At 39.1% G+C, this 288358-nt stretch overlaps 7 protein-coding genes across 11 annotated transcripts in view; 2 read left to right on the top strand and 5 right to left on the bottom strand.

Moving 5' to 3' along the window:
* Nucleotides 1–4318, bottom strand: part of ttc33 (tetratricopeptide repeat domain 33) — a 68778-nt gene extending 64460 nt beyond the window's left edge. Inside the window, exons 1-2 of one of the 2 annotated variants that reach the window (XM_017698491.1) lie at nt 4243–4318; nt 23–244 (exon numbers count right to left, since the gene is read on the bottom strand). In XM_017698491.1, the coding sequence (XP_017553980.1) occupies nt 23–243 (221 nt within the window). In that variant the 5' untranslated portion in view covers nt 244; nt 4243–4318. Of the gene's footprint in view, nt 1–22; nt 245–4134; nt 4217–4242 lie in introns of those variants that run through there. The other variant, XM_037533166.1, reaches the window with a different exon arrangement.
* Nucleotides 4319–6585: 2267 nt separating this feature from the next.
* On the top strand, nt 6586–11654 carry fbp1b (fructose-1,6-bisphosphatase 1b). The gene is made up of 7 exons (XM_017698480.2): nt 6586–6846; nt 8540–8702; nt 9378–9470; nt 9654–9794; nt 10047–10184; nt 10687–10806; nt 11169–11654. The coding sequence occupies exons 1-7, from the start codon at nt 6677–6679 to the stop codon at nt 11355–11357; spliced, it is 1014 nt and encodes a 337-aa protein (XP_017553969.1). The 5' UTR covers nt 6586–6676; the 3' UTR covers nt 11358–11654.
* A 5180-nt stretch (nt 11655–16834) lies between these two features.
* On the bottom strand, nt 16835–21047 carry LOC108427205 (procathepsin L-like). The gene is made up of 7 exons (XM_017697195.2): nt 20712–21047; nt 19566–19688; nt 19165–19317; nt 18677–18901; nt 18069–18237; nt 17455–17572; nt 16835–16995 (listed from the first exon to the last, which is right to left on the bottom strand). The coding sequence occupies exons 1-7, from the start codon at nt 20838–20840 to the stop codon at nt 16896–16898; spliced, it is 1017 nt and encodes a 338-aa protein (XP_017552684.1). The 5' UTR covers nt 20841–21047; the 3' UTR covers nt 16835–16895.
* A 7788-nt stretch (nt 21048–28835) lies between these two features.
* On the bottom strand, nt 28836–34346 carry LOC108427197 (procathepsin L-like). Its single transcript, XM_017697182.2, has 7 exons — nt 34011–34346; nt 33397–33519; nt 33163–33315; nt 32671–32895; nt 32309–32477; nt 31935–32052; nt 28836–29033 (listed from the first exon to the last, which is right to left on the bottom strand). Exons 1-7 carry the CDS (start codon nt 34137–34139, stop codon nt 28934–28936), a joined length of 1017 nt encoding a protein of 338 aa, XP_017552671.1. The 5' UTR covers nt 34140–34346; the 3' UTR covers nt 28836–28933.
* Nucleotides 34347–45982: 11636 nt separating this feature from the next.
* LOC108427873 (ras-specific guanine nucleotide-releasing factor RalGPS1) lies at nt 45983–274317 on the bottom strand. 4 transcript variants are annotated; one of them, XM_017698433.2, is made up of 20 exons: nt 274057–274317; nt 222789–222928; nt 215942–216046; nt 214461–214511; nt 198549–198632; nt 188547–188636; nt 182743–182835; nt 151224–151350; nt 84774–84911; nt 80746–80839; nt 70832–70899; nt 56095–56212; nt 55541–55692; nt 55227–55275; nt 53213–53293; nt 51552–51666; nt 51284–51376; nt 51077–51182; nt 50863–50954; nt 45983–47882 (listed from the first exon to the last, which is right to left on the bottom strand). In XM_017698433.2, the coding sequence occupies exons 2-20, from the start codon at nt 222843–222845 to the stop codon at nt 47853–47855; spliced, it is 1743 nt and encodes a 580-aa protein (XP_017553922.1). In that variant the 5' UTR covers nt 222846–222928; nt 274057–274317; the 3' UTR covers nt 45983–47852. The 4 variants fall into 4 exon arrangements, with proteins under 4 accessions (XP_017553922.1, XP_017553931.1, XP_017553941.1 ...); XM_017698442.2 differs by having other exon boundaries at nt 51561–51666; XM_017698452.2 differs by lacking the exon at nt 53213–53293.
* Nucleotides 127001–144784, top strand: angptl2a (angiopoietin-like 2a). Its single transcript, XM_017698466.2, has 5 exons — nt 127001–127594; nt 132663–133609; nt 138423–138616; nt 141652–141922; nt 142855–144784. The coding sequence occupies exons 2-5, from the start codon at nt 132694–132696 to the stop codon at nt 143052–143054; spliced, it is 1581 nt and encodes a 526-aa protein (XP_017553955.1). The 5' UTR covers nt 127001–127594; nt 132663–132693; the 3' UTR covers nt 143055–144784.
* A 2449-nt stretch (nt 274318–276766) lies between the features above and the next one.
* zbtb43 (zinc finger and BTB domain containing 43) lies at nt 276767–280837 on the bottom strand. The gene is made up of 2 exons (XM_017698420.2): nt 280754–280837; nt 276767–280434 (listed from the first exon to the last, which is right to left on the bottom strand). The coding sequence occupies exon 2, from the start codon at nt 280410–280412 to the stop codon at nt 279063–279065; it is 1350 nt and encodes a 449-aa protein (XP_017553909.1). The 5' UTR covers nt 280413–280434; nt 280754–280837; the 3' UTR covers nt 276767–279062.
* Between the last annotated feature and the right edge of the window lie 7521 nt (nt 280838–288358).

Genomic DNA, 288358 nt, shown 5'->3' with positions numbered 1-288358 from the left:
AAACAAGCAGACACACACACACCTGCCCTGCTCAGCCAGCCGTGCTCCCTCATCCTTTAGCCTCTTACTCTTGTCTGCGCAGTCCTCTAAGAGCACCTCTCGCTTGCGTTTGATTGCATGCAGCCAGTCAACTCCTTCCAACTCTGCATCTTCCGCCACCTTTTCTGACTCCGCCTCAAACTGCTGCACAGCCGCCTTAGAAACCTTCTCCCCGATCTTCCTCTTCCAGCCAAACGAGGCCATCCTACCAAAGATAAGAAGTCAGTACTTTAATCATCCAAGTTATTGAGAAAACATTTTGCTGTTCATGGAATAATATTTGGCAACCATGGCCAGTTGTAAACGAATGACATCACTAGGTGAAAGATTTGATCAGTTTGATTATCAGTATCAAGACGTCGATAGAAATTATAGCCCACATTTGCACTCACTGTTCTCAAACACGTTTTCTAAAAGGTTTGATCGTCAGGTCTGTACGTTTCCAAAAGTTTAAATTTTAGATGACAACTGTTATAGAAATAATTACCATTAACAATGTCTTTTTTCATTGTATGTAATTACTAAAGAACAAGCCCAAAGTGCCCAGATCTTGTTTCCTATTGATACTAAGTAGCTTCCAACTGACAACACAAACGTTAATCAGTGCCGCCCTCTGTGTGTTATGGCACCAGTCAAGAACAAGAATTATTATCAGGCGTTTCAATAAATGTCACTGCTTTTATTTATTTGACTACCTCTTGTTTCTTTTCCTTTCTGTTGTTTTTGGTTCATGCTGTGAAGCTTTGGCACTGCATTTTGAATGAATAAACATTTGCTAAACAAATAACATCCATTTTAATAACTAAATGTATTTTCTATTCCCTATTTTTTCTATTTTCATCAACCCAACTGATGAAATTAATGTTCTGTTGTTTGTGATGTAAACAGAACTGTGAAAGTGACAGCTGTGAAAAAAAACCTGCAGCCTCCTTAAATAATTGTGATCAGGAGAGTACATAATAATTATGAAAGGCCCAGGTTCCAGTTTCCAAAGTTCAAGCTGTTGCTTAAAAGCATCTAATATAGTAGCCACCTATAAAATAATGGTTTAGGCTTAATTGATACAAAATATTAATTGATGATCATTAATTAGGTGAGAATGTCACATTCTTAGAGCATAAAGCTATTAAATATGTTTGGTTTTGAACTTTAGCCGGTGGCCTGGTGCACTGACTGAATTAACACACCGAATTTGCAGTGTATCACTATGGCAGGGCAGGGAGAGCCGGCTCTATATCTGCATTAGAGTTAATAATATTTATTAAATCCCATGGCCCTTTCACATCAAATGCTCTCCTTTTCAACATTATATGTGCAAAGAAACGGTTAAAACTAAAAAGCATTGTGACATTTAAAATGTAAATGATCTAGTAGGTCTGTCAAAGTATGTTTGTACATATAGTAGGGTCCACCAGAGACCACTCGTGGAAGCGCCTTTATGTGCATTCCTTTCTAATTCAGTACAAGCTTTTTCATTACAACTTAAATTATCGACATAAAATTTCAAAAGCCCTACATCCCACTCAAATTCTTAACATGAATTTCAGATTTATTTCTGTATTTGGAACGCCCCTTTAATGCTTTAATGACCGTGTGCAAAACCTCGGAGTAGATCAAACCCACCTAAGAGGGGTCACTTAAACATGAGCTTTAAAGGAAGAGGTAAATTAACGAAAAAAACAAACAAACAAAAAGAAAAACAGATTTTTGTGCAAAGGCCTTAAATATAATATTGCTTAAATATAAAACAGTAACCTAGAAATGGTGCAGGATTTTGAACAATTTATTTTTGTCTTACATTTTCCTTGTTTTCCCAGTTTTCATCGTTTATTTTCAGGTCTAAAAGAAAGATTTCCCATATTTGGGTCACTGTTAATACATAAATCTAAATATAACACACACACACACACACACACACACACATACACACACACACACATATACATATATATATATATATATATATATATATATATATATATATATATATACACATACATACATATATACACACATACATACACACACACATATACATATACATATATATATATATATATATATATATATATATATATATATATATATATATATATATATATATATATATATATATATACTTAGTTTTTTAACTTGCAATAAATTTTTACACTATGTCAGTGATGAGCTTTGAATTCATTTATTGAGCCCCTTTAACGGCCCGGGCCCACACATTTCTATAGTCCAAGAACAGCTCAGCCAATTTGCACTGAAGTCCTTGAATTTACTGAATAATTAGCCTTAGTGTATAACAAACCCGGGATTTTAAAGAGTTAAGCATGAAAAACATCTTGTGTATTATATCGTTAATATATAATGTATAAACGTTGTGGAAGCAAATAGTACTCTGTTCAAACATTTCTGAATAATTCAGTCCTTGAGATGTAAACAAATTAATTCTGTGGTTAGAAGTGAAATGGTTCGCTGTAGAGAAACTTAAGACTATTTTTTCCTTCACAGTGGTGGTGATAGGAACCCGGGGTCGTCATGCCTACTTAAGCAACAGAACACGAGAGGGAGTGTGTTATCGCCACATAACGATCACGACTATGGTGCCGTAGACCATCACAGCCGTGATGTTATAGCGATAACACGCGACCTCGAGTGTTCTTTTGGTTTTATACAACAGTTAAACAAATAGAGTAAGAAATAAACTGTGAACGTGCATTTAACGCCAAACTATAGTTCCTTAACCAGCAGCTTGCTGCTACGTCAGAGCACCGATCTGCTAACTCGCTACACAGCCGGCAGTTCGTTTAACTAAATTCCCAAACTGGCATCGATACTGAGCTGTTTTGTTTTTCTTGCGGTAGTTTTGTGGCTCAGTCCGATTTGGTCAGACTCTGAAGAGGAGACTACACGTTTCGGCGAATGGCATTAGGTTAATGTCTGGCTAACGTTAATGCCAGGTTGTTTGTTTTCTTCTGTCACAGCTGCCGGCTGAAAAGCTTGCTCGGTGGTAATGATAGTTTGGGAATTTAGTGTCATCTTCAGGGTCTGACAAGAAAAAGGTTAAATGCGATCTTAAAAGTATCTATTTTCTGTTTGTGCGCAAAGTGAAAGCGTTCAAATGGCGCGAGCGTCTCGTACAGCTATTAAACTCGTTCAGCGGAGTGATACAGTGCTTGTGAAAAACCCACGTACTGTTCTGCGGTTAGAACGCTTCTCAACCAATCAGCTTGCGTGGTTGGGACTAACTGTTATGTCAAATACAAACAGAGCCAGTCTATTTACTACACAAAACCACCAGTGACCCTACAGAACATGTGCATCTGAGCTTTTATATGGTAAAATCGTTGTAATCGTCTGAAAATTAACTTTTTTTGGGGACTCTTTTGCCTAACAATGCCCTGCATGCACCCTTCCACCACGAATTGATTAAAACAAATAGCTGAAAATACATTTTAAGTCAAAACATAATCACAACACTTCCATAAAACAAAGTGTCAGACATCAGGCCACACAGTTGATCATTTCATGCGATAACTTTCTCTGAAGAAGCTTTGAGGCATTAAACTCTATAGACGTCTGGTTCTGAACAATTCTGACTCAGCAAGTTTCTCAAGAACGTAGCATTTCACATCAAATCACTCCAAATGACTGTTTACACCTCAACCATTTATTATGTGGAATTAAAAATAAATAAACAGTGGAGTTCACGTTTAGTGACCCAATCCTAGAACAACAGTGAGCAGTGAAGCGATGTGCCTGTACAGGACTGCGCTTGTGAAACGTTAACGTTAGCGCTAACGTTAATTTATGCAAGGATGCCACTAGAACCTGCGTTCAGTACATCGCTTTGATTGCTGAATCGCAACCCGAATATATTTGATATTAACACAGATTATAACATGTTTGACGAAGTAACGCTGCGTTTGACATTTTGTAGCTACAACTCGGGGAGCTTCGACATCTTCTCCCAACATTTACACGGACGCTGTTATTATCATTTATGTCTCGCTGCTCTGTGAGGAGCCTTTAGCATCCCTCGCGTCCTCGCCACAGAAAAACTGTTCTACATTCAGATGAACACAGTTACACCGCGCAGACACTCACAACAGCAGCACAGAAAATGGATTTGATAGTTATTCAAAGAAATACAACGTCTGACTTCGCACGCAACTCGTTAATACAGGATCAACTAACTAGCTTAGCGTTACTCACGTTATACTGAGAAACCCAACTCAACAGCGCCATAGACTCACCCGGAAGAACCAGCACGTAAACAAACCCTCTTAAAGGTACACGACCACCAGACACACACACACACACACACACACACACACACACACACACACACACACACACACACACACACACACACACACACACACACACACATTTTTTGTAACGTCATTTCACCTGAACTGGATTAAGAAATTAATGTTATTTATTTTTTCTAATAAAAATATTTTTTCTAATAATAGACTTCGCAAATAATTCGCAAATTATACATCTGATATATGGCAATACATGGATTTCAAATTTATGACATAAATTAGCATATATGTACCTCTTATATCCAACTTATATTAGTCACATATAGACGTTCGTGTGCATGCTAACTTATTTTAAATGGGTAATTTTCAAATATGGGACAAATATTTTAGTCCTATGTCAACATGCATAAACATATATGTGCAACACATATTTTTGTATATAAAAAATGGATGGCATATATTACCCTTACATACTAGCTGTATGTTATATAATCTTCATATTATATTTTTTAGGTTTGTATATACTGTATGTTGTTAGTGTCTTTTTCTTGCTAGTGTATGTTTTGGTGTTTGTGTCAAACATGTATCGGACATATCAGGCAGACCGTATAAATGTAATTCATATATTATGTATATGTGTGTATGTGTACACAAACATGGGCATATGTACACTCACCAACCACTTTATTAGGTACACCTGTTTAATTGCTTGTTAACACAAATAGCTAATCAGCCAATCACATGGCCGCAACTCAATGCATTTAGGCATGTAGAGGTGGTCAAGACAACTTGCTGAAGTGCAGACTGAGCATCAGAATGGGGGAAGAAAGGGGATTTAAGTGACTTTGATCTGAGTATTTAAGTGACTTTGGTCTGAGTATTTCAGAAACTGCTGATCTACTGAGATTTTCATGCACAACCATCTCTAGGCTTTACAGAGAATGGTCAGAAAAAGAGAAAATATCCAGTGGGCAGCAGTTGTGTGGACGAAAATGCCTTGTTGATGTGAGAGGTCAGAGGAGAATGGGCAGACTGGTTTGAGATGATAGAAAGGCAACAGAAACTCAAATAACCAACCAATATCTCTGAGGAATGTTTCCAACACCTTGTTGACAGTATGCCACGAAGAATTAAGGCAGTTCTGAAGGCAAAAGGGGGTCCAACCTTTTACTAGCAAGGTGTACCTAATAAAGTGGCCAGTGAGTGTATATTTGTATATATTTTGAAAGACATAGCTGACCCTTCATGATATATCAGATTTACATATGGGCATAAATTATTCCCAGCTTTCATAGTTTGTTTGATTCTTTACTGATGAATCATTTGCACATCACATTATTTGCATGTGTACTTAAGTAGGTTACGTCATTCACACTGATGACGCTATATCACTAAGTAATCACAAAACCTCCTTTGACAAAAAACCTCACCTGCGAAGATCAGAGTCTCAGTAGGTTAGTGTTATGCAAACTTTGGTTTGTGCAAGAGCTCACAAACTAGCTGACCTGTCCATTTACACCAGTGCTTTTGTTCTCACTGCAGATGTGCCTCTCTGCATAAAAAGTAAGCACTTTGATCTTAAAAGCGAACCTTGTCCTCAGGGGCTCATGCACGCAAAGTGTGCCATGCATGCAAAGTGTGCTTTTGCTGACACTAGAATGTGTTCAATTACACCAGACAATGAATGAATCGGTGATTGAATCAATAAATCACAAGTTGATGAACTGTTTGCCATTTTGTGCTTTATTTTTCATTTCACTACTTTGCATTTTGCCATGTGTAGGTTTACTGCTTATTTTGGATAGTAAATAAAAAGGCTATATTTGTGCTGTAGACATTGCGATCCCTGGTTCCCATCACTATCACTGAGAATAAATCGGTAGAAGTCGCTAAACTTGTACACAGTGAACCATTTGACATCAAAACACACAATGAATTTCCTTATAGCTTGGTGATTGAAATATGCAAAAATTTGGAAAATAAATGGAATTCCCCTTAAATTGTTATCTTATGGTGTCCTGTGGTGAGACAAACATAAAAATGAAAGGGTGTTCTGAAATGCAGTTACTCAAAAGCATTAGTTCTCATACATAATGATGTGTCCAAAATAATCAAAAACCAAAACAAACAAAAAAAACCTCAGCGCAACTTAAATGCCATAGTCCATGGACTTCAGTCTGACCAATATCCTGCTTGACCAGATGTGCGTAAAACCCTCCTCCTCTCAAATTTATCATTGTGATTGGTCTAACTAGCCTCACACCCCCTCAAGCTCCCTTCAAACTCCAGCGCTGATCTTCTACAGCCTTCCTGTGAATCTACACCTGTTCGTGCCACAGGTACACCACACTGCACAAACCCCCAGCCTACAGCTCACCATGTCGGACCGAGGAGCCTTTGACACCAATGTGGTTACAGTGACCAGATTTGTCCTGGAAGAAGGCCGGAAAGCCAAAGGGACAGGAGAACTGACCACTCTGCTCAACTCTTTGTGCACAGCCATCAAAGCCATCTCCTCCGCCGTCCGAAAAGCAGGAATCGCTAATTTGTAAGTTCTCCCAGTTGTGTTTGTGGAACATACAACATACTTTCAATGAAAATAGGATTTACATGATTGAATACACAAGCAAGTAGTGGTCATCTATCAAACAACTGGTGCTGGTGAACAGAGGACTTTTCGTGAGTAGATGAACTCCATCGTATATAAATGAGTAGAATTAGCTTTATTTAAATAGCACTGTTAGCCGTGTCTGGACTTTGTAACAGTTTTTTTTCCTGATTACACTTATCTTTGGCTTCAACTCTGTTATTGATTAACACCACCTTTTTTAACATAGAACTACAACCATGGAAGATTATAAGAGGACACAAATAATTCTGCAAAGCAATTTCTAACAGTAACATGCTGCTATTATCTATAGCCAAATACATCATGGTACCAATAAACTGTGTCACAATAAATACTACATAAACAACTGATTACACACAAACATATATCAAAACAAACATATATCATAAAGACAGATTTAACTCAGCATGTGGTAAGTGCATAAACCAAATAGTAACAAGTAGCTGATTGAATCTCAGGCCGCAACATCATCCATTTTTTTTTTGGTTCAATTGTTTGACATATTTTTTTAATTTACTACTCTCAGTTTTTTTTTGTTGCAAACAATAAATTAAAACAAATGCAGTTATAGTGTAGTTTTCCATAGTCTTATTACAACAAGCCCATTTTGTTTTGATAGTGCATATAAATCTAGCTTGTGTGCAAATCTTAGAACTTCTAAATACTGTGATTTATATTATGTATTGGAAAATGTCTGCAAATAACACTGTTAGGCATCTTCCATATAGCCCACCCTTACTTCCGTGGTGACACTCCAGTGCCCAGAAACATTAACCTTTATTAACTATCTAATACTGATAGCTGAGACAATGATTACAACTTTTCTCAGTGATACTGTAGGATTCAAAGTCTCTGTCCTGCTTTGATAGAAAACTCAATAGCAGAAGAAGCTGTAGTCAGTTTAGTGGGCATGTCTACTTGTTCTACACCCATTGGCCATTTTACCTGAAACATCTACCACAGCTTAGGGGTACTTTTTTTCACCAATTAAATGATCAGTTAACAGTATTCTTGTCTGATGAAGGACTTGAGGATGAGTAACTCAGCTTATTCAAGGTATACCAACAAGATAAGCTTGTTCATGGTAAACCAACAAGCAACCAATAAGCTTGTTCAGTGAAGTGACCAGGAAGTACAGGTCTCTACTGGAATAGGTTTTAGTGCAGTGATCTCTAACCCTGGTTATGAAGACTTATCTTCCTGCAGAGCCTAGCTCCAACCATAGTTTGCCAAACCTGCTCCAGCTAATCAACCTCTTTCCAAGTCCCTCATTGGCTGGATCCAAGGTATTAGAGACATATAAGGGGCGTGGCAGCTTATGGGGTAGGGGTTGGAACTAAACTCTGCAGGATTGTAGCTCTCCAGGATCTGGGTTAGAGATCACTGGTTTAGTGGCTAATCATCACTCAGTGTTTCTTAACCCTGTATGTTTTCGTGTTCTCCCTGTTCCAACTAATCAGCTCATTAAAAAAAACCCTTACTGAGCTGAAGTGGGTGTGGTAAAGCAAGGAAAATACAAAAATATGCAGGTTGATGGGCCTCCAGAACCAGTGTAGAGAAACACTGACTCAGCATTTTCCTCTCTTACCTCATTCTGCCACCTCTCTTCCAGGTATGGCATTGCAGGTAGTACGAATGTAACAGGAGACCAAGTGAAAAAGCTGGACGTCTTGTCCAATGATCTGGTCATCAACATGATAAAGTCTTCCTTTACATCTTGTGTGCTGGTTTCTGAAGAGGATGAGAAAGCCATCATTGTAGAGCCAGAGAAAAGGGTAAGAGTATTTCTGGACATGTGTCTCACACTCACTCACACACACACACACACACACACACACACACACACACACACACACGTTCATATCAAAAGTATGGAACATACTCTATTTTATGTTTTCATTAAACTTAACAAATAAATAGAAATTGTGCACCAATATTTTCAGGCAGAAATGCCATATTCATATTTATTTTTATTCAGAAAATTAACAAAACATGCATTTGCCAGAGGACATTAAAACTTTTGCATATGACTTTGTCTATACTGTACATGGATTTGTGATGTAGGGTATAAGCTCTGCTACATTATAAACATACCCATCACTCCTCAATCAATATAGTCCATATACAGACACCAAACTGTAAAAACAGCACCTCTGAAATTGTTCAGCTAGCCCCGCCCATTCTCACACAGCTTATTTATCTTATAAATAAAACTTATCACGTGGCCAATCAGACACAGCTTATTTAAATGTAAGACTCTTAAAGCCCATTAAATTCTACAAGATAAAGAGAGGTTGGAAAATGTCATGTAAAAATGATTCATGATTTTGGTACATAAACCCCACTAACTTTTGAAATTGATCTCAGGGGTAAAAAGTAGGATGTGGGCCATGGAAAACCTTGTTTGACACAAAAAGGACAGTGGTGGCTTTACCTCTTTTCTTCTTCAGGGTAAATATGTGGTTTGCTTTGACCCTCTGGATGGCTCGTCAAACATTGACTGCTTAGCATCTATCGGAACTATTTTTGCTGTCTACAAAAAGGTATTCTTGAAAATCAATCTATTCTGCTCAAAACACCCAACTCTTGATTAATTGAACACAATTAACAATGTCATACTTTCAAGTCTTTAGATTTAAAGAAGAGAATATATCAAGGTTTATCCATACATTATGAACCATTTGAAAGTGAATAGTGTTATAATAAGGTATGTGTTTGTGCATCAGGAGAATGACAGTGAACCCACCGAGAAAGATGCTTTGCTGCCTGGTAGACACATTGTTGCCGCTGGTTATGCCCTCTATGGCAGCGCCACCATGCTGGTTCTCTCTACAGGCCAAGGAGTCAACTGCTTCATGCTCGACCCTGTGAGTCTATTTATATTTACTGTTTTGTATATTTAAACATGAACACAGCCTTTCCTTTATTCCCTTTTGCTTTCATTAAATAGACCTAGCAGGCTTTGCTCAGTGAATCAACTTTAATGCTTATTTGTCCTCTAATTTTGGCTTTCAATACAATCAACCTGAATGCTCAATTGAGGGGTGCATACTGGTAAGAATATCTCGATCATTAGCTATAAAATAGCTTTCTCAGTCCTTCTCTTCCATCACCACCAGGCTATTGGGGAGTTTATTCTGGTGGACCGCGATGTGAAGATTAAAAAGAAGGGAAAGATCTACAGCCTTAATGAGGGCTACGCTCAGCATTTTTACCCAGACGTCACCGAATATCTACAGAAGAAGAAATTCCCAGAGGTAAGACATTATTCTCTATTAGTAGCTACATTTACTCTGGTACAATTTTAATAGATTTGTATGCTGTCAAAAAGTTCTGTACAGATATATTTTTGTTTATCAAGCCAAACCATAAACCATATAGCCTTAAAAGTACAACAGTGGTCTTAAGGTCCAACTGTGTACCTTAAAGCTTATTATTTAAGTCTTAAATCAGTGTGTAAAGGTGTATTTCTTAAAATAGAAAAATAAAATCTTGGGGCCAGGACAGGGTGTATGGGGTCAATGGAACTTAAATATAACTGCAATGGAACGTGGTACAAACTGCTGTTCTTAATTGATGCTATTGTAGACGTACCACCCAAGTGACAATTTAGTTGCTTTTATTTCTGCTAGTATAATTTTCTCTGTTTTCAAAGAAAATTTCAAATTTTCTCTGTGTCTTTTTTCAAGTAGTGGGATACAAGTTCAAATAAACACACATAACTCCTGTCCTAATGACTGTGCACCATTTACTGTGCAGGACGGAAGTTCGCCCTATGGAGGACGCTATGTGGGCTCCATGGTGGCTGATGTTCACCGGACACTGGTCTATGGAGGGATCTTCTTGTATCCAGCTAATGTCAAGAGTCCAAAGGGCAAGGTGAGAAAAAAAGGACCGTCTCCTAGATGCTATACTCTTTAAGTTTAACAGTTCCTCAGTAGTTCTTGCATTGGATTTGATTCTAAAGGAGCCATCCACTGGAAGGACCATAGAAAAACATTCATCTAAAGCATTATGTTGATTGTTGAGGTTCATTAATTGGCCATTTTTTCTAGTTTTGCAATATTTTGGGCCCGGTTTCCCAAAAGCATCTCAGTACTGACCCTATCTTAACTGTTAGAGAGAATGTTTAGTGTGATATTCTATCATTTTAGAATCCTCCTTTCAGGAGGCTTTCAGGAAACCCAGCCCTGATAGGTTTTATTGATTATGACTCTTTTCTCTGAATGGCTGGACTTTAGCTGAGGCTGCTGTATGAGTGCAACCCCATGGCCTTCATCATGGAGCAAGCTGGAGGGATGGCCACCACAGGAGCCATGAACGTGCTGGACATCCAACCTGAGACTATTCACCAGAGGGTCCCTGTTGTGTTGGGCTCCCCAGATGATGTCAAAGAGTACATTTCTATTTACAAGAAACACGCCAAGTGAGGCTGCTCAATCATCAACCACCAGCAACACTGAACCTCAAAACCAGTGAGACTAAATCCAAGGCTAGACTAGAGAATTTCAGTATGTGGATGGGTATGCACGTGCATGTGTGTGTGTGTGTGTGTGTGTGTGTGTGTGTGGTTGCAAATGCCATGTAAAACACTCACCCCTGACTCCAGTCACCCCTGCTTACATTGAGGACAATGTATGTGTGTCATAACTGGGTAAATGTAATAAAATTGTGAAAATGTGAAAAAATGTAAACATTTAAAAAAATTAAAAGCTCTGTTTATTCCATTTGTCGTTTTCTACAACAGATAGTGTAGATTCTATTATTGGAAGGAATCTAACCAATCCTTTATGTAGGTTGCTCCATTTAGTAAAAGACAAACTGTATCATTATTATTATTATTATCATCATCATCATCATCAGTGTCAGCTACACCAGAAATGGTTACACACTTTTATTCCATAGCATTTGCAAGCTTAGTGTTTTCATTTGATGATAGGTGGGGATGGTGGGAGGGGCAGACTAAACATTATTTTACCTGTTAGTATTACTTTTCCACACCTGCCAATGCATGATGACGTAATCAAAAATCAGGATTTAGACATAGTCAAAACTCAAAGACTATGAGAAAGCAAGAATTCTGTCTTTTTAATTATATGTTGAACTGTATATGAACACAGACATGAACCAAGAAGGTAAAAGGTACTGGCACACACTGGTAAAGGATAACAATAAGCTGGAGCCCCGGCCTTAGACTAGGCATGTGTCTATATGCCTATAACTGAGCCGTAAGCTCATTTACTATATTTGTCAAAAGACAATAAGACAATTAAAAAAATAAACTACAAATGAGACAATGTAAACATAAAGGGCATACATTAAGTGGCAACACAACTTGGGGATATGGTGACAGAGAAAGCTACCTAAAGTAAGTATGCTTAAGCCGAATGGTAAAGCTATATTAACTCATTGGGCCTTAATGGCTGCAGTTCAGGGCCTTTGGCACCAGGGGGTGATGCAAGCCTGATTGTGAATAGAATGACAGTAGGTGTAACTGGAGAATATGCTACTTTAAGTCCATTTAGGTTAGCAGTTTTGTTTTATATTGCATCTAACACCACCAACCAAGTGGTTCCCAAAGTCAGTCCTGGGAACCTCATCCTCTCCCTATTAACATTCTTGTGTTTTCCTGACTGTGACACTCTTGAGCCAGCCTCTGAGGAGCTTGTTAATTAGTTAATGGGTTCAAACAGGTGTGCTAGATGAGTGAAGGTCAATAAGTGTGCTTAGTGCACACTGATTTTGTGGACCCATGGCTTAACAGCATTAGTTGAGCGAGCCAATGAGAGAATATCACTATTTTCTTAGGCTGTTTTTATGTACTTCAATGCTAGTCTTATCCAGGGATCTCCACAGTGCAGAGTCTACCACTTTTAAACCAAGGACCTGAATTTGCCACCTCACGTTTAATACATGCTCCTTGGAACCCTGACATATCACAGTTATGAAACAGATAAAGGTTAAGTATGAACTGCTTGGAAAGAGAAAATAAGTATATTTAGTGGAAAAGTAGTGTTTAGATGTGATGCTTGTGCGCACAGTATAAAGCTGAAACAACTTAGCAGAGCAGCAAGCACATAATAGGATCCGTTTACTGATTAGGCTATCCTGTGTGGCGTCCTATTGGCTTGATGTGCTCAGAGTTACAGTCTGCTTTCGGATCCTGCCAGTGTGGATTTCTACACTGTATGTACCCAAGCTAAGGATTACATGATGCAGAAAAATGTTAAGCTGGCTATAACTGTAACAGGAGGTCCCTTGCTAAGTAGGAGAATGATAAAGCCAAGTGTTTGACTCCCAATCTCATAGTCAAAGCAATGCAGGTGAACATGAAAGGAACTCTTAAATTCATGGCTTCAGCATTAAAGCCAAGCTAGACAGCATTGCTACAAAGCCATGTACATGGCAACTATAAAGACTGACTCATTATCACTGTAGCTACTTGTCTGGTTTCTGTGCTGTTGACTTACTCAATTTTGTTTATTTAGATTTGCACTGGAGCTACAAAACTATTGCAACTAAGTAATGAAAGCCAATTAAATTAGCATTACTCAAATTGCATACTTACCAGAAACCATGTTGAGTTGACCGGTACTCTTAGATTTTTTTGTTTAAGTGGTTATTGATAACATATGAGATGCTGTCATCTATAAAAATGGAGAAATTCAGGCCTCAAGATAGCTGTTCCAAGGATCTAATGTCCAGCTCTTTGTATGATACATCATACCTCAGTATGATGCATTAAGGCATTTGCAGCTTGTGTGGCTGTAGATTTTCATGGAACACACCTGACTCCACTTGTTTAATTACTAGGTCTGTCTTCAACCACTTATGAGGTGTGCTTCTACTTTGTTAGAAAACCTGCAGCCACACTGACCCATTGTGGAAAAAATGGGACACCCCATGCTTTAAAGGAACCTGTAAAAGGGCCCCAAGCTCATGGTTACAGTCTTGGGGTCGGCAAAGGTCATGGGACCATTCTACCAAATGAGTTCAAACTGTAGTCTTTCTTTCATGGAATACTTCAGCGTTTTTCAACATAATCTCTAATTTCAGCTTTTATAGGATAGGAAACAGACACGTAGGTCCTTTTTCCTATATCAAGCAAATAAACCGAAAACATAGGCTTTCAAGTTTCAAGTTCTCATTCAAGTTCTTACAATCAGCAGGATTTCAAGGATATATAAGATCAATTAAAAAATTATTAATATGTAAATATTGGCTTACTGAAGAGTATTATAGTATATGCACTCACTACTTGGTTGGGGCACCTTTTGCATGAATTACTGCATCAATGCGGCATGGCATGGAGGCAATCAGCCTGTGTTACTGTTGAGGCGTTATGGAAGCCCAGGTTGCTTAGATAGCGGCCTTCAGCTCATCTGCATTGTTAGATCTGGTGTCTCATCTTCCTCTTGACAATACTCCATAGATTCTCTATGGGGTTTAGGTCAGGTGAGTTTGCTGGCCAATCAAGCACAATGATTGGTTATTAAACCAGGTTTTGGTACTTTTGGCAATGTGGACAGGTGCCATGTCCTGCTGGCAATTGAAATCTGCATCTCCATAAAGCTTGTCAGCAGAGGGAAGCATGAAGTGCTCTAAAATGTCCCGGTAGACTGACTATGCACTTTGGACAAGTCTTTGGACTTGATATAACACAGTGGACCAACACCAGCAGACGACATGGCTCCCCAAATCATCACTGATTGTGGAAACTTCACACTAGACCTCAAGCAGCTTGGATTGTGTGCCTCTCCACTCTTCCTCCAGGCTCTGTGACCTTGATTTCCAAATTAAATGCAAAATTTACTTTCATCTGAATACAGGACTTTGGACCACTAAGCAACAGTCCAGTCCTTTTTCACCTTGGCCCAGGTAAGATGCTTCTGACGTTGTCCCTGGGTCATGAGTTGCTTGACATAGGAGATTGTGACAGTTGTATCCCATGTCCTGGATACGTCTGTGTGTGGTGGCTCTTGAAGCACTGACTCCAGCAGTAGTCCAGTCCTTGTAAATCTCCTCCACATTCTTGAATCGCCTTTTCTTGACAATCAGTCAGCTTCTTTAGCAATGACCTTTTGTGGCTTACTTTCCTTGTGGAGGGTTACAATGACTGCTTTCTGGACAACTGTCAAGTCAGCAGTCTTCCCCATGATTGTGTAGCCACTGACCCAGACTGAGGGACCATTTAAAGGCTTAAGAAACCTTTGCAGGTGTTGCAGGTGTTTTGTGTTGATTAGCTGATTAGAGTGTGACACCATGAGTCTACAGTATTGAACTTTTTCACAATATTCAAATTTTCAGACATACCGACTTTCAGGTTTTCATTGGTTGTAGGCCATAATCATCAACATTAAAAGAAATAAACAATTGAAATAGATCATCCATCCATCCATCCATTTTCTAAGCCGCTTCTCCGTCAGGGTCGCGGGGTGAAATAGATCACTCGGTGTGAAATGAATCTACATGAGTTTCACTTTTTAAACTGAATTACTGATATAAACTTTTCAATGATATTCTAATTTATTGAGATGCACTTGTACTACAAAATTTGATCATATCAGTCCAGTGCTATCATCCCTTCATTGGCTGCCTGTTAAATTTCGTATTGATTATAAAAAAAAATGTGTTGACGTATAAAGCCCTACATGGGCTCACTCATGAGTACCTGCAAGACCTTATTTCCTATTACATGTCATCACAATTACTCAGATCCCAGAGTGCTGCCTTATTAATAGTTCCTAGAATTAATAAGGCTGCAGCTGGGGGAAGAGCTTTTTCTTATAAAGCCCTCAAACTCTGAAATGATCTTACCGAAAATTTCTGGGACTCAGACACAGTCGTATTCTTCAAATCTAGACGGCAAACTCACTTGTTCAGTTTAGCTTCTGATAGTTGATTGTGCCCCCTTAGATAAAGGCGGCAGATCCATGGACGCAGGGAATTAAAGTTAACTGAGAAGCTGGTGCTGTCATCCCACTGCTCGCATGCGGTCACTCAGGTTTGTGGAGGGTGGAGCGGAGGGATGCCAAACTGCTCTCGTGTCTGTGTCTCCTTTTGGTTCTCTCCTTTTAGTTAAGCTGTTCTAGTCAGATCTGCTGGAGTCATTAACCACACCAAAACAGAACCAAACTGATTCCATTTCTTTACCTTTTTCCAAGTAAACGACCGCCCACCTGTCCGGCCAGACTCCTAGCTATTACTACTACTAATACTACTGCTATTAATATTAGTAGTATAATAACTTTGTGGGTAGCTTGACCAGAGGAGGATGTGATTGGTTCCTCCCAAGGTTTCTTCATCAGTTCTGAGAGAGTTTTTCCTTGCCACTGTCGCCCCTGGCTTGCTCACCTGGGGGTTTTTACGTTCATGCTAAAACTTTGTCTTTACTGGAATTCTGTGAAGCTGCTTTGTGAAAACATCAGTTGTAAAAAGCGCTATAGAAATACATTTGTCTTCACACCTGTACACAATACACAAATACTTGAAGACCATGTTTCTCAACCCAGTCCTTAGAAGCCCACCTAACAGTTCCACATTTGTGCTGCAAATTCCAACATGGCCAGTTACAGCAAGGAGATGAACCATCTGGTGGGTCCCAAAGACTTAACACTACTTTATAAATGCTACAAGCTTTCTTATATAACCAAGTCAGCAGAGACCAAACATTTGAGCAATAAAGAAACAAAACTGTTGCATTTTTCAAACATTTTTATGTAACCTGTATAAAACACAGGACAAACACAACAAGCAGGCAGATGAAGATGTAGAAAAGTTCCGGAACTCATTTATAAATAACATTTAATAAAATAAGATTAATATTAAAGAAACAAGACTAAAAAGATTTAATTTTCAAAGTCCTAAAAACGGTGTTCTTAAAACCACGCCTGACCCAAAAGGAGGTGAGGCTGCAGCCAGTATCCCTTCCATTGCAACAAGAATATTACAAATACAGTCTTGCTGTTTTACATCAAGGGATAGCTGGCTGAAGATGCAATGCCACAGTGGTTCTGCCGATCCTTGGCCATGTAGATGTAGCCTTTGTTTCCCCACTTCTTACTCCAGCTACATAAATGCAAGGGACATGAAAACAAATTAAAAGCTGTGAACAAACACAATATGCAGGTTGTCATCCATATCAACCATCATGCACTCTCTAGGTAACTGTTATTACACCACCAAGTACATCAGGCATGAAACTTCTACATCTACATCTTTGATCTACATCAAAGGTGTCAAATCTTGGCCGAGGAGATCCAACACCCTACACAGTTCAGCTCCACTTTGAACCCAACACATGCTTTAGGTAATAAAGGCCTTGAGGATGACCTGAAAGTTTGAGCCTGATATGACCAGAACTCTTCTGTGTGGTAGATCTGCAGTACCAGGATTGGGAACCCCTGATCCAGGTCAACAACACTTGCATTTTCATGGACGATCACTTCAAGATTAAATCCACATGCACAGCAGATTTGAGTGAGGCCTCAGGTTTGCTAGCATTCTGTTCAAGTGTTTCCACCATACCTGTTCTTCACAATCCAGTACTTCTTTCCATCTTCATCTGCTCCTTCGTCGCCATACCCAACCACCACAACGCCATGATCCAGGTCCTCTCTGCTGCACTCCTTCTCATAGTAGATCCCTACAGAAAGCACAGAGTCAATGTACATTTCGAAAGAGAATAACAAAACATTGCCACTCTGCACCAAGACATTCAGACTGAGCATGAAGCTCAAGTTGGAAACATTTGGGCATCTTCTACTCCCAGTTTATCATAAGTATAATTCACTCAAATGCAAAATTACTCACGCACTCAACAGAACCATTAAATAAACTTAATCATTCTGTCTCAAAATGCACTAAAGGCTTCTAGATAACTAGTCACCCAGTTAACTCACCAGAAAGGGGATAACAAAACACTGCCACTCTGCACCAAGACATTCAGACTTAGCATGAAGCTCAAGTTGGAACCAAATGGGCATCGAGATTAAGATTAAGTATAAGTATAAAAGCAAATTTCTCACTCACTCAGACCCATTAAAGAGACAGACCAAAAACAAGCTTAGTCTTACTTTAGACATCATTCTGTCTCAAAATGCACTAAAGGCTTCAAGATAACCAGTCACCAATTAACTCACCAGACTGGTAGAACTGGAAGGATTCACGACTAGCATCAATGGCAACTGAAACAGGGCCAACAGCAGCCACAGCCTTCATCAAAGCACGCTCATTACCACTGGGGATGTCCACAAATCCAGTGACATTAGCAGAGCTGAACTGAGGGTCATAATGGCATGTTTCATCATTCTGTAAGAACCAGAGGGGTGAGAGCCAGTCAGTTAGCTCCTTCTGGCATAAAATACTGCACCCATATACACACACATCACACATGAAGATGGTTCTTCAGTAAAGAAAGTAGTTTATTAGTAGTATTTATATATATATGTATATATATATATATATATATATATATATATATATATATATCCATCCATCCATCCATCCATTTTCTAAGCCGCTTCTCCGTCAGGGTCGCGGGGGGAGCTGGAGCCTATCCCAGCAGTCTTCGGGCGAAAGGCAGGATACACCCTGGACAGGTCGCCAGTCCATCGCAGGGCAGTATATATATATATATATATATATATATATATATATATATATATATATATATAAATATATAAACCATCAAATACCATAAATAAAGGGTTCTTTGAATGACCTTGTGTGATGTCTACATGCTACATACCTTTGCAAGATAAGGGTAAGACTCCTCTGAATCAATTCCATTGTTGTCCTTGACATATTGGAAGCCCTGGTCCATGATACCACCATCGCAGCCTGCGTTTCCCTGTGGCTGAGAGCAATCCATCAGATTCTGCTCACTCAGGGAAACCAGCTTGCCTGTTTTTCGGAAGTGCTGGCCCTCCAAAGATCCTGTAGTGCTGAAGGCCCAGCATGAACCACAGTGACCCTGAAACCAAAGAAGAAATGTAAGGATCCATTTAGAGCATGGCAAGTCATGGCTGGCTGCTACTAGGTAATTCACACACTGGACACTAGATGTCATGTTCACTGCATCAATGAAGTAAGCCGTTAATTGAAAGACATGTTCAAATATCTTCTCTTCATAAAACACACATTGTCCCCTTGTAACTAGACTGCTGTAGAGCTAGAATCGTCATGCATGTACATATTTAAAAGGAAGTGTCTTAAAGCTTTCTAAAGGGTTTTTACTTGATCTTTCACTGGAGTGACATAGCCCTTCTCTCTCCAGTCCACCTGCCTGGGCACCTCTAAGAAGTTGGGCTCCAAAAACAGGGAACCTCTGGACTTCCTGTTGGCCTTGCTTTTGTAGCCATTCATCACCTGCCTGAATTCCCTGTTAGTCTGAAGAAAAATAGTGGCAATCAAGTTTGATGGAGAATCGGTATGGATACAGTACACATCCTATGATGTCAAAAACACTGGGAATCATTAAGGGGTTAAACAGAGTTAAAAGCCTCTCGAAGTTAAAATAACAACTATGTGCAAATGTCAAAAGGCAGTTGCTATTAGGGTTTTGGAGAAGAAATAGGATTGGACATCCATCTTACTGTTATTTAGACAAGCTGATTCACTTATGTTTGGTGTCTTACCATGTCACCAAAATGATTCATGCTCAAACGGTAGGTATGCTTGCCCATGGAAAACTCAAGGTTGTGAAGCTCAATTTTCTTCAGGTTCTTCTCCCACACCATCCTCCTCCAGCCCTCCTCTTTCTGCAGATAAGGAAATAAACAAAAGCAAAGAGATTTAGAAAACATATCACCATATACTTTACATGAAAGCAGCTAATACCACTTCTATAAGCAAATAATAGCCATGATTTGTCAGAATATGCAATCCAACTAATAGAGATGCAACAATACACTTCCAGGTTAACAATTTGAGGCTGAATTGATTTTCATTATTCTGGCTCTTAAATGTCATTAGAGCTCTTATTATACACTCAATTGATTGGTATGGCACATATTCACCAACAGTGCAACTAAGCTGTAAACAATACAAAAACATTATGAAATCATCCTCACAGTTTATTTTGTGTGTGGCCCAAATACCCTCAGAAGAGAACAACGGGCACATAAATCATTTAAATTCCTTGGACATAGGGCTGGACGATAAATACATTTTTTTAAACTACAACTTTGGTTTACAACAATTATGAAAACAAGATAAACAATGATGATATGATGATAAACCGTTTTGCAATGATGCTCATTTTGTCTTGTGTACAAACCCAGCACACCCCTTTCTTCTACAGTGGTGCACCTTCACCCCTCCCTAAAAGCCCAAACACACCTAGCTTATATTGGTCCAATTCATTTTTTATTATATATACTCTAGTAGTTTTCAGTAGGTTGTGGAAGTGCACTACTGCATAGCTGATCTTATCTATTTTCATTTATTACTTTCCATTTATTTTAATGCATGTTTCAATATATTTATCTTATTTTTATCTATTTATTGTTATCAGTTTATATTGAAAGTTCAAGGAAATCCACTGTTTTTCTTTTTTTTTTCCCCAAGTTCAATAAATGCATGACGTTTCCAGAGCCAAAATGGTGATCTCATTACTGACCAAAATAATGGTGATTTTTGCCAAAATCAAGCTTCCATCTTTCAGTACTACTGACACTTTAACAGCTTTCCCAGTGAAGCATGTATACATTAAACAAGGCCAAGTGCAAGAACCAGGTTTGGCCAGTCCAACAGAAGGTCTGCAATAGCCTCACTAAACCCACCTCATGGTAGTTTTTACTGTTCCAGGACTTCCAGAGCTGCCAGTGAGCATCTAGCTGCCGGTCCAAACTCGGAGCAGTGAATGTGGTGCTCAAACACAGAGCAAGGACAGAGGCCACACTCAGCAACATGACTGCACAGGCTGCTGAAAGGATGACAGTGAGAGGCAGTTTGAAGAGTGTCAGTCCACTGAGTCCAACACTGTAATATGGACCGGCTCAGAGACTCACTGCCGTTCAAACAGTGGAGTTTTGCGAATCATTTCGCTGTAAGTGATGCAAACAGGCTTCGGTTATTAATATCTTGAACGAAAAGCTGCACATATGAACTGTAGGCCATGTTTAAGACAGATAAGCTAGAGTCGGGCGCGAGATGCGAGAAGAACCCCAAGCAGTGGATGATGGACGAAAGGCAAGCGGAAAGCGAAAAAGCCCACACAGAAATACCAGCGTCGTTTCTCAAGCAGGACTCTGGACGACAGCTCTGCAGTTTCAGCGGCTTTTTTTTCCAAATGAACTGGAAAAAAATTCGACCATCCGCACCACATGAACATCAGCAGTTCCACACAACATGAACATCACGACGCTGAGGCGAAATGCGTCCCAGCCTCAAACCACACGCAGTGAAAACGACGGTTAAAAAGCTTCATCTTGAACAGCGTTAAGTATTAAATACAACTACTAAATAGCGGCTCACATTTTCTAGGTAACAGTCCCTTTCAAACACTATGAGACAAAACCTGAACACGGCTCAACAAACTAGCCGTTTGTCCGTATGAGCGGTACCTACCCTGCAGGTCAGTTTAAGAAAAAGTCAACTACTACTGTGTTTATAACACCCCAACTTTATTAAGCGCTCCAGGACAGAAGGTTCCTGCTGATTGGCTGCTGGTGACGGCGGGTCTCTCAAGCAACGACCCCCCACATTTCCGAACATCTGATCACATGACCCAGTTATACAAAGTCACCTGTGAGGTCGCTGAGATTTGATAGCAAGAAACCAACGAATCATGCATTTTTTCCTGATATGATTATTTTTCATCAGTTATATGTTACTTCTTTCTTTCTTTCTTTCTTTCTTTCTTTCTTTCTTTCTTTTTCTTTCTTTCTTTCCTCGCCGTTAACACGTTCATGGTTAATGACTAGTTAGTCAAAGGTTGCTAGTAAAAGGTTGGACCTCCTTTTGCCTTCAGAACTGTCTTAATTCTTCGTGGCATACTTTCAACAAGGTGTTGGAAACATTCCTCAGAGATTTTGTTTATTTATTTGAGTTACTGTTGCTTTTCTATCATCTCGAACTAGTCTGCCCATTCTCCTCTGACCTCTGACATCAACAAGGCATTTTCGTCCACACAACTGCTGCTCACTGGATGTTTTCTCTTTTTCGGACCGTTCTCTGTAAACCCTAGAGAAGGTTGTGCATGAAAATGCCAGTAGATCAGCAGTTTCTGCCCATCTGGCACCAACAACCATGTCACATTCAAAGTCCCTTAATTCACCTTTCTTCCCCATTCTGATGCTCAGTCTGCACATCAGGAAGTTGTCTTGACCACCTCTACATGCCTAAATGCATTGAGTTGCGGCCATGTGATTGGCTGATTAGCCATTTGTGTTAACAAGCAATTGAAGAGGTGAACCTAATAAAGTGGTCTGTCTGTGTGTGTGTGTGTGCGTGTGTGTGCGTGTGTGTGGTTATGAATAAGTTGTCTGATATGTCATTTAAAAGGTTATGAATGAAAATGTATCTTAATATACAGTCATTGATCTGTATGAAAATCTTATTAATGGCAATATATGTATTTCAAATGTATGACATATAATAGCATATCCAAGTTATATTCGTCACATATGAACATATGTATGTCATATATTTGAAAATCGGCAATTTCAAATATGGAATATATATTTCTGGCATACCTCAACGTGTACAAATGTATATGTGGAATATTATCCATATATATATATATATATATATATATATATATATATATATATATATATATATATTATAAGCTGCACTTATTTTATTGTACTTCACTGTGTACTGTAGTTTATTGTATTGTATTGTATCTTATTGTTATTGTATTGCACTGAATGGCACAGAGTTCTGCGTTCAACTCTGTTTCTTTTTCTCTTGGTGTCTGCAGTGACATTTTGTTTCTAGCAGTATCTGAGCTCAGGACTGTCTTTTTCTCTAAGCTATTGGTAACTAGCAAAGATACTTTCTCTAGATTAGATAGAGACTTCTTGTAAGTTGCTCTGGATAAGAGCGTCTGCTAAATGCTGTAAATGTAAATGTAAACATATATATATGACACACACACAAACACACACACACACGTGCAAATCTTAACTAAAGAACATAAAACATAAACAACAATACAGAGTCATTTTTACTGGTCACTAAAAAGTTACACACTGATGTTCAGACTTTGGGACAATGGGAGCTGACTGCTTACCATGTGGCCAGGAGGGACAGGGATGCAGTCTCACTTCCTGTTCTAAAATATAGGGGTGTGGCTAAAGTAAGTTGAAGAATATCAGAATATTATGATTTTGGTGTGTACAAACCTGTGTTTGTTAGTCATGTAGGCCTACTCGCCATCTTTCTTGAGTTGTGCTCATAATTAGTTAAAATGTCACTTCTGAAATAGTCCAAATTAGCTAAAAGTCCAAAATCGTCTAAATTCTGATCAATACACTAAAATATATTAATGATGCTGGGGCCCAAGCCCCAAGGGCAGATGAGAGCAGTGAGAAGTGGCATGAGCCCATGCTGGAGGTGCCAAAAGACATAAACACTTGATATTCATCATAATATGTGTAATAACCATTGGTTGGTCAGCGTTTTTGCAGCTCTGACAATATCCACAATATAATCAGAACAACAAAATGCAGCCTAATTTAAAATTATGAATATTTTCACATTGCTCAAATTCATCTTACTAATTTAATCAGAAATTTCTTGGTGTGTTTATTTAGTTCCATCCATCCATCCATTATCTTCCACTTCTCCGGGGTTTGGGTCATGGGGGCAGCATCCTAAGCAATATGGCCCAGACATCCTTTTCCCCAGCCACTTCCACTAGCTCCCCGAGGGGGATTCCGAGGCGCTCCCAGGCCAGCTGGGCAGTATAGTCACGTATAGACCCAGCGTGTCCTGGGTCTTCCCTGGGGTCTTCTTGGGAGGTGTCGAGGAGGCATCCTAACCAGATGCCCGAACCACCTCAGCTGGCTCCTCTTGACGTGGGGAAGCAGCGGCTCTACTCCGAGTCCCTCCCGGATGACCGAACTTCTCACCCTATCTCTAAGGGAGAGTCCAGACACCCTGCGGAGGAAACTCATTTCGGCCACTTGTATTCGCAATCTCATTCTTTCAGTCATTACCCAAAGCTCATGACCATAGGTGAGGGTGGGAATGTAGATCAACCGGTAAATCGACTCAGCTCTTTCTTTGCCACAACAGACCGGTAAAGAGTATAATCACTGCTGACCCACCACCAATCCGCCTGTCAATCTCCCACTCCCTTTTACCATCACTCGTGAACAAGACCCCGAGATACTTAAACTCCTCCACTTGAGGCAAGAGCTTATCCCTGACCCAGAGAGGGCTCTCCATCCTTTTCCGCCTGAGAACCACAGCCTCAGATTTGGAGGTACTGATTCTTATCCTGGCCACTTCACACTCGGCTGCAAACCGATCCAGCGAAAGCTGACGGCCTGATGTCCCCAATAGGACCACATCATCTGCAAACAGCAGCAATGTGACCTTGAGCTCACAAAACTGGACATCCTCCATCCCATAACTGCACCTAGAAATTCTATCCATGAAAATTATGAATAGAATCGGTGACAAAGGGCAGCCCTGATGGAGTCCAACTCTCACTGGGAACGAGTCTGACTTACTGCTGGCCATGCAAACCAAACTCCTGCTTTGTTTGTACAGGGCCTGAATGGCTCATAGCAAAGAGCCATGTGCCCTGTACTCCCGGGGAACACAGTCGAATGCCTTCTCCAAATCCACAAAGCACATGTGGACTGGTTGGGCAAACTCCCATGAACCCTCCAGAATCCTGGAGAGGGTGAAGAGTTGGTCCAGTGTTCCATGACCAGGGCGGAAACCGCACTGCTCCTCCTGAATCTGAGGTTCGACTATAAGCCGGACTCTCTTCTCCAGTACCCCTACATCAGGCATGCCCAAAGTCCTGCCCGCGGGCCAAATCCGGCCTGTGTCTAAATTTAGACCGGCCCAAAGCATGTGTCATAAAATCAATAATATGTGGCTCACTGGCACAATTTCCCGCAGTAAACAATACACAGGCATGCACACACAAAAAAGCAATTTTATATTTAACTCTCATAATGTGAGCCCTGTGTGAACTTTCACCCCTGTGGTATTTTTTTTTAACGCATTTCTAAAATGGCGAACGGTGCGAAACCGAGTAAAAAGAGGAAAGTTCATAATGAGGGCCGCCGTTTCCAGGACAAGTGGAAGTCGGCGTACTTTTTCACTGACATACGAAACAACTGTTTTCAAAGAATTTAATATTAAGAGGCACTACCAGACGAAACATGCTAACTACGACAAGCTAACGGCTAACGAACGCACCAAAAAACTGAAGCAACTGGAAGCTGCTTTGATAGTACAGCAGAGTTTTTTCACAAGAGGCCGTGACTCAAATGAAAATTCTACAAAGGCGAGTTACGAAGTTGCAATGCTGATTGCCGTTCTCCGTTATGAACATTAACAAGAATCGTGTGAGGACAAGACTAGGTGACTCTCACCTGCGCAACATCTTGCGCATCAAAACCACTGCTTTTGAGCCAGACCTGGCCTGTTTACTGCAGATGAAACACCAATATCACCCTTCTCATTAATCCAACAATAACAATAATAAAATAAACTCAATACATGTAATAAAAAATTCATTCAACTTTCATAAAATCGTTCATTTGTATTTAATTTACTATTATTTTAATCTTTAACCATCCTGGTAATGCAATTGACAATAGATTCTCATTTGCAATATCAACCTATCTGCAGACAGCAAAGGATATAGTTACATATTTACAAATTAATTTACAATGGTAATGGTTCGAGGAATGTCAGTCTGAATGGTTGGCCCCTATGCATTTTCATCTAACCAAATCTGGCCCCCTTTGCAAAAAGTTTGGACACCCCTGCCCTACATAGACCTTACCAGGGAGGCTGAGGAGTGCGATTCCCCTGTAAGTGGAACACACCCTCCGGTCCCCCTTTTTAAGAAGAGGCACCACCACCCCAGTCTGCCAATCCAGTGGCAGTCCACGCAATGTTGAAAAGGTGTGTCAGCCAAAACAGCCCCACAACATTCAGAGCTTTGAGGAACTCTGGACGGATCTCATCCACCCCTGGAGCCTTGCCACCAAGGAGCCTTTTAACTACCTTAGTGACTTCGGCCTCAGTAATGGACAAGCCTATTCCTGTGTTCCCAGACTCTGCCTCCTCACTGGAGAACATGTTGGTGGGATTGAGAAGGTCCTCAAAGTATTCCTTCCACCGCCCAATGACGTCTTCAGTCGAAGTCAACAGCACGCCATCTCTACTATATACAGTGCTAGTCCACACTGCTTTCCCCTTCTGAGTTGCCTGACGGTTTGCCAGAATTAAAGTCACTTTCTAAGGCCTCACCAAACTCCTCCCACACCCAGGTTTTTGCCTTGGCGACTACTGAAGCCACAGATTGCTTGGCCTGTCGATACCTGCCAGCTGCCTCTGGTGTCCCACAGGCCAACCATGCCCGGTAGGACTCCTTCTTCAGCTTGACGGCGTCTCTCACCTGGGGTGTCCACCACCGGATTCGAGGATTCAACAATGGAGGAGCGGAACATGGCCCATTCTGAGTCAATGTCCCTCACCTCCCCCAATATCTGGTCAAAGTTCTGATGGAGGTGTGAGTTGAAGATCAATCTGACAGGTTCTTCTGCCAGACGTTCCCAGCAAACCCTCACTATACGTTTGGGTTTGCCTGGTCTGACCGGCATCTTCCCCAACCATCTGATTCAACTCACCACCAGGTGGTGATCAGTTGACAGCTCAGCTCCTCTCTTTACCTGAGTGTCCAAAACACATGGCCGCAAGTCCAATGACACGACTACAAAGTCAATCGTTGAACCCTAGGGTGTCCTGGTGCCATGTGCACTTATGGACATCCTTGTGTTCAAACATGGTGTTTGTGATGGACAAACTTTGCACAGAAGTACAAAAACTGAACACCACTCGGGTTCAGGCCATTCCTCCCAATCACATCCCTCCAGGACTCGCTGTCATTGCCCACGTGAGCGTTGAAGTCCCCCAGTAGGACAATAGAGTCTCCAGGAGGAGCACTTTCAACCGCCCCTCCCAAGGACTCCAAGAAGGCTGGGTACTCTGAACTGTTGTTCGGTGCATAAGCACAAACAGTCAGGACCCGTTCCCCAACCCGAAGGCGTAGGGAAGCTACCCTCTCGTCCACCCGAGAAAACCCCAACATACAGGTGCTGAGTCGAGGGGCTATGAGAAAGCCCACACCTGCCCGCTGCCTCTCACCATGGGCAACTCCAGAAACTCAAGGAGATTGGACTCAATCACACCCAAGCTGTGTGTTGAGGTGAGCCCGGTATCTCCCAACCTAGGCTCCTTCCCTGCCAGTGAGGTAACATTCCAAGTTCCAAATGCCAGTTTTAGCAACCGAGTATCAGAACGCCACGGCCCATGCCTTCGGATATTGCCCGATCCACAAAGCACCGAACCCCTACTACTGCCCCTCCCATCGGTGGTGGCTCAATGGGAGGGGGGTGTTTATTTAGTTATTCCTTTTAATGAAGTGGTTGAAATTATACTAGTTCAGCTTCCACATTTACAGCCAAATGAACAGCAGATGTTTCTTTTCTAGCTGGCATTTTGTTAACTCTTCTACCAAAGTGCTCATCATTCCATCATAGCATCCTCACTGCAGTCAGCCTTTCTTGCTTGATAATAAGGATAAGGTGGACCATAAAAATGAGTCTTTAGGTAAAATGTGTGCATTAAAACATGTCTGGTTATGTATTGTCTCAGACAATACTTAATTTACTAGGTTCATGTTGTTTTCTCGTATACAGCAGCCTATGCTTTAGTTCACAGGTTAAAACAATATGAAATAATATACAGTTACAAACTTTTAAATTTAATGATAAATGGACTGAGAGAAATAACCCAAAATTACTTAGATAGATTGTGATTACATTGATTCACACCTGTTAACCTTTTTGGAGACTGAGGATGGAGTTTTGTTCCAACAGCAGTGATATGTGTATGTCTCTCTCTCTCTCTCTCTCTCTATATGCACAATCTTTCTCTGCCACCTTATATAAATTCCATCATCAATTCTACCTGTGAGAAAAATGACCTAGACTAACTGTACTTTCTCATGTACCTGAATGCTCAACATGCATGTTACAGTTAAACTTGTACTATGTTCTTATCAAAACCCCCAAGAACACACCTCTTGCACTAGGAGTGACAACAAGAGGGTCTTACCCACCTTACCAACTCACACAGTGTATCAAAATGTGCCCTGAATGTCTCACCACTTGTTTTTCACATTGGAAGACACAACCAAGTGTCAACGTTTTTCATAGAGAAAAGTGGCTAAAAGAAAGCAATGCTTTGAATCTTTGTAAACTGTCCAATTGGGGTGGTGGTGTTAGATTCCTTATGATCTGCCTAATTACACTGTCAAGATGGAAACCGTCACAGCGACTTGATGTGGGGGAACCAGTTCCACATTTGTGCTGCAAATCCCAATATAGCCAGTTACAGCAAGGAGATGAACCATCTGGTGGGTCTCAAAGACTTAACACTACTTTATAAATGCTACAAGCCTTTTTATATAACCAAGTCAGCAGAGACCAAACATTTGAGCAATAAAGAAACAAAACTGTTGCATTTTTCAAACATTTTTATGTAACCTTGCACACCTGTATAAAACACAGGACAAACACAACAAGCAGGCAGATGAAGATGAAGAGAAGTTCCTAAGCTCAATTATAAATAACATTTAATAAAATAAGATTAATATTAAAGAAACAAAAATAAAAAGATAGAATTTTCAAAGTCCCTAAAAACGGTGTTCTTAAAACCACGCCTGGCCCAAAAGGAGGTGAGGCTGCAGCCAGTGCCCCTTCCACTGCAGCAAGAATATTCCAAATACAGTCTTGCTGTTTTACATCAAGGGATAGCTGGCTGAAGATGCAATGCCACAGTGGTTCTGCCGATCCTTGGCCATGTAGATGTAGCCTTTGTTTCCCCACTTCTTACTCCAGCTACACAAATGCAAGGGACATGAAAACAAATTAAAAGCTGTGAACAAGCAGAATATGCAGGTTGTGATTAAGGATCCAAGTTCAAAGGAATTTTGGCCTTTAGACCACAGCTACATTTCTCAAATGATTATGCTCTGTTTGCCAAGTCCTCAACAATGGACCTGAAATATCTCTATAGCCAAACTTGCCTCCAACAAACAACAGACTGAAAAGAACAGGAAATGAAAGTCAATGGTTTCTTGTTACTTAAACACAAAACTCATGGCAAAGGAAAAATTAGGCTCATATCATCCATCATGCACTCTCTAGCTAACTGGTATTACACCACCAAGTACATCAGGCATGAAACTTCAATTTATCGACACCAAAGATGTTAAATCCTGGCTCAGGAGATCCTACACTCTACATACACTATATTGCCAAAAGTATTCACTCGCCCATCCATATCATTGAATTCAGGTTTTCCAATTATTTCCATGGCCACAGGTGTATAAAACCAAGCACCTAGGCCTGCAGAGTGCTTCTACAAGCATTAGTGAAAGAACGGGTTGCTCTCAGGAGCTCAGTGAATTCCAGCATGGTACTGTGATAGGATGCCACCTGTGCAAGTCCAGTCATGAAATTTCCTTGTTACTAAATATTCCACAGTCAACTGTCAGTGGTATTATAACAAAGTGGAAGCGATTGGGAATGACAGCACAAAATGGTCGGCCACGTAAAATGACAGAGTGGGGTCAGCGGATGCTGAGGGGCATAATGCACAAAGGTTGCCAACTTTCTGCAGAGTCAATCACTACAGACCTCCAAATGTCTCGTGGCCTTCAGATTAGCTCAAGAACAGTGCGTAGTGGAATGGGTTTCCATGGCAGAGTAGCTGCATCCAAACCTTACATCACCAAGCGCGATGCAAAGCGACAAATGCAGTGGTGTAAAACGCCGCCGCTGGACCCTAGAGCAGTGGAGACATGTTCTCTGGAGTGACAAATCACGCTTCTCCATCTGGCAATCCGATGGACGATTCTGGGTTTGGTGGTTGTAAGGAGAACGGTAGTTCTCTGACTGCATTGTGGCAAGTGTAAAGTTTGGTGGAGGGGGAATTATGGTGTGGAGTTGTTTTTCAGGAGTTGGACTAGACCAATTAGTTCCAGTGAAAGGAACTCTTAATGCTTCAGCAGACAAAGAGATTTTGGACAATTTCAAGCTCCCAACTTTGTGGGGACAGTTTGGTGACGGCCCTTTCCTGTTCCAAAACGACTTCGCACCAGTGCACAAAGCAAGGTCCATAAAGACGTGGATGAACAAATCAGGTGTGGAAAAACTTGACTGGCCTGCACAGAGTCCTGAACTCCACCTGACAGAACACCTTTGGGATGAATTAGAGTGGAGACTGTGAGCCAGGCCTTCTCATCCAACAACAGCGTCTGACCTCACAAATGTGCTTGTGGAAGAATGGTTAAAATTCCCATAAACAAACTCCTAAACCTTGTGGAAAGCCTTCCCAGAAGAGTTGAAGCTGTTATAGCTGCTAAGGGTGGGCAGACATCATAACCCCCTATAGATTAATAATGGGATGTCACTCCAGTTCATATGAGTGTGAAGGCAGACGAGCGAATACTTTTGGTAATATAGTGTAGTTCAGCTCCACTCTTAACCCAACACATGCTCTAGGTCAGGGGTGTCCAAACTTTTTGCAAAGGGGGCCAGATTTGGTTAGATGAAAATGCATAGGGGCCGACCATTCGGACTGACATTCCTCGAACCATTACCATTGTAAATTAACTTTATTAACTATATCCTTTGCTGTCTGCAGATAGGTTGATATTGCAAATGAGAATCTATTGTCAATTGCATTACCAGGATAGTTAAAGGTTAAAATAATAGTAAATTAAATACAAATGAACGATTTTATGAAAGTTGAATGAATTTTTTATTACATGTATTGAGTTTATTTTATTATAGTTATTGTTGGATTAATGAGAAGGGTGATATTGGTGTTTCATCTGCAGTAAACAGGCCAGGTCTGGCTCAAAAGCAGTGGTTTTGATGCGCAAGATGTTGCGCAGGTGAGTCACTTAGTCTTGTCCTCACGCGGTTCTTGTTAATGTTCATAACGGAGAACGGCAATCAGCATTGCAACTTCGTAACTCGCCTTTGTAGAATTTTCATTTGAGTCACGGCCTCTTGTGAAAAAACTCTGCTGTACTATCAAAGCAGCTTCCAGTTGCTTCAGTTTTTTGGTGCGTTCGTTAGCCGTTAGCTTGTCGTAGTTAGCATGTTTCGTCTGGTAGTGCCTCTTAATATTAAATTCTTTGAAAACAGCCACAGTCTCTTGGCAAATTAAGCAGACACAGTTGTTTCGTATGTCAGTGAAAAAGTACTCCGACTTCCACTTGTCCTGGAAACGGCGGCCCTCGTTATGAACGTTCCTCTTTTTACTCGGTTTCGCACCATTCGCCATTTTAGAAATGCGTTAAAAAATACCACAGGTTCACACAGGGCTGACGTTATGAGTTAAATATAAAATTGCTTTTTTGTGTGTGCATGCCTGTGTATTGTTTACTGCAGGAAATTGTGCCAGCGGGCCACATATTATTGATTTAATGACACATGCTTCGGGCTGGTCTTAATTTAGACACGGGCCGGATTTGGCCCGCGGGCCGGACTTTGGGCATGTCTGCTTTAGGTAATAAAGGCCTTTAGGATGACCTGAAAGTTTGAGCCTGGTATGACCAGAACACTTCTGTGTGGTAGACCTCCAGTATCAGGATTGGGAACCCCTGATCCAGGTCAATCACACTTGCATTTTCATGGACGATCACTTCAAGATTAAACCCACATGCACAGCAGATTTAAGTGAGGCCACAGATTTTCTAGCATTCTGTTCAAGTGTTTCCACCATACCTGTTCTTCACAATCCAGTACTTCTTTCCATCTTCATCTGCTCCTTCGTAGCCATACCCAACCGCCACAACACCATGATCCAGGTCCTCTCTGCTGCACTCCTTCTCATAGTAGATCCCTACAGAAAGCACAGAGTCAATGTACATTTCGAAAGAGAATAACAAAACATTGCCACTCTGCACCAAGACATTCAGACTGAGCATGAAGCTCAAGTTGGAAACATTTGGGCATCTTCTACTCCCAGTTTATCATAAGTATAATTCACTCAAATGCAAAATTACTCACACACTCAACAGAACCATTAAATAAACTTAATCATTCTGTCTCAAAATGCACTAAAGGCTTCAAGATAACTAGTCACCCAGTTAACTCACCAGACTGGTAGAACTGGAAGGATTCATGACTAGCATCAATGGCAACTGAAATAGGGCCAATAGCAGCCACAGCCTTCATCAAAGCACGCTCATTACCACTGGGGATGTCCACAAATCCAGTGACATTAGCAGAGCTGAACTGAGGGTCATAATGGCATGTTTCATCATCCTGCAAGAACCAGAGGGGTGAGAGCCAGTCAGCTAGCTCCTTCTGGCATAAAATACTGCACCCAAATACACACACATCAAGATGGTTCTTCAGTAAAGAAAGTAGTTCTATATATATAGAACCATGAACACTCAAATACCATGATTAAAGGCTTCTTTGAATGGCCTTGTGTGATGTCTACATGTCTACATACCTTTGCAAGATAAGGGTAAGACTCCTCTGAATCAATTCCATTGTTGTCCTTGACATACTGGAAGCCCTGGTCCGCGAATCCACCATTGCAGCCAGCGTTTCCCTGTGGCCGAGAGCAATCCATCAGATTCTGCTCACTTAGGGCGACCAGGTTGCCCGTTTTTCGGAAGTGCTGGCCCTCCAAAGATCCTGTAGCGCTGAAGGCCCAGCATGAACCACACTGACCCTGAAACCAAAGAAGTCAAACATGTAAGGATCCATTTAGAGCATGGCAAGTCATGACTGGTGCTACAAGGTAATTCACACACTGGACACTAGATGTCATGTTCACTGCATCCACAAAGCAAATTGTTAATTCAGGACATATTAAAATCTCTGTTCTTGATATAAAAGACACATTGTCCCTTTATAACCAGACTGCTGTAGAGCTAGAATTGTCATGCATGTACATATTTAAAAGGAAGGGTCTTAAAGCTTTCTAAAGGGATTTTACCTGATCTTTCACTGGAGTGACATAGCCCTTCTCTCTCCAGTCCACCTGCCTGGGCACCTCTAAGAAGTTGGGCTCCATAAACAGGGAACCTCTGGACTTCCTGTTGGAACTGCTTTTATAGCCAGTCATCACCTGCCTGAATTCCTCATTGGTCTGAAGAAAGAAACAGTGGCAATTGGGTAGTTGCGAGAATCGCTCTTAGTAAGGTATGGATACAGTACACATACGTCTTACCATGTCACCAAAATGGTTCATGCTCAAACGGTAGGTGTGCTTGCCCATGGAAAACTCAAGGTTGTGGAGCTCAATTTTCTTCAGGTTCTTCTCCCACACCATCCTCCTCCAGCCCTCCTCTTTCTGCAGATAAGGAAATAAACAAAAGCAAAGAGATTTAGAAAAAATATCACCAAATACTTTACATGAAAGCAGCTAATACCACTTATACCACAATACCACTAATACCACAATAGCCAAAAAATAGATTTGTCAGAATATGCAATCCAACTAATAGAGATGCAACAATACACTTCCAGGTTAACAATTTGAGGCTGAATTGATTTTCATTATTCTGGCTCTTAAATGTCATTAGAGCTCTTATTATACACTCAATTGATTGGTATGGCACATATTCACCAACAGTGCAACTAAGCTGTAAACAATACAAAAACATTATGAAATCATCCTCACAGTTTATTTTGTGTGTGGCCCAAATACCCTCAGAAGAGAACAAGGGGCACATAAATCATTTAAATTCCTTGGACATAGGGCTGGACGATAAATACATTTTTTTAAAAATACAACTTTGGTTTAGTCCAACAGAAGGTCTGCAATAGCCTCACTAAACCCACCTCATGGTAGTTTTTACTGTTCCAGGACTTCCAGAGCTGCCAGTGAGCATCTAGCTGCCGGTCCAAACTCGGAGCAGTGAATGTGGTGCTCAAACACAGAGCAAGGACAGAGGCCACACTCAGCAACATGACTGCACAGGCTGCTGAAAGGATGACAGTGAGAGGCAGTTTGAAGAGTGTCAGTCCACTGAGTCCAACACTGTAATATGGACCGGCTCAGAGACTCACTGCCGTTCAAACAGTGGAGTTTTGCGAATCATTTCGCTGTAAGTGATGCAAACAGGCTTCGGTTATTAATATCTTGAACGAAAAGCTGCACATATGAACTGTAGGCCATGTTTAAGACAGATAAGCTAGAGTCGGGCGCGAGATGCGAGAAGAACCCCAAGCAGTGGATGATGGACGAAAGGCAAGCGGAAAGCGAAAAAGCCCACACAGAAATACCAGCGTCGTTTCTCAAGCAGGACTCTGGACGACAGCTCTGCAGTGTCAGCGGCTTTTTTTTTCAAATGAACTGGAAAAAAATTCGACCATCCGCACCACATGAACATCAGCAGTTCCACACAACATGAACATCACGACGCTGAGGCGAAATGCGTCCCAGCCTCAAACCACACGCAGTGAAAACGACGGTTAAAAAGCTTCATCTTGAACAGCGTTAAGTATTAAATACAACTACTAAATAGCGGCTCACATTTTCTAGGTAACAGTCCCTTTCAAACACTATGAGACAAAACCTGAACACGGCTCAACAAACTAGCCGTGTGTCCGTATGAGCGGTACCTACCCTGCAGGTCAGTTTAAGAAAAAGTCAACTACTACTGTGTTTATAACACCCCAACTTTATTAAGCGCTCCAGGACAGAAGGTTCCTGCTGATTGGCTGCTGGTGACGGCGGGTCTCTCAAGCAACGACCCCCCACATTTCCGAACATCTGATCACATGACCCAGTTATACAAAGTCACCTGTGAGGTCGCTGAGATTTGATAGCAAGAAACCAACGAATCATGCACTTTTTCCTGATATGATTATTTTTCATCAGTTATATGTTACTTCTTTCTTTCTTTCTTTCTTTCTTTCTTTCTTTCTTTCTTCGCCGTTTACACATTCATGGTTAATGACAAGTGTTTAAGATGTAAACAGAGCCATAGAGAGGTTTTTTCACATTTGTCCATAACGGAGGTGATAGCTCCAGACGCCTAAAGCGTTTAATGGCACTTAAAGCTCTCTCTCTCACTCTCACTCTCTCTCTCTCTCTCTCTCTCTCTCTCTCACACACACACTCACACACACACACACACAATATATATATATATATATATGTATGTGTGTATAGAGACACAGAGAGAGAGAGAGAGAGAGAGAGAGAGAGAGAGACATGGTTACGAATAAGTTGTCTGATGCCTGAGACGGATTTTGAAAGGTTACAAATGAAAATGTATAATATATAATCATAGCGCTGCTGTCGGAAGAAAACCTTGTATCTTTAAAATAGTAACTTTACAGGAGAAGGAAAAAACTTACTACACTGAAAAAAAACTGAAAAATGCCAAAAATGGAGATACAAGGTTTTCTTCCTGCAGCAACGATATCCAACTATTTGTTACGTATAGACATATATTTCAGGCGCACACACAGACACAATCAGGGGGGTTTTAAATGAAATGCTCTGTTCTGGAGAAAGCGTACAGAATTGGTCGGAATTACGGTCATAATTGTTCACAGTGGTGGTGTTAGGAACCAGACGTCTGAAGAGTTTAATGCCTCTAAAAGGCCCCACCTAGAACATTAGAAAATTGTATCTCACAAAATGTTCTACAATAGTTGTGTTTTTTTTTTCCAAATTTAAAAACATGCATAAAAGCCCAGAAGAAATGTGTAGGTTTGTTTTTGATAGTAAATGGTTCATTTGTGCTGAAGATATTGCAACCTTCACTGCAAAGAAATTGGTAAATTTCTTTAAAATGAATCATTTCACATTAAAACACTTTGTAATGAATTTGAATTTCAAACACTGAATTATGCTGACAATGTGAACAATTGTAGGAATTCCCCTTTAACATGTAAAATTTGTATCTTAGCCATGAATTTGTTAAATTCACACATATAAACAGTCTGTTGCAGTGAGACATCAACCAGAAGGGCCTTTTTGCTACGCTGAAGTTTAACATTTCTGTCAACATGCAGGGGACAGCACTGATTAATCACATTATGTAGAACATGAGCTCTCAACTGCTATCAGTCATCCAAACGTGTTGGTAATAGAAAGTTTCATACGATAGCCTACGGTCCGGTTACAAGAAGCGGCAAAATGCAGCAAACACAGCACATCTTGGCATCGTTTCAGCTTCTAGTGTCATTGTTGTCATTTCAGATAAGATACGCATCAACAGTTATGAAAGAGCTGTTTTCATTTCAGCATTTGGCCTGTTTGTGTTGTGCCAGGGTTGATCTGCCTATGATGATATAATCCATTATGAGAAATAAATGGAAAAAAAATCTAGAATCTTTCATATATATATATATATATATCATCATCGTCATCATCAGATCTGCTCTTAACCCACAGGAAATCAGTGACATATTAAAGTACATTCCATCCAAAATGCATTTAAGCTTAAATGTACCTTAAAAGGGTAAAAAGACCAGAAATCTACAAAAGGCTTAAAGTAATTATAATCTAATCATTTCCTATGCAGATTCTTCCTGGGACTAAAAAGGATGACTCAGTGCACTGTCAGTAAGTTCCCCTTGTCTTGAAAGAATTCAGTTCAGCAAAAAAAACATCGAATAGTTTTCCTCCTTTGAGTAAACAGTGATTTGGTCAGTTTTGCATTTTGTGTTAAAATTGTTAACTCACAGGTTAAAACCAGCAAAATTCTATACTGTATGATGTCATTTCAACTCAGTAATGACCTTTCCAGGGTGTAACAATAGAGATACATGCCATGTTCTTGCTTATTTCTGTGTTATTTCTGCATAACTACAGAGCTGGAAAGAGTAACAGCTGTAAGTAAGAGTAAGAGACTCATAGAGAAGTGCTAATTCACTTCAATATAACTAAAAACTCTGAAAAATTAATTTACTAAAGTAATAGGTTGTTTTTGTAAAACTACTGAAGTTATTACTGTGAGCTGCTTTGAGTTATTATTTACTTTACAAAAAGGTCACATTTTCACAGTTTTGCTATTAGGCATTAGTTTACACTGAACTACTTGTACTACTTGAATTTAGCTCATGATAATCATGAGCAAAATGAGAAAACCAGGTCTTTATGGATCAGAGGTGCAGTCATGCAGGAACAAGAAGGGGCCTTCCTCAAACTGTTGCCACAAAGTTGGAGGCGTATAACTATCAAAAATGTCTTCGTATGCTGTAGCATTAACATCAACCCTCACTGGAACTGAAGAGCTATGCATCCAGGTAGGTAGATTCATCCATCAGACTGTGAGATAGTGAAGTGTGATTCATCACTCCAGATAACACATTTCCACTGCCCCAGAGTCCGGTGGTGGCATGCTTTACACCCTCTCCACCTCCAGTGGAAACCCATTTTAAGAAGCTCTTGATGTTTTTGCAAGAAATATTGAGAAATTGAGAAATGTGACACTTTCTCAATATGTTTGGGCACAATGCTAGAAGCCATGCTTGTGAAGACAGAATTTGATCAGAATAGGTCAATATTGTTTATTTTCTTGCTCTACTATGTAACGTTTATCTAGACATACTGTTCAACTGAAGATCAAATACTTATATGTCCACATATCAAAAAGAAACAGGGTGTGTACTTACTTCGCAGAGCTGATGTGTGCATCACTAGAACGGAGGAACTTGTAGAAATACTGGTTATTACAACCCCAATTCCAATAGTTACAGAATGATGTCGGTTTTTAATGCAGCGCCGCCTGAGGGATCGAAGGTCACGGGCATTCAGTGTTGGTTTTCTGCCTTGCCGCTTACTTGCAGAGATTTCTCCAGATTCTCTGAATCTTTTGATGATATTATGGACTGTAGATGATGAAATCCCTAAATTCCTTGCAATTGTATGTTGAGAAATGTTGTTCTTAAACTGTTGGACTATTTGCTCATGCAGTTGTTCACAAAGTGGTGAACCTCGCCCCATCCTTGCTTGTGAATAACTGAGCCTTTCAGGGATGCCCCCTTTATACCCAATCATGACACTCACCTGTTTCCAATTAACCTGTTCACCTGTGGAATGTTCCAAACAGGTGTTTTTTGAGTATTCCTCGACTTTCCCAGTTTTTTGTTGCCCCTGTCCCAACTTCTTTGGAACATGTTGCAGGCATCAAATTCACAATGAGTGAATATTTGCAAAAAACAATAAAGTTTATCCATTTGAACATTAAATATCTTGTTTTGTAGTGTATTCAATTAAATACAGGTTGAAAAGGATTTGCAAATCATCGTATTCTGTTTTTATTTATGTTTTACACAACATCCCAACTTCATTGGAATTAGGGTTGTATAATTGATGATGATGAACAAAAACATCACTCTTCCTCTTGTTTTCCCTAATGTTACACAGTGGATTCAGCTGATTACAGACTTGGTGATAAGCTGAACGAGGTGTGTTATTGCCCAGGTAGAACATTCAGCACTATGTGTGCAAACAGTCGCTATAATTATAAAGCCCAGTGTACGTAGAATGCATGTTGTAGGGGTGCATATGATTTGCATATCATGAATATTATTACTAGGCTCCCTATAACACTGGGAAGGGTGTATTCCAATACATTTGCAAGGGCTCTATTTAGAGTCCTTTTTACACATGAACGTTTTCCTGGACATTCAATCATAATTAAAAGAGAATGGCTTAAATGTGAACACAAGGCAGAGTCGAAATCCTGGTAGAGCTGACACGGCAATCAATTGGCACAAGACCTGAAGTATCTGGAAAATGACCAGGACGTTTCTGTGGTCTTCGCTGCTTCTAGTGGTGCTACTTGGTGATGCATGTCATTACTAATATCTGCTGGTAGAGGGCGCCAATCAACAACAAAATGCTTAACATGCTGGCTGCTTACTACTTCTACTACTACTACTACTACTACTAATGAGACGTATTATTATTATTATTATTATTATTATTATTATTATTATTATTAATAATACTTGTACTACTACTACTTTTCCACAAATTTTGTAATATTGTTTGTTGCACACAAGGGATAATTTATTTATTCCCCACGACCCTGACGGAGAAGCGGCTTAGAAAATGGATGGATGGAATTTATTTATTATCCCTTGCATTTCCATACAACAGACTGTTTACTGCATATAGAATGGAACACATAACTACTTACTCTAATAGTATGTAACATACCGTAGATATTGTTTATAATATTATGTATGTACAGCATCTCACAAAAGTGTGTACACCCCTCACATTTTATTCTATCTTTTCATGGGACAACACTATAGAAATGAAACTAGGATATAACTTACAGTAGTCAGTGTGCAGCTTGTATAGCAGTGTAGATTTACTGTCCTCTGAAAAGAACTCAACACACAGCCACTAATGTCTAAACAGCTGGCAACACAAGTGAGTACACCTCACAGTGAACATGTCCAAATTGTGCACGATTGTGTTGTTGTCCCTCCCTGGTGTCATGTGACTCAGAGTTACAAGTTTCCAGGTGTGAATGGGGAGCAGGGCTGTTAAATTTGGTGTTTTGGCTACAATTCTCTCATACTGGCTGCTGGATATTCAATATGGCACCTCATGGCAAAGAACTCTCTGAGGATGCGATAAATAGAATTGTTGCTTTCCACAAAGATGGTCTAGGCTATAAGAACATGGCTAACACCCTGAAACTGAGCTATATCACAGTGGTCATAGAGCGGTTTTCCAGGATAGTTTCCACTCGGAACAGGCCTTACCTGGGTTGACCAAAGAGGTTGAGTCCACATGTTCAGTGTCATATCCAGAGGTTGGCTTCAAAAAATAGATACATGAGTGCTGCCAGCATTGCTGCAGAGGTTGAAGATGTGGGTGGTCAGCATGTCAGTGCTCAGACCATATGCCACACAATGCATCAACTCGGTCTGCATGGCCGTCGTCCCAGAAAGAAGTCTCTTCTGAAGCTGATGCACAACAAAGCCCGGAAAAGTTTGCTGAAGACACGCAATCCAAGACCATGGATTACTGGAATCATGTCTTTTGGTCTGATGAGACCAAGATAAACTTGTTTGGCTCAGATGGTGTCCAGCATGTGTGGTGGCGTCTTGGTGAGGAGACAGACAGACCAAGACAATAATCTCTTGCCTACAGTCAAGTATGATGGTAGTAGCATCATGGTCTAGAGCTGCTGGCACTGGGGAGCTGAGGTTCATTAAAGGAAACATGAATTCCTACATGTACAGTGACATTCTGAAGCAGAGCATGATCCCCTCCCTTTGAAAACTTTGCTGCATGGCAGTTTTCCAACACAATATTGACCCCAAACAAACCACAATATCTATATCTATATTTTTAATTGTGTATACATATTTCATATAGCCTTGTAATGAGCAATGACAAATCTTTTTTATCTATTACTACTACTACTATTACTACTACTACTACTACTACTACTACTACTACTACTGCTACTAATCATTATTATTATTATTATTATTATTATTATTATTATTATTATCCAGTGCAATCAACAAAGACCTAATCAGAAGCTAAAATGATCCTGGTTTAATCCATCAGTGATGCCCTTAATGGGTTTGGGGTATTAATTAATTTCCTATTTTCTTATTTGTATTTTTTTGTGCTATTTGGGTCTGCAAACTGTCAACTAATACTGAAACAGGACGCAGTTATGCAAATATGAAGATGAGTAATCAAAAAGAAAAGTGAGCAAATGGCAAGAAAACACTATGTGACGCTGTCGTCTATTTTCCAACACTACAGACTATTAATGCGTTTAAAAACACCACTGTGAGCCTTTAGAGGATTCACTGACTTACTGTCAATAACAGGGGCTTGATGGTGGTGAGTGAACATGAGAAAAATGCTTGAATAAATGAGCTCTAACCCTGTAACCACGAAGCTCACCTGTTACTGAATAATCTCAGTGTCCTTACTCGGACCTTGCATTCATTTCTACTATAAATAATTGAATCATACATCAAATCAAATTCATGTTAGACCATAAAAGACAAGAGAAGAACAATTATCAAATGCTAATAAAGTACACAAAAATAAACCTCCGTACAGAAGTGGTATTTAATTGTTCTTCATGAGACTTAACATTGTAAGCCAAAAAAGAAAAAACAGAACCCAAATGTACAACAATGGCAAAAGTAAGAAATAAATTATCAAAAGAAAAAAAATAAATCACAACAATACAGCAAAGTCGCAGTTTCAGTCACAACAGAGAGCAGAAAAACAGTTACATGCAGTGTATAGACTGTAACGTCAATCTGTCTTTTTCAGTTCAAAAACAAACAGAAATAGAAAAGGGGTTGACAGGATACTTGTGATAATACAAGTGGCAATTAGAACAAAGCCTTCATTTCAATCACGAGATCAGATGACTGTCAAACCTGGCTTAGGGACATTTAAAAGAGCCTGGAAAAAAACAATAATACTCTTACGCAGTTTATCATCACTGCCAAGCCTTGCTGTGTATCTGAAATACTACAACAAATTGTGACAGATATGATAGAAGATTAACCTGCGGAGGGGAAATTAAAGGGACATATTTCAAAACGTCTACATAGCTCATTTGTGAAGATGTAAACAAGACCATTCAGAGTGGTTGCGTGTGAAATGGTACACTATAGAAACTTATCGACTGATGGTGATCATCTGCTGATGTCTATGACAAATATATAATACTTTTATTTACTATCCAATATGAGTGAACCTACACAAGTGTTTGTATGTAATGTTGGTAAAATAGTGACAAATTTGGGGGGGGGGAGGTTTTTTTGGGGACTATTTTGTCTTACCCCTCATGTACACCCCTAATGCACCCCTCCACCATGAATGGATTTTTTTGTTTTGGGCCAAAACTGTGTCTGAGGCACAAGGCAGTGTATTCATTACCATGTTATGTAACGACGTTCTGTGATCTTTTACAAGCATGAAACTCATCAGACGTCTAGTTCCTACCAGAGAGTTTCACATCAAACCACCCTGGATGACTGTTTAGATAACCATATAATTATGCAGCAATTTTAACATGTCCTGTTAAAGGGTTACAAGAGTCCTTTATCACAAATGTTGCTTTGCTTGCCTAAATGATGTACTCTGAAGCAATAAATAGTACAAAATCATTAAGAATAAGGCAAGAGTAATATACAAAGACAAACAGGGCAAGTAGAATCACCGAGACAAACAGACATAATTATCCTTGCAAATCTTGAAAAGGAGAAAGGCATGTTATAGGAATGATGATGGTCAGATATTATTGATTGTTCTTTTATATCTGTGGATATCTAGAACTGGGTTTCTCAAATCCAGCCATAAAGTAACACTACCCTGCATTTTTCAGCGCATTACCGGCAGTAAAACATTATTTCAGATTTTGAAAGCTTTTCAATGAGCAAGGTTAACAGCAAGACCCTCCATTATCATGATTATCCTCATGGAATTTGGCCTCAGGCCCATGTGATTAGACCTTGAGATGTCTATTTCAGTTGCTGCTGCTAATATGCATGATTCAGTGTAGTCTGTTGCTTTCTGTAATTAGAAAAGAACAGAAACCCAGACTCAAAATTCACTTAAAGCAGAATGAGCAATTGCTGTATTCTGTGGGGTGAGGTGGGGTGGGGTGAGGTGGGGTGGGGTGGGGTGGGGGGTTGAAACACAGCTTGATCAGCCTTGTTCAAATGATGTTTTATTGGTCTTCTATGCTCTTAAAAAATGGTTGTCCAAGGGTCCTTTAGTAAAGAAAATATATATCTATATGAATCTATAAAGAACAGTGGACACAGTAAGAATTCTGCATGATTAAATGATTCAGATCAATGATTGATGGAGTGCTGAATGTGTCCTCTTTGAAAACGGTTCTATAAAAACACCAAAAAGTGTTCTTCTATTGTTATGATATCAAGCCTGTAACAACAGAAGAACCCTTTTCTGTGCATTATAGAATATGAAACACATTCTCCATCAATCTGAAGACCCCTTTCAGAATACAAAGAACCCTTTAATCATGCAAAGGGCCCTTTGAGCGTTTGTGGTTTTTTTTATAGAACCATTTTTGTTTTTACCAAAGAACCTTTGAAGAACCATCTTTTTAAAGAATGCATGTGAAAATAAATTGAAACATCCTCTCTAGGCAACACAATTAAATATGGCATTTTTCTTCTACATTTAGTGCACAATTTTGTATTTACTTGCTGAGTTCAAAGAAAAAAAAGGCAAGTATAAAGAATAAATTGTGCCATAACTTTTGAACAAAGCCACATTTATATTGAACTTTTTTCCCATACCTTCAATTCAAGAAGATTCACTTGTGAGCACCTGCTAATGGATTGCTTATTTTTTGGTATAACAGGAGAAATAGGAAGTGGTCAATTTAATAACGGCTCTGGTATTACCACAAATTCATCCCTCTGGAAAACAAAATATTTTTGACTGAACAGGTAGGTAAAAATGTTCTACAAAAATAAAAACAAATGTTTACTGATGGCACACAGTGGCCTTTATTTTAAGCAAATTTCGAGTCCACAGGATTTCTGTTCTTTTTCTTTTCTAAGCAAAATGAAACTATTCTGAAATGACTGTCTATGGCCATTGGCTATATGCTATGTATTATGTTGGAACAAGCTGGAATATTCCTGTAAAGCAGGTTGCACACTAAGCAGCGCAGGTTAGTAGCACCTAATGACTACAACTGAGAAACAAATACTTTCTAGAAGCTTTTCAAACATAACAATGACATCAAAAATGACAAGTCTCAATGTGCTGTTGCCACTACATTCACTTTCAAAAGTTAATGAAATCAAATTTTAAACAATGTACACTATTAGGCACAAAAGAGAAGGAAACTCACACTTGGCTTTAAATAAGTCAAAAGTTCATACAACATTGGACAGTATGCAACAGGTCCTTACTGATAAAACAGACAGTCATATGATTTGAACTTGAGACGTTTACTTCATTTTGAAGGCCATGGCTCTGGTATAAACGATTATTACATCATCAAGTTCAGAATCAGCCTCTTAGAGACTCGTACCTCCATATAGTGCGATTGTCAATTCAGTATGTACACTTACATTTCCCTTGACATCATTAAAAAAGTGGTGTTTGGGCTACAGAGCAGATATAGACAGAAAAAGTGGGTCATTTGAACACTTTCTCACATTGTTCAGTGCCTAATACTTCATTAAAGATACAGTTCAGCTTTTCACAATTTTTTTTCCTAAATCAGCACTCAATCCTTCAGTCAGTCCACATTTCTGATCTATAGTAGAGAAATCCAACTGTCATTTATTCATTTCCAGTCAAAACGGCCATTACATACAAGCTATTAATTTCTTCCAGATATATTTCTGAGGAGATTGTAAGATAACCGTAAGATAATTTACTTGCCTAAGGAAGACGAATGCCATAGAAAAATAAGCAAAAAAGAAGAGTTAAAAAAAATATTCAAAGATCTAGAGAAAATGGGACTCCCAACAATCATACAAGACCTGGTAGACCACCAAAACTCACCATCAGATAAACAGTACAACAAAGCTTTTATCTTTGAGAGAGAGGGGAAAATCAAGCTCCATTCTTGCTTCAGATCTGGAAAAAATCCACAGGTGTTTCTGTCCATCCTTCCACTGTGACAAGACAACTCAGCACTATGAGTCTGAAAGGACATGTAGCTGACAAGATGTTATGAGAAAAGAAACCAGGCAAAAAATTTTGCAAATTAGACAAAGAAGCTGCTGCTGTTCTCAGAACAATAGACTACTCCAGACCTCAGCATCACTGAGTGTGTTTGGACTTGAGAAGCAGAAAATGCAACCAACTTTTAAGACCGAACTTTGGAGGTATAGAAAAATATCCTTACCGATTTCTTTGAAAAACTGAAATCAAGACTACAGAAAAGAATGGAATTTGTAATTGAGGAGAAGAGTGGACACACCACATACTGAAAAAATATACATTTGGTTGTTGAGTGTAATTTTCTGTTAAATATGTATTTGCTGATGATGGAAAATAAACAACTTGTGCCTAATAGCCACTGTGACTGGAAATTAAACACATGAAGGGTGGTCTCTGACTCTGTTCAGTACTGTGGACGCTGAGGACAAGGTTAAATATCACTGATGTAAACTATAGTGAAACAATTGCATTTGTCCACGAACTTTGATAGGTCCCCTTTTTGCACCCCTTCTAATAAACTTAGAACAGGCGGGTTTGTTTTACAGAGATCACAAAGGAATACTCTAGTATTATTCAACCTAATCTCTATCCACCACATCTGTGTCATACATCTGATTTTGACGTTTCCCTGTACTCAGTAAAAGAAGTCAAAGGTGCTGAAGTAACTAACCATTAGCCTCTGTTGTATTGTGTGTTCTGAGCCGAGGGCTTTGCCGTTCTTTCCTCAGCACAGAAATTGCTGTCTGTGGTACAGATGTCCAGTACAGATGTGACAGATAAGAGATTAGCATCCAAAACAATGGAGTTTTTCCTTAGACTTAAGCAAATACGTCCAAGTAGGAGCTGAAAGCAAAGGGACACACTCTTCAACTTGGTTTAAGTTATTTAAGTTAACTCATTTAAATGACCCACAGGTCATGTCAGAGGATTTTTAGATGTTTTAATGAAATCCTTCATTGATGCGTGCCTAATAGGCTTACAACAAAGTTCATAAATGTGAGGATGAAAGCCTTCAAAAACAGGACATGAGGGCTGGCTTGAAATTTTTAAATACTCGCTGGCACAACAACTACTCAGATATTCATTCTCAAAATCACCCTTAAAAACTATAACATTATTTTACACAGTTAACTACTGTTTTAAGTATGTTTATTTGTGCAGCTCAAAATACATCCAGTTGGTGGCAATAATGTACGAATAGTGAGGCTGAAGCCCAGCTGCTCGCATTGTATGCCAAAGAAGCCATAACTGAAGCCCTCTCGCTTAATTACATTTCATAAGTCAAGCAGATGCTAAGGGTGTATCGTATAAGAATGACAGTGTTAGTTGGTTTCACGGTGTTAGTTGGTTTTAGTTAGCTGCTTCTCTTTTGTTATTTGGCTTGTTCACCATTTTTAGCATTGAAAGCAGTAGTGTGGACAATTCCCAGGCCAAGTTGAGCTACAAGAGAGTAGAGCACAGGATTGAGGAGCGTTTGAAGCTGCAATCTGAACACAAACAGGACCAACCTAGAAGCAGCTTGAGAGGTATCCCTCTTGGCTAGTAAAGTGCACAGAGGGTCCAAGTCATGGGGACCAATGATACTGTGATCACTTCAGCTTTCAGTCTGCTAGCTAGACTGAATTTCACCCCCACACCAGACTCTGTCTGGGAGCACCCACAATGTAGCAGTGGTGGTGTTTCACTGCAAACACACCCAAGGCTAGTGATATTTGTCGTGCCTCTTTGGTACACCAAGCTCTTTTTGTAAACTGTGCACTGAGCATTTTTCTGAATGTGAATTAAAGTGCTCTAAAGTTTGCTCTTTTAGCTTCAGTGGCAATGAACGAAAGCAGTGCAGTTTTTGTGCTCTGAAGTGAGGTGACGTGAATGCCTAGGATCTGTTTAATTTTCCATATATTACAATACCTGTTCTATATCGTCACTGTCAAAACAAAACCTTGTATCATCGAAATGGTAACTTTACAGGAGAAGGAAAAAAAATTCTGAACTTGCAATGGAAATAATGTGACAAGATTTTTTCGAAGTCATTTTGGATCATCTATAGTGGTCCACTGATCATAACATTCTAATACAATGCAAAAGGTAACTGTTTCAAATGATGTAGAACAGTAAAAATGACAAGAATGAAGACAAGGTTTTTGAGTGACAGCAACAACATAAAGGCTCATTTTGATGAAATGTGTTGTAGTTTAAACCACAACTTTTGACAGACTTCTGAATACTAAATAGTGAATCAAATACCAACTTAATCACCGAAAACTCGAGTATTCAAATCATTCGGGCCAGCCCTACAGAACATATCACATTCTGAAAATGGCCACCAATGACCAACATTCTGTTCCTTTACAGATCTACTAAAGTAATTAGCCTACGAATTACATCAGTCAGAGCCAGTATGGCATCAGGTGGCCCAGCTGTGCTTTGTGCATCTATGGCTCTGAGTGCTAGCAGTGGCTCTTGACTCTTACAGTAGTAGAATACAAAACACAATCAGCCTCCCTGTGGAGCCTGTAGTTCTTCTCGTGTGGCTAGGTAAGGCCTCCAAAAACAAAGGACAACAACGTACTGTCTCTTCCAATAACAGTGCTAACTTCTAGTGTAGACTATGTGTGTGCACAACCTATACTCCTAACATATAAATAAACCCAACATGGGCAAGACAAGGACACTACAGAACAAAAAAAGCTTCCAGGTAAGGCAGGGGATGGGGGAGGAAAGTGTTCAGAGTGTTCACTGTTACAGTACAGTACAGCCAGTACCTCCACACAGCCTAGCATATTCCACCTTGTTTCCTAGTGCAAGACAGACAAGCTCTACCCAGCCTTGAAGCTGAGGAGCCTTGGCCAGGCCAGAGGAAAAGTCCATGTAAGCAGCAGAACTTTGACTCAGTGGACACTCCCGGTCTGTTCTTTTTTCTCGTCTTCTCAGACTCATTCCTCCGATCCCACGTGGAGAGAGCTTTGGCACTTTTTCACATTTTAAGGCTTGAGCAACGGTTCTTACTCGAATGACATGAGATTGGCTGGTGTCTAAGGGGAAAGAAAGAGAAACTAGTTATACAATTATTAAAATAAAAAAACAAAACAGCCAACTGTGACTCCATGACAGGTGTGTCAAACTGGGTTTTCCTTCGAGGCCACAGCACTGCAGACTTTAGTGTCCATGATTTCCAAAAAGAATTTCAAATTTTGATTTTGTGGGACCATAGCACATTTTCCACTTCGCCTCAGTGCATTTTAAATGAGCTCGGGCCAGAGAAGGTAGCAGCATTGCTGGATTCTCTTTATGTATGGTTTACAGGAGTGTTCTCAAGCCTGTGCAGTGATCTCACCTACAGAATCACATTTTTAATGCAGTGCCACGTGAAGGTCTGAAGATCATTGCCAACCAATGTTGTTTTTCGGCCTTGTCCCTTGCGTAGAGATTTCTCTGGATTTTTATTGATATTATGTACTGTAGATGATTAAATCCCTACATTCTTTGCTATTTTACATTGAGAAACATTATTCTTGATTTGTTGCACTATTTGCAGATTGGGGAACCCCTTTGAAGGACTCGCAGTCCCCAATCATGTCACTGACCTGTTGCCAGTTAACTTAATTAGTTGTGAGATGTCCAACCAGGTGTTATTTTGCATTACACAACTTTGCACCAGCAAACAGGTATTTGAAGCTGCTGGTGCCTCTGGAGTCCTGCGAACCTCAAGGTGTAGGATCCTTCAAAGGCTTGCTGTGGTGTATAAACCTACTATTCAGCCACACCTAACCAGTGCTCACAAGCAGAAACGGTTGCAGTGGGCCCAGACATACATGAAGACTAATTTCCAAACAGTCTTGTTTACTGATGAGTGTCGTGCAACCCTGGATGATCCAGATGGATGGAGTAGTGGATGGTTGGTGGATGGCCACCATGTCCCAACAAGGCTGCGACATCAGCAAGGAGGTGGCAGAGTCATGTTTTGGGCCGGAATCATGGGGAGAGAGCTGGTAGGCCCCTTCAGGGTCCCTGAAGGTGTGAAAATGACCTCGGCAAAGTATATAGAGTTTCTGACTGACCACTTTCTTCCATGGTACAAAAAGAAGAACCGTGCCTTCCGGAGCAAAATCATCTTCATGCCTGACAATGCACCATCTCATGCTGCAAAGAATACCTCTGTGTCATTGGCTGCTATGGGCATAAAAGGAGAGAAACTCATGGTGTGGCCACCATTTTCCCCTGACCTCAACCCTATAGAGAACCTTTGGAGTATCATCAAGCAAAGGATCTATGAGGGTGGGAGGCAGTTCACATCAAAACAGCAGCTCTGGGAGGCTATTCTGACATCATGCAAAGAAATTCAAGCAGAAACTCTCCAAAACTCACAAGTTCAATGGATGCAAGAATTGTGAAGGTGATATCAAAGAAGGGTTCCTATGTTAACATGTAACTTGGCCTGTTAGGATGTTTTTGATTGAAATAGCTTTTGATTTCAGTGAATGTGACCTCCTAATGCTGCAAATTCAACAAATGACCATTTTCAGTTCTTTACAACCTATAAAATGTTTTGAAACTCTGCTGTGCATAATAATTTGGAACAGTGCATTTTGAGTTTTTTTATTTTTGAAGAATATACTGTTATCATTGGGAGGTTTGTTCAATAAAATTCAATTTATAGTCTAACAGGTGATGACTTTTATTATACTGACTCATTTGCATTGACCATTTAGAAAAATCAGGGAAAAATATCATTTGCATAATAATTTGGAACGCGGTGTAAAGGAGATTTTAAACCACATATATTAAATATATATAAAGTAAAGTTTTCTGCCATTCAGACTGCAGGTAATTTTTGCTACTCAAACTTGATGCACTAAAAATCTGATTTGCACTGCCTGTCTGAAGCAAGCCTACATGCTCAGGGCATGACAAAATTGGATAGTTTAGAACAAGGCTGTTAAAAGGTAGAAGGCTAAGTAATCAACAGCCTAAATAATACTATAATAACCACTTAATAATAAGAATATATCAATAATATCCAATAGCAAAATACAGAAGATTAATGAACTCAATAACTCACTAAATAGCTGTGAAGCAATGAATCATGTAAACAACATGTGAATTGCTTTCTTGTAGGCTATAGAAACAGCCTTTAGATACAGTAGTCATTTTCAATCATGACTACTGCAGATGGAAACAAGTTATACAGTATTGAGGGCAGGAGAAGGACGACAAAACGTTTAGGTTGTGAGCTTAAGCTGGACAAATGTTGCTGATTTTTCTGTGGGAGCAGGATGAAATCCCGAGGGAAAGGGTAGGGACAGAAAAATTGGTCCCATGCAGTCCTCTACTCTTCACCCAATGGGAAAACAATTTTTAGAGTATACATTAGAGATGCACAATGACATCAGAATCATACCTGTACCGGCAGATAATTGCTTTAAAAATGTACATAAAAGACCAGTATTTGATGAATTACTGTACTCCAGAGGGATAGAATGTATAGGCAGGACTGAGCTACTGTGTTAAATTAACTGCATTTTATTCATTTTACTACATTTGTAGCCCTATAGAACCAATAAACAAAATATTGCCGCATTTATGAACCCAATATTATAAACCCAATATTTATTTATTTATTGCACAGCAGAATGTTAAGGTGATACAGAGCTACTGTGCTAAAATAATGAGAATACGTTTTTTTGTATTACTATTTGTAATGCTAAGAAACAGTACTAATTTCTATATTATTTAAACCTTGATGCAGCTGCAGACATGTACCTGATATATAATGGATATCGACATCAATCCATTTGCAATTCCAAAAAAAGGTCTGTGCACTGCTAGTATATTTATGTATATTTAATTTTATGTATATTTAATTAAACATTTAATTCTGATTTCACCTTTAAAATTGTAGGTTTGGGGTGTTTTAGTGTCATACAATACAATACAGCACATTGTTTTAAAATCAATGTTTAAAATTTTTTGGCGCTTGGCCAGTTTTCTTTCTAGGATCTAGGTGTGTTCTACCTGTGGTTTGTTGCTCTGACAAGCCTCCTCCAAGTGTTTATGCCAGAGGATTGCAGAGAAGCGAGACCCTGTCTGAAACTTGTAAACGTTTCCTGGGAATCAAAGACATTTAATTTTCATTTAATTTAACATTTAAACCAAAAGCAAAAACAAAGAACAAAGACATTTTGAAGACAGTTCAAATATACACTATTGCTCTAATGGAATTTGTTACCTTTGTCTGCATCATTTAGCTGAAAGATATTGGGTCGTGTTGGATCATCTGGCAAGACCACCATCCAGCCCAGCACACACACTTTTTTACAGGGTGTAGATTTGTACTATATGATGGAAACAATATGTTATACACTTATCACAGCTTGCACTGCCATATGAAATGGGTCATTATCTAAAACTGAATGGCACAAAGGGACACCCTCACATGTTTTCTTTCTGTGCCTCGAAGTGCTTTGGCTCCATAGAAAGTCAAAGTAGAGCCTGAGAGTGTGATCCAATACCGTGTCCACGACGAAAGCTAAAAACCAGAACCGAAAATGCACCATGTTCATGAAAAATGGAAATGTACTCTATTAAGACATTTCCTTGCCAGAAGACTTAATTCATCAAGTAAATTGACATATTTATCAGGCTAAATCAAGGATTGTCAGGATTGTTATTCAGTTTTTCATTTCCTTAGATACATTACATACCAAGCTCACCTTTGGCTTTCGGCCCTCTTTCAGCAGGGTCTTTCTCTTTAGAGGACCCTCCATAGCGATACCACCTATCTCCCAATGGCCTCGGCCAGGTTCCACTGCTGATGCACTGTTGGAGTGGAAATATTTGCATGAAACATGACTAAAACATCCTATATTCCACTATGTTAAAGAATATGTGTAACATATGTATGCTTTAGGGCCCGACCGATATAAGCCTGTTAACATTAGTTGATAAATTTATATGATCAAAAAATAAACAGTATTTGTCAGCTGTGAATTGTCAAATATATATGGACTAAGACCCCTTATCAATTTTAAGAATATTTTAATAATTAAATGATAACAGCCATGAAATCAATACGAAAAATGTATGTTTTTATTTGTATTTTGTACAGTACCATGTACAGTCAGAGAACACTCTTCATTTACTCAATTCTCAGTCAAAACAACCATTAAGTAAGTTATTGATTTTCTCAGGAGATATTTCTGAGGAAGGAAAATAAGTGGAAAAAAAAAAAACAGGAGTTTCCAAAACTGGAGTTTATAAAATGTCTGGACGACTAAAACTGTCACCATCAGATAAACAGTACTTAAAGCTTTCATCTTTTAGAGAGAAAATCAAGCTCTAGCTTTGTCAGAGCTGTCCATTCTTTCACTGTGAGAAGATGAATTCAACACAATGGGTCTGAAAGGATGTGTAGCTGTCAAGAAGAAACAAAACAGAAGAAGAAAGAAAAACAAATCATATAAAGAAGCTGCTGGTGTTCTCAGAACAATGGACTGACCACTTCAGTCCAGTCCAGACTTCATTGAACATGGATTACTTTGATGTGGAGGTGTGGAAAAATATCCTTGCAGATTTCTTTGCAAAACCGAAAGCAAGTCTCCTGAAAAGAATATGCTATATTAAAATGTGTATTATATTTACTTGTCGAGGCTCCTGTGTAAATGTCTGTTAAATGTTTTCTTTTTTCTTGATGCTACAAAATGAATAACTTGTAACGAAGGGTGGTCTCTGACTTTTACACTGTATTGTATGCATTAGTGTTCTGCAGAACCTAAATATAGGCCAATTTTACCAGTCAGTAAATCGGTCGGGCCTTAGTGAGCAAGTATTTGTAATGGTGCTGATGTTGAACAGCTTGGCCAAGCATGGCTCTGCAGGCTGAAATGTTCAGTGAACTAAAGTGAGTTCAGATGATCTGGCCTTTTAGTGTGGCTCACTGGAAGCCAGAAATGACAGGTTGACACTTGGAAGGAGACAGGAAATGTGTTTGGTCACCACCAAACCTGCTCAGAAAGTCACTGGAAAGAGTGAAGTGAGCTCAGAAAACGTCAAATGAGGTAGAATTAGGAGAGTTAAATGGTGCTAGCATGTGAACCCATCGATATGGAAACCCATCAACCAAACCTCCACCCAACAGACACCACGTTTGAACAACTTAGTACATGTAGCTATTGCACTGGCTGCACCCATTATGTAAGATGACCACCTGACCCAAGGCAAAGTCGGAAATGAAAGAAATGTGCCTGGGACAAGCTAGAAAAGAGAGATAAAAGATTGGTGAAGAAGACAGTTGGCATGCAAGGACGAACTGTGACGGCTCAGGAGGACAAATGAGGTGACCCTTGACCCAAGCTGAAGACTGTACCTGCAGGCATAGCTGCGACTTCTGGGGGAGTTGCGGAGAGGGACCCTCCAGTTGGGCCCCAGCGTGGCATACATGCGCCCCCTGTTTGTATATTTGGCACAGTCAGTTTGTGGGCTTGTTTGTGGACACTGATTCCCTATTCTTCAGTCCAATTTATGCCTAGACAATGTGTCTTGGACTTTCATTAGGCCTAGTCATAGACTAGGCACATTTCCAGAAATGGATAATAAATGTGACTGGTTTAATGACTAAGTGACTGAGTGACTGACTAACTAGGTAGCTAGCTAGCTAACTAACCTGGAATGCTATTGGTGATTACAATAGTAAAAACCTTGTTACTCTAGTCATAGGTTTAATCTTGGGCTAGGAAACCATTATGTTTTAGGGATAAAGACATTTTAATCTGTTGTCATGAATATGTTTACTTTTCTGTAGATGGCAAATAAGAATTACCAGGTTAATCAGGGACCGGCTGCAACAGCTGTGCGTAAGCTCAAACACAGGCTAGTTTAATCTTAAGTATTTAGGTTTAAGTTTAGGTTTACACACACACACACACACACACACACACACACACACACACCCACACCCACACATACACTTTCTAAGCCGCTTCTCCCTCAGGTGCTGGATCCTATCCCAGCTGTCATTGGGCAGAAGGCAGGATACACCCTGGACAGGTCGCCAGTCCATCGCAGGGCAGACAGACAGATATACACAATCACTCACACACTCACACCTAGGGGCAATGTAGCATGTTCAATTGGCCTGACTGCATGTCTTTGGACTGTGGGAGGAAACCGGAGAACCCGGAGGAAACCCACGCAGACACGGGGAGAACATGCAAACTCCACACAGAGAGGACCGTGGTCGCACAGCCAGGGAATCAAACCCAGGCCCTCCTTGCTGTGAGGCGACAACGCTACCCACCGCGCCACCGTGCTGCCCAAGTTCAGGTTTACAAGGCACTAAATGTAATTGGAGTGCACTACACAAGCTAGTCTTTTTACCAAATATTCACACCCTTGTGAGCTTGAGGAAATGTTGGGGAAACAGACTAAAACTACGTAAAAAAAGTTTTTTGGTTGACTAAGCCAGAAACCGACGTTTAAAAAAGCTGCACATTTGGTTGTCACTAGGAAACATTAATGGCTACAGATATTCAGTTTTATTTAGTTCAACACATCACTCTCTTCTATACTTGATTTTTTTTTTTTCCACGAGAAAAAAACAAAAAAACAAAACAAAAAACAATGTCCGAGCAAGCTGCTGTCACATTTCAATGGCAATGGGTTTACAGACTGGTTCTGTACGTTATCGTCATTTTAAAGTGACATACATATTAGTTGTTATTAGTTAGGATATTACAATTTGTGGTTAAACCAACTTTGATAAGGATAGGAGGACAGTCTGAAACTAACTAGACTTAACTCAGGACTTGGTAAAGCCTTTACACACAAATTTAAGTGTAAACTTAAGCAGAACCAGTGCAAGCCAGTCCAGAATTCTGAACAGCCATATTCATCCGGGGATTTATTGTCATCTCTCTCTATTGGATTCTATAAATAAACTAAGTTGAACTCAAGCACTATAGTGTGTACTGATTACGTACTGAAAAAGCTTGCTGTTCCTGACAATCAAATTTAAAGTGAAAGCTCCATCTCCACCGAGTCTGTAAATTTCTCTACAACGAACTATTTCAAATCAAACTCTAAATGACTTTGTTTACACATCAACCAGTGTAGAAACTTTGGGGGAATTCCCCTTTAACTGCTCTTTTAACATTTTTTTTGTATGCTTTTGTGCTGCACATGTACAGATATATGCTACACATTTAAACATGATAAAGACACAGAAACACATTTGATCACATGTGAAAACAACACAACAAGTAATCAACTGCTTCGTAGCCTGGCAGTCAAAAATAATTTTCTATCACATGGTTAATGCAAAACCAAAGAATTTTACTGTGAATGTTCTGTTAACAGGTACTAATAAAGACAGGACATCTTACCTTTCTAGTCTTGTGGACGGATCCTCACAGAATGAGCTCTCACTGCTTCCTGAAGAGGAAAACAGATCTTAAAACATATCTTATTTGCACCTATGCCAGAAATTCAAGCCTTTTCTAAACACTGTAGCTTTATGTGAGATACACAGGAATATGTATTTATACCAAATGTAAATGTAATGACATACAGATATGCTATAGATTAGGTACAGACTGACAATCTTGAAAAAGGCACAATTACATACAATATACATACAACAATTGTTATGGCTATACCAGCTATAATAGGTTTAATGTAGTATTCACTGTGTTGGTACCTATTGATATGCCATTGGACACTGAAGAGTTGTTGGGGTTGTTTCTGGCTGGACTCTGAGACTCTAAGAAGCTGTCGTCGAGCAGATGCCGTGGTTTCTCCACAGGAAATGTGGCACTTTTACTCTCCACCATGCCAAACTGCCACATCATACTAAGAGAAGGAGAGTGCAGGGCAGTCATGAATCATAATGTAAGAGCAATAACAGTCACTGAAAACATTGCCACATATAATCATCACAAACAAAACTTTAAAGGGGCTGTTAACTGGATTGCAAACATTAAAAATCTCAATGAGCTCAGTGCTTGGAATTCACTGTTTTTATGAAATCACAAAAACCAGAACATTTGCAGGAACAAAGCTGACCTGTTCATTTAATGAAATAGATGTAAAAATTAATTATGACTATTTTTTGGTGTATAAGCCCACAGATAGGTCACAAATGGAAAAACTAAATATAAGACAGATGCAGGATATGGGGCCTTCAATACGTACATGTTTGTGTACTTAAGAAAGTGGTAAAGAAAATGAGTGAAATAAGCAAAAGATACATACTTGTTGCCCACACTATGGCTCTTTCTATGGCGTGATGGTGGAGGGGTGGGCATGCGGACCCCCACTGTGGCATCAGGGCAGGTAGGTCGACGACTGTACCTCACAGAGAGTGACATGTCTGAGGAATATGAGAGAGAGAGAGAGAGAGAGAGAGAGAGAGAGAGAGAGAGAGAGAGAGAGAGAGAATCATTCATAAGTCCTGAATGTACAACTGTAATGCAACTCACCGGGACAAAAAACATGAGCAAATACCAATGCTGCTTTTCTTTAAACCTTTAGGAGCCAATTCACAAAATATTTGAAAGTTTCCTCCTCCCTTTAAATTCCTCTAGAGGGAGACATATCCACATTTAAGACCACTCTTCATATGGTGAAAAAAATCCACAGAGTGAATCCCATCCACATATTCATACACGCACTGCCCCAGAATAAAATCACTCAGGGTGCATTAGAAATAAAAGAGGGTGCACACTTTGGCACAGGCAGGCAAAAAGGACTTCACACTTCATTGTCTACAATGCAACCAACTTCTTTTACAACGTCAGTGTCTGAAGTGGAGGTCATTTCTGAGACAGATTGGCACACTATATGTCCAAAACTATACAGACACCTAAGTGAATTCAGCTACAAAATGGTGAACCCATTATCTAACATGGTGTTCAACTGAGCTTATATAATCTCCATACAGTCTCCTCTGAAAGTACTGAAGCAGCCAGACCAATATATTTGGGTTTGAGATCAAAATATGAATGTGAGACGATAGACTGAATTCTAATCTGGCCTCCCAATTCTTATTGCTGTTGACTGGTTTACATCTTGTGGTAAGGCCTCTGTGTTTGTGCTGTCAAAGTCTTCTTCAAACAGTGAATTGTGATACCTCCACTCTTGCCCTGTTGAGGTTGTTGGTGATGTCACTGTTGTTTTTGAGTCTTTCATCAATTGCTGTTGTTTCCCTTGTCTGACCTGTTCAATGTCTGCGTGTTAGCACACCAGTGGTTTCTTTCTTTTTCAGGGCATTCCAAAGTGTTGCACTGGCTGTACGATTTTCCCTATTTTCTCAGTTTTGCTTTATTATGCTCTGAGGAAAATGCTAAGCAATCGATTGTGCAGACGATCCATCGTCTAGTAATGAAAAGAAAATGGAGAAAGAGAATACAGATGGCCATTGCTCTCTAGTTTGATATGGTCATTGACTGTACAGGACACAGCTGCATGTGGCAAGCAGAGCAAAGATACCACATTCTGACTGTTTAAATGTTTTTTAGCAGTTCGTGGCATTTCTGTGTCAACAGTTATGGTCTCTGAAGCCCAGTTCGTACCCTTTTGATGAGACAAGACAAAAGAGTTTCCGAACGTTGTATACAGCAGATTTAAAAATGTTATCACTGGGGTGAAAATAGATTATACTGGTCTTTCTTTTTTTCTTTTTTGTTGGGCAAAAATAGGTCCTAAAATGCCTGTTTCTGGCACATTCTCATCTTGAAACAGACTTTAGAAATAACATATCTACATCTAGCCATAGGCATGAGCACAACTGGCCTCGCTCTCTCTGGGTGGGTAGGATGGCCCCTCGTCTCCCTCATCACTCAACACGATGCTAGCCAGCGCGGATGTCTGTCAACTGACATAACAGAACTGGCGGGTGGCGCTTTCCTCTGATCATACTCAGCTGACCAATGACATTGGCTCGGTTCACAGGTCTCGAAGGAAGCCTGTGTTAGCTTTCGCCCTCCTACCGCTGATGGAATTGTGTGACTGAGGGAGTCCTGACTAATGAGTGAAATTAGATATGTCAAAATGGGGTAAATTAGGAAAGAAATTGAATTCAGAGACTTTTATAATCAATCAATAAAACAAATATAGGAATTCACCCAGACAAAACAGTTAAACTGTAACTTAAATGTTTATACACCCTTATTAGTTTTTGTTAAAATACAAATGAGACCATTAGTCCCTAAACTAGGTATAGAAATCCAAAAATTAAATTAACAACACTGGATAAAAAATATCTCTGAAAATGTAATGCCACTTCCACTGAAACTGCCTTTAATTAGCGACATACCATGCAAGCGAAACAGTAAAACAACTATACTACTATTATGTGATCTAGAACGTCAAAAACATCCAGCGTCCAGTTACTTTTACTGCAGAGGAGTTAAATCATAGACAATTATATTTAAATACAGTGCTGTGAGAAAGTATTTGCCCCTCACCTGATTTCTTCTATTTTTGCTAATTTGCCACATTTAGATGTTTCAGATCATCCAACTAGTTTTGATATAAGATAAAGACAATATGAGTAAATATAAAACGTTGCATTTCAAATATTAATCCAATTCCTGAATATAAAGATTTATTCAAAACCGGTATCACCCACGTGAAAAAGTAATTGCTACTCTAAACCTAACAACTGCTTTTGTCACCCTTGACAGTAACAACTGCAATTAAACATTTGCAATGAGTCTTTGACATCATTGTGGAGGAATCTTGGCACACTCTTCTTTGCAGAACTGTTTTAAATCAGCTACATTGGAGGATTTTTGAGCATTATTTGACCATTTAGGGCTTTGCCACAGCATTTTGACGGGATTCAAGTCAGAATTTTTACTTGGCCACTCCAAAACATTCATTTTGTGTCTTCTTAGCCATTCAGAGGTGGCTGTTGCCTGGCAAATCCCAAGCTAAAAACAATGCTAGTGATACAAGGCATTCATGTAAGGGGTAAATATAATCCATCCATCCATCCATTTTCTAAGCCGCTTCTCCGTCAGGGTCGCGGAGGGGTGCTGGAGCCTATCCCAGCAGTCTTCGGGCGGAAGGCATACAAGGTAAACATAATGGCTAAATTTAATGTTTTGACATGTTTTCTACTCTTTTGTGTAGTAAAGGCAATCAAATAACCACTCCCATCTCTTGTCATTCATATTGAGATTTCTTATCCGGTGCAAATTGGTCATAAACATTACAGACATCCTGGGGTAAATTGACCTTACCCCACCTATTCGTCGAATGAATCCCATCAGTATCTTCATGGTTGCTACTTTATGCAAGACTTTGCTCAGCTTGTTTATATATACTTTCTTTATATTATTTATATATGATTACTTTTCCATTTCAAGCTTTTCTACACAGGACAAGATTTCATATAATGTTACGTACTGGCGATTTGCAGCAGGTAATAACAAAAACATGCTATTATTAAACCGAAATATTTCAATACCCCCTCCCACCCCCATGTGTCCTGCACTGTCCTGCAAAAGAGACTATGCTGTCCTTCAGTCTGTCTCGACCTAGTCATCATACAAATATGTAAATAACATTCAAAAGCCTGGCCTCTGAAAAATTAACATGGTCAAATTTTCAAAATTCCAACCAGATGGTTGTGAAACTAGGCTTTATAAACATTGCCATAACATTGAATTTCACCAAATCTGAGATGGAGCCCAGCACACAAGCAGCAAAGCTGTTTCTCATTTCCATTAGTGAATAACCCAAATTTCTTCCTCCATTCATTTACAGGACACAAAAAGACCCCGGAGCGATGCAGCAGCATAGAGACAGCATGAGACACCTTCACGCTGAGACATTTATGAACTTTAAAACATTTGATTTATGAGCAAAACGTATTAACTTTCTGGAACCGCCACAACTGACAAGACAGTCTGCTCACTTTAACAGTTTTCACACTAAATATAGCAGCTTAAACAGCTTCCTTACACACTGTTCATAAATGAGTGAATGTCTTTTAAAGTCACAGGGGAAAATTAGGAGAACTTTCTCCACCTGGTCCTTGTTATGACACTTCTTAATGAGCTACTAAATGGTTACCTGAATTATCCACTGTAATTAGGAATGGTATTAAATAGAGATGTTTTATATGGTGACAAAAACAAAACTTAGAACTCAGTATGACACATTATCAAAATTATGTCCAAACATAAAAAAATACAACAAACAAACCCATTCATGGCAACTTCACCAATAACAATAAGGTAAAAGCAGTGTCATTGGCTTGTGGTTTGACAGCACATGCTCACAATTATCCTTGGGCACCTGTAGGCTAGGCTTTGCCAATATGGCCAAAGAGGAGAGGTAATGAAAACAGCTTGTGCATGTGTAGCAAAAGCACAGAATGTTCTCCGCTTTTCTTCTCTGAGTTTGGAAGAAGGGGATTTAAAAGATTAAATACTTAAAGTACATTACTTGCCTGAATCAGTATGCCTCCGATAGTTTCAAAGCATGACCAAATCTGGTGGACTAATTAAAGGACCCCCCCGAATGAGATGGACAAGGGTCATTTCAGGCCTATTTACCTAGGGCTTGTCCAATCACGTCATGGATTTCCATGCAATTTGATTATATTCACCCTCCCAATCAATACAAACATTACGCTGCAGCTTAGACCTACTTTCTATTCCATTTTTGGTTTACATGCTTTAAAAAAAACAACTTTAATTTAATTAAAACCTTTTGCAATCACATTATACTAGGGTAAAATTTGTGAGCTGACTTTAAGCTGCCTTGACAAAGCTGCTGCTATAAACTTGAAGGTGGTTGCTAAGGTGTTGCCAGGCCATTGCTATTTGACCCCAGGTGGGTGCTAATATTGTCCCTTGCTGAAGAAACTTCAGACTGCTACACATGCTCTAAAGGAGTGATTTCCAAAGCCATACCCACATGCTTTATTTATCATCTTCTTCTTTCGGCTGCTCCCTTTAGGGGTCGCCACAGCGGATCATCTGCCTCCATCTTGCCCTATCCATGGCCTCCTCTACTTTCACACCAACCATCTCCATGTCCACCTTCACTACATCCATAAACCTTCTCTGAGGTCTACCTCTTCTCCTTCTACCCGGCAGCTCCATCTCCAACATTCTTTGACCAATATATCCATTTTACATTTACATTTACAGCATTTAGCAGACGCTCTTATCCAGAGCGACTTACAAGAAGTGCTTTGTCAATCTAGAGAAAGTATCTTTGCTAGTTACCAATAGCTTAGAGAAAAAGACAGTCCTGAGCTCAGATACTGCTAGAAACAAAATGTCACTGCAGACACCAAGAGAAAAAGAAACAGAGTTGAACGCAGAACTCTGTGCCATTCAATGCAATACAATAACAATAAGATACAATACAATAAACTACAATACAGAGTGCAGTACAATAAAATAAGTGCAGCTTATAATTCACTACATATCCACTATTCCTCCTCAACACGTGTCCAAACCATCTCAACCTGGCCTCTCTGGCTTTATCTCCAAACTGCTCCACCTTCACTGTCCCTCTGATCTGCTCATTTCTAATCTTGTCCAGCCTTGTCACTCCCAACGAAAATCTCAGCATCTTCATCTCCGCCACCTCCAACTCAGCCTCCTGTCTTTTAGACAGAGCCACAGTCTCCAAACCATACATCATAGCAGGACGCACTACTGTCTTGTAAACCTTCCCTTTCACTCTTGCTGCTATCCTTCTGTCACACATCAGCCCTGACACCCGTCTCCACCCACTCCATCCTGCCTGCACCCTCTTCCTCACCTCTTTTTTGCACTGTCCATTGCTCTGGATGGTTGACCCAAGATATTTGAAGTCATCCACCTTTACGACCTCTACTCCTTGCATCTTCACCTTTCCACCTGCCTCCCTCTCATTCACACACATGTATTCCGTCTTATCTCTACTGACCTTCATTCCTCTCCTCTCCAGTGCAAACCTCCACCTCTCCAGATTCTCTTCCACCTGCTCGCTACTCTCACCATGGATTACAATGTCATCTGCAAACATCATGGTCCATAGAGCCTCCTGCCTGACCTCATCTGTCAACCTTTCCATCACCATTGCAAACAAGAAGGGGCTCAAAGCTGATCCCTGATGTAACCCTACCTTCACCTTGAAACCATTTGTCACTCCAACTGCACACCTCACCACTGTCTCACTATCCTCATACATGTCCTGCACCACCCTAACATACTTTTCAGCTACACCTGACTTCCTCATACAGTACCCACAGTTCCTCTCTTGGCACCCTATCATATGCCTTCTCTAGATCCACAAAGACACAATGCAGCTCCTTCTGACCTTCTCTGTACTTCTCTACCAACACTCTCAATGCAAAAATTGCATCTGTGGTACACCTTCTGGGCATGAAACCAAACTGCTGCTCACTGATCTAAACATCTCGCCTTAGCCTTGCTTCAACAACTCTTTCCCATACCTTCATGGTGTGGCTAATCAACTTTATACCTCTGTAGTTACTGCAGCCCTGCACATCACCCTTGTTCTTAAAAATGGGGACCAGTACACTACTTCTCCACTCATCAGGCATCCTCTCACTCTCCAGGATTTTGTTAAACAACCTGGTTAAAAAGTCCACTGCCTTCTCTCCTAAACATCTCCATACCTCCACAGGTATGTCATCTGGACCAACTGCATTTCCATTCTTCATCCTTTTTAAAGCTGCCCTCACTTCCACCTTACTAATTCTCTGCACTTCCTGATCCACTATCTCTCCCCCTTAAGTCTGCACCAGTCACTAATCTCTCCTCTCTAGGGACACCATCTACCACTTCATCCATCTTACTCCAAAAATCCTCTTTCTCCTCTAACTGACAACCAACCTGTGGTGCATATGAACTGACCACATTCAAAATCACACCATCAACCTCCAACTTCAGGCCCATGATCCTGTCTGACACTCTCTTTACATCCAGAACACTTTTCACAAGCTGTTCCTTTAGGATTATCCCTACTCCATTTCTCTTCCACTCTACACCATGATAGAACAGTTTGAATCCACCTCCAATGTTCCTGGCCTTGTTTCCTTTCCATCTGGTCTCATGAACACACAGAATATCTACCTTCCTTCTCTCCATCATGTCTGCAAGCTCTCTGCCTTTACCAGTCATTGTCCCTATGTTCAGAGTCCCTACTCTAACCTCCACACTCCTGCCTTTCCTTCTCTCTTGCTGCCTTCTAACCTGCCTTCCTCCTCTCCTCTTTGATGGTCTTCGACCTACAGTAGTCCAATTTCCACCGGCACCCTGCTGGTCAACAGCACCGGAGGTGGTCATTGTTAACCCGGGCCTCAACCGATGCAGTATGGTAATCATATTCGTGATCCGCATGATAGTTTTGGCACAAGTTTTACGCCGGATGCCCTTCCTGACGCACCCCTCACCATTTATCTAGGCTTGGGACCGGCACCAGAAGTACACAAAGTACACCCCTAATGGCTGGTTTCACATGCTTTATTTATTTAAAAAAAAAACGAACATACCGCTGGAATTCTGCTAAAGATGCCTTTGAAAATGCAATAATATTATAATGTAAAATTGTAAATTTTCACAATTTAACTGAACCATTGGGATGCCAGGAAGATGCTGTGAATTTTTCTCAGATAGTAAATGACATTCTGGGAAAGAGGAGACAGTGTGAAATTTACTGTAATAACCCAGTAGTTTAAACAGTGAAAGTGAACAAAACATTGTGTACATAACAATACTGTTTAGTAAGCTGTTAAGATTTTTTTTTAAGTTGGCCTTGCTGTGCACTCATCTGCATCTTAAATACTGAATTTATCTGCTTGAATGCAGAATGACTACAGTAAACTAAAATATAAGCTTTTTACATACAACCTTTTGTGAAAATACCCACATTTATTGTTATATTTATTTGAAATAATATTTATTTTATCTGTTTGTAAATATGGTTAGGATACATCAGATGTATGTTCTTGCTGTTTTCAGCGGGCCTAGTTTCAAGAACAACATAGTCCAGCGTGGTAATGGTATCATTTATAAATTGGAAAAACAACATCATGAATCAACTCCTGAATGTCAAAACCAAAAACTTAACTCCCTAGATTGAATTTGAAGCCCAACCTGCCTCGCAACGGTAGCTATGAAAGAACACTTTGTGGGTGGAGCGCACACAGATCAGTCGTAGCTGATAATAGTAAGGAACTCTGTGAGGAAGCTTTGCAGAATTGTGAGATTTTCACATTGGCAGGGGTTTCTGCGCTGGTCTGTTAGTGATTAGAGCTCGCCCTGCACGGCACGTTACTCTCTCTGAAAACACAGTCAGCCCTGGCTGGGCCTGCAGAGGCCTGATTCCAGTTATTAATTGTTTCCCAGTGATGTGTTCGAAAATATTTTGTGTTGAGAGAAAGGGACATTGTAAGAGAGAAAGAAACGAGAGAAAGAGAGAGAGATGGAGAAAGAGATGGGAAAAGAGAAAAGCACAGTGAGAGATTGAGGAAGATAGAGAGAGTGAGAGGGGAGTGCAGAGGGAGAGAGACAGAAAGTAACAGAGCAAGGGAAAGCGAGAGAGACAGACAGTGACAGGGGAGAGAGACATTGAGAGAAAAGGAAAAAGATTGTATGTGTGAGAGAAAGAATGGGGAAATGAGAGAAGGAGGGCAAGCGAAACAGGGAGAGATTGAGAGAAATAAAGAAAAGAGAGAGAAAGATAGTGAGGGGTTAGAGAGGGAGAATGAGAGAGAGGGAGAGAGAGAGAGATAGAAAGAAAGAATGACAGAGAAAGAAAGAAAGCGGGATTAACAAAATAGAATGAGAGAAAGGACAAAAGAAAGAGACAGAAAGGAGGGAGAGGTAGAAAGGGAGAGAGAGGGTTAGCACACTTTGAGCACTCTGTATAAACACTCTCGGGTTGTTTAGTTCTCAGTATGCAATAAAAAGTGTAAATAAATGTTTGTGTTCAGCTTGAGGGTCTGGCTGTGTCCTGATGCTCTGGTCGGTGTGTCACGCTTGCAGTCTTGTGCGGAGAGATTGACTAACGCTACCTCATCGTGTCTTGGCTGCTGATGCACTGGGATTCTTCCACAACACTAGTGCATTATGTAATAACTGGCTAGGCCAAGACTTTATAGAAGACCGCAGTCCATGTGATGCTTGTTGTGATTGTCATCATCACATGGTCAGTCTGCATCTTCATGATGTAACCTCTGTGACTCAGACTGGTTAATAAAGCAGCCTAGAAGAACTTATTCTAAGTGAGATCTCAGATTATTCCTTAAAGGTTGACATGAAGTGTCTATTTCTGCCATTTAATCCACTTTTCTATGTTCATAATGTTAACAGTGTTAATGCTGCATTATGTGATATGTAAAGAAGGTGATATAACAGAGCTGTATGCACTTTTATTTAGCTTGGGTCACAACCGTTTTTAAAAAGGAAATGATTGAACAGAGATATATTTCAGACATGAGAAGTTTTTTCATTACTTGGATTAAACAAGACATATATAAGTTCTTACTAATGCAAATTGTGCTCCAAACAGGGTGAGACAGGTTCCAGAGGGGGTTTTAAGCCTAGATTTGCAACTAACAATTTCAATAACATTCATTTGTTTATTATTTGTTTATTACTTTTCACTACAATCTTTCAAACAAACATCTAGCATATCTTCAAAATTATACTTTCATCAAGATCAACAATTCCACAAGATTCTCCACTGCCCTCAAAAATGCTATTTCACTCAGTTAAAGGTGCAAAACAGTAGAGGAACAATGCATGAACAATTCATATTATCCAAGAATATTATGGAGGTAGTCTGATTCTACACAAACTTTGTATCACTATTCAAATTATTACTCCTCCATTGCTAAAGCAAAAGATAAAAAGTCTGTGTGTGGTCAGTAATATCATGTAACTGCCATATACAATGTTCACCACTTGTGAAACACCAGTAAACACGCACACGATGCCAGCATTTTCAAAAATGTCCATCTACATAAAAACACCAGGAATGTGTCAATAGTGATATCAGGTATCACGCCAGTATTGCATACTTGCAATGTACTGATACCAATATCTAATCACATAAGCTGAGTGTACACTGTCTCTCTAACACATGACCTTAGCTGGCAGTGAGCTTCCCCAATATGGGTGGAAACTTGTAGGCTAACAAAACAGAGGCGAAAAAAGACGATATTTGCTACCTTAGCCTGTCTATGTCAACCTTCATCTGCTTGACTCAATAGAATTTTTTATATATATATATATATATATATATATATATATATATATATATATATATATATATATAAACCCTACATTTTGTACAGTGTCCTTGAGTGTCGAGAAAGGCGCTTTTAAATTAAATGTATTATTATCATTATTATTATAAACAGTGATTTCTTTTATAAAATAGGCTCTAAAGAGACGATATTGACCTATTATGTATATTTCAGTGCACAGTGTCAGCAGTGCTGCTCAGTTTCTAATTGTATTTAGTCAATACAAAAATTGCTCAAAAGCAGTCAAGCTGGAGAAAAAGGTGAGCTCAGTTTTGCACATCTTACAGGAAATCATTCTTTTTTTAATCTAACATTAAAATGAAGTGTTTAATATCTTTGAATTTTGTCATGCATAGCCCTGTACTGTAGTCTCCACTATCTTCCTCTTTCATTTAAGTGATGTAAATGGAGAGCACAAACGTCATCAAGACATCCAATCCATAAAAAAAGAGTAGTTTCCAGGGATTTATTTTGTTTTTCCCACAAAATGTATTCTAAATGTATTCTGAATATATTACATTTCTTAGGTCCTGCAACAATTACACTACTACATAAATTTAGCCCAGTGTTTTTCAAAGTTTTCTGCTCATCTCTGGCTACAGAATACTGCATGTTATGACAAATAACATATAATATAATATATCTATAAATACAAGTTTTAGGCCAGAATTCCTCTTTCAGCACTTGTGTCAATCTGCTCTTTCCTACTATGTGGGGTTTACCACAATGAGACATGAAAGAGACATTTTTCCAGTTCTCTTTCAAAAACAGCCCCTCACATTAAAAAATTCCATGCGTGACATTTATGGTTTCTCTTTCCTGAAACAATTCCACAATTTCCATGGAAATTCTCTATAAGATTCCAGACCATAAAAAGCATTTCAGAAGACTCGTGGTTTTATGACAGGTAGTGTCATCATTAAGATGGCAGCTCAAAACAGACATCATGCATGGAAGAACTGAGTAACAAACAATAAATGCTAATGGTGCCTACTGCTGTATTCTGAAATTACATTGCACCATTTGGTGAGATGGCTATCTGACTGCATCGATTTATGAAGGAAAAAGCTTTCAGTGCTCATAAAGCCATAATAATAATTAGCTTCTTCTGGTGTGTCTTGGAAAGAAAAAAAAAACAGTGTTCAAAACATTTTCCTCTGGTCTTGTAACAGGGATAAAATGCATTGTAAAATGGAGTCAGGCCGAGTGCTTACAGATAACCATGGCAACTCCCCAAAACAGCTTACTAGCTGAGCTATGTGGAACAATAGCTGAGGGAAGCCCATATACAGTGTTACCACACTTCAGACCATGACTGAGACTGACTGCAGGCAGCATGATTGCAATAATGGTGAAATAACTCAATTGGCTTGCTATGTTGCGTGACCGGGCCATGCTGGCAACCGCCAGGCTGGGTTTTACAACATGTGGCCCTCTGCATGTTGTTGAACATACAGCATTTACAATGTATGACTTAACTCTGCACTTCAAAGCAAAAGTTGTGTTTGGCCCACGCTGTGCTTTTTACAACAGGCACCAATGCTGCTTTCTTCATTATACAACTTTCAGTTTAATACTGGAGCAAATGCTGTCTTCAACCAGAGTAAAATGAGTCCAAACCCACCCAATCCCTACCATAATCCCACCTCCCCCATTGCAAAGCCCTCCAAAGCAGCCAGCTCTCTCTAAATTCCCACAATCCAACTGGACACATTCCAAATTGCCTAGACTACCAAATATACATGACAGATGAAAAGAAATAGAAACAGCACCATAACACATGCTATGCAGCCACATGAGATGATTCAATCAACCCTTAACTGCTTGTGAAAGTCATTGTGCAGGTACTTTGATTTTATTTTCTGGCAGGAATTGACTGCTTGTGCTAACTAATTGCAGCCTCTCCATTTCTCTGAAAAAACTTCACTGGGGACATGAACCAATTTGAGAAACAAAAACCAGCAACAAAAAGTATTTTGTAAGGAAATATAAATAAATAAAAGTATTGTAAACCTAATTGTACTTAACCTTTCTGGAAAAAAAAACCATGAATTTGAAAATACTGGTTACCAGCTAATAGCGGGTACTCTTTTTTTACTAACTATATATTTACTACTTACTATTTAATATTAAAATATATCAGAATACAATTAAAATGACCATATGATCCAAATAAGTATACCTAGTTGAATAGTATAATTATTTACTATTTCATCTTACTATTTATGCTTTACCTCCAAAATTCCAAAAATTTCTGGAGCATTACATCACATCTCACAAAATTTCATTAGCACATGTTGACAACATGTAATTATAATTTATGACTCTTTTATGGGATATTTCATAGCTATATTTAGGAACAATTTAATGCCTCATGAACAGTAAAATTCCATATCTTGTGGGTGGACATGTTCTTATCAATTCAAACACAACAGCTGGCTGGTTGAATAACTTTCCAAACCTGCTATTTTATTAGATTAAGTTGGCATAATAGGAACAAAATTAACTATTTTTGTACTTTGTTATAAAAGGTTTTGTTGGAAAATGTTAAAATATTGGTCCTGCTCAGAGTAAACTATTCAGTTTCTGCATCCTGAACACCAGAACTGTGAACAACACATGAGAGCATGTTGTACTTAGATGACCAAGGTTCCTCTGAGGGTCTCAGATCACTTTTTGTTGTCTCAGTCTATGAAAGTGCCTGAAGGAGTTTCCTTTGTTTCTGTTCCTGACCTACACCCAAACGAGACAAACAGAACCGACTCTTACTGAGCCCCCAGGGTTCTTCAATAAGTCTTCTGCTGTCTGCTGAGAAAGGTTACTAGTGACCTCATTCTGCCACCACACTGCACATTAAGGTGGGAGAACTCAAGAAGCTGCTTTCCCTTAGGAGGTCATAAGGGGTCAACTGAGGGTCAGAAACTCAGCTACACTTGAATCTCAGCCTAGAGAGAGGTACTGTCTGGTATAAACTGTTTGCTGAGATAGTCACAAAGAATATCTGGTAATACTTTACTTGAAGGTTGTCTACATAACACATTCATAACATCTTACACAAACAGTTCATAACATGCTCATGGATGTCTAAATTGACATTCAAAGCATATAAGTTTCACATGAAATTTAATATTGTTATTCGATTTTACTGAGACATTTTTTCAAATTAAAAGCACTCAAAAACTATTTTATTTTCAGTTATGCGCCTAATTTCTGGATAGCCAAAAGAAAAATGACCTCACTTTACCCTTTTGGTCATTAAGTGCTTTGACACTTAGGCATGTATTGCCTACTTTCAACTTCTTTTTAATTATTTATCTTTTCTTAAGCATTTATTTCTTTACATGCCACTTTAATATATGGAGAGTAAATGACTCAGGATTGCTCTGAACAATCATGCAACCGAATCCTAGCATGGTGATGGGACTCGGAATGTTACAGGGCCATAAAATGCATTCCCTCTAGATGCTGTATAGCCAATTAATGTAAGCAGACTTCTTTGCATTGCAATTTCAAGATCCACATAACATACATTTCTCTTGGGTTAGCTTCCATTGCTTTGATGTAAAGGCAAAACAGAACTTATTAAGCGCTGGTATAACAGTACTAGATTTAGCCCCAAGAGAGTTACACTTAGGATGTATAACAGTTTCCTTAACAATGTATAAACTGTTGAATTAACCTTTGGGCACAATAAAATTTTAAAGAACACAGTAAACTGGAGAAACAACAATAACAAGTGCAAAATGCAAATGTTTAAGAAAAAAAATTATTAAAAAGAAGTTGAAAGTATAGGCAAAATGTACCAAAACACTTAAACACCAAAGTGGTTAAAGCGAGGTCATTTTTATTTTGGCTGTCCAGAAAATGAGGCGCTTCACTGAAAATAATTTAAATTAGAAAAGGGGTCTTTTATTTTGAAAAAGATCTGTCAGTAAAATAAATTACCGAATACTGCAGGTAGACTGCCATGTGGCAGTCATGCAGACCAACTGTTGTCTTTTAAGAAATACTGCCATATAGTGGCCCAAAAAGTATTTGGATATTTGTACCATCAAGTTCATTGTTCATTGTTCATTCACAGTTGTGGGGGCAGTCGTGGGCTGGAGGTTAGGGAACCAGCCCTGTGACCGGAAGGTTGCCGGTTCGATCCCCTCAGCTGACAGTGCATGACTTGCCCTTGAGCAAGTCACCTAACCCCCAATTGTTTCCCGGGCGCCGTGGATAGGGTTTGCTCACTGCCCCCTAGTGCATGTGTTCACTAGTGTGCATGTATGTGGGTGTTTCACTGCACGGACGGGTTAAATGACAAATGGTTCTAAATTCTGAATTCACATGGCTTTTACTTTAAACAGCTCTTTTAAGACTGTACTTTTCAACAAAGAATTCTGTCAAAAGACAGCTAGTGTGCTTCAAATTGTTATTCTTTTGAGCAGTCACTTTGCAGACTTCATGGACATCACTGTGAGAAAAACAGCCTGAGACTGAAGTTTCCTCCTTTCTAGTAAACATAGTGCAGTCTGGCTAGAATTCTTCTTCAGGCGTTAGCCACCCAAAGAGTCTTACCATCAGTTTAATGCTGTGCTAAAAATGTTTTCCCTAAAATAAACAGAATTTTCTTGAACATTTTGTGAGCCTAGAATGTCTAACACTTTTGGTAGCTAAAGGAGTTCAGTGTGCACATGACAGTATATCCATAGCCCTTACCTGCAAGATCTTCTTTGGAGGACGCCATGCATGGTGAACTGTTCCCAGGTTCTATCTTCAAGGAAATCCTGTAACAGAAAGTAATAACATAGCCTCAGTGAGTCAATGGGTTACTGTTATAAAGCATCCTCAAACCAGTAGTACATCACATGGAGCTCTATTTGGTACAGCAAAAAATATATTATTCATTTTTATCATTTAAAATTTGTTGGACATTTTTTACCATAACTCTCATTACCACATATCTGCTTTCACATATCTAACTTTAAAAAAGGTTGACTTAAAAATAAATGTAGGTGGGCAATATAAAATTAATTATTTATGCTTTCTTTTAAATGATTAAACCAGGAATCATTGTTTGAATATGTCAAAAACCAAAACATTACATTTGTCATTTTAATTTTTCAAGTTGTCCTGAAAAATAACCTCAACAGGCATGTCCAGCAGTTTAGAGTAAATGATTAGTGTTGTTACTAAAGGTTAGCAAACCAACCACATATCTGTCATGTCTGCAGTACACATGTACATATAACGCTAAAATAAAACTGATTTTTGTACATTAAAAAGCTTGAGCAGGTATTTTGGCCTGGAAAAAGCTGTTATTAGTTTAAAGATGGAGCAAAAGTCTCTGTTTGTTTATCAGTGGATGTGAAATGCTTCCTTTGAGGAGCACTGGAAAAAGTATATAAATCAGTACAGAGGTAGATATAGAACAGTTCAGAAACCACCAAATATCTGTAGTACTTCGTTATTGGTCGTGTAAATACAAAGGGAGTGCAACTGATTGTGGTAGAACATTTCAGAAGATTTCTAGTGAAGTACAACAAAGAACCCTAAATGAAACTACTACATAGTAAAAACTAGACCTATAAACAAAACAGCATTACATCACAGTAAAAGATGCATGGGTGGACGATGTTGCAACAACTGGATTTTATACTAATCCTGAGACCTATTTAATCAAGAAACAGAGACCTTTTACCTTTTTTTCCCCCAGGTTGATAATTTCACAACTTTGTGTGGTTAATTTACACCAGCCACACATTTTATTAGAGTTTAATAAAGAAGTTGTTGCTTTATAAGAGTTTTTCCACCTTCAAAAATATGAACTGAACCAAACATGAACTAACTGAACTTCTGCTCAGGAAACATCTGGAACTGTTATAGTAACCACTATTCACTGTTCAATGGTCTTTTTGCTTATTTGACATCACTCTAAAGAATCTAAACAGGCCAGTTAGTTACCTTGCCTGTACTCTGACAATTCTCCACATTTACACATGATCATGTGAAGACTTAAAAAGGCTATTTTTTTCTGTTGAGTGTGAAAATACAAGAAAAAACACTCAATCTGTGCCTATATGAATGCTAATGGCATTATACTTCTTAACTCGCTTATATCAAAATCACATTTATATATTTGAAATATATAACAGAGTATTTACAAACATAAAATAGAGTATATTTATATAATTTTTAATAGGCCAAACATAATTAACTAAATCTTTATTTTCCATTATTAGCATTTTACATTACAAGTTGGGTTTGTAGCAATACACATTACTCACAAAAAGTTATGGATATTTGGCTTATGGGTGAAATGTATGGAAAATGTCAAAAGTTCTCGCTACAGTGATATTATATCATGAAAGTAGGGCATTTAAGTAGAAGCATGCCTCATCTCAAACAGTTTATTCAAACAAAAGCCAACAACAGTGGTGGGCAAACCCCAACAAACAATCTCAATGTCTCAATAACTTGTCATGCGCCTTTGAGCATCAATTACATCTTGACAACGACGTCTCATGCTCGTCACAATTTGACTTATTGTCTGCTGAGACATGGCATCCCACTCTTCTTGAAGGGCGGCCCTCAGGTCGTTGAGGTTCTGGGTTACAGAGTTACGAGCCTCTACACAGCGACTCAGCCAATCCCATAGGTTTTCTATGGGGTTCAGGTCTGGAGAAAGTGTAGGCCACTCCATTTGAGGTACCCCGGTCTCCAGCAGCCGTTCCCTAATGATGCAACCTCGATGAGCTGGAGCATTGTCTCCTATGAAGATGAAACTAGGCCTGTGTTGTTCATGCAGAGGCACAATGACTGGATTAATGATGTTATTCAGTAGTATGGGCTTGTCACTTTACCATTCACATACTGTAGGGCAGTTCTGTATTGACTAGACACACCTGCCCACACTGTAACACCACCACCACCACCACCTTGCTGTTAAGCTCCTTGTTAGAGAACAGCAAGTTGTGCAAAAAGTACTGAAACACTGAACAGCTGAACATGTGCATTCAAAAGTTTAGAGAAGGTCACATTAAGTTCACCTGTAAAGGTTAGAGTGCGTTTTAGGTTCACCCTGAAATTTCACCAGAAAGCCAAATATCCCTAACTTTTTATGAGTAGTGTCAAATTTAAAAAATGGTCCATGTCAATTTTATGTGTGTTTTGTAATATTTATTGCACAAACCTAAAGTATTGCAATTTGATTTTTCCCCTAGTATCATTCAACTCTACAGGTTACTGTCATAGACCCTAAATGGGGGAAGACTGCTACTGGCAAGTTAACACTTTAGTTATTGTACATAAAATGGAGGCCGCCTGGACACAAAAATCATGTTGTGAATGAGCAGTTAATGGACATTGTGGAGTAAAAGCTGTACATAGTAAAAAAATATGAGGTCTGTAAAATATTTGAGCTTTGGCAAAAAAGCCACTAATTCATTTGACCTCTAATGTACTTCTAATTCAATTTGTTCAGCCAGTGGAAAATGTTATTACATTTCCTTTAAACTCTGAACTGTTTTAGCAGTTAGGAATCCGAGTTTTTAATTAGGAATTCTTTGTGGAATACCCACTGAAGGAAACCACTTAAACACCTGAATGCTTTGCAAACACAAGACAGGATTTCCAAGAAAGACCTAAGACAGAACCATGGAGCAGGCCCACAGCTTTCTGGATTTTAACTCAGCCAGAGTTCTGCCACAAGTGCAAAAATTGAGAAACCCACAGTGGATCCCTGAGGCCAAGGCTTGCTGGGGCAGAGCACGGTCAGCAGTGCTATGATGTAAACTTCTGGACACACTTCAGTAGCCCACCCTTCACATTTTCTCTCTGTGGCTACATGAACTCAGGTTGAAAAGTTACGGTGTGTTAAAGCTCTTGGACAGATTATCACCACTGGAGACACATGGGGAACAGTGACAACCATTCTCAAGATTCCAAACCCAGCTATGTTTTTTCTTTTCTCTGTAATATGTGGAGCTCAGCTTCAAAAGACCAGCTGTAGATAATGGTGTGATTTTATTTTTTAGTATAGTGGAGGACTTTGTTACAAAACTACAGTATTTAGACATTTGGTTTTCCCTTCTACTGTCATAGTACACTGTAAAAAAAAAAAGTACTTTCACCATCAAAATACTGTAACATTTAACGGTCAACATCAACTTAAAAAAAAGTACATTCATATAAACCAATTATGCACAGAGATTTCACAGGCACATGTTTATTTTAATGGTTGTTACTGTTATTATTATGGGAAAATACTGTGTCAAATTAACTAGTTGAACTAGCGAAACTGCTGAATTGCAGTACACACACACACACACACACACACACACACACACACACACACACACACACAGACTATACTTCCAAAAATATTCACTCACCCATCCAAATCATTGAATTCATTTGCTCCAATCACTTCATTTGTGAAAGAATGGGTCGCTCTCAGGAGCTCAGTGAATTCCAGCGTGGTACCGTGATAGGATGCCACGTGTGCAACAAGTCCAGTCGTGAAATTTCCTTGTTACTAAATATTCTACAGTCAACTGTCAGTGGTATTATAACAAAGTGGAAGTGATTGAGATTGACAGCAACTGAGCCATGAAGTGGTAGGCCATGTAAAATGACAGAGCGGATGCTGAGGTACATAGTGTGAAGAGGTCGCCAACTTTCTGCAGAGTCAATTGCCACAGACCTCCAAACTTCATGTGGCCTTTAGATCAGCTCAAGAACAGCTTAGAGAACATTATGGAATGGGTTTCCGTGGCCGAGCAGCTGCATCCAAGCCTTACATCACCAAGCGCAATGCAAAGCGTTGAATGCACTGGTGTAAAGCGCCACCACTGGACTGTGGAGCAGTGAAGACGTGTTCTCTGGAGTGACAAATCATGCTTCTCCGTCTGCCAATCTGATGGATAACTCTGGGTTTGGCGGTAGCCAGGAGAACGGTACTTGCCTGACTGCCTTGTGGCAAGTGTAAAGTTTGGTGGAGGGGGGATTATGGTGTGGGGTTGTTTTTGAGGAGTTGGGCTCAGCCCCTTAGTTCCAGTGAAAGGAATTCTTAATGCTTCAGCAGACAAAGAGATTTTGGACAATTTCAAGCTCCCAACTTTGTGAGAACAGTTCAGGGCTGGCCCCTTCCTGTTCCAACATGACTGCGCACCAGTGCACAAAGCAAAGGCCATAAGGACATGTATAAGCATGTTTGGTGTGGAAGAACTTGACTGGCCTGCACAGAGTCCTGACCTCAACCCGATAGAACACCTTTGGGATGAATTAGAGCAGAGACTGCGAGCCAGGCCTTCTCGTCCAAAAATCACTGCCTAACCTCACAAATGCGCTTCTGGAAGAATGGTAAAAAATTCACATAAACACACTCCTAACCCTTGTGGGAAGCCTTCTCAGAAGAGTTGAAGCTGTTATAGCTGCAAAAGGTGGGCCAACATCATATTAAACCATATGGGTTAAGAATGGGATCTCACTCAAGTTCATATGCATGTTAAGGCAGATGAGCGAATACTTTTGGCAATATAGTGTGTGTGTGTGTGTGTATGTGTGTGTGTATATACAAAGATATAATAGGTCTATCATTATAATTATAATAGGTCTATAAACATATTATTGTTTAATATTATTTTTCCCTGCCCACTGGTGCACAATGACAGAACCAAAAAAATATGGTAACACTTCAGTAAGGGGGCATGAAAACATGTGTCATGTAATTATTAAGTAGTTGGTAATTAACTGGCTGCTTATTCCTACATTATCATGCAGTAAAGTAGGATGATAAGCAAATAAGCATTGCCCAGAGCACTTCTAAGCCTCATCATATCATATCATATCATTATCATAGTTGAGAAGTCATTTTGCATGTTGCAGACTTTAATACTACAAGATTAATTAACCTGAGGTATTGCTTAATAATGCATTAATAAGAAACGTATTAATTGCCAACTACTGTCATGTTAAGGCATTACAAAGTCAATGTAATACTTCCCTATATTGAAGTGTTACCTACTTTTTAGATACAAGTAAATGTCATTGCAAAATGATCAAAAATGACTGTACAACAAGAATTTTGTCTTTTCTAAGTGAAAAGGTGAAAAAAGTCTGTATTACTTTCAGGTTGACTTAAGAAGTTAAAACACCCTCTCAGGGTGGTTCTAAACTCTTTCTGAAGACCAAATCAGAGGAATTGTGAAAAATAATGTTTAGATGGGAAGCCTTTTGTTTAAACATCAGTTCTAAAATCTAAATATTCTGCGGCAACACATTCATGGTTCAGTTCTCACAGTTGAAAGCAAAAAAGAAAACACTAGGGCAAACATAATTTTACTTTTCAATAGGTACCATGGGTGTTGTAACAAGGCAGTCATTGTATTAAAATTTGCAGATGACACCTAGTGTGTGCTGAGCTAATATTTACACGCCTTGAAAGAGATGATATCATCTCCTGGACAGTCAATGCAACTGCCTTGCAACATAAACATCCAAGCTCAACCTAATGAGCAGATTTAAATCATGCCTTTGATTCAATATACATGCACAGCTGGGACTGAGGCAAAGCAGAGGTGAAGAGGAGTTTGTGACAGATTTATAATAACTGGAATGAACAGAAAATGAATCTCCCAGTGAACTGAAGCTGTTAAAATATATGGCCATCTACATATTACATGGTCAGAAGTATGTGAACACCCCTAAAAATTACTGAGGTTTATAAAATCAAGCTCATAGCTACACAAACCCCATACAAGCTCTATATAAAAAAACTGGCAGAAGAATAGGCCATACTGAAGAGCTCAGTGACTTTAAATGCCATAAGTTTGCTCGTGAAATTTCTGCAATGGTAGATCTGCCCTGATCAACTGTAAGTGGTTTTTATTGTGGAATGAAAGCATCTAGGAGCAACAACAGCCCAACCACAAAACAACAGGTCTTGCAAAGTCACAGAGCAGGGTTACATAGTTCCAAATTGGTTCCATAGCTGAACAGCTCATACAAGCTACAGATCACAATGTGCAATGCCAAGAGTCAGCTGGAGTGGTAAACCACACCAGCACTGGACACTGGGGCAGTGGAAATGTGCTGTCTGGAATGATGAATCACACATCTGGCAGTCTGATGGAAGAATCTGTGTTTGGCTGATACCAGGAGAAGGCTACCAGAATGCATTGTCAACAGTAAAGTTTGGTGGAGGAGGGATAATGGTCTGGGACTGTTTTTGCATTGACATGGCATGGACATAAATTCCAACAGAGACATTCCAATATCTTGTGGAAGGCCTTCCCAGAACAGTGAAGTGTTATAACCATGGTGTTGAAATGGGATGTCCAACGAGATCACACAGTTGTCATGGCCACATGTCCACACACATTTGGCCATATAGTATATGTTTCAGCGTATTCTTTTAAGTCCATTATTAAGTATGTTATTTAAGTGACTCCACAAAAAAACCCAAAAAGCTAAAAGGTTTTCGTCAAACATCTATGCTAATTATATTCAGTCGTATGTCATTAATTTGTTATGTTTAACATACTTGAATAAAAAATAAAACAAGTCATATTAAATATGCCATGACTTTTGCATGTGCCAGATTTAAATTTTTAAAGTTAAAATTTTTGTGTTAAATTCAGCAATCAAACTCTGTGGAGGATTTGTTAACTTTTTTTTTTTTACTTTAAAAACAACAAAATATGTCATTTGACCTCTAATTGGGGGCAGTCGTGGGCTGGAGGTTAGGGACCTGGCCCTGTGACCGGAAGGTTGCCGGTTCGATCCCCAGTGCTGACAGTCCATGACTGAGGTGTCCTTGAGCAAGACACCTAACCCCCAATTGCTTCCCGGGCGCCATGGATAGGGCTGCCCACCGCTCTGGGCAAGTGTGCTCACTGCCCCCTAGTGTGTGTGTTCAATAGTGTGTATGTGGTGTTTCACTTCACGGATGGGTTAAATGCGGAGGTGGAATTTCCCCGGTTGTGGGATTAAAAAAACATTTAAAAAAAAATTGGCATTTGACATTTGGATGTCTCACTGTGTTCCAGCGACAGGGAATAAAATATTCTAACCATTACTATTTTAGCATTTTCCCTCCACCTCTCATTACCATGATCAATCTTTGAGCAAGAACTCCTGTCATCACCTCCATTCATGGCTGCATGTACATATATTTCAGCAGACAACCATTTTTGTCACTTTACTCACTCACTTGCAGTTTTAGCCGAGTTGTAAAATAATCACTTATGAGTTATTTGAGTTTGTTAATGCTGGTAATCCATGAGCATGTTAACATGAGTGAGGTAGTTTGAATATCTGTGCACTATTTGCACTGTTTTCTAAAGTTTTCTGCCACATTATGAGGTGGGTCAGCTGATGATGAGGGTGACATGCACACACACACACACACACACACACACACACACACACACACACACACACACACACACACACACACACACACACAGTTCATCTCCTGCCCACACGTTAGATACTTAGAGTCACACATGAATTTATTTCTTTTTCTCATGTGTGATGAATGTGTAAAAAAAGCTAAAGTGATGTGGATGCTAAAAGGCTAGCCTGCTAAGTACTGGTACTTCACCTTGTCAGCTGGTACTTCACCTTGTCAACTGAAGTGGTGTCAACACTACCGGAATGCACAGTTTAAAAAATGCATCATAAAATCATAAAATCAAGATTTCAACAAATAATGAATCATGCTTTAGATACTACAGGAAATGTAGGTCAAAATGTTGTAGTACTTCATTTTGGACAAATTGGGCTTATTTTTGTTTTTCTTGTATGGATTTTCTGCAAAACAGTTGTATTCTGCAGACCATCAGAGTCTGACGTATTGTCTCACAAGCCCGATTTTTACTACACAATCAAACCAAAGAATAAATAAAAACAAATCATGACCCGCCCATAATTATTTCCCACCTGAGTGTCCTGTTTCACTCGGAAATACATCATGAGAATTAAGAAAAATGTATATTGATTCACGATTCACGTTGATGTTAAATCAAAGATGGCACAGTAACAGTATTTGCCTGTTGGCTACTTAGTTTGGCTACTAGAGGTCACACTACACAACTTTTACCCAGATTTTAGCCCTGTTGGCTCTAGTCTGCAGCGACAATTATTTATTATCGCCCATCCATAATTCTTCAGTTATATGAAGCTGAAGTCAGCTTTTCACCAGCTTTTTGTTCAAATTTTCTTGTTCCACATTTAATGGAGCAGCAGTTACATTCTGGAGATTCAGATGTCAGTACTGCTGAACTATTTAAGGTGGAAGCTAGCTTCCGAGACATTAGCAAATTATTAGCGATTTTATATATTATTCTTATTAAGAGAAAAGGACGATAATAGAAAGAAATGAAATCAAGACAATACAAAGGTTATGTACAATGATTTTCTTAATGGAGAACTACTGTGGTTTGTGTGGTTGCTTGCACAGCCATCTTGCCAGTTTTTCTTTTTTTTTTTTTATTTCTCACAACACTCCATTTGGAGTATGCCTCTGAGAAACCTCTGTTTGGAGGGCCATGTAGCAATAACACTTTGCCCTACCTCTCCATCTCAGGAAAAATGGGGACACTCTACCCCTAGGTGTGAATGCACAAAAGAGGCCTAGGGGCTAAGTGGTAGGGAAATAGGACTGGGCCTTTATATGCTCTCCTATATTACTCAAGAACAGTTTTTACCAAAACTATTGCACTTTTAGGTGGGAATTGCAGTGCTGAGAGACCAAAGAAGGTTCTGTTACACCCCAGAGTGTGACATGACACAACATTTCTTTTCATTTTAAAGGTGAGCCTTTAAGACTGATGAAGGTTTCAGATGCAATGCTGAAACACTATTTTTTTTTTTCTTAAATCAAGCTAAGACCATGTGCAAGACTTACTTTTTTATTAAATAAATGGTCGAACTTGTGTTTCTATCATCTGATTAGTGGTTTAAATATTTTTTATGAAGTTTCAAGTCTCACAGGGCACAAAAAACACAGACAGATTTTTCATGTCTGACAAACTAATGGTCTAGGACTGTTAGATTTATTTGTTATTGTAAACTCACACGATGTAGCATTCATTTACTTTATACTCTGCTGTGCTGGAATGCCAGAGCTTTATCTTGACCACCCTCAAAGGCAACACAGTGTTTTTAATAAAAAATAAAATAGTCTCAGCTAATATTTACTGGCATAATTAAAACGTCCTCAGTTGGTTATGGTTACATCACATGAATATGTCTTAGCATGCTGGCCACCTAAAAATCCAATCATGGACTGGTCTGGCTATAAAAAAACACAGTCATAAAAGCCCCTCATGGGCTGGTTTGGCCGAGATATGACCCGAGAACTTCCAGCGCCTGACCTCTAATTGCATCCGCTGTACTGTCCAAAAGGACATAAAGAGACATAATCATTCCTTTGTTTCAGAGTCCTAAATCACCTGCTGTAACGTGCCCAGCCTGGAGGTCAACCTCACTTTGGGCTACGCTTTCTGAAAAAGCAATCATGTGGGTCGGCATGGTGACCGAACCTCTCCCGCCTTTTTTACTTTGAGATCCCCTGACTCTGCAGGGGCTGTGGAACAACAGGAGCAAAGGAGTAAACTCCCACTTACTTGAAGTTGTCGTCTTCCACAAACTTCTGAAGCTCCTCAATGTAGCGAACAGACATCAAGTACTTTTGCACATGGGGGAGGGTCACGAGGTGATCTGTGGAGAAGATTGAGAGAGTCCAAGACAAAGAGGCAGAAAAAAACAAGAAACAACACAGTGAGGCAGGGAAGAGGGCTCCTCACTCTCATACACTGAAAAAGGCGATGCAGTGAATTTACTAGATACAAATCTGTAAGTACATAAGTATTACATTAACACAAATTTGCACTTTATTGACATTTTCATGAATAATAAACTGTGTAAACATTCACAAGTGCATAGGTTTCAGGAGCCACGGTCAGATTTACAGGAAGTTGGATGCTGTTTTTGGTCCCACGGTATCATGTTATATCATTATATATGCCGTAATTTTCAACACAGATGTTATGTAGCTCTGGTTAGAGTAGCTAGCTTATCATTGGGGTAACAAATCCTGTATACAACAGCTACATTCTGTAATGTCAGCTAACACTAGCTAGCTAAATAGCTAATTGAATTGGATTAGTTTTACATGAGGACACCGGCGGCAACTATGGGGTGTAGGGGGCTTCCAAAACTAAAGGGGAGGGGGTGGGATTGGGGGTTGGGCAATCCCATGTCCCAGCGCAAAGCTTGAGAAAAGCCATGGTAGTGAAACTGCACCAGAACAGTCTAAAAAAACAGCTGCTCCAATGAAACAATATTTAACAGTTGGAAAACAATAGAGATTTTAAGTTTGCAGGAAACAAAACAGAAAAACTGCCTCCTTTCCCAGTCATGCATGGTTGCCAGATTCACAGTTTTCCTGCCAAATTGATCTAGTCTGAAAGTGTAGTTGTGGGTAGAAATGATAAAGAGAGAGGAGGTTTTTTTTTGGAGAACTTTCTCAAAGTACTGTGGCCAGCAAAAAAGGTTTGATACTGATCGTAGAGAGTAGAAAATGGCAATGAATTGTTGTGAAAGTGTATTGATCCTTGAATAGCCAACAACCTAAAAACTCATCAACACACACAGGAAAAGAAAGAGAAGAAGAGTGTGGCTCGTTTGGTGGTGCAGCGCTGAAAGACTTCAGTCCACCTCCTCACCATTGTAAACTTGAAGGAGGGCATATCTAAATGTATGTAATGCATGTATTTTTGTAATATCATGAAAAGAGATCTTTGTAAAGCCGCCGTACACCGAGCACTTACAATGGTCTTATACATTTACTGTGTCATGCAGCACAAGATGCTGCAACTAAAATTGCGGCAAAAATTCAAGTCAAACTGTGCAAAATTCAGTTATGGTTCATGTCAGTGGGGTATTGCTGAAAAACAGAACCACCTGAAAACAAAAGAAAAAACAAAAAAACAACAAAAAAACCTCAATATAATAATGGTGATGCTTTTTCTGGGAAAACCACATATGAAATGATGCTTCTCAAGCTGTTTTGTGCTGGAGGAAAAGGGCTGCATAGAATGTTCATTCACCATTGTGAACAAGAGGCAGGCTAATTTTCTTTTCACTATGCTGTAGCTAGTTCTGCTCAATTCACTCTATAGGTGAACTGAGGCCAGAACCAGACTCTTTACTGTTAATGTACACTAATCTTAAACTTGTGAGCAAAGTTTTTAGCTTTTTCTCCCTCTCGCACACACACACACACACACACACACACACACACACACACACACACACACACGTCATGTCATGCTGCTCCTTATTAGTAGTTTTTAGACGCGTGTTGTAGCAGCAGTCACACTGCAAGATGTTGGACCAAAATCTCGGACAATGCCATAACTTTACCACTGACTGTCATGTACAAAGACCACCAATTTTAACCCAAAATCAAACAATTGTTTTATGATGTGCATTGCTTTGTCCGCGACAGCGTTATCATGACAATGATCACAAACTGTAAACAAGGCTTAAATCAACATTAATTAAAAGACCTAAAATACATATTTTCATGTTTAAAGTCATAAACTCAAGGTAGGACAATAAAAATGTTGACCTTTTTATTAAAATAAAATTTTGACTTCCATTGGAAATAACTGTGTGAGAACAAGCTTACACGTTTACATGCAAGTTTATATGTTTTTAAGTAGTTATTTTAGCCTCCTGGATTATGTAAAAAAAGGTTTATTGTCTCATGATTTTCACTAATTAGGTTGAAATAATATATTGTATATTTTTTTACTCTATAATTAGAATAAGGAAAGGGGGGGGTTATGCTATGTATACACCCACTTTAAAATGAGCTTTGTCTGAAGTTACTTAGAAATTTTTCTATATCACATAAAATATCCAAAATCTAATCAAATCTTGATTTCACAATCAAAAATACGTACATTGATGCACCTTTCTTTTAAAGACATAAATATTTTGCCTCATCAAATTATTCAATAATTTCAGTATTGATTGATTTAATAATTTAATATTTACTAAATTATTTCATAATGCAAAAATTGCATTGTTAAAAAAATAAAATCACTTCTTGATACGGTTTTAGTTTTCTTATATATTCAGTGCAAATTTCTACAACGTATGTTTACTGAGTTTAGCATATTGGAACCAAAAATAAAATATAACGTCAAATTTGCCATTACTTTATATTATATTATAAATCAATTATATTTTTTCCAGTATGTTAAATTAAGCAAACGAAAAGTAGGTCTGCGTTAAAATATGCAGAAGTGTGTGGTCTGTAGAGGGTGTGTTACTTATCTTCATTTAGAAAATCAAAACAGGTAATCTGACCAGAGGCGTGCAAACTTTTGCATATGCACACAAGTCTATACAAATTTGAATCAAATAAAAAATTCAATGCATCACTTTTTGGTCTACTGTACTCTGCATATAGTATTTCTCCTATGATTACCAGTCCAAATATTCAAAAGAACACGTTCCCGCTGAAGCACAGTATCATACACGTGTTGTCTTTGCACATGCTGAGATTCTCTGGCGTCCTGAAGCCCTGCTGGGTCTCAGATACTCTTACAAGTATTCTGGCACTGAACAGTGTCTGAATGTGAGAGATTAACTTCATTTAAACATAGAGCAGCACTGACAACAAAGCCATACAAGGATTTATGGTAACACTTTATTTGAAGGCTACCTACATAAGGGCTTCATGACGCATTCATAAGCGCTGAATAATGCGTTTATGAAGCACTACTTGAACATTTATTACGTGCTTATGTCAGTTCTCGCAACCTGACATAAGATGTTTTATGAAATAAATGACATTGTACTGACATAATATGAATAAACCTTGAACATATTTACAGCACTAAACATATTTAAAACACTATACATAACTATATATGTCAGCATTCTTAAGACGACATTGTACTGATATCAGGTTAAATATGCCTGGAAACCATCCCCTCATTGCTCCATGGCATGGATAAAATGATTGATGCGATTATGTATAGTGTTTTAAATGTGTTTATTGCTGTAAATATGTTCAATGTTTATTCATATTATGTCAGTACAATGTCATTTATTTCATAAAACATCTTATGTCAGGTTGCGAGAACCGACATCAGCACTTAATAAATGTTCAAGTAGTGCTTCATAAACATTATTCAGTGCTTATGAATGTGTTATGAAGCCCTTATGTAGGTAGCCTTCAAATAAAGTGTTACCGGATTTATTAAACAAAGGTCATCCCACTGTTTCTTCAATTCTGCTGACCAGGGGTCGAAACATAAATGAACTTTTTAAAAAAATAATCGCATCACTGCATGACTCAGAGGAGCATGCTTTTATTTGTACTTTGGACTGGAATGCTTAAGTGCAAAAAAAACCAAAAACAAAATAAAATCAATGAAGCTAAAAACCCCATCAATAAAGCTGTACAATCATAGGGTTTAGATAAGAACACCTGTAGAATAACATTCAACAATAATAGATTTGCACGTCATTCTTAAGTAAGTACGCATGTTTAGCCTCATTAATGTCTTGGAAGGAGTAAGAGAGAATGGTCATAATAAAAAGACATTGGGATCTTGCTGGTGGTTTAACTGACCGTAATTGCAGGACATCTGTAAGTCAGAGATCACTCTCAGGAGATTGTTCATTTGATTTCTTCTCTGCTCAGTCTCAATAATGCTGTCGGATGCAGGATAGGCGGAGTCAATGTAGATCATGTCCAGCAAGTAAATACCTATAAGACGAGAAGGAAATGAGACAAAGTAGCATGATGAAAAATGAAAAACTAAAGAACAGATGTACTTTCTTTACACGAACCTTGAATAGGTTTGTAATTTTTCAATCAAAACAATAACTGTTCTTCATAAAAATGGCCTATGTATTTCGTACAATGGCGCAGTTACAGTAAGTGATACTTTCAGGTTGTTAAACTTTATTAAAGGTATGCATGTAAATTTGAGTGGAACAGTTTAACAAACTGAAAAAATGACTAATCAGTATCATCTATAAAACCAATATTAAGAATAAAAACAGAAAAGTTTGTCATTTTAAGTTAAGAAAAGGTCTACATCACGTGCTCTTTGCAGAATTGTTTGCACCTTTGTGCTTCTGAGTGTGAATAGATTGTGTTCTTACCTAAGAACAAAACTTATTAGAAAGTAAACATGAACTAATGTCAGAATCTTAAAGTTATTTTAAGAAGAAATTTCTTCTTAAGAAAGACTGATCTCTGCACATGGCAGCATCAAACAAAAAACTGGGTTGTACTTATATTACATGATCTTTGGCATGGCTGGATCTACCATATGGGCGACCTGAGGCAATTACCAAAAGCAGAAAAAGCTTTCTAAGAAAAAAAAGAAAAAGCTAAAGAGATAACTTTTCATCAGTTTAGATGTTTTGTGAAAAAATATCAGGAGAAGCCTCCAGCAGACCTGATAGAGCATTCACGAAAAATGAAAGAAATATGATAAAACAGAGCTGCCTAACTGCCTGGGTGTGGCCTAATATTATAATGAGCATGCCTGATTGATATCCTCGTGTCCATCACTCACAGTCTGCTGAGTAACTAAAGAATTGAACGCAAGCAAAGGAAAATGATATATTTTGTTTTCTATTTTGTACACTCTTTAACATTAAAAAGCCAAACTATGCTTACATATACAATTTAGTGACCCCTTTATATTATACAGGCATCAAACAATGCCATAACAGACTTATATGATTGTTACTAAAGACATGCAAAGGCTCTTTTTTTGGATGCTATAATGTTATGCATAGGGCAAACCTTGACCTATATTGTGTGCAAGACTGTAAGATTAGCCTAATTAGAAAGAAAATATGTATTCAGATCTTAGGGTCCCTGGGGACAATTATGGTATATAAATGGTTCTATATGGTTCTAGGGAAGAAAAAAAAAACTAGTTGGTGTTAAACATACACATTATATGGACAATTTTTAAAACTTTCAAAGGGTTCTGCACTCTTGCATGTGATTTACAAAAGAACCACCCATTAACCAAAAGTTGTTTTTGGCATCACTCCAAAGAACCCCTTCATTTTTAAGAGGACTGTGGACACACTGTACCTAGATTGATATGGACAAGTGTAATAAGAACCACATGTATGCAACCTGCCAGCAATGGCTTTAATTAGTTCCTCTATCTGTCTTTATTCTTATAGTGTAGGTAAAAAAATGAAACTTAATTCTACATTGATCTTCACTTTGATTCCAGATATATTACTAAAATCCACAAAGGGCTCAAGGAGACAATGAGTACTTATGTGAAGATCTAAAGGAAGTTTTTTCACATATACCCACTGCAGCCAAATCACGTTGAAATCTCTCAGGAAATACTCACATGTAATAAAACAAAAAGCTGCGTTCATAAAGACCTTTCAGAAACAAGAGTGCTGGACAAAGATCTCAGTAATATCACCAGAAATAGGCCCAATGTTGAAGTGCTCTCTGTCAGTTTAGAAGAAGGTCAATTACAGAGGATAATGCTAATGTGATCTTCCAGAAAGCAGAGATATGCAAATGAGACTCCAATCACTAAATGTTTGCACACTAAACAGTGTGCTGAAGCACTCTGATCAAATTTCAGATGCTACAGGTGAGTTTGTGGATGAGCCAAGGCATTCAAATGAAACAACAAAAGTCAAAAATTTGATCTTTTTAAAATTGTAACTACATCACATGAAGGATTCACTGATGTGTTTTTAAAACATTGTTAGTGATACTGTAATTGCAATATGTACTGATTAAGATTGTCATAGTTAATGCATTAATAACACATTAACCTCTTAAACTCCTAGGCTTAGGACATATTAAGGCTTATTATTCAATAACTACATGGACTACAATTCAAACTAACTGAGTTAATCGTAGGTTATAGAAGTGTGTAGAAAAGTTTGGGCCCACCAGCAGGCTCTGGCCATTTAAGGGGTTAACATGATGAATGATGACAGTAATTTTTTAACACTATAAGCTCATATGTAACCACAATAAACCAAAGTTGTGACAACTGAAATGAGGAAATATTGAAAATTCTGTGCTATTTCTGTCATATTATGTCACTATTCAAACTGAACCAAATTTGTAAAATTGACCATGTTTAGGTCTTACAAAAAGGTCTTATTCTTTCAACTGAAGCACATGTTCAGATGACTCTTAGGTGGCTATGTCTGTTATAAATGAATGTGAATATACTCCTGAATGATAAATAACTCTAAATGCCTCATTAGTTTATGATTATTTCATTGTGAAATAAGAGCTAACAGATGTCTCATAAACTATTGTAACAGACTTCAAATGTGGATTCCTTGAAATGCTGTCCAATGTGCTCAACTCTAATAGACATTATGTAACTGAAACGCTTAAATGTGGCAAACGACATAACACTTAAATACATGTCTTTAATATGAAGAATTGCCATTTGTGAACAGGCAGATATTTATTGATGTCTTTATAATGAGTTATGCAAACTTTTTGACAGTTATGAGCCACTGCGTGAAGTGCAAATACTTCATAAATCCGTCTTGCCTCTCTTTGCAAGGATGTAGTAACAAATCCTGACCAGGAAAATGAAAACTGTGAGAACAGGAGACAGAAAACAGGAGAGCAAGAATGACAGCAAGATGGAACGCAAGAAAAGTGCTGTCAGTATTTTTCAATAAACAAATGAGCCTCTTTAGCTTTAGTTAACAGTACACAGCTTTCCGCTCTGGTATGTTGGACTGCAGTGCAGAGCTGAGCTGAGGTGATGAAGTTTTGAAGGAAACCAATCAAGCGGAGCTGATTCTAAAGGAAAACAGGCATGGAAATGGAGTCCTGACTGAGTGCACTGGAAAGCTAAGCTTGAATGATTCATAGCACTGTTTGGTTAGGCCATATTTTGTACCACAAAATAATATAGAGTTTTGATTTTGATTTCTAACAATGACATTTCAGAAAAAGAACAAAAGAATCTTTCCAAGGCAGATGTACATTATAAGTCAGTCCGAGTATTCAGCTTTTACTTCAAAAAGTAACCACAGGAAATAGGAAAAGACAGAAATATGCTGGGATTTTCCTCATTTTTTGATTTTTGATTCAGTTTTCTCCCCAATTTAGTCATGGACAATTCCACCCACTATTTGTGTCTCACACTATCACGCAATGCTACTGAGCTGGGAGGGTGGGGTCTAGCATGAACTTTCTCTGAAACACGTGAAGCCTTCTTGCATCTTTTTTAATTGCTGCTTACGCAACATCACTGGACAGCTCAATTGTGCTCTTTGACTCCTGGCCATGGATGGTCATGGTGTCGTCTGGAATCAATATCATAATGTCCCAACAAATGGGCCAACTCAGATGGTTTCATAACTCAGAAGGCCTGTTGGAATTTTATTTTTTACATATTACATTTACATATTTTTACATCAGCTTTCAATTGTCATCATCATCATCATGTCAACCAGATCTCATGGAGATAAAAACATCGCCAGAATAAGGTAGACTTGAAGAAGACTTGTTTTCTTATGGTGCCTCATAGTGAAGAGGTCATAATGTTCCACTGAAGCAATGTTGGCACATAGGCTTATGCAATGGAAAATTCATTCCCAGATGCTACACCCTGCTCTATGAGTATGCATTTGGGATGGTTGCAACTTACAATGAAGGTAACTTCATATTCAGATTAAGTAAGGGAAAACCAAAGGAAAACAAAGTCACTGTCTATCCACAAACCCACAGCACTTCTGTGTGTGTGTATCTGTGTGTGTAACGTAAAATGTCAGCTATTTGTGGCCTGCTTTCTCCTTATTGGCATATGACTGTGTTAGTGGCATTCTTATTGTCGCTTGAAAATTAGCTGTGTGATTCCATTGAAATGGACCGGTTAAGCTACACAGTCAACAGCATTTGTTATTATTACTAACAGACATTCTTGAGATTAGTCCAAATACTAAGCTTCTAATCAGTTCCACATTTAAGTTTATAAGTAGAATAGGAGACATTTAATTAAAGTTTTTGAATTTGACAAGAAGTTATTGTTGTTCTGAAAGAAAAACATGCTGCTAGGCTTTTGGTGTTTCTTGAGATCAAAACAACAGAAAGAAGTCAGAAGTGCAGACTTGAAGCTGTAGAAACTGTAATCTGTAAATACACTGTAAATATACTGTAAAGTAAATATAAATGTAATTAATTATATAGCAAATAATGTCATTACATTTCAAAATTACAATTATATATAATAGCAAAATATCAATGAATACTTCTAAGAGATCTAATAATTTTCACTTTTATGTAATCTGTGATTATCTGGATTGCAGTCCTGATAAGAGTGGTCATATGAATTAAAATCAATCAGATTTTTCTTATAACAATTCATTTTAATCCAAGTTTTAATAACAGCTAATCCGACCAACCTCCCTGAACCTGCATGCTTATGTATAAATGTCAAGAGGGTGACATGCAAAAGCTCTTCTTTCATATCCTTCGTGACCCTGCACACCCATGCTGTGATTAATAGGCCCCAAAATATACACAGTGCCATTAAACACGCACTCATCAAATAAGTCAATAGCAGAGAAGTGCACTAGCCAGAATGCGGGTCAATTAATGGTTTTCCAATAGAAGCCACATGTCTGGAGGCAAACTGACCGAAAACGTCTTCACAATCTATTAAGTACATAAATCAATAAAACAAGTGATACACAGCACAAGGCAAATGCATGACATCATGAATTTAAACCTAAACAGTTGTGATCTGGCAATGATTTGGAGTGCATTAGCTTGGCAAATGATTAGGAGACTTTGTTTAATAGTGGCCCATATATCAGATAATTTATAGTACTGTATGTAAACCTGCAGAACGTCTGCTTCAGGGGAAGTTTCCCTGTCCAAAACAGCCAAGCATGTTCCACATACTAAACATCAATCTTTTCCAGTCTTATAAACAGGCATCTCATGGAGCGCTGGACAAATAAATGGACCTGAGTGAAGTTTGGTACGAATACCATATTCGCAAAAGTAAAGTTTGATATGAACACCATAATCTTAAAACTCCAATCCCTTATAATCAATTAAAAAAAATTTAAATACAATCAATAAACAATACTAAAGAAATAGCCACTGTTCATATTAATATAGAAAAAAGAGGTATAGAAAAGCATTGATAAACTATGACTGCCCTGCGACGGACTGGCGACCTGTCCAGGGTGTATCCTGTGTTCCGCCCGATGACCGTTGGGATAGGCTCCAGCACCCCCCCCCCCCCCCCCCCCCCCCCATGTGACCCTGAGGGAGAAGTGGCTTAGAAAATGGATGGGTGGATGGATGGATGGATGGATGGATGGATGGATGGATAAACTATGACGCGGCCAGCGGCTTGCCAATGCTGAAGCCCCCTCCATTGAAGCTAGGAGTTGATAAGCAGTGTTGGCTCTACCTAATAAGCAACACAAGAAGTTGCTCATTTGCCACTAAAGGGACCCCAAACAATTTCTTCAATTGAGCAACTTCTAGATTATTACTGTACGATTAAGATGTTGGACTGAGAGTAAAAAAGCAACTTTTTAATTATGTTTCTAAAAAGAATGTAAGCTTCTGGAACTGAAATACAGAGAAGAAAAAGAGAAGACAAATTGAAAAAGCTTGAAGATAAGAATATGTTTTGTTTGATGAGATTTTCTCAACACTGTCCCCACTGTCACCAGGGTGAGATCCAAATAAGCTGAAGTTAGCTGTGTAAGAGCCCTGGATCCAGAATGCTGAGAAAGTTATATATTTACATGTTAGAACTCCAAACAAGCTTCAGCAAAATACGATTAGCCAGTTTATAGCCATTTTATATCATTTAGACCACTTGTGGTGGTCAGTTTTTCTTGGCCTCTAATTTTAAAGTGCATTAACTAGCACCTTTACCAGGGACCTGGTAAATTCTACTTAGGGTCTCCAAAAGGCAAGAGTCAGTCCTGTTGATTAGTCATTAAGTTGTCAATCCTTGATTAGGGCTGATTAAGTTTTTTAATGAAATGAATGAAAAAAGGAATTATTAACTAAATGTTAAGGACTAAAACATAACTGCCTAAAAAAGCAGATTGAATTCCTCACAAATACATCTGAGTAGAAGCAGCGTTACCATTTAAACTAGGCAAAGAAGAGCAAATCCATCAAAATGTTACTTGAGTTTATGCAACTAGTTATCATCCATTTCTGAACATACAGTATACATGCCTGTTATCACCACCTTATACTGTCTAAGCTGAGCAACAATCTCTTAATCTTCTCTGTTTGTCTCAGAGAGGTCATTAAAAGTGAACTTCTCCCAAAGGAATTCCCATTGACTGCTCTGTCAAACCCCTTTATACGGCTTTTATCCTTCCATATAAAAAGAATTAGGCATGCTGACAAGCTAGCAAGTTTCCCGCTAAACATAAATAGAACAGCCATTCAGAGAATGCTGTTGGAGGATTTTCAAAAGAGTGGTGGGTTATTGCTTGGAGTGTGAGCTCATGTTTGATGACAAGTGGCTCAGACTGGCATGTGTCTGAAATTCAGCATGCATCTGTGTGTGCGTGCTTGTATTTAGTGCTTTGTGAGGACCTGATGTCCTCATGTATTTAGATGGGCATGACATTTTTTTGCACAAGTGAGGATATTTTGTTGGTCTTTACAAGACACCATGCTGTTTTCAGCAGAAAGGCCTTAGAGAGACTGCCATTAAGTTACTAAATTTAGGGTTAGGATTAGGTGCAGTCTGTGGCGTGCTGTGGTTTTATCAACAGAGAGAGTGCTGCTATTATTCATCACTCTAATACAGGGCTCCAGACTCTGATGCTTTGATCTATTCGTATTGTGTTATTGATGCTAGGGTCCATCCTTTCATAGTGTCCCGGCTGCTTTTTTGCCCGCTATCTTCCACAAACTAGCTGGTGTAATGAATGTTCTCATACCACAGCCTCAACTGTTCCCTTAACCATTATTTAGGCTATTAAGTTGCTCAGTTCAAATGATGCACACAAAAGCTGAGTGCTAAGAGCTCCCTACTGTGGATAATCTTCAGCCTGCCAACCGTTAGTGAGTGCGAGTTACAGGCCAGGTCTATGAGATGCACACATTGGAAACACATGACAGAACAGCTGGGCAACGCATATTACTGGCATCAAGGAAATCAACCTTAAGATATACAGCAAAACCCTCTTACAACCAGCACAGCATTTAACAAACGGCATTAAACAAATGGAATTCCCAAAAATATGATAATGGAAGTCAAAGAGCTGAAAAATCAGAATCAAGATACATAAAGCAATATATATATATATATATATATATATATATATATATATATATATATATATATATATATATATATATATATATATATATATATATATTAGACTTATCAGACTTGTCAAGTGAAGAAAAAAAAATAATAAATGCATACTTGGGTATAGTGACCAAAACTGGCCTTTGTCCTGTTTAAACATGAATCATGGATCTCTTAATACTAGTACTTAGTTGTAGTAATCGACTACATGAAAATCACTCATTAGAAAAACAACACTGAGCCTGATGCAAGCCCGACCCAAGCACAACGCTGTGTATGAAAAATCAGACCAAAACCAGCAAAAGCCTGTTTATCAGACCCCATGGTGCAGCAGACATTTAGCGATTCTAAAGGAATGAAAAAAATCATGCAGTGGAAGTCCAGCGCCAAGCCTGTGTATTTCTAACCAGCTCACAAGATCTGACACTTTATTGAAAACAAGAAATTCTAGTTTTTTTTTTTTTTACTGCTTTTTTACTGCTTTATTTGTCTGCATTTATTCTCAAGTTATGTGGCATTTTTAAAAGCTTAATGTTTAATGTTTTTATCCAGTGTGCTTTGGCATATAATACACAATGTAAATATGTATAACTTATAAAAATAAGTCGTGTTTGCTGACTGTAAGTGTGTGTGTGTTTGTGTGTGTGCGTGTCTGCTTCGTGTCATAGTCCTCTCCTGCTCTGCCAGGAAAGAAAGCAGGGGAAAATCTCAAGCAGAAGCAGTCTAGCAGTTCAGACTAAACACAGGCCAAGGCACAACTGCCGCGGCATGCTAAAAAGGCTCCGGTGTCACGTGTTACATAATTCTTCTCCTCCTGGTCACTAGCTGTCCTGAGAACACACCTCATCTAAGACAGCAAGACGGAAACTGTCAGATTGACGTGCATATTGAATTTGACTTATTCTCATGGAAAAACATATTCTTGGACAGCTCAGGCCTACAGTACGTTGTTCTTAGTACTCGATCAAGTGAGTCCATCCAAATCGATGTCGTAAACACGACTCAGGCATAAGTTCAGTGAGTTGCTGAGCTACAGTCATACGTGTAACACGCTCCAACACAAACCAGTGTATTACAAAAACAATGCACTCTTCAGTCAAAGTTCTGCATCTGAAAGGTGCCAAGTGGTGACTTATTTGGAGAATTTCAAAGCCAACTACTTTCTTGGAATGATATTATTCAAGGCTGTAGAATGATGAATCTTAAAAATCAGACAGAGATTGGTTAATGTGCTTACAATGGAGTGGTGCATCCATTGATGTCTATGATGTGGAGCTGATGTCCAGTGGTGTCCACATAAGGGATAATACCAGTTTTAGACAGAATGTCTATGCAGAGCTGTATGTGAGAATAACGAATTAGGCCTCACTTGAACAAGCAGAACATGCTTTCTGACTTCCTGACTTTTCTTTTTGTCTTCATTAAATCTAAGGACTAAGCCTACAAGCAGTCATCTGGGCATAATGTCTTGTTTATAACTGTAAAGTACAAACAAAAGACTCTACCAACAAACATTTTATATTGTCTGATTCAGCACAAACTAAGCTTTTCAGCAACATCAGTTATTAAGTGCAAACATAGTCATATGTGAAGGTTTGGGGGTCCCAGTCAAGTTACGTTTTGTTGATTTTCTAAATGAAAACAAATACTGAATAGACTATTCTCAATAGAGAATATCTCAATAGAGAAAACTTAAACATACAATTACTGTTTATTCGCTGGATTTAAAAAATTGATTAACAAAAAATCAGGAAATAAAATCTATGTGAGTTATGGCACATTTTATTTTTATTTTTTCAATAATTTTGTAATTTAATGTAACTTTATCACATTTTTACTAAAAGACAAATAAACATGAATTTCTCAATGTAGGTACATCTGGATGGCACAGTGATGTAACTGAGGGTGTTGCAGTTGGCACAAATGAACTGGAGAGCGGGTTGGTGATGGTGAGGAGGAGGCCCTGATGATCAGTCTTCCAACAGTGTTCAGCAGGACAGATAAAAACAACGGCCAAAAAACTGATCTGTATACACCAGGGGTTTCCAACCTTTAACAACTCGTGGCCCATACAAACAACCACAAAGCTTCTGCGGCCCACAAGAAGATTTTATCAATTGGATAATATTTTCTGACTCAACTAATGAGAGCTGATCTTGCTTGGCAACATCAAGTGCTAGATTACAGGCTGAAGAGAAGACAGTTGCAAATGGATTTCTCACTCAATTCGAAAGGTTTAGGCACATTTTTGCTATGCTTAGTCAATTTTAAATTGTTGCTTGTCAAAGTTTCCTTTAAAGAGACCTTTGAGTACACAGTACAGAGTGATAGTCGATTGTTCTCAGCTGTCACACACATGAAGCCCACCACATCCTACACCTTCAGAAATGACGTGCAAAACTACCATTGGGGTCGTACCCCTCTTGTTACTGGGCTGGTATCCTCAAGGGTACATCTCAGTACTTTTAGTCAGGGAAGATAATTGTACCATATTTTCTAAGTTGTGTTGACTCGGCACACCCCGACTCGTTTCCAGGCTTTACATTTTATTAATCCGTTCTAAACATTAGGTTATAAAAAGCTATAAATATGAACTTTTCAACTGGGAAAAACTTATTTAAGGTACACAGTTGGACCTTAAAACCACCTTTGAGGATACATTTACATTGTTAGTACCTAGAGGAATGAAAAGTGTACCTGCACAGTACCTTTATTTCTTACAGTGTACTCATTCCTATATTTTTGTTCATGCTACTCACTGATGTATTTTCATGTTTCATTTTACATTGGGTTTTCTCAGTTTTCTCAGACTGAGATACTATGGCCACTTCACATGCAGATGGCCGAGCCTCAAAATATTTTCTTTTAAAAGACCCTTACCCATAATAGATGAGACCCATATGATTGAAAAGTGAAACGTAAATATTTTACATTGACTGAAAATATGAACATAACTAGCCAACATTTGCTACAGCAACTAATAATTGATATAATTGTGATGTTTATTTTTGCAAACAATCATCAGCCAATGACCACTTTACAGTACCACCACAGCCCACTGGGTGGCTGTGGCCAACAGGTATGAACTGATCTAATCAGATCATACAGATGACTCTGTCCTGGGATTTCACAGGGCTCACACGTGGCATATTGTATGCAAGCTCAGCTTCTCTAGGGTGAAATCTAAAAAGTGTTGATATCACAAACAGATGTAAAATTATTTAAGTTTAATAAGATGTTGTTGCCAGCACAATGGTCATCCTTAAAGGGTTAATGATAAAAAAAATTGTCAAATGAGCAGCAAATGTGACTAAATACAATCACAAGGTGTAAACTCAGCATTAACATGCATGAGATATCACTCACAATACAAGACATGGGTGGACACCAAGGATGGTTGGTACATGGCCAGAACCTATGATCACATACTTACATAACTGAATTAAGGAAAAACTAAACATGCACACAAACACAAACCAACATGTACACACACATTCTTGTGCGGTCTACATCATTCCTTGTGTTCATTTTCCACTGGAGGGATCGGCAGTGACATGCCAATAAGCACTGTTGTAAACCAATGCTGGTATTTTCACAGATGGACTACGTTGCTCATCACTACAGCTGGGTTCCAAAGTGAATCTCACCAGTGGAGCTTCAGTCAAATCTGCATTAATGTTAAAAATCAGTTCCATCTGTCTTTTAGTGCGTCCACAAATCTCATCCACACTATAACATAATTAGGCAGTACCAAAGCTTGCGTATTCCATTGTGGTCTTGAGTGTTATTATTTGTGGTGGGAACTTAGTCAATTATACTGCACAATTTGAACATAAAATTATTTTAATAAGGAACATGCTTAAGTGGTAACAAAGACTTAAAAGTAACATTTCTGTTCTGGAACAGCAGGGTGGTCATTTTCAGTTGCATTTTTGGGTACCACTTCCTATAAAATCTGTATTTATATTGCACTGTTAAAGCTTATATAATGGCTTATAAACACTTATACCTACATGCAGGACACTTCATAAAGTAACAACTTTATAATGTCAGGTTCCATAATACATCATAACATCTGTTCATAAGAACATTATAAACATGAATGTTGCAATGCACTTTAACACACTGTAACAAGATTCTGTTATAGTATTTGCATTGCGACACACCCAGACATATCTCCAGATAAACATTTGGTATTTATATGTGGTACATATAAAACCATATAATGTCTGTCATCAGCTTTTACAATTGTTTCTAAGTAGCTCTAGCTGCATGCATAACACTTTATAAAGTAAGAGTATATACATTCATAATGTCAGGTTTCAAAACACATTATAATATAAAATTTGTTCATTAGAACATTGTAAACATAAATGTTATGTAATTTAATGCATAATAACAAGGTTGTGGTAATTGTGGTCATTTTTGTTGAAAACGAATCAAATGTTGAAAACCGGATGTAGCCATTGCTGGCTTTTATTACCATTATTAGTTCTTTTATTTTATTCTGTTTTGTTTCCAATATTTTATTTCATTCTATTTTATTTTAACATTTTCCTGTTTTATAATACCTTATTTTGTGTCCTATTTCATAATTTCAGTTTTGTTTCTAATGCTTTTAATGCCGTTTTGTTGCTAATGCTCTTAATTAACCATTTTAATTGTTGTCTTATTAAACTGGTGTGTATATATATCTAAATCAATTAATAACATTGTATGTTTTATTATATGTCTTGGCAACTGCTTGTCAAATATTTTGAATTGCAATTTGATTTGTTTGAAAGGTGCTATACTAAATAATGTTTGATTAATTGCTTATTTTTTTCCACAATAAACTATGCAGTACTAAATACACAAATTACTATTGTATGTCCTGTATTACCAGTTAGATGTAATTATCTCACTCACAGCCTGCAAAGAGCATGTATCATTCTGTACAAAGTATACAGTGGGTTGCAAAAGTATTCATACCCCTTGAACTTTTCCATATTTTGTCACATTACAACCACAAACATAAATATATTTCACTGGAATTTAATGTGAAAGACCAACACAAAGTGGTATACAATTGTGAAGTGGAAAGAAAATTATACATGAATCAAAACATTTTTTACAAATAAAAAACTAATAAGTGCGACGTGCAAAAGTATTCAGCCCCCTTTTCCCTGAGTGCAACCAATTGCATTCAGAAGTTGCCTGATGACTGCTAATGACTCAAAAGGGTCCACCTGTGTGTAATCTAATCTCAGTACAAATACAGCTGCTCCGTGACGGCCTCAGATGTTGGTTAAGAGAATATTGGGGAGCAAACAGCATCATGAAGTCCAAAGAACACACCAGACAGGTTAGGAATATGGTTTTGGAGAAGTTTAAAGCAGGCTTAGGTTATAAAAAGATTTCCCAAGCTTTGAACATCTCACGGAGCACTGTTCAATCCATCATCCGGAAATGGAAAGAGTATGGCACCACAGTAAACCTGCCAAGACAAGGCCGTCCACCTAAACTTACAGGCCGAACAAGGAGATCACTGATCAGAGAGGCAGCCAAGAGGCCCATGGTGACTCTGGATGAAATGCAGAGAGCCACAGCTCAGGTGGGGGAAACTGTCCACAGGACAACAATTAGTCGTGCACTACACAAATGTGGTCTTTATGGAAGAGTGGCAAGGAGAAAGCCATTGTTAAAAGAAAACCATAAGAAGTCCCGTTTGCAGTTTGCCAGAAGCCATGTTGAGGACACAGCAAACATGTGGAAGAAGGTGCTTTGGTCAGACGAGACCAAAATAGAACTTTTTGGCCACAATGCAAAACGCTATGCGTGGCGGAGAAATAACACTGCACATCACTCTGAAAACACCATCCCCACTGTCAAATATGGTGGTGGCAGCATCATGCTCTGGGGGTGCTTCTCTTCAGCAGGGACCGGGAAGTTGGTCAAAGTTGATGGGAAGATGGATGGAGCCAAATACAGGGCAATCTTGGAAGAAAACCTGTTGGAGTCAGCAAAAGATTTGAGACTGGGCGGAGGTTCACCTTCCAGCAGGACAACGACCCTAAACATAAAGCCAGAGCTACAATGGAGTGGTTTAAAAAAAAGAATATTCATGTGTTAGAATGGCCCAGTCAGAGTCCAGACCTAAACCCAATTGAGAATTTGTGGCAAGATCTCAAAACTGCTGTTCACAAACGCTCTCCATCCAATCTGACTGAGCTTGAGCTGTTTTGCAAGGAGGAATGGGCAAGAATTTCAGTCACTAGATGTGCAAAGCTGGTGGAGACATACCCTAAAAGACTTGCAGCTGTAATTGCAGCAAAAGGTGGCTCCACAAAGTATTGACTCAGGGGGGCTGAATACTTTTGCACGTCGCACTTATTAGTTTTTTATTTGTAAAAAATGTTTTGATTCATGTATAATTTTCTTTCCACTTCACAATTGTATACCACTTTGTGTTGGTCTTTCACATTAAATTCCAGTGAAATATATTTATGTTTGTGGTTGTAATGTGACAAAATATGGAAAAGTTCAAGGGGTATGAATACTTTTGCAACCCACTGTAACGCACTAAAATAAAATTTCCTTAACATTTAAAAGAAATTTATAACACCTCGCTCATCAGATGGCAGATGGAGCAGAACAATATATTCGCATCTCAGTGTGTGACAAATACCCCATGATGGCATACATCACTGGGTAATTTCCCACACCACACACCTTGCGCATGAGAACTCTCACCATATAACACTTTATAAATGCATTTATAATACACCATGAACTCAGCATTAACAGCTTTGTTCCTAGCAAAATGCTATTCATTTCTGCTGCTTACTTCTTCATTCCTTGAACTGGTCTAGAGCAATGGTTAACGGAGACAATGTCAAAGTCTCTGAATGTATCATTGGTGATGCACAGTGTTTAATAGGGTTAAACACATACTGATTAAAGGTAGGCCTAAACGGAAAGATTGGCACTTTGAAGAATTATCAAAGAATTACTGAAAAACAACTTCTAAGAGGATCCAGATTTGTAGCTGCTGGCTGGATTCAAACCGAGGAAGCAGAGACATCAAAACAAATAGCTAAAAGTTGAATTATATCTGCTGAGGCCAAAATATGGTAACTATCACTCTCCTAACCATTTACAAATGCCGTACATGATGTTTTTCTGTACATTTACGATAAACCTTTTCACTAATAAACGGTGAATTGTACAACATTAGTTTATGTATGCAAATCACTGCAGCAAACTAATAAAAAATCCTAACTTCTAATATGAAATATTAAGTTTTGTCCAGTATGTATATAGATTACAAAATATCTTTTGGCTATGAAATTAGATAACTTGTATGAAGTTATATTGTGCAAACAGATTTAGCTAGTTATCGACATTTTAGGTAAAAATTTCTATGAACACAACATCTATAAGTGTCTGTGAACACATTCAAAACATATTATAATGCATTCATAAGGCACTACTAATATTGCCATAAAATAGTCCAGGTGACACAAGATAGTCTACGTGACACAAGGAAGTATCACTTAGACTATGTAAGCATTCAAAATCCAGAATTGCTGTATTTTGACTACTTAATGTAACCGTTTGTTATACAGTCCAGAACAGACGAAGCTCACCTCCTCCATGTAGACACACAAAAAACTGTAATTTTATAACTAAAGAACACACTTTTTATCTGTTAGCAGAGTTTTAACTTTATACAAGTCATCTAATTACCATAAGATATTTTGTCATCATATATACATACTGGACAAAACAAAGTTTAGGTCACAACTAGGATGTTGAAATTTGTTTTTTTTGATAAATGTATATTTTTAAATTTTCTGATTAACTAAAGATTTGCTTGCAGCTGTTAATGATCAGTTAATGGTTTATTAAGCAACCTTATTATAAACTGTTACCCAATAAGGAAATGTACAAAAAATGACAACAGCTGCACAAAGTGTTTATTGTAATCATCCAGAGTTAATATGAATGATTTGATGAACTCCTTTTCCTGTTTCAATAACACAGTTAAAATATTGACTAATCTGACTTGGGTAAAATCCCATAAACATGTTTAAAACATAAAAGAAGCTTCCAGACAAGCAGACACACTGTCGGAAAGTGAGCTCATCTCAATATGGAGAGTCTACGCACTCACACTTCACTCTACGATGTACTGCACATCTTGGAATATCATAAACATGTGAACGAAATCAAAGAGCAACTCAACGCGAGGGACATCCACTTCTCCACAACCTGTGCGGAAACACATTCGGGACTGTCTCTTAGGCTCTGTGTTCTGTCAGCCTCAAGGCTGCAGAAGAAAAGTATATACCTCCTGAGTCTTCAGAACAGATGAACAGATACTTTTTTTTTGCTGCCCTATTCAACTGCATAACTACACAGTTAATTACACAGTGAATTAGGCCGTAAATTACATACACATCAAATTATATTCGGTCATAAAAAAAAAAAGAGTAGTGTGTACAGGTACATTTTGGTCTATAAATGTACAAGGTACATGTATAGGTACAGCAGTGGTCTTGGTTGTGCACCTTAAATGAGCTTTAAAGGTACAATACATTCACTTTCTGAGGGAAGAGGTGCGTATTTGTACAGTTTAAAATAGAAAAATTAAATAAAAATCTTCAGCCGCTCCTGCTGACTTATTTTGATGTCAAGAAAGGTGATGGGGCAAAAAAGGAAAAGGATGCTATTCTGTCTGCAATACAATAACTTCTCATCAAAACATAATGAAATATTTCCTCTTCTACTTACAAATGCAATGTAGTATGGATTGCTTGTTCTAATAACCTATGATTAAGAAATAAGTTATATTGATTGATGCTATGTTTTTGTTTTCATGGAGACAGCTGTGACTTAAGTGGACAATGAGTAAATGTAGAAGACAAACAAACAGAAAGGAACAATCTTTTCTGACAAAACCTTAAGGGAAATAGAACGGGGGAGAAAGTATGAGAAAGAGAGACAGAGAGAGACAGACAGAGAGAGAGAGAGAGAGAGAGAGAGAGAGAGAGAGAGAGAGAGAGAGAGAGAGAGAAATAGAGTGCTTTATGTCTCAAGAGATCAACTAAGTGAGGAAATGTTTTAAGACAAAGGCAATGCATCAAGGAACTTTGCATCGCCAATAACATTTGACATTTTGCTAGTTTTTATAATCAGCCCATTCCAGTTAAATATCAAGTGAGACTGAGTTAGAATAGAGATAGAAAGAAGAAAGGAAGAAATTAGCATGCTTTACATTTATGGTTGATTTTTCAACTTTACAGCCCTGAGAGGTGATGCCACTGTATATAGTTCCCTATTAAACAGTTTTTTGAAGAAATGTAGTAATGCATTAATATTGCAGTAATATTTCACAAGCAAGACCAAGTTAATGTGTGTTGGGGAGAACGAGGAGGTCATAGTGGTGATTCAAAGCAGAGGTCAACAAACGAGTAGATAGAGTGAATGAAAGCCAAAGTCAGGGACTGTAAGCCTTGCATGAAACAATACAGCATAACTCTAGTTCTCTGACTGGAGTCCTGGCTTAGACATGCAGTAGAAGCACATTCAAGTCTTCACAAAGTAAACTGATTTAAAAAAGTACTATTTGGCATACTTACCTTTTACCTACACTCACTGGCCATATTATCAGCAAAGGCACTACACCTGACACACTCATATCAGTGCATCACATACTAACCTACCATTAGTGATTCTAATAAAATGGCCAATGAGTGAAGGTATGAACCGATATGGGAAGTATGGGCTGATGTCCAATATTCTTCAAGTACATTTCTGCCAATACCAATGTAAATACATAAATCTACCTTGATTAGCATTATAGAGAAATGTAATGTTTAGTATGTAATGTAAAGTATGCAGTAAATGCAGTAAAATCAACATAATGCAAACGTTTTAGCACAGTGGCGTAGTGGTTGATCTTTTTTTAATACCAATGTGATTTTGATATCATTGCGCTTCCCTTTTACAAGGTAGGTCCATCACAGCACGACCTAGGGTAGGTGAACATAATACAATGTGCAAAAGGCAGGCAACTTGGTGTATCTACAAAACATGGATGACAAACAAACAAGACACAGGTGTAGAAGATAATGAGGGAGGTGGGCAAAGGCAGAACCAGAAGGTTCCAAAGAACACCAAGGTGTAGTCAGCAGCTTTGAGATGACAGAAGCTAATAATAAATAGCACATATAGATGGATAACTTCATGACTTCTTACTTTTCGTATGCAACAATAAAACTACAGAGTAGTTCTCTTTGAGTAACCTCTTCTGGAACTGTGCATGTGCAACTGACATGTTAATATATTGCTGGAGTCATTCCTTGACCACAACCACCATGAATGTCTTCTCTTATACCTACTCATTCAAGCTGTAACTATTACTGTGGCTTCCAGTTCTTTACTGCATCAAATTCAGACACACACACACACATACACATCAAAGAGCATGAGGGCATACTTTCATTTCAATATTTCAGCAGCTTTCCAAAATATGGAAACGAATATTTAGCAGCAGCAGGAGGGTAAATACATAACTGCTTAGCTCAAACAGAACCACACAGGATTCAGCACAGCGGTTTGGCTGGCCTCAAGTCATGCACATCTGCAGTAAGTAACGTCCTTCAGTGGACTGGCCTTCGCGGTCACAGTATACAGGGGAAGACAGATACTGGCAGGGTAAGGGTAGTACACAACTGTGCTCCAGTTTCCCTGAGAAATCTCAAGACACAGATAAAAAACAAGATGTAGCAAATACATTCAATTTGGTTGATTCATTTAAACAAGAACAGTAGTTTCCTACTGAATGAACGTGATGTATAACATGCTAATTTGCAAGTTAAAGATGTATGAATTAGAGACTGACACAGCTGTGTTTTGGTTTGGATAACAGTAGAGAAGGGATTAAACTGGAATCATTTTGGAGATATTAAAGTTTAGGTCTGATCAGCAAGAAAGGTGCTTTAGAACAACGGGATAATTTTGGAGATTAATAAGACTGTGTTTATGTCTGGTTAATGGCACAGTTGGTACACAACTATGGAAGAATTTTACAGATGAATAAAACTGGATAGGTCTGGTTAGGAAGACAGGTGGTAGAGAATTATGTGATAATTTTGGAGATTAATTAAGACTAGTTTAGGTCTGGTTACCAAAAAAAGTTTGCATAGAGCCACACGATAATTTCGGATATGAATTAAGTCATGTCTGTCATGATATGAAGTCAAGTCACTCAAGTCTGGTTGGCAGGACAGTTGGTATAGAACTATAGGCTTATTTTGAAATCAATTAAAGACGTCCTTAGGTCTAGTTAGGAGGACAGCTGATATTGAGCCACAGGGTTATTTTGCAGATATTTTGGAGGGGAGCATGACCATTAATTGAGAACCACTGCTTTTGAAGCATAAATCAGAGAACTGTACAATATCAGCTCTTAAATAACATGTTCCTGAAGGAACCAGTGACAGACCATGTCTGCCTAGCAGCCCTGCTTATGCACTCCACACCATCATTCAGAGCTTTCTGATTTTTTGTGTGTGTGTTTGGTCTGACTCAACGCTCTCTCCCCAAAACAACACCTCTTTCATAGACGCAACAGCATACTCACCTACTCTGCAAAGTCTCTCAGCCTGAATCCTCTTTAGTACATTGTAAATCATTTCCAAAAGTCCCGTTTCTGTGCATGAATTGAATTAACAAGCTGTGGTGTTGAAAAGCCCAGAGAGGAAAGCCTGATGACGTAGCACTTCATTTCATCCACAGTAGATGCCAAGAGACAAATGACTTTTCAATCCACCACTTTGAAGCATTACATCAATATGTCACCTCACATTTTTATCGCAATGACTGATTTGTTCCAGTCACTTAAAAACAAAGCACAACTACAGAACCAATGTAAACCTCAACAGTGTTTTTCACATAGAAAATTACTATTGGTGGGTAGCAAAGGCTAGCTACAAGCTAATATTCTGTGACTTTTTACTAGCTTAGTGTCCATGGCCATTCAAGGACAACTGCTGCTGGAGTAGGTCTACAAGTTGGAATATAGTGCGATCAATGGGACCTAAACTGCGCAATACAGCATGAATGTAGCATTTTGTTTTTTTTGTTTTTTTTAAGCTAGAACCTGCTAACATGCCTCTCGCCACAATCCCATCTAGCAATCTAAAATTGCTGTTTGCACTGTGTTTCGTACAAAATTGGGTATAAAAGGCCAGGAAGTGGTCACCACTTTGGTTGAAAATGGCATTAATTTTGGCAGCAAATCACAGAAAAATGCTGAAACAACAACTGAGTAACTTGCCCCTTTTTATGGTGGAGGAATTACTCTTATGCTATTGTTTACATGTTGCTTACACAAGGAATAATCTATTAAGTAAACATGGTCCAGTCACTCAGCTTTAAATGGTGCTGGATTTAATGCCAAATCTAATCAGTCTTAAAAGTCTTAAAAACTATGCCCACCTCTAGCCACAACCAACCCCAAGGCTGACTGATGGATCCTGAGCTTCTCATTCTTCTGCAACACTGAGGTTCAGAACCCTGCTTTCCTCATCATCATTCTAAGACAATGGGCACATAAACACATCAATTAGATGCAGACATAACTTGGCACCCATCTGCAAATGGACATAAATCATGCCAATAAAAAAACCTGCCCAGACTAGACATGGCTCCCATGTTGATGACAAATGAACACAAGCTTGCATCCAGAATGTGGAGGCTGGAGCCAGGGGGACATGAGTGGACTGGTCAGACCAGAGAGTTGCCAAGCACTGTGGTTGATTGCTGAAATGTGAACACTATTCCAGACATGTTATGGTATTTATGGGAGGTCAAATGTCCAGAAAAAACATTGATCTGAGCTGACCTGGGTTCATGCAGACAGAGGATAGGGCAGTGAGCAACAGAAGAGCAAAATGAATACAGGAAAAAAAAAAAAGGAAATATATAGGACCGGAAGAACAGAAGGAATTGTTTGGGAATGAAGAGTTGCTGCTCCAGTACATCAGACAAGGCCAAATTAGGAAACACACATATAATTTAACACTAACAAACACAAAACTGTCAGACAAGCCTTTGTAGGCCATGAGCATGGAAGAACACAAAATGTGCTTCTCTTCCTCACACATAGAAGCAAGGATAACACAAAAATGGGTCCCAATATTTTAAGTGTAGCTGATTACATTTTACTTTTAATTTGATAATAGGTAGCTAACTAGCTTAAGACAGTTTCATTTGGGTGCATTTTAAAACCAGGTATCAAGGCTTCCTTTAGCAATGTCAACATGGAGCAAGATGGAGACATAAACCTCAAAAACGTGCTGAAAGAACAACAACAACAAAAAAAAAAAAGATAAATAAAATGCTGTGATGCAGTAGCAATATATATATATATATATATATATATATATATATATTCAGTTCTCAACTGCGCCTTTAAAACTGTATCTCATGAGCACATTGTTAGTAGGCGACCCTCTGGGCATTTTGTTGTCCTCCACACAAGCTTAGTGAATCGAATGTTAATTTCAGAGCGGTGTTAGTGCACATTTTGGTCACATCAATGCATATTTTATGTGGTGTATGTGGCAAAAAAGGTGTTCATCAGTCTCTGTTTGTTACTATAAGAACGTTCACTAGGGTGTTTTAAAACACGCATTATCACTGTGCAAAATGCCAATGACTAGAGAAAATAAACATTTTCAATGAAGCAGTGGAGGATAACACAGGGAACAAACAAATACTTTTTTTAAAACTGAAAATCCTTTTTTTTAATTTGCTGAGGTTAATAAACAACAACAACAAAAACACAAAAGTTGTCATAATTTCCTGTACTGGCCACGCTTTATGTTGTATTTTCTACTAATTGTGTTAAATTTAGCAACCAAACAGTAATTGTTCATTAAAATGTGTAAAAGTGTGTTCTTTATAAAGGATGTAATAACGTATTTTGTCGAGTGACACTGATTTTATTTCTGGCATTAGGTTGTATCATGACACTTGCTGGTGTATCCCGACATAGACTATGCAGCTCAGTGTAATGACAAAATAGCATAATGCTGATAAATGAATCTAATCAGTCAACTGTTACAGCAATTTAAAAAAAACAACAATGAATCAAATAACAATGCGTAGTTTAATGTAGTTTCATTATTTCTCAGTTAGTTGGAGCTTCTCCAGTGGGATTAAGGCCAAAAACAGGATTTATCCAGGCTTGGTAATTAATATGCAGATACCAGAGTGAAAAGGCCTTTGGAGAATGCCTAATGATTTCTGGAAACTAAAAATTAATGTCTGAAATTTCTGTTTATTTTTATTTAATAGAGAATCATGCTTTTAGTTAAACTCAGAAAGTACTGCAATATTCTATAAGTTTTGATGTGAACGAAAAGGTTCAATTCTTGAAATGCCAGTGGAAAATTGGTCAATAAGGAATTGTGTTTCTCTGTGTATCTAGATAGATATAACTACGCTTTGGTTAACAATTCAGGAGCTCAAAAGAAGCTCTTGATTAACTTTCAACATAATTATGAAGCGACAGAGAAATCAACCAATCAAGTTTTGATTTTCAACAGGCAGAACTAAATTTGTGGGAAAAACATCACTCTAGTCCTAGATAGGTCACTGTCTTAATATGAGCAGCAGTCTAATCAATGCGTTGCTAGAAATGGCAAACAGTGACAGTTCTATACCTGAGCTCAGTACTAAGTCACTGTGAAACTGCTACTAGGTAAAATACATGCTAAAATGTATTTTAACAACTTTAAAGACCTAAGAACATCTACATTTAATCTAGAATGACTGAAAAATAGACATGCAAATCACTGTTAGCTTAGAGCTTACAAACAAAATTAGAATATCATAGAGATGCCGCAAGAAATTTGCATTATCATAGAGATTTTTTGACATGTATGGCCACTGCTTGACACAAACATATGCGTATATATATATAGTGTGTGTGTATTCACTAGTGTGTATGTGGTGTTTCACTTCACGGATGGGTTAAATGCGGAGGTGGAATTTCCCCGTTTGTGGGATTAAAAAAAAAAAAAAAAAAGTATAACTTAAAGCAAGATTACATGATTTGACCAGGGTCCATCTCTCCCATAACTGTTGGTGGGGGAAGAGATTATATGTAACGGTGGGGAGCGATGAGGCGGACGCATGTGCTGAGATAAGCGACTTTTATTATGGGCAAATCCAGGGTCATGGTCAAAACGATCCAGGTTCAAACAGCCGATACAGAGAGCAGGAGGGACAGACATGACAAAATGAACACAAAACCTCATACAAGAACCACGAGAATACAACACAATACATCCAACATATCAAACACAATCAAATATCAAACAAAGCCCAACAAGAAACTCAGGAAAACACAGCGCTTAAATACAAACAGGGATAATGAGGGATAACCGGACGCAGGTGGAAAACAGGTGGGAACAATCAGGGGCAGAAGCACAAAACAAGGGGCAGGACTAGGGATACCAAAACAAAAGCACACGACAGGACTAAAAGGTAAACCAAAGCACATGAGGAGACTGGGAGGGGCCAATCGTGACATTATAAGACAATAAATGTTTACCTGAATTTGTTGTGATGCAGAACATATACCTTGTAATTGTATGCAATATAAGAAACATGTATGTTAAAAATGCTTTTATGAATGCAGATTATACTGTGTTATGAAACCTGAGATTATTAAGATACATACTCTTGTTATGCATGTTACGCATGTAACTATAACTACTTATAAGCAGCTATCCAACCATTCTTACCAGGCTTTATGAGCTAATTTATAAAGCATAATGAATACAGGATTCCTAGGAAATGCTATCCCATATTTCTCTCCAGCGGAAACTTTGACTGTTGCAAAACCTTTTTGTGAGTTTCACAATCTGCATAATGTCATCTATAATTTGTTTTGGGAGCTGGATAGGGGATTATTCAAAACAATGTATGTGAATTTAACAATGTTCCAAATGTCTTTTTAATTTTTCAGCAGTGTGTTTATCACATCCCTCTGTGCTGTCAGATGTAAGCTCAGGGTGGTCCAGAGGAGTTACAAATCCAGGCAAGGTAACGTGAACCTGCAGCTGGCAGAGATAAACTAGGCAAGAGAGCATGTCATTTGGCGCAGGGGCAGATATGGCGTAATCCCAGCTGACAGCTGTGTGAGTTTATGATGCTAAGCAGAGGGCCTGTTGCAATGCATCATATCATGTTTGAACACAATAACGCTCTGATCGCTGCTACTTGCGTCCGGACCGGCACAACAAAAGACACAGAACATTAGCATGCGTGTAAATGCTCAGTGACAACTTAAGCTGTTTCCGTTCAACCAATGTTTATAGATTTAACACAACTTACAAACTCTTACAATAAATTATGTGATTATCCACTTAAGGGAAGTCAAGGTTTTCAGCTCCTCAGTGCAAGCTTAAAGTCTTGTTGTATATAAATAGTAATATATCACCTAAAACTGTAATGTTAGAAAGGCTTGGCTGAAATACATGTTTGTAGCCTCACTTCAGGAACAATCTTTTGCTGCAAGGTTTATTTTCACTGCCCTAATTTACTAAAAGTAGGTAAAGTAGTCCAAACCCACAAGTAAATGTATTGTTGCTCTTTTTTACTTTATTCAGTTCAGATCTACAGGGACAGTGCAATAATATGTGTGCATACTGCAGTGTGTGCGGTGGTAGTGTTCAATTATTGATATCCTTTTGGTCTAAAATAAAATGCTAAAGGTTAAATCTGAGAGGTACAAGTAACAGCAAAGCAGTAAAGATGCTGTCACAAACAGAACAGAATGAAAGAAAAAAAATACAAATTGATTAGTATCTCTGTAATACAGCAAATATTTGGTGATTCAAAAAGATTGATCTGATTTTACAATTATTTATTTCACTCAATCATTACAGATCAATGCAGGAAATTGTAAATGGCTTAAGTGAGCAGAAAGTTTATTATCTAATTTTACAAGGGCTCAATATGACCTCCTAAAGCTGTATGAACAACATCAATACCACAGTCAAATTCATCCCATACTCGATTGAGCATGTCAAATCTTACTGTACTCACAGCTGATTCGAGATCACCCAGTGTTCTTGGGATTGGTGGCACATATAAAGAATCCTTAACATACCCCCACAAACAAAAGTCACATGGCATGAGATCTTGTGATGCTGGTGACCTTTTTCTTGTAACTGTTGGTACCAACGACGAATGTTGTGAGCTGTTGGAGACGCACTGCCATACTGCCAATCTGTATGACCCCCTCTTTCAATTGGTATGTGATTGGTTCCTAGGTACCTCATGGTTGTAAAAATATGGCACTTTGAATCTTTTTGAAATAGTAACTCAACATGAAAGGCCTTGAAAGGCTAAAGTGGCACTCATGCAAATTTACTCGAGCAGAAGTGAATGTATTGTCATTTAAAGCCGCAATATGCAACATTGCAGCATTGGTTGTATTTTGGACCCCTTCCCTGATTGGATGAATCTGAAGATTGTGTTGAAAGAGAATTCAAAGAGAACTCAGTTAAAACTTGGTGAAGGACATGTCTTCTGAGTATGTAAGTGATTTATCTACTATTGTTATCATATCTTCATCAGTATAATGTTGATTTTGCTTTTGAGACTTAAACATGCAGCTGAGCCTTCCTTTTAGGGCTATATGGGTGATGGTAATAAATCAGACCCAATGCTCCTGACTTTTAAAAGACTATGGTAGTGTACTATTATTTTTCCTCCTGATGCTCCTAATGCCTCTGCTTTCAATTAAAAAAAAATCTTACACAGTGCAACTTACAAAATAGTCAGAGAAATACAAAACCAAAGCCAAAAACATTACTTACATACATGTAACTGAGTAAATATAACTAGTGATAAAAGCCTTATTAAGCTGATAACTGAGGAGATATATTTATTACACTAGAAACAAGTGTAACTCAATGATCTACAAAAAATAAGCACAACGAGCATTACACAATGAGGGAGAGAGAAAAGCTTTGTGATTTTGCTCCACCACATTCTTAAAAATAAAGATTTCCCAAAGTTTTTTGGCTTGAACATTGACCAGTAATGTGTATAGAACTTTTACATTATGTGGATGAACTTTAAAGGGCTCGTCATACTCTCATAGCTCGTTCATAAGAAGTCTTTTAACAACTAGCTATTGAAAAATTCTTTAGGAACTACAAGTGTTTCTATGGGATCACTACAAATGACTCCTTAAAACACCCTTATATTTAACCATGCGTCCAACGAAAACCCCCTATGATCTTGAGAAACCAGGCCCAGGTGAGTGAGTCACAACCTCCTACATGCCCCCAGATCATGTTTACACTCACTCTTCCTTTAGCTCTCTGGTTTCATTGTGTATCTTAGAAACTTGTCGACTCACACAGGTTTCTACAGCTTTACTAGGTAACGCTCCATTTAATTTTCACATAACACAGTCGCTTATCTCTTCCACCTAAATGCCAGGTGCGTCAGCTCGTTAGTTCTTTAGTGGGTGCTTATGTCAGCGCCAGAGGCTGTGGCTATTTCAGGGTCCACTGCTGGTTAACAACATTGCCTGCAATGGCGATAAGTCAGAGCAGACAGACCGAGTATTATGGCTGCTTGGAGAACAAAGTTTAGGAGGTGATGGAAGGAGGGTGGCTAGACCTTCATTGTGGTAAATTTATGTGTGTTTGTGTACATGTTAGGAAAGCAACATGGGTCATGGGAGCATGGTCTAGTAGTGATGGGATGTATAACAGTGGTATATCATAAGATTTAAAGATGTAGGGTTTGTGTTGAAGTTCAAATAAGTAGCATTCTTGAGTCAGGAGAACAAAATCATACTACAATATGGTGACTGTGTGCTACTATGAGTCACCCTGCAAAGTCTGAAATAGTAATTCAAATGTACAAGATGTCAGGTCAGATTTTGCTGATGTTTTTGGGCCATACATCCTTATGCAGTACATGCACAGGCTCAAAGAGAAGATCCAGCTTGATGTTTAGGTCTCAAATGTAACATCAGCGTTATATTGATGAGAATACAATGACAACAGTAGATAATACACTTACATCCTTGGAACACACAACCTTCACCAAGATTTGATGGAGTTCTCTTTGAAATGTAAATTTCCACCAAAGAGGTCTCCCATACCTCAAACCTTATAGTTCAACTTTTAAAATGATGACAGTCTTTCAAAATGATGATAAATGTCTGTTCCAGGTCTATCTAAAATAACACATTTCACATTCATATTTCAGCCAGGACTGGTGGTGATTGGTGGTTTGGATTGGTGATTGATGGGGTCATGGATTGATGAAAAGAGAGGAAAAACAAGGGCCAGAAAATATCTCAGAAAACAATGTGTAACAGATATTGTTAGCTTAGCTGAAATGCTACAGATCCAAACATCAACAGGTTTGATTGTCACTTTCTCTCATACAGAGTTTTTATTGTCTACATTTGTTTCAGTAGATCATCAGTCAGGATCAACCCTGCACTGTGTTGTGTGGCAGTGACTGAATCTACATCCTGCTTGCTAAACTAATTTTAAGCTAGCTAGTAGGCTACAGATCCAAACACAACAGAATAGTTTTAATTTTGGCTTTCTGTCTCTCTAACACCAGCTGCTTGACTTCATCGTCATGCGAACTTGTGTTACTGCTTTATTAAGCCAGAATCAAGCATGTTCCAAGTTAACCTAACTAACCAAACTAATCCTAACTAGCTCCTCTCTCCTAGCTAGCAGCACTGATTAACAAGGAGTGTTGGTAGACTGATGTTTTGACATTCACTGAATTATGAACTTAAAATGGGGCAATGCTTTCACTTATTTCGTGACTTTTTTATAGTATCTAATTTGACTGAAATGAGACAGAAAAACAGAAACACTTATCCTACTTATGATGAATTTTACTTACAGCCTGCCTGCCAGCCCTGACACTACAGCAATAACATTCAGAAATGGTTTCCTAACCATTACTGATTGTGTTTTGTATTTTTGTTATTATAAATGATGTTATCATAAAGCTAAAAGTTTCCATACCACATGTTATTTGAACCAAAGTGTGATTTTGCTCACATTAGCTGTGTGTTATTATTATAATATAAAACAAGTGACTTCAAAGTAATGTGTGTTTTGTCAGTGATACCAGTGAATTACTTAATAAAACTTTAACATCAGCTGATTTTATCAGTATACGGATATATTGATGGGGCTATAATCTATGCACACTGACTATGAACCTGTTAAAAATATAGTACTGCTCTGGAATAGTGAAAAGTAACCGCTAAAGCTAAAATATTATCGCAGCCCCAAAACACTCTCATCACTTTTGAACAATCAGCCAGGTCCAAGTACCTCACAAAGCTCAAAAGGAAACGACTTATCCTAGATTATCCACATGCAAAGCATTAAACTGGTATGTTGAGTCCGTTGAGCAGAGAGGCAATTATATTCTCTTTTGAAGGTGTAATGGTAGGAGCCTGTGGCCTAGTTAGATCTCTTTAATGTTCCCCAAGATGAATGACAGCAGTGTCCAGGCAGACCTGTTACATCGAGTATAATGACCAGATTGTTTAGGCTGATGCAGGCTAATGAGCTGACATCATGCCTGGATGGCTCTCTCACCATTAGGAAAGGCGCAGAAGAAAGGGATACCTGTATGTTTTCAGTTTGAGCGCAGCCGGCCAGGCCATGTAAATGGGCCACAGTTTTCAGCATTCTAACCCTTGATTTTTGCATAGGATAAATCAGATGGCAATGGGCTTGAGGGTCTACACAGAGCTAGTAGTGTGAAGTACATAACGTGCTCCTAGGTTCTAGTTATATCGCCTAAAGCGTATTACGGCTGTAAATATTTTGTCCCCTCCAGACTGAGGAACTGTTGAGGGGAACAATAACAAAGCTTATATGATATGCTCACCATGCGCAGAGAAGGGAAAATGGAGGCGGGGCTTGGGGTGGTGGTGGTCCTGAACCTTGGAGAGAAGGGAGCCCATGGTAAAACAATCCTCAGCGTGCTTGAGTGTCGGCAGTTAAAAATGGGGGTGGGGGTAGGGGTGCAGTTTGGCCATTGGTAGCCAAGTTCATAGTCAAAACATAAACAAAGAAGCAGACGGCAATCAGACAGAACAAAAAAATGGGGTGAGGGAATGGATATGAACTGACTGTGTCTATAGCAACATGACCCAATTACTTTGGGCCTAAACACTCAAAAAAAAAAAAAAAAAAACAACAACAAAAAAACACACCTTTATTTTGGCCTATTATTATTATATCCTATTCTTCATTATTATTAATGATATCATTATTATTATCATATAATTATTATGGCCTATTATTCAAATGTTGTTACACATGTAACTTCATGTCAATGATGTAATAATATGGTGACATTAAATTTACATTCTGGATTGTTAGGCTCATGTCTGCAATGCAGACGTTTTCTGTTTGTCAAGAAATGACAGAATAGCTTGTACACACAATAACCTTTAATCAAATTCAACGTCAAAATGTCAAAACAGCATGTTTTTGTGATCACGCTTTTAGGTAGAAAGAGATTCCATAAACACATCCTAAACAGGCGGTGACTGTTTAACTACTATGCACAAAGTTTAACTTTACTTTATGGCCCTGTTTTAAATTTATTACAGAGGACTCACTAGTATGTACCTGCTAGTATGTCTGGTTAATTTCTGCATGTGATGACAATAAGAGAACAGTTAGTTACTGTGTAAATTTTATGTACTATTTTACAGTCCTGTTACCACAGTACTACAGAGTCCCTACTGCTAAACATGCCAATAAATATGGAAGGAATTACTGTAGAAACTGTACTTTTCAAACACATATGCATGTATTTAATGAAGCTGTTTGTAGTAGTTGTCACTACTTTGTAATTTACCTGGTATTTTTCACTCTGTATTTACATACTGAATTTGCAAAGTATGCACCAAGTATTAGTTGTAATTACTACATATTTATCATTTAAGCCTGATTAAGCAAAGTTACGAGTTATATCTGCACTTTCCAGAGAATTTCCTCACTTGTTCCAATGAGTTTCAAGAAATAATTAATATAGCATTTGCACCATGCTTTTGTTTAAAAGTTTAAAAAGGCCATATCCCCACACTTCATCTGCAAAACAAGTAAATCTATAGTATGTGTAGTAGAGCCTCTGCACAACTCACATTTCTGACCCAGCCATATAGCCAGAAGCTTCTGTGTTGCTGGTATTCCATCTAAAGGCTTTATTAAATCTGGAGCAAACTACAGCTCAGCTTACACCTTGCTGACGACTGTGCATTGCTGACTGTTCACTACTAGCTGTAGGGGATGAATGAGCAAGGAGAGCGCTGAAAGCAGACTTCCGACAACCGGTGCAAAGAAAACGTTGACATGGAGCAAAACTAAGCTGTTAGACAGTAATTTCTTAAGCATGTGGGGGTTTATTTTGCTGAGCTCTGTAATGAAATATGTGCTAACATTAAATTGATCTGTCACACAGAGACTGAAATGAATGAAACAAACTGTACTCATCTGTTTTTTTCAAATTCCAAAAGCCGTGTTAAGAGTGGTCCTATTATGATTTATTTTTTTAAACCCTTTTTTCCCCCCAAAGTAAGTCCAACTCCATTTTCAACGTAGGTAAGTTGGTGGAAAAAGCCACCCAGTTTAAGCTGTCACTTCTCCACACACTCCCTCAATTTGTCTCCTGATAAAGAGATGGAGTAAAATTAATTTATTATAAATATTATTATATTAAAAATATTAAGTCTGCTTATTTATGTATGAAAAGTAAGAATTTCATTGTGCAGTGTAACTGCTTGTTTTACTGTGCATGCAACAATAAAATACTTGAATCTTGAAATCTAATCTCAACATATTTACTTCTTATTCATTCTGAAGTATCTTCTTAATGTTGCCATTCCTGGACTTTGTACAAGAAAAGTGGGTTTGGGAGAGGGTTTAGTTTTGAGAGGAAATTTTTAAACTGAAAAGACTTCAGGTTAGAAGTCTCATATTAAAAATTAGCATATTTTACAAATACCTATCTAGTTTTTCTACCTAGATTTTCATCATAAAGACACCATGTTCTTTAATAATTTTTCTCTGAAAGGCTAGAAATAGCAAATACATTCTAGCTTTAGCAGTTGTTGGCTGGAATTAGGCAACATTTGTGACCTTTTTAATGTGAGTTTAGCAGCTTGACAGAGTTACATCCACATCTTATCTGTTCTGTAACATGCAATGATTATGCTCAACAACAACAATACTACTACTATTAATATATCAGAATATAATATACATTCTGTAAAACCGAAAGACAAAGTAATGCAAGATTTACCAGGGGGGCTTCTTGTCACAGGTAGGGTGACATCATTTTATTTTCTTTTTTGTACAATGCTGCTATTCCATTTGAATTCACTGAACTGTGCTGGTTTATGCATCATTATCCCATAAATACTAAACTCATGCACAGATTTAATTTAGCATTAAAGTAAATGGACATCCTAAAACTTTGCTAACAATTTATTTGGATAGTCCACTTTAGATGCTTTGTAGATACTTAATTTACTGTCAAGTTACATTTAACTAATTATCTACTAAATTGACCATAACCTGAATCTAATCCTAACCCTTACCTTAACCCTAACCCAAAACCAAAACCTCACCCTGGCCCAAACCCTAACCCCACAACTGTTTAGAATCAACTGACTTTCAACAGATAGTGTGTTTACATTTTGAATATCTATAAATCATCTATGGAGGACTATAGTGGACTATTCAAATAAAGTGAGACCAAGACAAATTCTTAATCTAAACTCGCATTTCTTATTTATTTTATTTTGTTTTATTGTTATATGACATTTTAAAATCCCAGTACTTGTTTAGGTCACAACTGCCCTTCTTTGTACAGAAATGAGCCAAGCTGTAGCCTGAATGGATGCTAATGTATAACAGCTGGTCTTACTGGGTCATGTTCTGCCAACCAGCTAACGTCTGCTTACATAGACAGCCATAAAACACAGCCAGCAACAGAAACAGCCAGACAAAGCCAGCCTGGTGGAGTATCTGACCTCATGCTATCCTGCTGTCAATAAAACGTACCCAACTGGAGAAAACCACTGTGATAGCAGAGCAGATATCTTGTGATTTAATATGAAAGTAAGTGGGAGAGAACAGATGATCAATTGGAGAAAATAAACCACTTGCATATGGACGGAGTAAGTCACAGGGAAAAAAACAGGAGTATCTAAGGAGTAATATAATAAATAATTTTGAATTTAGACGCATCATCCCATCCATCCATCAAGGCACAGGCCTTGAAGATGTGCTGAAAGAGTATTAACTAACAGAATAACAACTCTTAGGATCAGAGGTACACATGTAAAAACACTAAATGTACAAAATGTGCCTTGATATAGCTGCAATACACACTGGTTTCCCTTACAGTACGTACACTCCAGGCTCTTGTCATGGTTAGTTATAAGCTGAATTATTTCTGTCTGAAATATTTTACCACAGTTTTAGTGGCAACCCAAAATATGTGTTCCTTCAACAGCTTCGGGTTTTATTTAAATACTTTGGTTTCTTTTAAAACTCTGATAAAAATTTATGGTCCCAATGTTTGGTTCGATAAATTTTTATAGCAATCAGGGATTATCTGTAATACTAGATGAATAACTTTTTCCACAACTGTAAATCTTCATGGCAATGAGATTGGATCCTCCAGTGTTTCATATTAGCAGGTTTATTTTGTAAGATAATGCTGTATGACTCTCTCTTCCAAAGGCTTTACATGCAAATCACATCACAGTACAGAACTAAAACACGGCCTTGACTTTTAAAATAACAGTTTGGTCCAAAATGCTAATGCCATTGAAGATGAATGAACATAAGCAACCACCAATTAAGATTATGTACATAAAAACATTGCGTTAATTGGTGGCTACTAGTTTCCATTCATTTTTGGCGAGAGCAGGATGTTTGGTTCGAGTATTCCTTTACAGATTTTCCTTCGTGACCAAAGTATCCCCCCTATATCCATGGCTGTCGAATACGGTCAGGAAACAGGGGTCAAAGGGTATGTGTGTGGAACTGAGGAAATCCCTGGGAAAGAAAAAAAAATAAAATCACAGCCAAATTTTCCTGACTTCTTAAACATATGGTGGAGTCATTATGTGATGTGGCAGGGAATAGGGCAACCACGTAAACATGATCCTCAGACTGACCCACAGCAGGAAGAGCAGATGGGGAAACCTCTCTGGAGCTTCAATCAGAAACTCAGGTCCCTGCAGCCGAAAAATGGAAGGCCATGGAATCTTTTTTGAATGTTCTTATGCTTAGATAGGTTGGTGAGTGGGTAAATGGATAGGTAGGTGGATAGATGAAAGACGAAGTGACTGTTGGGTGGGTGGGTTGGTACAGAGATGGTGGGTTGGAAAAAACAGATGGATAGATAGGGGGGAAATTGAATAGGTGAGAAGGTAGATGGACAGAGAGGTGGGAGACTGGATAGGTAGGAAGGTAGATGGATAGAAAGGTGGGAGACTGGATGGGTGGGAACGCAGATGGATAGAGAGGTGGCTGGTTGGATAGGTGGGAAGGTAGATGGATAGACTGGTTGGAGATTGGATGGGTGGGATTTTAGATGATCGATAGGTGGCAGGTTGGATGGGTGGAAAGATAGATGGATGGATAGGTGGCTGGTTGGATGGGTGGGAAGGTAGATGTGTAGATAGATGGCTGGTTGGATGGGTGAGGAGGTAGATGGATAGAGAGGTGGGAGATTGGATGGGTGGCTAGGAAGATGGATAGACAATGTTTGAAATGGATACTACACTGTTAGAAATAAAGGGACCATGCAAGTACATGATTCGTTCATCAAGGTACAAACAATGTAAGTGTACCCTCAAAGGTGCAACAGCGGTTTTAAGGTCCAACTGTGTACCTTAAATAAGTTTTTCTAGTGGAAAATAGACATTTGTATCCTTTTATAAACTAATGTTTTGAAACATAACAATAAAATAAAAAGCCTGGAGGCGAGACGGAGGTGTGGAGTCCATACAACTTAGAAAATATCATTTCAGTGGATTCTGGTACAGTTATGTTCCCTGACTAAAGGTACTGAGATATATCCCTGAGGGTACCACCACTGTGATAAAAAGGGTACTGCCCCAGTGACAGTGTCATACCTTTTTTTCTGAGGGTGTAAGGAGAAAATTCTTGCTCTATCTACTAACAATGAAGCCTGAAACACAATCCGTGACGTGTGAAAGAGAGAGAGAGAGAGACGTCACTGACTCAGTATGACGTTGATAACATGAGTTTTACAAGCTTTGAAGGTCAAGTGAAAGCGTCTTTCTTATAGACAGATGTGTTCTACTTTCAGTCCGCTCCTTGTCCCCATGCTTGTTTCATGCTGCTCACCTCTTAAAGCCAATACAGTGGGAAGTAAAGCTCAAAGCTCAAAAGCAGAGCACAATCAAATCTTGTGGCTACTAAACTTTGCCATTCTTGTATCATTTTAATGTTTGTGTCATCAAGCACACAACAAGCATAGAAACACTGTGACAAAGACAGCTGGAGTGAAGTAAAAACTTGGGGTGTTGCATAAAAGAAGGGAGAAAGCACATTTCACTTGGTTTATCTTTGTTCGGATAAAATCAACTGCAATCACAACTCCGATGGCAAAATCTCAAAATTCTAATAAACATGGTCCATCACAGTAAAGACTACAGACATTTTTGTTTCCAATCCGGGAGGAAAATATTGTTTTCAGAGAATACAGTTAACTTTGGTGGCCAGCTAAAATATAAGAATTATACCAAACTACCAATTATCAATAACTTCTTTGCATATTCTGTTGATGTTACCTTTGTCAGTGACCTATGGAAAAATCAGGGAAGCTGAACAAATGTGTGCATGATTTGCAAAATACTTATGCAAAAGCATTTTATAGAATTATATTATTGCATATAGCAATCTAATTGTTATAACAGCAACTGCCAGCAGGAAAATGAATGAAAATGTATTTAACGTATTAAAACGTATTTAAATTTCCATTTTATAATTTACAAAACATGCATAAAGTCGAAGGCAAGATTGTTGGTTATATTTACGGCAAATATTACATTTGAAAGAAACTAAACAAACCTTTTCCCCAAAGAAAACAAGGAAACATGCATGCTGGATGCTTTCCAAATGGTGAGGATGGGGCGAAGAAGGGATCAAGCCTGCTTCCCCTGGACTCTTGTCAGTACTGCAGAACTGCACACAGTATTGATCTCTCTTTATGCGAGATGCCCATATCATTCAGTTCCTCCCTGGAAAACAGTGCTCATGCTCATGCTCGTGCCAGCTTCTCCATGAAATTTCCGAAACATTTCTGCATTTACTGTAAAGCTGCTCTTATTTCATCTACTTTTACAGCTGAGGATGAAAAGTGCTGACTGCTGCCAAAATGTGACTTGATTCATGGAACCTCAAGCAGAAAGCCAAAATGTCAATCAAACATTTGAATTCTGAGTGATTCAAGTGCCTCAAAGTTTTATTTCAGGGATATATGAAAGAACGTGGGTGAGGCTGAATGTGCTTGTATCAGCAGGTCTTTACTAATTTCTCCACTATTAGTTTTTTTGTAATAAAAACATCAAAACACTGCTTCCCTATAAGTGCAGTTAACTAATTTAAGGTACACCCATTGCTGAAATAGGTGTTTAACTGCACACATATAGCTTGCATAATGACAATAAAAAGCGTCATGAATAGAATGGGACACTTAGGAGCAGCAGCACCGGAGTTTAAGGTCAGCATGCCGGATGAGTTGGAGTGGCAGAAATAATCATCCAACTGCAGTACCTGACATCACTAATGCTGTTGGGAATAAATCCAATCAAATCCTCACAGCAAACGTTCCAACATCTAGCATAAAGCCTTACCAGAAGAGAAAATATAGGTATTGTGTGCTGCCAAGTAATGTTTTTTATCCCAATGGTTTCTCCTACTAGGGGCGGCACGGTAGCGTGGCGGGTAGCGCTGTCGCCTCACAGCAAGGAGGGCCTGGGTTCGATTGTTCGATCCTGTGTGGAGTTTGCATGTTCTCCCCGTGTCTGCATGGGTTTCCTCCGGGTTCTCCGGTTTCCTCCTACAGTCCGAAGACATGCAGTCAGGCCAATTGGACATGCTAAATTGCCCCAGGGTGTGAGTGTGTGAGTGACTGTTTGTGTCTGTCTGCCTGCCCTGCGATGGACTGGTGACCTGTCCAGGGTGTATCCTGCCTTCTGCCTGAAAACTGCTGGGATAGGCTCCAGCACCCCGCCGTGACCCTGAGGGAGAAGCGGCTTAGAAAATTTCTCCTACTTAGAAAAAGTTTCTCCTACTACCCTTCCACAAGAAGCATACACTTTAACAGTGGATGGAACTCATGGATTATGCAAAGCAGATTATTTTTTAAGTTAAAATCTCATTGCTACATTAAGTGGTAAATAAAATGCGCTACAATAAAAGAAATAAGTATGTATTTGTAAATATGCAAATACTGTATCTTTGCATGTTTTTCTTAACTTAACTCTGTAAGGACCTTAAAGCTAAAACTAAAACACATGATAAAATACAGAACAGTTAAAAAAAATACTTATTTATTACTAATAATCACACAAAAAAATGGTTCCAGCAAGAACTGCAGTTCATTAACGTTTAAAAAGGCTGCCAAGCAAAATAAAATTCAATGATCATTTCATAAACAGTGTAATGGTTTTAATAACTTCAACTAATTCAACTGTGGCATACACTGCTAGTGTTTAACAATGGCTTTAAAAGAGGCTCAGCCAATCAGATTTTAGAACCGGAATTACCCATTATAAGTCCTTTTCCAGTCTGGCCTCACTGCACTGTTGTTAGAGCCATTGACAAGGTTTTCACACGAAAATCTGCCTGTCTGTTAAAAAGCCACAAACTCTCATTTGGGAAGGAAACAGGCCATGACTACCAATTCTAATACAATAAAATAACGACATATCCAAAGCATTATATATGTCAATGTTCTGCTGTCTCTCTGAAGCAAATGATCATACAGACAAAATGTCTGTGACTGAATGGGTGTCTGTGCATGAGCGAGAAAAAAGATTCCACTCCCAGGATCTGTAGGGCATTGCACTGCAGCGGTCCTCATAATCCTGGCCTTTCCGCACTGACCTCTGAGCCCTAACTGCAACCAGCCATGCTTCCCAAACTAGAGGTCACGAGAGAAGTCACAATACAACATTTACATAATGAAACAAATGTAGGTTGAAATCGATCCTCGTGGGTTTCCTCCGGGTTCTCCGGTTTCCTCCCACAGTCCAAAGACATGCAGTCAGGCCAATTGGACGTGCTAAATTGCCCCTAGGTGTGTGAGTGACTGTCTGTGTGTGTCTGTCTGCCCTGCGATGGACTGGTGACCTGTCCAGGGTGTATCCTGCCTTCTGCCCGAAGACTGCTGGGATAGGCTCCAGCACCCCCCGCGACCCTGACGGAGAAGCGGCTTAGAAAATGGATGGATGGATAGATACATATGCATGCAGGGAGGTAAAGTCTGCTAAATCAAACCTGAAATCAAAATTGACCTTTTTTACTTTGTGGATTCATGTGTTGGGACATTAGCTACATTAAGTAAGATTTGAAGACCTCTCTGGTGGAAATGTGCACTTGTATGCAATTTCCAGAAGAACATACAGAGCGTCTGTTGTGCCTCGGACCACTTCGGACCTGAGCGGATGAATCTGATGATTGCGTCTGTGTTAAGAGTATTCAAAGAGAACCCAGTCAAAAGGTGAAGGACAGTGTATAGTATCGTATGCGGTTATGTCACCAATTCTTCATCAGTATAATGTTGACTTTACATTTGAGTCTAACTTTCTTTATGAATCTGTGCATGTGATGTAAATATGTAATGATACATGACATGGTCAGAAAAACTCCCACAGAGTCCAACTCAATGCCCCTGACCTATAATTACTAAATATAGTGCACAATTGAAGCCATTGTTAAAATATAAATGAATAAAAATAAATAAACAAACAAACAAACAGACACTCTTTTAAACCAGATCAAACAATTGCTAAATACTGCTAACTAGGAGAGAGGAGGTTCTTAGCATTAGCGCTTAGTTAGCATGATAACAGCTCTGCCCACCACAGAACATGTTCCATTCTGGTTAAAGAAAGCACTGACACAAGTTCATATGATAATGATTCAAATCTGAAGGCATGAAGTCGAACAACTGGTGATGGAGGGACAGAAAGGCAAAATTAAACCTGTTCTCTGGGATAATGTTAGCATATCATGCTGGCTACAGACCCAAACGCTGCTACAAACTAAAGTACAGATTTGATTCTGACTAACTGGTCTTCTGCTGAAACATGTGTAGATGATAAAAACTGAGAGCAAAGTCGAGTTACAGAAAGCCAAAATCCAACCTGCTGGTGATTAATGCAGCAACTGTAGTGTTTAATGATAGCTTAGTCAACGTGCCACACACCCCAGGCTTGGTTCCAGCTAACTGCTAAAAATTACACCCATTTAGAGGACATCTGAGAGTCTGGTGTGAGAGCGACTGAAGTGAAAACTGAAACGTGTTCTGGGTTGTTGGCCATTGCTGAGCAACCTCATCCTTAATTCCTCAGAGGTTTTCCCTGGCTTTCTATCAGCTCTAGCTCCCACACAACTAATCACACTAAACAGTGAGCCCTCTAAAATACAACTGTGGTGGAATGTGTTTATTTGACTGTTCGGATGTGGAGTATGAATTTGCCACATCATAATTTTAAAACACCATCAAACCGTTTAAAATACTGCAGTCTTTTTAAAATATGGAAATACATCTTATTATCGTTATACCGCCAAACCCTACTTAAGTAGTAATTTACTATTTGTGTACCATTTGCAGAAAGTTCTCAGGGACAAAAGCAGCAATACATGTTTCCCTTCAGGCAAATCAACATTGCTTTTTTCCACATTCAAGCACTGCTTAAGCTGGATTAGATTTGCCAGAAGATTTGAGCAGCTGATTCATATGGGATAAAGTAGACAGCCCAGATTACTACAGGATACAAAGCTTAATAGGAATAACAACAACACAATGTACATCACTGTAAGGTTAATTCAATCAGGACTACTACTACTCCGTAATCTTCATGTTCAGTCAAACTTCACCTACGTCAGAATGACTTGTCAGGCAAAAACAACAGACACACCGTGTAGATTTGTTTGGGATTAAAATTGTGGACCTTAATCATGATCACTTAAACTGCACCGCCACCGAATCCAGTTTGAAAAAATCTTCATAATGCCTTCATAATGTCTCCACACACCATCACTACAATCACAGGACACTCCTTGTCTGGCCCACGACAAAAGCAACGCTCTGACCAGAGCAGGGACTACAGGAACATTCCACATGCGGCCAGACTTTCCCACTGTTCACCCCTGTGGAATCCTAAGTGGTGAAGAACAGCGTGCTGATGTGGACACAAAAACCACTTTGCAAAGTTACAAGGTTCACCCAAAACGAAGACCAGTTGTAAGCAGCTGTAGCTGTGAAGCATGACAGCTGTCTTCTAGCACAGGAGAGACGGGTGGCATAAACTCAGATTTGCGCTATGATATTTTCCATGTCCCATCTGGACAACAACAACTGTCATATACTTCTACATGAAATTAACAAAACTGATTTTCCAAGCTACTCAACTCCACCCCCAATCCTGATTAAGACTGATAATCAAAACATTTACCACTAATGAGAAATAATGAGACCAGTAAGTGACAATGAAAACTATCGTTTGCTATTGCTTGGGAAACAAAAAACAGACACTTCTCTAGAAAAGAAACAGCACTGCTGTTCCAATGAGGGTTAATTGCAAAAGCTGCTTTAATTACTAAGAGTAGTAGTAGTCATATACAATTCAGACTAGAGCAGAGGTGTCAAACCCAACCAATAATAGGGCTTTCAGTGTTTTTACTGCACTTTTAATCAACATTTTGCCATGAGCCGAACGGGCCATAGTTTATTCAACATATGCCAAAATTGCAACAGAAAAACAGACATTGAACACTTATCCAAAATCAATTATAAATAAAAATAAATTGTTTTAAAACTGTCTGTTTGCTTGAACTAGACACCAGGTGTCTTTTATTTCTGTGCAACTGCAGGCCCAGAGATTGTTGTTGGGAAAGCAGGGTTGGAACACACATGTTGCAGTGCATGCTGGAAACTGTAGTGCATCTCCGGGTAGAACTGGCTAATAATAATAGAAAATGAAAATTATTTTGTGGGCTGAATAGGATTAGCCCTTGTGTTTCACACATGAGGACTAGAGGTTTTCATGATTTAGAGATTTATAAGAAAAACATATCAGATGGACATTCAAGACATGAGTGACAATTAATGGACAAAAGAATATTTCAGTTTTCAGCTTTTTCAAACTAGTGCATAAGTGAAAAAAGCTGAACTTAATAATGAGAGACGAGTCTATTTCAGTGTCAGCACATCACAACATTCATGAGACTCGTGTCAAAATCAAAAGTCCATTCCAACCGGCACTTGATTTTGATCTTTCAAAAGATGAGACAAGACTGATTTGGACTTTTTTGCTTTATTACCTTTAGTCACTTTTTGACTTTTTTCAAAACAAAAATATTTTCTGAATTTCTCATGTTTTTATTTGGGGAAAATTATATATCTATCTTTCTGTCATGACACTGCATAGGGGGAAGGGACCATGCGCCTTGTAGGGAAGATGAGTGCCTTATTGTGAGCAAAGGGTGCATTGATTAATTAATTAATTAATTAATGATTAACTTTCACATTTTACACAGTTCACTGAATTGAAAGCTGGATAGTGATTTCAGTATTTACATACTGAGTTGCGGAATTGCAACTGAATTGCAGAAAATACAACATAAAATGTGCCATAAAATGTTTCATTTCTTCCTCAAGATGCTAAACTTAGCGCAGGTGTAACTGTATATTAAAACATGCAAAGGATGTGTTCTTAATTTCAACAAAACATGTCATTTGACCAGAAATGCCCAAGCTTCATTCTTTGGAATGTGAGTGCACTAAAAACAAAAGAAAAATTCAAATGAAATAAACCAAAATGAACTGTGACACTAAGAAGCAGATGAAAAATTGTTATAGTCCTAACCAACATTGTTGCATCCCTGGAGCACTAAGAGAGCACAGCTGTAGGCACTTTTTAAAGACAGACTGCGTCCCTCTTTGCTGTCTGTTTTATTATCCAAGGCTTTTGCACGGGCAAGGGACAGAGCACAGCAGACCACATTAGAGGTCTCCATAAGGCTCTGCGGTGCAGTCACAACCAAGCAACTACAAAAACAGAGTAAGTACGGGGGAGGGGGATGAACAGAGGCAAAGGGGGCTGCAGGATTCAAATCTAAGGGGGCGTGTTTGTGCTTGTTTTATATATTTTCAGGACAAAATGTTCAGACTTTGAAGGAAAACCAAATATGAGTACCCTACAGCCGGACTAGCCAGAACTGGCCGTGAGGTGGTCAACGTCCTGTAAGCTTATTTAAAACTGGAAGTATAAAACCACTTTTTATGAAATCACTTTTCGGTTACTGAGCTTAAAGAGGAATTCCTCTGATTTGTCAGAATGTATGTATGATTCAGTCGTTGAGATGTCAACAGTTATTCAGAGTGGTCTGGTGTGAAATGGCTAATTGCTGAGAAACATACTGGCCGGATTTCTTTAAAATAGTGTTGACAGGAACCAAATCAATAAATAGTCATTTTATTTACTATTTAAAACAATCTAATCTCCTGAGTTTTTATATGCAACACTGATAAATGGTACACTGGACAAAATATTTGGGAACTATTTTGTCTCAAAGCACCCTGCAGGTCCTTTCTACCCTGAATACATAAAAATAAATAAATAAATACATACATACATTTTACGCCAAATCCTTCTGCCAAAACTATCGTAAAACAATGTGTCAGACATTAGGCAGCAAATTCATATCCATTTTGTGTAATAACTTTCTGTGAGGGAGCTTTTAGAGGCATTAAACTATTATAGACATCTGGTTCCTATCACCACCATTGTTGACAATTGTAACTCTGCAAATTTCTCTAGGACAGTGCACTTGACATCAAACCACTCTGATAAATTACATTCACATCTAAAAGACTGACTCAGTTTTTTTTGAAAAATCAGTGAAATTTCCTCTTTATGATTAGATTTAAAAAGGTGACTTCACGTCCTCAAACTGTACAAAAACAGCCTCTTTGTGTGTGTGTGTGTGTGTGTGTGTGTGTGTGTGTGTGTGTGTCTGGTGGGGAGGGGATGCTGTGGTGGTAATTCATTGAGGTTTGCTCCTCCCTTGCTTAAGGGAGGGCAGAGAGGAGGGCCTAATGAGCAAACTATTACCACAAGCTGCAGAGCTAATGCCAAAACAGAGGAACAACAGGCAGAGGCAGAGGATGTTTACAGCCATCAGGTAGATGAGATGGCGGAGAGACAGTGAAAAAGAGACAGAGACAGAGGCAGAGACAGAGACAGAGACAAAGAGAGAGAAAGAGAGAGAGAGAGAGAGAGAGAGAGAGAGAGAGAGAGAGAGAGAGAGAGAGAGAGAGAGAGAGAGATGGTACAATATAGTACAGAGCTGAATGTTTCACACTTCATAGGATGTTAGAGGAAGAAGCCCTTGCCTCATGCTGAGACCCTGCAGCACAGCTGCGCCTTGCCATGTGCTTTGAGCCTGTTGATGAAGCCGGTACATGGACGCTCACTGACTGACAGCAACAACCAAGAGGACAGAAGAGAGGACAAGTAAAGAAGGGCTGAGAGAGATATAAACAGAGAGAAAGAGAGAGAGAGAGAGAGAGAGAGAGAGAGAGAGAGAGAGAGAGAGAGAGAGGAGGAAGAGGAGGAGGACAAGGGACAAGAGGTTACAAGATTGGTGATGATTTTCTTTGTGAGAGCAACTCTGTCCAACCTGCTGGGGAAGCAGAAGGTTTGAGGAAAAAAGCAAAAAGAGGAGGAAAAAGCATCTGCCTGGTAAGAAGGCTTTCTCTGATACGGAGTCTATTAATCAAATCTCTAAATATTTATAAACTTCTATGTGATTACTAATAAGTCTTTTACACCTTTGTTTACCTTTGACATGATGTATATAAAATACACTGAACTGTAAAAATAGGAAACACTTTTCAATAATACAATTTGTTTATGATACAAGTATAAAATGACTGTTATGATGCTCATACTCTACAGTATCACAGATGTCAGCTAATTTATATGACTGTTTAAAAAATCTGAAATGTTACGTATAATGAACAGAGGTGTAAATGATTTCATAATAACTGAAAAATCGGAATAAAATTTTAATAGATGTAATATTTAGAACACTTTGTATTGGGAAGTTTCAGGCAGATCATTAATGGCCATGTCTTAGGAATAACAATCAATTGATTCTTACAGTTTATTATTCATCATTTAAAAAACCTCTTGATGTTCCCCAGTGTCTACACTGTATATGTCAATCCACACTGAATAAATGATAAATTATGTAACAGCAACTGTTAATGACTCATCATATCACAGGCCAAAAAAAAAAAAAAAGCTAAAACATTCTTTGATTTTCTTTATTTTAAGTCAATCTAAAGAGATTTTATTTCATATTTTGCATTCCTTTTGATCTATCATGACATTTACACTCAATATGAGGGGCAGTAGAAATACTTTTTTGGATGGTATATAAACACACCCACACCCTACAGGGTTTAGCTGCGAACACAGACCCACGTGTGCTGGCATGCAAACGCTCACAAAGACACAGAGACACAGAGACACACAGAGAGAGAGAGAGAGAGAGAGAGAGAGAGAGAGAGAGAGAGAGAGAGAGAGAGAGAGAGAGAGAGAGAGAGAGAGAGAGAGAGAGAGAGAGACAGACAGACAGAGAGAGAGAGAGAGAGAGAGAGAGAGAGAGAGAGACAGACAGAGAGAGAGAGAGAGAGAGAGAGAGAGAGAGAGAGACAGAGAGAGAGAGAGAGACAGACACAGAGAGAGAGAGAGAGAGAGAGAGAGAGAGAGAGACAGACACAGAGAGAGAGAGAGAGAGAGAGAGAGAGAGAGAGAGAGAGAGAGAGAGAGAGAGAGAGACAGACACAGAGAGAGAGAGAGAGAGAGAGAGAGAGAGAGAGAGAGAGAGAGAGAGAGAGAGAGAGGTAAACACTAAACAAGCTCTCAACTTTCTTCTCCCATGCAACAGGAGAAGAGCTTAACAGCAAACAGATATTAAGGAAAGGAGGAACTGAACAGTGGCCAGTACTAACACATTACACATGAAAAGAACGACTCCCTATAATAAAATGTTAAATCTTTTGTTCCATGGAAAACCCTCCTTTGAAATTCCATTATAGCCCATGGAATGGTATGTGGGTTTGAGATTCTGTTGATTCTTTGTCCTCACAGATCCCTTTACAGTACAGGCTAAATCAGAGTTCAATTTGATTAAGGTACAGATACATGAATAGAATTCAAAAGGGTATCCTAAATTTATTCTGAATTAAAGTGGTGAAAGTGAAAGTGGTGTTGTTGGTTATAACAAATACGACACTAAAAAATCACTAACAAAATATTACTTTGATGTCATGATTTTACTGTATGCTTTAAACCTGGCAGCACTACCCACAGTGAAGTTTAGTCCAGCACCATATGATGCCATTGGGTTGAGGACATTTTGTTGGCATTCATACTGCATTTCTGCTGTTCTGTAACTCAGTCACTGGCAGCAGAAAGGGTTTTGACATCTGCCCATTTGGCCTATGACCTTTGTGCTTCGTGCAACCTGATCATTAGACATTTCAGCTGGCTTATGCACTCTGAATGTGTATGTGTGTGGTATTATGTAAGTCACTGAGTGTATAATGAGTGGAGGTCTGGATCGTAGGTTAATATTAGGCCCTGACCAATGTGGAAATTTTCCGATACAGATTAAGGATGTGCATAGATAGTTGTGCACAGGTGCAATGGTGTTTACTGTGCTACACTGTGTAAAGTCATGCAAGTTAAATATTGCCTTCGATGGAAGAAAACCTTGTATCTCCAAAACGATAACTTTACAGGAGAAGGAAGAAACCTCCTACTTTAAGTCAAATTTTGGGTCATTTCTTTTGGTCTATTCATAATAAAATTTACAAACAATGTAAAGGGCAACAGGCATTTTTAAATTACGTCAAAAACTGCAAAACGACAAAAATGGAGATGCAAGGTTTTCTCCTGACAATATACAAGCCAACAAATGCTATTACATTTTAAAAAGGATCGTAAAATGTGCCTGGACATAACCATATGGCATAGACAAGTTGTTAAGAGCATGATCAAGAAGGTAAAGATACTTCAGCTGTTGTAGGCTAACCACTCTAGATGCCATTAGCTGCAAACAAACACAATGAAAAGATATTTCACTGTTTTCAGTGTTACTTCAACAAGCCAACACTTTAGCATATCATTTATTGTGGAGATAAAAAATTGTGTAGAAGCCCACAGGACATTATCATCCACTGCTCTACTGGTTAACTCTTGTGTTAGTGCTCGCTTTAAGGGTAGCTCCAGCTTTAGCTCCTTTGCTCGGCTTATCTGACTGTTTAAAAAGAAAGAACCAGGATGATAGTCATGATAAAGAGAATGATAACGATACAATACAATTTCATACGACACAATTTTATGACATATGATATGTTGGTATATGCTTATTTCTAGGTATCAATGTATTTTCACTACAATACCCAGTATGCATCACACAAATGCAACCCTTCTGATGACGGAACTGTTGAGTGCTTGCAGTTTTCATAGTATTTAAGTTCGTAGTTTGAGTGCTCAGAGTTTTCATAGTATTTAAATTTCATTTAAAAAATCTCACTCTAGTGACTAGTGTGGCACTGTTGTAGAATGTGGGTAGGCATGTTTAAAACACATTTAGTGTTGATTACATTTCTGGTTCAATTTTGGCCTTGGAGAGAACAGAGCCATAGTGCTATGGCTTTTACATTATGGCAGAACATTTTTATTTTGCTCTTAGGGGAAATAATCCTGATACATACACCGTGTGATCTGCAGGACAGCACACATCCATGTGGGGATGCAAACCCCTGGCCTAGTTATTCAAACATCATAACATGTTCATCAGAGTCCAACTCTCTAAATGATGTCATTACCTGATATGCCATGTGCTATTACTTCTATAATGACAATAGTTAACACCGTCAGTTGATGCAAGGTCAAATACTCGCATGTAGAACTGTAAAGGTAAAAAAATGACTGAAAACGAAGGCACAAAAGGCTACTGCATGCTGGCCAATGAGCACTAATGTAGACACAAGGTAGCGCCTCAATAGCTCAATGTTTGACACAGATTCAAAGTTGGATTATGCTTGAAAATAAAACTTAAAAAAAAAGTTTTGAAGCTTTCTGTCAGACACAGAAACTATTTTTCTACCATTTCACCCCATTTCAAAGATGAAGTTGGGATTTATTTCAAACTTGACTTTGGTTAATGATCATCAAGCCACATATCTTTCCAATCATGGAGGTATTTTTATTATTTGCTGTCAAGCTAAATTCAGTTATGAACATTATCAACTTCAAAAACACCCCAAATTGCTGAGCACACAGAAACAACCTAGTTGTCAGGCATAATTCAGAGTTCTGCATACCTATAAATGGAAACAGCTAGAGACATGTGATAGCTAACCGTGTGGTATTTTTTGACCTTTTTCATCAATCGTTTCATTTTTTGACCTTTTTCAAGCAGATGAGGAAACACAAGATGATCAGTAAAAAGTCTAGTACTTTTAGTACTTATGGCGAATTTCTTTTAATGCGCATTAGTGCTTTTTTACAAAATAATCTAACAACACTGTGCCAACAGAATTTATTTTATATGTCTTTTTAGAGGGTTCATAAACTGTGGTAAGGAAGAACGTGCAGTGGCAGTGAAAAGATCAAGATGTTATCTATTAATTCATGAGTTAGTGTCTAAATCCCAGAAACTGACTAACCTGCCAGCTAGAAACTCATCTAACTGCAAATGATCTAATAGGACATGATCACATAAACATCATGCTGATGGATGTCTATTACACCCCCAGACTCACTCCATAGTGAAATAATGCACTCACGAGAGGAAGCAAGGAAAAATCATTTAAGCCAAAGAGATCATTCATCAATACAGGTTTTCCTAGGATATGGGATCATTGTTGCTTCATATGGTTGTTTTCGTAAGAAAAGCTTGATTAAATGTGTTGTCCTCACCTTTCCTTCCCAGATTTCCCTGTTCTCAGATATGCTCATGTTCTTCATTATTTTCAAAGGGGCTAATTAGGAGGTCTGCCAGACATGGAGCGTATTACTCAATTATGTAGCCATGTAATACTCATTGTTGCAGTCTCTCCAGCAAAACACAAAGGCTGGTTTAAAACAAGCTTAATAGAGTTTGTTCATACAATGAGGTGCCACCTACTATACAACCACTATCTGTAGTTCACCTATTGCTAGGCTTGGTCAGACACCCCCTACCCTGTCCATGAAAGGAAATGGACCACTACTGGCCAAAAACTATTTAGAAGGTGGACCACTTCCAGCACAGATACCAGAATGGTAGTGGCATAAGTCCACTACTCAAATAATATCTAGTCAATAGTTGTCCTGTGGTGGTCCATTTCCACTGATAGACAGGGTTGAAGGCTGCTGAAAAATTGTGCTTGGCACAATCAGTAAGTGTACATCTTCAAAGCACACTTGTATGGTAGGTGCACTTAAGGGGTGCTTAATCCTGCTGTCAGGACATTTACCTGGAGAGTTCAGATACAAATACACCTGGCTCTAAAATGTAATGGCCCCTGAAGGCCTTCATTACCTGGATCAGGTATGTTAGATAAGGACTGGAATTAAACTCTGCAGTGTGGTCTAGGACCAGGATTAGGCACCCCTGATATAGATTATATGGGTAATGAGGTGGGCGTTCCGAATAAATTGGTCAATCAGTGCATAAAAAAGAGTAGAATGCCTGAAAAGTTAAATGCTCTTGAAAGTGCTTATCAATTTTGCCCCTATTTTTTCACAGGAACTATCCTGCTGAGAGGTAGAGAGCAGATATGCCTGCTCTCATTATGAAGTTTTCACTGTCAGTGCTGCTGACCCTGACCATAACAAAGCCAGATTTGACTGTGTCTGGGGAAGTTCAGGAGTTTGACAGTAGAGATGAGGTGCTGGAACGAGAATTCCTGTACGCTGGACGAAGCAAGCGCTCAGCGGACCCTGCTGGCAGCCCGCCACCAGACAAGTGCTCATATACCTTTATTGTGCCTCAGCAGAAGACTACAGGTGCCATTTGTGTAAACAGCAAAGAGCCGGAGGCTCTGCTGGAGAACAGGGTGAACAAGCAGGAGCTGGAGCTGCTGAACGGTGAGCTCCACAAGCAGAGGCGTCAAATTGAATCACTGCAGCAGCTGGTGGAGGTGGACGGTGGCGTGGTGAACGAAGTGAAACTCCTGCGCAAGGAGTCACGCAACATGAACGCTCGGGTGACCCAGCTGTACATGCAGCTGTTGCATGAGATTATCCGTAAACGGGACAATGCGCTGGAGGTGTCGCAGCTGGAGAACCGTGTGCTCAACCACACGGCTGAGATGCAGCGGCTGGCTTCCCGCTACCGTGACCTCGAGCACAAGTATCAGCACCTAGCCTCTCTAGCCAATAATCAGACTGTGCTTATAGCCCAGCTGGAAGAACAATGTCTAAGGGGTGGCTTCAGAGGAGCTGGTGGAGGAGGTGGTGTGGCACGACCTGCCAGACCCTACCAGCCTCCTGTAGCCCCTCCTCAACAACAACAACCCCAACTCCGTTTACCCCATCAACCCCCAGCTAAGCCGTTCCACCCACCCCCTTTCACACGACACAACCAGATCACCAATGAAATCCAGAGTGATCAAAACTCCAAGGCATTGCCACCACCTTTACCTACCATGCCCGCTGGCACCCACAGCCCATCCACAACAGACAAGCTTTCAGGTGAGTTACTCTTGTAATTACTCTGTTAACATCATTGCGAAAGCTTTCCAAATGCTCTCCGCATTAAAAATTGTTTAGACTGCTTGAGTAAAAACATTAACAGAACCATTATGTGGAGGACCTTTAAATTTAAAAAAAAAATGTTATGTTTTTTTTTTTTTTTTTTACCAAAAAGTGGTTTTGGCACCTTTATTTTCAAGGGTGTGGTTTAAGAAGAAAAGGATTGAGATGTAAGCCTTCATAGGCAACACACTGTAACTGGCAGCCATTGCTAATGGAGAATAAATGAGAGTCAGGTTGCCAGATGACATCCTCCTCAAGCAGTTTCCCACCAGATTTTATGAATTTCATTTTCAGATGTGTGGCATAAAAACCCATGTATTTGACCATGTGATTTGCTTAGATCATGGTACATAGAGGTTCCAAAGAAAACAACAATGTTCGCAGAAACACACAGCAGGGACACACATGGATTCTCCTCATGTTAAGGTCAGCAAGCTAATCACTGAAACAAATCCTTGTGGAGCTGACCAACCTCAACATATACGTAGACCATTAAACAAAAAAATCATTCAACTACATGTCCGGTCATTCAAAGAGGATTTACTTAGTAAGAGGAACGCTCTTAGACAGAGATTTGGTTCAGCTCATTCTACGAATTTATGGTTACATTCAATTTGACTTTTATTTAAACCTCTATTTACCTTTTAACTTAATAAACATCATTTTTAAACAGCTAAGCTTACATGACTAATTAACATAGTTATGCCATATGCTATTGCATATGTCAATGTATATCCCCACCTTAGTGAGCTACACATGTGAAAGTGCTTTGGAAACATTAAAAGGTTTGTGGTATAGCAGAGACAATAGTAAAAAAGTTTTACTACTGCTCTTTCTGGAAGAAATGGACAGGAGTCACGACAGCAAGTTCATCCAAAACAAAAGATTTGCAATCTGATGAAGGTGACACTGTATCTGAGATGAGTGTTTTGAGAGAGTATCAATGATCCTTTTCAAATGCAATATAAAATGGCAAAAAGACTATGCAAAACATTACCAACACTTTACCTTAAAACAGGAAAGTTACACATTGGATAGAGCTGTTAATTTGCAGGCTATAGAACACACTGAAGCAGGCATAACAGGAATTAATGAGTCTATGCCCACATGTTTCATCTACACACATACAAAAAAGGTGAAAATGAATGTCGCTGTCTGAAAACAGAGTAAGGACGACCTGCCAGTAACACAAACAACAAATACCCCCTGCAGCATATTCATCCAAATTCAAGTCCAATTTTCTGGAACAAAATCAAACATAATTTGCCTATAGTTTGTGGTTGCTGAGACAAGTCTGCGCACAATGACTGCCATTAGTCACCAGCTAAAGTTGCTTTAAACAAAGCAACATTAAAGCATCATTTAAGTTAGTCAACAGTATCGTTGCCAGCTATCCAGGACGTTTCTGGATTGTCCTGGGTTTTGGTCTGTCTAGGAAATGTCCCAGTACACAAGCATTTTCATAAGTTAGCATTTTTTATTAAGTTTAAAGTCCTTCCTTGATACAAATAAATATTTGTACACAAAGAGGGGGTTTGGCTGGTTCAGGTTATCGTGAACATAGACACAATCGCTTACACCTTTGATATTGGTCAACAATAGCAACAATCAGCTGAGGTTGTTAGCGTTTGTACAGTTGTTAAGCAAAGCAAAATTCAGACAGACAATACTGACATTAGTCAACAGTAGCAACTAAAGCAGTTAAGCTGAGGTTAGCATTTGTACAGTTGTTAAGCAATGCAATATTAAAGCAATACTGACATTATTCATTGAAGCGGTTAGCTGAGGTTAGAATTTGTACAGTCTTCAAGCAAATCAGCATTAGGGACACAGTCTGGGACGCTTTTCTCTCTAGTCTCCCAGGGGCAGAATTTCCATTGCATACCACAAGTCATTTTGAAAACAAAGCAAGCTGCCAAGTCTTGGTCTGTGAATGTGGCATTCCATGATAATTAACAATAGCTAGTGGCCTGATGTGCGGGAGAAAGCTCTCACTGACACTAAGCTATAACATGATGTGAACAAATGATCTCTGCCCTGCTAAATTCACAGTTACTGATCCAAAAAATGTATTTCTTGCAACAATTGTAGTGCGACAACAAGTGGAATTCTCAAGAGACACTTGATGCAATCTGATGTAACACTGTTCTGGGTTAGCTTAGCTGGCTAGGAGTTCTTATCCACAACCTCTGCAAGTAGACTTGTAGATCAATCAAAATTCAGTCTCTTTAGCAGATACAGTAGAGATTAGCGGGTTCTATAATGCTCCACTGCTGTGATTAAGCACACACCAGAGTAGAAACAAAGAATGGGCATAAATAGACCAGAAGAGAAAGAGACAATAACATACACTGTAAGAGACAGCAGGGAGGAATATAAGAGTCAGATAAGTACATATCTGACTAAGGTTTGTTTGTTTGTATTTTTTAGCCAAGCTGTAAAAGGGAAAAAGCTAAGTGTAGTTGGCACACTTGCGCACAGAGCATTTCCTGTAAACATAATGAGCCAAAAACAGAGAGCAGATGAAGGAAGATGGGAGAAAATGGGAGAGAGAGCGAAACAGACAGACAGAAGGAAAGAAGTAAACCAGACGCACTATTAAATGCAGTGTAATGGGTGGGTATTCCAACAGGATCTCTAACTTGGAAACCTACAGGAGAAAATCCACCAGGAGGAGGGAAAAGCTCAGTGTCTTTAACATTCTGACCTCTGGCAGCCACGCTGCCTGCAGGCTCACAACGTGAAGGCATTTATCCTCAGGATGATGTCCTTAAAGGGCAAAAAGAGCAATGTTGTTCTTGGAGAAACGATTACTATCATGTTGTTAAACAAGAAGGTAGGATGCCAAGACTACTTGCTACAGCATGTGTTTAAGAATTTCAGCTTAAGGCTGGAAAACTAATTAATAACAGTGAAATATATACTTGAGTAACAACTACAGTTCCTTTGATGGCACAAACTTGATGTCTGTCCAAAAAGCACCTGGCTAATATTGTTAAACAAAACATGCAGCATGATTTCACATTTAAAAGCACTTACAGCTGCTCTCAGTTTTGTGCTAAATATTGAAGTATCATTACTGAGTCGGGAGAAATACTGTTTCACACGCTGCTGAAACAGTAATTTATAAGTCAGAGGGTTTGGATTTCAACAGGAGTCTTTCTGACCACATCATATGGCTTTACATATTAATGTCACACGCACAGATTCAAAAACCTTGGCATGTTGTTAATGTGTCCTTATACTCATGAAGATACAATGACCATGATAAGTCATTCACTTACATCTTTGGAAGACACATCCTTCAGCAGGTTTTGACTGAGTACTCTTTGAATACTCTTTCAATGTGCTTGCAGTTATTAGATTCATCTGTCTGGGAAAGGGGTCCGAAGCACAACCAATGCTGAATGTTAATTTCACATTGTGTGCAATTACACATTTTTATCAGAGAGGTCTCCAAATCCCCACAGCTTAAATAGTGCAGCTATATGTACTAGACAGTGCCCTTCACTGGCACCCCTGGTAATTATGAGCTGTAAAAATATTATTACTTACTTTTCCTTTTTGATCTTTCATTCAAAGTGTTAGCAAAAATCGAATCTTTATTTAAGATATAATGATTGAAAGAAAAAAACACTCATCATAAAAAAATATTTTTCTTAAATCTATGTGCCACAATTTCCATTCCATTCATAATTTATGTTTTTAAGTTCACCTGAGCAATTAGGAACACTTAAATGGTCAGCCATGACTTCCTGATTCACTGGGGAATATATTATATATATGAGATTAAAATTCCCTCAGTCATCAGTGATGTACAACAAAAGGTTGTTGAGCTACACAAATAAGGAAATGGCTAGAAAATAAGTGAACAGTTGAAAATGCCTGTTTCCACTATTAAGGCAATAATTAAGAAGATATAAACAACTGCGGATGTTAAGAATCTGCCTGGAAGAAAACACATGTCTATACTGACACCATGCACAGTGAGGAGGATTGCTGGAGTGGACAAAGAATCCCTAAGGAGAATCTGCAATTTTTCCCAGAGTTTTAATAGTTAATAGTTGTTAATATTTTGAATGAAAGGTCAAAAGGATAAGCCTGTTCTGCTCATGTATATCTGGGTTGCCAATATTTGTGAAGGGGAACTGTATATATGTTTATTCCTTCTGTAAAGTTCTCATTTTGGAGATATGAGATTTTGTTCCAACTGTATCTCTGCTCTATTCCTAACAACGTGTACAATGACTGAAAGCTTCAAACTAGCTTCTGATGAGTCCAGCATTAGCATAAGCACTACTAAAATGAAAGACTTTGGTCATGGAAGGCCATGTGCTGGTGTTGCTCTTGGACTGCTAAAATTCAACAAGAGGGAATTCTCCTCACAGAACAGCAGCCAAAACCTTCACTGAGAGTTTCCCAAGGAAGGAAAAACAAGCCGGAGGCCCAAAAACATGCTGGGTAAATACCACACACTGAGATCCCAGATAGCTGTGAGCTAAGTGGTTGATGGAGGAGGAATTCTCACTGCCATGACCGTTTCAGTTTATGACCAGTATATGAACAATTTGAAATCTTTCTAAACATCATGAAAACAAAAGTACAGCTCGGCTATTGATGCTGAATCGTTCTGACGAAATTAACCATTGTGCTAGAAGGTCATTCTGAATTATGTTTCTCTGAAGCAATTTATGTTGCAACATCTCTTTAGTTAATACCTTTGACTACACATCTTGCATTATCTAAACAGGACCCTTCAAGGACTGCCTGCAGGCCTTGGAGGAGGGACACACCAACAGCGGCATGTATTTAGTGAAGTCAGAAACCGGTAACAAGCTAATGCAAGTGTGGTGTGACCAGAGTCATGACCCAGGAGGCTGGACAGTCATTCAGAGACGCCAGGATGGATCAGTCAACTTCTTTAGGAACTGGGAGACATATAAGGTGAGATTACATTTCCACTCAAAGTTAAAAGGACAATATCAGTATAACATACTTAGAAGGCCTCAATTCCTTTAGCTTATAGCAGGTTTTAAGAGCAGGCAAGCACTACCAATGACACACAGCTGCAACAAAACAGGTGACGTCAGTTGTTGCAGGCATGCACCAAGATATAGTTTCAGTATTGGAAGAGAACTGTTCAAAAAATAAAATTACCTGCATCAGATGAATGTCTGATATTGGACAACTCATTTATTGTACTCCTCAAGAGCAGAATCTTTAGGATGGCTATTACACTAACATGTCTGCATTTTCTTCACTACACTAACCCTCTAACCAATAAATGCAACATAAGGCTGATGCACATCTATTTAGTCTCAACTTGTACATTTACTAAAATCTTGAGTCAACTTCAGAATCAATGCAAGTCTACATATAGTCAGAAATTACCCTTTTTTTTATCCCTCCAATTAAAACTGCCATTAACGATACACTATTTATTTTGCATGTCAGAAAAAAAGCAGGGAACATGAACGCCTCCAAAACTAAGTATGTCACATCTATCTGTATTTAACCTGTCCATTCTTTACTTTTTTGCACCTACTGCCACTTTACCTTGTTTCAATCTGAAAACCAGCGACTTACAGCTGTGGCCTCCCAACAAAAGCTGTTTAGTCCAAGTTATCCATATTCAGGCGATATTTCTAAGGAGATTAGATGTAAAATAGTCAACAGTTTCCAAATGTGGACCTCAAACCTGTAGAAGACCTAGTAGACCACCAAAACAGTCACCATCAGATACGCAACAGATACAGAAACTCAGGACTATGGGTCTATATGGATGAGTAGCTGTAAAGAAGCTGTTACTGAGAAAAAGAAATGGACAAAAACGAGGAAAAAAGAAGACTGAAATTGTGCATCTGATACGTGGAGTAAGGTTTTATGGGCTATTGAGTCTAAATTTGTAATTGGTATTTGTTAAATAGGTAAATGCAATTAACTTCTAAGACTGAACTTTAGAGGTGGGGAAAATATCCCCTGTAGATTTCTTTGAAACACAAACTCCCAAAAAGAATGCAAGCTGTGATAAAGGGCAAGGGTGGGCACACTAAATACTGAAAAACCTATTATATTTAGTTGTTGAGGCTGCTTTGCAATTTTCTACTAATATGTCTTTTGCATTTTGCTTCTGAAAAAAGAAAAACTTGTCCTAACTGACTGTTTTGACTGGAGATTAAATAAATGAAATGGTGGTCTCTGACTTTTCCACTGTACTGAATTCTGATGCAAGTAAATGAGTAACATGTGTAAATGACTCATATGTCGTGACAACATGCATAAGAAAGGTTTCAACAATCAACGCTGTACTTTCTGTCATGTTGGAAATTGTAAAAATGGAGAAAAAGCAATGGCCAGAGGTTTCTTGAAGCCTCGTTGTTGCTCTGAGAGCCTTCACAAAAAATAACAACAAAAAAAAACTGAACCTTTCACACACAAGGCACTTGGAACACTGAATAAGAGCATCAGGAATCCTTCCCATGTCTTGCTTATGTAAGCTGGATTGCGTTTCAAAACATGGGCCATGGAGCTTTCCAAACATGATGCTTTTCTGGGGCTGTCTCTGCTCTATCCTTATGCTCAATGTGGGCCAACAGCTATTCACAGTTACATCAGGCCTGGCGATTAAAACCAGTTTGAAATGATGCATCTTAACCCTGACGCCCAGGTGAAGAATCTAATGACCCAACCTCCATAAAATGTGTTTTTCTGTCAGTCCTGAGTATAACTTACCACAGCATAATGTAGACATGACAAAATAGGGAATAAATTAAACTGAGGATGAATGCTATTAGCATGAACACCACGGTCAAGAAGAATTACTTTCAAATCCCCTGGTAAGAAACAGTCGAGACATTAAGTGATATAGCCAGTTCGGTTAACTTGTGATTGAACCCATGTGTGTGTTAACTAGCCCAGAATTGATGCAATGCTGAGTGTTAGAAAAGCTGAAGCACATCCTGTAATTACTGCACACCACTGGCTTCATCTGAAACCACAGTCTTAAACACATGAAACGTTTGAGGAAATCGTGGCCTAAATTACTGCCAAAGGAAAACTAATAATTTGCAATGGATGGTGAAAAGGCTAAACATGAGCAGTCATTTTGGGTGATTGCTGACTGAAACCAGTTTTATAAAACTGAATAACATACAAATGACAGACACTTATACAGGTACACTGTGTATACTACATTTCTCCTGAAGTAACAGCCTCTAGTCTTCTGTGAAACTTCACACTAGATGTTGGAATATTGCTGTGAGAATCTGACTGCATTCCACAAGAGCACTAGTGAAGTTGGAAGTTACTGATGTTGGATGATTAGTTATGAATCACTAGGTCTGGAGTGCCATTATTTCAGAGAATGCTATTGCACTGTTACACAGCCCAATACTGTGGGCCTTTATACCCCTCTAGCTGACGCTTGGCATTGGGCATGGTGAACCTAGGAGGTACTTTCATTGTAATGGTAAAGGGTTGATGGCAAAGCACATAATCCAATTGCTTTCAATAGTGAAACAGAAAATTAAAGCACTGGCAGCGTACCACAGCAATCAGTGGAATGTTCCATCGAGTGTGTTCCCAACTTTTGGCATCAATTGTGGCAGTGAAATAAACCGGATGTCAATGTTTTTTAGTGAGTCATGGGCACAAAATGTCTCATTGTTGTTCAGACGCACCCAGTATTACGCAACAAAAAATCTGTTATGCACCAATATAAGGCATGGAACGATCCTCTTTTCAATGCCAAAGCGTAAAAGCTCATTTGTGTTCTGTGCACAACTGAATGCCTGTGTCAGTAATAGGTGCACCAAAGTACCCAAACTTACTACTTAAAAGTGGTGCCTGGATACTTTGGACAAATAATACATGTGAGTCAAAAAAAAAAAAAAAAAAAAGACACCTATGTATCAAGTCACTGATTACAAGAGCTTGACTATGCCTTTCCAAAGCTTTTGTTCTCTCTCCTTCCCTCTTAGCAAGGATTTGGAAACATTGATGGTGAATACTGGCTTGGTCTGGAGAACATCTACTGGCTGACCAACCAGGGCAACTACAAACTTCTAGTGACTCTTGAAGACTGGTCAGGCAGAAAGACCTTTGCAGAATATGCCAGTTTCCGTGTAGAGCCAGAGGCTGATTTCTACAGGCTGAGGGTGGGGCGCTACCATGGCAATGCTGGGGATTCCCTTACTTGGCACAATGGAAAGCAGTTTACCACCCTGGACAGAGACCATGACGTCTACACAGGTACATCAATGTTTAATTCCAAACTGTTTTAACACTCACACTGTTCCAATACAAATACAGATTCTATATCTCAGCATCAATCAAATCTGTCAAAGCTAAATTTCATGTTTTTCATGTTAATAATGTGTCATATTATTAATTTGATGCATGTATTGGTCAGTCCAGTTAGAATGATAGCACAATGTTCTTTACAAGGCAAACAGCACAGTAACATTTTCCTCACCAAAATTATAGTGAATTATAAAATTGTTTTAGAAACTGCTCCCTGCCCTTGCTAAGATCACTGATTGTGCACTGGAGCACTGGTTACCATAGCTCTGCAAAACAATTAAAAGCTCCAAGTCCAGAAACTGAGACAATATCACAAGACCATCTGTGGGTGGTCTATGAAAAAGGGGCAAAAATAAAAAAATACAAGATCCCAGAGATTGACCTGATACTGCACTGGCCCGTAGCCCAGTTGCTTTGTAGAGGTTATCTGCACAGGGTTCCTGTGTCCTGACAGGCTGTTTATTTATGGTGTCTTTAACACCAGCAGCCTCATTGTCCAATTTTCAAATGTTCTTTTTGTCTATTTCCTTTTGTCAGTAAGGGCTTATTGACAGCTACACATGGTTTCAGACTCACAGTGCTGAGTTGCCTCACAGTGGATTTTTGAAACAGGAGTGGAGATTTTCTCTTTTCTCTCAAAGACGAAAGCTTTAAGTACTGTTTATCTGCCTGGCAGTTTTGGTGGCCTATCAGGTCTTGCATGGAGCCCCAAATTCTCCAGTTGAACACCAGTTTTTGAGACACTGTAAAATGAATAACTTGTTCTTAGCAGTTTTGACTTGAAATAAAAGAAATTTTTGCACATAAAGTTTTGCAGATTAAAAAAGGTGAGAGCAGTGATTTTTCCTTTAAACTAGAAATTATGTTTTCCTCTCATTCAGGAAACTGTGCCCACTACCAGAAGGGTGGTTGGTGGTATAATGCTTGTGCCCACTCCAACCTGAATGGTGTGTGGTACCGGGGAGGCCACTATCGCAGTCGTTACCAGGATGGAGTCTACTGGGCAGAATTCCGGGGTGGGTCATACTCACTGAAGAAAGTCACCATGATGATACGACCCAACCCAAACACGTTTCACTAGCAGCTCGAACACAAAGGAGGGAAAAAAAAGCCCACAGGAACTGTCGCCATGGTGACATTTTGAACCAAGGGTACAAAAGTGCAATTTTAACTTTTATACATCTTATGTATGTGTTTTTGTTTGTTATTTTCTTTATTGATTTTAAGATACAGTCAAACAAAGTGCACAAGCTCTCCATTGCTTGAAGGATCAATATGTCTGGGTGCAATTTAGGGAGTACGGACTCTGAAGAATAATACAAAAAAAAAAGTTTAGAATGCAGGCATTCAGAGTACAAAGTGTCATCTTGGACCTCATTTTGTAATCCCAGTGATGTTTTTTTTTCCCGCCCGGGCGCCAAAACGGCTGCAATGTCAAGAGGGAGCAGGACATTGCCCTGTGTGTGAAATTTCACCCTTTGTGCAATTAGACCTTTGATGAATGGCGTCAGAACAACACATTGTACAATGTAACTGTTACTTTGTTTATATTTATGTGGCAAGCCTTGAGATGATGTGCTAATTTGATGCATGATGTTATCTGGTTAAAATAAGGAGCTCTGTTACAATACTGTATTTCCTTTCATAACTAGACAGGAAATACTGTCCAACAACTGTGGCTTAATCATGAATCGCTCTACAAATGGTAAGTACTGGTTCATATTCCATGACAAAGAGGATTTTAATGAAATATTATTGAGAAGGTCCATTTTTTGGGTATCAAGTCATTCTACCCGCTACCCAAAGCAGCTGAAATAGGCCAAATCAGTATTTCAACAAAGGCAAAACAAATACCGATATGTTAAAGAATAAAATAATATGAAGCATGATAAATATGAAACTTAATATGAAGCATGATAAAGAATATCCCTCTTATGAAGGAATATTTAAGATATGTGAGCTAAACTTTTAAAATGCTAGGTCCTCTCAAAAGGCTTGTCTTATCAGAGCGTTACATTTTGTTTCATTTAGGACGGGAAATAAAGACTGTAATTTAGCAGAGACTAGTGTAGCGTGAAAGTAATGAGACTGTCCATTAGGTATGTTTATATAGTATACTCATATCAATGACTTCATTACATTGGACATTAAAGGTAAATGTATGAAGACAGATAAATAACCCTCCAAAAAATCTTTTATTTTCTGAGACTAGACAGTATATCTCACCTACAGTCAACTGTCTATTTCTGTATCTCAAATAGGACCCGACCAACATACTGTTGACATATGGTTGAACATGCTGTTGTCATAAAGCTTTGCATATGTGTCACCAAAGCCAGAAGCTCACAGAAGCAGAGGACCAATCCCAGTCAGGGGGAGGTCTCCAAACACATGCCTTGGTGACTAGGAAAAATCACAGTCAGGGGGAGGTCTCTGGACACATGATGTGGTGATTACTACCAATCACGCCCAGGTGTAGTTAACAGAACACATGCACTGGTGACTAGGACTACTGCTCAGCAAGCAGAGCACACCACACTGGTCTAGCTCAAACCACCGCGCTGGCCAAAAAAACGTCATTTTGCTTCAAAGTGCCATTTTTATATTTTCATATTGGTCGGGACCTAATCTCAAACAGTGCCTCTAACCAATGTGGTGATTTTGCTGGTAATATGAGCTCCTCTCAAGCCAATCTGCAGCTCTGCAAATGACATGTAAAGATGTATAAAATAACAGTGAAAATATTTTTGTAATACAAGGCATTAATGTCTTGTGTATTTCCAGACTTTTGCAATAAATTATGTACAGCTACTAAGTTGTGAATTTGCTTTTTTACAGCCATTAACAGTAAGCCTGCAATGATACAGGGTAAACTGAATGTGTTCATAGTTTTTTTTTGTTGTTGTTGTAGGTGGTTTTGGCCATGACAGTGAAAACAGACCAGAGATCATAAACACATGTCAATGTTGAAGTTGTTTTCTCTCCTGATCAAATGATGGGGCCAAATCTGACCTCACCCCATTTACTTTACTTATTTAGGGTCAGCTGATCTAATTTTGTCAGTAGATAATAGCAGTCTATACATTTTGATGCTATCCAAAGAAAAACATGTACCTCCAAAACAGAAACTTTACAGGAGAACACAAAAATGTTCCTAACTTTCAATGTAAATTACTGTAAAGAGGTTTCATTCCAAGTAATTTTGAGAATTTCATTTGGGTCATTCCATCATGAAATTTTCACACGATGTAAAGGACAGCTGCTGTGTTCAAATGAGGTAGGAAAATTACAATCAACAAAAATAGATTTTTTCTTTGGATAATGATATTTATATCATGTTGACCCCTATTTAATGGCATGGACAGTACAGTGTTTGCACTACCATAAGTTTTTTTTTTTTTTTTTTTTACTTATAGGTAATTCAAATGAAGCAGAATCATTAAGACAAGTTAATAAAGGCTTCAATTAGTTTAAAATAGGGTAGGATAAGAAATTATCTGGCAAATAGTTTATACATCATGTGTAAACAGATAAAGAACTAACATTTTGCCTCAACAGTGGTTCCACTTTTTAGGATTTTTTCCGCGTGTGAAAATGTAGAGAAATGATCATCCATGGTAAATCGACTGTATGCTTCGGATGCTGCATAGTATTCTTTTAAAGGAGAATTACACATTTTTCACAATTTCTGTTTAAATCAGATGTAAAGAAAGTCATTCAGAGTGGTTTAATGAGAAATGGTGCATTGTAGAGAAACTTACTCTTTACACTGATTTCTTTACACTGCCTGTGTTTGCATGCAAAGATTTTCGCCAATCCGATTGAGTACATTCCGGTTACAGACTGAGGTGTTTACATGCACACTCTATTCAACAATCTGATGGAAAACCTTCGTTTACATGCACACGACAAGTAATCCAATACAAAACGACGCACATACATGGAGTACCTCTTAAAGTAAACGTTATCATGACAGCAAACCTCAAGTGAGGTTCAGTCACAGTGAGATGAGTTTTCAGTTGGCGCAGAGGAAGATGACGTGCTCCGAGACACATAAGCTGGACCACTGTCTTTTAAAGCTCAAAGCATAAACTTTGTCTCCTCAGCAGACCAGCTTCTGCTCCTGCCATGTTGAACGTATGCTATGAGGCAAACGCACATGCGCAGAACATACTTACACATTCTGATTGGAAATGTAATCAGATACATATGTTTACAAGGCTATTACTCTTCTATTTAACAGACTATTTACAGGATTACCCACCTCTTTCAATCAGATAGAAATTGTATTCCGAAAGGCCTCAATTGGACTAGAATATTCCCATTGAAGTGTATACATGGACGTATTCTATTCCGATTGAGCTATTAGTTGAATTATTAACAGATTATTAAGATGCATGTAAATGTGGCTAGTGGTGGTGATAGGAACCAGGGGTCATAATGTCTACAACACACACACACACACACACACACACACACACATTTTATTTACTACCCAAAAACCACCAGTGAACTCGCATGTGTCTTCACAGTTTTTATACGTAATGATGGTAAAATAAGATTTCTTTGGGTCACTTTTCGCCATTAATGGATTCCAATGGACTATTCAGATGTCTGGCTCCTATCACTGTAAATTCTGAATGGAGCATTTCACATCAAACCCAAATGCCAAAATCACTTTGTTTTCATCTTTACAATTGAATGAAAAGGTTAGATTCCACTTTAAGAATGGTCATAACAATCAGGACCTGAAGACTCTAAGGGCTCAAAAGGAGCCAAAGACTGTTGTGATTAATGCAAGCCTACAAAACTATTACTCAACCCTCACTCCAGTCTTTCTTCTTTTATTTTCCCTCCTCTTTTGGCAGTTATGACTGACAGTTTCCAAAAGGGCAGAAAACTACATACATAATAAATGACTGGAAAAGACATTAAAGGGATGGAAAACAGTGAAGGAAGGGGAAGGAGGGAAACTGGTCAGAAGAATGAAAGGTTTCGAGACAAATTCCATAGCTTAACATTCTTTTTCATGTGTCTTTTATTCATAGGAATGTAACCTCTTCTTATTATGAGGCTTATTTTAATAGTACTTGTTCTAATCAATGAGGCCACATACAGGGCCATTTGGAGCTCAAAGCCTTATCAGACCATGTTGGTTGGTCATTTTAACCAAGTTGACAGTAAACAAAGAGCAGTCTCCACTGATTGCCAGTGATGAGGAAGGGAGAGTAGACACAAAGGAAAGAACAGAAGCTTGACTGTTCAGGTAAAAGGGGCATATGGAGGGCAAGTGGTACACATGTGTTTTGGGTACACTTTGCATTCTGACAACACAGCCACTTTGGGTAACATCAGCTTGATTCAAAGTGTGGGAGACACTCACGGTACTGTGTAAAAGTGACTTTGGATGGTCAAATCGGCTGGTAAGTACAAGTCATTCATTTTTCAGCATAAAACTCATTCAACAGGAAATTAAATAGATGCCTCAACAACTAAATATGACGCTGATGTATTTAGTTCGTTCCTCCATTGCTTTTATTATAGCTTTTATTCTCTTCAGGAGACTTGCTTTCAGTTTTTGAAAGAAATCTGCAGGTATATTTTTCCACACTTCTCAAGTTCAGTCTTAGAAGTTGGTTGCATTTTCTGCCTTTCGTAATTCAAGTGATCCCAAACACATTTCATAATGCTGAAATCTGGGCTCTAGAGTGGCTTGTGTGCTTTATGTTTATCCAGTGGTAGTAGTTTTGGTGGACTACTAGGTTTTGCACAGCCCTATTTTCTTTATATCCTTTATTATATATTTTTTTATTAAAACTCTATTTTTGGAAACTCTTACTTGACATCCAATCTTCTCAGAAAGATGTCCTCAAAAATGAATAACTTGTACTTAATGCAATCTTTAATGGCAATTAAACAGCTGAAGGGTGGTCTCTGACTTTTCCACAGTACTATATAAAAAGAGTAATAACTGCAACAGTCCTCACATATCATGATATATCTGGAAAAACAATAATAGAAATTCGCTTCTGACCACATCCAATGATATTTATAAGGATCCTAAATTATTAGGTCATGAAATCTGTGATTAATCCCTCCAGAAGCTTCAATTCCAAGGACTTAAAAATGCTTAAAAAGTCCATCTTTTATCGTCTCCATCCTTATCAAAGTGTATTAAATTTGAATGCAGGATGTAAACAAAACATTTAAAATATATGTGACTTGGGAGGAAAAAAGGAAAGATCCCTAAACACTGAAGGCTAGCGTGCATGAAGAATAGAAGAAAAGACAGCATCATTCTGCACATCTGCTGAAAAGATGAATAAATTACAAAAAACTTTAGGTTTATGAAAAATTCCTCTTTCACAGCTCAGCATGTTCTTGTGTCTGGAAGGAAATCTCTGAACCTGTCTGGGGTTTTACAATGCAGTTACAAGGCAATGATTAATATTCCACCAGGAGTTGGGGGGAGGTTTTAGAGGTAGGCGATGTGAACACTGTTGTGTTCTATGAACTTGACACAGTGATATTTTCCAGACAATAACAATACACTGATGAGCCAAAATATTATGTCCACTCACAGATGGAGCAGATAATATTGATTATCTCATAATAACGACACACATCAATGTCTAGGATATATTACATGGTAAAAGAACAGCCAGTTCTTTTAGTCAATGTGTTGAATGTGAGAGAAATAGGCCAAAATGAAGACCTGAGCGACCTTACCAAGTGTCAAAACGTTATGGCCAGACAACTGGAGCATCTCCATATTTGCAAGGCTTGTGTGGTGCTCCAAGTCAGCAGTGGTGAGTACTTAACAACAGTGGTCTGAGGAAGGACAAACCATGAGCCAGCAGCAAGGCGTTGGGACGTCCAAGGGCAACAAGGACTATCTCTACTTATCTGAACTGACATAAGGGCTACTGTGGTGCATGTTACAGGAGGAATGTCCTACAACACACAGTGCAAGGCATCCTGCTTTGTATGGAATCGTGTAGCCAGAGACCGGTCAGAGAGCCCATGCTAAGCCCTGTTCACCATCCAAAGCAGCTAACATGGGCATGTGGATGTGAAAGCTGGACCTTGGAGCAAGAGAAGCAGGTTGCCTCATCTGATGAGTCCTGTGGATGGCCAGGTGTATGTGTATCGTATACCTGAGGAAGTGATGACATCATGATGCACTGTGGGAAGGTACAGCCTTTCATAGCAAAGGAAATCCCCAATGTCAGTAGGCTCCTTCAGCAGGATAATACACCCCACCACACTGTACACATAGTTCAGGAAAGGTTTAGGAAAACATGACAGAGCTAAAGGCGTCGCCTTGGCCTCCAAATTCCCCAGATCTCAATTTGATTGAGTATCTGTGGGATGTGCTGGAACACAGTCCGATCTGCAGCAGATCTCCCTTGCACCTTGCACAGGATTTAAACGATCTGCTGCTTAACGACTTGGTGCCATATCCCACAGGGGGCCTTCAGAGCTCTTTTAGAGTCAATGCTTGGCAGATCAGAGCTGTTTTGGCCACACATAGAGAATTAACAGCATATTAAGCAGGTGGTCATAATATTTTAGCCCATCAGTGTATTTCATATCACTATACATATACAAAAGTAGAATGGAATTTATAAGACTTCTTTAAATTGTTTCTCCTTTTTGTGTCTTTGTTTATTGTTGTTTTTTTTTTAATAAGATTTTAAAAAGTCAATTTGGGCTTGTGATAACTGTTAAGCAAAATGCTTCCATCCTCAATAAATACTGCAATGGATTCTGTCCATTTTATGCACAAACATAAATACGAATATGCACCATAATGTATTCCCTCCAGGAAGCTACTGGCCAGCCTACATAACATATACAACCCCAATTCCAATGAAGTTGGGATGTTGAATAAACCATAAATAAAAACAGAATACAATGATTTGCAAATCCTTTTCAACCTATATTTAATTGAATACACTACAAAGACAATATATTTAATGTTCAAACAGATAAACTTTATTGTTTTTTGCAAATATTCACTCATTTTGAATTTGATGCCTGCAACACATTCCAAAGAAGTTGGGACTTTTTTTCTGTTTTTATTTGTGTTTTACACAACGTCCCAACTTCATTGGATTTGGGGTTGTAAACAGAACTACTTTTGCCTTCGTTGCCATGTATTCAGCGGAGGACAATAGAGCTGTCTGGCAATGCTTAGGAAATACAGGATGAACTTGCAATTCAAAAATATTAAGCAAAAAGAAGTTAAAAGAATGAAAAAACAACAAAAATGAATCAATACATGGCAGCTAATACAGGTGAAATTAGCTGTCATGTTTTGGTTTATTTTTGTTGCTTGCCTTTAAGCCTGTGCCATTATGAACTTTAAAGCATATAATTCCTTTATTTGGAATATTAGAAACACAGGGGCGTGTTATCATGAATAGACAGTCCTTGATGTTAAATGTGATAACACAAGACCTTGAATGTTGTTCATCATTCTGCAGGACATTCACTCCTAAACTGTTGTATTGTACGCAACAGTTTTACAAAGTTAAGAAACAGTATTTTTTTTGTCTGCCAGCAGCTTAAAGTGATCCTCATTACTTAGCAACCAGCAGTCATGAGAATGATCCACGAAACAGAAATGCATGTTATCATATGTCCAAAAGAATCCAGGCACTCATTGTAATGAGTGAATTCAGGGTGCACTCAAAGAACACCAGTATTAAATTACACACACACAGATTGTACAATTCCTATGGAAACACACTGTGCCGCAGACGCACATGAGTCTAAGGTCATCATGCATAATGTGAGTACTGAATTATGGAGCTGTGGAATCGCACTAGTTGGAGTGATGGAACCCTATCCTACACCTTTGGGATGAGTTGGAGTGGCAAAACTAATCATCCAGCATCAGTACCTGACCTCACTAATGCTCTTGTGGCTGAATGAAATCAAAATCTCACAGTAATGTTACAACATAGAGTGAAAATTGAAGAGTCCAGGATCTTACTGCAGTGAAGATGGGACAAACTCCTTGATTGCAGAAGAAACGTTGGATGAGCAGACAAACCTTTGGACAGTGCATATGTCCAAAGTGCACAACATGGGAAAATGCTTTTCAATCAGCCAAAGTTCACAATCTGAACTAGCAGTTGTGTAATACAGAACAGTAAGTGCTCCAGACAACAGAACATTCCTGAAAGCAGTTTGAGTTCACAGCCGACCAGCTTAAGTTTTAGTTCCGAAATAGTGGACTCACCCAGATAGGGGATGCAGGGGACCATCTTGAGGGACCTGATGTACTCTCTCATACGGGTGTAGTTCTCCTCCTTTGAAGTAAGGAAATCAAGCTTCTCAAACGTGGCCTTGTCCTTACGGCTTATCAGCTGTAGAAAATGAATGTATATTCAGTCATCTGGAAGGCCAGTGGAGACACCAAACAGCTGAGAACTGTTGTTGTTGATTTTCTAAGTGAGAATAAAACATCTATTACACAGAACACGTATAATGAATACTTTAATACAGCATATTATGCTAATATAGCATTTTTTGTTAATTTTTTGCCCAATTTCTATGTATTTGCTGAGGTAACACATTAAAAATAAAAAACAGGAAATAAAGAATGGCGTGATTAATAAACTCTTAACAGATTACTAATAACACATCAACAACATATTGATGAAGTAGCAACAGTGAGGCACCCGAGTACACTTAAGTAAATATCCTGAAGATGTACTGTTGATACATTACTTACATTAAATAGATGTACTGTTAATGTTACTTTTATTATGCAAAACCTAACCTTACCTAAAACCTAACCCTAATCCAAACCTTAACCTTAACATCAACCAACATATAATTTGACCAGGGTTGCCCAAACTTTTGCATTTACCTGTATATAACGCTGAGTTTTAAACATACTGAATTTTGTTTAGCATTTTGGAGGGGAGAAAAATAGTAAATTGCAATCACTAAGACAGAAGTTTATGAAGGCATATATAATAAGCGTGGTGTGTAAACATGCAATTATGGAATTAGAGCCTTTCCCAGAATCCCAAGACTGAGAATAAATGACTTCAGACGTGTTCATGGAAATGCACAGGATGTGGTGATTTGAGGGAGACCATTACAAAATTTCATACTAAAAACATATTAAATATGTTCCATAATACCATCTTATAGCATCTGGATATGTTCACATTTGTTGTTGTTTCAGTAAACACTATCCTTTACAGACATCCAGTCATGCTTCTGTATATATTGTGGCACTCACGGCAACCAGCTCCTGCATGTCAGTAAAGCCATATGGGTTAGCTAGTTTAACGTTAAAACAAGAATACACAATATTGCTAATAAGAAACATCATCGCTCTGCTGTCAGAACAAAACAAAAACCAAACAAAATGGCCCAAAACTACTTTGCATTAACTTACATAAAAAGTAAAGTTGTTTTCTTACTTCTTCTGCAGTTATGGTTATATTTTGGAGATACAAGGTTTTATTGCAACAACGGTGATATATATAGACACACACACACACACACACACACACACACACGATCTAGACCCAGGCTCAACACCAAGATCAACTTCACATGTACAATGACAATTTAAACATATAACAAAATTAAAGTGTTCTGGCATCTAAGGGTTTTCCAGGAACTTCAGCAAGAGTCAGACTGGCGGTGTCAAGCTGAGTGAAGTGGGGAAAAAGAAAGATTGAGACACAAAGTGAGAACAAGAGAATATACTGTATGGGTTGAAACCGAACTTGTGGGCAAAGCAGATTCCTGATACTTCAGGAAAAAAAATGCACATTTCCATCCTAAATTGTATGTGCTGAACAAGCTCTTTCCATTTCTGAATTACTCCTATTTCTCTCTCTCTCTCTCTCTCTCCTTTGTGTATTCACCTCTTGCTTCTGTACTAGACGCACGTGGAGTGAACATGTCTTCTAGAACACCCTGTCCACAGCCACATCAGTCCAGCTCCAGCCTGTCTGCTGCGAAAGCCTCAAAATATTAGTGTGGGACTCAATCAGTTACCCAAACACAGATTTAAAATCCACTTCCAGTGAGCGAATAAGCACAGCTGGTGAACCACTGGGGAGGGGTGTGATATCAACAGTGTAGCAAGACAGGAAACAAATGGGTGTTGAACAGACCATCTTGTTTAAAACTGTATGACTTTAGTGACCTGTAGTGCTGGGTGGTGTGCTGCCTGTACCAGAAAGTAGCTGATGTTGTCAAAAGTTGAATTAGACGTTGAAGCTTGCCTAAAGCAGTATGGCCAATTTAGCTAGGCCATAAAGAAAGATGTTATCCTATGGAAAGAATGTAGCCTGCTCACATGGAACCAATAAATATCACTGGAGTAACTTCTTTAGGTACTGTTTACATTCTGAGTGGCAGCCATTGAGAATCATTTTATGGTCTGAAACTTGCCACATTAACTTAACCTTTGTCAGTCATCTATCCTGCAGAGCTTAACTTCAGCTATCAGCTAACTATGGCCTAGCCGCACTACATCAGACCTCTCACTCAGACCTCTGTGGCACTTGTAGCAAAGGATTAGCAAAGTAAAATAATCTAAAATAGTAAGACACTAAACTAGAGGCACAGATCTGCCAGTTTGTTAGGTACACACATCTTAAAGCTACAGTCATTGGCCATTTTATCTGGTCACTTACACCTATTAATCACTGACCAAAAGAACCCCGTAAGTTGCTGCTGGGTTTAACCACTGTAACGTGTAATACACTTTTGAGTCATTTTCAGTGTCAGTTTTTAAGCTTGACAGGTCTAAATAAAAAGATGACCCTATGAGGATATGATGTCAACTTCTGACAGCATAAAAAGTTGCCGTCACGTTTTTGTTACATCAGAATTAGTGTTACCCAACTAGGCCTGTGCTGAGTGACAATTAATCGAGTTACCTTGATAACAGTCCACAATAATGTTAAAAACTCTTTTACTGCTGGTTTAAACAAATATTATTCTTTTATCAAGTTATTTTAAGCAAGCCAGACACTTGCGTTCCCATATGTGAACGTAACTGAACTTTTAAACTAGGTTTGATGTGAAATCCTACAGTACTACTACATTTAATCAACCCAGCAAAGATGAAATTGTTCTTGAAACATGGCTGTTGAGCTGCACTAGTTGAACATGATCGCAGGCATGATGCACTGTGTGCCACTGCAGAAAGCAAATATCATGCTTGTACAAAAAGCTGACTATGTTACAGTGTACATTATAAGACCCTGTAAGACCACAGAATCAGGCGTCAGGCATTACAAAAATTGGTACTTGGGTTTGGGAAAATCACTACTGCTCCTCAGCCCTTTATAATTTAACATTAGGCAAAAAGGCCCTGAACAAAAAGCACAACGCTGAATAGCAACAGACAAAATGGCCTTGAATGGTGAGGTTTGTGTGATGTACAATTCCACAATTTAATGGATTCATTACAGTTTCATGCCCAAATTAAAGATGACTACAAGCACATGATTATATACTACAACAACTTCTACTGAACTGCTGTAGGTAAGATTTGGGGATTTGAAGATTGCATGTTAATTGCATGTAATGTTGTTTGTGTGTCTAAACTCTTCTGCAAGTGGATGAATGTGATAAATACGAGCGTGTTGAAAGAACATTCAAAAGGAAATTGTCAAAACTTGAACAGTATGTCTTCCATGGATGATAAGTGAATTATCTACTATTGTCATATTCTCATTATCTACTTTTATTAATATGTAAAGATGTATGATGTGGCCCAAAAAATTCTTGAAAAAAATTATTTTGTTTTTTCTCATGACTCACTAATACTACTTTTTTTTAAGATAAAATCTTACATAAAGCAGCTTTAATTACCGTTTCACAATTTCATGGTCCAATTCAAGATGACAAATATGCTTTTATCATAATAATTTTAAAAAACAATTACAATTTCACCAACATACAATCATGTGTTTTCTACTATGTGTACTTCAGCATTAGGAAACATCTGAAAATTACTGGAAGAATAGTGTATAAATGCTTTGTGGACAATAGGGAGAAAAATGTACAACAAAGAAAAAAAATAACCACCCCCAAAAAATAAGTCCCAGTTTAACTGTTTACTGAGGTTATTTTCCACATGGTTATGGAAATAAGAGGATTCTGTTACCAGTACAAAAATACTCTTTTTCTTTTTTTTTTTTTTTTTTTTACTTTTGCTGGTGATTATATGTAGTAAAAACTTTTACGAAAATTATTTGAAGGTTTTTTTGGACGAACAGTTCAAATTACAAAAAAAAATCTAAATCTGTATCGAGTTTGCTTTTTAGAAACGTGCTTTCCTTTTAGGTAATATTTACTCTGCTGAATGAGTTTCCCTTCTCCTTAGATCTCCTTAGGAGAAATCAAAACAAGCTATGTCAGGTTGGCAAGACACTTTTAGCACAGAGTATCTGTACTCAGGAAGCCTGAGTTCACTTCATTAATGACTTTGAAATATCTTATACCATGATATACATTGTGATGCTGAATATTAGTAAAACAACTCAGCAGTACAGACCTGGCAGGATACAAACTCATACAGGATATTATGTGTCAGTGGAAAATAAGCATAGCCGAGCCAGGGTCCATCTGCTTTTGTGATGGGACATCCTGGCTTGGCTCTATGCCTACTCTTGCCACACATGCACCAGACTTGACCCAGCGACAAACTGAATGACTGCTTGTAAAAATACACAACCTCGCCTGAAACACTAACTTGTCTGCGAAACTTAGCTCAAAGTTAAGGCTACAAGCTAATAGGCCAAGACTATACTTTGGCAGGCTATACTTTGAAATCAAGGCATGCCTTAATGCTCTTGACATGGGTTAAAATCTGTACCACCAGGTGTACTATATATAGAATTCCGTCAGGACTTCACATCCAGTTCCAAATGTCTGTTCATGCTCATTGTTCTGACATACAGTCAGAAGTGGACAAGGTACAGAGAAGCTGTACTCTAGTGAACTGTATTAAAAAAAAAAGTATGGAGCCAAAAATATGAGTGAAAGCAAAAAAGCATCCGCATTTAAATATCCTCAGATCTATAAAAGTAAAAAAGTAAATGATTTAACACACAAACTAAGGGTGAGGACATACTGAGCACAGGCTGATCACACTCTGTAACCCAGAATGGCAAACCTACCTTTTCTAAACCCTTTTCAGTGTTCAAACTTTTGCATTCGATTGCACACATGGACACCTGGCCCCAAGAGTCTCAACAGTATTGTTCTAATTCAGAGGTCCTTGCTTGGCTGAATCAGACGCATTAGAGTTAGGTAAGTGGATGCAGCTTATTAGATGCAGGTTGGAATTAAATTCTGCAGGAAAGTGGATCTACAGGAGGAGGGTTGGTGACCAGTATTTTAGACAATGTAGTGTTTATCAGCATTCTGGGGGTCGTCTAGTTCACAAACTGATTTGTTATACTGTTATACTTACACTTCAAGCTTTTGAAAGTGATTCAAATGAACTACTTCCTACACACTATTACTGTCTACAGACCCTCCATAATGGGTCCACACATTTGCCAACATAGTCCCACAAGATCACAAAGGGTTCTAAAACATGACTAAATTTCACTTAATGAACTGTGTGACATCTTGCATTCACAGTTCAGCAAGCAAGTTCTACTGACATCCTTTTTCCAAATATATAAAAATTCAATTTACTTTTCTCAATAAAATATACTTTGTAAACAAGCATGATATATATCTTAGTTTTGGTGGCTTTCTGAACTGTGATTGGGCAATCATTTCAACATGAAATGTTATGGTATTTCATTTTACAGCACTCATGAATTCTCAAATGTTTTTTGATGTTATTCAAGTTCTGTTTTCAATGGTTTGCATAGTTTATATCGCTATAAGACGTGCAGCATATGGAAAAATAGGTCCGATGCCTATTTCCTAAAGTACAGCTTGTGCAGACACATTCTAACCCATTTACATGAGCACTCAAAACAAACCAAAAAAATGAGTAAATTAGTATTTGTTAGTTAGTATTTGTGAAACAAGTGTTTAATTGACAGGGTAGATGGGCTGAACAATTTTGGTAAAATATTTAACCGTCATTTAAATTACAACTGTTTTCTCTAAATTAAGCTCCATGCCGTTTTTTTTTTTTTTTTTTTGGTCAAGAAGACTAACATATCAACCTTTTCTGGATTCAGACTGGAACACCGAGTTGTGCTGTCATGGAGACATCATGTGTGAGTTTGTTTGATTTTGATTGGTCTAACTCATCTATAGGTAGTTCACATGTTCCATGTAATCAGGTTAATATTCCCTTAACTTCAATTTTAAGACATTATTGATAAAATAGCCCTGAACTGAAACTGCACCTCTTGTGCTTTTTCAAATTGCAATTTCAATACAAAAGCGATCTTTCAGCCATTCTGGGTCGGGGAGGGGTTATATACTGAGTACTTGCCTTTTCATTTAGAAAGTACTCAATTACTCATGTAATTGAGTAAAAGTCCTCAAAGTCTATATTTTTCAATAACACTTAAGTACAGTGCAAATCTTCCAAAATAAAACATAAGTACAGCAAGAATCAAGTACAATCCTGCTGATGGAGAGCAAAAGTCTCTTGAATGAACAAATCTGGAAGAGTGCAACCCATGCACACAAACTAAAGAAAGACCAAAAGAAACAAAACAAACACAGGAAAATAAAAATTTCAAGTTGATGAAACCCCCGCCCCCCCCCCGCCCCCCCCCCGCCCCCCCCCCCCCCCCATTACTAAATGTTAATGTTTGATGAAACATGCTAAGGACACTTGCACAGGATATAAATCCTTCAGTTGTCCCAACTCCAGTTTTTAAACATAACTGCCAGCAAATAGTCAAGCCATATGAACAAATAATGTGAAGTTGGCAAAAAAAACTGAGCTTGCTTAAAAATGTAAATACAGGATGATGACTCTTTATTTATATACAAAAAACAAAACAAAAAAATCAGATACGGTAAAACAACAACAACATCAATAAATCCAATCAAGACAATCCACATATACAGATGTAAAGTTAATCTTTCTAACAGCAAATACCCAAATGATGTTTGCCTTATTCAAAATTTTAATGGACGTGGGGCTGTAGCCTGCAAGTGCAGGGTGACGTGATGAGTAACAATTACTCTCATTCTAGAAAGGTCTGAATTTGATAAGTTTTGAAATATTATTGAAGCAGCCCATTAGCCTATTAGCTACCTACTGACCTCATCTCATACAGGAAGAATGTAATTCAGTTATGAGAAACGGAGCCTGTGACAGCAACCAGTGATGTACAACAGACAGTTCTTCACTTGGTTGCATTTTATAGACACAGACTTTAGTCATAGGCATGTTTATTTAGGCATGCTGCAAATGTATGTGGTAGCAGAGGAATAATTTGGGTGGTGTCCACTAAACTCTGAGTGGAAAAAAAGAACCCAGCGTACAGCGTGATGTGAGCTCTGAAAAGTACCACTAATTACTAAAGTATTAGTATTAATAGTACCAATTATTTAGTACTAATTATTAAAGTATTAAAGTATTACTAATAACTAAATTTCAGTAATAATTTAGTATTTAGACCAGCAGTTTTTAACCAATACTTTATTTAATAGAATCTGACATCAACTTTAACATCTGCATGGTAATATGTGGACTGGAAAACACGCTACAAAGCCCATTTTTCTGTAATTGATCAGATTTATCTGCCTCTTGTACAAATTCTTTAGGGCTCTATTTTACTGCTTTAATATTTAAATCTTGCACAAGTCACGAAAAAATTATTAGATGGATCAAATGACAAATCATCAAATGAGGCAAATGAGACTAGCACCTCAACTCAAAGTAAACACAGCAATATACCACTCCAAAATAGCAACAAACCCAAAACCCTGGCACCTTTTGCCAAATAAACACAGTACAGTACAGTACAGTACAGTAGTGTACACTGTAGCTTTGCCTACATAGATCTTCTTTATACAGCACAACAAACTTGCCAATCCAAATCTCTTCTGTCCCTTTCACTCCATTAAAAAACACTCTTGTTGGTAAAGGCATGAGCTCATGGAAGCTGAGAACTCATAGGTTTATAAGACTCTGGGGCCAATGCTTACAGCTTGCACACATTAGCGCTGGTACACACTCTATACAAGCACGCATTAAAAGAGAACTGACATGCTAAAAAAGTCTGACGTTTTAACTTCTAATGTTTTAGCAAGACTGTGAATGATGTACACACGCAAATGTCTCAAAGTTATGTAAGATGTGAAAGCAACTTCAAAAGACTGCTAAAACATATTTATTATCATAAGTCATCGGTACCGCTGTGTCATTAACGACAACTCTGCTGCTTTAGGACTCAGCATTTCCCATTGCAAAACTTCATGTTTTTAGATGACACTTAGCAGGCAACAGCAAAAAACCAAAGTCTTAGTTGGAAAATCTTCAGACACAGTATCACAGATCATGAGACCTTAAATAAAGACACAGATTCATTAAAAGAGCCACTATTAATCAGTGATGCACCAAAATAACTCAAATACATCCTATTGAAAAAAGTTTTTTTGATGCTTTTGAGAAAAAAAAACATTAAAAATTATAAGTTATTAAAGAAAAAAAAAATTATTATTACTGATCCCTGACAGTCCTTTAACCCCTTAACATCCCAGGCTTATTACATAATAAGGCTTATTATTCATTAACTAAAGGGAAGTCAATGCAAACTGATGGAGCTTTTCTTAGGTTACAGACGTTATAAATGTGTATAAAACTCTGGGCCTGCAGACAGGCCCATGGCTGGGTATGAGGTTAAATAGCACAAAACTACTAAATAAAAACAGTGCAAGAACAGGAACAGGAACTTTCTTCTCTGCTTCTGTTGTATTTCTGTATCCAGCTTATTGAGCACAAGGTCGTGTTTCCAAATCAACTATCAAAACTGTAACCGAGAAGTTCCCCTCAACAGAACAGAGATTACAAATCAGTTGTTTAATGTTCCTCACAAGCTGTGAAAACATTTTCACAGCTGACCGCTCATTTGCTGCAGCTCAAACTGTTTGAATGCATCTCTGCTGACAAGCACAGGAGAACAAAGGAAACAAGGAAACAAAACTGAACTTTCACTGTTCCTAATTTTCGCAATCATGAAAATTGTTAATTTTATATATACACTGCTCAAAACAATAAAGGGAACACTTAAACAACACAATATAACTCCAAGTAAATCAAACTGTCCACTTAGGAAGCAACACTGATTTACAATCAATTTCACATGGAATAGACAACAGGTGGAAATTATTGGCGATTAGCAAGACACACTCAATAAAGGAGTGGTTCTGCAGGTGGGGACCACAGACCACTTCTCAGTACCTTTCTGCTTTCTGGCTGATGTTTTGGTCACTTTTGAATGTTGGTGGTGCTTTCACACTCGTGGTAGCATGAGACGGACTCTACAACCCACACAAGTGGCTCAGGTAGTGCAGCTCATCCAGGATGGCACATCAATGCGAGCTGTGGCAAGAAGGTTTGCTGTGTCTGTCAGTGTAGTGTCCAGAGGCTGGAGGCGCTGCCAGGAGACAGGCCAGTACACCAGGAGACGTGGAGGAGGCCATAGGAGGGCAACAACCCAGCAACAGGACCGCTACCTCCGCCTTTGTGCAAGGAGGAATAGGAGGAGCACTGCCAGAGCCCTGCAAAATGACCTCCAGCAGGCCACAAATGTGTGTGTGTCTGCACAAACGGTTAGAAACCGACTCCTTGAGGATGGTATGAGCGCCCGACGTCCACAGATGGGGGTTGTGCTCACAGCCCAACACTGTGCAAGACGCTTGGCATTTACCAGAGAACACCAGGATTGTCAAATTCGCCACTGGCGCCCTGTGCTCTTCAAAGATGAAAGCAGGTTCACACTGAGCACATGTGACAGACGTGACAGAGTCTGGAGACGCCGTGGAGAGCGATCTGCTGCCTGCAACATCCTTCAGCATGACCGGTTTGGCAGTGGGTCAGTAATGGTGTGGGGTGGCATTTCTTTGGAGGGCCGCACAGCCCTCCATGTGCTCGCCAGAGGTAGCCTGACTGCCATTAGGTACTGAGATGAGATCCTCAGACCCCTTGTGAGACCATATGCTGGTGCAGTTGGCCCTGGGTTCCTCCTAATGCAGGCCAATGCTAGACCTCATGTGGCTGGAGTGTGGACTCGTCAGACCACAGGACACTTTTCCACTTTGCGTCAGTCCATCTCAGATGAGTTCAGGCCCAGAGAAGCCGGCGGCGTTTCTGGGTGTTGTTGATATATGGTTTTCGCTTTGCATGGCAGAGTTTTAACTTGCACTTGTAGATGGAGCGACGAACTGTGTTCACTGACAGTGGTTTTCTGAAGTGTTCCTGAGCCCATGTGGTAATATCTGTTACAGAATGATGTTGGTTTTTAATGCAGTGCCGCCTGAGGGATCGAAGGTCACGGGCATTCAATGTTGGTTTTCTGCCTTGCCGCTTACTTGCAGAGATTTCCCCAGATTCTCTGAATCTTTTGATGATATTATGGACTGTAGATGATGAAATCCCTAAATTCCTTGCAATTGCACATTGAGAAACGTTGTTCTTAAACTGTTGGACTATTTGCTCACGCAGTTGTTCACAAAGTGGTTTACCTCACCCTATCCTTGCTTGTGAATGACTGAGCCTTTCAGGGATGCTCCCTTTATACCCAATCATGACACTCACCTGTTTCCAATTAACCTGTTCACCTGTGGAATGTCCCAAACAGGTGTTTTTTGAGCATTCCTCAACTTTCCCAGTCTTTTGTTGCCCCTGTCCCAACTTCTTTGGAACGTGTTGCAGGCATCAAATTCAAAATGAGTGAATATTTGCAAAAAACAATAACGTTTATCCTTTTAAACATTAAATATCTTGTCTTTTTTAGTGTATTCAATTGAATGTAGGTTGAAAAGTGTTTGCAAATCATCGTATTCTGTTTTTATTTATGTTTTACTCAACGTCCCAACTTCATTGGAATTGGGGTTGTAACCTGATCTTGTGAGACAGACCTCTGAGAATTGAGAATGCTAAGAAGGTTATCTGTAAAATAAATGGTAACTGATTAGAACCCTAAACAAACATCCAATCCTCAGCAATACACAATTAGCTAGTAATAAATGTATATAATTTAAACTTGTGGTGGTCATTTGATTAGTTTGCTTCTAATTTTACAGTACATCTGATAGCAAGATGAACAAAATCCTGCTTATGGCCCCAAAAAAAGGCCAGAGCTGGCCCTGAAAAAACTCACTGTAGTTAATACTGTACAAGAAAATATTCCAGTGTGTGAGCGAATCTTGAGTTTAAGACAGCTAACAGTGGATAGGTGCATTACAGCATAACCAAGACAGCATTCGCCTGGAAAAATCTCTTCTACATGAGATAGTAATTTTAGACAGTGCTGACAGTCTTGTTATATATCACTTGACAGTAACAGAACTTTTTCCAAGTGCGGAGATGGGTAATTATCCTTTAACGGGCACTGCTGAAAATTTTTATAGTGGAATTTCAAACGAAGCGAACAGCCATAACGAAGCAAAACATGGGTCTCCAAAGTTTTGAGCCAAATTCACAGTAACTATGAAAAGAGATCATTTTCTATCCCCATAGAAATTCATAATGACTTAAAATATTGGAAAGGAATAAGTAAACTAGACCAAGTCAACAACAGTTTGATTGCTGGCTAAGAAATCTGAGAAATTCAGGGGGACTGAACAAACTGTAATGTAAGTGGCAAGTACACTTCATTAGGGTGGAAAGTGTGATGAAGGATAGGACTGGTTTATACAGCACAGCATATGAGTATACAGATTGATTATGATGCCCAAGGAGGTGGTCAAGACCTACGGGAACCACGTATACATATACAAACACACAGGCCTTTCACATGTTCAAGCATGCCTTTGTAAACTGAGAACACACAGAGGGAGGAAAAAAAAAAAAGAAGAGAATGATTCAAACATACACAACCACAAAACACAGCGAGCCACTGGAAAAGCAAATACACAGTCAAATCCAACTCAGCTACTCAGTTGTGTGCTATTACACAGCACAAGCCTTTCGTACAGGACGATACATAATCGTCTTCATTATTGTGCATATACCTGAATGATTCCAGTATCTTAACACAGTTATCCATGAGAAATACAATAAAATAATGAAAACTTTTTAGGAGAAAGAAAAAAACATGTATTTGATTTATTGACATATTCTATCAAAGTCAAAAACACACTGTTTTGTTTGTATCACCAACACATGAAGAGGAATACACTTCACACTTTTCTCACCTTTGTTATTCCAAATAATCTATCAATAGCAAACCCTGTGTTCTCAGTGTATGCACATTATTGCAGTGCATCCAACAATAAAGATAGCATGGAGCTTCTATTATACAAGTGATACAAAACACACTGGCATACAGAACACTTCAATTTAACATTCTGATATATTTCACTATGCCTATGTGGCCATGCATTTTCGTAACTACTCTGGTGGCTGACTTTTTTTAACCCTATCTGGTCACAGCCAATTCACAACCACTAGCTAGGCCCCATCACACAACATTACCAAGCTGGAAGAGTGAAAGCTATCATGTGTTTCCTCCAGAACATGGGAAGCAGCACCACATTTTTCAACCTGCTGCTAACGCAACGTTATTGGATAGTTTAGTGCAGTTGAAGAAAAACACTGCCAGTTCTGTAATGTCAGCTAAAAGATGCCCACATTGGCTAGCATTGCCCTAGACAGGGGAGAGCGAGAACCACCCTATCTACTCAGAGAAAGCAAGGTCAATTACACTCTCTAGGAACCCTGTGGCACAGGAAATCAAACTTACCTGATGAAAGGGCGTACCATCAGATAGCTGGTTAAAATGGATAATATCAAAGTCTCTGAATGTATCACTAGTTGCAAAGCGTTCTTGCACAATGCAGTCAACCATACCATTCAGAAGCATCTTGTTACAATTCATCATGGAGTGAAAGATTTGACGAACAATCGTTCCCAAAATATGTTCTCAAAAACAGGCCCATGTCTTTTCTGTACAAAATCACTTAAAATGATCTTGCAATCATGTAGAAAATTTCAATAGAACACCATGAGATAGTGGTTTGCTGATGTCTCAACCTCCACAAACAAATGATGTTTTGCTCATTTTTTAAGTGAAAATAATTTGTATTTATTGTTAAGTTTAACACATGGAAAAAATAAAACATGCCATACCTTTTGAACAGGACAAATTTGTGTTTTTGTTTGTTTTTTTTTTTTCTGGTGGAAATCTGTAACTGCACACAATGTGCCAAACCTTTTGATGTTTCAATATTCACATTTTGACAACTTAATGCTCCTTGTAATTCAGAGGAACCAGACACATTATGCGAACAACTGCACAGAGAACAAAATGTACCTGCTTTGAATCTTTACAACATGGTGTGATGGTGATTTTTGAAAACACCATTCATTTTCCTCCACAGAAAAACATGGATTAGACTGAGAGTTCCCTATTTAGACCTTATGGCTAAAAAATAATGCACAATCCTAGAGTTCTAATATGTCCAAACAAGGGCATAGAGTTTAAAGGTAGACCTGGCTACACGTGTATACAAGGCCTGTAAAGAGAGCTCACATGTCTAGCATACAACACGATAACTGTGTCTGCAAAAGACTGTTAGAAGGTTCAGTGTTAAGGAACAAGCTTTTCATAGTACTTCATCCAACACTGAGCTCAATTCAACTCCAGTTCCCATACCAAAAAAAACATTTTAAACCATTTCACAAATCACAGAGCATCTTTAAAACACTGGAAAACGTACTTTAAAGAAGCTGATTTGTTGGAAAAGTTTTAATGTACTGGAACAAATGGTATACACCATTACACGCCTCACAAACGCTCGTTATATTGCAGCCCACAGAGAATCACCTTGAAAATTATATGAAATTACCAGCAATGGGGAAATAGTGACAAGAAGAAATCTGGTAGGAAAGGCTCCTCTTCCATCATTACCAGTAAGAGCTGACACGGCAGCAGGATTAGTGGAAACTATTGCTGTCGAACACACTGAGCCAAAGCTTAGCGCAGCTGGGAGCGGTTAACCTTAAACCCCTGAGATTTAACAGTTCAGTCTACACGCTTCTCATTAAGAACCATAGTATGCCTAGGCTTTTTCCCCCCAAACAGATCTGATTAAGATAAATAAGGGAGTTCTACAGTGATAAAATATTTTACAAATCCTCTTATGAATGAATATGTCAAGAGTACACTGCTCTCATTTACATAACATGAAACAAGGACTCAGTTTGTAGTGTTGCATCAATACTGTATCAGTATCAGCACCAATACTGGCACTTAAAAACAGTATCGGTATCGGTGATAGGGGTACCAATACATATGACCGAGAGGCAGACAGATGTCAGTGAGGGACGACAAGCAGAAGTAAAAATACATATGGCAGAACCTGTAATGGCAGTTTGTGGTGTTAAGAACTGCGATGTGCCTTTGGCTGTCAGCCACATCACAGAGCAACAGGGTCTCATGGCCAGTCACTTCACCCAAGCTGGAAAAGACACTGAAAGTCACTAATACTGACCGTGTGAACGACTATGATATTTACTGAACTGATGCTCAGAGATGCAGCACAAGTAAACAAGATGCACACATGAGATAAATGCCATGAGAAATTTGAATGTGAAACAACATTCAGGTTTTGAGCCAGAGAAGCTGCTGTGTGCTGATGTGTAAACACCACAGGTTTATCTGTATAATGTTCAGTTCTGTTTTAAATTGTTTTGCACAATAAATATATTTTACATTTACATAATTTGTTAAACGTAGCTCTTATCACTAATTATGTAACAATAAATACTAAATATATACAGTAAATAAACAAATCTAAGCTTTATCAGCCAGAATTAGCCAGAAATTAACCAAATACCAATTTCCAAACGTGTCCATATCAGACTGAGCCATAAAACTGCTGCAATATGAATTTTAGCTCAGTGTTGCCATTTTTTGCTAGATCAATACTAATGCCAGTCTGTAAAGCATTTTACAACCCATTTTGTTTGACGAATGGTATTGGGTTTATTTCTGGATAACTCCAGGTTGTTTGGCTCTTCTGTCACATCTGATGACAAAATGCTTGCTCAGTGGTAATGACAGTTTGGGAAATTAGTTTAGTCTCATCTTCAGAGTCTGACCAAATCAGCTGTCAGTCAAATGTGATCTTAAAAGTGTCCATTTTCAGTTTGTGGCAAAGTAAGAAGTAAATATGTTCAAATGGCTTGAGCGTCCTCTACAGCTGTCAAAGTCGGCGTCTCAGAGGAGTGATACAGTTTTGTGAAAAAACGGCATGACGGCACGGTTAGAACGCTCCTTTCTCAGTACAAACTGCTGTGTAAACCGCAAACATGCAGTACAATTAAAAAAATTTCCTCTTTCTTGTTTTTCTGACTGGAACTGCTGTAATAGAAGACGGCCGTACTTCCCACAGGATGCATCTCATTAAGGCTTTTAATGACATTTCCTTTCATTGACTAAATAAGCTAAAATTACACATGTGCTTTCTTCATTTACTGGTAATTTGTTAGCTGCAAAAGGATGAGGAATAAATACTCATAGCATATCCTCCCTTTTTAATTGGATTACATCAATGTCTTTATCTTTGATTTGACATTAATGCAAACAGAAGATGTAACACAATTTAAAGTACATACATTGAAGCATCTATTCTTTTCAAGTGCAGTTTATCAAAGTTGCTTTACTAAAGCTTGCCCAGCAGGGCCTGAAACAAAATCCTGGCCATTTTTACCAGCTGTAATTCATATTACAATAATCTTTGCCAACTGCTGAATTCTGCTGAAAACCTTTCAGACCAGTATATAATCCTACTTCACAACACAGTGGAGACCCTGTGCTGAGTTTGCCATTACTTTGTCAAATAGTGGTCTCATCAAGCTGTACAATTAACACATGAAGCCAAAAGGAAAGCTCATGTTCTGTTTCTTTTCCAGTGAGAGAGTGACAGTTCTGGTGGGAATCTCTAAAAAAGGAGATTATGCCCTGGACCTGGCAACCCAGTATAAATGCTCTTGGATGACAGGCAAGGTGAGCAGAGGGCTCACATCACACTTTACTCAGAGCTGGTTAGCTCTGGCTCCTCAATGTAGAGTGAAAGACACCAGTGTAAGCATTAGAGCAGCAGTTTGAAAAACCACTTCAGGGAAAAGTGTAACATCAAAAACATGAATGTTTAAATCAGCATATCAAAATTAGATGTGTACGGCTGATACATTAGTCCTTCACTGACAACACGGTCAGTGATCAAAACTAGGCATCTGGGTGCAGAGCAAATTGGGCAGAAAAGAAGGAGGGCTTATGTTGGCTTAAAAAATATTGACATCAGAATCAGATATTAAATTAAATCTTCATACTTGATTCCATATATAATAACAAAAACAGCCTAAACTGATTGAAGCATGTATATGATTGGCATTGTCAATTATTCCTGTTTGTGTATTACCACATACACTGGTTTGTACTTGCACTCATTGGTCTACCATTCAATTGCACTTTGTTTACAATTGAAGGGTTCGGTCACAAAACGCAATACAGACCACTTTCTAACATTTTCTTTCCTTATTTTTCATGGTATAAATTGTTAGGAGTGGGCTTTACACATACACAAAATATTAATACTATTTAATGATTATAACCACCTTTATTAGAGAAATAAAAATGTGTTTTTTATTAACATCTTCTGTTCTTTTCAAAAACTATTTAAATCCAAAATACATACACATGTACAGCATTTTGGATTGAAACAATCACTGACAATTCAATTACTGACTCTACATCATCTGTTGCTGTGCAAGTAAATCACCTCCACTATCCTGCAAACCAATAGGAAACGGCCATCAAAATAAGTGGGACAGGCAACAGTGGACTTTTAAAACAAAGTTGTTTCATCATCATTCACCACATACAGCTGTAAATGTGTACAAATATTTGATAAACACTGTGCTTCAAATTACAATAAACATTTTAATGATTCCTTTGCTTATTATGAAGCAGTATCTTAGCCATCACTTCCTCTTTCAATGCCAAGCCTGTGCCAATGACGTTCACCAGTACCTCAAAGGATTTTCCAATAGACACAGACACAAAATATGATATTTGGGCATATAAAAAGAACTATAGTTACAATATGAATCGATAGGCACAATTCCCATTTTCCTATATTTTTGGAATTTTACTGGAATCTCAATTCTTTTCACATCAAAAATAATCTCTTCTAATCAAATGATGGAGCCAAATCTAATCTCAACACATTTACTGAATGGCTGTGGTGTAATCACTTCTGAAATTTCCTATGAATGACAGCATTTCTGGGATCTACTACTCTGGAAAAAATGTCACTATCAGATAACAGTGATCTATGCATGTATATTAAGCTGTCCCAAAACATTGCCAACGTTATATGAGTATAAGGTGGCAAATGGCTCCCATAATAATGCCACAAAAATATAATTTAATTAGATTTCTGTGATAAAGTTATGCCATTGGATTTCCTCTGATTAAGGAAGTATACATTCTATAAAACTTTATAACTTTAAAGTTTCTGTAATGAAGTCACGAAGGGCACAGACATGGTTTAGGTTTACAGTTTCGTGAAGTGGGCAATACTGCCACAATTTATTCATTTCCCTTTTCTGTAGGTGTGTTTTTGCTTAGAAACACTTCACATCAACATTAGAATACATGCAAATAAACACTGTAAACAGTAAGATGAACTATCTAGTTTTTAAAAAGTAGTTGATACCTTGTGAACTAGTTAAATGAACATAGTTTTGTTCCTAATGTGATGCCATCAAGCATCACATGGACTTGTTAAATTCCATTAGCAGCACGCTTGATTTAGCATGAAGTACAGATTGAGCTTAATCAGATGATGAAAGATAATTAAAAACAATATTGGGCTGCCATGAGGAGAGGTTTGATTAAATGGCTAAACAAACATATTGACATACAACATCAATTCCAATGAAGTAGGGATGTTGTGTAAAACATAAATAAAAACAGAATACGAAGATTTGCAAATCCTTTTCAACCTATATTCAATTGAATACACTACAAAGACAAGATATTTAATGTTCAAATGGATAAACTTCATTGTTTTTTGCAAATATTCACTCATTTTGAATTTGATGTCTGCAACACGTTCCAAAGAAGTTGGGACAGGGGCAACAAAAGACTGGGAAAGTTGAGGAATTCTCAAAAAACACCAGTTTGGAACATTCCACAGGTGAACAGGTTAATTGGAAACAGGTGAGTGTCATGATTGGGTATAAACAGAGCATCCCTGAAAGGCTCAGTCATTCACAAGCAAGGATGGGACGAGGTTCACCACTTTGTGAACAACTGCGTGAGCAAATAGTCCAACAGTTTAAGAACGTTTCTCAACATGCAATTGCAAGGAATTTAGGGATTTCATCATCTACAGTCCATAATATCATCAAAAGGTTCAGAGAATCTGGAGAAATCTCTGCAAGTAAGCGGCAAGGCAGAAAACCAACACTGAATGCCCGTGACCTTCGATCCCTCAGGTGGCACTGCATTAAAAACCGACATCATTCTGTAACAGATGTTACCACATGGGCTCAGGAACACTTCAGAAAACCACTGTCAGTGAACACAGTTCATCGCTGCATCTACAAGTGCAAGTAAAAACTCTGCCATGCAAAGCGAAAACCATATATCAACAACACCTAGAAACGCCGCCGGCTTCTCTGGGCCCGAGCTCATCTGAGAAGGACTGATGCAAAGTGGAGAAGTGTCCTGTGGTCTGACGAGTCCACATTTCAAATTGTCGATGGAAATTATGGACGTTGTGTCCTCCAGGCCAAAGAAGAAAAGGACTGTCCGGATTGTTATCAGCGCAAAGTTCAAAAGCCAGCATCTCTGATGGTGGGGGGGTGTGTTAGTGCCCATGGCATGGATAACTTGCACATCTGTGAAGGCACCATTAATGCTGAAAGGTACATACAGGTTTTGGAGCAACATATGCTGCCATCCAAACAACGTCTTTTTCAGGGACGTCCTGCTTATTTCAGCAAGACGATGCCAAGCCACATTCTGCACGAGTTACAACAGCGTGGTTTCGTAGTAAAAGAGTGCAGGTACTAGACTGGCCTGCCTGCAGTCCAGACCTGTCTCCCATTGAAAATGTGTGGCGCATTATGAAACGCAAAATACGACAACAGAGACCCCGGACTGTTGAGCAACTGAAGCTGTACATCAAGCAAGAATGGGAAACAATTCCACCTACAAAGCTTCAACAATTAGTGTCCTCAGTTCCCAAAGGAAAGATGATAGTAACACCGTGGTAAACATGCCCCTGTGCCAACTTCTTTGGAACGCTGGCCTCAAATTCAAAATGAGTGAATATTTGCAAAAAACAATAAAGTTTATCAATTTGAACATTAAATATCTTGTCTTTGTAATTTATTTAATTGAATATAGGTTGAAAAGGAATTGCAAATCATCGTTTTCTCTTTTTATTTATGTTTTATACAACGTCCCAAATTCATTGGAATTGGGGTTGTAATTAAAATGACGCAGGGGCATCTCGGCTTGTTCAAAGCTCCATATACCGAGGAGCACATTGCATGTTGTTTCATACAGATTGCTTCATCCTCGCAAGAGTTATTACAGAATATTCAGGGCCTCTTTCAAGTGAATCTCCCTATATGTGTCAATTCTAATGTTAGTCTTTTGTGAAACTTGTACATGTTTAGTGCTCATATAACTAGCTAAGTAAATATTTATTTCTCAGGTGTCTAAAACTTTTGCATACAGCATGTGTGCATGTGTGTGAGTGTGTTTTACTGAAAATAAGTGCTGGAAATACTATCATCAGCCTTTGCTGTGTGCATGTCATAACTGGTGGAGAAAACGGTCACCTAGGGACACGGAAAAAGAGGCCAGGAGCTGCGCTAAAAAGACAAGGACACACATCAGCACTGACCCTACAGTGACGCCACGTATGGGTCTTAGCCTTTAAAACACTTCACAGCCCCTGGATTTGGCCTGCAGGGAGCAATATACTGCACAGCACGTTTTTCTTCTGACCTCAGATGGTGTCTTTGGACTCAGCTGTGAAACGTGCTTTTCATAATAATTTGTGTGTGTGTGTGTGTGTCCATGCAAGATGTGTCCCGGGAATCCACATGAAGATCTCCTCAGCGGTTTTGCTACTGTTATTTAAGACCACAGTGGCTTATGGCACAAGGGAGAGAAAGAAACACTAACTTCTTTATGCGATGGGAAAAAGCAGCCGCTTTTGCTTTGTTATTTATCATTTATATTAAGCAAAATGATCTCTAAATACTTAAAAATAACTTATGGGTAAAAAATCTTTTACAGTGTCTTAAGTTAGTAAGAAGATATTAATCAAGTATGTGTAACATGATGGTAAGTAAACTCAATTACACTGAAATGCCAAACAGATTAGACATTAACTGCCTATGGTTCATAAACTCTAAAGCACCATGACGTTTTACTGCACAAGAAGTTTGTACACAAATAAAGTCGTAGCTGTTTATTTCCTATAAATAAACTGAATCTGTGCTGTAAAATAAAGCAGTAGTTGTTACTATTGTTGCATTTTGTGCCGTCAGTTTACAGCATATAAGCTACCCTGTACTTGTAGGTATTACTGAATTACTTTCCCGCTTAAATGTGTGAAAATGAAGTGAAATTTAGTGAGTGGTTATTTGCACCATGTCACTCCAAAGATTTACGGTGCACTTTACTATGTCCTTTATCAGCTTAACAGCCAGAACATACTTGGCATTTCAGTGTAATTCACGGTATCTCACAAAAGTTAGTACACCCCTCACATTTCTGCAAATATTTTATTTACGTGAAACTTGGATATAACTAAAAGTAGTCAATGTACAGCTTGAATAACTGTATAGATTTTCTGTCCTCTGAAAATAACTCAATACACAGCCATTAAGGTTTAAAATAGCTGGCAACACAAGTGAGTACACCTCACAGTGAAGATGTGTGAATATTTTGTGAGCACCATTATTATCTAGCACCGCCTTAATCCTCTAGGGCATGGAATTCACCAGAGCTGCACAGGGTGCTACTGGAATCCTCTTGCACTCTTCAATGATGACATCACAGTTGTCAACTTGGAGGCGTGTTTGGTATCGTGTTGGAAGACTGCCATGTGGCGCAGTTTCTGAAGGGAGGGGGATCATGCTCTGCTTCAGAATGTCACAGTGTTGGAACTGCAGCTCCCCAGTGTCAGACCATGATGCCACCAGCACCATGCTTGACTGTAGGCAAGAGACAGCTGTTTTGGTACTCCTCACCAGGGCCCAACCATACATGCTGGACACCAACTGAGCCAAGCAAGTTTATCATGGTCTTGTCAGACCACAGGACATGGTGGCATTAATCCATGTTCTTGGACAGCTTATCTTCAGCACACTGTTTCCGAGCTTTCTTGTGCATCAGCTTCAGAAGAGGCTCCCTTCTAGGATGACGGCCATGCAGACCGAGTTGATGCATTGTGTGGCATATGGTCTGAGCATTGACAGGCTGACCTCCCACTTCTTCAACCTCTGCAGCAATGCTGGCAGCACTCATGTATCTATTTTTTAAAGCCACCCTCTGGATATGACACTGAACATGTGGACTCAACCTCTTTGGTCAACCCAGGTAAGGCCTGTTCCGAGTGGAAACTATCCTGGAAAACCGCTCTATGACCACTGTGCTATAGCTCAGTTTCAGGGTGTAAGCAATCTTCTTATAGCCTAGACCATCTTTGTGGAGAGCAACAATTTTATTTTTCACATCCTCAGAGAGTTCTCACACTTTTGTGAGGCACTGTAGCTAAACCGCCATGTTACCCAATGTAATTTTCTAGTACACTGGAGTTTGTATCCAACATTGTTTTGATACACAAAACACAAAGCTCTGTCCGTATATATAGCAAAATAAAATTGTGTTTTGGGAATGTAATAAGTAGTTTCTATGCATGCATGCATTATTAATTATCTTACCCTATTGAATACCTACTAAATGACAGCTTTCATCATAATACCACACTTAAAAAAGATGGTTCTTCAAGGGTTTGGCTACTGTTTAAGGTTTCTACTATAAAAAGATCTGCTGCTATTGTGATGTCAAGCTTCTAACAACAGAAGAACCCTTTTTGGTTCTATACGGGATCATAAACAACTTGTGCTCCACCAATTTGAAGAACCATCTTACCATGCAAAGAATACTAAAACAGAACTACTGCCTTTACTATAGAACCCTTGGGGAACAATCTTTTTTAAGTATAGAAAAACTAAACACTCTTGCTTGGTAAAAAATAAAAAACTATCAATAACTGTTAAAATAAGCTAAATAGAAATACAAAAAAATGAACATTTTAAATCCATATTAACCCTGTGATTTAAGGAGTTCAAAGCTTTTTTTTCAGACTGACACACCAGACAGTTGATTCACTGTTATCTTCACCAGGATGGAGTAAAACTCGACTATATGGGTGACTATAATAGCCCTGGTGTGGTAGGATTTTAAATGAAACACAGTCTGGTAAACAGCTCATGTAAACTAGTTTACTATTTTTATTCATTTTATAGCTGTGAGCAACAAGTCATTATTAAATTATCATAGGATGTGTGAGTTTCTTGGCTTGTATTTTCTACAAACCCAGATTTTTTGGTTTGCATCAAATGTCATTATAAGATTATGGTCATCGTTTAAAGAATGTTGCCATTTTCTGACTATTTTATTTCTCTTTCTAAAAGGATGAAGAAACTCTACCATCTACAAGAACGAAATGGTGGTGAGACTTTTCCAAAACAACTAATGTTTTGTGACATAGAAAGCAGTTTGTATTATGCACAGAAGTCTAAATAGCAGTAGTCAAGTAGCAGAAGTCAAAAAACTTTTTTTCCAATGCATGGTGACATCTGACCACCATGGAGTTTGGTGAAAAGCAGTAGGTAATTTGGCCTGTAACTTTCTCAGGAAAAAGAGGGAAAACACAGACATGGTAAGAAAAATGGCAAGGAAAATTGCTGAGTAGCATCTGTAAAAAAAAGAAAATTACTGTAAGACTAGTAAAATCAAAGCCACTTCCACAAAGCCACATTTCCAATGCTGTAACATGAAACAAGCCTACCTACAGTGTCCCCTTCAACAGAATAATCATCTTTAGCTTCTATTTTCAAACGCTCAGTGCTACTGTGATTTTTCTGGAAGCATTTTTTTTTTGGAGTGTCAATGGTGTGCCCACATTCGTTGTTACTTGGTTGGTACTGGTTGGAACTTATTTCTCATTTTTATCTTTTCAAATTTCCTTTAAATGTCTTGTTCAACAGTTTTCTTATTGTCTTTAAGTTACACTACACAAAGCTCATTGGCCGACCTCATTCCATCCATCCATCCATCCATCCATCCGTTTTCTAAGCGGCTTCTCTGTCAGGGGCCGACCTCATTGGTACATGTAATATTAGCATGATATATACTTTTAACTGAGTTGAGACATTTACCAAGAAGTGTGAAGCTGCTACTAAATAAACTACAGCATGGCACATGCAACAACATACATATACATACTACAACCCCATTTCCAAAATAGCTCAGACACTGTAAAATGTAAATAAAAAAAAAATGCAATGATGTGCAAATGATTTAAATGTTTCATTGAAAATAGTACAACGGCAAACTGAGAAATTCTATTGTTTTTTGAAAAATATTTAAATTTTGAGTTTGATACCAACAACACATTCCAAAAAAACAATAAAAAAAACGGGTAAATTGTGTAATGCTAAAAAAAAAAAAAAAAAAAAAAAAAAAAAAAAAAAACCTAAAACTTGTTGGTTGATTGGCAACAGGTGAGTAACATGATTGGGTATAAAAAGAGCATCCCAGAGAGGCTGAGTCTTTCAGAAGTAAAGATAGGGAGGGGTTCACCACTCCATGATCCCATTCTCTTGGCCAGGGAAGTGGAAAAAAAGTGTCCTGTGGTCTGACAAATTTTTAATTCTTTTTGGAAATCATGACCACTCAGCTTGGTATCAGTGCACAGTTCAAAAGTCAGTATTCCAGGAGCTAAACTGACCTGGCTGTAGATCAGACCCGTTGTCCGCAATAAATATAACAAAGTAGACCCTGAACTGTTGAGAAGCTGAAATCCTATATCAAACAAGAATGAGAAAACATTTCACTTTCAGATAAGATACTTTTATTTTCCCACTGGGGGAAATTTGCATTGTTACAGTAGAATACACAGTAAGCAGATAAACAGCAGTAAGTAGACAAAGATGTGCATCATACAAAATACAAAATATAAGATATACTATAGAAATAAATAAATAAACAAGGCGTCTGTTAGCAGAAAAATATAAAAAATAAAAATAGGATTAAGAAACTATACAAATTTACAGATTACACATGAAATGTGCAATATCCATACAGGTAATGACTGGATATTGCACAGAAATTGTAAATATTGCACAGTAATATTTACAGATATTGCACAGAACTTGTGTACATATTACACTTGTACCATTCTGTCAGCAGCAGATATTGCACAGTAATTAGAGGTAGGATAAGATATAGGTCTATGTGGTGTGTTCGTGATAGAGTGCACTATGACAGAGTGAGGTGTGAATCCATAGTGTGTTTATGACGGAGAGTGTCTGAGTCTCTGCTTGGGGAGGTTTTGATCGTAGAGCCGAACAGCAGTGTGGAGAAAGGAGCTGCGGTATTTCTCACTTCTGCATCACAGGTGGAGGAGCCTGTCACTGAAGGAGCTGCCCAGTGCTGCAACTGCCTCCTGTAGTGGGTGAGAGGGGTTGTCCATTATGGATGCAAACATCCTCCTCTCCGCCACCTCCCCCACTGGGTCCAGCACACAGCCCAGGACAGAACTAGCCTTTCTGATAAGCTTATCCAGTTTCTTATTGTCTGTTGCTGTAATGCCACCTCCCCAGCAGACAATGCCATAGAAGATGGCTGATGCCACCACAGAGTCATACAAAGAGTGGAGAAGTCCAACCTGTATTCCAAAGGACCGGAGCCTCCTCAGCAGGTGGAGTCTGCTCTGCTCTTTCCAGAGCCTTCATCAGATGCGAGGTCAGTGCCACTGGTCTGTAGCCACTCAGATCACTGGGGTGTGCAGTTTTTTGGGATAGGTACACATGATTTCTTCCAGAGTACTGGCACTCTCTCCTGTTTCAGGCTTAGGTTGAAAATGTCCTTTACTATCCCACACAGTTGGTTTACGTAGTGCCTCAGGATCCCAGGACTGATGTTGTCTGGACCTGCTGCCTTCCTCGCCTTCAGCTTCCTCAGTTCCCTCCTCAATTGTTCTCTGGTTAGGGGCAGAGGAGCACAGGGCTGAATGCTGGGAGCTGAGCAGGGGTGCAAGCAGGGGTGCAAAATGTGCTGAGGGAGGGTCGGCAACCAGATCAAATCTGTTGAAGGAATTGAGGTCATTTGCCCATTGCAGGTTTCCTACAGGCTGCCTGTTTGACTCCTTAAAACCTGAGATGGTTTTAAGACCCCTTCAAAACTCCAACTGCATTGTTCTGTTGCAGCTGGCCTTCCATTCTCTTCCTGTGCTTGTCTTTGCCCTCCCTGATTTTCCTCTGCAGCTCCTTCGGCACTCTCCTCATTTCCTCTTTGTTTCCAGATCTACATTCAAACCACTGCAGTCAGTCTCCTCAACTCCTAAACACTTACAGAGTGTTGGTAAAAGGAGAGGTGAAGAAACACAGTGGTAAACAGGCCCCCATCCCAACTTTTTTGAAATGTGTTGTTGGCATCAAATTAAAAATCTGCGTATATTTTTCAAAAAACAAATTTTCAATTTCTCAGTTTCAACATTTGATATGTTGTTTCTTTATAGTATTTGCCTTTAAAAATATGGTTTACATGATTTGCATATCATTGCATTCTATTTTTTTATATTTTACTTAGATTTTAAAGGTTATAAACATAATACAAATAAAAACAAATGAAAAACGTACATTTTTACAAAAAAAAGGGAAAAAAAGGGAAGAAAAAAAAGAAAGGGAGAGACGAGCGTTTCAAATATAATTATTTATACCTGTATACATTTTATCTGGTCCAGTGGAATGTCCTTAATGTAATCAATAAATTGTTGCCAGCTCTTATAAAATACTTTACTATTATTATTTAATTGATAGGTTATTTTTTCTAACAGTATACAACTCTTGATTTCAGAAAGCCACATCCCAAAAGGAATTTGAGTGTCTGATTTCCAATTTAGCACAATACACTTTTTAGCAATGATCAACATCATTTCTATAAGCCGCATATTTATTTCTGAAATCTGCATTAGTATAGTTTCCCAAAAGACAAATTTCTCGGTCTACTGCAAAGGCCTTTTCATTAATCTCTGATATTGTATTGCAGACTTTTCGCCAGAAATCAATCACTTTAGGACATGTCCAGGTGCAATGCAAAAAAGTTCCTTCAGCAGAGCCACATCTAAAACAGAGGGGTGACATGTTGGGGTTAAATCTATGCAATTTTGATGGAGTAAGAAAGCTGGTGAATAAAATTATACTGAATTAATCTATATCTAGAATTTAGAGTAGATGTAAGACTATCTTTACACAGATCACTCCACAGTGTTGCATCTAGGGTTACACCCAAATCTATAGTCTAGCCCACAGTTAATTTATTTAAACTGATCCTTGGAGTTTTAGTACGCCATATAAATTGCCTAATCAGTCTATCAAGAGAGGTAAAAAAAAGATGTTGGCACTTGAATAGGGAGTGACTAAAACATCTATAGAAATTTGGGCAAAATATTCATTTTTATTACATTAATTCTACCAAGTAGTGTGAGTCAGAGGTCCATCCATCTACTAATATCCTTATTCACCTTCTCCAGCAGGCCAAAAAGATTGAGTTTATATAGATATTTTAGATTGCTATCTACTAGAATGCCTAGGTATTTAAAATGTGTGGGTGTCCACTTAAAAGGAAATTATAAAACTATAAGTCATAAGTTAAGTATAGAAAGTGGCATGATTTCAGTTTTATCAAGGTTAACTTTGTATCCACTAAAAGAACTATAGGATTGCAACAAATCCTGGAAATAAGAAAGAGACATATCTGGATTAGTTAAAAATAAAAGAATATCGTCTGCAAAAAGTGATATCTTATGGATGTCTGAACCAATCTTAAATCCTTGAACCTGAAGATTAGTTCTGATAGCTTCAGCTAGCGGCTTGATACACAGGGCAAAAAGCACAACACTGTCTGCATCCCCTAAATAAAATGAATTTGAGGTGACTTCATTACTTGTTATTATCGCTTTAGGGGATCTGTAGATCGATTGAATCAAATCAACGAATGCATCACCAAAGCCAAATTTCTCAAGAACTTTAAATAAATATGGCCACTCAACACGGTCAAAGGCCTTTTCAGCATCGAGAGAAACAGCCACTCCTGGTATATTGTTAACTTTGGCAATATGTATTATATTAAAAAACCTTCTTAAGTTAATCGAGGAAAACCGCTTAATAAAGAGCCTATTTGATCTTGATTGACTAATAGCGGAAGATAAGATTCAAGTCTATTGGCTATCATTTTAGTACCCAGTTTGTAATCTGTATTGAGAAATGAAATTGGCCTGTAGGAAGCATACTGTAATGGATCCTTCCCCTTCTTATAAATAACGGATATGATAGCGTTAGAGAAAGATTCTGGAAAACACTTCCCCTTCCTTGCCTGCTCAAGTACCTCCATCAAAAGTGGAGTAAGGAGATCCTGAACCACTTTATAAAATTCAGGAGGAAATCCATTCTCACCTGGTGATTTATTGGTAGAAGTGATTGAACAGCTTTTTTAAACTCCGAGATAGAGAAAGGTTAATCTAATATTAGCCTTTCTTCCTCCTTTAATCTTGGTAAGTTAACTGAAGAAAGATCCATTTCTATCGAGCCACCTGCTGACTGAGAATTATACAGATCAATGTAATATTTCCTGAATGCATCATTTATCTCAGGAGGGTTATATGTTATTGTATTACCATTATTTATTGCACTGATCAGATGAGAATTCTGAGCTACTCTAAACTGCCATGCTAAAACTTTGTGTGCTTTCTCTCCAAGCTCGTAATAGCGTTGTTTTGATCTTATAATAGCTTTCTCTGCTTGATAAGTGTTCAATATATTATATTTCAGTTTCTCATTGACTAATTCCTTATATAGATGGTGTCTGATATATTTTTTTCTAATCTGGTATTTTTTGATTCAAGTGATTGTATATCTGCATTATATTTTTTTCTCAAGCCCTTTGTATAGGCAACACATTGGCCTCTCAGGTAGGCTTTCAAAGCATCCCATAGGATGAAACTGTCAGTGGAGGATGGTTTATTGGTCAAAATAAAAAAAAAAAAAAGATTTGTTCTCTAATAAATGTACAGAATTCAGGATGTTTCAGAAGTGAAGGGTTAAGTGTCCACCTATATGTCTCTCTAATCTTGTCTGGTATAAAGAGTAATAATACTAGTGAAGAGTGATCACTCTCTTGGGGAGGTATCCAATATCTAGTGTCCTGTGAAACAGCTGAGAAGACACCAAGAAATAGTCAATGCGTGTATATGTACCATGTGGGTGTGAATAGAAAGAATACGTGGATCTATCTCGTGGATGTTTTTCTCCATACATCAATCAAGTTAAGATCTTTCATAAAGGTTTTAGTCAACTTGGCTGATTTGCTAAGGGGAGAAGGATTAGTAGTAAGTAAAATATGTCCTGAACATTGTGCAATTTGAAGTAAAGTATTCTGCATAAATAAGTGATCATCATAATTTGGTGCATATGTATTTTTCACAGAATACATTTGCCCTTGTACTAATCTAAACCTGCCATATGGGTAATGAACTGTATTAGTGGCCATAAATGGAATTTGTTTGTTAATCAGAATAGCGACTCCTCTTGATTTAGAATTAAACGAAGATGCATAAACCTGGCCCACCCATTCTCTTTTCAATTTCTTGTGTTCCATCATTCAAATGCGTTTCCTGTAAACAAACAATCTCAGCTTGCAATTTCTTAAGATATGTGTAAACCCTTTTTCTTTTGATTGGACATTAAATGATATAAATTTAAGTGCTTTTGTCATAAAATAAAATCACTATATAAAAACTACCCTGGTCAGATTGAGTTCTCATTTAGCAAAGCATAATGATCAAAGTTTCTCTCCCAAACAAATAATAAAATACATTGAAATAAAACAAAAATCACACTCTCCTCAGTTGTCGATCCAAAACACTTGACAATACAATGAGTAAACATCGTAGGGGAACGTAGCGGCTTGTCCTTCGTCTTGTAGCTCAGTCACTATGTCAAACCAAGAGCTCTTTAATAATATAAGTAAACGCTGTCAAAACACTAACATCATAATTAGATCCCAACAAAAACAGGTTAAGGTGACTTGGGCAGAGGCTTCATATGGATCAAATATACAAGTAAAGGAGGGTCATATCCAAAGTCTTATTTACCCTATACGAAACAGAATAGTTCCCTCCTGTATAGTGCCAATACAATGCACGTACTCAAAGACAGTGCATATGCTAACAAAATAAACATCAAGCCTACCTATGGTGTTGGGATCATAAACCTTGAAATTAAACAGTTCAACCAGTCCAGGAAGATTATGCCAGTGGCTTTAATCTCTATGGAAATATAGCATCCAAGTAGTGCATTGTTCAAGTTTGATCCTCCTCTATGAACTTGGACGTGTCTCCTGGTGTGTTGAATAGGCGGAATTTCCCGTCTTTTAGCTGTACTCTCAGTCGAGCTGGGTAGATGATGTAGGAGGTTAAGTACCTCTTCAAAGCCTTCGATGCTGGAATCATCGGTTTGCGGCGCCTCACAAGCTCTGGGCTCATGTCAGGGAAAAAGTTGACCTTTGTCTCCTGGATAGTGATGTTTCCTTTCTCTTTGGCGAACCGCAAGATCTTTTCTCTATCTTGATAGCAAAGAAAGCGGATCAGAACAGGTCTCGGAGGTTCGTTTTATGATGGTTTAGAGCTTGGAGTGTGGTGAGTGCGCTCAATGTCCAGCGGGCTGGAAAAGTAAAAGCTCCCAGGACTTGGGGCAGCCATTCACCAAAGAACTTAACTGGATCGCTGGAACTTAGAATCCATTTTCTGTGAGAGAGTTTCATTGCCTTCTTTAATTTCTCTAAGAAGGACCGCTAGCACACCTAGGGAGCTTTCAGCGTCTGAATCTTCATCAAATCAGCGTTTGTTCTTGGGTGCCATCTTTAGCTTCCTCACCATCATTTATTTGGGTGTTTTTCTGTCTGTCCTTTCTCATTTTGGATCTAAGGTCCATTATCAGGAGGTAGTTGGAAGGTTCTACCGCTGACTGGGAACAGCCAAGGACGTGTTACAGCGTTTTTTTTAAAACAATTTAAAGTAAGAATTGAGGAGCTGGAGCAGTTGCGTCTGTTCAGCTAGATGGCATCACGTGACCCCCGCATTCTATTTTTATTCTGCACAGAGTCCCAACTTAAATGAGGTTCATAATGTACATATAGCCTCTGTTAAACAAAAAAAACACCCATGACTGCTTCTGTTAGCAGAATAAGAGATTTCCAGCAAGCATCTGAGCAGAGTGGGAGCTTATAAAAGCAGAGCTTATAAAACATCGCTGGTGAATACCTCAACTTGTTTTTCATCTCTAAAACCCTGGTGAAACTTCAACTTCTTTGACTGAATTGCAGTGGCAGTATTTTAAAGGTGTTTAACACTGAAGTATACCAAATTACCAAATACTGGCACATGTGTAATGGCAACAAGCAACTCAACTAGTTTTGCTCACGGAAATAAATACTTTGAATGGAACTGTTTATATGAACACAACTGCTTAGACTGTTTTTTTCCCTGATTTTCTCCCCAGTTTTACAGTATCTAATTCCACCAACTAGTTAGGACTACCCTCAATCATAGGATGCCACCAGTGCTAGGAGAACAAAGGCTAGCACAGGCTTCCTCCTACACCTGTGCAGCACCATTGCATCTTTTTCGCATTGTAACTAACATAACATCATTGGACAGCTAAACAGTTGGAGGAAAGTGCCGACTGACAGTTCTGTCATGTCAGCTAAAAGATGCCTGCACTGACTAGCATTGCAATGGGAGGCCATCATAACCACGCAGACAAAGCAAGGCCAGTTGTGCTCTCTTGGACTCCTGGCACAGATGGCTGTAGCATCACCAGGGATCAAACTTGCGATCTCCTGATGAAAGGGTCAATCGTAGGGTTGTGCCACTCAGCAAAACAGATTTTGGATGCATAACAGAACATATTTTCAGTGCACACGCACGTTCTCCAGTCCAGCATGGGTAACAACAAAAGGACTTCAAAGACAAAATGTCAATGACATTTCTAAAATTAAACTATGGCCTGATTCCCTGAAGCACAGCATGCATTTATACACTTAAGAAAGCCAATCAAAGGCTTATGACTACCAAAAGAACTCATTCAGGTTCAAGCGAACTTTTAAAAAAACATGTGAGAATGGAGGATTACAGACTACACAAACACACTACAAAAGTTAGATGTTATCAGACTGTGTGTGTGTGTGTGTGTGTGTGTGTGTGTGTGTGTGTGTGTGTGCGTGCGCGCGTCTTACCGCCCAGGTCTTGCTCAGTCTGAAGATGGGAGCACTCTGCAGAGCCGAGACTACAGATACCAGAGAGTGGAGGTTGTTCAGTTCCAACAGTTTCTGCAGATAAACAGTAAATCAAACTATAGACCTCTGCACAAAAAGCATGACTAGGCAAAATTTACATTATATGGGGCAGATTACATCCTATGGATTCAATTTTCAGATTTGATTAAGATTTATGAGAAACTTTCACCTACGCTCAAGATGAGTCACAATTATGAAATGAGATTCATCATTAAGGCCACATATTTCCCCTCATTTAAAATATCTGGGACATTTTTTAAACTTTTTGGAGTGTTTTGATCCTGAGGCCTGGCTAATTTCAAACCCCACCTAGGGTTTTCCTTTGAAATACAATACTGTACAGAAGTCTGTTTCATTTATTTCACTTCCAGTCAAAACTCCAGTCAAGTACAAGTTATTTATTTTACATTGTCAGGAAGAAAAGCAGAAAACAGATTTAATAGAACAGATTTAATAGAATTAATTTTCACTCAACAACTAAACACAACAGAGCTATGACTCTGCGGTTTGCTTAGGGGTCCGGCAGTAACACCGCCCCCCACTCCTGCATCTCACCCAGAGTGGAGGCGCCACAAGTGGCATGAGCGGAAGCAAAAGAGGGGTAAGTGCAGAGGTATCCGAACTAGGCTAACGGCTAACACAAGCCGGCCATCCTCACCATGGTACTGGCCAACGTACGCTCACTGGACAACAAACTGGACAACAAACTGGACATCTGCTACGCACAATCCAGAAGTCTGTGAGAGACTTTTGTGTGTTTATGGAAAATTGGCTCTGTAACAACGTCCTGGACCATCCCATTCAGCTTGAGCGGCTAACATGCTATCGAGTGAACAGAGCTCTCAAAGAAGGTAAGACCCACGTTGGGGGGCTTTGTGTTTACATCAATGATGCTTGGTGTCTCGACGCTGCTGTGCTTTGCAAACACTGCTCATCGTTAGTGGAGTTTATGGCTATTAAATGTAGACCTTTCTACATCCCGAAGGAATTTACTGCCATTATAATATACCTCTGAGCTCCAATAACATCAATAGGAGTGAGCCACTGAATGAGCTGTATCGACACATCAGTGAGCAGCAGACAGCCCACCCTGATGCTTTTCTCATCTTGGCTGGAGATTTCAATCATGCAGAGTGCGTTTCCAAAAATATATCAACACATACACTTTCTTTCAGCAGCATTGCTCTGTATTAAAAGAGTCTGTGTGCTGTGTCACCCACTGAAGGTATTTGGAACATTAAGAAGAAAAAAATATGACAAAGGAGACCCTGAATTGTTGAGCAGCTGAAATCCTATATTAAACAAGAATGAGAAAACATTTCACTTTCAAAACTACAGTGCTGTTATTAGAAAAGGTGATGAACCACAGTGGTAAACGTGCCCCCATCCCAACTTTTTTGCAAGGTGTTGTTGGCATCAAATTCAAAATGGGCATATGTTTTTCAAAAAACAACACCATTTCTCAGTTTCAACATTTGATATGTGGTCTTTGTAGTATGTCCATTAAAAATATCTGGTCTATCTGGTCTTGCATGGTTGTTAGGAGTCTCAATTTCTCTATACATTTTAATCATTTTTTAAATTCCAGTTTTGGAAACACCTGCTTTTTACACGTTTTTCCTTTTGACTCTCTCCTTCCTTATGCAAATGGATTACTTCTGATCTATTCTCATCAGAAATTTCGCCTAACAATGAATAGCTTGTGCTCAATTGCTGATTTGACTGGAAATGAATGAAATGAAGTGTGATTACTAACTTTCAGCAAAATACTGCATGTTCCTCTACCGAAGCAATAAAGGTGCAAAACCTGGAAAACAGAACTGCACCACTTCTACATATATACATTTACAACCTCAAAGTTATGCCAGTATAAAACAGGCTACAATACATTAGCTCACTGTGTCCTGTTGGCCAAATTGTACTACAGATTTATGTTTTCCCTGCTCTAATGATGATTCAGCTGAAGAGGGACTAATGATATGAGACAGCTGCAGGGAACACACAAAACTGTGCAGTGCAATTGGGCCTCTAGGACTCGCGCTGGGAAACACTGCACTTGCAATTTAACTCAAGGTAGGAGAGCATTCACACAGCAAGAACTAATAAGAATTTAGCTTGTAGACAAAACACAACCTTCTGAGACTGTCAAATTGTCAAACTGTCTTGGGTGTAAAGAATATTACTGCCAAGAATCATCACCAAGAACCCTTCAAGCGTTTGCCATAAATGATATCACATTTTTCTATAACTTGGCCCCGTAATATCTGTTCATATACAGTCATGGAAATAATAACAAAAAAAGATAAAACTTTTCATGCATAAACCCCACAGGAAAAATAAAGACATGAACACTGACCCTTTTATGTGGAATTAAATGTAAGAACAATTACTTTCAAAGCCAAAACATATGAAAATTCAGCTTGTCCTTAATTACAATACTTACACCAAAAACTACAATACATGAAATTCACAAACACATAGAAAAAGCCACAACTTGACTGATCTAAACAGATTACCTCACATAACTCAGGTTAACTCTATGGAAATCACACTTTACAACTTCCTAGTTGTATCTTAAACTTACCATGGCTCACGATAGATCACATTGTTTTATGTTAGTTGTGATAATGACATTTGTGTAATTTGCTTAAATTTGACTCTAAAGAATGTTTTTTTTTATTTAAAAAAGCAGTGCATGTGGACAAACTGACCTTCATCAGCATGTATGTATTACTTCTAATAAGTCAATAACATTATTTTCATGGATATGCCATGGATTTCAATAGGGTGAAAGAAGAGTCCAGTTTTGATTACTGACATCCAGCACAACAGTGGCTGCTTGTTTCAACGAACAGTTGTGTGTGTGTGGTGTGTGTGTGTTTTGTATGTATGTATGTATGTATGTATGTATGTATATATATATACATACATACATACATACATACCTTTACAATTTTCTATATTTCTGCATAAATATGACCTAAAACATCATCAGATTTTCACACACAAGTCCCAAAAGTAGGTAAAGAGAACCCAGTTAAACAAAAATATTATACTTGGTCATTTGTTTACAGAGGAAAATGATCCAATATTACATATTTTCGAACCTTTTCTTTCAGTATCTGGTGTGACCCCTCTGTGCAGCAATAACTGCAACTAAACATTTCCGGTAACTGTTGATCAGTCCTGCACACCAGCTTGGAGGAATTTTAGCCCATTCCTCTGTACAGAACAACTTCAACTCTGGGATGTTTGTGGGTTTCCTCACATTAACTGCTCGCTTCAGGTCCTTCCACAACATTTCGATGGGATTAAAGTCAGGACTTTTACTTGGCCATTCCAAAACATTAACTTTATTCCTCTTTAACCATTCTTTGGTAGAACGACTTGTGTGCTTAGAGTCGTTGTCTTGCTGCATGACCCACCTTCTCTTGAGATTCAGTTCATGGACAGATGTCCTGACATTTCCCTTTAAAATTCTCTGATATAATTCAGAATTCATTGGTCCATCAATGATGGCAAGCCATCCTGGCCCAGATGCAGCAAAACAGGCCCAAACCATGATACTACCACCACCATGTTCCACAGCTTGGGATAAGGTTCTTATGCAGGAATGCAGTGTTTTCCTTTCTCCAAACATAACGCTTTTCATTTAAACCAAAAAGTTCTATTTGTGGCTCATCTGTGCATAAAACATTCTTCCAATAGCCTTCTGGCTTGTCCACATGATCTTTAGCAAACTGCAGACGAGCAGCAATGTTCTTTTTGGAGAGCAGTGGCTTTCTTCTTGCATCCCTGCCATGCACACTATTGTTGTTCAGTGTTCTCCTGACGGTGGACTCATGAACATTAACATTAACCAATGTGAGAGAGGCCTTCAGTTGCTATGTGACCTCGCCGACTACTACACGCCTTGCTCTTGGAGTGATCTTTGTTGGTCGACCACTCCAGGGGAGGGAGTGAATTTCCTCCATTTGTACACAACTGTACAATGATTAGCATCAACAACTCTTTTTCTGAGGTTCTCAGAAATATCCTTTGTTTGAGCCATGATACACTTCCATAAACATTTGGGAAAAAAAAACAGGGTGCTCACTCACACCTGATTGTCATCCCACTGATTGAAAACACCTGACTCTAATTTCACCTTCAAATTAACTACTAATCCTACAGGTTCACATACTTTTGCCACTCACAAATATGTAATATTGGATCATTTTCTTCAATAAACAAATGACCAAGTATAACATTTTTGTTTAACTGGGTTCTCTTTATCTACTTTTAGGACTTGTGTGAAAATCTGATGATGTTGTAGGTCATATTTATGCAGAAATATAGAAAATTGTAAAGGTATGTATGTATGTATGTATATATATATATATACATACATACATACATACAAACAAAACACACACACACACCACACACACACAACAGACATAAAGAAAATTCTAAAGGCTTCACAAACTTTCAAGCACCACTGTGTGTGTTATATATATATATATATATATATATATATATATACATATACATATATATATATACATATACACACACACACACACACACACACACACACACACACACACACACACACACACACACACATATATATATATATATATATATATATATATATATATATATATATATATATATATATACATATATATATATATATATACACACACACACACACACACACACACACATACATACCACATACATACATACATACATACATACATACATACACACACACACATATATACACATATACACACACACACACACACACACACGCACACATTCCTATTATTGCTGGCATTGGTGGTATGTTTTGCTTGTAAATGATGCTTCAGGCTGAATGTATATCAGCATATCAGCATACACTGCCCTGAAGATTACTGGTTTTCATCTGCATTAGTTATGATTGAGTATGACTGCCACATGGCAAATATGAATTTAGTTGGCTTTATTGTTGTGTAATTGCCTTCATAAAAATCACTTTCCACAGTTGTGGCCATCTAACTGTCTGAAGGCCGTACCATTTCACTATTTATATATTGCTGTTGTCGAAAGAAAACCTTGTATCTCCAAAATAGCAACTTTACAGGAAAAGGAAAAAACCTACTTTACTTTTAATGTAAGTCAATGGAACATTTTTCCATGTCATTCTGCATCATTTCTTTTCGCCCATTCATCATGAAATTTACATACAATGTAAAGGGTAACAGCTAACTGAAAAATGTCAAAAATAGAGATATGAGGTTTTCTTCCAGCAACAGCGATATGCTAACTATTAAGCGGTTGTTATCATTTAATTTAGGCTATTCATTAATTTATGGGATTTCTTCACAATGTTGACAGAGAAACTGGACGCTAGGCTGGTTAACTGCTGACGGTCATGCATGACACTAAGAATTGACCCTGTGCCTCAAGATATTGTAGTGGGTCACTTGGGTATACAGGCCCACCTTAACATATTGCTGTTGTTGGAACAACTTCATATCTCCAAAATGGTAACATACTTTACATTTCATGTAAATCAATGGAACCAGTAATTTTTGGTCATTTCTTTTGGTTTATTCATCATGAAAATGTAAAGAGCTACAGGCATTTTCAAACTGTCAAAAACTGGAAAATGGCAAAAATGGACATACAAGGTTTTGCTCCGAGAAGAAAGAAAAGTGAAATCAAGTTTTTTCAAAGCCAACAAATATGTGCATAATGTCTGACAGTACCTTTGCGATTTTTACAAAGTGGCTCAGGATTTCAGCGCGGATCTTCAGTGTCTGAGCTGTGAGGATTTCTCTCACCAACCAGAAGCTCACCTAGAGAGATACAAATACTACACTTTAACAGATTGTATATGAGAGGATTTACATATGCAATATATCCCAAATGTTTGTAGTCACCCTTTCTAATGAATTTGAATACTTGAAGTTGCACAGATTGCTTACACAGGCATTCAATAGCACACACAAAGCGTGTGTAACCTCCACAGAAAAGCTCTGCCAGTGAAATGGACACTCTGAAGCAGCCACACTCACCATGCACAATGTGAATCAGTTAGAGGGGTACAAATCCCCCCAGCAGTGGAACTGTGTTCCCTGGAGTGATGGGAATAAGTCTTAATAAGTCAACATCGGTATCTCACTAATGCTTTTGTGGCTAATTCAATCAAATCCTGACAGCAATCATCCAATGTCTAATGTAAAGCCTTCCCAGAAGACAGGGGGCAAACTCCACATTAATAACCTTAATTTCAGACATTAATAACCCTAATTTCATATATATATATATATATATATATATATATATATATATATATATATATATATATATATATATATATATATATTTTTTTTTTTTTTTTTTTTTTTTTTTCCCTGCCCCAAGTTTGGACCAAAACACAGGTTCCTGACCCCCACTCTCCAATACTGACCTCTGACAGTCTCAGAGACTGTTATATACAAAAGGAAGAAAAAAGTGACAAAATTTTTTTTTACATAATATATGAAATGTTTAACCTTGTAAACAGGTAATGCACTGAATACAACTAGCTGTTGTGATGTTTGAATAGATGCTCATTTAACAGAGACTTATGGAGCTTTCATAAATGATTTTCTGTGCTTTATTTTTTATTACATCACACGTTTGAGAAGAATTCCAGATGAAGGAGAAGATTTTGTATAAAAACTTGGCAGATATTGAAAAGCAAGGGTCAGTGGAGGTGATGCAGGAATATCAGAGAATATCACTGAGGGAAATCAAGTGAGCTTTGCTTTATTTCCATCTGCTGCTGGAACTCAACAGAGACTTTTCCACCAAAGGGATTTTCAGCTGGAGTTGAACCATGACCGTCTTGAGGAAAACTCATTTCTGACTGGACAAAAACAAAAACGTGGTCATCAATCCTAAGAGAAAGTCCATACAAGTTCAGCTTAAAGAAAATAAGAGGAAAGAGACAGGGAAATGAACTCATGTGACACGTCTGAAATGAGAAGAAATGTTTGGTCTGTTTGATTGAAATTGTGCTGCAAACGAGGTGAATGCAGTTTTAGCTCAGCAGTGAACCTAACTTTGAAAATATACATGACTTCAAATTAAGACTGTCATATGTTAGACTAAACAACTGCTTAGGAAGTAGTTTTGCAGAGCCAGACATGATCTCTTAACAAGAATGTCCGGGGACTACCATGAGAAATGTTTGCCTAAATGGTTGGTGGACATGTAGACGTATTAGCATGAGAATAAATTGAGCGTGAAATTTCTAAACCAATCCATCGCTTCATGAAGGTGGAGCTTAAAGTAGAGCTTAAAATAGACATAAAAAAGCCATTCAATGCCACCTCTGCCATCACACAAAGCAAGGAAAAAACAGTTCCATTAGCTACAGATAGCATTTCACTAGCTAACTATGCTTTCTTCATGTTATTGATTGACATGTTATTGATTGACATTAAAAGAGCAGGGGCTAGAAGAGTTAAGTGAGTTTCTGAAGGGCGACGGATTTCGCTGCAATCCAGCACCAAAGGTTTAAGGAGTGGTGAACATATATTTTGGTCACAAGATCACATCTGGCCCCACGGGACTACTTAGGAAGCAGAAATAAGAACATGTGGCATATTGGTGATCACATTCAAAATATGGAGCTGCAGCTGGCCTCTTTAAGTAGACTGCATCTGTTCTTGGTTAGAGGTGTCACATTAATCACATGTAACAGTCATGTCTCATTCTGACTAACAAGGCCATGCAGATATGTTGGCATTGCACTCGCATAAAGAGTGACATGCTAGCTCATGTTCACAAAACCATGACATTTTCTTCTGAGCGCTACCGCTGTGATCTTGAACGAGGTGTTTAAGTACAACTTCCAGAGTGAACCTCAAGAAATGTTCCAGCATAGAACCTTTCTCTGAGCTAAGACTTCTTGGTGGACATTCCTGCATAAATAACTGTGACAAAAGTGAAGAAAATCTAGAAATAAAGGTACTTCTGGTGTGAGAAAACATGAACATCGATAAGAAGGGGGTTCACTTGAGAGGAGAAACATATCAGACTGTGACTTCTTGCTTGGGTCATGGAATTAAAACCATGGTAATGCATGACAGACAAAGAGCAAATCTTCAATGGAAATATTTACATGCGTTGTGACGTTCCAATAAACGTCTCCAGCCAAACTTGCAGAAATGTTAGTCTTTCTATTCCATCGAAACATGAGGTCGTTCCTTTGGAAAGCACTGCGCATTAGTCAGCGTCTGACGAACCAGTGATGAAGATAACTCTGACTTTCACCATGACAACAGAGATCTGGCTCCAGAAACAAGCATATTGTATGTTGGAGAGGTCCCGAGACAAAATAAAATCAGGAGTTCTCCAATGTCAACACTGCGCGAATCAGATTTTCTGAACTTCTGAACTTCCTATGATCCCACCAGAGGCCAAAGCAATTCCACTGGCAACTCCTTCATGATATTTTGTGTGCATGTGAAGTGTGTGTAAGAGATTTTCCATTACATACATGCTCTTAATACTTCATCTTCCTTACTGGTGCCTAGGGCCAAATGTCATCGACCATTAATGCTTCATTACTTCACTTCTATGGGGAGGCGCTGACTCGTTTATTTGCACAAAATACGTCTAGAAGAAAATGTGGGTCTCAGAGGTTAGATTAATCTTGAGGTGTTTTAGTGTAATGTCTGAGACTTTTACAAGGGCAAGAACATCAAGGTTAAAATATGAGAGCACTGTGTGATATCATATAGATGTCCGAGTGTTCAGAAAGATATGGAGGAGAACAAGTCCTTCAGTCAGCTGTGGGCTGTTCAGAATAAAAAGTCCATGCAGTTCTCTCACAATGTGTATGTGTTTGAACTCACGACACCCAAAGGAGTCATAAATACGTGTGTGTACTGAGAAAAAATAGTGTCAGCCATTCAGGCAATGATGTCTTTCAGGCCTTTCAGGAAGCTGGAGGTGCCTCGAAGTAAAGAGTAAAGAATGTACAACCCTGAATTTTGTCTAAAAAGGTGAGAAAAACCAGCACTGTGCAAAGGTCAGACACCACCCTTCATTTATTTAATCTCCAGTCAAAACAGGCATGAAGTATAAGGACAATAAGTACAGTTTTAGCTCAAGCAAAAAGCAAAAAACATATCTAACTAAATCCTTGTCTTTGTTAAAGCTTCCATTCATTCCAGGCCATCTGCTTTCAGATTCTAATTAAAACCTGCAGAAATATTTTCCAGACCTCCAAAGTCCCATCTTAGAAGCAGCTGGTTGATTCGCGTCTTCCAAATAACCACCTTTAATAATGATGCTGAGGCCTGGACTCTGGGGTGCTCAGTAACAGCTTCTTAACAGCTACATATCCTTTTGAGTTGTCTTCTCACAGTGGAAGGGTGGACAGTGGATTTTAATAAAGTGGAGTTTCTCCTATATCTCAAAGCTGAAAGCTTTAAGGGCTGTTTATGAGATGATGACAGTTTTGTTGGTCTACCAGATCTTGCATGGTTGTAAGGAGTCCCATTTTCTCTATAGCTACATTACAAAAGCTAGGCTGTGGTCCAGTTGGGTTGCAGTACGAGATTGCTGTCATTCCAGGCTGTAGAAATCAGAGGGATCCTTTGAATAGAGCCAAGAATCGTAGCAAATGTTGATAATTTCCAAGGCCACTTCCATGGATGCTTTCACAGTGTTTGAGTTTCACCCTGCAGACCTATTTTTGACAGATGTGTGTCTGTATTATGCATCCCTCTGGTTCTGACTCTCTGAAGGACTCCATCTCCCAGAATCCTCTGAGTGAACACATGACCATGATATCATCCCACACTACCTATCAGAGATCTGCCTCACTGGATTCTCAACTGTTAAACAGTTTATAAACCTTTAGTCTTTGAGGTTTTGCTTCTGTATAGAGCTACTGAGCATTCTTTATCATGTGTTTGTGTTCCATTTTGGTACTGACTTTGCCTTTTTTGCCTTCTCCCTACTGGATTTGTTTGTCTGATCTTGTTTGTTATGTTTGCCTATGTTTGCATCATGTCTTTGTCGGATTTGACCTTGGCCTGTTTTTTGATAACAACTTTGGATAACAAACTGATCAGTGAAGCTTCTTTTACTCTTTTGATCCACAAGCGTCTGATTGATTCTGTTTCATCACAGTCTGTTAACTCTCCAAATTTAGTGAACTAACTTGCCCTTACTCCTAGCTCACAGGATAAATTGTCTGGTTCCACTCATCCTGCAAGTAGCAAGATCCATTTAAATAAATGTCTAATGCTACATGTCCACTTGCAGAATTTATACTATGATGAATCTCTCTGTTTGCCACTGGTGGACATGTAGCCACTGGTGGGCGTTTCGGTGTCATTCTGGAAACGAAAGAATCACGTTGCACTGAAACACCTCTGGCATGGATAAAAACTGAATAAGCATCAGTAACAAACCTTCAATTAAATCAGTATTTATATTCTGCAAGTCCAACAAATTTAAAGAAAATGACAAAAAAAAAAAAAAAACCCACAATGGTATAGGTGCAGTATGTGGGAGATACTCCTCCCATCTCTCGCTTTTCACCTATTTCGGGCAGCACATTTTTTAAGGCAGGGAGAGTTGATGGGGGTTTCAAAATCTGGGCAGATAAAGGTGTACAGAAGCTGGAAGAGCAATTATGAGCAATTTGAGCAATTATGCCAAACACTTAACATTCCAAAAAAACATTTTTACAAACATTTACAAGTTAAACATTTCATTATATAGGCAAATTGAATCCGAACCACCACCGTCATCCCTAGAGAATAGCGTACTGTAAAATCTAGAGAGGAGAGGCCATGTTTCTTTATTCTGTGCAGCTTTATTAACACACAATGTGGATGAATGCCAACCTTGCTCTATATCTGCTAAACAGGTAATTGCTTGCACAGTACATCTGAAGTGAACAACGTGCAACAACAAAACAACCAAGTTAGCTAGTATTCAAGCCTGGGCAGCATGTATGCATGAGTTCCAGGGTGGGGCTTTGGAAGGAACAGTATTTGTTTGCCTGTTGAGTTTCAAAGCATTTCAAATATGAACTACGTGACTGATAACATCAAGTCTGAACGGTGCAGCTATAACTACTTCATTCTGTGGAGAAAAAGTGATTTCATTATTTCATTTTGATTGATCATTGGCATAGCAGCGGCATAGCACAGAAAGTGGCATAGCACAGAAAGCTTTATGCATCCAGAATTTCCTATAAAGCATGTCATCATATATAGTATGGAAAAATGAAGACAATTTAACGAGTCCCTATGAGCCCATACTCTTCAAGTTAAGCCACAATTAAACTTGCTCTGGCTGGTAAGTTGAGCTTTTTACCCTAGAGCTATTCTTTTTGATCAAGCAGAAGTGCAGAATGGCATGACATCATTGAGGCAGCTGTGTTTAAAGTATACCACATAGCTTTACCAGATAAATTAGGGTAACTATACGCTGATGTCATGGCCACAGCATATTTCCGACTCATTTACACATCATATCAAGTCTGGTTGGCATGGAAACATGAAGACAACGTGGGCCTAGCACTCAAGAAAGTAGGTCTAAGATGATGATACGTTTTCCAACAAAACAAAGACAAAAAAACAACCCACAGATACGACTTACACTGCAGGTAGAGGTGGATCAAATCCGACTTTTCTGTTCATTTGTGATAGGTTGTGTTTTTAAGAGTTTAAATAATGATGCGAACAGCAAAAAAGCTCATATTTTCTTATTTGGTTCACTAGATATAGGCCATATTAAAGAGGCAATGTGAACAGCTAAACCAAAATATATATACTTGTAAATGAAGCAGCAAATAAGAATTAGACCTGCTTCACACACATCCTATGCTACTTTTGTTTCATAGGAGTGATATGGCATCATGCTCGCCATTCACACATTCAGTGCCTGCAGAATGGTACGGTGGGCTTATCTACTTCTAACTAGGGATGGGCAGAGCCATACAGAAATATCAAGCTTTTCTGTTTGTTTTGGAGAATCGATCCTTACATGACAGTTTTCTTTATGTAATAAAATGAATATACATCAGTCTTATTACAGTAAGGGTGAAAATGTAAAACAAATGATCATACTTCTTTTCCTTCCATGCTCTCCCTCTGCTTCTCACAACCACACAGGCACAGATAGTCATGTGAGATGCAGTGCATGCTCTATAATGGTAGAATTGCACTTATTTCCCCAATAAGACAATCTATGTGGCAGTTTATTTAATACCAATATTAGCACTATACTAACACCACTTTATTACACTGTTTTGTACTGTAGAAATCACAATCAATTCCCCTTTTTAAAACAATCACTCTCAGTACTGGTATAGGGATATTAGCCTTGGTATCGAATCAAAAAGTACATTAGTGTCATCACCCATCCCTACTTCTAACCGTATAGACAGTCAAAACAGTTCTCTTACTTCCCTGTATAGAACGTTCATTAATGAAAGAGCATGGAGCATTTGTTTTATGACTTGAACCACTTTCACCAAAGTATGTGAACACAGCACAAAGTCTTAACTTGTATTTAGCTTGATAATGGCCATGATTTTACAATTACTGTTTATGTTTTTACTTGTTTTCTATTGTTTTTAAGGCTTTTAATCATCAGTAAATAGAAATGTTTACATCATTATTCCAAACAATGGGTATTCTTGAAACAGCATTCATTTGCCCCAGACGAGGCAATAAAGCCTTAAAGCCGCTTCACTAGGAGTTGGAAAAAAGCAACATACACATTAACACTAATGATGTCATCACTTCAGAGCCCATGCTTGTGGATTGTTCGCTCAATGAATTGCTTTAAGCAGGAAATTAAGCAGAGACTCAAATGCACATGTAAACACGCAGACACACGCAGACACACGCAGACACACGCAGACACACGCAGACACACGCAGACACACAGACACACGCAGACACACGCAGACACACGCAGACACACGCAGTCTGCTTCACAGCCTTCAAGCTGTGAGTTGGTCTTTAGGTACAGATCAAGTTTTGACCATTGCCATCGGGCAGGGAGGCAATAGTCCATTTTTGTTTATTGTAGACAGAGTTTTAAATTTATTTGCTGTGCCTTTTCAAGACTAACTGCACTGCCTTTTTAATAAAAACAAGCACCAGCTATCTACAATATGCTGTCACATGTGATGCAACTTATCAAGATAGCAATAAATATTGTCATATTGCTCATCTCGAAGCTTATATACTGTGGAAAGAAAAAAAAAGTTTAATTCTACTTTCATGGCTCTTAGAAATCATTGAACAAATCAATAAAGAATCCAACCCTATTAATTTTCATTGGTTGTCATAGTTTTACTGTATGTTGCCCAATATGCCATGCTGCCACACTGCTCGCACAAGCTGTATGAACACTAACTGTTAACCTGGGTGTGGAAATAAAAAGCAAGCATGTAGCATGTGAAACTTTTTCTTCATTATTTCATTTCAGCAAATTGTTATTCATTCAAATAATGATGCTAGAAAAGAGATTTCTAGCCTATTAAGAGCACTGGCATCATCTGCTACCATAGATACATATAATTGGGGATTGTCAACAAAGCTCTGAAGATATGAAGTGGCATAGTGGCAGCAGGTACAAAGAGAACAGAAACAGAGTAAGTCTGGTCATTAAGTGCCTGTTTATACAGATTTCTGTGAACACAGATGAGGTATGCCTAGGGGAAATCAAGCAGGTAGTAAGAACTTTACTGTATGGGATATGATACCGCACAGGAACTCTCACACAAACACGCTCTTGTGTGGGCTGGACGTGAGAGCCTAGAGCACCTCTTTAAAACTGCAGGCCATCTTTCCGATGCCCAGACGCCAGCTCATCACGTTAGGCTTAATGATGTCATAAAAAAAAAAAACAAAGACAGCGACAGCCAAGAGTGAGAAAATTCTGCATTATGAACACGAAAACCATCTTAGCAAGCAGAATTCATGCTTCAGGGGAGAAGAAAAAAAGAGACACAAAGCGTAACAGTCCACTCAAGTAGGCTCTAAAGCTACGCCTTGGATCAAAATTACAAACAAATCCTGCTTGTTGTGGTGAACCTGAACTCCAAATTTTGCTTTCAGGCGGCTTTTACCAGCTCTGGGGTAGGAACATTTGGAGATAACTGAGTTAACACAATTTTGAATATTTTTTGTATATACAAAGATGAAGTTGAAAAGCTGTCTTTCGTTTAAAAAGATCTGTGTACAATTAAATTACAACTAAATGTACATTAATTTGGTCAAATGCCCAGCTTCAAATCATTACATGCACTTCTAGTCATTTCTCCCTCAGCTGTGTATATTAACACTACCACCTGCATCTGAATGAGAAACAGCTCTGTGGAGTACATGCCAAATGTACAGCAATAAAAGGTTCCCATGCCAAAAAAAAAACAAAAAAAACAAATCCTATTCACCTATAAAGCTGTAGTTTTGTTGTGGGTATTTAAGAACATATTCAGTCATATGTAAATATTTGGGGTTCTCTGGCCCAGTGAAAATAAGTTAACAAATCCTCTATAGAGAACAAACTTCTGCACATTTTAATACAAAATTCTATTCAATGATCATTTTTTAAATTTATTTATTTAGGGAAAACATAAAATATGGCCTGTACAAAAGATATTGCATATTTTTATATTTTAATGTCTTTTTTCAATATGCTAAACTTGGTAGAAAATTTGCAGATATTTGTGTTTGCTTCCTTTGGAGCAGGGGAGTCCAATCTTAAGCACAAAGGGCCGGTGTGGCTGCAGGTTTCCACTCTAAAAAAGCTGGCACACACCTGACTCCACTAGATTAATCAGTTGGTCTTACTCTAAACATTTCATCAGATGATCTCCTGCTTTGTTGGAGTGAAAACTTATAGCCACGCTGGCTCTTTGTGCTTAAGATTCATCAAATGTGTAACTGCAGTAGCAATCTCTATGAATGTTTTTCTAGTTCTTCTATACTTCCTATAAATCTCTTCTATAATTCCTATAAATGTTAATAGGTACAGTAATAAACTGGCAAATCAGTGCACGTCCTCAAGTCACACTGTGGCTAATGTCCCCAGGGTACTTTCAGCCAGTTTAAGAGATCATTTACGGGGCACCTTACCTGAATTTGAAAAAACTAGTGGCCCACCTCACTACCAAAGAAGAACAGCCAGGCAAAAGCCATGCATACAAATCATCGTTATTCCCTGACAGTGGAGAGCCTCTATAGGAAAATGAGCTTCTATCCAGCATCCAAAACTTCAGCAGCGGCTGGTAACATGGGCTCATTTGCAGTTTCTCAGCTCTGAAACGGCTCAGGCAGAAAGAGTAGTTCAAATTATGCCCAATGATGTGAAAACAAGAGTGGGTCATGGCAGAAGTGTTCCATTACCCAAGAGCTCTTAGGCCTATCATCAGTTCTCCAGAACATGAAGCCTAGAGCAAATAATTGCTGCTTTCAATTTGCAGGGTATTTTATTGTGGAAGGCTTCGGAACAAATATAGTGCAAAACAGAAGTTCTCAAAGTATAGAAAAACATGTAATGTCGCAGCATGTACCTCGATTACTGACCCACAGCATAAAACTCTCAGCAAAGAATTGATGGAACTTAAGAGGTGGTCCAATAAATGTCTGAGAAAATGTCTCTGTAAAGCTCCCTGAGGTATGCGTGTAATAGAAACATACTCAACTGGGTAGCATTTAAAAAGAGATTTGACCTACCTGGTTGAACCTGCGTGTGAAGGCCACTACATTGGGTGCCAAGATGTGTTTCTCTTTCCTGTTCCAGCCACAGCTAGCCAGCTCCTACAAGAGAAAACAAACAGGAATGTTCATGATAAAAAAAAACCTGACAGGTTACATACGTTCCCCTATGATTCATGTTTAGACTCAATCTGCTAGAGAATCTTAACCATTTTACATTGTATGAATGTAAGTTTAGGCATAACAAAGCATGTAAAGTAAGTAAAGTACAGTATGCATGTAAAACAAAATAATAATTAGGTTCATCAGTTTACACAGTTTTTTCCTTTTCTTCAAATGTAATTGATCAACCAGGAGGCGTTTGAGGTCTGAAGTAGTCTATTGCTTGTTATGTGTTTTAAGTTTTGAATCTAGATGGCTAACATAGCTAGGAATTAGGTGAAGCGTATGCCCCTCAAATTAGCATTGTGCAAAAGTCATGCCTAAAATCACACACTCACCTCAAATCACATCAAGTCGCTCAGGAATCTCAAACATGCTTGCTTCTATGAAATACTGTTATATATAAAAACAGAACCAGCCACTTAGAAGCCTAAATGCTGTTTAAGCCTAACAATTTTTGGCTGATTGACTGCATTTGGGGTAAATTTGAATGTTCACCAAAATGTGTATGGCATCAGCCAATTTTTCTTTATTTTTCAATATAGAGTGTACAACTCCATAAGTAACTGAGCAGAAGAAAAGAGACAACGAGGTAAAAGTAATCATATATTGAAGAAATATCCTTATTTTTGGTTTTACATGCCAGCAAATTAGATTTGATACAAAACACAAAGATTAAAGCACATATTGTGAGCTTTCAGTTGATGGTATTTACATTAATGTAGAGTAAACTACATAGAAAACAGTCATTTTTGTACACAGTACCCCATTCTGCATTTCTGTATGTAACTAGAGAAACACACAGTCTATTAACTGTATGTATCTAATGTTTTTTGTGATGAGGTGAAGGGCTTCTATTGACTTCTGAGGCACATGGCTAAAGATGATTCTGTGATTCACTTCTCTTGATATGTAGCTTTAAATAGAAGTAGGATAGTCTGATAGTCACTCTTTCACTTCAAATACGCTGCATAAGCACATAACAAAAACAACCAGGATTGTGGATCTGTATATCTGGTCTGCTTAAAAATGCAGATAAAGAAAGCAAAATACATCATGGCATTAAGACAATTATTGTTGTATAATAAAGTTAATAATAAAATAATTACAGTAATGAAACGGTCATATAAAATACTATAAAGTTATGTATAACGCATATTTTTCTCTAGGTTACTATAAAATGTTATATAAATACTGTTACACTGAATTTAAGAACTCGTTCTTTGAAGGCTAACAAACCAAGAGACCTTATTACACAATTATAAGCACTAAATAGCGTATTTATAAAGCAGCATTCCCAAGCAACGGAATATATAAAAGGACAAAGCCCCATATAGAGGTGTTGTTACAATACGTGCATGGTTTATTGTTAATCTCCAACAACAAAAATACAAGCCAGGGAACTGGAGCTGATTTGAGAGAATGATTCCTGAAAAAGTCCTGTTTTTGCTCAGTCTAATCCTTCTTTTATAACCATAAACTAACCAGGACAAAACTGGTGATGTCACATGTTCCTTTTAGCTTTATTTACGATCACCCAAATCTTTGGGCTCAGTACGTCACTCAACAGAAATCCAAATCAAGCTGATTATTTTCAGCGACACTCAAGCACCTAGCACTTTTGAAAGCAGCTGGAGATTTCAGACATTCCATTAGTCTAGTTTATTTGATTTGCACTTTCCTCATTAGGGCACTGACACTAACGAATCGAAATTATGCACCATACCTGCAAACTGTCACAAACCATTATGGTAGCAATTTGAAGAAAAAAAAAAAAAAAAAAAAGAAAAGAAAAAAAAATCTCTTCACCCATTTGAACCTTCATCTCAGACGAAGAATACGAGTCTATCTGACCAGGGAACACAGAAATAACTTTAAGTACCACATAAATGTGAATATGCACAAAGACCATCGGTCCTTCTGTGTTTCTCGTACAGTCTGTGCTTCAATGGAAGAAGAATGGAGGAAAAGAAAAATGCCTCTTTCCAGTTGGCAACAATGTTCTCTCAGAGGTTCAATAACACAGTGCTCTGAGAAGCTCCTTGTTATGAGCAACTATTAATCTTCAGGGAAATGGAGCATGATAGACATTTCCATGATAAACATCCACTGTTTTGTAACCCAGAGCCTGCAGTCCCACAATGAGAGAGAGAGAGAGAGAGAGAGAGAGAGAGAGAGAGAGAGAGAGAGAGATCGATCAAGAGTCCAGTTTTGTCCCACTGGTGATAATTAGGCATAACTCTCAGTGGCACACAATACTTAGTGATTCCTTTCTCCTCAAATAGTTAAAATGTAACCCTTTACTGCATGCATTATAAGAGCAATTAAAAATCCACTCAATTCACTTTTCTTGCATAAAATTGACCTAATTATTAAATTCAAAATAATTTTTAAATAATAATGTGTACAGGGGTCCTTTTGGGGTACGCTGATCTAAGGCAACATTCTGCAACAATGGGAAGAAATATCAATCTGTATACTCTGAAATAGTGAGATCTGGCTTGTAACCTGTTAAATCCCTTCCACTGCCTTACAATGTTGCTTCTAGGCAACAAACATACTTCCGCAAATCATCATAACAAAAAAAATTATACTGAAATGTTAAAAAAGAGGTTTAAAAGTGTGCATTAAGAGATAGTATGGCCAGATACATGCTTTATATTGACTTACCCAAACGTTTCCCTTTATTATTAAACCCCTGTCATTGTTGTTAAATATGTATAATTTCAGTGTAAAGTGAGGAAAATGGGGTTGTTCCCTTGAGGCAACATCAGTAGAGGGTTTAAAAAACCTAAGGTTGAAAAGAGGATGGCTTCTATAACAGGATAATGATCCTAAACACACCTCAATCCTCAATTTACTGCCTCAAGAGCCCCCTGACTTAAACGTCATCAAAAATCTGTGTACAAACCTCAAAGGAAGAGTGTATGCAACCTTACAGAACTATAAGTCGTTTGTTTTGAAGAATAGGTGAGACTGAGATGGCTACAAAAAGAAAAAAAAAAAAATAATAATAATTTACAAGCAGTGACGCTTGCTAAATGGGGCATTACTAAGTACTGACCATACAGGATGCACTACTTTGCTTCAGGCCCTTTTTCTTTTTTGATCTTTTGATCTTTAAATTAATGCCTTTTGGAAATCAGGTCATCTTACTTACATTTACTCGCTTAGCTATTCATGATAACAGAAATTGTGACCCAAGAGCCCTACTTTTGCATGTCACTGGACATACAGAGGAGTAGCCATCAGAGCCACTGCACTTTGAAATTTCAAAATGTCAGAGATGTCTTTGTCCTTCACTCAACTAAGTCTACTTAAAATTTTTAGAGTTTGATTATTTCTTTAATTTGCCAAAATTAGCTAACCGCTAACTTGGATGCAGTTTGAAGATTCTGCTTAGTGCAAAGTGTTATGTCCTTTTTGTGCACCAGTATTGCCCCAAATCAAACATAAGTGCATACTCATCAATTCAGACACAGTGAATCACAGAAGTGCTGTTCCCAAATGACGTGCTTGAGCATGAAGCAACAGGTTTTTACAAAAGGCAGTAAATCCCATCGTATATCAGGACATTTATGATAAATGCTTTATGAGTACTGGTTCATAAAAGTACCTATCTTTTTAAACAGGCTACACAAAAAGCTGAAAACCAATACCTTTCATGATCTGTTCACTTGACCTCTTTGATTTGGCAGTTCTCTGCAAAACTCAAAAAAATCAAAAAAGAAGGTGGTTCAACTCAAGGCCTGCTAGGCTCTGCTGGCTCTCTACAGCTCAAAGAACAGCTGGAACACATCCAGGTAATAATACGAGAACACTGAGGGTCTGTAGGTCAGGATTTTAAACAAACAGGCCATAGCACTAAAGTGTATGTACAGAGTTACAGATCACCCATGGAGCTTAATGGCGACTCCACAAAACCCCTCCTTGGCCAACACCTGCACTTTAGATCATGACAACAATGCACTCATGTTTTCCACTTGTGCTTGTGGATTTTCTGTGGTCATTTTTGCTTCAAGATGATGCCCAGCTAGCTCTGCACCAGTCTAATTACTGCACAGCCATTTTAGTTTATTTCCTTAACGAGACTCTTAGACAGCATTATGACTGGTAATTATTCCAAGCATTAAGTGTGAAAAGTGGTCCACTTATACATTTTGATGATTTTTGAAAAGAAGTGAAAAGAAGTAAAAACAAACTCTGCAGGAAACTGTTTTTAAACAATTATTTTTCGTATGTTACTGCATGGTTAGTACGACTTCTTACTAAGTAAATACTTAGTAACACCCCCTTTGGTAGATATCGCATCTTGCAAACATTTTTGGTAGCCAGGTAGGAGTTTTTCAATTCTTGTTTTAGACATTTTCACTCACTCTTGCTGAATGCATGTTCTGGGTTACTCTCCACACCTCTGTCTTATCTATATGATGTTTTGCACTTGTTTTTTAGATGTTGACTTTTGTAATAAGATTTCCTTTCATTGACTCTTCCTTCCATACATATCATGTTTGTGCAAGCAACACTGCCCAGTTGAACAGTGCACCACCACTCCTCTGCCAGTTTAACCTTCCTGCAGGTCCTTTGCGGTCATGTGGGGGTTTTGCTTTACCATTCTGCCAATTGAGCTGTTCTATCTAAGTGTTATTTCAGCCTATATCAGCACAAAGACTGAGAAGTCAGAGCTCTACAACTGTTATCAACAGACAATCCTACTGTCAATTCTTGTCCTGCCTAACCTGTCCTAAAAAATCAATTAAGACCAAACAAGTTAATTAAGTTCTGAGACTTTACAACAGGGTGTGCATATTTTTAGAAATTCCACAACTACTATTTTAGTTTTACTTACTTTTTAAATATAATTTAAGTTAATCAGGTATAAAGTAACTGAGCATTTGTAATGTTCTATAATAGTTTGTTATTGTGTTGTCCATATTACACCTCATTGCTTACATAGGCATTCATTTGCACACATACACAGCTTGTATATGACAATAGAACAGGATGCATATGAGCAGCCACACATGAGCCTAAGGTCACCATGCTCAAGGCCAAGCACTGGCTACTGGGGCAGTGGGACTGCATTCGTTGAAGTGATGGAGTACTCCTCATATCCTCACAGCAATGTTTCAACAGAAGAGCAGAGCCTCACCAGAAATGTAGAGGTGATTACTGCAACAAAGACTCTATTTACACCTGGTCATCTAACACACATTGAGCATCAGGACTATATCTGTATAGAGATTATCCATGTAAAAAAGCAGATGTAAATGCATTTAGAACTGAATTAAATCAAACCACTTCAGGAGGTGGTCTAGATGCTATACAAGTACGAAATACCTCTCCAGTACTGTGATGGTGCCTCCTTCTGCTGCACATGGGTTTAAAAAACATACTTGCCCTGGCTCAGAAGACTTTCCCCTCTGAGTTTAAAATCACAATAAAGTCTGGTTAATCGTATTTTACCTCAGCATTACTGACCATCTCAGTACAATCTATTACATTTTAGAAACACATGGCCCATGACTGCATGACTGAGTGGGGAGGGCATACATTTCCCTAATAATATTCTTGATTTCAGAGGAAACAGTGGATGAGCAGATGTCTACAAACTTTTGAACAGACAGGCCAACTGCTTGTTATTCTGTGTGTATATTACAGTATAGGAAAGCCAAAGTCTTGTCAACAGTATTTACTGTATGATCCTGATACACACACACACACACACACACACACACACACACACACACACACACACACACACACACACAATCTATGCTCTCATATTTTCATGTTAGAAGACAGACTGGTTTCATCATTTCCACCCTTTCCATATGTTTCTATGAATTTCCAATGGTTTCTTCTCTCATTCTTTTCCCCCATCACTCAGACTTGACTTAGGCATGGACATTAATATTTATAGACCTTCACAATTTTTCTAACAGCATTTTTTTTTCTCATAGCCTTATTGTTTTTAGAGGATATATATATATATATATATATATATATATATATATATATATATATATATATATATATATATATATATATATATATACACACACACACACACATACATACATTATATATAGATTTCAGAGGGGAAACTCTGTCTGCCCTGTTAAAAGTCTTATTGAACTAATACACTGGTGATAATTAATAAATTGGTAATAAATTTAGGGGTGGCAGGTTAGTCAGTGCTATGACATCCAAACTTCAAAATGCATCTACAATTCTTTCAAATCGCCACTGAAGCACCTTCTCCTCACACACTACACTATTGCTCTCTTACACTCAATGGCTTATTGTTCTTCAGTATGCACATGTACCTTTTTAAAAGAAAACTGGGAACATGGGAATGAAAACCGTACTGTACACTGTACATTTAAGTAGGGCTGTGATGGTGGCAATGTTTTAACCACTGGCCTGTCTGAGTGACTTATCACCATGATATGTGATACCACCTCCATAAACCTGAAAGGGGGTAAATTTAATACTTACCTATGGGAAAAAGTAATTACAGTACTCTGACACATAAATTTGTGACACGTTGCACCACCATGGGTGGCATGTTACAACTGTGGTGTTCCAGCGATGACTGCAGTCCTAAATTTAAGAAGTTACCCACAAAGGACTCCAAAAAAAGGAAATGGTGGCTGCTGTTTATCAGGTTTTTATTGTTAACGTGTAAGTGAAGCATAGCGACTGATGTTAGTTAGACATTCCTCTCACAGGGCTCCTACTTGCACTCCATCCTAATATGTTCCTGCAACCATGGCTGTTTTTCATTTGTTCTGCACTGTTATCCTTGGCTAATTACCTCCTAAAAATCTCAATAAATTCTAATTGCACTTACAACACCACAAAAATGCCACAATTTCAGATTTGTTCACCTCTTTGTTTCCATGCTTGTTGTCCATTTTATCAGCTCCACTTACTATAAAGGTGCACTCTGAAGCTCTTCAATTACAGACTGTAGTCCATCTGTTTCTCTGCATACTTTGCTAGCCGCCTTTTAGCCTGTTCTTCAGTGGTCAGGACCCCCATGGTCCCTCACAGAGCAGGGCCTATTTGAGTGGTGGATCATTCTCAGCACAGCAGTAACACTGATGTTTTGGTGTGTTAGTGTGTGTTGGGCTGGTATGAGTGGATCAGACACGACAGTGCTGACAAGGTCTTTAGATGTAAAGAGATGATAGTTCATCTGCTGCTGCACAGTCCGTGTTGGTCATCCTCTAGTCCTTCATCAGCAGTCACAGTACGCTGCCCACAGGAGATGACCCAGTCTTAGTTGGTAGACTATTCTCAGTCCAGCAGGGACACTGAGGTGTTTAAAACTGCTGTGTCTGAATATTTTATATATAGATAAATAATATTATATTATATTATATTATATTATATATTACACGTTTCAGGAAAATCACTGGGTTATATCTCTAGCTGGGCTCTGGGCTTTGTGAATGTTTTATTGCTTTGTCTCTTTACAGAGGATGCCTGAAGTCAATGGCTGATTAGAAATACCTTATGACTCCTGAGGTTTCTGCTGCGTCCGTCAGACACGTCACTGTCAGCCTGCACAGCTTTAGCAGATGCCTGACAGAAGCATCCAATGTCATTGAGATACAACGATAGTGCTCCCCAAACAGTTGTGCGGGAAAAAAAATCTAAACGACTTCAGCAGAGATAAGGACAAAGAATTACAGATTTACAAAGTCTACACATGTGGGTTATTATAGTTTTCTTTTTATTAACTTTTCAATAACCATTGTGCTAACACAACTCTGAACCATGGGCAGTTAACATAACACAAACAGATGTTAATGGATCACTATTGCATGTCTCATAACTTCATTTTGTTATTTTTAAAAGAAAATTGTTTTTGTGCTAAAATATCGAAATCATTTTTTGCTAAATTATTTTTTCTAACTCAAAAACTGGCACCAGTTGCTTGTTAATAATACAAACTGCTATAGTCGCCTATTAGTGCTTAAAGCAGATGAGCTCTGTCAATGTTGTTGGCAAGTGCTCAAGCTTTTGTTTATGTTTCATATTTTACTACAATTATTAGCACTGGCTCTGCTCTGGCCTTGTGCTTAGGGGGTAATGGGGGGGGGTCAATGCCCTCTATGTTGGTATATTGTGCCCCCTCAGCTTTACATTGCTATTTTGTCCTGCAAGGTACAGTACTAAAGAACCTTTGGTCCATACTGCCTGATATAAATCCAACACAAGAGTGAACTGCTACTGTTCTCAGTTTGGGCAATTGTTTTGTTGACATACAAAAAGCTTTTCACGTCAGCTGAGTTTTTAAATGTCTAATGATGATCAACCAGACCTTCATCATTCCTAGTTATAAGAGCAGTAGAAAAAACTGGAAGAAAAGTGTAATATATCCCATGAAAAGTGTAGTTTAGCTCAACCAATTAGCTGTCAGTTAACATTGTTGCCACAGTAAATATGAGCCACATTTAAAGCACAGTAAACACCTAACGTCACCTATAATCCTTTGCCATGTTGCCTCATAACTTTCTACATTACGTATGTGCTTATTATTTAAGCTAAATGCCATCTAGTGCCAAGGTTAACACTAATACGAAGCATATTAGTCTGTCACCTTAATATCATTCATATCATTGGCTGCTTACTGGGTGGTGATAGTTGTGCCACATCAGCAATTTACATTGCTCCCTTATCTAACTGATCCTGCTGCTGGACCTGGTTCTGCTTTTATATTAATATTAGTCTGTAACATTACAGCTATTTCAATTTCTACAAAGACATGTGGACCTGCTAAAGCTTCGCTGTAAAATTCAGTCAAAAAGGGAATGTTCAACAGTATCCAAAAAAACAACGGACAGATATCCTACCTCATCTTCAGTTTTTACCAGTTTTTCTTCTGTTTACCTTGTAATAAATTCAACTTCAAATTAATCTGCACGGTTGACGGTTGTGTTTAGTAAACAGTGTGTGGTACGCCAGTTAAAATTCTGCTTTAGTTTAGCGCTGGAGTTACAAGTCTCTGCTATTTGCAGACAATCTTGTTCTTTTGGCTGAATCACATGGATGCCTCCAGCGCTCACTGGAGCGGTTTGCAGCCGAGCGTGAAACAGTTGGTATGTGAATCAGCATCTCCAAATCGGAGTCCATAGTCTTAGCCTGGAAAAGGATTGTATGCCCACTCCAGGTAAGGGGAAAGGACTTGCCCCTGGTGGAGGAGTTTAAGTATCTCAGGGTCTTGTTCACGAGTGATGGGAAGAGGGATCGTGAGATCGGCCGCAGGTTGGGACAGGCAGCAGCAGTAATGCGGTCACTGTACTGGACTGTAGTGGTGAAGAGGGAGCTGAGCCACAAGGCAAAGCTCTCTGTTTGCTGGTCGGTCTACATCCCGACCCTCACCTATGGTCATGAGCTGTGGGCAATGACCGAAAGAATGAGATCGCGAATACAAGTGGCGGAAATGAGCTTTCTTCGCAGGGTGGTGGGCTACACTCTACTTGATGGGGTGAGGAGCTTGGCCATCCGCTACTCCTCTGCATTGAGAAGAGCCAGCTGAGGTGGTTCGGGCATCTGATTCAGATGCCCCCTGGACGTCTCCCGTTGGGGATGTACCAGGCATGGCCTAACGGTGATAAGACCCTGGGGTTGTCCTAGGACCCGCTGGAGGAATTACATATCCAGGTTGGCCTGGGAGCAGCTTGGGGTCCCTGGGAATGAGCTGGAGGAAGTTGCAGGGGACTGGGTCATCTGGGATTCTCTGCTCTCCCAACTGCTACCGCGACCCTATCTGGACTAGCGGTTAACGATGACGGCGACAATGGCAATGATGATGATGATGAGGCTAAAGTCGCTAACAAACACTAGATGTAAATAGTCACCCAATAGTCATCTTTAAAGTAAAGTTAGCAATGTTGAAACTACAGCACTAAACGCTAACCCTAATGTCTAGGGTAAATGGAAATTGTGTCAATGTGATCTTACACACTTTTCCTAAGTCAATCCTTCAAAAAGCTGAGTGTAAATCTATCCAAATCATCAAGAGTAGGAGCCTTCTGCACTCCCAAGCACTGCATACAAAACGTCTCTCTCTCTCTCCCTTCTCTTTCTCTCTCTCTCTCCTTCCTCTCTCCCTCTCTTATTGTTATGATAATTTACTACTAATTTCCTAATATTGGCTAAACGTCTCCTGCTATCACATCTCTAGCTCCAAAGATTTGATATTAAAACTATGAAAAGGGGCATTACAAATATCAAAGCAAGTGGTGAAAAACACATTACAGCATCAGCCTTTGACAAAAGCGGTCAAACCTAAGCAATACTTTGCTGGTAGTAAAAGGATGTTTTAGATATAGTGACATGACATTAATATTAATGCCTAGTGCCTCTGAAAGGAACCTTCAGTGCCTTCTAGGCCTTCAGTAAAATGCCTAATGATTTCTGGTAACTAAAAAAATTCTGCAAAAAGATTGCAAACATTACAGTACTAATCTAGTTTCATTAAGTTCTACAAGGAAACAAAATGGTTAAATTCTTCAACCACTGAACAGACAACTGTCTAACCAGGAATTTATTTCTCTGTGGTGTCCAGATAAGATAAGCAAACCCTTCTACTGGTTAGGACTTTACGAGCTGAAGAGAAGACCAGCTCTAACACCAGACCACTCTACTGATAGTGTCACTGCAAAACTGCTATAAGGTAAACTACACTCACCGGCCACTTTATTAAGTACACCTGTTCAACTGCTTGTTGACACAAATAGCTAAAGAAGCCAATCACATGGCTGCAACTCAATGCATTTAGGCATGTAGAGGGGATCAAGACAATTTGCTGAAGTGCTGAAGTGTAGTGGGTAACACCTCTGCCTTCTACACTGTAGACTGGGAGTTCAATCCCCACCTGGGCAAACACCCTACACAACACCAATAAGAGTCCTTGGGCAAGACTCCTAACACCGCCTTGGGCTGCCTGTGTAAAATGATCAAATTGTAAGTCGCTCTGGATAAGAGTGTCAGCCAAATGCCATAAATGTAAATGAATGGGGGAAGAAAGGTGATTTAAGTGACTTTGAACGTGGCATGGTTGTTGGTGCCAGACGGGCTGTTCTGAGTATTTCAGAAGCTGCTGATCTACTGGGATTTTCACGCACAACCATCTCTAGGGTTTACAGAGAACGGTCCGAAAAAGAGAAAATATCCAGTGGGCGGCAGTTGTGTGGATGAAAATGCCTTGTTGATGTGAGAGGTCAGAGGAGAATGGGCACACTGGTTCGAGATGATAGAAAGGCAACAGTAACTTAAATAACTACTTGTTACAACCAAGGAATTCAGAATACCATCTCTGAATGCACAACACGTCCAACCTTGAAGAAGATGGGCTACAGCAGCAGAAGACCACACCAGGTGTCACTGCTATCAGTTAAGAACAGGAAACTGAGACTACAATTCACACAGGCACACCGAAATTGGACAATAGAAGAAAATTGGAAAAATGTTGCCTGGTCTGACCAGTCTCGATTTCAGCTGCGACATTCAGATGACAAGGGTCAGTATTTGGCGTAAACAACGCGAAAGCATGGATCCATCCTGTGTTGTATCAACAGTTCAGGCTGGTGGTGGTGTAATGGTGTGGGATATTTTCTTGGCACACTTTGGGCCCCTTATTACCAACTGAGCATCATCAATATGCCGCAGCCTACCTGAGTATTGTTGCTGACCATGTCCATCCCTTTATGACCAGTGTACCCATCTTCTGACGGCTACTTCCAGCAGGATAATGCACCATGTCACAAAGCTCATATCATCTCAAACTGGTTTCTTGAACATGACAATGAGTTCATCGTACTCCAATGGCCTCCACAATCACCAGATCTCAATCAAATAGAGCACCTTTGGGATGTGGTGGAATGGGAGATTCACATCATTGATGTGCAGCCAACAAATCTGCAGCAACTGCGTGATGCCATCATGTTAATATGGACCAAAATCTCTGAGGAATGTTTCCAACACCTTGTTGAAAGTATGCCATGAAGAATTAAGGCAGTTATGAAGGCAAAAGGGGGTCCAACCTTTTACTAGTGTACCTAATAAAGTGGCCAGTGACTGTATTATGCTATTATGTCTTTAACAAGCTTTGAGTAAAATATGCAAATGAAGCCTAAAGTGTCTGTGTTTAATCTAGAGTTGAAGGTGGTTTCGTGTCAGAGAGGTGGCTTTTTGGCTCAAGCTTTCATATTTAAGGCTCATATTGAAGGCCTAGCTCTAACAGTCAGGGCTCATTATTGAGTGCAATTAATAAGATTCTGTTTTTTAACTGCTTAGCAAAGACAGCAAAGGGAGACTGAAGTTGTTCCCACGTTACTCAAAGTGAAAAGGAAGGAAACTTATGCACATACGCAACACCAGCAAATATTAAGCCAACTCCACACTCCACTTCAGGAGAAATGATTCACACATAGCACTCATATCCTCATGCACTTACGTCACCTAGCTTAAATCAGTTCCAGACATCATAAAATACAGTCTAACAATTTTCTTAGATGCTCTGCTTTATTGTGGACGGTAATGCGGTTAAATAGGAATGGCCAAAATGGGTCATTTCCATCCCAACTTTTATTTTAAGGATGATAACTCTGTTCATTCTTTCTTTATGAAGTCAGACATGTAGGGTGACCCAAGCAGATTTATATCTAAAGTTTCTAATCTGATTTTGATCGCATCATGCAATCTGTTGCATCAAATGCTGGTAATTTTATCAGAAACAAGCTCTTAATTCAAACAACGTCCTAAAAGGGATCCAAGCAGATCTCCAAAATATTTATGAAATCAAAATATGTGACATTATCATGGCAAGAACCACCAAAAAGTGCAAACGTTTAAGCCCATTAAAGGCTGAGATGTTCATACTGAACAGTTTGCATGATTTCTTCAAGGGAACACTGGCCTTCTTTATTTTGTCCCCAGTCCAAAAAAGAAATTCACTATTGTGTTATAACAAGACATGTTAACTGAAATGTTATTCTCCATCAAAACTGCTTATAAACATAAGTGCTGTAAGGTTGCCAGGTTGTAGAATTATGCAAGCACACTTTGTCTCAGAAATAACAACTCTTTCACTTCAGCAGGTGTATTTTAGTCATGTAAAAGTTTGTTACAAGTTATAAACACAGTACTAGCTTTCTAGACATTTTCTATAATCGCTGTTGTTGGAACAAAACCTTGTATCTCCAAAATGGTAACTTTACAGGAGAAGGAAAAAACCTACTTTACTTTTAACGTATGCTAATGGAACCAGATATTTTAGTGGACACCTGGCCATCACACCTACGTGAGCTTGTTTGACATCCTAATCCACATACTTTTTGCCATAAAGTGGACAAAATGTACCCTATGAATAAATGAATGTACATTCATACGTATTTCTGTCTAAATCTCTCCACTTTTCGATGTAAATTTGTTACATAAATATCTTCCCTTTTGGCGTAAATGGCTAATTGTAGGTTAAGCTTGCATGTCATTGCTACTGCTATTTGTCTCTTAGCTTTTATTAAACATAATGGAATAGAAAGGTCCAAAATTGCTAACATGGTACAAAAATGACATGGCAAATCCAACGTGGCCTTTTATGCAGCATTTACATTAGAGTGAAATTAGGTCTTTTTTTTTTTTCATCATTGTTTTTAATTCCTTCATTTCCATGGAGACAAGATGAAAGACAAACTTTCATTTCAAGAGATTTGTACAATAGTTCTCATTTTTACACTTTTTAATAGACTATTGATGTTTTTAATGGACCTTTTTATACCCGCATTTCATCGGAACAGAGAACTCGGACTGCTAAACTTGCTCACTGCTACAGTCACCAATAGGTGATGAGGTAAGCATTTTGCCTTGCTGTATGCAGAGTTACAGAGGAAGCATGGCAAGCAGCAGTCTCAGACATGAAATCAGGAAGAGCAACTGAATGCATCTCTTGTTGTTTGAAACTAGAAGCATGTTCAAAATACTCCTGCAAAATTTGTCACACTGGTATCTATTAAAAAAAAAACCCCACAATGTCAGAGAATCATACTGCATTTTTTGTGTTGTTGATATTTATATTCAGTGACTCAGCATTCAGAATTTAAATAAGTTCATGCAAAGACAGGACTATCGCTTTTGAATATTGAAGTATTAAACAAATTTTCAAAGTTTTGAATGGATGCTGTCAGTCCCACTTGCCGTTTCTATCGGTATTGCATATTGTCTTTGTAAGGCGCTCAAAGACCGTAGTGTTGAAAATTTGCCTCCACAAATTGCTGTCAAGCCCTCTTGCACCCGGCGTTCAAGCCCTCTCGCACCCGGCGTCAAGCCCTCTCGCAACCGGCGTTCAAGCCCTCTCGCAACCAGCGTTCAAGCCCTCTCGCACCCGGCGCCAAACCCTCTCGCACCCGCCGTCAAGCCCTCTCACACCCGCCGTCAAGCCCTCTCACACTCGTGAGATTGAAAATACACATTTTTACATTTATTCTCGTTCCATTTGATGTGACAGCAGCATACTTAACTTTATTCCGTGTGAATACTGCGTACCAAATACAAGATATGCATGGGGTAGATATTTCTTGGAATGGAAAAATCCCTGCTTTCAGAGTTTCATGATGTTTCCTATGAGAAGAAAGCTGAAAAGCTAACCATTTATTGAGAAATCAATAACAGCAGTTATTCATCTTTTTGAAGATTCCATAATGCATCAAGTCAAATTAAACAAAGCCACTGGCAAATACCACACTGGATGGGACATGCTGTTTTCCCAACAAATCTTACTCATGCAGTTATACATGCTGGAGGGAATGTTCATATATTTTACAAGGTCTGCAGAGTGATAAAGGTTTAATGAAGGCAACATGTAAAATTGGCAACAATATGAACATAAAATTACCACAAGCATGGTAAACGTGAAAGAGGGAGTAAACAGTATTATTGGAGACCAACACTATACATTTAAGGATGGATGGATGGAAGGAATTGTAAAGGGAAAAATGAATAGTTTTTGCATTGTGTCCAATGGATGCCGTCAGCTTAGTCCCCTGAAATGAGAGAGTGTATGAAAAGAAGAGTTGCGATTTGCATATGTTTTAGCCAATTCACATGCATGAATTGAGACACCACTTCTATTTGGCGTCACTGCTGTGCTGAGAATGGTCCATCATCCAAATTAATTCAGCTGATGGACAGGGTAGAGGGTGGGTGACAAACTGTGCAGATAAATGACCATTCTGAACTTAATGATTCATCCAATAATTCTTCATTAGTCAACTGTGCCAACATGCCTCCAAATTCACAGCAAGTCACTAAAATTTTATGGTACAGCTTAAACATAAGGCCTTATTGTAACATCCTTGCTCTTGTGTCTGCTTTTGTTTGTCTTACTTCGTGTAAGTTTTATTTTTGTTTTCCTGCTTTTCACTGGCTCTGCCCATGTGTTTCTGCCCTCACCCCTCTAATCATCGGTCTTACCTGTGCCTTGTTCTGTTCAGTGCACAGTCATATTGGAGCCATAAAAACAAAATTCTTCTGGGGAAGCACACCCATCCTATTAAAGGCTTTGCCCCACGATCTGTAAATGTGTTGTGACACCCCTGAAGTAAGTGCATCTTTAAATCAAAGCTAGCATTCTGTTCTATAGAACTTGATGGGGTTAGTTTCATTAGTGTGTTGGAGTGCAAAGCCAAAGCAATAAAAGATTTTGTAATTATTTACAGACGGTATTCTCTGTCAAAGATAATTTGAGCTTACCTCTGGCTGAATGGCCTTAAACACAGGTGCATCCATCAATGTAATTTGGCTCTGTAAAACAAAGGAAGAAACTCCATTTAATCAGGTAGTACATGCATGAATAACCCTGAGTGTGAGTTTTTCATAAGTTCTGAATTAAAAGACACAGTTGTGCAAAACAAATGCAACCAAAAACACACATCTGGTCACAATGATGAGGAAAGCTGGGCTTAATGTGGGTGGGAATGTAGATTTAGACCCCACCCCAAACAAAACAAGCAAAAAAAATTAAATAAATAAAAGCAAAATAATAAATAAATAATTTAGGCATGTACACGTATGTTGCATGTGTGCACATGTCTAAACATTATATGCGGTTAAAATAAATGGTAACACTTTAGTTGAAGGACCTACACATGCACAATCAATGAATAGCGTCTTTATAAAGCAACAACTTAAGAACAGCTTATGCTAGCAATCACAAGATGACATAAGATGTTCAATGACGGAAAGCTTTAAACTAAACAAGCTGCTCAGAATAATCCTTCATAACAGTGGTATAAACGAAACAAACAGCCATTGCTTTAGTTTAAATCCCTTGATGTTAACACAATGTCATTTACTTTATAAAAAGCCTTTTGATATCTTGTAATTATTGACACAAGCTATAAATAAGTTTTCTTTGCTTTATAGACATGTTACTCAGTGCTTATGCATGTTGTCTATATGCTATATACCCTATATAAACCTGTATAAACTATTCCTTTCAGTGCAAACACTGTCACTAGGGTGTTGAGTGGAAGGATGTCTTCAGTACTATTACTTGGGGAACATAACTACCATATTCCATTGCAGTTACATTCTTTAGGCTGCAATGGCTCCATACGCCCTTGTCTGTACTCCAAGCTTTTTATTTTATTTTTGAAAAGGTTATAAGCAGTGTTATACTCGAGTCTGGTATCAGTCTTGAGGCCGGTGTTAAGACCGGGATGATTACTGTAAAATTTGCGGTCTTGGTCTTGTCTCAGTCTAGACATCATCTGGATTCTGTCTTGTCTTGGTCTCAAGGAAAGGTGGACTCAAAAACTGTTCTCGAGACCAGCCAAGTGCAATGCCTCCATCTGAGGAAATGAACTGAATGAACCATCATTCACTGTCACTACTGAACTTCAGTCAAATGAATATCAAAAAATCTTCAAAATCCTTTGTCTACATGTTTAAGTCAAAGCTGCTGTTTGAGGATGTGACTGATCCCATGATGGCAGAAAAGAATGTAATTGTTACCATGTTTCCATTTATTAATAAAAATGGATGTACATTGTTTGGTTTTATGTTCGATTGTCTTCAGCTGCTGATTCTGAAGAGGTTTTAGAGAAGAAGGAACAGAGAATAACCTCAACAACATCTGCTTCCAAAGGTTACAATGCAAAGTTGGGCTAAGACTACAATATTATACAATCGATAATATTTTAGGCTAATTTTAGCCCTTAGCCCGTACTCACCGCAAATTCCTCCGGTGTCACCTTTAGTACATCAAACACAACCGCATCATAGCTTTTGGCATAGTCGCCACTCGGCCCGTCCAGTGACAGCAAGCTGCTGGTACCCTAAAACAGAGACAGTTTACTGTTGACTTCTGCTCCAGCAACAAATCAAGTGTTTTAAAAGTCAGCATTCATTTGTTTAACTGGACACTGGTGGCACCTACAACTGAGTAAGGTATCGGACTCTATCAAGCATGTGTTTGAGAGGTCCAGTGTGCTTTACCAAAGTTAATTATGGTCATGGGGTGAAAGGCACCATAAAGGCTTCAGGAGAGTAATTCGGCAAGTTGCGCATGATTTTTATGAGTTGTGTAATGAGAGGTGAATTGAGTGGAGGGGTTGAGAGGTCAGCTGGATGCCAGAGCTGCTACCTCATCCCGGATGCTGATCTTTCAAGCTGAAGCTCTTGTTAGAGAGACGCAACGCTTGACTGCTAAACTATAAACCATCCATCATAAAAAACGGCCTCCCTGCAGCATATGTGAGTGAAAACAGCCAGGTGTAGTTATCCACTAGACGGGAGTGAAAAAACAGCATAAAGGAAGTCTGTGTCTGTTCATGGAATTGTCTGTTCAAACTTATGAGGACTGTATGTCCTCATGTGGAAAGATGCAAATGGAAAAACATATTTAGAGTCTTTGATTAGGGTTATGGCAATGGCTTTGCAGAAAAAAACCTTTGAAGTCATCAGTTTTCGTTCGCAATAACAAAAGCATGGAGCCGTTTCATATAAATTCATCCTTCTTCATCGCTCACTGCACTTTAAAAGTGGTCTCCTCTTGTTTCAGATTCTAAACATTCAATCCATGCCACATTTGTGTTTTTAAGTACAAAATAAAATACATTCTTATTACTGGAATTTGATCAAATGTTACTGTTGCACATACGGTCTCGTTTAGCAAAAATAAAGAGCATGTTTTGTCATTTATTGACATGGAAGCAAACAGAAAATGTCTGTAGCATAGACACAGCCCTGAAGACATCGGGGCCGTGTTAGGTCAGAAATTAGCTCCTATATATTTAAATTTTTTCAGGTGATATTTCTGAGAAGATTAGATATAAAAGATAAGCAGAGAGATAATCTGCATAAGCAGGGAGAAAGCCAAAAGAAAATAAGTGGGAAAAAAAAAGTTTCCAAAATTGGAGCTCAAAATAAAAATCATTAGCTTTCATCTCCAAGAGAAAAAAAAGAGAGGAAAAAAAAAAAAAAAAAAAAAAATCAAGCTCCACTCGTTTCAGATCTGAAAAAATTCACACGTGTTTCTGTCCATCCTTCCACTGTGAGAAAACACCTCAACATTATGAGCCTGAAAAGACGTGCAGCTGACAAGAGAACATTACTAAGGAAAGGAAACTGACAAAAAGAAGAAAATATATGCATCAAATAAGGGTGTTTTTAGAACAGTGGACTGACCAGCCTGGAGTCCAGACCTCAACATCACTAAATATGTTTGGGATTACCTGGGATAACTTGTACCTAATAGATGGTTTGACTGAAACAGATATCAGTGAACGGTGGTCTCTGACTTTTGCCCAAACATAACACACATTACATAATCACCAAAGTATTAAGTCTATACACGTTAACACACATGGCCGTGCCCTTTTCAGTACAACACAGAGCTAGTCAGCTAAGCTTATGATTTAATCATATAAATAGGACTGTTAATCAGGGTCAATACAGAAACATTTGTAATGGACTGGATATTAGCTAAAATAAGCCCAAACCGTCTCTGATTGTGTTCTGATGGTGTTCAAGTGGTTTTTCATAAGTCTGAACTAGCCGCCTTATTTCAAAGCAAAGGCTTATAACATGTGACAGGCTACTAAGCTTCAAGGTTATTTACTACCAGCAACATGCCACCATAACCATGGACAAAATACACTTCCTCCACATTTTTCATTTAAAATAAAAATGTTCAAAACCCCCTCCCATCGACCCACCACCGATGGGAGGGGCAGTAGTAGGGGTGCGGTGCATTGTGGATCGGGCAGTGTCCGAAGGCGTGGGCCTTGGCGTTCTGATCCTCGGTTGCTGAAACTGGCTTTTGGAACTTGGAACGTTACCTCACTGGCGGGGAAGGAGCCTGAGTTGGTGCGCGAGGTCGAGAGATACCGGCTAGATATAGTCGGGCTCACCTCAACACACAGCTTGGGCTCTGGGTCCAATCTCCTTGAGAGGGGCTGGACTTTTTTCTTTTCTGGAGTTGCCCATGGTGAGAGGCGGCGGGGAGGTGTGGGCTTTCTCATAGCCCCTCGACTCGGCGCCTGTATGTTGGGGTTTTCCCCGGTGGACGAGAGGGTAGCTTCCCTACGCCTTCGGGGTGAGGAACGGGTCCTGACTGTTGTCTGTGCTTATGCACCAAACAGCAGTTCAGAATACCCAGCCTTCATAGAGTCCTTGGAAGGGGTGCTTGAAAGTGCTCCTCCTGGAGACTCGATTGTCCTACTGGGGGACTTCAACGCTCACGTGGGCAATGACAGTAAGACCTGGAGGGGTGTGATTGGGAGGAATGGCCTCTCTGATCTGAACCCGAGTGGTGTTCAGTTTTTGGACTTCTGTGCAAACCACAGTTTGTCCATAACGAACACCATGTTTGAACACAAGGATGTCCATAAGTGCACATGGCACCAGGACACCCTAGGCCGCAGTTCAATGATTGACTTTGTTGTCGTGTCAGCGGACTTGCGGCCATGTGTACTGGACACTCGGGTAAAGAGAGGAGCTGAGCTGTCAACTGATCACCACTTGGTGATGAGTTGGATCAGGTGGTGGGGGAAGATGCCAGTCAGACCAGGCAAACCCAAACGTACAGTGAGGGTTTGCTGGGAACGTCTGGCAGAAGAACCTGTCAGATTGATCTTCAACTCACACCTCCGTCAGAACTTCGACCAGATATCGGGGGAGGTGGGGGACATTGACTCAGAATGGGCCATGTTCCGCTCCTCCATTGTTGAAGCGGCTGACTGTAGCTGTGGTCGCAAGGTAGTTGGTGCCTGTCGGGGCGGTAATCCTCGAACCCGGTGGTGGACACCCCAGGTGAGAGATGCCGTCAAGCTGAAGAAGGAGTCCTACCGGACATGGTTGGCCTGTAGGACACCAGAGGCAGCTGGCAGGTATCGACAGGCCAAGCGATCTGCGGCTTCAGTCGTTGCCAAGGCAAAAACCCGGGTGTGGGAAGAGTTCGGTGAGGCCTTGGAAAGTGACTAAGTCGGCTCCGAAAAGATTCTGGCAAACCGTCAGGCGACTCAGAAGGGGAAAGCAGTGTGCCACTAGCACTGTATATAGTGGAGATGGTGTGCTGCTGACTTCGACTGAAGACGTCATTGGGCGGTGGAAGGAATACTTTGAGGACCTTCTCAATCCCACCAACACGTTCTCCAGTGAGGAGGCAGAGTCTGGGGACACGGGAATAGGCTTGTCCATTACTGAGGCCGAAGTCGCTAAGGTAGTTAAAAAGCTCCTTGGCGGCAGGGCTGCAGGGGTGGATGAGATCCGTCCCGAGTTCCTCAAGGCTCTGGATGTTGTAGGGCTGTCTTGGCTGACACGCCTTTTCAACATTGCGTGGACATCGGGGGTGGTGCCACTGGATTGGCAGACTGGGGTGGTGGTGCCTCTTTTTAAAAAGGGGGACCGGAGGGTGTGTTCCAACTACAGGGGAATCACACTCCTCAGCCTCCCTGGTAAGGTCTATGCAAGGGTACTGGAGAAGAGAGTCCAGCTTATAGTCGAACCTCGGATTCAGGAGGAGCAGTGTGGGTTCCGCCCTGGTCGTGGAACACTGGACCAACTCTTTACCCTCTCCAGGATTCTGGCGGGTTCATGGGAGTTTGCCCAACCAGTCCACATGTGCTTTGTGGATTTGGAGAAGGCATTCGACTGTGTTCCCCGGGGTATTCTGTGGGAGGTGCTTCGGGAGTACGGGGTACATGGCTCTTTGCTACGAGCCATTCAGGCCCTGTACAAACAAAGCAGGAGTTTGGTTCGCATGGCCGGCAGTAAGTCAGACTTTTTCCCAGTGAGAGTTGGACTCCGTCAGGGCTGCCCTTTGTCACCGATTCTATTCATAATTTTTATGGATAGAATTTCTAGGCGCAGTCAGGGGATGGAGGGTGTCCGGTTTGGTGACCTCAGGGTCACATCTCTGCTGTTTGCAGATGATGTGGTCCTATTGGGGACATCAGGCCGTGAACTTCAGCTTTCACTGGATCGGTTTGCAGCCGAGTGTGAAGCGGCCGGGATGAGGATCAGTACCTCCAAATCCGAGGCCATGGTTATCACGCGGGAAAGGGTGGAGAGCTCTCTCTGGGTCGGGGATGAGCTCTTGCCTCAAGTGGAGGAGTTTAAGTATCTCGGGGTCTTGTTCACGAGTGATGGTACAAGGGAGCGGGAGATTGACAGGCGGATTGGTGCTGGGTCAGCAGTGATGCGGGCTCTTTACCGGTCTGTTGTGGTAAAGAAAGAGCTGAGCCATAAGGCAAGGCTCTCGATTTACTGGTCGATCTACGTTCCCACCCTCACCTATGGTCATGAGCTTTGGGTAATGACTGAAAGAACGAGATCGCGAATACAAGCGGCCGAAATGAGTTTCCTCCGCAGGGTGGCTGGACTCTCCCTTAGAGATAGGGTGAGAAGTTCGGTCATCCGGGAGGGACTCGGAGTAGAGCCGCTGCTTCTTCACGTCGAGAGGAGCCAGTTGAGGTGGTTCGGGCATCTTGTTAGGATGCCTCCTGGACGCCTCCCTTGGGAGGTGTCACCGGCAAGTCCAACGGGGAGGAGACCCCGGGGAAGACCCAGGACACGCTGGCGTGACTATATCGCCCAGCTGGCCTGGGAGCGCCTCGGAATCCCTCCCAGGGAGCTAGTGGAAGTGGCTGAGGAAAGGGAGGTCTGGGCTTCATTGCTCAGGATGCTGCCCCCAAGACCCGAACCCCGGAGAAGCGGAAGATGATGGATGGATGGATGGATGGATGTTCAAAACCAAGAGAGGCGCATTCAAAATCAAGAGAAAGGTGAAAGCTACTCCATATGTGTTTGAGTGATATGAAATCATAGGTTATTCACAACACTAGAAAACTATGAAATGAAGGATAACGGTTTAAAGGGTACACCATTATGCATATACCACTAAAAAGTTGAGTATTTTAAAATGCACTCTAAAACAAAAATCAAGATGCAACAAAGAGTTCTTTAAGCAATGTCATTTAGGGCCATCCGTACTTTTACAACATGTTTTTGGTTCAAAGTATATGAACCAAAGCACTAATGTGCTTTTTACCCTTTCTTGCTGAGTAATCCCTTTTCTAAGGAATCCTTAAGCATTTTGCCTTAAATCATGTTGAAATGACAACAGTATTACTTTGTTCCAGATCCTGAAACACATTTCATTACGCTTCATTTATCAAAGCTCTAAACAAGCAATTCAACCAGTCCAAGCTGTATCAACAGCATCTGTCAGGTTTTTCTAACCACCAACAACTTAGAATGAATTAGGCTTTGTTTCCTGGTAAAAGTAAAATTTGCACATGTTAAGGCAGCTAAGATCTGCAATAAGCCTAACTTTAGGAATGAGAGAGGATGCAAGGCTTTCTTTTTTCCCTGTTTCTCACCAAAGCAAAGCATGAAAGATGGATTTAGTGCTGTATCTCAAGCTTTTTGTTCTAGTGTGGATGCAGAGGAGCCTGTGCTTATGGATTTATTTTCCCCATAGACATCCAATCAAAGTGATGAACTTGCTTAGAGCAAATAATTTTGTACATTTTACATTTAAGGCATTTGGCAGACGCTCTTATCCAGAGCAACTTTACAATTTGATCATTTTTACACAGGTAGGCCAAGGTGGTGTTAGGAGTCTTGCCCAAGGACTCTTATTGGTATAGTGTAGGGTGCTTGCCCTGGTATGGGATTGAACCTCAGTCTACAGTGTGAAAGGCAAAGGTGTTAATCACTACACTACACCAACCAACATATTGCCCTTTAGGCTCATTCTGGGACATGAATGCTCTATAGAGACTGATAATTTTCATCTAGACAACAACAACAGATCTTTTCATTTACAAACCCAATTCCAAAAACATTACAACAGAAAGTAAAATACACATAAAAGCAAAAAGCAGTGATGTATAATGTATTTGACCTGTATGTGATCAAAAACACCAAGACATTATGTACTATTTTACCATTTCAAATTTATAGTTTTTTTTTTTTAATACATGTTCATTTTGAGATTGATGCCTGCAACACATTTTTTTAAAAAAAGGTGTAATTTAAGATTCTGTGAAACAGGAATGTTCAAAAAACATTTTAATTAAGTGGTTGAATCATGTTTACACAGTGGAACCTGCTGCAGGCAGCAAATTTGAAGTGAACACATATTTACACAACAACAACAACAACAACAACAACAACAACAACAACAACAACAACAAACAACAAACAACAACATGTTTGTTTTCAATTTAATACAGGTCAAACTAAATGTATGAATCACTGCTTTCTGTTTTTATCTGCATTTCACATACTGTCCCTTTGGAATTGGGTTATTAATTTCCATGATGATAGAGGTGATATTATGCTGCAAACAGTGCTGGCAGACCATAATGACCAATTATTCCAGCTCTCTGAATGGAAATCACAACTGAAACGGTCAAAAACTTGAATTATCTTCACAATAAAGATAAACAAATTTGCTCTGGCAAAACAGCCAGTTTTCATACAATTTCCGTGTACTAAACTGAATTAAACAGTAACTATACTAAAAGCAGAATATCAGTGCACTGCATCAATAATAAAGAAGAGACTTACCTCTGAGGAGGCAGAGCTGATACTGGCACCGTCCGAAAGGCCGTTTCTGCGGTACATGCTGGTGGCTGAGCCAACGAGAGGCACACGCCAGGGCAACGGTGGCCCTTAGCCGGACCCCACACACAAACAATCATCCATACCTAAGGAGAAAGAAACACTCTTGATCACATATGGAAGATGTAGTTTAGCATTTCGGCTGCAACAGCGGTTGTGAGAAGCATTTGCTGACTCTTTGTTGTATTTGCCTTGTTGAAAAGCTTGTTTGGACTCCTGCATGTTATGTTGCTAGTTAATGGTAATTTCAATTAAAAAAATGCAATTAACTTTAAGGCGATGTTTGAAGCTGTTAGTTTAAAATGATACCTATATCTACAATAATGCTATGCCTCTTGGTTTATGAAACAATTCAGTGATGTTTTTAAACAATCAAAGTATGAATGTTCCCTTTTCCTAACTGTTCTTAGTATTTGTTTAATAGTATCACTTGTATTTAAGAAAATAAAGTAGGCTTAAAGTCTGAGATTTAAGCAGTAAGTAAATAATTTTGTGTGGGGGAATTCCTGGTGCTTAATCAAAGCATGAATGACCTGTAATGGAAATGCTTGGGCTGGACAGAGGCCTAGATTAATTTCTAACAATCTGTTGTTGGCAACATGGACAATTGCTGTGTTTTTCTTTCAGCTTGAACAAAAATGTCTGGAGAGCCCTGATGTAAGGTAATCATTTTTAGAATAAACAGTCTGCTTTCCTATTATTTTTAATGCAGAGAATACATGTAAAGCATTTACTGGTTGCTTATATACTCTATAAATGGAAAAGGCATTTTATAGGGCCTTTATTTGGATGTAGAACAAATTCAAAAGTCACTCACACACTCACACCCAGGGGCAATTTAGCATGTACAATTGGGCTGACTGCAAGCCTTTGGACTGTGGGAAGAAACCGGAGAACCCGGAGGAAACCCACACAGACACGGGGAGAACATGCAAACTCCACACAGAGAGGACCCCGGTCACCCGGCAGGGGAATCGAACCCAGGCCCCCCTTGCTGTGAGGCGACAACGCTATCCACCACCGTGCCGCCCAATATATATATATATATATATATATATATATATATATATATATATGTATATATATATATATATATATATATATATATATATATATATATATATACATACATACATACATACATACACACACACACACACACACACACACACACACACACACACACACACAGTGGTGTGAAAAAGCGTTTGCCCCCTTCCTCATTTCCTGTTTTTTTGCATGTTTGTCACACTAAAGTGTTTCGGAACATCAAACCAATTTAAACAATAGTCAAGGACAACACAAGTAAACACAAAATGCAATTTGTAAATGAAGGTGTTTATTATTAAAGGAGAAAAAAAATCCAAACCATCATGGCCCTGTGTGAAAAAGTGATTGCCACCCTCATTAAAACATACTATACTGTGGTTTTTAACACCTGAGTTCAATTTCTCTAGCCACACCCAGGCCTGATTATTGCCACACCTGTTCTCAATCAAGACATCACTTAAGTAGGAGCTGCCTGACACAGTAAAGTCCACCAAAAGATCCTTAAAAGCTACACATCATGCCGAGATCCAAAGAAATTCAGGAACAATTGAGAAAGAAAGTAATTGAGATCTATCAGTCTGGAAAGGGTTATAAAGCCATTTCCAAAGCTTTGGGAATCCAGCGAACCACAGTGAGAGCCATTATCCACAAATGGCGAAGACATGGAACAGTGGTGAACCTTCCCAGGAGTGGCCGGCCGCCCAAAATTACCCCAAGAGCGCAGCAACGACTCATCCAAGAGGTCACAAAAGACCCCACAACAACGTCCAAAGAACTGCAGGCCTCACTTGCCTCAGTTAAGGTCAGCGTTCATGCCTACACCATCAGAAAAAGACTGGGCAAAATTGGCCTGCATGGCAGAGTTCCAAGAAGAAAACCACTGCTGAGCAAAAAGAACATTAAAGCTCGTCTCAATTTTTCCAAAACATATCTTGATGATCCCCAACACTTTTGGGAAAACATTCTGTGGACCGATGAGACAAAAGTGGAACTCTTTGGAAGGTGTCTGTCCCATTACATCTGGCGTAAAAGGAACACTGCATTTCAGAAAAAGAACATTATACCAACAGTAAAATATGGTGGTGGTAGTGTGATGGTCTGGGGCTGTTTTGCTGCGTCAGGACCTGGAAGACTTGCTGTGATAAATGGAACTATGAATTCTGCTGTCTACCAAAAGATCCTGAAGGAGAATGTCCGACCATCTGTTTGTGAACTCAAGCTGAAACGAACTTGGGTTCTGCAGCAGGACAATGATCCTAAACACACCAGCAAGTCCATCACTGAATGGCTGAAGAAAAACAAAATGAAGACTTTGGAGTGGCCTAGCCAAAGTCCTGACCTGAATCCTATTGAGATGTTGTGGTATGACCTTAAAAAGGCCGTTCATGCTCAAAAACCCTCTAATGTAACTGAATTAAAACAATTCTGCAAAGATGAGTGGGCCAAAATTCCTCCAGAACGCTGTAAAAGACTCATTGCAAGTTATCGCAAACGCTTGGTTGCAGTTGTTGCTGCTAAGGGTGGCCCAACCAGTTATTAGGTTTAGGGGGCAATCACTTTTTCACACAGGGCCATGATGGTTTGGATTTTTTTTCTCCTTTAATAATAAACACCTTCATTTACAAATTGCATTTTGTGTTTACTTGTGTTGTCCTTGACTATTGTTTAAATTGGTTTGATGTTCCGAAACACTTAAGTGTGACAAACATGCAAAAAAACAGGAAATGAGGAAGGGGGCAAACACTTTTTCACACCACTGTATATATATATATATATATATATATATATATATATATATATATATATATATATATATATATATATATATATATATATATATATATATATATATACACACACATACATACATACATACATACATACATGCATACACACACACACACACACACACATATACACACGCGCACACACACACACACACACATATACACACACACACACACACACACATATACACACGCACACACACACACGCACACACACACACGCACACACGCACGCACACACGCACACACACACACTATATAAACTTACTTATCAACCAAAACAACAATAATAAAAATAATAATGCACGTAAAGTTTGAATATTCAGTGCTGTGAAAAAGTGTTCACCCCCTCCTGGTTCTCCTATTTTTGCATATTTATCACACTAAATGTGAAATGTTACTGCCCCCTAAACTTGATAACTGATTGTGGTAGTTTCTCCAGCAGCAACAACTGCTACCAAATGCTCCCTAAAACTGAATATCAGTCTTTCATACCACTGTGGAGGAATTTTGGCCCACTCTTCTTTGCAGAATTGCCTTAACCCTGGGCTTTCGAGTGCAGCCTGCCCATTTAAGGTCAGCATCTCAATGGTTCTACTTAACTAATTTTGAGATTCAGTAGGGCTGGTAGAAATCAAGCCTGGGGGTGTCCAATTTAATTGATCCCATGTATCAATTTTGCTAATATTAGTGGAGTAACAAAAGAACAATTACGTTTTCACACAGGGCCTGTTACTGCTGGATAGTGTTCATCCTTCAGTGAATGAAATTATAATTTAAAAACTGTATTTTGTGTGTATTTTTTTTTTACATAAAATTTTGTTTGAAGCTCTAATGCAACTAACTGCGATAAATATGTAAAGATAGAAAAATCAAATACTCATTGAACTGTATTCGAGCTTTTGACAAAAACAATTAGAAAATTTGATATTTGAATTTCTGAGTCCTCTTCTTGAATATTATCCAACTATCTACTTACATAAACTTGCATGCTACCTTAATAGCTAACTTTACATTAACATATCAATACTGTAGGTACATGGATAAACATGCCTGAATCCTGTACTTAATATCATCACAGTTTCATGTCATTAAAAACACTGACTTTATCACTAAATAGATATAAAATATCTTACACCAACCAACCACTTCATTAAGAACACCTTGTGTCTACACTTATTTTATCAGCTCCACTTAGTATATAGTTGTACTTTGTAATTCTACAATTACAGACTGTAGTTTCTCTGCATTCTTTGTTATTCCTTTTTACCCTGTTCTTCAGTGCTCAGGATCCCCACAGGAACACCATAGAGAAGGAATTTGGGTGTTGGAACATTCTCAGCACTGCAGTGACATTGATGTGGTGGTGGAGTGTTAGTGTGTGTTGCACTGGTACAAGTGAATACCTGCTCTGCGGTGGTCCTATGGGGGTTTTGACCATTTAAGAAGCCTATAAATAAAAAGTGTGAGTGTTATTAAAATGTGTGTGAAGCTGACATAGTCATATGCAATGGTTGTTAAAAAAAAAAGAAAAAAAAGTTGATTGATTGATTGATTTATTTATTTATTTATATGTACTCATCTCTGTACCTACTCCTGCCTCCTGCCATAGCACCAACGTTTATGTCAAATGTGTGGGAAACACAAATATCAGTTCTCAAATTTAAACCCAGTGATCACTTGCTCCAGCTGTTCTGGTGATGTCCCTGATTATAACTAGCCCTCTCCCTCAGCATCAGCTTCCCCCTAAATAACTTGGATCCTTATGAGCACAAGTAAGCAGCCTCATACTCCTCATACTTTAACTAGCACATTGAGCATATTAGAGACTGTACTGATAATGTTCTAGAAAGCTCCTTGTGGGGAAAATGCACGCTCTATAACACGCAACCAGAGGAATTTGCAGCATATCTGCCTCTCTGCCTGACCTGTGATACGGGAAAGAAGACAACTCATAGGAAAATATGTGATTTTTACAATGGAAACCCTCAAGCACTCTTACCCTACACCCCCGCACCCTTGCCATTTTAGGAAAGTACACCAAATCTGGCTGCAAATCTAAAACAGAGCACAACCTTACTTTGGCAATGGTGGTGTAAATACATGTTAAATGTACCAGCTGTTAAATGATGGTTTACATGACAAACAAATCCTCTCTAAGCACTACTTCCTCTGTCAAGCGACGGGAAAAACTTCACAGACCAAACCTGCAGCAACAATGTCAGTGGCAGTAAATTAGTGAATAAGAGATGTTACAAGAATATGTAATTCAGATCATTAGCAATTGCAGTGGGGCCCCACGCCGCAGAGGGGCCAAGGTGAACAGGTCCCTAAAACCTTTATTGGGCCTTTCATGTAGATACTGACATTACTGAACACCCATAACATACACAAAGATCCAATTTATCAACACCCCGTACCTATTGTACCTACTGTATCTCCATCTTATTTATAATGCACGGTAACCATTTTCAAACAGGTGATGATCTACAACATGATATACTGATATTCTATAGTGATAGTCTGTTTGCAAGCTCAATGTTTTCCTAGACTTACATAGGTGGCAATATTTGCAAAAACTTAATCAAGTTTACTTAGCTTCCCTTAACTTGCCTGTTAACTGCTCACACTTGTGTTCACATTTGCGATTAAATGAACATTGTATCTAAAGATCAATATTAGTTCCTTCCTTTGAATTGCTATCACTGAGGTTAAGGCCTTATGTACAAGACAAAGCTTATAAGGCTGCATCAGTTGGCTCCAGTTTGCTCATCTGAAGGATCAGTCTTCAGTACTCTCACTTCCATATTCAACACAAAAACCTAGCAGTTTAATGTGCATCATCTACATTTTAATGGTTAGAAATGAAAAGTTTTTTCATTGCTCAGATCCCAAACACCTGGCTCTAATATTCAGATGCCCCAGAAAGTCTTTGTGACCTGAATCAGGTGTGTTAAATTAGTGTTCAAGCTAAACTCTGCAGGGTGGTAGACCTCCAGGACCAGGATTAGGCAGCCCTGAATTAGATCACAAGAAGCAGAAAATGAAACTTCTAAGACCTAACTTTGGAGGTGTGGAAAAATGTCCTTGCAGATGTCTTTGCTAGAAGAAAGGCAAAAGGTGGACACATTAAATGCTGAACTAAAACCTAGCATTACATTTTATTGTTGAGGTTTCTCTGTAATTTTATGTTAAATATGTTTGCTGTGTTCTGGATGCTGAGAAAAGAATGACGATGATTCTTCACGGTGTACTCCAAGCGTCTTCATCAATCATCCTTTCAGACGAGTGTTTGGATGAATCAAGGCATTTATGTAATCAAAAGTAAATGATTTTGGTTAAAATATCTCCCACCACTCCTTATCACACTGATTCACTAATGTTTTTTTCAAGATACTGAAACATAGCAAATCAATATATGCTATGACTTTTGTATTTATTCTATTTTGTGCAGTCCTTTTGTCAAATGAACTGTAGAGTTTCTACTGCCACATCATCATGTATATCAGACCTATCAACTGAAATAACTAGCATTTATTCTGGTGTCTCTGCTGTCCAGAGGTAGAACATGCAGCAACAGAGACATTGAGAATAACAGTGATGCAGTGAGTGGGATGGCTCAACATTGATCAATTAAAAAAAAAAAAAAAAAAAAAAAAAAAAAAATGTTAAAAATGCTCCAGCACCCTCTTGTGGGAATGTGTCGTCATTGAACTTAATGTTTTAAACTGTTTTTCATTTCACTCATCTGCTCTAGTCATATGCATGGGGCAGTCACATATATAATATAGTATATAATATCAGTAATCTACTGATTATACGTCAAACAGAACTTTTTAAAAATGGCCAAATAAAAAAGTCTTTATAACAAGCAATAACAAACCATTCCAAATATCCTTTTTACTAGATAAACAGTGAAGTCTTTTTAAAAAGACTACATTAAAAATATAAACACACACCATGTGGCAGGAGAATCATAAAACATTATGTAAATCAGTCTTTGTTTACTCTTTTACTTTATACGCGAGCATTTATTGGGGATATTTGTAGCAGACCAAGCAATTCAGCCGTTATACATATATACAATATAACCGTTGTATTACAATGGTTAATTTTATTTTGTACAGCACAGTATGTGAAAATTTTAACTGCATTCAAAGTTTTTGGTATCAGATTTTAAATGTGGCATTTCTAATGCATTTTGTCTGTGTCAAAATACTGTGACAAATCTTATATTGTGAAAATGCCTTTAATTATCACAGTAAATAAAATGGCTACATTTCCATTGTAAACACTGTGACCCCTGGTTCCCATCACCACCACCGCATGTCTAAGTTTCTCTACAATGAACCACTTCACATGAAATCGCTCTGTAAGACTCCGATTACATCTCAAACACTGCATTATGCAGATGGGAAATCAGTGGAATTTCCCTTTCATTAAGCACTAAAGCATGAGATGTAATGCAGCTGAGCAACAATAATTCAGTAATATCTAATGCACATCCCTCTGCAGTATTGAAGTGGAGACACAATGGATGAGGAGAGGAGAGGAGAGGAGAGGAGAGGAGAGAATCCTTTATAAGACCCACAACAGGGGAATTCTCAGTGTTACAGCAGCAAAAGGACAGCAAGGCACTCGAAAAAGAGAAGAAGAGAATCTTAACTTTGTTAACTAAGGTTTTTTTTTTTTTTTTGTTTTTTTTTTTACAGTTTATTACTTGTTACTAGACAATATATATTAAGACTAAACATAAAAAATAAGATAAAAATATGAACTCTATCCCTCACAAAAATAACAATATAAAGAATTATAAATAAATAAAAAGCTAAGATATTTACACTGTAAGGATATTTTGCCTGAAATTCACATGGAGTATTGCACACGAGGTACTGGTTTATATCACACATTGGATGGTGAGGATTTACAATATAAACAATTATAAATCGAAAGCTCAAGAATATTTACACTATTATTTATAATAAAACAGATTATAAAGCCATGCAGGCATATAGATGTGGTTAGTCATATGGATGTCTGTGGTGAGCGTCTGTTTTCTGTTAGAAAAGCAGAATACTATGCATGAAATTTATCATTTATTAATGTTTCATTTATGAAACTGATATATATTTTATGAATCTCTGCTACTGTTTCTTTGTCTTTCCCGCATTTGTCTTAATTTCTCCCAGCAGATTTTCTTTCATTTCAGTCAAAAAGTCACACAGCAACGTTCTGAAACCAGTAGATGGCAGCACCTTCCTGCGAATTACCAGCAGAAATTAACTTTGGATATCTTCACTGAATCTCTGCTACCTCTACCAGTTAAGATAAACGTGATGGAAAAAGCCACATCTATATCCTAAGAATAGCTCCATTGGTTTGTATTGAAGTCCCTATAGTTACTTAATAATAAGCCTTTGTATGAAATTAACCTGGATTGTTAAGGCATTAAGGGAATGGTCTGAAAAACAAAAAAAATCTAAATTTTCAAAATGCAAGAGCTACAAATTTAATTAAAACCTATATTATCAACAAATTGTCAAAGCAACAAATGGTGCTCATAGACTGCCTGTAGATAAGTTGGACCAATCAAAAGCAACTGAACACCCATGTGTTGTGTACACAACAACATAAATACAACAAACTGGCCGGGTTCAAGCCTCAAGCAAGGAAAGAATGGATATTTTGATCTTCTTTGCCAAAATAACAAGCCTAGTTTCTAGCAGTAAATATCTTAAGAATATTTTGTCCTTAAGATTTTGCTTTACCTTAAGTGGGTACCTTAAAATCTCTAAGAAAATGATTAAGTGGAAAGTAAAAAGAATATCTCATTGGCAAGTGACGTTTAGGCCCCAAGACCCTCAAACACAAGGCCCACAGACCAAGTCAGGCCTGTGACACAGTCACCTGCCCGAGTCACCCTGAGATACACTACAGTCCCCAGCAAGAACATGAGAATCTCTGGGTCAGCAGTTACACACAAAAAAGATGCCTGGTCTCTAATTCAAATAAATAGGCAGTTTTAAAAAGAACTACGTAGAACAATTTATTTTTATTGGTAGTTAATTTTTAATGAAATATTCAATGTCTATTTTACTGTTGCAGTTTTGGCATATTTTGAATAGACAATGACCTGCTGGGGCAAAATGTTAAGCAAAAATGAAATAAAAACACAGCTGGCCCACAGACTTACTGAGAGTTTTTTAATATGGCCATTTTAGTGGTTGAAGTTGGCACCGCTGACTTATGTTTGACACTTCTGAACTGTATATCATCGCTGTCCAACAAAAACATGCATCTCCAAAATAGTAACTTTACAGGAGAGGAGAAAACGTTCTCTACTTTCAGGTAAATTAATGGAAGAGTTTTATTCAATTTCAGACCATTTCTATTGGTCCACTCATCATGAAATTTTTACACAATGTAAAGGACAGCTGCTTTGCTCAAACGATGTAGAAAAGTGAAAATTGCACAAAAAAAAAGGAGATATGTTTTTCATTGGATGGCAAAGATGTATCAAATTCATCACTTAAGCATTTAACTCAAGGTAACCAACCTATGTTTTATACATGCAGCCACCGGACCAGTCACAACATTCATCAGAAAAAACCCCAAATCGTACATCACACATTCACCTCAAACCACGTGAGGTTCTTAAAAGATCTCAGACTTTGTGTTTCTGAAATTGTTTAGCAAGTTCAAAACAAACAAAAATAGAATCTTTAAGCCACAATTTTGTCTGTAGTTTTCCATTTTATGCAAAACGTCATGTCATACAGTGTCAGAAACCACATAAGAACGCCTATTTGAGATTATGAACAAGATAAATGTGGAATAAATATATGATGATTTAGACCTGCAGTTTGCACAATGCTAACTGGTGGCTAATAGGCTCCCATTATTTGTTAAGCTATAAGCCTCAAAGCAACAATGTAAAACTGAAGAAGCACACTTTGGACACGGTTTATGGCTGATCTACTACATTTGAGGTATGTCTTGTTCTTTCTCTCTTATTTTCTATGACTGGAGGATTGTTTGTAGGGTCTGGCCAAGAGCCACTGCCGTCGTGGCACATGCTTACTATTGGATCAGTCAGTCATGCTATCAAAAGGCCAGTATCAGCTTTGCCTCCTCAGAGAGTGTTTGTACTGTTCTCACTCCTCTTCACTATTGCACTACTGTCCCAGATGAATATACCACTTACGTACTGTTGTGGCTCTGGTACAATACAACATCGACCGCAGACTGCATGTGCAGCATCACAGCAGATTAAACTGAATTGGGATTAACACATAACATCGCACTGGAAGCTCTTTTTGTAGAACACTTTCAGGCTGGGATAGCAGCCTCTGACATCATCCAAGTGGGGAGGCATATGGGGTGAACCGCAAGTGTGAAAGCCGTCGGGCGTTTCTATGGGAACACGGAGCTGTTAAGCTCTTGATTTTTGTCCCCCTCCAATCAGTGCTACAGTGAGGAGTTTCCTTCATTTGTCTCATATTCACTGTAATGCTGGGTTCAACAATATCTATGCTGTATAGTGTATGAGGTTCATTTAAGAAAAGAACCATGCACAAAAACAGTGATCTCATTACAACTCATTTCCATATGCAGATTCTTAGAACTTGTAGTCACGATAGGAGTACTGCCGATTTGGGATCTCAGCATGTAATAACTGTGAAAGAGAAATATATATATATATATAAAATGTATGGACTGATCTGTACAAAGCTTGGCTTTGCAGTTTGTGGAGCCTGACACTGAATGAGTATTACAACTACTGCTATTTTTTTTTTTTCTGAATTAGAAAAAGGAAGGCAGAAAGAAAGTAAAGAGGCTGGACGGAAAGAGAGAGGGAAGGTAGGAAGAAGGAAAGGAAAAAAGATGTCTTTTTTTTCTTCTTCTAATTTAGTAATTGAATAATAACAATAAGGGTAATAACTAAAGTGCAAAAGAGAGCAAGAAAGAAAGAGCGAAAGCAAGAAAGAGTGAAAGAGAGAGCGAGAGCGCGAGCGAGCGAGAGAGAGCGCGAGCGAGCGAGAGAGAGCGAGAGAGAGCGAGAGAGAGCGAGAGAGAGCGCGAGAGAGAGAGGCTGGTGAATTACCAGTCAGTCTCTATCTCAGTGTGTTTCAGAGCAGGTAAGCTCTTCTGCTGTGCTTCCAAACTTTTGCACGCTATAAACAAAGCTCTTCAGAGTTTGGCTGCCACATCAAAAGGGTGAAAGGAAAAGGGGGATTCAAACCAAAGAGCTGTGGCCCACAGGTCATCCAAAATTAGACTGTTATTCCGCACAAACTTGCAAGGGCCAAATAAAAAAACTGAACAAATATTCTGTTTTTATAGAACAGTGGACTGGACTGGACACAGAGCACTTCTGACCAATTTCAGAATGTTCTTCATGAAAAAAGTGATGAGGTGGGGTCCACAGAACCACACAATTCAATCATGAACTAAATTATATTTTCACCTACTGACATCTAATAACTTGCACAAAACCAACAGTCAAGCACAGTAAAAGAAAGACAGTAAAAAAAACAAAGAATATCACTTAGAAAGTTGCCATCATTAAGTAAAAGGCCTCATCTGTTCGTCAGAGGGATCAGATGGCTGTCTGCATGTTTGTCTGGTTAGCTCATTGATTTATGTCTGGATTTTCATGTCTACTGCACACCAATCACTGCCTTTACAACAGGGGGCAGTAACATACACTAACGCAGTGTCTCTAAACCAACGTGATATTGAAGGAAATGCCCAATCTAAACCTTTGGTCTTCTCCGGACTTAAAGATGCATGGATTTCACTTGCGTGTTTCAAGAAGACTGACAGGCTGGTAGGACTGTCTAATTCACCTTGGCTGTAAGGGAGATAATGCCCACTTTTATGCGAACTTCCAGAAAGGTGGCTTGGGATGTGCAAATTTGCAGATTTTGATATGAATATCAACCATAGAAGTGAGTGGATCTAAAGTTCATCATTCATGCTTTTCAATACACTTGCAGCCCTGCAGCCTCTCAGATTTGGCATGATGTTGTGTACCTCAATGAACATCACAGAATGCAGGTTAGAACTGTGATCAGATCAGACTGGTAGGCCCACTTGTTAACGAGCTGATTATTTGGATCACCAAAGAAATGTAGCACGAGTACTCCAGGATCAGTGCCTAATCAGACTCCCTCACATCGGACAAGCCAACATCTCAGTATTCAGAGTCAGTAACCTAGTCTAATTCAAAAAGCATTTAGACATGAAATGCTACTTAGATTTTCAATCGGAATGGGCGGGGCTGAACTGCTGTAAGCGGAATAGGTGGGTATACGTAAGTGGAGTTCGTTCTCGTGACATAATGCAAAGAGCAAATTTAAAATGGGTCGTTTTTGCAGCATAATTTCCATATATGGACTGAATAGTGAGTACATCTTGAAACTGTAACAATGTTTACGTTTTTCAAACTCAAGAGCACTTAGGTTTTCCATAAACATTAAGCATAAATCATTCTGTATATGTGTCTACAGGTTACCTACTGGTTTTTCATTAGGTAACAGGTTTTTTGCACAAATATCAAATCGAATTTTCAATCATTTTCAATTAATTTCAATTATAGCTCGTGTTTTCGAGTGTCATATAAGTGGGCAAATTTACTATAATAACATGAAACCGATGAGCTGCCTGCATGAATTTGACCAGTCGAAAGCAACCAAACACCCACGTTTTGTGTATATGACAGCACAACCACAACAAACTGTCAATAACTGGCAGCATTTAAAGCCTCAAGCCAGAAAAAGTGAATATGCCGGTCTTTCTAGCCAAAATAACAGGCCTGGATCTTAGTTTTGTAGACAATAACTGCAATTTACAATTACAAGAACATTATTGTTCATGAAAATCGCATTGAGATATTTTCCTCATATCATTCAGTCCTAGAAAGAACACATTTAAGAGTTGAGCACTGAAGCCACCTTTTTAGATTTTTGACAACATCTGAGATAGGTGTGCATCTTCACAGAACCTTCACAATATTCAAAATTCCCATTAGCAGATCTGCAAGAACAGCCCACATTACAGATCTCCAGACCGGAGTTGTCCCATACATCTAACAATTCTGTCCTTTTCCTCTTTTAAAGTGCAGATCAAACACGTAACGTCATCAGCAGTGTTTTAAGCTCTGAGGGAATATACCAGCACACTATTGTTCAGCAGCAGAAAATAACAGGCTGTGTGATGCTGTACCCACTTCAATTCGCTCTCTCGCTCCTTCAGTTTTTTCTTTTTTTGTATGCCTCCCTTTATTTCCTCCAGATCCCCCTCTTTTTCAATACATTCCCATCTCTCTCTCTCTCTCTCTCTCTCTCTCTCTCTCTCTCTCTCTGTAAAGAAGGGGTAGGGGACATCTCCCATTTCCATTAAAGCAGCTCTGTGCCACCATAATTACACACCTCTGCCTGCATGGCAATTAGACTCTCCACACAAGTCATGCATATTGGGAGAACAGGACCAGAACAGACAAAGTGTTGTTGGGAGGGGGGTACATTAGAGACATTAGGCAGGGAATACGGTCAGGCCTTAATAATGATGAAAATGCATTAGTCTGTCTAAAGAAAGTGCAGAATAAACCTGAAAAAAAGAATATTTCAGTGTTTTTCCAACCAATATAATTGCTATCTGCCATGTCTTGTCACTGTCAGTACCAAGCCTTGTATCTCCCCAAAAAGTAACTTCATAGGGGAAGGAAAAAATGTTTTCTTTTTTTAGTTTTAGTATATGTTAATGAAACAAGATTTTACTCAGTTATTGTATACGGTTTCTATGACGTGTCATAACATTTTGATGCAATGCAAGTGGCAGCTGCCATTTTCAAGTTATGTTTTAAATAAATAAATAAATACATTTTTAAAAATGGAGATACAAGGTTTTCTTTCCGAAAGCACCAATCTGTTCTTTATGGTCGATTATGATGAACAATAACTCCAATGCTGAGTGCTGTACAACAGAAAACCCATTTAAAATAAAAGCCAACTGGCAGCTGCTGAACTCTGAAGAAATCTTTAGAAATACTTGACTATATAATACAAATCTGAATCTGTTACAGTCTGACAGATCCTGTAATGAAGCAGACATGATAGAATGTCTTACTAAAGCTGTTCTTTTGAAGTTTTAGCCAACTGGATTTGAACACTTTTGCTTTCTCTTATGATTCCAGGCAGTTCTGTAAGACCAGGTAAAAACCTGTGGAAAGTACCACTATGCTTCACATATTACTGCCTATGCATGTCTGAAAGAAGCAAGTCTACAGTTGTCCCTAAATTTACAAATTACTTTGGCTGAAGAATCCATGAAAATGTTATTTTGCACAAACATTTATTCGGCAGTAGCTCCACCAGCCTCTATTAAGGAAGGAAAGACTGATAAGCTATAAATCTGAATCGCAGATTTTCAGCCTAAACAGATGGTAATTGGCCCATGTTCCTTTAATTTGGCCAATGGTGAGAGCCGTTGAGAGATATTTTTTTTACAATATCTGACTCAAGTCCAATTTTATTGCCAAAGTTTAAAATCTAACATGACTAGTGATTGAAGCACCATCTCAACTTTTAACATTATTAACCAGAAATGACACTTTAGAGCAGTACAGAGAGTATTAGACTAGCACAACAAGCAGAAGCAGATACAACATGACACCAACAATACACTATCAGTGGAGATGAGAGTGGATTCCTTATCCCTATGTTTGGCAGTAAGACTGCACCCATGTCCCATGAGGTTGTTGCAATGTTAGGGTTGTTAAACCAACTTAATCCTTTAACTGGTGCCCTATTTTTGCTTGAAATACTATAAAGGAAGCACTGTTCCCACATACTTCAGGCAACAGTCAAGATCTCACTCACTCTTTGTTTTCAACTATCAGAATAATTGTGGGAATTACTGTAGTAGATGCTAGAATGGAGGAGTTTACTTCCGCATGACTCATAGATCTCTAAACTGATTTTGGACTCCTGCTGTGTTATCGAGACCACATGTTTCATATGATGATGTTTGTGAATGGTGGCAAAGCTTTGATGGTAAGGATCCACAGATTTGCTAGCACTTGCTCATCTGGTGCTTATGTTGCAAATAAGACAATGGTTACTCCTGAAAATAACAGATCCTAAAATCGATTACAGCAATTGTATCCTGAGCTCTCTAATGATATATAACATATAGAACTTCTAATAATATGAATTATTGCACCATTTTGCTGGATGATGTATAAAACTGTAAGCAAATGCTTTAACAGTAAAAGTGTACCTGTTCATGTACAGAGTTTGCGATCTTTGCCTGGACAGTTAAGTGTCAGCATCAGCCAATAGCGCTAAAGAACAGCCTACAATCTGTACCAGCCTCACAAAACGCTGATCAGTCCGTCTCTTGTCTCTATTATAAGGCCGTTTTGAATATACAAGGTTTTCAGTTATTTTCTAAGTACAGGAAAATGTGCTGAAACGGTCTGTGGTAATCAACCATACAGATGTGGCAGATAAATATTAGGCTGAAAAATGCTGGAGTATTCCTTTAAGCTCCTTGCGATTGCAATTTTGGCGTGAGCAACACGCTAATTGCAAAAGCTGTAATTAAGCCACTTCATTTAGCAGAATGCTCACTGCATCAAAATCAAACATTTCATATTATGTACAGACCCACTCAGCAATTAGCGCTCTAATGAATCACAGCCGTGGCTGATAAATGTGCCATGTGCACGCTGACCAAGCTCTGATGTTCTGCATGTGGTCGGATGAATCATGTCACTCCTGCAAAGTGTGACTACGTATTGAAATGGACAATCTCTGTTAATTGCAATCACATCAATTATAATAATAGACAAAGAAAATTACTGCAAAAACACAGCAGGAGTAGCCATGCAAGAGTGTGCCGTGCTGCTGGGGCTCAACTGCATGGAGGTAATCCAGTGAGGACATTTGATTGGACAGGACTTCAAAAGGAATAAGAAGGGAAGTAGAGTTACACTGAATGACTACTAGCAGACTAATTAACCTTGCAATGTAATTGTAAGGTACTTATTCAAAACATAATTCACCAACAAGTATAATTAACTGCAGTGTTCTTGGAGAATAATCATCTTTTTAACCATTACAGTTTTCTCCACAAACTATATTAGAGGGGCCTACTAGGTTTTGTTTAGTTACAGATGAAACTCTTTAAAAGTAAGAATTTTGAGGGAGCATCATGCAAAATGAAGTACACCTCCCTGCATCTACACTCACTGTCCATTTTATCCGGTCTATTTACCACATAAGTGCACTTTGAATTTCTACAATTATAGATTGTAGTTCATCTGTTCCTCTGCATGCTTTGTTATTAGACCTTTCCCCTGTCCTTCAATGGTCAGGACCCCCACAGGGTGGTGGATCATTCTCAGCACTGCAGTAACACTGATGCGGTGATGGAATGTTAGCGTGACATGAGTGGATCAGACACAGCACTGATGGTGTTTTTAAACACCTCGATGTTACTGCCATCAACCAAAAATATCCAGCCAACAGCGTCCCGTGTCCACTGTTGAATGGATAGACTGTGCAGCAACAGATGAGCTACTGTCTCTGACTCTACATCTATAAAGTGGCCCAACCAGGTAGGTGTGTAATTGAGTGAACAATGAGTGGACACTGATAAAATGGATGAGGAGTGTAGACACTATATGGACAAAAGTATGTAGACACTCCTAATTATTGAGTTCAAGAGTATAAACATTCTTCTAGAAATGAGCTCCCCATTGTCTTGAGGCAGGTTCACACTCACAAGCAACTTCAGGAGGAGCATTTTCCAACAGGACTGAAGAAATTACATATGCTGAGACTTGAAGGCTAGACTGAAAACCACTTGTCAGGGGGCAATTAACCCCCCAAAGTATTTTTTGAACATTTCTATTGGTTCACACATCATAGAAGTTTTAATTACAAAAGGTAAGTGGAGTTTTAAATAAAGTTTAAAAAAAGTCAAAATGACAACCAAATGTTTGGATTTTTGGTTTGAATAAAGTAATAATAATAATAATAATAATAATAATAATAATAATAATAATACACTTAAATTATTGACATTCAATGTGTTATTGTCATTTGTCATAGTTTGTGATGTGGAATCATTAAGACATCACTTGAAAGAGTGTTATATATAGAATATTTTCCATTCCCATTTTTATTCTTGTTTTGAATGCATGAGATGAAAAGGTCATTAGACAGCCTCTGTAAAACAGGCTAATTAAATGAGCCTGCAGTCCCTGTGCTACTCAGACACACCTGCATCACACCATCTGCCATGCTTAAAACCCTCTCTCCCATTAATAGGGCTGGAGACCTCCGAGTCACACAGGTCATTCTGTGCCCTCTTAAACCTTAAACACACCATGAACAGTGCTAGATTTCTCTCTCTGACACACACACACACACACACACACACACACACACACACACACACACACACACACACACACACCTAAACTGACATGTAAATTTTGAGAAATGGAGCTCTATTTGTGGTTCAGTAATGTGGCTCTGTTTCACTCCAGAAGTACTTTGTGAATGGAGAAGGCTGGACATTACATCACACAGCAACATATTTAGCAACAAATCCTCATCAGCAGTAAATGCATATGTGGAAAGAAAAAAAAAAAAAAAAACACTCTAGTAGATTCTCTAGTATGAAATTACAAAATTCTCCAATACAACATAAAAGTAGATCACATGATAACAGTAGCCACATGTAGCCTAGCATTAAAAGGGATCCTCTACCAATTCACCCATTCCACCAATTTTACAAATGTATACCAACCTCAGGAGAACTCACCATGGAAATTCATCACTTTATTTTTATTATTATAGTTGCCAAGGTTGAAATTCGTGGATGTGTCCAGAATTGTTGGAGAACACCAAACACCAAAATGCAGGAGTTTAAGCTGAACAAAGGATATAAATTCTTTGCAGAAAAACTTCTTTATAGATGTCAGAGTCTGATGACATCAGGTAACATCTACAAAGTGATAAAACAATGGATGGGGAAAATAACTGTAACCAGAAAGCTTGATTAGCCATGTTAGCTAGATATACTGAAACAGCATGCCAACTATAATCTAGATGACAAAAAGGTAAACAAACAAACACACACACACACACACACACACACACACACTCGAGATCTGCAGCAGCACTGTAGACATTTTCCACAACCACCAACTCCAAACAGCTGCTCCCCGCTGAGCTTTGCTCTCTCAAATGCTGGTAGCTTTTTGAAAGCAAACAGGAAAACTGCTCCACTGTAAGTGGCCAGAGCAGCAAAATGTAAAGCATAAACTGCCTTCAGTGTCACGTCTTTCAGCAGTGTTGAAATGCTAAAACAAAGGATCTTCCTCCTGTATTCCTTCAGCCTTTGTAATTGCACGGATTTTTCCCTGCTCATCTGAAAAGCAATCAAAACGGGTACGTTTCAATCAACTTTAGCTTAAACACTTGGGCAAGCTGTACAAGACCTACATGACCATCATTGAGTGCAATGAGCACTTCCACTAGAAAACAACACAGAATTGTGAAAAGGGCCTCTTTTAAAGCTCAGAAGTTGTTTATATAAAAAAACAAACAAAAAAAAAAGTGGATTGGCATTACTATCTCCCAATATTCATTAAGTTAATACTTAGTACTACTTAAGTAATACTATACTTAAGTAATACTTAGTATTAAGGATTAAGTATTAGTACTGCTTTTGAAAAAGCAGCATTCAAAGCACAATGAATGCATGTAAAGGCCAGCAGAGAAAAGAACTTGAAATATCTGGAAGTCAAGTGAAACTGACAGTATAAAACAGAACAGGATGCAGAGATACAGATCTGTAACGTGTCAAGCAAGCAACGAGTTGCTTAGCTTGCTGTGGCCGTTCGGTCGTCGAGCATGTTTTACTTTGAGGCCAAGCTTTAAAAATGACTCAATACACGGATAGTCCAATCAAACTTCATAGGGTAATAACACAGAGGTTTCAATAACAAACAAACAGTCTCTGTGTTCTTCTCTGACAGACAGCTTTATTTAGATTTTTCATCTTCATTAATGTCTCCTCTCATAGTCTGTACTTCCACAGTCATCGTTGTGTGTTTGGGGGCCCAGCATAGGGAATCGGTCAAGGATAGGGCTTAGCTGTTCCCTACAGGCAAAGACAAAGGAAAGCAGAGGTGAATGGGGCAGAGGCAGACAGTGCTAATGAGGGCTGGAGACCAGAGGCAGCGAGGAGAAAGCGAAAGTGCAAAGACTAGCCTGAGGGCATGGGCCTGCTCTGTCCAGCACCAAACAGGCTGGCTCCTCCTGGGGCTATCCAGGAGTAAGCGAAGAACAGAAAGAAAAAAATGGTGACAGTGATGAAGCATGATGGAGAGAAAGACTAGAGAGGGTTGGAAAGGGATAGAGGAGCTGACAGTGAGAGAGAAAAAGCAATGTGACTGATGGCAATGCTTCCAGTACTCCTTTTTCATCAGAGCGCCAATTTGACAGCCTTTAATGACATATGAACTACTCTTTGTCTGATTCACGAAAGTTTTGTATGACTTAAAGTAGCAGAGATGATCCCAAACGATAAATCACCTTCAGAGCTCAAAACCAAGAGCCGGCCTACCAGCACCTAATTTAATATACATAATTCATGCAGAAGGTTCGGTATGGGACAATAAAACGACAGCATTAAGTGGCTTGTGAACCAATGGCTGTGCTCATGGAGATCAAGTAGCGAGTGCACTGCTCCCTCTACTGACCAAACTTTAGTGTTACAATTACAGGGAAAAAAAAAACGAAATAAACAAAGACAAGTTTGTTTGTTTTTTCTTCAAGATGGTAGAATGCTTCAAATTGTGTGTAGTTTTTTTGTGTGTAGGGCTGCCCACCGCTCTGGGCAAGTGTGCTCACTGCCCCCTAGTTTGTGTGCATTCACTAGTGTGTATGTGGTGTTTCACTGCATGGATGGGTTAAATGTGGAAAAACGGTTAAAACGTGAAATTTCCCGATTGTGTGACTAATAAGGGTAATAAGGGTCTCTTATTGCTATTTTCTATAACATAGAATCCCACTCTGCTAGTGTAGCCACAGATAGTGACTAGGGGTGCAGGTAAAATCGATTCTTAGATGCATTGCGATGTGGACGTGAACGATTCTGAATCAATTCACAAATGTCAAAAATCAATTTTCTAAATTTGTATTTATAACGTAATGTTGACGGAACATAAAAGACGGAACTTGGAAGTGGGTAAGTGCAGTGCCCGGACAGTCTCTGGTGGCACACAACAAAAACACACATGGATGAGTGAGAAATCCGACCGGCTCCCTCCGCATCAAAGCCAGGTTAAGTCACAACCCCAAATGTTAAGAAGAGCCATTTTGTCCTTTCAACAAAAATCAAACCACCTTGGCAGCCACAACATTTAATGCCCAGTATGTCTCAGTGTGTGCAAATGTCATAATATAGGCTAAAAATATGAAAGTAAACTCGGATTCACTTTGCTCTGCTTTAAGTTTTAGCTCAGCTATAGCCGTTTTCCTCCCGTCTCCGCCAGAAAACCTTTCCTCAGAAGTGGAGCAGCATATTGTAAAATGTCTCTCACCGTTTGACCGTTTTACGAGGCTGAAGTCTCTTCTTGTTCAAATGTTTCCATTCCACGGAAACGGAAAATTCGATAGAGAACTGACTTCATCTTCACAACTGTAGTGTTTGACAGTCTCTCATTGCAGATTTAACATACCAGGAAACCAACTGCGCTGTATATAAATAAGTCCATCCGTCTTCAAGTGTTCGCACGTCCCATCTCAAATATATTATACTGACACAGTGACCCCTGACTCTCCACAACGAGACCAAATCTGAATATAAAATCAGTTTAGTTATAAAATCACTAAAGAAATCAGGCAGGCCGACCGTAACACATGGTGCGTGGACATCTATTATCACTGGATCTTATTTCACCATAACTGCGCATTTTATTGCAGATGATGAAAAAGATGCATCGATAATCGTTTATAATCGCATTGCAGCCCTCTGAATCGTAATCGAATCGTAAGGTGCCAAGAGATTCCTAACCCTAACCCTAATATAGATACAATAGGTGCATTTAGCATCGTAGCAGTAAGATTTATATGGTCCTTCTGCATGATCCCCAAATCAGTTACAGTTTTCCAAATGTTCCTTCCCATCCAAGACACACCCACAGAAGGGAGGTTTCCAAGTCTTTGAACCAGAAAAAAGGGTGAATAGGCATATATACATTTTTTTGTTTTAGCCAGAGTGTCCCTTTAACTACTACACAAAGGTTATATCTTTCAATTGCTTTTCTACCAGCGCTATTCTGACCAGGGATAAGGTAGGGCTCAGGCAGTATTTGTATTTGATGTTGCTGAGCAAAATCTAGTTCCCAGCAATGTTTCCACACAATTAACTCTAAGGTTTCACAGTAGTTCACATAGCAGAGGGCCTAGTGAAGTAAAACTCTCATCATTCTTTGCACACGCTATAGTGCATGAACCCGTTGTGGTTTTGAATTCAACAAGAGAAACAGGTTTTGAGCACCTACTATTTTGTTGTCCTTCTAAACACTTCCTCTTCTGTTTTTTCCACAGAAAAGACAGGGTAAATTGCTTTACGATTACGTACGCCGTCACTGAATACTGAGTGTGCTGGCCAAATTCCTCTTAAAATATGGCCTGAGCAGACCAGTGAGCAAACCACTTCGCTTTCTTTTCTGGGACTGCCTGAAAATGCTAAGGTTAAAGGAATAAGTTAGATACAGTTCAGTTCAAAGTTTTGGCATATTTTTTCATATCCCTAATGTTGCTGATCAACCAACACCTGTTGGACGTCAGATGTTTCAATTATTACACAAATGAGACAATTATTCAGGCTACAGTATTTTATATACAGTATTTTTCCACAGTTGTTAGATTTCTACAACAAGCAGAATGTGAACCATGTGCGTTGGGTTGAAGCAAATATATGTGAATAAAAGAAACCAGTAAATGAAATAAAAGAAACCAGTAAATGCATTCTCATCACTTATGGCCATGACTGTTGGGTTAATTGTTTGCTGCACAGCTAATCTTAATGTGCATCTACACTAACAAAAAAGTTTTTCGGCTTAAAGTTTCACTCGTGTTGCTTTGCTTGACTTTACCATAATTCTTTGTAACTGTAGACATTTGTGTCAGCATGTACGCACATGCACACAGAGTAATGTTCTCAACAGTACAGTCAGTATTAGCTACTAATCAATCATACCTAGGAAGCAAGGCTAATCGGGCAATTTGGCCTCTTTGGAGTTGTAATACAATAGCTGCATGGCATACTATGAACAAGAAAAAACAATTCAATAGTAAATCTCTATTATTTCTATGCTGATTAATCTTCAGGTAAAATGTCATGATTATTACAGCCCTAACTGCATCTTTAGTTTAGCTTTGCATCAAGCTACTACTGGCTAATGTAGTTAGCAAGTAATGGAAGCTTAAACCTCAGCAATTAGCACTTATCAAACAGCATGTATGAACTGCAATGCTCACTGGTGGACTTTTAGCCTCAGCTCCAGTGTAAAACTAAAGCAAACAAATCTTTTTTCATCAGCATTTGTGGTACACGGACAAAGCATTTGGGGCTAGTTTTATAAAACATAGCAGCAGATTTGCCGTGAAATTTGTCACTGGATGATCAGTACCATATATCCGATTCTGTGCCGGTCAAATTTACATTCATGTGCCGCATGATGCTTCACATCACGCAACAGTGGCACAGACACAGCCAAACACACACACACACCCACACAACATATCGTCAACTTAGAAGGTCTTCACAGTGAGTAAAGAAAACAAGTTTGCAATTTGCAACACCTGCAACATTTAAAAAAAATGTAAGCCATGCAGGAACAACTTCAAAAACATCTGGAAAGACACTTAAAACACCATCACCCTGCTGAATATGCCCAATTTGAAGAAGCTAGCAAAAGGCAAAGAGGCTAAAATTAAAAGCTATGGGTAGTGCAAAGCCAGCCACAAGCCAGAGCCCTCTGCTATCTTGCTTTAGCATTGAAAACACCAAAGCCATTACGAGGAAAATGATTTGACAGATTACCTGAGCCCAAGAAACACAATACCAAACAGTTAATACTTCTCAGAAGGTGTGTTGCCAGAATCGTTTGATCTAATGTCACGCGACACGCAGCCTGCCACAAGTCATAGCAGCAGTCTGTATCACAACTGACACGTAAAGCTTGATGTCAATGTTCAGCCTGTCTGCTCAGTGGGAAGACAAAGATTTCCAGTTACACAAAGTCCTTCTACACTGTCAAGAAATGTCAGGGTCTCACACGGCTGCCAATCCAACAGCCACATTTGACGCAATATCACAAAGGTAGGACAGAGACAAATGCGAGGTTCATGTGGTGCTGCTAGACAAAGCTAGAAATATGACCAAAACACTGGATGAGGGCAACTTGGTGAGCTGCCCAGCATGGCACACACACTAGAGCTGGGGGTGAATGGGGATCTACTGTCACAATGAAGCATTACTGATGCAGTGCCAACTAGTCGAAAGATTTTTGGGCATTTTAAAGACTAATCGCTCACCTATTCATGACTGCATGAAATCCAGGCATGATTGGGTCAGCCTAGAAAATGAGTGCAGCAAGATGTTCCTACAAGATGGAATAGCACCAACTATACGCTGCAATCACTGATGGACCAGAGACTTTCTCTGGGTGCATCCACTTCAGAGCATGATCTGCCAGCCACACTCAACAAGCTTCAACGGCTAATTGACAACGTGCTGACTCCTTGCAACTTTTGAGGAATTTGCAAAAGAAATCAGCTCTTTGATAGTAACAGCATGTGTTAAACGTGACTGCCTGTCTATCTGAAACACAATTATTTGACCTATCCTTCTTAGAAGAATCACTTCTCAGTTGAAGAAAAAGATCAAGAGAAACAGATGCTTCTGACTACGCTGGAGGAAGGGGCCAGACATACACCTGAGGAACCTGTTGCAGAAGCATCCATGGTACCTGGATCTGTAACAGAAGCTCCTGCAGCCAAACATGCAGCCATGTAGTCTACCGCTTTCAGTACATGATGAAATTCTGAAGGAGAACTCTGAGGAGTAGGAGCAACCAGGCCAGCCATTCGTGTGTGCAGGTACAGAGCTACCTGTATGAGTTGCCCTCACAAGAAGCGAAAATGCACTGACATACCTTTCCTCCCCATGTACAAGCATTGACTGAGTGCGCGTATAGCTTGGCTGAATATTTGGTAGATGAGAGAAGAAAGACTCATGAGAAGGCAGAGATGCTGTGAAGAAGAACTTATGATTGCATTATACAGTATATACAAAAATGTACAAGAATTTCCGTGAATGCTGTCAATTATAGTTCTCAGGAAGAAAGAAAACCAGAATCAGTCAAAAAAAAAAATCTGAAATCTGAATCAGCCAAAGCAGCCAATCGCTGCACCCCTAACTTTAAGTTGTCATTTTTTCAACAGTAAAAACATTTTTCCGATAAAAATAACTTTGGTAAAAGTACTTCTAGCTTTTCATGGAGAAACAAACAATTTATTCTTATTTGACAGCATTTCTTCCCTTAAAATTCAGAAAATTCTCAGGTTTTTCAGAATTTTGAGAAGTTTCTGGGAACTTTAGTTTCGGCAACCAACTGCAGCTTCACTTGCCAAGGCTCTTTAACATGTATGATCTCATTTCATGTCAACTCTGATTGGCTTTTGCCTACTGCAGTGTTAAAAGATAAATGGTGTGCTCATCACAGACTTTAAGAATACTGCACGTTCCTTTCTAATGAATATGGCTTAACGAATAAGTTTAATGAACATGGCTCAGGTGTTTTTACTTATAAAAAGAAGTTAACTGGGTGCCTTTTTCCTTAGCAATGGAGCCATGAAGCTAATGCAACTAGCAAGTAATATTTTTACCTCAGCAATTAGCATGGGGCAAACTGCAAACACAGTCCAAAATGGATGAGCCTTAGCTCTAGTGCAAAACTAACGCAAACATATCTTTGTTCATCAGCAGCATTTGGGGTCTTCTGTTAAGTACATATAGCTACAGATAACAGCAAACTAACTCCATCCATCCATCCATCCATCCATCCATCCATCCATCCATCCATCCATCCATCCATTATCTTCCGCTTGTCCGGGGTTCGGGTCGCGGGGGCAGCATCCTAAGCAATGAAGCCCAGACCTCCCTTTCCCCAGCCACTTCCACCAGCTCTCCAAGGGGGATTCCGAGGCGCTCCCAGGCCAGCTGGGCGATATAGTCGCGCCAGCGTGTCCTGGGTCTTCCCCGGGGTCTCCTCCCAGGTGGACTCGCCTGTGACACCTCCCGAGGGAGGCGTCCAGGAGGCATCCTAACCAGATGCCCGAACCACCTCAGCTGGCTCCTCTCGACGTGAAGAAGCAGCGGCTCTACTCCGAGTCCCTCCCGGATGACTGAACTTCTCACTCTATCTCTAAGGGAGAGTCCAGACACCCTGCGGAGGAAACTCATTTCGGCCGCTTGTATTCGCGATCTTATTCTTTCGGTCATTACCCAAAGCTCATGACCATAGGTGAGGGTGGGAATGTAGATCGACCGGTAAATTGAGAGCCTTGCCTTATGGCTCAGCTCTTTCTTTACCACAACAGACCGGTAAAGAGCCCGCATCACTGCTGACCCAGCACCAATCCGCCTGTCAATCTCCCACTCCCTTGTACCATCACTCGTGAACAAGACCCCGAGATACTTGAACTCCTCCACTTGAGGCAAGAGCCTATCCCCGACCCAGAGAGGGCTCTCCACCCTTTTCCGCCTGAGAACCATGGTCTCGGATTTAGAGGTACTGATTCTCATCCCAGCTGCTTCACACTCGGCTGCAAACCGATCCAGCGAAAGCTGAAGTTCGCGGCCTGATGTCCCCAATAGGACCACATCATCTGCAAACAGCAGTGATGTGACCCTGAGGTCACCAAACCGGACACCCTCCATCCCTTGACTGCGCCTAGAAATTCTATCCATAAAAATTATGAATAGAATCGGTGACAAAGGGCAGCCCTGACGGAGTCCAACTCTCACTGGGAACGAGTCTGACTTACTGCCGGCTATGCAGACCAAACTCCAGCTTTGTTTGTACAGGGCCTGAATGGCTCGTAGCAAAGAGCCATGTACCCCGTACTCCCGAAGCACGTCCCACAGAATACCCCGGGGAACACAGTCGAATGCCTTCTCCAGATCCACAAAGCACATGTGGACTGGTTGGGCAAACTCCCATGAACCCTCCAGAATCCTGGAGAGGGTGAAGAGTTGGTCCAGTGTTCCACGACCAGGGCGGAACCCGCACTGTTCCTCCTGGATCCGAGGTTCGACTATAAGCCGGACTCTCTTCTCCAGTACCCCTGCATAGACCTTGCCAGGGAGGCTGAGGAGTGTGATTCCCCTGTAGTTGGAACACACCCTCCGGTCCCCTTTTTTAAAAAGAGGCACCACCACCCCAGTCTGCCAATCCAGTGGCACCGCACCCGATGTCCACGCAATGTTGAAAAGGCGTGTCAGCCAAGACAGCCCCACAACATCCAGAGCCTTGAGGAACTCAGGGCGGATCTCATCCACCCCTGGAGCCTTGCCACCAAGGAGCTTCTTAACTACCTTAGCGACTTCGGCCTCAGTAATGGACAAGCCTATTCCCATGTCCCCAGACTCAGCCTCCTCACTGGAGAACGTGTCGGTGGGATTGAGAAGGTCCTCAAAGTACTCCTTCCACCGCCCAATGACGTCTTCAGTCGAAGTCAGCAGCACACCATCTCCACTATATACAGTGCTAGTGGCACACTGCTTTCCCCTTCTGAGTAGCCTGACGGTTTGCCAGAATCTTTTCGGAGCCGACTTAAAGTCACTTTCCAAGGCCTCACCAAACTCCTCCCATACACGGGTTTTTGCCTTGGCGACAACTGAAGCCGCAGATCGCTTGGCCTGTCGATACCTGCCAGCTGCCTCTGGTGTCCCACAGGCCAACCATGTCCGGTAGGACTCCTTCTTCAGCTTGACGGCATCTCTCACCTGGGGTGTCCACCACCGGGTTCGAGGATTACCGCCCCGACAGGCACCAACTACCTTACGGCCACAGCTACAGTCAGCCGCTTCAGCAATGGAGGAACGGAACATGGCCCATTCTGAGTCAATGTCCCCCACCTCCCCTGATATCTGGTCAAAGTTCTGACGGAGGTGTGAGTTGAAGATCAATCTGACAGGTTCTTCTGCTAGACGTTCCCAGCAAACCCTCACTATACGTTTGGGCTTGCCTGGTCTGACCGGCATCTTCCCCACCACCTGATCCAACTCACCACCAGGTGGTGATCAGTTGACAGCTCAGCTCCTCTCTTTACCCGAGTGTCCAAAACACATGGCCGCAAGTCTGATGACACGACTACGAAGTCAATCATTGAACTGCGGCCTAGGGTGTCCTGGTGCCATGTGCACTTATGGACATCCTTGTGTTCAAACATGGTGTTCGTGATGGACAAACTGTGGTTTGCGCAGAAGTCCAAAAACTGAACACCACTCGGGTTCAGATCAGAGAGGCCATTCCTCCCAATCACACCCCTCCAGTTCTCACTGTCATTGCCCACGTGAGCGTTGAAGTCCCCCAGTAGGACAATAGAGTCTCCAGGAGGAGCACTTTCAAGCACCCTTCCCAAGGACTCTAAGAAGGCTGGGTACTCTGAACTGCTGTTCGGTGCATAAGCACAGACAACAGTCAGGACCCGTTCCCCAACCTGAAGGCGTAGGGAAGCTACCCTCTCGTCCACCGGAGAAAACCCCAACATACAGGCACCGAGTCGAGGGGCTATGAGAAAGCCCACACCTGCCCGCCGCCTCTCACCATGGGCAACTCCAGAAAAGAATAAAGTCCAGCCCCTCTCAAGGAGATTGGACCCAGAGCCCAAGCTGTGTGTTGAGGTGAGCCCGACTATATCTAGCCGGTATCTCTCAACCTCGCGCACCAACTCAGGCTCCTTCCCCGCCAGTGAGGTAACGTTCCAAGTTCCAAAAGTCAGTTTCAGCAACCGAGGATCAGAACGCCAAGGCCCACGCCTTCGGACACTGCCCGATCCACAACGCACCGAACCCCTACTACTGCCCCTCCCATTGGTGGTGGGTCGATGGGAGGGGGGACTCATGTAACTCCTTCGGGCTGGGCCCGGCCAGGCACCATGAGTAAATGCCCGGCCACCAGACGCTCACTGGCGAGCCCCTCCCCCAGGCCTGGCTCCAGGGTGGGGCCCCGGTAACCCTGTTCCGGGCAGGGTACACAAGTCCTGTTTTTGTGTCTTCATAGGGGTTATTATGGATCACACTTTGTCTGACCTGTCACCTAGGACCAGTTTGCCATGGGAGACCCTACCAGGAGCTTTTGCTCCAGACAACATAGCTCCTAAGATCATTCAAGCACGCAAACCCCTCCACCACGATAAGGTGGTGATCCAAGGAGAGGCAGCAAACTAACTCATGTTATATTATTGCTATTTGCTATATGATGTCCAATAAACTCTTATGTTTAAAAGGCAGAAAGATTACTAGCCTTTAAAGTTTAAAAAAAAAAAAAATCTTTTTTTTTTTTTTTTAAACAGTGTAAGGGAAAAACTGTGATAGACATACTGCCAAACTATCCATTTCTTTCTACTCTTGCTTCGTGACAAGCTGCAGCACACTGGTTAGAAAGTCTGTCTCAGAGGATACGAATCACAGCCTGGCCAACAGACACTGGTCAGTCTAAACTAGTGTCCACAGATCTGTGCAGATTCCCTTGGGAAGCCCGACAAATGGCATATTAGAAATCCTGCTGTTCACGCTGGTCTGCTCGAAATCACAGCCCTAAATCCCAACTAAAGTCATTCACTGACACCAATGCAGTGTAGATTGTGTTTTCAAAAAGCACTTTTTTTTTTTTAACATTGTGCCCATAGCAAAACACGTTAACATTGTACTAAAGCTCTAATTCATGTAATTTATCCATATTTTCTGGTGCTTAACTGTTCCACAGCCCGAAAACAGGAAGAAAAGAAAACGTATGAATAGAGATTAACTGCCACACATGTTAAGACAGTTAGGGCCTCAAATACATTGTTTGTTTGTATGTGAATGTGTTTCTTATTCAGAGCATGCCCACATTAGTGCTGCACATCATGTTGTTCCTTAATGGTTATCTCAACATCAGCCTTCGCAAAACTGCTACATTTGCATATTGCACACTTCTGCAGTATCAGTCACTGAGTGTTGTGTGCTGTGAGTATCCTGACTAATCACAGATGTTCTTTGAATGTTTGGATGAATCAAGTCAATTTCAAATGATACAAACAGTCAAAGCTTTTATTTAGCTCTAATTTCTGTAAACTGTGAATGTCACACAAGGCGCACTATTACTGTTACTATGGTCTCTCTAGCCTCTTATCACAGGAGTTGAGACAAGACAGCTTTCCCCCTGTTATTACTAAAAATTCTATTATACTAAATGTGCTGTCACATTCCCCAACATGTTTAAGAGTTCAGATGTCTTCACGTGTGAGAATACTAATGTCTTACCAGGGTTTACATGAATTAAACCAATAAAAACATTTTTTTTTCAGTCTGCAGCAAATTTAGTTTCACCATAACTGGTGGCTGTTATTGTGGTGAATTGATTATGAATGCAATCAAATTCTCACAGCAGTATTCCAACATCTAGTGTAAAGCCTTCGTAAAACAGTAGAGGCTTTTACTGCAGCAAAGGGGGAACAAACTCTAAGCATAAGCTTTAAGTGATACTTTTTTGATCCCACAAACGGAGAAATTCCACCTCCGCATTTAACCCATCCATGAAGTGAAACACCTCATACACACTAGTGGGCAGTGAGCACACTTGCCCGGAGCGGTGGGCAGCCCTATCCACGGCGCCCGGGGAGCAGTTGGGTGTTAGGTGTCTTGCTCAAGGACACCTCAGTCATGGACTGTCGGCTCTGAGGATTGAACCAGTGACCTTCTGGTTACAGGGGCAGATCCCTAACCTCCAGCCCACGACTGCCCCCAAGACTATTTACTACATGTATTTGGTTTATTATCATAACATGTAGCCTTAATCAGAATACCGAACATCTGCAGTACAGGAACAGTTTCTTTACCTCTTTTGTCCCCCAAATGCAAGCAGCCAAGACATGTTTGATGTCCAAGTTTTCTTTCTTTAGTTTAGAACTGGAGCTGCTAGGCTAACAGTGCTAAAAACACTGAAAGTCAACAGGCACCCAAATCATTTCCATAAATACATGGTAAAATCAGCATATCTGCTTCAAATTCCATCGATATGCTACATAAGCTCATTAAGAAAAAAGAATTTAGTAAAATATCATGGACAGACTTTATTGACACATTAAATCATAATTATTATAAGTTATCTGCTTAACGTCCTGCTTTCTGGTACCATCGCACCGTCAAACTCTGGCTGGAGTACAGTTGCATGTTGGGATGGAAAAAAAAAAAGAAATAAAAATCACTAAGCAGATATTTAGCTTTAGCACAGTAATACCTTTCTGGAAGAGTGTTAAATGTTGTCTGCTGAAAATAGGCGTTACGTTCCATTTTGCAAAAACAGAACCAAGAAAGCTACTGGTACATTACCACCAATGTCCTACTGATGAAGACACATGCATCAGTAAACTGCATGTAAACTCTGTCTTTTAGCAATGAACCATAAACTAGAAAGACAGCTGTAAAATCTATGGCTGCACCAAGTAAATGTTTATGAATGACACCCCAAACTGAAACTGAAGTAAGCACTGCTTATTTCTTTCTCCACCCACTTACTGGCATGCCACACGTAGCTAAGAGAAGAGGGCTAAAGTTGGCTTACTTTGTAAATTACGTTTTTCATTCCACCTGAAAAGGTGCAGTAGCTAGATTATGGCGCTAACTTCAGCCTCATGGGAGTCACTGGTGGGTTCAGCATCCAACTGATGCGTTTCTCCTTGTGCACATTCAGGTTAAGAGTCTGATTTGCACACAGGCGATGTATTGATTGAGTGTACTCGCTATCCATGTTTCCTTTTTTTTTTAGCTACACAATGAAGATTTCTTTCTTGCTTTTTTAATAGTTTACAGCCAGCTGTACTGTGACATAAGCCACCTCAACCTGTCTATGTGACCTGAATTAAGACCTGGATGTGGTTTGAATCGGTGGAGGGACATGTGGGCAAGTATTGGTGGAAACGGTTTGGGATACAGTTTATTCCAGTGTTAGTTATTAACATTAGCTCCCAGGAGAGGAAAATGCTTTGGTGTGCTATAAAAACATATTGAACAGATGGATGTAGGCATGATCAAGTGAAAATCCAGTTTTACATGCCACATGGCCAGAGACCAAAGCAAGTGCAAAATGAATATGAAAGCAGTTCCAGCATGAACTGATCAAGTTATATACGTTTAAAGAATTAGACACATTAAGAAAATTGTGTATAATGACCAGCAGCTTAGCCTAGGCTAGCTTGTCCAATAATGTCTCTAGCAGCTAATCACATGTCTCATTGCTGGCCAAAGTCTCTAAACGGACAGCAACTGTAATGAAGTGGCAGCTATTGTGGGATTGAAAGACCCTGTCTCAGCTCAATGAGCTTTCACTTCCTGCTGTTACCATGCACCCACACTCATTACTTCTAGGTAATATTCATAAATTTCCAATGTTCTCCATTTTACTTTTAGGTAATCATCATCAACATTTAATGTCCTTCACGTAACTTTTAGGTAATCTTTATCAATCTTCAATGTCCTTCATATTGTGACTTTGACCGCTTTGTAAAGTGTTTACATTTTTAAATGCCATTTGTAATCATTTTAAAAATCACCAAATAACATGCCTTTAGTCTGCTGCTTACAAGGGCAACCACAATCCTTGCTTCCAAGACAGTATTGTCATGGCAACAGCAAACCATTTGGAATGTCAGGTTGGCTTGCTGAGTGTGAATTACTGGGTGGCTTTGACAGTTGCTCTGGGAAACAGGACAGGCAAGCAACAGCCAGGAATGGACATCTGGATGCAGAGTCAACTCAAGAAGAACAAACAGATCAGAAGTTCACTGCTGTGGTCAATTTCCCACTGTAATTAACCTCCCATGCTCTGCCCACAAATATGTTCTTTCCTAACAACTATTGTGAGATTTGGTCAACTTTACAGAACAATGGCAAAAATCCCATTCAAATGAAAATGAGCAATTGTAACTTTTTAGAATGAATTTAATTTGAAATGAATTTGGAGGGCATTATTAATTAGGAATTGCACACTGCAAAATACCTGCCATAGCATTGAAACCACATGGCAAGATTCGAGCAACAACTTTAAAACCATAGTGACCACCTAACAACACCTTAGCAACCACTTGCGATACCGCAGTAACCACCTGAGAGAACACAGAAACCACCTGAAATGCCAAAGTAACCTTTATGCATCACCCTAGCAACCACCTGGGAAATAGTCAAGTTGTGCAATCACACTATATTTTCTTCAGGAAATGCATGTTTCTAGTTTCAAATGATATTTATTCTGTAGGACCGTTAAATGTCACATTGTTAGATTAGATCTGGGCCCTACAGAAGGAGTGTTGCTCGAGGATCTAGAATCTTTTGACCTTGCTAACAAGAACAGATCCTAGATCCTAGCACTCCTACTCTGAGAAGCTTCATGAAAATGGGCCCATGTGTAGCTTTTCTGTCTGTAAATGAGGGACATGCTAACAAATTTGTAGTTATTTCCTGCATAGATTTGATTAGATATAAGACAGTCCATGTCCAACATGGTATAACATGGCATATAACATGGCACAGTATTGCACTGGCATGTCTGTATTTTAAGAAAGATTTCCTATATAAAACTTAAATGATTACTACAACAGACATGTGATTCCAGTCTAAAATATTTTACAAAGTTTTACAAGTTAGTTAGTTATTTAGAAGCTGTAACACTTTTTAGTCTAGCAGTCTAACTAGTACTTGCTTAAATGGCTAACTTTGGCTAAAGAAAAGTGACCTGGAGCAGCAGAGTTGTATGAATGTTGTATGGACCCATCACAGCACCTTGTGGCATGTTGTGTGCAATTGCATATTTTCCCCGAAGAACTCTTACACAGCATAGCTTTAAAAGACAGTCACACTTGATAAGACATGTTCCGATATGTTGGGGGACTTCCCATTTTTTGTGCTGTGGCCAGGGCTAAGAGTCAAAACAGTAGACCAATACACTTAAGGTCGCCTTCTTGTAAAACCCATCCACCCATGAAACCGTGTCAAAACAAGGAAAGCAAGAGAAAGACTGCAAAAGCAAAGCTGAGATTCCAGAAGCAAACGAACACATCTGCACATACAAAAATCTGCAAATACAAAATAATAAAACCATCATTATTTTTTTGGTTACATTTTTATTAAACATTTCTGACCCACCCACCCTCAGTAACAACACTGTAATGTATTTCTGTTTGCTTTTCATATTTTATTTCTTACTATAACATGAATCTCATTTAAACTGCAGTAGTGTTACTTGTTTGGCACAGTACATTTAATCTGAAGCCTTGTGCTCTATAATAGTGAATGTGTGGGTGTACAGGGAATGTTGGTCCAGCCAGACCATGTAATACAGTATTGCCTGTAGCCTGTACTGTGCTACATGCTTTTTATTGAAAATAAAGCTGCCTCTAGCACTGCTGTTTATTTAACTGATTTAGAAACAAAGTCAAAGAGACTGAGCCCACTGTTTGCTAAAAACAGTTATGATAAAGGAAATGAAACCTTCAAAATAACATGTTGACAGCATATCTGCAGAATAATGCCAGCACAATACTACTGCAACACTTTTATCCCCATAGAAGTCACTCGCTGGAGTTAAACTGATATATTGCAATAATAATCCTGTTAATATGACTTCTACTCAATAACTTTTCAAAGGCTTACCCAAAATGTTGCTGTAAAACTCCAAAGAAACGATCCAAAGAAAGACACAGTTAGATTCTCGAGTATACTGCAGGAATCAAACTGATAAGGTGACCATTTATATAAGACAAAATTCAATAGCTTTATATTCATTGAAACATTCAAAAATGGTAAAATAATTTATGGCTGATTTCAATTCCATTTCCATGCAGCCAAAGTACCAAATATCCAACATTTATTAGCCTTTTTTTAATCCCAAGCTCTCATTATGTGGGCTAAGTGAACACATGAATCACACTAGCACATTTCTAGTACTAGTAAGTGGCCATATAATATTATTATTTGCTCTTCATATTTGTAAACAAATGAGTTGCCTATTTAAATAATAACAAAGCGCTACATTAAAAAAGGCTACTGGCTATTATTTAGAGACACTTTGGTATAGATGTAAAACCCAGTTTCAAAAAAGTTGGGACAGTATGTGACATACTAATAAAACAGAAAGCACAAAAACGCTCATTCCAGCTTTGATGCCTGTAACATGTTCCAAAAAACTGGGAAAGGACTATGTTTACTACTGTGTTACATCACCTTTCCTTATAACAACTCTTCATAAATCATTTGGGCACTGAAGACAACAACTGATTCGGTTTTGAAAGCAGCATTTTTTGCCAGTTTTTGTTATTTTGGTACTTTGTGGACATTATCAATGATAGACAGACAGGCAGGCAGGCCAGAGTAGCTCTCACAGTCTCTGATTATGCAGCCACACTGTTGTACATAATGTACATTATGTACAATATACATAACGTACATGATGTGGCTTAGCGCCGTCATGTTACTATAAGTATGGACGTTCCTGAAAAAGTTGCTGTTGTGAAGGCAGCATTAATGGTGTCTTCACAGATGTGCCTGCTACCCACAAATACCCCTCCATATCATGACAGACCCAGGCTTTTGAACTCTACACTGATAACAATCTGGATAAATCCATTTCTTCTTTGGACCAGAAAACATGACATCCATTATTTCCATATACAATGTGATATGCTGACTCATCAGACCACAATACATTTCCACTTTTTTTAACTAATCCATCTCAGATGAGCTTGAGCCCAGAGCAGACAGCAGTGTTTGTTTATTGTTGACATATGACTTCCATTGTCTTAACTTGCATTTGTGGATGCAGCAGTGAATGGCATTTATTGATAACGGTTGGTCAAAGTATCCCTAAGCCTATGATGTGATAGCCATCACAGAAGCACGACAGTTTTTAAAAGCAGGGGCCTCTGAGGGATCAAAAGCTATGAGCATTCAGTTGTGGTTTTCAGCCTCTTCCTTTAGATTTCCTGAATATACTGATGCAACTATGAACTAAGGAGAATAAAATACTGAATATCCTTGAAAGTCTCAGTGAGAAACACTGGGCCTCATTCACCAATGTGTCCCCAAGGTTTTTTTTATTGTTTTTTTTATTTGTTCTTGAGAAAGATCCTAAGAAAAACTGTAAGCCAGATTCATCACATGTCCTATAACCGCAGAACTATAAACAAATGATACAATGAACTGGGCCTACTATGACAACCAAAATACACAAATAAAAGACACTGGTGAACGTCAGAATCTTGTGAAAACTGTATAAGTGGATGTTAAGAAGACATCAAGAACAGTTGGTAAATAAGGCCTAGTATTCTTAAAATAATGGACTATATGCTGACACAATTTTGCAAAGTGACTAGCCTCAATCTATCGTTGCTTATGAAGGACTGGTCCTTTCCTGGACACTTCTTTCATTACCAAGCATGAGTACATCACCTGTTGAAGATGTTTTTTGAACATTTCACAATGTTCCTAGTCTTAAGTTGTTCTCGTTCCAACGTTTTTGGAACATGTTGCAGGCATCACTTAAAAATGAATATATGAGTATATTTACAAAAAAAAAAAAAAAAACACAATAAAGTTGATAAGATAAACCATTATTTATCTTGTCTTTGTACTGTTTCAGTTTACATTTGGGTCAAAGTGTATTTACAAATTACTGCTTTTTGTTTTTAATTTTATCTATTGTCTCAATGTTTTGGAAGTCTAAAAGTCTAAACTGTGCACATAACATGGAACCCCTAAAATAATTTTATGCTACTTGCAATAAAAATAAAGTTTTCATTAGATTGTAGTGTTTCAATTAAGTTTAAATTAAAAGCACACATTTTTGCAATGTACAAAAGAGTAAAGATAGTGTATTTATATATTTCAGGTGGTATTTAAAATTCAAAAATAAACATATTCGATATTTGTAGCTCTATTGTAGCATCCCAGATAGTCATCCTCAAACACAGACACACGGCTGATCAGCTATTGGGTCTATGACAAAATTTGCAGTTCAATATCTCATTTCCCCCTGGCAGGCTCTAAAGTGTTTCTGGAACACGATACCGCACTGTTAATGCCCCAGGAGCAAAAGCAAAAGTGAAAGACAGAAAGAGGAGTAAAAAAAGATTAAAGAAACAAAAAGGAAACAACGATCACCAAGATGGTCGAATGAAACACAAGCAACAACAGGGCAACTATTATAACTGAAATCTGATCACCCGATGAAGTCCTCTCAGACTCGAGGTGGGAAAGACTCCACTGCTCTCACTGTACAGCAGTCTACTTTTATCCCAGCTGCCACTGCTCTTTTAAAGTCAACCTGAAATCAAAACTGACCTTTTCACCTTGTTAGTTCATTTCGGTTGTCATAGTAGGCCCAATTCATTGTATCATTTGAAAACCAAGAATTATTGATTTTCCATAATATTACATCAAAGTGTAATAGCCTTTAAAAAGTTTTAACCAGTAATTTTACTTTTCATCCCCCCTGTATGGGAATAGGTTGCTTTTGACAATTTAACATATGACATACGTTGTTTGTACAGCATTTGTTCAAAAACATTTTTTCCATGGCAATATCTTGAAACAGTCAGTCATTCCAATTATCCAATCTATAATGCTTATACCTCTAACTCTTATTCCACAACAATTTTGTAGCCAAATGCTTTTGCACATTCCTCTTATGTCACCATCATATAAAAATGCTAACAACACCTTAGCAACCACCTTGGCCTGCAGTGCAAAACCTGGTGGCACCTTAACAACCACCTGGGACACTTTACTAACATGCTAGCAACACCTTAGCAACCACCATGACAACAAGCAAAGCCACAACAACTACCTTAAATTACTACATAAACTCAGTTATAAAGTTATAAAACGTCCTGTAACTGCTTTAACTTCTGACTCTTTATTCGCTGACTTTGTAAACCCAACCTAAAGTTTGTTGACAAGCTGTCCTTGCCACCAAGTGGCCTTTAGGGATAATTAAAATTCTGCTGATTGCTTGATTGATTGAATACTTTATAATTCTCAATTCCCAATTCTCTTCCTGTGAAGTTTTTTTACTTAATATACTTGATCAAGGAACAAATAAAAATTTACATACACATTTTCTAACCTGCTTCTTCCTCAGGGTCGCAGGGGGTGCTGGAGCCTATCCCAGCGGTCATCGGGCAGAAGGCAAGATACACCCTGGACAGGTCCAATATAAGTTCCTTTTCACTAATTACAATTTACAGGCCAGCAGGGCTGTATTCTCAGTTCTTGCAGGAATTCTATAGGTTTCTATCAAGTTTAAGAACATTTTTAGATAAAATAATAATTGCCGGAGGTTTTAATATCCACTACAATCCTCAAGATGCACTAAGTAAGGCATTTTATATCCATCATAGACTCCATAGGTTTCACCCAAATTATAAAAGGGGCCCACACACTAGACTTGATTCTGACCTGTGGTGTAGACATAGATAACTTAACCATTCTTTCCCCACAGCAGTCTCAGACCATTACTTAATCTCATATGAAATTCGCTTTAGGGGTAATGTGCATTCATCACCATGTTATCATGTTAAGTGGACCATAACTTCCTCCACAACTGGTAGCTTTATCAGAAACCTTCCTCAACTATCGGCTTCTGTCAGCTGTCCATCCAATCCTAACAAGTTAGATATTATGACCAAGTTCTTAGAGGATACTTCTTGATCTACTCTAGATAGTGTGGCTCCATTAAAAAGTAAAATAGTAAAGCAGAAAACACTTGCCCCTTGGTATAATGATCATACTCGAGCCAGACAACTAGAGCGAAAATGGCACCTGACTAACCTAGAAGTGTTCCAGTCTGCCTGGAAGGAGAGCCTTAGAAACTATAGAAGAAGAGCACTTGCTACAGCACGCTCAGTCCATCTCTCCTCTCTCACAGAAAACAATAAGAAAAATCCTAGATTACAATTTAGGATAATTTCTAAAATAATGCTGAACAAAAGTTAGTGAACCCCAGATGCCATTAACCTATAGCAGCAATGATTTTATGAATTTCTTTAGTGATAAAAATGAAAAAAAAATTAGGCAGAACTTCAGAATACACAATTCAACTCTACAAACCTGCTGCCTTATAATGCCAGTCTAGATCCTGAGAATATTAATCACTGCAGAAAGGCTGGAATCATTTTCCTTACTTCAAAAAAAATGTCAATAATAAACTCCTCTCTTATCCTTGGATACATCCCAAAAACTTTTAAACTTGCAGTAATTAGACCGCTGATTAAGAAAGCTAACCTCGATCCCTGCAAACTATCAAATTATAGACCTATCTAAGATCTTGGAAAAAGTGGTATCAAAACAATTAAGTTCTTATTTGTATAGGAATCATATACATGAAAAATTTCAGCCTGGTTTTAGGCCACATTATAGTACAGAGACAGCACTAGTAAAAATTGTAAATGATCTTTTATTATTCTCTGACCAAGGAAATGTGTCTTTGCTAGTCTTCCTTGATCTTACGGCATTTGACACAATAGACCACTCTATCTTACTAGATAGACTAGAAAACCTTGTAGGGGTAACAGGAACAGCTCTTTCCTGGTTCAGGTCTTACCTCACTGATCGCTATCAGTTTGTTAATGTAAACAGTGAATTATCTGCCCTCGCAAAAGTAAAGTATGGTGTTCCACAAGGCTCTGTTTTAGGACCTATATTATTCACTATACACACACAATTATATATATATATATATATATATATATATATATATATATATATACACACACATACATACACACACACACACACCCACTGGGTACCATTATCAGTAAACACAGCATAAATTTCCACTGTTATGCCCATGACACTCAGTTATATCTATCAAGCGAACTGGATGATAAAATTAAACTCAGCAAGATTGAGGATTGTATAAAAGACATAAAAGACTGGATGTTGAGTGACTTTCTGCTACCTAACTCAGACAAAACAGCGGTGCTGCTTCTTGGCCAAAAAGCAGCTAGAAACAAACTGTCTAACTTAACACAAACTTAACAATTTCTCAGTTGCATCAAGCTCATCTGTAAAAAAATCTTGGTGTTGTGATAGACCCTAATCTGTCCTTGGACGCACATATAACTAATATTATTAGAACAGCCTTCCTGCATCTCTGCAATATGGCTTAACTAAGAAATGCATTATCTCTACAGGACACAGAAAAGTTAGTTCATGCATTTATTACTTCAAGGCTAGATTACTTTAATGGCCTGCTGTCTGGATGTCCCAGCAAAAGTCTTAACAAGCTTCAGTTAGTCCAGAATGCTGCAGCCGGTGTCTCACAAGAACCAGAAAGTTCAACCATATCAGCCCAGTTTTAATCAACCCTACACTGGTTACCAGTTAAATTTCACATTGATTATAAAATTCTATTACTGATGAAACATCACGCCTACTTAGATCACAAGGTGCTGGCTTACTACTAGTACCTAGAATTAATAAACTTACATCAGGGGGGAGAACCTTCTCATACAAAGCCTCCCAGCTTTGGAATAATCTTCCTGTTAATGTTCGGGACTCAGACACAGCCTCAGTTTCTAAGTCTAGGCTAAAACTTACTTGTATAGTCAAGCATTTAGTGATTAGTTTTCCCTGTCAGATCTTGACCTGCCAGAGTCTCTGCTGCTCTGTTAACACTGTAATCTGTGGTCAGTCACTCATTACAGAACTGACTCTGTGTTTTCCTTTCTTTGCCGAGTTGAACAGCTGCCCATCCTGCACGTCTGATGCTGCTGTCTCTTCTGCCTTGATCGTGTGCCCGCTGCCTGCCAGCCTTCTGGACCGGCTTGACCACGATTGAGCTTCTTGGTGTACAACGCTGTGCAATCCTCAAAATGCTGCTGCTGCCATTGCCTAATCATAAACTAATCAAATTAACCACTGCCTCACTTGTTTTCCCACTTTGTACTATAATACTACACTACTTATACTAACAATGTTTGCTGTCCGGTGTCGACCAGAGGAGGATGGGTTCCCCTTCTTGATTTCTTTCTCCTGCCCTTAGGGAGTTTTTCCTTGCCACTGTCGCCACTGGCGACACTCATGGGGGCTTGGATCCGGATTTTCTTTCTGTAATGCTGATTGTTCTGTAAAGCTGCTTTGTGACAATACCTGTTGTAAAAAGCACTATATAAATAAACTTTTCTTGATTGCTTGCCTGCCTGTTCATACAAAGTGTTAAAAAAACATTTTAAAAATTGTTATTAAATATTTACATTTTTTTCAACTCTTTCTGCAATTTCACAGCTTTGGAGTAGCATAATTGTCTAACTGCAGTCATCAGCAGGTCATGAGTTCAATCAACATCTCTCTGTGGTTGGAGCATTCTGACCTCCAACCCTCTAGCTTAACCTGTGGTGGGAATTAGCAATGACCAAATAGGGAGGAGAGGGGGAAAACAACAAAAATCTGATAAAAAATATTAAGACATTGGTAAACAAGCTTAAAAGGAAAAAAAGCGTTCATTTTTTTTGAGTAAGCTCAACTTGGCCTGTGTAGTTTACTTGAGATACAGTACTAAAATATGTGAGTTAGAAGAACTTTTGAGCAAACTAAGTTTGAGTTGAGTTGAGATAACCCAAAGCTGTGTAGCTAGTTGCTTGATAATTTTAGCTTAAATTATTTAAGGAATATTAAAAAATGGCAAAACACAGGACAATTGCAATAACACAATACAATCATCCAATATTTCAGCTACACCACACAAAATGATCCTTGATTTCCAACACTATTTATGATTTTCATGTTTTTTTAAGCAACGTTTTGGTGACCTCTCTGGTGGAAATGTTCTTCTACACACTGTGTGCAATTATACATCAGTTGTACTACAGACCCCTCCCCCGTGAGGATGAATCTGATGACTGCAATCGAGTTAAAAGAGTATTCAAAGAGAACTCAGTCAAAACTTGGCAAAGGACGTGTTATCCAAGATGCATGTTTATTATCTACTATAGTCATCATATAATGTTGAGTTTACATTTGACACTTAAATCCAGCTAGGTGGGTTTTTTTTTTAAAAAATCTGAAATCTGACCTGATGACTTTGACTATTATTTCAAGCTTTACAGGGTAACTCACAGCACTGGACATAGTTTGGCATGCGTTTTCCTTTTGACCCTCCTGACTTCTTTCAATTTTTATAAAAATACTTCATAATGTAGCTTTCATTTAGGAATATTCATAAAAAGCTTTACGTTAAGTGGACTTGCAGCTTCCATTTGAGACACAGCAACCTCACTTCCTTTTAGCACAGTGATAGTTCTGGCAAATGGTAGATAAACAGTGACCTGGCTTTGAGAACACATTTATTTCAACCTAAAAGGTTCATCCATAAAAAGTTCCCGAGCTGTTGTCAGCTGTGTCTATAAATAGCCAGGCATCAAAATGTGAATGGATGGGCTGGATGAAAGAAAAACCCTAATCATTGGTACAGGGAGAGAAGGTCAAGCAGCTACAGCTGGCAAAAGAGGAGGACAGGTGGAAATAATGTGTTCATGCATCGGTTCACACTGTTCGCTCAGTGTCCTAACTCCTCTCCCTGCTGTCGGTGAGATAAAGTGAACACTTTCATTTCTTCACACATCACTGGTGGTCTTAATTAATTATGGGCTTGGAATCTACCCTTGCCCACTGATTTCTTATTAAACCCAACCTTTGGCCTTCAAGAAGTCCTGGGCTAGAGCAAGTTGTAATCTCTGCAATTATATGTAATCCATCTGACCTATGGAAGATTTATACTGGTACTAGTGCAAGGCAAAGCAATACTTGATTACATGGTCACTTAGCAAAGAAGAGCTGATAAAGCTGACAACACTGAGCGAAGCCTCTACCCAAGTGAAGTACTTAACCCGCCTTCCTCCAGGATACGTGCTATTCAAGCACACCTAAGGGCCTGTCCCACTAGCAATGGCTCATTTTGTTTAAGTGTTTTTGAGAAAGTCATTTGCAGACGTTCTCTCAATGTTAAGGTTCTTCCTCCATATTTCTGAAAACAATGTGTCAAAAAGTCACCAACATACTGAAACATGAACACACAAGTATACAAAACTGCAAGTGTGAACCAAGAGTAAGTCTTTATTGACCCTGTGCTAAACTCCTCCCCTAAACACCAACTGTCTAATGACTACTTGTCAACTGTAACTATTCAGGCACAGAAATGTACAGTATGCTGCAATACTGTGCATGGGACACTTGGTCTATCGGATACTGGCTCTCCCAAGAGTTTGTAGGATTTGGATAAAACTGGAAAAACCACACTTCCAATACACCCATCAACAAGTCTCACAAGAACTCTGCTGCGAGGTATTTGACCAAGTAACTAGCAAGAGTAGCTAAAGAAACATGTCTTAGTAATTTCTAACATCATTGCAGCTTTTGGTTAATGTGAAATTATGGTTTGCTTGCTAGCTTTGTTTAAGCTGCATTTATGTAATTTTTTATTTTTTTTTTTAACTGAGTCATGAGAAAGAATGCTAAAATATGGGGTCTGTGAGCTACAGTGAAACAGCCATTTAAAAGTCAGGAGGTGTCAAGTCGCCGGAGTTTTTCAGAACACGTCATGCATCTTTACATATTAACGTCACACATACAGGCTCAAAATCCAGCTCGATGTTTAGGTCTCAAATGCAAAATCAACATCATCCATCCATCCATCCATCCATCCATTTTCTAAGCCGCTTCTCCGTCATATATTAGGAGAAAAGCAGAAAATTCATTTACATCCACAGAACATCCTTCACTAAGGATTGAGTTCTCTTTGAATACTATGTCAACACACTTGCATCACACATCAGATTCATCCTTCTGGGGAAGCAACCACAACCGACATTACAAAATGTGCATCTGTACATTGTTTACAATTATACATTTCCATCAGAGAGGTCTGCAACTCCCAAGTACTCAAGTCAGAGTCAAAAAACACTGTAAATGTTATCCTTAAAATGCATATATTCATTTACCTATCTGGCAATTGCTGCTCTTTTATCTCTATGGATGGTTATCTTATGGGGTTCCTCGTTTTCTTACTACTATCTGTTGATTAACGGATCTCAGCAGCTACAGGAAAAGAAGACTTAAGCAAGTACACCATTAGACAAGAGCAAGGTACGTTTAGTCTTTACAATTATAGTTGAATAGTGGAATAAGCGATGTGCTGCTTTGCACATATACCAGAGAGAGCAGGTGATAAAAATACAACCTCGCCACAATATAGCCTTCAGATGGAGGAGTGGAGTAAAGCTTGTGTAATGACAGACATTTAGACAGCTGCAAAGAGCAGTGACACCCTCAACTGACCCCCACCCCCGACCCTACACATTTCCCCAGACCACTACGTCATGGCAGATCTTCAGGAAGATTCTTTGGAATGGAACATGGAAGGCAATGCTAGATCCAGGTTACACAGTATATCATGACTGTCCAAAAAAAAGACGTGCATGTTTATAAGAGAAGGCAAAAATCCTAACCTTAACTTTTCATGTATGTTAATGTTTTATTTCAAGTAAATCTGAAGCAGTTATCAGTCCATTAATCATGACTGACTGTATTACATAATGATGCCATTTTTGCAACAACAACAACAACAAAAAAAACCGTAGTCGCACAAGTTTTGATTTATGGATCCAAAAAAAACAAAAAACAAACAAAAAAAAACATTTATTTGTTTCCATCACTAAATACATGTCGCAACATGTGTAGCCATTCTTTTTCCATTTTTTTTTAGCTTTAATTAGGAAGATTGTAGTATTTTCTGGACATCTCTCTTTGTAAGAGAGGAAATATGACATCATTCTTTTTAAAAACACTTGTCTCCACCATGCTGTTTGTGTCACATGAAACTATATGTACACATAAAAGTATTATATTTCATATAAAAACATTCTCTGCTTGGAAACTGATAGCCACTGATAGTAGGTACTCTTCAGTATTTGGTTAGAGTGGACCTGTTGCTGTCATGAATGACCATGCAGCTGGCACAACAGACTACGTCAGCCTTGGCCAGGCCTTCCTTTCCCTGATATAGACAATCAGCCAAGACCACTTACTACTTACAGGCATTACTTTAGCCCTCCTACTGGGTGACGGGCTTGGACAATAATGTAAAATTCTGCAAATAATTACAAGCTGCAGAATTATTGACAATATCATCGTGAGCCAAATTCAGTTACAGCATACCACATGTGAGCATTTCAAAGCCTTACACTATAGCTTGCACTACCATTTAATTTCCAACTGGGCTAGCTCTAATATTATTTAAGCATTTCTAACGATATCTGTGCAGGTTCTACACAGACAGCATGTACAATACGTACAAAAGAGAAGTCTTGTTTCCTCTATTTCTGCATACTGGTCACGGTAAATTGTTTCATATCCTCATGCAAAAGGTAATAATACAAGGAACATGAAGAAATAATGCTGGACATCAGTCTTTTACATTGCTGTGGAGGAATTTTGGATCACTCTTTACAGAATTGCTTTATTCAGCCACTTTTGGAGGGCTTTCGAGCATGAACTGACCGTTTAAGGTCTTGCCAGAGCATCAAAATGTGGGTCAAGGACTGGTTAGGCCATTCCAAAACCTTCATTTTGTTTCTTTTAAGTCATTCAGAGATGAATTTGCTCTTGTGCTTCAGAGTGTTGCCTTGCACATGAACTTTAAATCACAGACTGAAATCCAGACAATCTCCTGCAGGATTTTCTGGTAAAGAGCAAAATTCATGGTTCTGTTAGGCAGTCAGCCAGGCCCTGAAGCAGCAAAGCATCCCTAAACCATCACTCTACTGCCACCACTCTACTACCACCACCATCTTTAACTGCTGGTATGGCGTTCTTATTGTGGAATGCTATTCTCTTTATGCCAGATGTAATGGCACCCTTCCTTCCAAAAAGTTCCACTGGTGACTCATGAATCCACAAAACATTACTGCAAAAAGCCTGGGGGTCATTGAGTTGATTTTGGACAAATGTGAGATGAGCCTTTATGTTCTTGCTGGTTAGCATGACCAACAGCGAGGCCTGCAGTTCCTAAGATATTCCTCTGGGTTCTTTTGTGATTTCCTGGATAAGTTTAAATTTGGGTGGGCCAACCACTTTTGTGAGGATTCACCATTGTTCCACACTTTCTTCACTTGGAGATAACGACTCTCCTGTGATTTGCTGGAGCCACAGAGCCTTAGAAATGGCTTTGTAACCAGACTGGTACATTTCAATAACTTTCTCATCTCTCCTGGAATTTTTTTTGATCACAGCATAGTGTGCTGCTTGTTGAGGCTCTCAGCCTACTTCACATAGCTGTAAAGGTTCTATTTAAGTGAGGTTTAGATTCAACAGGGCTGGCAGGTGTATCTAGTTCAGGTGATCCTAAATTTTAACCAAATTTGGTCAGGTAAACTTGGTCTTGGGTGACCGTCTACATCTGGGGTATGTAGAAATAGTGTAACTTTTTTTCGCTGAGCCATTTCTTAGACTGAGACAACATAGTAGACAATTTGGCTGTGGCAAGCAGAAAACCAAACACACAAATGTACTGATATATACATTTTTTTTATCTAAATATTTTTTATATCTACTTCACGCTTTTGTTTCAAAGCCACATTTTTCTCTCAAAAGCTGCTGGACAGGTATGAAATTAAATCCCCAGATATGACACTTCCGGAGGTGAAGAATGTCCTGGCCTGCTGCCACTGGGGACAAGCACTCCTAAAAAATTGTGCAGAACTCTGGAATTCCGTCTGTGCTGCTCAGGGTTTCGGCGAGATAACCGGCATCCTGACACATTGTTGAAATGTCAGCGTTTAAGTGACATATTAAAATCACACCACCTAGATGAACGTCACTTTGGAAATTTACATTACCCTTTTTTGCGGACAATGTGGGGTGGGCATTATGGCAAATATCATGATATACACAATACGTCCTGATAAGTTGGAATGAACTAAATGGAAACAGTGGTGCCACATTGAAATATACGATCAAAACTATGAATACAATCCACCTTCTGTGCAGCACTGAATCCAGGTAAACATGACTAATTATGCTCTCTTTTTAATGAAACAAGCATTTGGCCAGTGTTCTTTAAGTACTGACAATATCCATGATATGCTCAGTCAAGCTTATTGTGGCATATCATAGCATAATTGATCACGATAATAATAAATATCATATTACCCAGCCCTAATTCAGGATCAATTCACAATGCATCAAAATGGACCCACTCTTAACATGTAGGTGAATTTCTGTATTAGTAATAATTTAGACCAGGAGTGTCAAACTCAACCACTAAAATGTAATAAATTTTATATATATATATATATATATATATATATATATATATATATATATATATATATATATATATATATATATATATATATATATATATATATATATATATATACATATCATACAAACTCACGGGCCAGAGAATGACTACTTTTTTTTTTCTTTTTCATTTTTCATTAATGTTGTGGTATTACCTGAACTGGCCGTCGTTTATTCAAAATACAAAAAAAACTTCCACAATACTATGTAGGCACATGTAGTAGACCTTGAAATATTCCATAAATACTTGAAACATTCAGGATGTAAATCCCAAGGAGCCCAGTCTTTTAAAGCTACCTGGCATCTTTCCTTTGCTGGTAAGTTCATTAATTCTTGGGTTCAGTTTCTGAGCTGCTGAGCTGACATTACATGTTTATATTGGTTGTACTGCAGCTGAAATGCAGCTAGTGTGTTTGGTGACATGACTGGTGTGGAATTGTGTAGAACTGAGGTGAAACCACTGTCCAACAGACTCTTTTTGGAGTCAGAGTGCACATTACATAGCAGTGCATGCTGGGGGACTGTAGTGCAGCACATTGTGAAACAGGCTAATATTAAGAGAAAATGAAAATACTTCTGAGGGCCAGATAGGATTGTGTCACGGGCCTGATCTGGCCTGCAAGCCTTGTGTTTGACACGCAGGATTTAGAGACTGAGGGTAGGAATCACTATTTTGCATCTGTTTACTCTGGCTAGTATCACCGATAGCATTTATTGATGGGATATAATTTGGGTGGTGGATCAATTTCAGCACTGCAGTGACACCAATATGGTAGTGAACAATTGTTACAACAACACTGTGCACTGTTAGAAATAAAGGGACCATGCAGGTACATGGTTCGTTCATCAAGGTACAATGTAAGTGTACCCTCAAAGGTGCAACAGCGGTTTTAAGGTCCAGTTGTGTACCTTAAATAAGTTTTTCCCAGTGCAAAAGCAGACATTTGTATCTTTTTATAATCTGATGTTTTGAAACAGAACAATAAAATAAAAAGGCTGGAGATGGGACGGGGTGTGTGGAGTCAGTACAACTTAGGAAATATCATTTCAGTGGATTCTGGTACAGTTATGTTCCCTGACTAAAGATACTGAGATGTACCCCTGAGGGTACCACCACAGTGACAAAAAGGGTCCTGCCCCCGTGACAGTGTCATACCTTTTTTTCCGAGAGTGTAATAGTACAGGCATTTCTACAGGATTCATATTCAAACAATTACTATACATTTCTATGGGATACCCTATAAGCATTACACTCACCGGCCACTTTATTAGGTTCAATCGCTTGTTAACACAAATAGCTAATCAGCCAATCACATGGCCGCAACTCAATGCATTTAGGCATGTAGAGGTGGTCAAGACAACTTGCTGAAGTGCAGACCGAGCATCAGAATGGGGGAAGAAAGGTGATTTAAGGGACTTTGAACGTGGCATGGTTGTTGGTGCCAGACGGGTTGGTCTTAGTATCTACTGGAATTTTCACGCTCAACCATCTCTAGGGTTTACAGAGAACGGTCCGAAAAAGAGAAAATATCCAGTGGGCGGCAGTTGTGTGGACGAAAATGCCTTGTTGATGTCAGAGGTCAGAGGAGAATGGTTCGAGATGATAGAAAGACAACAGAACCTCAAATAACCAACCAAAATCTCTGAGGAATGTTTCCAACACCTTGTTGAAAGTCTGCCATGAAGAGTTAAGGCAGTTCTGAAGGCAAAAGGGGGACCAACCTATTACTAGCAAATGTACCTAATAAAGTGGCAGGGGAGTGTATATACATAGCTCTTTTGACAAAAACATCTCTTAATATCTGTATAATTGTCATTCTATCCTTACTTGCTGTACACACTATGGGAGTTCTTCATCTACAACAAATAGCTATGTGATGCTCAGAGCAGAGCCTGTGCACCTACAGAGGTGGTGGTTATGTAGAATCACACACTTTTGCTTTTGATTTGTTATGCTGTAGAGTGTTAGGTACAGTGCGTACAACTGCTGACACAGATCTCAGGTTAGAAGTCTTCCTGTCCAATTGGGCTAGTTTGAAATCAGTTTCTGGTGGACTTTGGGCTGGGGATTCTTGCCACACCTGGTAAGCCCGCCCATCATAAGGAGTGCTATTGGAGTTTTTAAAAAGTGGTACTGCCAGCCACATCTCCAGAATGAGAACTGCTAAACTAACTTAGTCACAACTTTCTGCTAGCAGTGTTGCTAACACTACGGTCATGCCCGAGATCCTAAATGTTGTTAATTGTTGATTAAGTAACCAATAAATTAGGCTATTTTAGCATTATGCCCACCCCTTTTTTAACCTCCACCGCCGACTATAGCTTTCTACAAGACAGAACACTATAAGAGGTGAAAATATTATAGGATTTTCTCAAAGCATACAGCACTACAGAAATGTTATAGGGTCTAAGATTATTACGGATATTTTAAAACGGGTTCATCCATTATTAGAGGAGTAACAATACATGCATCATAGACACTGCCAGTGCATTATAAAGAATGGATACCGTATCAATTCTGCCATTTAATGCAACTGCATTTTTTGAACACCAACGTTTGTAAATGATTAACATTTCAACAGTTTTATTTATTCAGATTTTGTCCAAAATATTGTGAGAATACTGAAATGTGAACCCAGTACTGTAAACCAATAAAAGCAAAACAATAAAAACTGCACTTACAGACTGCACACATAGTCCCCCTCCAGAACCTCAAAAGAATAAAACCACATGCGTTGACCAAAATTCCGTTCCCACACTCTTGCAAGCTGCAAACCAAAGCCAACACTGATGACATGACCTCAGCTGTGACTCATCCAACTGCAACCTAAACAACTGGAGTACACTGTACAAGACTGATGCCTGCTGACCTACTTCATGCTTCTTACACAGTACAGACAAACTTATCCAGATACTCCATGTAAAGAATCCAGATACTTCAGGGTGAACCCACTGCTGACATAGGCCAATCGTCTGCTTGAGGGGAACAAAGCCCCCCAGCACTGGGCTGTGGAGCAGTGGAACTGCAATCTCTGGAGTGATGGAGCACCATTAGATATCTATGGAGCAGCTAGAGTAGCCGAACTTACCATCCAGTATCACTACCTCACCTCACTAGTGCTCTTGTGGCTGAATACAGTCAAATTCACACACCAATGTTTTGAGATCTAGTGTTCGGAGAAGAGTTGAGGCTATTACTGGAGTAGCAGTGAGAGAGGGCAACCTTTCTAATAATATCACTGATAGTATGATAATACCTAATATGCTGAGATATTAAAAGAAAATCAGAATAGAACACAATGGTGGTGATAGGAACCAAACATCTCTTAAGAGCTACCTCACTGAATGCTATGACTTTAAATGGTTAGAAAAAGGCTGGCTGATGTCTAAGGCACTGTTTTACAATAGTTTTGTGATTCGTTCATTGTGGAGAGGTACACAGAGGGTGTAGTAAGGCAAAATAGTTCCCAAAGGAAACTTGCTTTGTTCAGATTTAGCATTGTTTACAGTCAACATTGCATTAAACAGCTCAAAAGATAAATGTAGGTTCGCTGGTGGAGTCGGTAAGTTTCTCTACAATGAAACCAGTTCATATCAAACTACTCTGGATAACTGTACATCTCAATGAGTGGATTACGTTTCTTTTTTGTCATTGTTGGTCGACAAATCAGAGGAACTCCTATGAAATCTAGTCCTGGACCACTCAGCGTTCTGAATGAGGGTTCTGGAGATTCTCCACTGAAAGGTAAACAAGGCAAATATAGTCCAGGAGTAAATGTGAAGAGGAATTCCTCAGATTTTCCAAACAAAAGGCGTAATTCAACCCAAGTATAATTAAATCAGGATTTCAAGACGTGTAATTTTTATCAGGAGCTTTTTTTTTTCATAAAAAATAATAAATAGATAACACAAAAAAGGTACAAATAACATTGAAGAAACATACATGCCTTCACTGTCAGGGGTACATAGAGAAAAACAATCCACCACACTATACTAAATTCTTTGATTGCCTTGATTGTCTTTAGTGCTTTTCTTATCTTTTGAATACTGTACAAGGCTGACGCTGTTTGAAATCTTCCAAAAAGAGTTTAAAATCAGGCTTGGAGAGAGACCCGTTTACTTAATGAGAGTGAAACGCGTCTAATATAGGAGCTAACTGTGTTTCATATAATTTTTATTATTCCAAACTCATCATATCTAAAGCAAAATGAAGCGTCCAATACAGGCTTCCAGTCCTCATGACCCTCCCAGCCTTTTTCTCTATAAAGTTTGGCGCAGCTGTTCAGAATATTCGTATGTAAACACAGTGGAAAAATCGTCTCTTTCTCTCGTGGTCCAGGACTAGGCTTAATCCCCGAGTAGATGATCAAGTCACAGCGCGTAACAAAACATGCTCGGGCAATATCAATAGGCACATCTAGTTTCCGCGGACGTGACGTAGCAAACCGACCTACACGCTATAGATGTATATAGTGCGAGTGAGTGAGTGAGTGAGTGAGCGGACAGGCGGGCTATAGCCTATAGCCTTTACCCTTTGTACGCCCTCGTCAAATGACACGAACTGCCTGCCACTTTTTTGGGTGCTTCCTTTTGTTCCCGCATTTTACCTCAGGCCCTTCTCTCAGTCAGGCAGGCTGAAACCAGACATAAACAAAGCGACCCACCTCGCAAACGCGCAGTGCCTCCTCGCTGTTGCGTCTTCAATCAATGAGAGGCTGAAGGCGATGTATTAGCCGAGGCTAGTCCACATGTATGTAAGTCAGCGTGTTCTCCTTCATGAAGAGTCAGCCTCTCTCTCTCTGCCTCTAGTCAGCGCGCGGTGTTCCAGTCTCTGTGAGCTCCGTGACTGATTAAATATAGTTCTGCAGATGTACACAAACATGACAGCGAAGTACACAAAAAAGGGAAACGCATCGATGGCAGGAAGTATCAGGTAGGGTTGTTATTCTGATGGAAAGGGGCGTTAACTAATCACGCTCTTCGCCTTTTGGACGCCCCGCCCACTCAAGCGACCAAAGCCAATAGCAGGGCTTATAGACCGGGTCTATGCAAATTTAGAGCGGGTGCGCAGGTGCTCGTCTTTGTCGTGGGTGGATTCTCAAGGAGCGAGAGGTAATTCCGTTTAAATGAATGGAGCTTCGCCTGAACTGAGGCTGCTCTGTTACCTCAGCTCTGCATGAAACGCTAAAACAAACGAGGCGAAGTTAGCTCACTAGCTTCTCTCAGGTGGGGGATTCCCACAGTTGGCGTGCCATTGTGCCACTGATATTACATATACAGACGTGTGTAAAAGACGTCTCAAGCATAGATAAGGTGTCCTTCACCACAACCTAAGCGCATGTTTCAGATGAACAACTTAATAAACTGTGATCAAACCTATCTACAGGTTCTTGCTGGTTCCAGCCCACTGTAGCTACGCTTTACCTTGTAATGTAATAATTCAAATACTTCAGAGACCTTTTTAATATATGAATTTATTTAACGTCATGCTTCAATCAGTCCTGCTTTCTGCCCAGTGAGCGCTGGGATAGGCTCCAGCTCCTTATACGCTACTCACAAAAAGTTAGGGATATTTGGCTTTCAGGTGAAATTTCAGGACGAACCTAAAATGCACTCGAACCTTTACAGGTGAACTTAATGTGACCTTCTCTAAACTTTTGAATGTCCAACTGTTCAGTGTTTCAGTACGTTTTGCACAACTTGCTGTTCTCTAACAAGGAGCTTAACAGCAAGGTGGTGGTGGTGGTGGTGTTACAGTGTAGGCAGGTGTGTCTCGTCAATACAGAACTGCCCTACAGTATGTGAATGGTACAGTGACAAGCCCATACTACTGAATAACATCATTAATCCAGTCATTGTGCCTCTGCATGAACAACACAGGCCTAGTTTCATCTTCTTGGGAGACAATGCTCCAGCTCATCGAGGTCGCATCATTAGGGAACGGCTGCTGGAGACCGGGGTACCTCAAATGGAGTGGCCTACACTTTCTCCAGACCTGAACCCCATAGAAAACCTATGGGACCAGCTGAGTCGCCATGAAGAGGCTCGTAACTCTGTACCCCAGAACCTCAATGACCTGAGGGCCGCCCTTCAAGAAGAGTGGGATGCCATGCCTCGGCAGACAATGAGTCAACTTGTCGAATGGAATGAGACGTCGTTGTCAAGCTGTAATTGATGCTCAAGGGCGCATGACAAGTTATTGAGACATTGACAGTTTTTGTTGGGGTTTACCCACCACTGTCATTGGCTTTTGTTTCAATAAATTGTTTGAGATGAGGAAATCACCTTTGAATGCTTCTACTTAAATGCCGTACTTTCATGATATAACATCACTGTAGTATGAACCTTTTAGGTTTTCCATAAATTTCACCCGAAAGCCAAATATCCCTAACTTTTTGTGAGTAGTGTATATATATATATATATATATATATATATATATATATAATGTTCAAATAAACATAAAATATTAGTAGATAGAAAGTCAATGTCCTTTTGCCATTAGTATGGATGTTAGTTAATCATATTGAGTGTATTTGCTATTTAGATGCTTGTATTATTGTCACCCCTCTTACTCATTTAAGCCAACTGGCTAACATGTTTTAAATATATTTTCTTAGATTCTGTGTTGAAAATGTTTCATTTTTAAGAGGTCAAATGACTAAATGGCTTGTCCGGTAAATTCCAGTTCACAGTGGCTATTAACTTCCTTTTCCTAGTAGCTTGATGTCCTGCTCTTTTCTCATGTTCCGATAAGACAGGCTGTTCATCTTATTGTTATACTGATGGATAAACATTATATCTTAGCAAAAGGCCGGAACATAAACTGACAAGCATGATAGAAGGACGCACGTTTATGATGTTGTAAAAGGGGCCTTTGTCTCACTAGTTCTGTTGGAGAAGTGTTGTAAACTGCAGCATCAGCATAATAACAACACAATGCATAAATAAATCAGTGGTTCTCAAACTAGCCCCAGGATCCCTCGTACGGTCCACATTTTTGCTTGATCTCAACTCCAAACACAGGGATAAAGAAAAAAGTGGGCTGTCTGGAGGGGGGAAGAGGACCTGTTTGAGAACCACTGCCTTTGTTTTGTATCTTATATACATTCCTCAACATATCTGCCACATGTTAAATAAAAGAAAACCCTACAATGTAATAATCGATTTATTCATTCAAAGAAAAAAACCCTACTCATAAGCAGAAGATGGTGATAAAAATGGCTTCAGCTACATTCTGTACCTACAGACACGAAACCATTGCCAGTGTGATCAGAGACTGCCATCTGCTGGCCGTTTTCACCAAGCATGTTATTTTTCCCCTAAAAATGAGGTGCACTCAAGACACTGAATCTGCCACTGCCACAGAAAAGTCGTCAGTAGTAATAAAACGTTTATTGCTCAACACATCTTTGTACAAACCTCTCACAAAGTTCTTCTATAAGAAGAAAACAACACAACAATGTAAAAAAGGCAAGGGATACTCCTGAAAGAAAATCTCCGAGCAACTGTTCTGATCAACAGGTCTACCACATGATAATGCTCTTGAGGTAGTAATCAATTGGGAGACAGCAAAATAAAAAGCTTCCCAAACAGTCTTTAAGACAAACTGGTAAATAAGTGGACAGCAAATATTCTGCTGGTTTCCTGAGCCCAGATAACATCAAGCTCTACCTACTTCACTGGAACATCCAGGAACAGGCTCAACATCTGTCCCAGAAACCAGCCCTGTACTCAACCATCACACTGAATTTGTTCTATACTTCATTCATCAGTTGTTCCCCAGATTCCGATACTACATTTTGTGTCCCACTGACTGTAAATGGTTGAATTAATTAACTAAATATCTTTTTAAAATATCTAGAATTTTTAAAAACGTATTACTTGTTTTGAATGAAAGACATTTCACAATACATAGTTCAACACATGTTCAGTTCTATTTCTTACAACTCAAAAGAGGGTAAATCCATGTTTTAGAAAGATGCCGAGGACCTTTTTGTACCAATACTACAATCATTTAAACACTAATTTTCAAAATAGCGAAGTCTCAATTTGGTGAAATGGTCTTTAACACGTAGCAATGGAGTTGGCAGACTCTACAAATCCCTACATGATTGTCTTATGCTTGTTTTCTTTGAGGCATGTAGAATCACATGAGCATGTGTTCATGAAGTCGCCATTAGAAAATTATTTACATGAATCTAAATAAAGGGAGAGTAATTGTTACAAATTCAAGCAATGTGTGATGAGGAGAACATATTCAGTATTTTGTGGCAACAGAGAAGTCCATATTTCATACTACGTCAGCCTACAGTTACTGTAATTCTAAGACTGCAATAACTACCAATATACAGGTTCATGCTTTCAAATATCACAAACGCTGAGGTTCTGTTGTAATTGAGGTTTCACGTTAGTTATTAACTACTCTTAGAATGCATTTTTGCTCAGAGCTTCTAACATTTGGCAGTTGAAGTAACAGCATCCCTGGAGTAATATGGGATTAAGGTTACCCATCAGTTCTTTTGCCTAGTACACAGCACTACAGGAACAGAGTTAAAACCGGAAGTGGGACAGTTTTTCTTTCTGTGTGCTATTAGTACTTAATAATATATAATAATAATATACAATTTTCAGAGACATTTTAAGTGTCTCAGTCAAGACCAGTAGCATACGCAACTTTTAAATTTGTCACCAGGTTCCAAAAAAAACAACAACAACAAAAAAAAAAACTTTACTGCGATCATTCGTATTTGTATCACAAGCATCTGTGCTTCTTACGAACACACAACTAGACTTACTAAGCCATAAACTCAATGATGCTGAAGCTCACGTTACAACAGTCCGTTAAATAACAATACATGCAAATATTCAGCTCCTATTCTATTACATTACAGCCCTTTACAAAGGTCTCTATAGTTATTTCCCTGTTTTGGTGTTAATTCTTAACTAACACATATTCTGAGGTTTGCATTTTGCCATAACAGTGTGGATGTATAAACTATTTCTGATATTTACACCTGTGCATGTTGTGATGGCTTTGTACAGCCATAAACATTTCCTACAATGTTACACAATTACAATGGCACCATTTACAAAATAACTTCTTAACAGAAGCTAACTGCCTCAAAGAGACTAGACTCTGATTTGGAAAAAAATAAACACTGGTGAGAATCATCAACGTCAGTTAGGATTTACATTTTTAGATGCAACTGCCAAATGACCCTGATAATCATACAGACTTCAGTGTATAAAATGACTCCAACACCTGTTCTTCCCCCTCACTGTGCTCTATAAAGCACACTGTGACACCCCAGAGAACTGTAATGGCCCCAGTGAAAGGGGAGTTCTATCCACAAAGGCCATCAAAACATCGCTGATTCAAACCTATGCAACTGTACTTGATAATCTTTGATGTTTCGAAGGCTGTGGTTGAAAATAGACTTTTTAAAACCGTTTAAAATATAGACATGGTTGCTATGATACCGTTTAATTCGAGAGAACGCATGGTCTTGGGTACACCTGAACACCTGTAAGTGCTATAGATCCCTTCAGCTTCTGCACATTCCTGCAGTGAATGAAAACCTGGGAAGCTTTCGCTCTCTTCTAAAACATTCACGACAAGATCCTGGTAGATTCCTGGTAACTCCAGTCAGCGTGCTAGGGACAGCAGATCTAAGAGGAATGTTCTGCTCTGGTCCGACGGGCCTGGTGGGCCTTGGCACAAGTGGAGGTGTGGCGGTTGAAGCTGTCTCTCCACATGAAGCGCTTCGAACAAAGGTTGCACTCGTAGGGCTTGATGCCTGTGTGAATCTTCATGTGCCCAACCAGATGGTGCTTCATCTTGAAGCTCTTGCCACAAACAGCACAGCCGAATGGTCGCAAGCCTAAGTGCATGCTCATGTGCCGATCTCTCTGGCTCTTGTGGGTGAAGCTTTTGCCACACTGACATGGGTAGAGCTTGTACACCACAGATGCGAATCCTGAGTGGGTGGTCTGCTCTTTTGTGTCACCACCTCCCTGGGAGCCGTCTTCCTCACCCTTAATTACACCTGCACTTTCATCTGGCTGCAGGTCATCCTTAGATACTGCAGGAGAGCCTTCATCACCATCCTGGGAGAAACCTGCAATGGAGGTCCCATAGAAGTCCAGGGGGTCTTCATAGGAGCAGTCTCCATCCATGTTCTCATCAAAGCGTGTTGCCAGCTTCTCCTCCAAACAGTCCTCCATGACGTCTGCTGTATGACTGGCCTGATCTGAGTCAGACACAGGATGAGAGTCGCTTCCCAAAAGGCCACTACAATCTTCACGACTCTGCCTCTCGGATTTTATGTGCACCCTTTTTCTATGACCCATAATACTGGGTGGAACATAAGTAGATCTGGACCGCTGAATGTCAGCAGAGTCTGGATCCCCACTTTCACTGCTCGACCTTTCGTGGGGAGAACAACTTGCACTCTGTGAAGTTCCTGGTCCCACTGAAGGGAAGGAGACCCCATCCTCCAGCAACTCCTCTACCCCCAGGTCCTCCTTGTGACCACCTGTCTGGCTGGCGCCCTCAAATCCGCCGTCGTCTTCATTATCTATATCATAACCATCTTCTGTAGGGGATGACCCGTGTTCAAAATTTCCACTACTTGTCTTATTTCCGACCTCCAACAGTTCAGTGCACTTGTCCACCACATGCCACATTTGCAGAAAACTAGCAGCAGTCAGGAAAGCCACCACCTCCCCAGACGGGACAGAGAGAGCTCCAGTGTAGCAGGACAGGAGGAGCCTCTCAAACACACAGGGGTGCATGACATCAGGCAGGACTACACGGGCACTGTTCTTCAGCAGCACTTGGTCACAGAAATAGGGGGAACTGGCTGCAAGTACAGCACGGTGGGCTCGGAACTGGTGTCCACCTAGGGATACAATGAGGTCACACAGCTGCCCCCTCTGACGCTGCTGGTTCAGCTTCTTAAGAAGGGAGCACGAAAAATCTGGGAACTCAACATGGAAAGAGTTTGCTTCGTTCTCCATGATCTACCAGGATTCAGAGGTTCTGGAAGTAACAGAAATGAACATTTTTAGCTTAACAGTTGTTTAACACTATAATAACGCACTGAGCCACAAACATGACCTTCGAGACGTTTATAAATGCGCATTAATTACAGTAACTGGAAAATGTGTCGAAGTCAGGTGAAGTCGCTTTGGCCTGGGACTTCACAAAACGAAGCTAACTTGCTAGCTAGCCAGCTAACGCACGTCAAACAAGGTAAGCTTTCGGGAAAATGGTGCGCTACAGATTAACTGTCGCGTTTGAAAATGCACCTAATGCTGCTTTTCTCTCACGCCCGAAAGCGCGAAAACAGTCCGCTTACCGTTTTCACCATTTTTGTCAAATTTCTTGATAATTCTCAGCCGCTTCTCTTCCGAGTTCCACCGGATTTCGCACCTAATACGTCATCACGTCGACTAGCATGGCGCACAAGAAATGTAAACAAACACGCCCCCTTGTCCGGGTTGCCAAATTGTGCTACTTTCTAACACAAATTGAAACGCGCCACTTTTCTTTGTCTTTGTGCAGTTGGTTCAATATGTGTCTCTAAATGTCTCGATGTTATACGATACTACTGGTAACTGAGTTCCTAATTTCCTTTATCTTTTACTATTTTTCATCTCTATCATGTGAGAGCCGCTGACTGCTGGCAGAAGAGAAATGGAAAAACGTTTCATTTCATTATATCTCCAACAGATGGCGCTTCAGGATAACAGCGCTGTATGATACAGGCTTTGACAGGTTGTTCATTGTAGGCTTATTTCTTTTTGGTGACTGCATAACTGCTGAGAAAAACATTAAAAAAAAACATTAAAAGTTTTGGTTCCTGGTGGTGGTCAAGCCAAGAATGGTGATGTGTACCTTCCTGATGGGTTGATATCACAGTATAAAGGATTGTAAAGGTTTAACAGGTGTTCCATTTGTATTTGATCATTTCTAATGGTATCTAAAGCTGTCCTAATAGAAACATATTGTCTGTAATGGTACACTAAGCCACTTCCCATCAGAGAGCAATATATATATATATATATATATATATATATATATATATATATATATATATGACCACCTTGTTTCTACACTCATTATCAATTTTATCAGCTCCACTTACTATATAGGTGCACTTTGTAGCTCTACAATTACAGACTACAGTCCATCTGTTTCTCTGCATACTTTGTTAGTATGTGCTGCTAGGGTTTTTAAACACTGTGTCCACTCTATTAGCCACTCCTACCTTGTCAGTCCACCTTGTAGATGTAAAGAGACTATAGCTCATCTGCTGCTGCAGAGTTTGTGTTGGTCATCCTCTAGTCCTTCAACAGTGGACACGGGACACTGCCCACAGGATGCTGCTGGCTGGACATTTTTGGTTAGTGGACTATTCTTAGTCCAGCAGTAACACTGACATGTTTAAAAACTCCAGCAGCACTGCTGTGTCTGATCCACTCAGACCAGGACAACACACACCAACACACCATCACCACAAAAGTGTTACTGCAGTGCTGAGAATGATCCACCACCCAAATAATACCTGCTCTGTGAGGGTCTATGGGGGTCCTAACTACTGAAGAACAGGACAGAAGGGGGCTAACAAAGTATGCAGAGAAACAGATGCACTACAGTCTGTAATTGTAGTGGTCATAATGTTACGCCTGATCAGTGTGTGTGTATGTATGCATATATACATTATATATATATATATATACACACACACGCACACACACACACACACACACACACACACACACACACACACACACACACACACACACACACACACATATATATATATATAATTCTTTGTTTTCATGTGATCAGACATGTCTAAAATAGGTGTAAAAAACACGTCACTTGTGACTCATGACTTTTCATGTGTATGTAGTTCACATTTGTTGCATTTCAAACAGTTTTCCAGGAATACGGTAAAAAGAAACTATCTGGGGTCACCTTTCTCCTTCCTTAAACCGGACAGCTTGAAGGGAATTTGTAATTTCACAAGTCCGCACCCACGTGGAACAACACAGTGCGGCCCTTAGAACCATCTGGCTCTAGAGTGTAAAAGAGGCCTTTGTTTACGTTTTAGCATTTCATATTGGAATTTTCAGCACTGACATTATTTCTAATCAGAGGAGATGTCCTGATATTTTTTTGTACATAAGGTATATGGTATTGTTTGTCTGGTGCTCTGCACATTCCATTCTGATACCTGGAACTGACCCATCTCTGCCGTGTGCAAGCAGATGCTAGCACGCACACACACACACACACACACACACACACACACACACACACACACACACACACAGGGTGCAGTGGAATGATTAAATTGGGATTCCTTGTCTCAAAGAGTGATGCCAATTTTGATAATATTTCAGAACGCTCCACCATCAAAGAAACCTTTGTTTGAGTTGTATTCAGCACTGAAGAGAGTCTTTGTCACAGTGGGCTGTATGCTTGACCAGCCATTCTTGCTTAGCTGTACAGCCACCTTTAAAAAGTGCAGGTGCAGAGATCAGAGGGCTACAGGTACTTGGTGGGGCGGGGTGTGCCCCGTTCACTTTGATGTGCACCAGGTCACATAGGAGAAACATTCTTCAACACTGACTTGTTGCCAGCCAAGCAATATCAGTGTTTGTCTACGGGCAAACGCTTTTACTTTAGTGACCAGAGCAAGGTATGCATGCAAGAACTGCATTTACTGAAAATATAGTTCAGAATAATACTATAAGTAGGCCTTTGGTACAACAATACATGTACCAAAGATTCCCACTGTTAAGGAGATGGTTATAGTGAGTCACATATCAAACAAAAAGCAATTACAAATGCATGACAAATTAAAAGGAAAATAAATAAATGAGTGGAGAAACATACCAAGTGTAGATGTTTCCAGACCGGTGCTATATGATATGATTACACAATCTGAGGCAGAGCAGGCCCAGTTGACCTTGATTTTCCATCAAGATGACCAGAATAAAAGATGTCTTTGAAAGAAGTTTCATTATTGCGGCATGGATGGCAGGAGCTTCAGTCACAAAGACTCCTCAGCTGGCTAATGTTTCAATAGAAATGGGGAATAAAGTGGCATCTGCATTTAGATCTTTGAGTAAGATATCAGTAGATAGGGCTGGAAAGCACACATTCAGTGGATGATACTGCTCATGCATTAGTGCTTTGTGTAAGAAAAGGGACAGAGAATGTCAATGCAGGATGTGATGAGACTAGAAGCAAGAACTGCCCAACACTACTACATAGAGAGGGATATTATAACCAGGTTGCACAGTGTAAATCCCTCATTATAAAGATGAATGAACGTTTGAGAGAGACGTATAAACCTATAAACTACTGTACCGAGGTGTGAAAAAAGATGATACAGTCAGATGAGTCATGAGTCCATAACGTGGTACATGCCTACAGGGAGACCAAGGAGGAATACCTTTCGGAAGACTGGTACTCCATTCCTTCTATACAGTTCCATAGACTTGCAAAGCCTATTTCAAGGCACACTGAAGCTGTTCTGGCAGCTTGTAATTTTTTATCTTGGTTTTGCCTTTAATTCGTCTGTTTACAGATGTAAAATATCCAGTGGTGAACCACAGTTATTAGAACTAGGCCTTCAATTTGTGCCATAAATGTAAAAATAAATTTAAAATAACACACACCCACACACTAAGCCGCTTATCTGCCTGGGTCACTGGGGTGCTGGAGTCTATACCAGCAGCCGTTGGGTGGAAGGAAGTCCATCACAAGGCTTCTAAAAGACACTCCATGTTTTATGTGAAGCTTATGCCAAACATATTAGCATATTGTTGCTTCACAGGAGAGGGCAAAAACCGTTCATTTTACCTTGTAGCAGCTTCAGTGACTCTTTCAATAGAGAGGCCTGGTATTAGAGCTCCCACCACTGTTTTCCAACCCACTGATTAGGCTGTCACTCACATTCACAGCGGCATCTGCAGGACTTCCAGATGGGGGCCTCCAGAAGTCTCCTCTGAAAAAACGCCTTGCAGATTGAGCACATTATAATATTTTATAGATGATTATTATAGATGTGCTAATGTACAGTATACACTGCTTTTAACATACACAAAACTGTGCACACAAAATCGGACCAATCAGTGTTAATTTCATCCATCTGTCCATTATGACATGTATAGCACCTGCGTTTTTATAAAAGTGCCTAGCTGTCAGAACATAACTGAATTTATATTACACTGAAAAGGGAATGAGTCGGATGACAATCAGATAATTCCATCATCTGGCTACATTTAATATTGAGCCTTTCAGGAGATGAGCAGGGGTGATGGGTGCAAGTTTTTCTTCAAGAATATGAAAAATATAGATGTACAAATATATTGGTAGAACAGAGACTGTGCGTTTAATACATTTACATACCATTTATATTTCCATAAATGTGTTACAGTAAATATTTAATACATGATCCTAATTTTCCAACCTCTCTATATTCCTTAGAATTAAACAGGCTGCTTTTAAAGGGGAATCCCACATATTTTTCAAAAAGTACCTCAGTTATGACGTAAACAAAGTCATTCGGAGTGTTGAAACACCATAATATTATAGAGAAATGTACCAACCTCAGATGTTTTATTTTATTTGCTATCCAAAATCATCAGTGAACCTACAGGCCTTCTGAGTATTTATATGTCATGTTTATGATGGTATAATAGTGGAAAATCTGGAAATATAAGTTTTCTTTAGGGATTATTTTTCAGCATTAAAAAAATACTTTTTAAGCTAATAGCTTAGCTCAGAACTGTCTGAAAACAATGTCTCAGGCATCACTTTCCTATGTCATGTAATAACTTTTTGTGTGGTACCTTTTAGAGGCATTAAACACTTCAGTCATCTGGTTCCTCTCACCACCACTGTAACAGTAAGTTTCTCTAGAATGGAGCATTTCAAATCAAAGCACTCTGAATTACTTTATTTACACATTAGTCATCTAATTATGCATAAATGTTGAAAAAATGGGTACAATTCCCCTTTAAGACTGATATATGTTAATAATCTCTGTTCTCTGTTCTGATTGGCTGCCCTGTATTGTGTGTACTTCAAAAAGCAATCTGGGCTGAAATACTCCTGATACCTTTACCCTAAATATGCATAGCTAACTGCTATAGGCTGAATAGGCATATATATATATATATATATATATATATATATATATATATATACACACATGTAAATGAAGCAGGCTGTTTCTGCAGTTTAGTTTTTAGATATGGACTGTGTGGATTGTGAAGTGAATGGTACGTTTCAAAAACTTTAACCAAGTTTTCTTACAACATCAAACTCTTTCATTTTAAAAAAGGGAAGAAAATTCACTTTTCTATATATGGATTCTATTTCAGCAAATAAAAAGTACCAAGAAGTAGTAAATATATACTTGGACATCATGAAAAAATTAAACTAAGACCTTCTCAAGAAATGTGAAAGGTGTTCAGATACAGGTGTAGCATCAATGAAAGGGTAGGGACGTCATTTAAGATCTCTTTCATCATCTTAAATCGGCGTGACAGCTAAAACAGTACTTCTGAAAGACGCACTAAACAAGGCAAAACAAGTGGCGATTGAAAACTCAATAGGGTTCCATGTTAGCAAGCGAGGAGAGCACAATGGTGGATGATTGTGTCCGCACTGACCAACCTCACCACAAATCTTGATCTGGCATCTGTATTGACAGATTGCCAGTGAGGCACGAAATGTAGCGGAACTCAGGAATGACGCTCGCCAAGACTTAGCGTGCAGAGCCACTCAGTCTGCTCACGCTAACCAGCGCTGATGCATAAATGCATAAGCAACATTATACTGATGAAAATATGATGACAATAGTAGATAATTTACTTACATCCTGCACAACTGATATTACAAAATGTCCCTCTGCATGTTGTGTGCAATTACACATTTCCAACATAGATGTCTCCAAATCCCCAAAATCTACATAGCGTAACTTCAAAAAAAAAGGTTTACTGAATTCTCTTTCAATGCGCTCACAATAATCATATTCATTTGCTCAGGGAAGGGGTCTGAGGCACATCCAACACTACAAAATCTACGGACAATATAGTGTAGCTTGTGTGGAGACATGGTGGAGTAGAATCCAAAAACTCAGGAAATACAGTGTGTTAAAAATGTTTGTATGATACTGAAATTAATTAAGTATTAACAGTTTCATTAAGATACCAGTGAAATTTTAAAGAAAAAGTAAACAAGACAAATATCATAAAATACTGCTTAAAACACTGATCAGACCCGCTTGAGAACTACCTGGCCTAATATCATGATCAACATTTGTGATTGACATCCCTTAATGCAACACTCACAGCTTGCTACCTCATTAAAGCCGCACTAAACACAATTAGTGGAATGGGCTACACAGGTGGGTTTATATTCACTTTACTGCTGGAGCCAGGGAATGCTGTGCATCCGGGGAATGCTGCTATTGTCAACTGACTCAACAACTGAATTCAAAAACAAAAAAATAGATGCACAAATGAACAGATGGATGACAGACACAGATGATCTATCTTTATAGCTCAGTTATGCTCACCAAGTTAGTTTTTTTGCACAGAGAAAGAGACCATGGGGGAAACTATTTTGGTAAAGCTATGTGAGCAGGAAACTCTACACCAGCCTTGTAATTGGTGAGGGGACTGCTTATGTAAGCACTACCCATGACTAAGACAGTGCAGTTGCATTAAAAGAGGAGAATTTTGGCAAAATACAGTGGCCATTTAGTGGGCACTGGAACGTTCCACCCTTGATACACTTAGTCCATGTATATTGTGTGCCCACAGAAAACATGGCTTTAGGTTCTTTGGGGCTTTAAATGTGTATGGAAAGGACTGGGCCTTAACTGTCATAACGCTAGATGTGAGTCAATGTACAACCTCATCATAAGACAGAATCGAAAGGGTAGACTCTACAGACTCAGGAAATGCTTAAACCGTATTTCTGTGCTGTATATCGCAAAAACAGAAAAACACATACAGAAACAGTTTGTGGACCCCAGAGGGTTAATGTTTGTGCCCATATTTTTCCATGTTATTCACCCTGATGTACTACCAGTGACCCATTTAAACAGGTTCAACATCTATTTTCTGTAAATGTACAAAATTCCTTTGTAAAAGTGTAGCATTTCATTTGTGAATCTTTCAAATGATGTAACACTTTCTTAAATGGCTATAAACAGTGGCAAATTCAGTATCTTCATGAATTTAGTATTTTCCAAGTATATATTTACAAAATAAATAATAGACTGATCATTTAGAGTCTTCTGGTTTAGCTGTGATACCTATTCTTTAAGCTTTAAGGCACAGAGAAGTTGCCTGGTCTAACAGCAAGATTAATGCTAGTTGTGAGGCTAGGGATGGTTTGAGATGGACCTGGCCAATCATGAGGCAGGTGAGACAGGGCTGTTTCTGCCCAGCCGAGTGGAGATCAAAACCTGGGCAGAGGAGGGGGGGAACTCACCTGTGTCCACCTGGGGCTCTGGCATCAATAAGTCTGTCATCCCCACTGATATTGGCTGCAGTAATGGCGCTGGGCGATTAGGGCCACTTCCCTAGGTATTAACTGCATCTCTCATCCTCCGAGACCTAGGCCAAACCGAGGAGAACAAAGGCGTGTTTGATGGCCTCATCTGAGGGTGCGGGAGGAGATGGGCAGGGGTTGAGGGTCTCTGAAATGAAGGGCCTCTGAATGACTGAAAGCTTTTGGCAAGGAGCATGCCCGAAGTCAAACTGCCAGCTTCAGCGGCAGCTTCAGAGAATACATTTTTGTCCCTCCCAAATGCTCAAGTAAGAGGAGACAGACATACTGGAAAGTCCTTTCTCTCTTCTTTCTACTTGCTGAGCCTGTTTCGATGGTCGGGTGAACCCATTGTACTCTGAGAGCAGGTTTGCCAGCA

The sequence above is a fragment of the Pygocentrus nattereri genome, chromosome 23 (assembly GCF_015220715.1).
Source record: "Pygocentrus nattereri isolate fPygNat1 chromosome 23, fPygNat1.pri, whole genome shotgun sequence".
Lineage (NCBI taxonomy): Eukaryota > Metazoa > Chordata > Actinopteri > Characiformes > Serrasalmidae > Pygocentrus > Pygocentrus nattereri.
Note: the sequence above shows the minus strand (reverse complement) of the source record. Positions and strands in the feature narration are given on the sequence as shown.

Excerpts from the sequence above, each read along its gene's own strand:
- fbp1b (XM_017698480.2), top strand. The coding sequence starts at position 6,677 with ATGTCGGACCGAGGAGCCTTTGACACCAATGTGGTTACAGTGACCAGA. Across the intron at positions 9,471-9,653 it reads TTTTTGCTGTCTACAAAAAG|GAGAATGACAGTGAACCCAC; the intron begins GTATTCTTGAAA and ends TTTGTGCATCAG. Across the intron at positions 9,795-10,046 it reads ACTGCTTCATGCTCGACCCT|GCTATTGGGGAGTTTATTCT; the intron begins GTGAGTCTATTT and ends CATCACCACCAG.
- LOC108427205 (XM_017697195.2), bottom strand. The coding sequence starts at position 20,840 with ATGTTGCTGAGTGTGGCCTCTGTCCTTGCTCTGTGTTTGAGCACCACA. Across the intron at positions 19,689-20,711 it reads ACAGTAAAAACTACCATGAG|AAAGAGGAGGGCTGGAGGAG; the intron begins GTGGGTTTAGTG and ends CCTTATCTGCAG. Across the intron at positions 16,996-17,454 it reads TACTGGATTGTGAAGAACAG|CTGGAGTAAGAAGTGGGGAA; the intron begins GTATGGTGGAAA and ends GCATTTATGTAG.
- LOC108427197 (XM_017697182.2), bottom strand. The coding sequence starts at position 34,139 with ATGTTGCTGAGTGTGGCCTCTGTCCTTGCTCTGTGTTTGAGCACCACA. Across the intron at positions 33,520-34,010 it reads ACAGTAAAAACTACCATGAG|AAAGAGGAGGGCTGGAGGAG; the intron begins GTGGGTTTAGTG and ends CCTTATCTGCAG. Across the intron at positions 32,478-32,670 it reads CTTACCCTTATCTTGCAAAG|GATGATGAAACATGCCATTA; the intron begins GTATGTAGACAT and ends TGGTTCTTGCAG.
- angptl2a (XM_017698466.2), top strand. The coding sequence starts at position 132,694 with ATGCCTGCTCTCATTATGAAGTTTTCACTGTCAGTGCTGCTGACCCTG. Across the intron at positions 138,617-141,651 it reads GGAACTGGGAGACATATAAG|CAAGGATTTGGAAACATTGA; the intron begins GTGAGATTACAT and ends CTTCCCTCTTAG. Across the intron at positions 141,923-142,854 it reads AGACCATGACGTCTACACAG|GAAACTGTGCCCACTACCAG; the intron begins GTACATCAATGT and ends CCTCTCATTCAG.
- LOC108427873 (XM_017698433.2), bottom strand. The coding sequence starts at position 222,845 with ATGTACCGCAGAAACGGCCTTTCGGACGGTGCCAGTATCAGCTCTGCC. Across the intron at positions 214,512-215,941 it reads TGACACCGGAGGAATTTGCG|AGCCAAATTACATTGATGGA; the intron begins GTGAGTACGGGC and ends TTTGTTTTACAG. Across the intron at positions 55,693-56,094 it reads AGCCATAGTGTGGGCAACAA|TATGATGTGGCAGTTTGGCA; the intron begins GTATGTATCTTT and ends TCCTTCTCTTAG.
- zbtb43 (XM_017698420.2), bottom strand. The coding sequence starts at position 280,412 with ATGGAGAACGAAGCAAACTCTTTCCATGTTGAGTTCCCAGATTTTTCG.